At 37.7% G+C, this 206,045-nt stretch overlaps 3 protein-coding genes and 3 pseudogenes across 4 annotated transcripts; 1 reads left to right on the top strand and 5 right to left on the bottom strand.

Annotated features, from left to right (window-relative positions):
- Window positions 1-24,668: 24,668 nt before the first annotated feature.
- Window positions 24,669-60,514, bottom strand: LOC105992917 (multidrug resistance protein 1-like). Its single transcript, XM_013026010.1, has 21 exons — window positions 60,456-60,514; window positions 58,435-58,480; window positions 54,668-54,830; window positions 54,053-54,104; window positions 50,648-50,819; window positions 47,205-47,329; window positions 43,713-43,884; window positions 40,501-40,614; window positions 40,245-40,355; window positions 39,953-40,078; window positions 39,648-39,851; window positions 38,791-38,961; window positions 36,673-36,834; window positions 35,182-35,355; window positions 34,295-34,441; window positions 33,250-33,357; window positions 30,670-30,747; window positions 30,177-30,260; window positions 26,545-26,748; window positions 25,764-25,864; window positions 24,669-24,813 (listed from the first exon to the last, which is right to left on the bottom strand). Exons 1-21 carry the CDS (start codon window positions 60,512-60,514, stop codon window positions 24,669-24,671), a joined length of 2,718 nt encoding a protein of 905 aa, XP_012881464.1.
- A 15,786-nt stretch (window positions 60,515-76,300) lies between these two features.
- LOC105992912 (multidrug resistance protein 1B-like) lies at window positions 76,301-96,604 on the bottom strand. Its single transcript, XM_013026007.1, is given in 7 exon segments — window positions 76,301-76,439; window positions 76,441-76,487; window positions 84,288-84,486; window positions 84,996-85,044; window positions 93,261-93,450; window positions 96,056-96,256; window positions 96,542-96,604. Coding segments are annotated over 7 exon segments (888 nt in total).
- Window positions 83,228-84,139, top strand: LOC105992932 (annotated as a pseudogene). The gene has a single exon (XR_001175425.1). The product of XR_001175425.1 is annotated as a mitochondrial carrier homolog 2 pseudogene (transcript).
- A 221-nt stretch (window positions 96,605-96,825) lies between the features above and the next one.
- Window positions 96,826-107,802, bottom strand: LOC105992911 (annotated as a pseudogene).
- A 24,698-nt stretch (window positions 107,803-132,500) lies between these two features.
- On the bottom strand, window positions 132,501-197,047 carry Abcb1 (ATP-binding cassette, sub-family B (MDR/TAP), member 1). The gene is made up of 28 exons (XM_013026081.1): window positions 196,928-197,047; window positions 196,294-196,358; window positions 192,290-192,332; window positions 186,176-186,332; window positions 178,397-178,454; window positions 175,998-176,189; window positions 175,279-175,450; window positions 169,394-169,518; window positions 165,701-165,872; window positions 161,202-161,315; window positions 160,940-161,050; window positions 160,545-160,670; window positions 160,240-160,443; window positions 159,750-159,920; window positions 156,838-156,999; window positions 155,395-155,574; window positions 154,718-154,864; window positions 152,715-152,822; window positions 152,292-152,369; window positions 148,406-148,489; window positions 145,689-145,892; window positions 144,535-144,635; window positions 142,120-142,260; window positions 139,144-139,300; window positions 138,638-138,835; window positions 136,801-137,007; window positions 133,991-134,137; window positions 132,501-133,343 (listed from the first exon to the last, which is right to left on the bottom strand). Exons 2-28 carry the CDS (start codon window positions 196,350-196,352, stop codon window positions 133,137-133,139), a joined length of 3,825 nt encoding a protein of 1,274 aa, XP_012881535.1. The 5' UTR covers window positions 196,353-196,358; window positions 196,928-197,047; the 3' UTR covers window positions 132,501-133,136.
- Window positions 148,821-149,719, bottom strand: LOC105992898 (annotated as a pseudogene).
- Window positions 197,048-206,045: the final 8,998 nt, after the last annotated feature.

The raw sequence follows: 206,045 nt of genomic DNA, 5'->3' as shown, positions 1-206,045 counted from the left end.
TTTTTTCTTTTTGCTTATGTGGTGCTGAAGAATCGAACCCAGGGCCTCAGGCATGCAAGGCAAGCGCTCTACCACTGAGCCACCTTCCCAGCCCCTCTCTTAGTCATTTCACAAAATACATCTGTGTTCATTTCTAAATTGATATTTTTGGCCAACTCTTTCTTCCTAAATTCCCAACTTTTATGTAAAATTGCATCTTTGACAACCTTATTTGGATGTTTAGTAGGCATTTCAAATAAGCTCAATTTTGCTTTCTGAACTTTTTCCCAAGATCGTTCCTCCAGCTTTACCTAATTTCTCCCCTGTTGGCAGTTCCAGTCTTCCAGTTGCCAACAAAACATCGCAGTCACACTATAATTCTCTTTTTTCCCCCATAACCCATGGTCAGTCTGTCAGGAAATCCTCTTGTCTTTATTCATTTAAAATATATCCAGAATCTGATCACTTCTCTGTATGTCTAGTTCTACAAACATCACCCAAAACACCACATGAATTAGCAGTAGCTTCTCATCTGTCTTTCTACTTCTGTCTTTGCCTCAGTTCTCAAAAAGCAGCTACAGTGGTTCTATTAAATTTGAGTAAGGTCATACAAATCCAATTTACTTAAATCATAGGTGGCAATGCTTTCCCCTTTTCTTGACTTCATTTTCTACTTCTCTCCATGCACAATTCTGCCTCGGCCACACCAGCTGCTTGGAAGTTCCGACAAGAGAAGCCGAGTTCCACTTTAAGGTGTATGTACTAGTTTTTCCCTCTGCCCTAAGTTCTCATCCCCTGCGTATTCACATGGCTAACATTCTCACCTCCTGTAGTTTCTTCTTGGTGGTCACCTTTTTAATGAGACCAGCCCTAACTTCTTTAGAAACAGCATCATACCCCCGGGATTCTCAGTGCTTCCCTGACCCTGTGACTCTTGTATTCTCCATGTCTATGCCAACATGATTACATGTTGGATGACCCCAAGGCCTGCTGTTAATCAGAGCTTTAGTCGAGCCCCTTTGAGCCACAGCTACCTTGGCCTCTGAGATCCTGGCACCAGAAATCTAGGAAATACAAGGACAGGCGTGTGTTTACAGGATACCCTGGAGCTCTCTTCTCAAAGCAAAAAAATTCAAATTAGTTAAAAACTGTACTGCTTTTATCCTGAATTGAATAGGGTCCAGCCAATTCCTGAGAGGCTGTCAAGATTCTTTACTGTGATCTCAGTGCAAAGTACTTGACTTATTTTCTTTCCTTTTTTCTTTTCTTCTTCCTTTTTTTGTGGTCCTGGGGCTTTAAATTTGGGCTAGGGCTGTCCCTGAGCTTTTGTGTTCAAGGTTAGCACCTCTACCACTTGAGCCACAGGTCCAAGGTCATGGTCCCAGGTCAGGGCTCTACTTCCAGCTTTTTTGGGTGATTAACTGGAAGTATGAATCTCATGGACTTCCCTGCCTGGGCTAGCTTCAAACTGCAACTCTTAGATCTCAGCCTCCTGATTACAGGCTCTTGAGCCACTAGTAACCAGCTTGATTTCTTTTTAATGGCACTAATCTCTTTAACAGCCAGGACCTTCCTTATTCATAATTTTAATTCATTCTTTTTCTGGCCAAATTCTGCATTTTCTCAAATTTTGTGTTTTTTTCAGTAGAAATTATACGACAGATTAAATTATTTTGCTTGTTATTATGTTTTAGGGGAGCAGTATATTTATTAGAAATTGACATGAGTGAAAGGGATAGACAGCAGGGTTAGGCATTGAAGAAGTCTAGCTATGATACAAATCTGGCAAAGATTCTCCAACCTGGTAAAGCAGTCTGGAGCAAGGTGTCTGCTTGACTCAGTTCCCAGAGGCAGGCTTCTCCGGTGCATTATTTTTAAATTCAGCCCTACTCAAAGTCTCAGGACACTGACAAAATGTACACAAGTTCTCCACTAGAATATAACAGAAGTTGCCTCTAGTCCAATTGCCAAAACAGTCCTGTTACTACAACCTTTTCACTCATGAGCCTCTACTATAGTATCCTGGTCATCTGAACTCACACCAGAAAACTCTGCTTATATCATTTGAGGGCTTTCCCGTGCCTGCCATCTCCAAGCTCTTCCAAATTCCTCCCATCAATTAGTTAAAAGGCATTCAACTCCCATTGTCACAAACATGACCTTACTTCTCTGGTAGAAATTTTCACTTTAACTTATTTATTATTGTGACAAAATACCTAAGAAAGCAACTTGGAAGGAGGAATTGTTTACTATGGCTCAGAGATTCAGAGATTTCAGTCCATAGATTCAGGGATTTAGTCCATGATCTCATTCTGAGCTCCCAATCCATTTGGCACAAAAAAAAAACAGCTTCCTTGCACTGACTTATTTTATCATCATCATCATCATCATTATTACTATTATTATCATTATTATTATTTGGCAGTACTGAGGATTGAGTTCAGATTTCATGTTTGCTAAGCAAATACTCCATTTGTGCCATGACTCTATCCCTTTTTTGCTTTTAGTTATTTCTTGGATAGGGACCTTGTTTTTGCCTGGCCCTGACCTTGGACCATGATCTGCCTCCCCATGCCTCTCCCTAGCTGGATTACAGGTATAAACTACTACATCCACTTTATTTGGTGAGATGTGAGTCATGCTGCTTTCCAAGGCTGCCTTTGAATCATGGTCTTCTCAATCTCCACATGCTAGTAACTGGGATAGAGACAGGAATGTATAGGAAGTCCTGATCACCTTCACCCCATCCCACCCTACCCCACACATCTATGGAGTTTCTGACATATAGGGAAATGGATGCAAAATTTCTTAAGAAAGAAATTTGGGCATCTTGTCTTCTACTTTCCTTCTCTTAAAAGTTCTGCTGATACAGAGGCTTAAGTTCCAGGCCTGATATTTTCACTTAACTTTTTCACTCTTAGCTAGAACTTGAGCCACATCTCTACCTTTTGCATTTTACGGATTAACTGGAGATAAAAGTCTTTTAGGTTTATCTATGAGATTCTCAGTGATTCTCAGATCTCAGCTTCCTGAGTAGCCAGTACTATGCTTACTCGCTTTTTAGCAAATACTTGTGGAAGAAAAGAAAGATAGTGAAAAACACATGCATAGAACAAAGTTGATTAAACTGTGACGTAAGGACTAGCTCGATGACAAGGGCTCTATGACGTAACAAATGTTGCTTGTCCCCCCCCCTCACCCCCCGCCACACACATACACACACACAGAGGCCCAGTAGACACCAAAACTTTTCAGAAGTTCTGTAATAAAAAAATCATTTAACTTGGCTTCTTGGTGTTTTTTCCCCTTGTCCTCACATACTACAGTATCCACTGCAAACATAATACTCACATTCTTGTTAACTTTTTTCATGTAGTTACTACTAAAGGAAGTAATCCTAAAAGACCTGAGTGGAGAGAAACAACTCCAAAGATGGAGTGGAGAATGAAGGAAGCCTTGAAAGAAGAAAGGTGTGAGCTTAATTTGAATGAAGCAAAAGACAGATAGAGATGGGTGGGATGCAAGAGAGTGTTTGATACATTAGAGGCTGAAAACTAAATATGAGTTTGACTGCACTACTTCCTCAGGCTCCTCTTCCATGGAACCTGCAAATTCAACTTCCTAGTCAACTTCCTATTCTACACAGAAGGGCCAAAGGGACATCCTTCACACACACCTCAAGGTAGAAGAAATTCCAAAAGATACATTGACCAATTCCTGACTAGCTATACCTGTTTTTTTTTGGGGGGGGGAGGGGTCCAGTTGTAGGGCCTGAACTCTGGGCCTGGGCGCTGTCCCTCAACTCACTCTTCAACTCAAGGCTAGCTCTCTACAACTTGAGCCACAGCGCCACTTCTGGCTTTTTTCTTTTTTCTTTTGTGGTACTGAGGAATCGAACCCAGGGCCTCAGGCATGCAAGGTAAGCGCTCTACCACTGAGCCACCTTCCCAGCCCCTGACTAGCTATACCTGTTGATGACGCATGTGATACTTGTAAGACAGGGCACATACTGTGCTGAGGTATGTGTTAAGCCCAGTGTCGACAGGAAGACAATAAGACAGAAAGCCAGCACCAAATATGAAAAAGAGCTGGCTGTAAACAAAGTTTCAAAAGGAGCAAACAATTAAAATACAGAGGGAAAGACAGAGGAGTGTTGAGAGCCCAAGAGAGCTCACTGCAGAGATGTTTCATAGCTAACTTCTGACCTTAGGCTCCATTTGCAATGCTAACATATGACATTTTTGCCTAAGATAACCTTTCTGGTATGAATATAAATCACAAAACCTAAAATGCATGAAAGTTTGTCTATGTATCAGTGAACAATTATTGAACAATAATAGCCCACAATAAAAATGTTTTGATTGAAAAATTGCTTCCAAATTCAAAAAGGAAAAAAAATTCAATGTTTTAAAATCTACACCTAAAATGATGATAATGATGCTGATGAGACATGAGTATAAAAGACATGTCTGAGGAGAGTACCAGTGGGAGAGATGGAAGGAAACGAAAAGATACTACAAGATGGTGAAGAGAATTGAAGTTCATTTTCTATGCCTCTGTCCATATGTGTGTGTATGTGTGTATGGATATATATGTTCATATATATGTATGTATAATGCATTTATGGAAACATCACTGTGAAACCCCCTTTGCTATTAATGTATGCTTAACAATTTAAAAACAAAAATATGCTTTCAGAGTTAAGTACAAGCAAAAGATGAATTTATGATATTAATATTTGTAAAATATTATTATCTTGGCTTTAGTGTAACACTTTTGAACACTATCTCTAGTATTATTATAAAGGAAACCTTTAAAATCTGCCTTTTTGCCTTAACCTAACCACTTCTATTTAGCGTTTCTTCTCTAGGTTTTGTTTCTGCACAAACCCAAGCCCCTGGAGCTGCACAGTTTTAGTCTAACAAGGTTGAATATTGCAGTCATGGGGGTTTTTAAATCAATCAGGTAGTTTCGTCCATAGCTTGGCAGGAACTGGCACTTTCTCAAAACAACATGGAAAAATCCACGGATAAATCCTGCCTGAGTCATCTATTTAAACTAAAAAGACAGAGAGTAATAGGGTCATTGCCCATGCTGATAGAGATGTTTTGCATAAGAGACAGTGGAAAAGGGACAATGAACTCTTTTAAAAATAGAAAAAATTGTCATACTTAAATTCGGAGTAAGGAAGCCTCAGCATTAAACTGATTTACTAATGGAAATAAAATAGGCAGCTGCATGACTTTGATACCTGTATTTACTTTCATTTTTCTATTTCTTAACTTAAAAAAATGATTTTTCTCATTTTAAATTTTCCCTCCTACTCAAATAGAACTGTGTCCCTGGTCAGGACTGGGATATGGTATTTCTCTTGTTAAAACTGGACAGCTACAGAAAAGATCTCTCTTGTAGGTCACATAAGATGTGAGCTCTTTCTTATTGTGGTTTTAATATCTAACCCAGAAGGCACTTAAATAATTGCTAAATGAACAAGCACAAAACTTAATTTTCACACAAGAGAAGCAGTACCTATGAAGAGCACGAAAAATAAAGGCAAGCAGCATTTGTTATCTTGTATGTATTGAACACTTTCCTAACTGCTTTATGGTAATAGTTAGTGTCCAAGTAATTCAGTGAGGTAGATATTGAAATGAACCGCTTATTTGCCATAAAGGGAATAGAGGATTTGGGAAAATAACTAACTTGTCCCAGGAACCATATATGCTAACAAATGGATAGCCCATAGAACTTTATTACTGTACAACCTAGGTGTTTCTCTATACATTAAGCAAGAATCAATGACAGGGAAAACATTTAAATCTAGCTGCCACAGAGAAAGCGAAAATGCTGTTTTCAACTCAAAGGTCACTTTCCTTGTGACAAAAATTGATTCTGTTGAAAGAGCCCAGGTGAAAACATTTCATCATGTAGCTCTGCCTCTTGCACATATCTTTAATCTTTCCTGCTTTTCTCTTTACTATTCTGATTCTCCAAGGACAGAGGACTTTGACCTTAGTGTTTGACGTGCCAAATGGGACATAGGACTTCCTATGTAACTTCCGTTACAGAAAGTGCTCCAAGAAAAAAAAAACAAACTTTTGTTTGATCACTTCTCCCCTACAAATAGCATGATTTTTATTCAACACTTATTTTTACTGAGAACTTTTAATGTGCCAGGTACTGAAAGAGCTGTTGGCACAATTGCACTCAAACAGGGCAGTCTGGAGAGCTGCTTCTTCAGATCAAGAGTTGAGATCAGTAAAAGTCTTTTATAGGCTCAGTGCTAGAAGACTCATGACTATTCTAGTTATCAAAAAGTGTAAAACACTTTTTTAAAAAAATGATCTCCTGTCGTTATATGGACTGAGTTCAGATGAATGGTTCTTGCCTCGGGAGAATAAAGTCAGAGGCCCATAGGTTAAAGCCACCTCAGGGCCTATGTGTGCTGCTTGTGACTGGCATGTGAGCCCGGCCTTGGGCCAAAGCCTAGAGGGATCAAGTCAGGTACCCATGCTACATGACTTGGATTTGTTTCACTAGGAAGGTGGCTGGGTTCCAAAAAAGAAAGAATCAGTACAGCTCAGGATTCATTTTGTTAGGCAGGACTCTCAGAGGAAAGAAGGGTGTTTGCCTACTCCACCAGGGTTTCCTATATCATTCTCTGCCAGGCTCAGACTCCAAGGACATGTCCTTATTTCTGTACTTCAACTGTTCCTTTGAACTGGCTACTTACTCTCCCTGGAACATTCTCCCTCCTTCCCCATTTCTACATCTCCTGCCCTAATTCTTACTCAGTTTTCAGAGTTCAGACATAATTATCAATCAACAGCAACTCTTTAAATGTTTATTATCTGTTCTCTTAGTTCTTTTTCTTAATTTTTAAATTTGAAATAACTATAAGCTCACAAGAAGTTGTAGAAATCTTAGATAGGGTCCTGAGTACCTAATATTCAGCTTATACCAATGATGACATGTAGTTTAAAATCAGGACATTGGTACCATACTACTTATACACTACTCACGTGGTTCTTCAAAACAAAACTATAAAAACTACATATATAATATACACTTACATGTATATATAATTACTATATTATAATCTAATTATTTATAGTGGTAATTTTTTAAAAAAAAACAGACACAATTTTCCCCTTCTGTGTAGTGTGTAAGCCTTGTCAGAGGTTTTATGGTAACGATGAGCTCCTTTCTAATTTGCCAAATTTTTGGGTAGTACACTTTCTAATATATCTCATGTCAACAAATGACTTTTGATTTCATTTTCTTCACATTTTAATTAGCATCAAGTATTTGTATGAGGTTTCATTTTGACATGTCCACATATGCACACAATGTACTTTCAGTAGATTCATCCTTTCCAACATTTTCCCTCGTCCCCTCTTCCCAAAATAATTTTCACCTTTTCTATCTACCCTCTGACCTACCACAAGTACTCATACACAATACAGGATCTGTTTTACCTTTCTATCATTCAATTTTAAGTGCATATTACTTGTTCAAAGGGTTTCATCCTGGTATATCTCACACACACACATACACATACACACAAACACTTGTAACTTTGCTCAGATTGATGCCCTTATTTAGATTTACTTTTCCTATCCTCACTAACTTCTCTAATTCAACAGCTTTCAGTGAATTTTATTTTATGTCTTCCTTCATCTTTGAAGGGATATATATTTCATTATACAATATATTTTGTTATAGTTTACTTTCTAAATTCTCTTTTCATAATTATAGCCATGTGCTCTCTTTCTCATGTGTATGTTTGTGCATAATCTTGTATATGTTTATGACATATGTTTATATTGTAGTCTAGCATCCACATATAAGAGAAATTATGCCACCTTTGTCCTTCTAATATACCTTACTTCATGTAATATGAAGTATTAATTTCCTCATGATTAAAATAATTTCATATGGCTGAATAATACTTCACTGTGTCAACATTCATTTAATTAATCCATTCATCAGTTATAGGACATCTGGGTTATTTCCATAGCTTGCCTATTATTTGAGTAATGCTTCAATAAACTTGGATGTGCAAATGGTTTTAGTATCCTTCAGATATATGCCTAAGAACAATATTGTTGGATCATAAGCTTTGTTTTTAAATTTAAGTAAGTCTATACTTATTTCCATAGTGCTTCTACTAGTTATCACTCCCAACAACAGTGCAAAATGGTTCCCTTATGCTTTCTAAGTATTTCCTAATGATCTTCTGAGTTTTACTGGTGTTGGGCATGATATCCTCATCATCATCTCTAATTTTATTAATTTTAGTTTATTCCTCTCTGCTTTTTGTTTGGTTGGTAAGGGTTTATCAATATTACTTATCTTTCCATAGAACCACCTTTGTGTTCATTGATATTTCATGTATAGTTTTTTTTTAGTTTTTTAGTATCCTAATTGTTTATAATAATAATAATAATTATTATTATTATTATTGTCGGTCATGGGGCTTGAACTCTGGGCCTACGCTCTGTCCCTGAGCTTTTCAGCTCAAGGCTAGTCTCTACTAGTTGAGCCACAGCACCACTTCCAGTTTTCGGAGTGGTTTATTGGAGATAAGAGTCTCATAAACTTTCCTGCCAGGACTGGCTTTGAACTGCGATCCTCAGAGCTCAGCTTTCTGAGTAGCTAGGATTACAGGTATGAGTACCAGTGCCTGCCCATTATTATTTCTTATATCTACCAATTTTTGGTTTGACTGATTCTTATTTATCTAGGAGCTTGAGGTGAATCCTTAGATTATTTATTTGATCTCTTTTTTCTCTTCTGTATGCTCAAAGGTATGTACGGTCAATACTGCCTTTTTGTGTCCTAGAGGTTCTGATAGAATGTGTTTTTATTTTCATCAGTGTTCAGGAACTTTTAAATTTCTCTTTACTTCTTCAGTGACCCACATGTCATTTAAAACTGTGTTGTTCAGTCTCCATACGTTTGAATAGTTTCTATAATATTTTTTTGCTGTTGAGCTCTAGTTTAATTCCAGTATGTCCAGTAATTCCCAGCAGTCTGTTTGGCCTAGAGTATCATTTAATTCTGATATTCCTTTGCGGGTTTTTGGTGGGGGGAAAGTGGTCTAGATGACCTATCATTTGGTGAGAGTTAGGTACTAAAGTGTGCTACTGTCATTATGTTGGGATCTAGCTGTGCTTTGAAGTCCCATAGTGTCTCTTTAATGAACTTATTTGCCACATGTTAGCAATTGTTATTTCCTCTTGATGGTTTATTCTCTTTATGTATATGAAGTAAGTTTCTCTGGAATGATTGTGATTTGAAGTCCACTTGATCAGATAGGAGTATACCTTCTCCTGTTTGTGAAGGGTTAAAGTAATTCCATTCTTGAGGCAGTGACCATTTGTTGCTTGTTTATCTCAGCTACACGTGGTGGTAATCCAAATGCCTGGTTGTGTGCCTTTATAAGCCCTGCAAATCCTTAGCTCGGGACTCTCCTCCTAGGCTCCTCTGTGTCTGAGTGTAGGGTGAGGCCCAAGCTGCAGCCCATCTAAATAAAACCTTAAAACAGCTGTAAAGTCTGACTCTTGGTGGTCTTCTTGGTGGGGGTCCTGAAACCTGGGCACAACAGTTTGCAGGGTCAATTTGCTTGGTAAGAATTTTCAACTCTTATACCCAAAGCCAATGTTTGCTTTTCATCTACTAATTTGGGGTTTGACTCAAATCTCTTCTCATTCAGAGTCTGATGAAGAAAGCCTCTACTCTCCTATTTCACCCTGCCTCGTTCAACAAATGACTTTTTAGATGTTATTTTATTATAAAACCAAACCGACATAGAGGAAGTTACACACTGGCTCACAACATGGTCAAAAGAGCAGACACCTATTGAATCTCTCCTGTGTCAAGGACTTTGCCAAAGACAGGACCGGGGCGATGTACAGACAGCTCCCCACCCCCACAAATGGCTCAGACACTGGCAGCAGGAAAAATTTTGAAGTTGAAATATAAGTAAGCAGAAATGGATTTTTCAAAACAAGAAAAAACCACCCAAAGGTTTCTTATTGAGATTCATGGACGAAGTGGCTACTTTCTGTAGCAGGAAATAGATTGAAGTACCTTTTAGCTTCAATTGAGAGTTTGCTTCCACTGAACCAAAAAAGAACCCTCATTGTTGAGAGATGGGTATTACTGAATAACCTTCGTAGTAGTGTGAGGAAAATCTAGAATCTTGGGCCAGAAGAAGATTAAACTCAACAAATGACACGTTGGAATCATCAGCATGTATTCCTCATCTTGAAGACCACACCTGAAAATGCTTTCAACAATGACACCACATCTAAGCCATCATCTACAACCACTGCTATGGCCACAACCACCTGGCTGTGGGGCGGGGAAGTCCCGAAGGGATGCAGCAGTCCTGGCTGTAATAGAACACTTGGGGTCTCTGACTTTTGTCAGCTTAGCTCCAGCACTGAGTATGTGTAGCAATTTGTTCATTTCCCCTGCTCTCTCTACCTTGCTGCCCTAATTGAGGACCCAAAGAAGTGACTTGTACTCCCTCATTCTTCATGGAGTTCCCAGTATCTACGAATCAGTCTTTCTTCTAGAGCTAAACCAGCTTTCTGGCCTAACACTCAACAGAATCAGCATCGAATGCTTTCTGGGAGTTACTGGAAACAGGGCAATGTAGGGACATTTGACTCCTAGGGCTGAAAATTCAGACAATAACGTCTAAAATGGCTTTCCAGCAATGTATCACGCCTGAGTGCTGGGAAAATGAGACAATATTCTGTGTCAACATGCTGTGAAGTTCAATGACTTTGTCTGATTAGACTGGAACTCTATTCTGTATTGAAACCAGTGTTTTCTGATCCTCTTGATCTTTCTCTCCTTTGCCCCAGTCCCCACCCTCTCACAATGTGTGCTCCTCACACTGATGTAGTCTTTCCCTCCCTTTGTGCTTCTCATATTATCTTATAAGTTGTGTTTGCTACTGAAATACCTGTTCCTACTCACTATCATCCACCTTTTATGGCAGCTGCAAACGCTGTCCTGCTTTTATCCCTTGAGATACTAATGATCATCGCATATCATTAGTCTGTTTTTTTTCTTTTTCTCCCTCCAAATTCATGTTTAGAAGACAAAATTATTTATAATATTCCACTTTGAGGAAAGTGTTTTTATACAGTGTGAACAATTCCAATCATATGACAATTCCCTTTTATTGTGTTTTTTGGCAAATATTTCATCAAATGTTGCCATTTCTAAAATATTTTAGTAAGGCAGATAGTTAAAATAAAAAGGCATAAGTAAAATTTCATATTCTATAGAAAGATGGTCTTTAAATTCCCTCACAAATTGTATTCTACTTTCCACTCTTATGTCCCCTTTGGATGACGATACTTCAATTTCTCTTATTTCAACTTTTTTTGAAGATTCTGAGATTAAAGAAGTGATCTTAAATTGAGGCAGAAAATGCTAAGTGGATTAACTACCAAATCTAGTAAGTGCTTGCTCTTGAACATGGATTAAATGTCATTAACATAAATATTAAAAAATATAATCTTGCATGGTGACAGCTCACTGGTGCTTCACTCCAGCCTGGACACTGACCATGGAAAAATAGATGCCTTTCTTTGCCAGCAGCTGTTGGTGGGTGCCATACTCCTTGACCTTGCCATTCTGGATCACCACAATTAGATCTGCGTTCTGGATGGTGGACAGGCGGTGAGCGATCACAATGCACGTGCGGCCTTCTCTGGCTTTGTCCAGGGCTTCCTGCACAACCTGTTCCATGATCACACAAATTAATTCTCATAAAAGCTCTCTTCTTGAAATCTTCCTCAATAGCAAGCCCCATATATTCGCCCCTCTGTCCTCTTTACCAAGGTGTCAATGAAACTAACAGACTTTAGGTACCAGGTGGCTTGTCTGCCAGAGGAAAGCTCAACCATGGTTTGCCTCACTTCTGAGATGCATTATTAAAGACACAGCAGTGAATACAGTCCATCAGTCCCTTAAAACATCCCACAAGGTGCCTTGTGATGTAAATATGTAATCCAACTCCACAGCTTATTCAGGAAGTCTGGCAAAGCCAAACACAAGCTCTTGAATGTGTGAAACATGTTCCTCTCATCGTCTGTCTTTCAGAAAGCTGAATGCATAACCTTTGCCCAAACACAGGAGTTTGGCCAACGTTGCTCTTAGGCACAGCCAGATTTTGCCCTTGTCTGAAAGTCCCCCTTTCCATATGGTTGCCAAAAGATGCTTCAGTGGAAGTGGGAAATTGTCTCGTGAAGGAAGCTTCTTAGTGTTGCTTAGTTGGTTTGGATCTTACGTGCTCTAACACTAATTTGCCTTGGATCATCTTTGCTCTCCTAAATAAGTGTTTAGCTACCACTGGAAGCTGACAAAGGTCACTGTCAACACTCCTGGCTAAATTTTGCTCTCTACAATGGCAGAGAAAAGCATAAAGTTGAAGTTTTTAAGAACAAGGGATCCAAGTATGAAGGAATATCATTTAAAGCCTTACCTTTTCACTCTCTGTATCTAGAGCTGATGTAGCTTCATCCAAAAGCAAAATATGAGGCTGTCTAACCAGGGCACGAGCAATGGCAATGCGCTGTTTCTGACCACCAGACAGCTGAGCTCCTTTGTCTCCAACTCTGGTGTTGTATTTCTACAAACAGGATTGTGTTTTTATGAGACAAAACTGATAATGAAGTTCGGACATACATTTTTTCTGATGGAAGGTAAGAATGATTAGAAAAATTTGTGTTCAGAAGCTAAACATGGCTTCAAAGAGAACTAAATAAACAACCAGAAAAGGCTCTACATGGTTTGTTTAATCTGTTTTAGTGTAAGTACCTAGAAAGTTTGTGACTAAGGGTATTGTTGGGATACCATTACCATTCAATTTTGCCATCATTTTATTTGGAACAAAGAGGGGTAAAGGAAAGACAATTTGATACAAGATGATTGAAATTAATGGTATTTCTAGCCAGCAGGTGGTGCCCTCTACATAAGGAAAGAAAATTTCTTTTGACCATAGCCTTTTGAGGTCTAACTCTTAATACTTCACTAATTTTCATGAATGTTAAGGAACTCTATTTTCATATCTAACTTTAATAACTAAAGTATCTTTTCAAATTGTTTTGGCTTTAGCATTCTTTCAAAATCTTCTCAATTATTTCCTATGGCAGACAATTGTCACTTTCACTAGTGTGAGTTCAAGGAGGAGAAAGAAAAGGAGGAGAAGGCGAATTAGTGGTGATGGTGGTAGATGTGGCATCATGTGTAACCAGAAAACAGTACTGTCTTATTATTCTCAGGCCCTTCTCTGGCTGAACTGATTTTTCAAATGGAGGGTTGTGATACTTATAATGAAAGTTTGATTGTGAAATTCATGTTCTGTATAGGGTTGCTATTTTTAATCACTTAATATGACCACCCTAATTCTATTATATTCAGAACAAGGCACCCCTTTGCAGATGGTGTGAGAAGAACCTTAGGGAGTTTGGTAGATGCGTTGGCCTTACTCCATCCTGCACTATGGAAGGCAGGTATTGAAGTATGACTCCTGTATTTACTTATAGTACAGGATTACCAATTTTGTGACACAGAAATGATCCCAGAAAATCTGCATTTATAAAAATTACTTTGTGATAGGGATACAGAATTCTCAAGAGTAATGGGGATCAGTGTTTTAAGCATGAAATGTTCACATATCAAGAAAAATCAATTAAACACAGACTGTTAAAGAACAGGAGTGGAGAAAAGCCTCTTCCATATAGTCTGTGCTTAAGAGTATTTTTCTTGAACAAGAGCCTAAATGAGAGGGAAAACTTGGAAAGAGGTAGGCTACCCCATCTTGCCAGACTTCTCCATAAGGTGATTGCCATTCTTGCTAGTTTGAGATAGCAAAGCTATAATAATGATAATGGGAAGAGTAGATTATCTAGGTAGACATGCATTCTTACACAGGACCTACAAGAGCTTTTTAAAACAAGGTGAAAAGTTTCCCTAATGTAATATCCTAAAGTAACTGAGAGAATGTGCACAGGAACTAGGGTAGGTAAGATTTCAACAATGAACCCCACAAATGGAGCTCAAGGCCCATAAAAGGTACAATGACTAGAAATTACACCATGTCATAGTTGTTCCAAAGGCACAGCCGCATTAAGACAGAGCTGGCTTTCTCACATGGCTCCATGTGCCTGGCCAGACCACACTCTCAAATGAGCTTTGAAGTTTGCAAGAGAGCTGAAAAGTGGCAGAAGGAAGAGAACAGAGAAGAGACGTGTGGAAGGAAGGTCATGCCTGCCTCCTTGGCAGGACCAGAATCAGCGGGTGGTCAGGTGAAGGTCTAGAATACCTTTAATTCAGCTTGGTAAAAGAGCCTTCCACATGTTGCACTAATCCCTAGTCCAGAAGTAGTTGGAGCTTAAAAAGCATTCTGACTCTCTTCTCCTGGAAAGTTTACTCTTGAGTAGGTCTGATATTTTCATTGCTTCCATACAAGACTGTCAGATTTTCATGTTACTGTTACCACTGACAATAATGGGGAGTTAGGCTAGATGCTTACTTGAAGGTGGAACAGGTTTTAATTTTTACTGATTTTTAGAAGTCAGCTTGGCTTGGCAAAACAGCTCAGTAGGTAGAATCTTGCTAGATATATGAGGTGCTACAGCCCATCAAATGACAAGCTGGGGCTGCCTACATGCTCCTGGACTCTTAATTTAGACAGACTTACATCAGGCAGCGCGTCAATGAACTGGTGTATGTTGGCCTCCTTGGCTGCCCTCATGATCTCATCCTGGGACACAATCCGGCTGTTGTCTCCATAGGCGATGTTCTCAGCAATGCTGCAGTCAAACAGGATGGGCTCCTGCGACACAATGCCCAGGTGTGCTCGGAGCCACTGCACGTTCAGTTGCTTTATTTCCTTGCCATCCAGAAGCTACAAATAAGATATCAGAGATCAACGTCAAGGACCCGAATAATTTTGAATTAGAAAGTTTAATGTCAAGATGGGTGCCAGTGGCTCATGCTCGTAATTCTACCTATTCAGGAGGCTGAGATCTGAGAATAGGCAGGAAGGTCCATGAGATTCTTACCTCCAATTCACCGCCAGAAACCCAGAAGTGGTGCTGTGGGTCAAACTGATAGGGTGCTAGCTTTGAGTAGCCCAGGGACAGTGCCCAGGCCCTGAATTCAATCCATACAACTGACAACCAAAATAATTAATGTCATTATTTCATACATCAAAACTGCTGTATTACCATGAGATTCAAGAAGTTTGATTTGTTTTACTGTGGATTACCAAGGTTCATCTAACAATGAAACAATTGTACTCCATGATTCCCATATTTTAAGACATGCTTAAGTAGGCAGAATAAGACTCCTCTTCCCCATGAAATTGTGAATTTCTCATGTTATATGTTAAGGAAAGAAGATGGAATTAAGGTTACTAACCAGCTAAGCTTAATATAAGACAATGATCCTGGATTATCTTGGTGAGGCCAGTGCAGTCCTATGAGATTCTAACTGTGGAAGACGGAGGCAGGAGACTGAATATACTGTGCACTATGAGAAGACTTACCTCGCTGGTGCTGGCTTTGAAGACAGAGAAAGGGAAATAGCAGGAGAATGGATTGTCCTTTGGAGTTCTGAGAAGGAACACAGCTCAGTCACCTTGAGTATAGCCTGGATAGACTTCTTTCAGACTTCTAATCTCTAGAACTACAGTAACTTTGTGTTGTTGTCTACATTTATGCTATTCTGTTATAGCAGCCACAGGAAAACTAACGCAATGCCTTATTCTCTTTATCATACTTTACAGAAAATGTGTCATGAATTAACATGGAAATAAAAAAAAACAACCAACTGGGCCCTGGTTACCCATGCCTGTCATCCTAGCTACTAAGGAGCCTGAGATCTAAGGATTGCACTTCAAAGTCAGCCCAGGCAGGAAAGCCTGTGAGACTCCTATCTCCAATAAACTGTCAAAAAAGCCAGCAAAAGCAGAGCTGTGGCTCAAGTAGTGGAGTGCCTTGTGCAGAAGAAGCTTAGGGACAGCACCAGGTCCTGAGTTCAGCCTCAGGACTCAATCTCTCTCTCCTCTCTCTCTCTCTCTCTCTCTCTCTCTCATTAACCATAAACATATCAATTTGTGGTCAAGGGTATGATATGACTTGAGTTTGAGATTCAAATACAGTGGCTATATGGATAACAGTGCTCATGGGAGGGTGACTGCTATACCCTGTAGATGATCTTGGGAAAGAGAATTAATCTCTATGACTTACTTTCCTTGGAAATAACATGAGAATGGCAATTCCTAAACTCACAGAATTGAGGACAAGATGAAATGACAAATTGTCACATGGCACAGGACCAGATACAGCTGAAGTGCCCAAGGGCTGACAACAATTTGTAATCTGTGTGTGTATGTGTGTCTGTGTCTGTGTCTGTGTGATGTGTGTGTGATGTGCTTAGGACTACAGAAGATGGACAGACAAATGTATGAAAGGATATTTGGCATCTTCAATGCTGAGATACAGGATAGGGAAGGAGAGGCTGCCCTTCCTAGTGACAGGCTTTCTAGACCACCCTGCACAGGTTGGGCAGAGAGCTTAAGATAGCCTTGCTGATGAAAAGCCTTACTCTCTGATGCAGGAGAGTCTTTCATTGTTGTTGTTGTTGCTACTGCAGGAGGAGAATCTCCTATCATTTCAGTGAGAGAGGTGATCATGCCTTTGAAGCAAACCCCAGTGACTGGATTCAGCTTCTCTAATAGTGAGGAAAAGCATGTGCTTATTCTTGTCACCTATATTTGACGGGGAGCTCTGGGCTACAGTCAAGTTGATCTTTGATGCAGGAATACTCCTCTCCTGTATGGGAAGCTGGGAGCTTCCGGGATGAATAACCTTGACTTGTACCAAGCCCAGCTTCATGGAAACTACTCAAATGATACTTTCCATGTCTCCATCCATTGGGTGAGGGTGGAAAATAGAAGGTGGATAGAAGCAGCAAGACTGAATAAGGATATGTCAAATGTGGTAGTGCATGTCTGTAATTCCAGCATTTGGAAGGCTCAGAGGATCTCAAGTTTGATGCCAGCCTCAGTTACATAGTAACTCTAAGCCATCCCAGGCTACATAAGGACTTTGTCTCAATAGACCACCACTAACAAAAACCATACAAGGTTCCATGGTAAATCCTCACAAAAACTCACAGGATTTATCTTTGATTTTAAAGCCATGTTAACAGACAAGAAAATGAGCCAAATTAATTCAAAATGCCACAAAGTGATCTAGAGAAGTATAGTTGGTTATAAACATTATAGATTGGACTGGTACACAAATATCTCATAATTGAAAAAAAATATAGCAAACTTTCCTTCTCCATCAATCCATTGTCAAGTACCAGGCATGATTCCATGACTTGGCTATTCTGAATTATTCCACAACAAACATGGACATGCAGACATTTCTATATTTTCCTTTACCTAATTTTAAATTCAAAGTTTTCTTTAGCCAGAATCCATAAAACTTTTATAATCACGATTCCTACAAACTTTGATTCTCTCCTCTTCACAATCCTGAAGCTTTATATTTCAATATCCTCCACAATTTAAACACTCCTTCAAAGTTTTCAAGTCTTTGATTCCCAAAATATGGTTAGTATTAGAATAATAAAGGATATTTGTAGAAATAAAAGACTAACCTTTAGCTCACCTGAATGACCCAAGTGCTGTGTTATTTACTAGCTGTCTAGAACATTCTAATTCATACCAAAGTCCAGGTCAAGATTCAAAGTCTTCTGATCATAGTGAGAATTTCTCCATTTCAAAGTAGCCCTCTGTTTAGATCTTTTCTTCAATTCTTTTGATGTTCAAACCCACTGACTTACTTTTATAATGCATTAGGAACTAATTGGTAGTACTCTACTAATTATTGCAGGCATTTTTGATAAGAAGTCTAATGACTATGTGCCACTTGGCAGGATTTGAAGATGTAGAGCAAATGCATGAATAATTGAAAATATATTGATTTGTGCACCATCAACGTGTTATCTTAAAAAGGTTCCTATCCTATTCAGTCAGCATTCATTTTCATATTCTTTCTATCTGTCTTTCCATATCTCAAGGAGCTAAAAAGCTGAAAACTCTCCCAGAACCTCTTGCTCCTGGAGGCAAGTTATGTTGCAGGAGTAAAATGCATTGTGCCAAATCTGGGAGGCAGATGCCCATTCCTCATTGGCAGCAGTGGTAAGCCTATCTGGGTTATGGAAGATTGGAGTTTTTGTAACAGAGACTCTAGTCTTGTGTCTTTAGGTTTGCAACAACCACGACATGGGCATAATTCCCTTCAGCTTCCAGACCACAGGACCACAACTGCAAGGCTATGATCTTGAAACTTGGGAGTAGTTTCCTTTACTTCCCCTATTCCAGCCCTTCCAAAGAGTAAGTCTCGAATTCTTTTTATTAAATAGTCACCTATTTGAATTATACAGGGAGATTCTTGTTTCCAACACTGCACGTAAATGATACTCTCCACATCTTAAGTTATGCTCTGCTTGTGTTTATGCACTTGGAGTATAGTGAATCCTTCTCCTTTTGTATAGTAATTTTACTGCTTAGCATTGTTGTCAATGCCAACATTTTGTTATTACCAAGCATTTTTTCCACTGTAAAGGGATTGAATGCCTAAAGGATTGTAAGATTCTTAAAGCTTCCATGGGTTTTAATCAGAAAACTCTGAGAACCACTCCTCTTTATAAATTTTCTATTTCATCTAATTTGCCTCTGTGCTCTCCTGGGATCAAATACCTTATCAACCACAGCCACATTTCCTCTTAAAGACACCTCAACTGTTTGTCTTGAGAACTAGCTCTAACAAAGGACATATGTTTTCTCTCACATGTGGAAGTTAGGTCTAGTTTATAAAGAAATAAAAGTCTATATAGGTCCTATGCATATATATGTAAATGTATTAACTGAAGTATGGTATATGCATGGGAGAAATAAAGTGGTGTAACTCCTTTGAACAACGAAGTCATGGTCTAAATAATATGAATGCCAAGAAGTTGGTACTTGAGGTGTTTGTGGAGAAGGTCAAGGGGGATGGGGTAGACTAAGAGAGGAATCTGAAGAGAATGCAATAGTTAATCTTCAGTGTATGTCCTATGAAACTAGGAAAATTGAGGGTGTGGGTAGGGTTGGGGAGAGATGGGGAGAAGAATGAAAGGCTGATTTTGATCAAGATACACTTTTCTCAGAAACTGACACGTTGAACTGAATTTGTACAACTAGTTAAAGATAAATAAAAGATAATTGTTTTAAGCCACTTGTTTCTTCTAATGCATGGTAGTACATACCATATCTCCTCACTTAATACCTTAAGGAGAGACACCATGCCCTGCAACTCTTTATAATACACTGTAAAAAAGTCTGTTCAGGACCTTCATCAGAGTCTGAGAGCAAACATTTTCTCCTCTAATTACTTCCAATGTCAGCAAGGATTTTATTTAGAGGCATGTTCAAACCACAAAACTGAAGCATAAAAACAATTTTCAACAGTGTATATACAAGAAATTATAAATAAAGAGCAAAGCTTGAGTTACTATTAAAATTAAAAAAAACTGTCTTTAAACACAGTGGATTTTTTTGTATGGCTGCGGATGTAACTCAGTGGTAGAGCTCTTGTGCAAGGCTTTGAGTTCATTTCAAACCACTGCAAAAAATAACTGAGTAACAGAAATTAATTGCTGCAAAAAGCTTTGGACAATAGGTTGAAAATGTTCTCCTCCTTTCAGGTATCTGTGCACCTAGGATCCTTATGGAGCTGGAGCTCATCAGTTTGCCAGTGTCCACAGCACTACAGGTGATAGACGTTTTGAATATCAACCCTGAATATAAGCAATAACTAAATGTCTGCACAGTGGAAAGTCCTACTCTAAATTCCACCCCTTCAAACTCTGGCATTTCCTATACCCCTGTAGTCACTTCAACTTACTACTCCCAACTTCTACCTCATGCCCAGTCACTAAGAAGGACTCAAAGCTTTGCTGCATATGTATTCTGGATTTTCCCTCACTTCCTGATTTTAACCTCAGGAAACAAAAAAGGATTCATGTATATTCTTTATAAATCCCTAGTTTTATTATTTTATTTTTGAAAGATGTTTCGATGTCCTTACCACATCAGTGTCTCATCCTCAGACAAAAATGCTCCAAATTCTCTTTTCTGAATATGCTTCCTAGACTCTGTCTCCCCATTCCAGATGTTTGCCTTACTTGTCTCTTTCACCTTTGCCCTTCTTCATGGTTTATACCCACTTGAATCTCCATTTCCCCCTCTACCCTCCACGAACCACACTAAACTGTTTTCTGACATCACAACTTCACAGAGACTACATGTCTCTCAGTCCTCATCTGACACAATCTCCTCAGCATTTGTTCTTACTTTTGTACTTACATTTGTTCTCCATCCTGAAACTCACCCCCTGGTTGGCTTTCCTCTCACTTGTCTCTCCTAGAACCCCCTGTATCTTTCTAGTTGCTTCAGTTTTGGCTGAATCTTCTCAGGCCGCTGAAATCCAACCCCATAGCAATGGAGATGAGTGATGTAAAGTAGTCAAGAGGGGGACAGAGAGGCAGGGTTGAGGCAGGGGTTGGAGAAATCGGCTGCTGCAACTGGCATGGTTTGGACACCAAACCTGGGCTTCCACAACTTTACCTAACAGGGACAGAGCTAAGAGGCTTGATTAGGACAGTGAAGCACATCCAGGCATGTAGATGATAGAAAGGAGCCAAATAAGAAAGCACGTCCCAGGTAATTATTGTGGTCTATATAATTACATTGTTCTCAAAATATGAACCATGTGCTCACTTAAGCCTTTTTTTCTAAAAAACATGGGTACTCAATTTTGTGTATTTTTAAAGCTTTCCAAACTGAGGGAGAGGATGTTGAAAAAGTTTAATAAATCTCACCGTATAATAAAAATAACAATAACAACTTGTACCCAATCAATCTTAGCATTGTATATCATGATAATGTGATTTAACAAAGAGTATGTGGCAAGCCTTTATAGACTATAAGGACAATATAATTTTAGTAATTTATCCATTCAACATATATGTATTCAACTTCAATCTGTATGATGTATCTATAATGTAGCAGCCATAGTAAATTCATTATATGTAATTTTTATTCAAAAAAGAAAGAAAGAAAGAGGGAAAGAGGAAAAAAGAGGGAAAGAAAGCGTGCTCACCACCGTGCCGGCCAATGGGTCATAGAAGCGCTCCAGGAGCTGCACCACCGTGCTCTTCCCACAGCCGCTGCTGCCCACCAGAGCCAACGTCTGGCCCTTCTTCACCTGCAGACTCAGTCCCTGAAGCACTGGGATGTCTGGCCGGGTGGGATAGTTGAACTTCACTTCATTAAAGGTCACGTTTCCTTCCAACACATTCTACATTGAGAAGAGAAACAATGAATCTGATTGCTGCAATGCCAAAAGCACTGAGTAGGGCTAACCCAGTTAATTCTGGGTTTAAGAAAGAGTTGAACTCTATTATACTCTATTATTTCAAACTGTAGGAAATAAATCAGGTAGACAACAGTCTCTGTCTGTCTCTCTTCTTCCCTCTCTCTCTCTACATATATATACATATAGTTGTTATATATATACATATAGTTGTTTTATATATAGATATATATATAGTTGTATGTACATGTACATATATACATTTGTTTTGTTTTTGCCAGTCCTGGGGCTTGAACTCAGGGCCTGGGGCCTGTCCCTAAGACTCTTTGTGCTCAAGGCTAGTGGTCTACCAATTGAGCCACAGCATCACTCCCAGCTTTTTCTGAGTAGTTTATTGGAGATAAGAGTCTCATGGACTTTTCTGCCCCAGCTGGCTTTGAATTATGATCCTCAGATCTCAGCCTCCTGAGTAGCTAGGCTTATAGTTGTGAGCCATTGGTGCCCGGGCCAGTCAATATTTTTATGATATGGATTGTTAACACAAGAACCTACAATGTAAATGTGATAAATCTGCTCTAGAATAGTTACCTAGAAAAGGAAGTCTGATTATATGAATGTGCATATAGAGAAGGCAGTATTCTGATTTCCCTGTAAGTGTGTGAGATAAAGTACTGAATATTAATACATAGCATCAGCATTTATTAAAATAACACTGTGATCTAGATCTTATATTACCATCAGCACATATACATTTTATTAAATTTCATTAAATTTCCTCTTCACAGAGTTAGGAGTAAATAATATTCTCAAAGCATCACACTCACTGGCTTTAGGCCTTTTGTGCTGTAGCTGTCAATCTCAGGGATTTTTTCAATGAGCATGATGACTTGAGATGCTGATACTTGAGCTTTAACATAGTCAGGAGCAAAGGAACTGGCTGGCCCTACTGCCATGGCACCAAAGACAATAGCTGAAAAGACCCTGGGGAATTCAAAAACAAACAAACACAACGTGTCAATATTCTAAGGGCTGCAATGGTACTAAGCTGGTACTTTTGTACTCAGGAAACATTGCCTTAAGTAATTAGAAAGCAGATGAAGTAAAAGACATAGACTTTTGTCTAAAAGTTCATGAGATATGGATTGCAAAGTGGTTCATTATTTTCATATCTCTTGATAGTCTAGTCTTGTTACTATATGAATTTTGTAGCACTTCTGTTGAAGAAGTGGTTTTGTCTTCCTGATCTGTACTGGGCTTGTGACAAAGTTTGTACACTGTGGTGAATGCTATTGTTGATTTCATGCTGATGATACAGATTATCCTCTCTTTCTTTCAAAATAGGTGATGGTTCATGGCAGTTCAGATCCATGCTATACTAACCAGATGGGGAGAACTGACCCATAGATTTGGGGCAAAATGAATATTTATTATTTTGTGCTGCTGAGGTCTATTGGCTGGGTGTTACACAATATTATAGGGAAATTGACAATGAATATACTCTGTGGTGGTAGAATGACATATTCTTAGAAAATCCGTGTGCCATCTATTAATTATGTTGTGTCACCAAATCAGGAAGATCACACACTATATTTCACTATCAAACTGCATGTTTAAGGACTTTGTGGTTTAATTCAGTCCAAGTTCCTCTTCTCTCATTCTATTCATAGCAACAGTTCAGATTCATAGAATCCAGTTTTCATTTGTCATTTTTTAACTTTTCCACTTGTTATATTTCAAGTGATTTTTTGTAAATCAAGGAGTAGATTATTTATCCTGCTCTCTCCCAGAATTTGTAGAAGTCAGCACACAGCTTTACACCTTAACTGTTAGTAGGTGAGCCTTTACAAGGAGCCACTAGGCTCCTTGCTCAGTTAGGCTTCTTCTCAATGTCAAGGCCCTGTGGAGACTTCTGAATTGACTCATCCCTCCTAGCCACAGATTGGGAACAGTCAGGTTAGTGAGTCAGCACCAGGAAAAACAGAAGTTTTGGAAATGAAGTATACAACTTGGGGGAGGGGGAGAGGATCTGGGAAGGGAAAAACAAGAGAAAATGAGGGAGGAGGTGACACTGTTTAAAAAGAAATGTACTCATTACCTGACTTATGTAACTGTAACCACTCTGTTCATCACCTTTACAATAAAATTTAAATATAAAAAGAGAGAAGTTTACTGATTCAACTCAATGTCTCAAGGATGACATACAAAGCCTTGGAGGCCAAAATGCCCTTCTTGGAACCCTAGTGCATTGTTGGTGGGAGTGTAATCTTGTTCAACCACTTTGTAAAGTAGTATGGAGGTTCCTCAAAAAACCACATAGAGCTCCCCTATGACCCAGCAATCCCACTTTTGGGCATTTACCTGAATGATCACAAAGAAGACCATACTAAAGCTACCAACACAACTATGTTTATTGCAGCATTATTTACCATAGCTAAGATATGGAACCAACCCAGATGCCCCTCAGTAGATGAATGGATCAAGAAAATGTGGTATATATACACAATGGAATTCTATGCCTCCATGAGAAAGAATGACATTGCCCCTTTTGTTAGGAAATAGAAAGACTTGGAAAAGATTATATTAAGTGAAGTAAGCCAGGGCCATAGAAACATAGGTCCCAAGTTTTCCCTTAGTTACAATAACTAGTATATGTCTGGGACAAGCAGAAAAGTTCAGATAAGATGATGTTAAGTGAAATGAACCCCAAGATAGGGACACAAGTGTTTTTTTTCCTTTGTTGCTATTGTTTCTAATGTATTTATAAGGTACCATGTGGTTTTTTTTTGTTGCTTTGTATGTCCCTCCCCCATGGTGTAACCCCTGTTTTCACTGTATTTGATGTTGGTATAATTTGTGGAGGGGAAGGGAAAAAACAAATCATTTAAATAGGGATACAGGTTAACTCATTGCAACAATGAGATGTACAAGACACTATGTTGAAAAACGAACTTTACAATTTAGGCCAGGGGTGGGGGGAGTATAGTTGAGGAGGTGGGAGGGAAGGGATGGTAGGGGAAATCAAAAGAGGAGGCAACAATGCTGGATAAGAAATGTACTCATTACCTTGCTCATGTAACTGTAACCCCTCTGTACAGTATTTTCACAATAAAAAAATGCCCTTCTCTCCATCAGCAGGGTTGCTTCATAAACCCTCACCATAGAGATTTCAATCAAGACATGGTGCATGTGAATACCTTCTTTCCTTTGCAAGCATTAACCCAGCACTCACAACAGAACATCTTCAAATTCCATCACTTCACATGCTATCAAGTAGGCGCCAAACCGGAAACAGGCAGCACAGGAGAAGTACATCATTGCCTGGGTGAAGGAGAACGTGATTCCAAAGATGTGTGCTTTCTTCAGAGCATTTCTGAAAAGAAAATGTTTGAAAACTTATTCCACTTGCATAGTCTTCTCCTGTCTACCCTTCTCTTTTTTTCCAGTACTGGGCTTAAATTCAGTGTTTTGTGCTTTTCCTTAGCTTTTTTGCTCAGGATACACTCTACCGCTTGAGCCATACTCTCACTTCTGGCTTTTTGCTGGTTAATTAGAGCTAAGAGTCTCCTGGTCTTTTCTGCCCAGCTGGCTTCAAACTACAATCCTCAGATCTCAGTCTCTTGATTAACTAGCAGGCATGAGACAGCAGAGCTTGGCTCTCATTTCTTAGTTTTTAAAATGTAGTTGGATAGGTTGACAGAGGAGCACAGAAAAACAACCACAAAAATGGTCTTAGTGTCTAAAGGAATAAGTTATATCCTCCTTTTACTTCCAAGTCATGGGAATTTAGGAAACTACCTCATCTTGATGTTTCTCATCTTTAATGTAAGATTGATTACACCTGAATGTACTGGTGTAAAGATAAATTAAGCCTGTGAACTTCGTACAGAGCCTGTTGAAGATTAACAGATCAACATTCCCTCCCTTTTATCCAACTATTAAATATAGACATATGTCCTCTAGCAATTATTACTTACCCAGCACTCACAAGTTCACAGACCATGTGGCTAGCACAGGGCATGGCTCTGACTTTGGGGATTTCAGGGTTCTGTTGGGTCATTATTTATACATTGGAGAAACCACACCAATGATGTGCTATGGGAAGAATAACATGTAACAGGTGCCCCTCAGGCCCTCTCAGGTGCCTGCCTGAGTGTGAATGTCCCATTTATCTCAAGGTTAATTACAACTGCTTCTCAGTTGGATGCTTCCTGGTACTCTCTCTACTGCACTCTACTTTCTAGTCAAAATTATCCCTTTGAAAGCAAATATGGTGGTTGAAACATTTCTCATATTCTTGTCTCACTCTTCAGGGCTTCTTACCTGTATGGTACCTGCAAACTCTGTGCATACATCTGTTCAAACTTATGTTCCTGAGTCAAAGAAACCACAGTTCGGAAGTTTTCTATTGCTTCAGTAGCAATCTGCAATAGACATCCATGACAAAGAGGCCAAAGGGAAAATAGAGACAAAATTAATATGAATTTTATTAAATAGATTAATAAAAATTATGATTACAAGTCATCTATGTACCGTTTAGTATTTATTGGAGCATCTTCTCTATGGAAAAGTGTATTCAGTAAATTATTAGACTGAATTATACATCTGGAAAAGAGATGAACCTTCTTGAAACGAAATCACCAAGGGCACTTTCCTAAAGCCAAATAGTGTTATATACATTTGCAAAATTCCATTGTTAGATTTATCTCTTTTTTTCAGTCACATTTTATAAAATGGGCCTACTTTCTCAATAAAAGATATTGAAACATCCTTGAAAGAAGGAAGGAGACAGCAAGAGACATGATTTGGAGAGAAAATTGATGGTGGGAGAGGAAGAAGGCAGGAGAGCAGCAGAGAGGAAGAGAATACAGTGGGAACGCAATGGCCCACGACCAGAAACGTGTATGGAAACCCATGTCAGTCCTTGGGCCTAAGGATATGTTACTACTTTCATTTTGAATCTGCCAAACAAGCACAGAAAATACTGTCTTGAGGAATGACTATGAAACCATTCTCAGAGCATAACAAATAGCAGGGAATAACAAAAAAAAAAAACTGATAATATCTTTTTTTCATTTAAGTAAGCAATTTTATTTAGACTCACCTTCCCTGAAACTTCCAGTATCTGGTTATCTTTCAGGGCTTGTCCAGACAACATTTTCATCTGAATAACTCCTCCTATTGCCATGATGGGTACAATTGCTAACAGCAAAAGGGATAATTGCCAGCCATAGATTAAGGATATTACAATTCCTGTCCCAAGATTTGCTATATTCTGGGCAAGTAAAGCAAGCCTAGAACCCATTGCCTGGAAAACAAAACAAATTGGAGCCATATTTTTATACTATCTTTAACATTTATGCTTATATTTTTTTCTATTTATAAATGGTATAATCCAGAGTTTTATTTTCCAAAGTAGTTTAGAAAATTTGATTAACTCATCCTTGAAATGTATTCTTAATATTGACAATGTACTGCTATGAAAAACATTTTCTTAATTATTAAATACAAGTGAAACATTACTTGTAAAAAATTTGAGTTTCTAAAATGTAAATTTTGACGATCTGAAAAACTCAAAATAGAAGATTAATAATTCAGAATTCAGTAACATATTCCTCCTCTTCTTCTTTTTGTTGTTGTTGTTTGGTTTGGTTTAGTTTTTGTGCCAGTAATGGGAATTGAATTTAGGACCTCACACTCTCATTTAACTTTTTTGTTTGTTTGTTTGTTAAAGGCTGGTACTCTACCATTGAGCCACACTTCCATTTCCAGCTTTTTGCTACTTAATAGGGGACTAGTCACTGAAATTGTTTGCCTGAGCTGGCTTTGAACTTTGAATCTTCAGATTCTAGCCACTGAAGTAGCGAGAATTATGCAGTGAGCCACCGGCAGCAGGATCTTAATTTTACTTTATTATCTGAAGAATAGTCACTGAAGCAAGGTATACAAATTAACAAAGTGAAGGAGTTTGATAGTTATGTTATAAGGGGAATGTGATGGGAGCCAGGGACTTCTGTTCCCTGAGAAACAGTTTGAAACCTGTTTCCTCTGCCTCAAGACCTTAAGACAGCAAGTGCCATTAGGTTGTAAAGAAGGCATAGTTGGTTCCTGTAGCCTTTGAAGCTAGAACAAAGACCTCAGGTAACTTCATTTGCAAATCATACATCTTCATGTAAATTGGTGCGTTGGCATCATTCTGTAGCTAGTGCTTGCTTGCTGCTTACCTTTACTTTGTGCAAGTGCCTGTATATATAAATGTGCTAAATTAAGGTGTGTGCTGTTTCAGTCTCCAAGACCTTAGAATGCTGACAACTCACCTGGTCCCAGATTTCCCTATTATGTGTGATGGTGTGTCTTTTCCTAAACTTCCTACTGTCTTCCCAGTCTTCCCTTAGAGATCTGGGTGGTTTGTGGCAAGAATGGTATAAATTTCCAATATTAGGTATGTAACTAATTGTAATTTAGCCTGAAATTTGTTTTTAAACATATTCAAATATATCTGGGCCTATATAAAGTCCTTATGATGATTAATTTGACCTATTCCATTTGGAAAATAATTCATGCATTAGGAAGCTACGGAACTTAATTACATTAGGCATATATAAGAATATTCCAAACAATCAGGGACTTTCTAGATTTTCCATTGAAAATAGAATAGAAATATTTTAGCGGTCTCAGAACCACATACCCAGCTGTGTCTTCTCCGTTCTCTTCTGCCCCTTCCTATCATGGTTTGGTTCCCCCCATGCTCATAAAGTGGTATAAGCACCTTCACATCATTACCCATGCGAAATGCTCAGCCTCTTACAAACTTACAACCAAAGGTCATTTGATGATCTGTGTTGCTGACTCCCTAAAACTCTGTCTTGAGAGGCTAAGCATGTGGCTTAGGGGTAGAGTGCTTGCCTAGCATGCATGAAGCCCTGGGTTTGATTTCTCAGTACCACATACACAGAAAACACCAGAAGTGGCGCTGTGGCTCAAGTGGTAGAGTGCTAGCCTTGAACAAAAGAGGCTTCAGGACAGTTCCAAGGCCCTGAGTTCAAGCCCTAGGACTGGCAAAAAACAAACAACAAAAAACCCACTCTGTCTTGATTGCGTCTCTCCCTCCTCAGCTATCCCTCACTGTTCTGTACTGTCTCCGCCTCATAGCATTAACCTCAACATTTGGAACTTGTTCATTGTTGACTACCTCATCCAATCCCATGGCTTTCAAAGCAACTATGGCTATGTGCATAGTTCACATGCTAGAATGCTTGCCAAGCCATCAGGAGGACCTGGGTTAAATCTTCATGTCTACCAAACCCCCAACATGTTACCATTAAACTGAAAATTTTCCAAATGTCTTTTTTTCAGACCAGAACTCTGGTCTACTTCCAGACTGGACTTCTCTAGAAAATACAGGCATACAAAGCTACATGTCTATCAGAATATCTAATGTGGGCTTCATAAACTTACCGAGACCCACATAAAACTCTCAGTTCTCTCCAAGCCTACTTCTCCAATAGGTTTCTAATTTCATGAAAAGTGAATCACAATTTCTCAGTTGTGGAGGTGAAACATTTAAAACCATCCTCCATTTTCTTTCTCTTATCTTCTCTTATCTAATCCAGTCAGCAAATTTACATTTTATTGTTACTTGTGGCATATCAACATTTATCTTTCCTCTGTTGCATTATTGTAATGGACTCTCTCTTCCTTTGTGTGTTTTTCTAGATCCTGTTGACACACCAGCCAAAAAGATCCATTCAACAATTCAGATCATGACAGTCCTACATGAAATCCACAATCATTTTCCACCTAATTAGCAATACAATGCTGACCACAACCCCACCCTCCTTGCTATTTAAGGAATAAATGTTCCAGCTTCAGAGACTTTTCACTTGCTGTTCTTCTAGTCACAGCACTCCTAGACACCTGTGGGGATCATGCCTTTCTTTTTCTTAGGCCTATTGCTTACATTGCCAAACCACTGAGTTCTTCTTGATAACCATGAAGCTCCTTCCCCCATATCCTGCTTCTACTTTTCAAACAGCACAATTTGACAATCTGATATACAAGATAGAGTCTATTAGAGCACAACTTGGGTCCATTCCATGGAGTTCACAATTATTACATTGACAATCTGAAATACAGTGAAGACTCCATTATGGAAAGACCAGTTTTTAGTTGAGGAAGTTCAAAGTTATTTAAGTCTGTGCATATCGTGTTCTTTTATGTTCTACACAACCTTATTTAATCTTGATTTTTTTTTTTTAGTTACTTGCTTCAAGCAAAAAAATATTTTGCAACTTCTATGTGTTTCCACATTTATATTTTAATTCACTTTCTGGAAGCCTAATCTATGAACAGTAAAACTGTCATAGTGATTTTGCCTTCTGGAAAGACTGAAACACAGTCTGATGATCCTGAATGATGTGCTCAATAATGTTTTTTTCTGAATTATTTTTTATGTGCATCATAACAATATTATGAATAACATAGCTATAGAAAGAAAACTTACACATTATTTAAGCCCTACATGGGGTATAATCCCTAAAGAGTTTGTACTTTTCTATCAAACAGGTGATAAAATTAGGAAGTTAGACAGTGCTTTGTGTGTTTTTTATAACAATGACCATCACCATGATGATGATGATAACGACGACTATGATGATGATAATGACAAGTGCAATGAGAAAGTGAGTCTTGCCCTGAGGGAATAAAGACAAACTCTAACAGCAAGGAAGCACTTACCCCTTTCACTTGAGCAGCATCATTGGCAAGTCTGGTAGTCAGTGCTCCAGTGGTGTTTCTGGGGTCATCGAACCAGCTCACATCCTGTGGAACACAAGAGTTTTTATTCTTTCTTTCCCTTCCTTCCTTCCTTCCTTCCTTCCTTCCTTCCTTCCTTCCTTCCTTCCTTCCTTCCTTCCTTCCTTCCTGTCGTGGGGCTTGAACTCTGGACCTGGGTGCTGTCCCTGGGTCCCTTCAGCTCAAGGCTAGTGCTCAACGCTTGAGCCACATCACCACTTCCGGTTTTGAGTGGTTTATTGTAGATAAGAGTCTCAGGGACTTTCCTGCCTGGCTTTGACCTGTGATCTTCAGATCTCATCCTCCTGAGTAGCTAAGATTTCAAGCGTGAGCCACTGGCGCCCTGTCGGTTTTTAAATTGTCTGCTCTAAACTTGTGGAGGAAAGTGACATGCTCAGTTTTGTCACTCTCCGGGCATCTACCTCCACAGCCCTACCTGTCTCAGCATGGATCTGAAAACCATGTACCGCAGCCGCCTGGTGAGGATTTCTCCAGCTTTGCCAAATGTGAAGCCCTACGAGGAGTAAAAACATGCCAACACAAAAGACAAGTCAGAAACATGGACACCTTTTGTACAAAAAGACTGGATTTGAGTTCATTGCTGAGACAAAGTCATGATTTCCGGGGTTGGGTTGCTGCATTTCGGTGAGCATGCGCTATGGCGCAATGTGCAGACTTCACTGGTGATCAGGACAGCAAAGCTTGCCTTTGGACCCGACTCTGCTCCTCCCAGCCACTTGATGGGTTGACCAGGGATTTATTACGAGTGTGTTCCTTTGTCCACCCCTCCCCCCGTCCCAGCCTAACTTCCTTCTTCAGTGAACAAGGTCTGTGTCTACAAGTGAGGACGCTGGTATTGTTCCCAAAGCAGGTAGTACTCAAGACAGGGGTCTACAGTTTGTATACTGAGACTGAGGCTTGAAGTATAATATGAGAGAAGAGGAATTAGTAGTCACCCCAACCATCAATGTTGTAGATGACAAAGGTATCAAAGGTTTGGGATTTAAGAGGAGAACTCCACAATTTTGGAGAAAAAAATGTTGAGGAAGAAGCCTGGCTGCCAGAAAACGGTCTGTACTCAATCCCCTCCCACTCCATGCCTGGGAGGAGGGAAGAGTGACTTTGATGAGATGTAGCCTGAGAGCATGCTGCTATGCTAAACAGAGAAACGGAGGAGGCAGCCATACCTACTTTGTACTCGCAACTAGTGTACTAGGCATTCCTGAGAGAGCGAGGGAAGCAGCACTGCAGAGAGCACGAGTGAGTAAAAGCCAGCTCCTCCAAGTGGTCCCGGCTAAGGGCACCGTGGAACTGAAGGCCAGGTGGTGCCTTGGACCCATCACATCGCTACAAAAAGTGCGTCCCATGGCTTTGCACGCTGTACTGTACTGCTACACCACCTGCGCAGCCGCACAGTGGCCATGCATGAAAGCAGAGGAGAAAGATAATGTCCTGGATTAAATGATGTGTGCCAAAGACTCTTACTGTTTATTATATTCACCTGGAAATGATCACAGAAAGGTTTCTACTGTCGGAACAAATGGAACATGAAGTTTCTTCCTTGCCTCAGGAAAATGACTGCTATTATTTTTCTGAATGCTACCTTACTCTAACACTGTACTTTGTGCACATTAGCTTATTAAATCCTTAAGGCACCATGCTTCAGAAAAAAACAGCGTTAGCGAGGATGACAGGTTGCCAAGGGGCGATTACATAAGGCTGTAGAGCTAGAATCTGAATCTAGGCCTTTTGAGAATTGTAATGAGAATCAGACTGCAGACTCTGAGTTCTTATCCTACTTAGCTCCTTGCTCCATTTGACAGGCATGCCAGGCTTAGCTCTTCCCAACTGTCAATGCTGAAGTGACCAACTCAAGGCTAGCTCCAAATTCCTTACCATCTAACTTCGCACAGAGGAAGCTTTACCTTCTCCAAACTCCTGAGATATTAACAATTGGTGTGACACTTCTGTGTGTAGTTAAATGTCCCATGTATTCTAGCATGGTTCAACTCTTCCATGGAACTTATTTAATAAACAAAAAGGCTCATTTTCTCCTATGCCTCCTACACAGTCTATAAATATATCCTATTTTATATGGGTGAAATAAGAAACCTATTCAGAGTCAGGTAAAAAAAATCATATGTAGCTAATCTCTCTCTCTCTCTCTCTTTCTCTTTGCCTTTCATGGGGCCTGAACTCTGGGCCTGGGCACTGACCCTCAGCTCTTTGGCTCAAGGCTAGTGCTCTACCACTTGAGCCACAGCACCACTTCTGGCTTTTTCTGCTTATGTGGTGCCGAGTAATTGAATCCAGGGCCTCATGCATACAAGGCAAGAACTCTACCACTAAGCCACCTTCCCTGCCCACTAATCTTTTTTTATTGTTATTATAAAGGTGCTGTACAAAGGGGTTACAGTTTTGTAACTGATAATCTCTTGATTCACTGACAAGTAATTCTTTACTACTGCTTTACAAGGGCCTGGGCACTTGTCATATTATCTTAATCATCAAGAGACAACAGTAATCCTACTTAACACATAAAGAAACTGAAGATAAGACAGTTTAAACAACTTATTTTTTCAGTGACACATAATTGAGTGCATGTACAAGTAATAGCAAAACTCAAGTCTAACACCAAACCCACACTGTACTGTCTATCCATTCCAAACATTTATATATATATATATATATATACATATATATGGACAAGTACATATGTATGTATTTAGCACCCGTACTTATAATTGAACTTGGGGCCTAATGCTCGTTCTTAAGTGGATAAAATTATAGACATGAGCCACCAGCACCTGGCTACCATTCCAAACTTTTCTGAATATTTTATCCAAATCGTATATATAAATATATAAGTTGACTGTACAAATATTTCTTACAGATATTTTTTGAATGTTGATATTCTTTCCATCATTTAGCTGAAGCTGAATGAGAAAGTTTTCAAAGGAAAATGACCTGTACATTTATAAATTCCCCCATTAAGGAAATTAAGGAAGATATTTACCTGAAGGAAAAATGTAATAAAAGAAACAATTCCAATGAATAGAAACATTAGTGAATACAGGTTACTATTCTGTCTTTTCCTTTCAGGATCATCATTTGTTGCAAAAACCTGAGAAAATATTTAAAGGGTTGTTAGTTCAATCACTGAGGGAATTGTTCTAGATCTAACTCCATTCCTTTGGTCACAAGTTTTGGGGTTCAATGGAGTTGTAATATACTAGAAAACAGTGTTGGCTGTGGAACATGGATGCCCTTAAAGGTACCTACATTCTTCCTCCTTAGAGACTAAGACAGACCAAGGTGTCTGTCACAAATTGACCCAATTTGTGATCCAAACTGATGCCAACATTTTCCTCTCCTTGATGGGTAACTACATTGTATGGCAGTGCACTGAATTGCTTTGTGGACATTTCAAACTGTCCTGAGGTATATGGAGAGACTCTGGCAAGGAGCTTTTACTGACAGGGAGATGTATTCATTCACGCAGCCTTTCAGAAAGAAAGGAGCTTCTTCAGCCAGCATTCTTTGTTGGGTGGCCAGTTAGAAAGCTGTCTGGGAACCACAGCCATTGAGAGAACACCACTTGTTGGAACTTTTTCAGAGATGGTTATAGGACTAAAGAACATTTTGGATTTAGGAAGAATGAACACAGAGAATATTTACTCCAGAAGGGAAGAAAATATTCCCCACCCCGATCCCCTCCCTCATTACAGAAGAGCTCATTCTTAACTCAGAGAAACAAAGAGGATGCTTAGAACTCAGTGTTGATGGTTATGAAACAGTCTACTGACCAGCTTCATTGACTTTTTCAGGGAACTGAAATCTAAAGACTTAAGAAACCATCAGGGGCCTAGACAGAACCCAGGACAAAGGAATGTTTACAAAACTAATGTTCCTTTCACAAACCAGATTTCTATTCTTACGTTTGTAAGCCTGATGATTTCACATTAAGAGTTTTGTGTTACATATGCATAGGGATGCAAATAGTTATTCATTGTTTAGTCAAGACTCACTGGTAGATACAGAAAATAGGTATAAACTCTTACCGCGATAATCTTTGAAAATATAACTGCAAATGCTGGTTGCATACTTCCATTTATAATGGCACACAATACACCAACTACTAAATAAGGCCATTCAGTTAAATTCAACTTTAGAATCCTCCAAAAGGAAACAGGAGGAACATCTTCATCCTAGAAAACATGGAATATTATTAGCAATTGCAGTTTAAAAAGAATGTGTCATGGATTTTATGCTGTGTGGTTCTTCCATAGGCATTTTTTTTAAGGATTAATATATCCCATCCTTATCCCTCAGCAGTGGATGGCTATTTAGTTACAAAAACAACATTGACAGAGTCTGTTACAGTAACTTTTTATTATTTGACAAATCAGGGATACATTTTTTGTTTGCAATAATGGAATTTGAACTCAGCACTTCCTACTTGCTAGGTAGGCCTTCTAGCACTTGAGCCCTTCTTGCTTTAGTGGTTTTCCAGACTGCATTTCACTTTTTTTCCTTCTATTCAGCTGCCTTCAGACTATGATCCTCCTACCATTAGTCTCTCCAAGAATTACAAGCAGAATCCACTGTGCCCAGCCTCCAATTAAATAATGCTCCTACAAACAGTTACTATTGGCTTGCCATTCAGAAGATGACAAGAACATTTATGAGAAATCTTGAACTTCTAAACAGAATTTTAATTTTATATTTGAAAGCACAGTATAATCTCTGTAAATTAAAATTTTTAATTCTAAAAATTTTAAATTAATTCTTATTCTTAAGTTCTAAACTGTAGAAATATTGACATTTGATTTCCAGAAATAACTGGAAGACTCTAGAAAACAAATTCTTATTCTTATTCCTACCCCAGTCCCAGCCCATACTGCTAGGAGAGACACTGGGACATAAAGCTCTACACCCTCATTCATACCAGGGTGTCTTTCAAACTAAGTTTTCTGTCATGGCCTTGTGGCCCTTGAATACTCCGGCAGGTCGATCTTCTTCGTAGGCTAGATTCTGGATCTTTTGAGGACATTTCCAAGGCATCAGAATCACTTCTGGATTCACAAACATCCTTTTCGAATTCACTTTTATATCCCTCTGTCTAAAAAGAACAAGAAATATGCATAAGCTGATGAGACCTATTTAACCAGTGAAATTTTCTCAATGAACTTCAGAAACTAAAGAAATGGTAATTGGTTTAAAAAATAACAAGACAAGATGAAATTAAACTGCTATTTCTTTATGTGTGCTGTATCAAAAAGGAAAACCAATAAATAAGAATGATTTCCACTGAATATACTGAAATGACAGAATATCCTTTCCAAGTATCTTTATAGTTATCCACTTTCTATTGCTATTGGACTTAATCAAGTTTGTTTTGAATCAAAGCTGGCAACACAAATATGATATATACCAGGGTGAATCACATTTGAAATTCTCTAGAAGGTATATTTGAAACTGTGAAAAGAAATATGGAAATAAATTTTAATCATATATAATGTAATCTAACATATCCAAGTTATTATTGATATGTAATGACATTGTTCTGTCAACATGTGATCAACATGAAAGACTGAGATACTTTGTGCTTCTTTCTACTAAGCTTTCAGGATTTGATGTGCATTTTCTCTTTTTAGACTTCACATGCATGTATATTGTATGTTAGTCATATTGACCTTCTCTACTGCTCTCTTTTTCCCTTTTCACCTTACCCCACTCTTGAACAACAGCTCAAACCCAAATGTTCAGCAGCCCCATGTGACTGCTAGCTGATTTAGGTCAATTTTAAAACTTTTCCTTAATTATCTTTATTTAGGATATTTCTGTTTTTAAGAAAAGAATCTAAAGCCAGGAGCCAGTGGCTCACGCCTGTAATCCTAGCTACTCATGAGGCTGAGATCTGAGAATCGCAGTTCAAAGCCAGCCCGGGCAGGAAAGTCCGTGAGACTCTTTTTTTTTTTAAATAATTTTGTTTTATTTGTGAACATACTGTACAGAGGGGTTGCAATTGCATGGGCAGGATAATGCGTACATTTCTTACCAAGCATTGCATCCTCCTCCTTTGTTTACCCTTCACATCCCTTCCCAGCCTCCCCCCTCCCGTCTGTGAGACTCTTATCCCCAATAATCCACTAGGAAACCAGAAGTGGCGCTGTGGCTCAAGTGGTAGAGCACTTGCTTTGAGCTGAAGAGCGCAGGGACAGCGCCCAAGCCCAGAGTTCAAGCCCCATGGCAGACCAAAAAACAAACGGGGTGAGGGGGAGAGAAAGAATCTAAAATACCAGCCTATTCCTCAGTATCCTAATTACTTTTTCCTACTTTTGAAGATAATCAAACCAAGCAACATTTACCTTTAGCATTAAATATAGCAATATCAGCTTACTGCAAAAAACAATTTTTTTTCAGAATTAAAGTGCACCTGCATCATGACAAGTTTGTGGTAAATGCCTTTCTCTCTCATGAGCTGCTCGTGATTTCCTTTCTCCACAATGACTCCACCATCAAAACCAGCAATGACATCAGCATTACGAACTGTAGACAAGCGATGAGCTATCACAATAGTGGTCCGCCCTTCTCTGGCCTAAAGAGACAGAGATGATTACATTACTCATTTACATCTCAAAACTCACCTACCCAACTAACATTTACTAAACATGGACATTTTGTAGGTTGTACAAACATCAAAGGAATAAGGAGATCGTCTCCAAATGGTAACAGTATAGTCAATTGCTAATGGTTTAAAATGTTTTCACTATAGTAAATTTAAAGACAAATATCACATGTGCATATTTTAAGATTATTTTATACTTCTTGTTTTACTGAATATTTATCCACTTAAACTTGTAGTAATTAGTGTTTAATACAAAACTGAATAATCAAGGCATTGATCATTCAAAACCAACAGGTCAAGGAAGTATATTTATGTATATCAGCTAGCATCAGTCCTAATAATAATAACATCCTCTATCTCACAAATATAAGGCAACAAAGTTTAGATACCAGCATCATATTGCCTTTGATTTAAATCTAGGTTTACCACTATGAACCCCAGATGTTTATCAAAGCTTTAAGACAATTCAGAGGTATAGATACAGGTTGGCCTATAACTGACATCCTATCTGTGTGCGGCTGTTTACTCATGTGTAAAATGGAGACAAGGTGAGTACTGCTAGGGTGGCTCTGTTCTTATGTGGTAAACATAGGAACATAGTACTATACTTGTACACAGAAGTGCTGCTTATGATGTGATACTTGTTCCTACATATAACATATTAAGGAAAAAATACAGATCTATGTAAAAGTTTTCAAATGCCCCATCTTGTTTTTAACTTGACATAGAACAGAAACTTATGCAAAATTTCTTTAGCCTGTATAACTCTCAATGTGAATAATTTCTGTTATTCTGTATTTCTCACCAGTACCAAGCAAGAAAATTTAAAATAAACACACATAAATGTATGTGAGGGTTGGTATGGGGGAAAAAAAGCAAGTGAAAACCCCTGAAGAGGAAAATCATATTTGAGAAAATTTTGGTGGGAGTAATAAGAAAGTGGATTATTTAATAGGCAAATGGTGCCTGTTTCTAACAAAACGGGCCTATGGTCTCAAATTTATATGTTAAATTAAAAAAACTTGAGTAGAACCTTTGAAAGTTGTTTTTATTTATAACTTGATACATAATTCCAATATGTTACAGTAAGAAAATGCAGATGAGCAAAGGATGAGGAAGCAGATGTGGAATTACAGCTGAGAACAATGAAGGGGACCAAAGCAGCTAGAGTTCCATTGGCCTTTATTTTAGTTCTGCTTTCTGTTCCTCACTCAGTGGTTTATGAAGCACATGATACAATATGGACAGGAACATACTGCATTGTCTTAGTAGGCAGGAAAGGGTCAGAACAGATATGATTGGTCTCTGAGACCAACAGCCACAGCTCAACCCAAAGCACCTTTGGTAAGAAGGCTTGTACATTCTGGGCCTTCTCAGAGCTGGTCTGCTGACCATTATATACTGGACTAAGCTTACAGTGTCTGCATAGAGCAGGCTTTCAGTTGCTGCTTCTTGGGTAAGTCTTATGGGTCAGTGCTATTCAAAGTGAAAACTCTGTTTACAGGCTAGGAGTTTGTAGCTAGTTTTCAACATCTCACGTTCTCTGCTCCTCTCTTGGGAGGAACAAGTTTTTTATTTCATTAAATATGATCCTGCAGATGGTATTTTCCTCTTGTTGATAAAAGCTAAAAGCTGTTGAAACTTGGGTAACAAGATTATCCCAATAGCTATGTTTTCAATATCATGACTATGGCTGATTTTCATGTAAGCCATTATTTCTTATTCTTTAAAAGAGTCTTGAAATGGAAATGTATTTATTGCTATTTAGAAAAGATCAGAAAAAATAAACATAGATTGAACGGAACCATCAGGAAGCTATCAGGCATTTCTCTTTTAAGTAAAGAAATTTATTTCCAAGTAAAGAAGAATGAGCAGAGGAAGGCCTCTATTTTTCTTAAACAGTTGGTTTCATCTGGGCTTACAGACCTTATCCAGAGCCACCTGAACCACAGCTTCACTTTCTGTGTCCAAGGCCGATGTGGCCTCGTCCAACAGGAGGATCTTAGGGTTGCGAACCAGGGCACGTGCTATGGCGATTCTCTGCTTCTGTCCACCACTCAGCTGGGCCCCTCTCTCTCCAACCAGGGTGTCAAATTTCTGCAACAGCAAAAGGACAGGAGTACATTGTATTCACAAAATGTTGTGTTGAATTGAAACCCCTTTGCTTTGTACAACTACTTAGGGGTAATAAAACTAAAAGAAATTTTGAAGAAAGAGAAAGAGAAGGCAACAGGGGAATTTTGGCAAAGCAATAAGTTATCTCAGGTCTTTGTAACAAATATATTACTTTAAAATTTTTATCTGTCACAGGGCTTGAACTCAGGGCCTGGGTGCTGTACCTCATCTCTTTTGCATGCTACTACTTTAGGCCACACATCCCTTCTAATTTTTGAGTGGTTAATTAGAGGTTAGAGTCTCACACGAGCCTTCCTAGGCTGGCTTTGAACCAGATCCTCAGATCTCAGCTTCCTGAGTAGTTAGGATTATAGGTGTGAGCTACCAGCACCCAGCTCAGTCTATATTTTAAATTGGAAAGTAATTCCCTAGACCATTTCAGTCCTACCAGCAATACAGTCTAGCAACAACAATCCCAATTTAAAAACAAGTATGTCCACCACTAGATGCTACTGCTAGAGTTTCAGAACCCAAAGACATCTTGACTTCCCCTTTAGGGTGTTTTCCAATGTAGCAGAGTTTCTTAACTGTGATGATTGCAGTAGGCCAGAGCTCTGTTCTGTGCATCTCTGAATGACAAGGACAAAGACAAGGGCAAGCAGACTCACATGGGGCAGTTTCATAATGAAGTCATAGGCATTGGCTTCCTTAACAGCTTTCTCAATCTCATCCATGGTGACATTTTCACGACCATAGCGAATGTTTTCTGCTATTGTGGTGGCAAACAACACGGGTTCCTGACTCACCACACCAATGATTTCCCGCAGATATCTCACGTTTATGGTCCTAATGTCCTGTCCATCAATACTGACCTGGAAGTTTAAAACAAGGGTGATTTTCTTTCATTTCTAGCAGACATTAGCACTGGAGTGAGGTGTGGTGGTCCCTGCTGATGGCTGTGGGTCTAACTCACCACGCCCTCTGTGGGATCATAGAGCCTCTGGATCAGCTGCACTGTCGTGCTCTTCCCACAGCCACTGTTCCCAACCAGGGCCACTGTCTGTCCACTCTGCACCTTCAGGTTGAGTCCCTTCAAGATCTACCAAGTTGAGTGAGAAGTAAGCATTAAGACAACTCCGAGATACAGACACAGAGTGTGAACTAACACCTCCATCATTCAAATACAGTTTTTCCTTTTAAAAATAATCTCTAATGGAAAGTATCAGAAATTCTTCATCAAATAGCTTAATTATTTGTCATGGTACCTTAACTTCCTTTCGAGATGGGTAACTGAAATGAATATTTCTGAATTCCAAATTTCCCTTGATATTGTCTGGTCTGTGTCCACTTGTTGAGAAGCTGTCGATACTTGGCTTCTAAACAGATGAAAAATATTAGAAGATTACTACAGTAACAAGTTTTCAATGATAATTTGTGCAAAACTAGATAAAATGAAAACTAGTTTGGTTCTCAACTGCAATGTCTTTTATGTAGATGGGTAAATGGCTATGTGAGACTTACATTATCAATGATCTTGAAGACTTCATAAGCTGCACCTCTGGCATTTGCAAATGCTTCAATGTTTGGAGTTGCCTGTCCCACAGTAATAGCTCCAAATAGTACAGAAAAGAAGACCTAAAGAAAGAAAACAAAAATCCATTAAATGTCCTCTTGTTTATGATGATTCTTTCCATACTTCCTTGCTTCCAACTTAACCAATTCTATTTTTTAATGGCAAAATAAAGATACGGGATATTAAAAATACTGTAAAGTGGTTGAACAAGTTTACATCCCACCAACACATAGAGCTCCCCTATGACCCAGCAATCCCACTTCTGGGCATTTACCCAGACAATCACAAATAAGACCATACTAATGCTACCAGCACAACTATGTTTATTGCAGCATTATTTACCATAGCTAAGATATGGAACCAACCCAGTTGCCCCTCAGTAGATGAATGGATCAAGAAAATGTGATACACACACACACACACACACACACACACACACACAATGGAATTCTATGCTTCCATCAGCAAGAATGACACTGCCCCACTTGTTAAGAAATGGAAAGACTTGGAAAAATTATATTAAGTGAAGTAAGCCAGATCCAAAGAAACATAGGTCCCATGGTTTTCCTCATTTGCAATAATGAGTTTATGTCTAGGATAATTTTATCAAATGAGCAGAAAAGCTCAAAAGCTATGTGTATATCACCATATAAAATGGTTCTAGTGAAATGAACCCCAAGATATGGACACAAGAGGTCTTTCTTTGTTGTTGTTGCTTTAAATGTAGTATGTGATTTTTTTTTGTTTCCTTTGTATGTTCTTTCCCCATGGTATATCCTCTAGTATCACTGTACTTGATTTTGGCACCCTGCATCTTGTATATACATTTGTCTAGTTTGGAAGGGAAAGGGAAATAACAAGATGCTGAAACAAGGACACAGGATGACCCACTGCAACAACGATACCCACAAGACACTATGTTGTAAATGAACTTTACAACTTCCGTGGGGCAAGGAGTAAGGAGATGGAGGAGGGAAGGGATAGTGAGAGAACAACAAAGGGGGGGGGTAACAATGCTTGACAAGAAATGTACTCATCGCCTCACTCATGTAACTGTAACCCCTCTGCGCAGCATCCTTACAATACAATAAAATTTTAAAAAAGAACTAAAAATATAAAAATACTCTAAAGCCAGACACTGGTGGCTCACATCTGTAACCCTAACTACTTGGCAGGCTGAGATTAGCAGGATTGCAATACAAGGCCAACTCAGGCAGAAAAATTCATGAAATCCTAAACCAGTAACTGGGCATGGTGGTGCATATCACTTATTCTAGCTACATGTATCTCACTGATTCAATAGTCATTATCTCCCTTATAACATGGAGTCTGGCCACACCATTCCTGTCAAGCCTAAGAGGGAGCAAAGGCTTGAAGAGTTTTGGAGAAATATCATAGGTGGAATTTGAATCAAATGGGCATGATGTAAGATCCTGCACTCAGTCTTTCAAATGCCTCCAGATTGTGAAGCAGACTTTGTGCTCAGAAAGCAGTGGACTTAACTGCTAGGGCTAGGGGTGTAACACAATGTAAGAGGAGCTTGCTAATGATATATTAGTCCTTAGGTTCAACTCAGCAGCAGCACAAGTAATATGTAAAATAAAATAATGAAGTAAATAAGTTGCTAATCCAGGTCAACATTAAGCAGTGCACATACCATGAGAAGCTAGGCTCACCCACAGCATCACTATCCTAGAAAGCATTTTTCTGGTAAAAGCTAAATGAACAGCCTCACAAATGTTCGCCATGGCAACAGTTTAAAGAAATCTGAACTAAAACTAATACTGTACTAATGATTGTCATGTAGTTTTCATCTCTTCACATTACAAATCTGAATCCAAGAAAGGAAATTGTTTTAAGAGACTCAAAGAAAAATTACTACGTTACCATTAAAGAATGACTCTTCTATGGGAAAACCAGTCCTTCTATGGGAAAACCAGTCCTTCCAATTTGAAAGGCAGATCACCATCTTGGTAGCAAGAACAGCCAGGCTGGCCAAAGGCCAGGGTCTTCATTACAAACTAATGTAACAATGCGATACTGTCAGAACTGTTAACATTTCCTCCTGGTGAACCTAGCAAGTACTATAACAACTGCTCGCCCAGAAAGATCTTTAACCACTGCTCCTTTCCTGCCTGCTCACCAGTCCTTCCACCACTTGTTGGTGATAGAGTTAAAAAGAAATCAAGAATTGGAGGAGCTTCAGTTGAGCTAATTGTAGGTAACCTCAAAACAAACTCATATAGTTGGCACACTTGACTTATTTGTGATGTTTTGGACCAATGACACTGTCCCAGAAGGGATGCAGACGTTTTTGTTACACTTTCCAGGAACGTTCACATGGCAGTTTCTAGGAAGATACAGAGTGAGCTTAGGTTACAGTTATGTCATTATCTCTAAAAAAAAAAAAAAAGAAGAAGAAGAAGAAGGAACCATCTAGTGGCAAGACTTGTGCACCCATACAATGGTCTACAATGCAAAAGACTTTCAAACTGAATTTTCTTTTAGGATGACTAAAACCAATTTTTTAAAATAAATTTTATGAGGAGGATTGATTGGCTGTCATTCAAAAAATTTCAAAATTGAGTTAAATTGTGTGTTTTGTCATTTGTTGTTGGAAGTGGTAAATTGGAAAATAAAAATGAGGCATTTAGTATCAGGTTTCCTACAAAGACATTATTTCATTAAATAAAAGTTCATGCTAGAGAGATTGTTAGTATTAGTTTTAGGTTACAGGATTATTTTGGCAAGAGAACTGCAAGAAACACTACAAAGTAGCTTATTAGATGTATTGAATTTTCTTCATTTTTTTTCTAGTGCAGCCTGCCTGTCTCTCTCTGTATTGAATATTGAAGTCAGAGTCTCACACTTAATAGCCAAGTACTCTACCTTTTGAATGATTCCCTAGTCCTTTCCATTTACTTAATTTCTTTTGAGATACAGTCTTGGTAAATTTGCCCAGATTGACCTCAGGTTTACAATCTTCCTACCTCTGCCTCCAAAAAAGCTGGAATAATAAGTCTGTGCCACTATAGTTGGCTTTACCCTTCTTTCTTTGTAGTATTCAATATTTATTCAAAATACTTATTCTTTTATTGCCACTCAGTTTCATGTCATTTTAATGATGATTCATTTCTTGCATTATTTACTTACAACTTACAGTGAGCACTTGTCCAATAGAATATTCATTGGAGAGTACCAAAGATGTCCCATACCAGAAAGCCAGAGCATACGATGCATAGATCAGCATGAAAGCAACACCGATGGAAATGTTGGCTGTGATAGCTTTCTTTATCCCCATTCGTTCAGCTTCTTCTAAATTTTTATTGTACCTGAGAGAAAGAACAGAAATTATCTCATATACTCATAATTTAAGGAAATAAGTCAGTGTTGCATGACAAAATGTGCCCAGCCATGATGTGACGTGCATGTACCTCCTCCTTTACTATTTTATTCCTTTTTGTAGAAGAGGAAACCAAGGCTTATGAGGAGTAATTTATTTGTGGGAAGAGTCTCTCAAAGTTTCTTCTTTGCACTTAGATGTACTGAAATGAGTATAGCAATATATAGCAAATTCCATAATACATATTGTCTCAGACAGAAAACAAAATAGAAGCAATGAAAAAAATTGTTTTCCCTTCAAACTATGCATGCTAGCTGGGAATGTTGGTATATACCTATAATCCTGACTACTCAGAGGTAAAGGCAGAAAGATCTCCAGTTTGAGGTCAGCATAAAGTTATTGACACCCAATCTCAATAAACAAAAAAATTGCTGGTTGAGCATTTGCTTACCAAGTATAAAATCCTGAGTTAAATTCCCAATACTACAAAATAATCTGCATATCTATTTCAATAATTAATAGAGATATAATGCTAAAATTACTAAACCCGAAGTAAGTCATTTAAAAAATCTCTGAACTGTAAGGAAATTTGATGTTGATTTGCTTTCTGTCCTGTTGACTTTAGGAACTGTTGACAAGATCAATGGCAAGATTACACATGCCACAGTGAAGCACCTTTTATGTAATTAATATACCCTAAACACAGAGACGACTACGAAAGCATGTTGGGAACTTCGCAAGGTAATATATACCATACCTTTCACATTCAAATGTAAGTGATCATATTGGGATACACATCTATCTTAAATATAAATATATAACATGTATTTGGTGTAAGAAATGTAATACTCCATCATCTTTTTCCCTCTATACATATTCTCTAGTCATCTTCCCAACATACATCTGCCATGGCAGTCTAGCTGGAATAAAGCCTTGGTGACTTAGTAACTGGGGCATCCTGAAGCCTTTTGCAGCACACTTAAAGTTTTGTAACCTGTTAACATCACAGAGATCTTGGAGAAAACCAGTTAATGTATATGATAAAGTAGAAGTGTTTAACACGGACTGAAGTGATGTAACAAAGGTGTCTACAAAATATTCTTCTTAAATATTATGGAAATGTTGGTCAATAATCCAAGTAGCTACTTAGAACAGCAAGGAACATTTTTTGGTTAAGCAAAAAAAGTACTGATAGATAAGTATCTACATGATATACATAAGATTAAATTAAGGAGAACAAAATTTTTATACTTATTGAAGCAAATGTTTTTATAATTTTAATTAAATTTCCCTTTCAAGAGATCCAGCTTTCTTGTGTACCTGCTATTTTGAACAGAGAGTGGAAAATTGGACATGGTTTCCTTCTTTATGTAGAAACAGAGAAAACAAGGACTGGGAAGAAAAAAAACATGCAGGCTAAGGATAATGTCAATTCTATTTTCAAGTTAAATTCCAAGTCTAGTAACTTGTCATCTTTCTCCCGCCTCCACTTGAAATCAGGACTCTATAGTGGCTCTCACCTGGATCACTGCATCAACCATCACAAGGGTCTCCCTGGTCCCATGTCTTGACTTCTCCCCTCAATTCATCAGGCCCTTTATAAAGAATTGATCTTAAAGCATCATATCAATAATCACTTCTCTGTTTAACAGTCTCAGCCCTTGCTCAAACCCTTGGAATAAAATCCTAACTCTTCTCCATGGCCTACAAGTACCTCATACTCTAGTCCTCCCTCAAATGAGTTCTATTCACACAGTATTTTCCAGCATATACAGAAGTCTTTGCCAGCTCAGGACCTTTGGAAGACTGTTCTTCCCACTCATCCCATCCCTTTCCCTACTTTATAATAAGCAGAAGATACGATGGATGACTACTACTTTTCCTCACCCCTCAGTTCTCAGCCTAGGTGAAACTTGCTCAGAGAGAACTTCACTAATTTGTTTCCCTCATGCATATCCGTGCACTCTTAATCTTTAAAAGTTAGAATTTTAGGCACCTAGCCTGTTTCTCTAAATAGTTGCTTCAGTGATTCTCTCAGAGTGTTTCATGTAGTTACTCCTATTGGTGAATTATAGTTGTTTGTACCTTAGAATATAAGCTCTGTGAGGATGTAGGATTTATTTGAAAGGCTGTTTGTTTAAGCAATGCTTTCCATTTTGTTTGTCAGTCAAAAGTGAAAATAGAGCATAGATATTACTTTCCTCTGAACTATGACACTTAGCTATCACAGAGTTCTTTCTGGGGAGAACTCTATCAAGTGAATAAAAGAGTACTCCAAATATATATACACTCTATTGTGAAAAAATATTCTACAGTGTTAATTCATATAAGCACAACACCAGAGAAAACCAGCTTACTTCAACTCTTATAAAACTTTGCAGCTTCCATACACATAGACATTATTCTTACTGAAAAAATTCCCTTTTTTTTTGGTATGGTTTACCACTCTCCCCACCCAAAAAAACCACTGACATTTAGGCTTTTCTTTTTATCTTTCTCTCTACATTCATATTAAAATATTATGTCAGATTACTAAATTTTAAAGAAGTCTGTTGCTGCTAGGGAATCAAAGGATCTGACGAATATTGGAAAATTCAATAAGTCACCATGTTACTAGAAGTTCAATAAAGGCAAGAGTCACAAAAATAATACTAAAAACACACAATAAAACAGACTTTGAAGTTACTCTTGGTTATATTTTTATCTTGCAAATCATGGACTGTATCACAAGCAAGTAAGAGCCTGGACATGAAAGCAAATAAATCACAGAATAAAATTAGTCTCAAACAAAATAATTATTAATCTTAAAGAATCAATATTTAGCTTGATAAGACAAAATCATCAGAGAAAATATGTTGTTAGTAAGTCATCTTTATGCCCATGTATATCTGGAAATTTCTAAAAACCCTTTGAATTAGTAAATATAAACCAAGTACAACCACAACTACAACTTTTTCAGACTATTAATAATTCTGAAGTTTTAGGAAGAAACATATTTACATTGGAAAATGTTCTCTTTTTTTTTTTGTCAATTCTGGGACTTGAACTCAGGACCTGGGCACTGTCCCTGAGCTTCTTTTGCTCAAGGATAGCATTTTACCACTTGAGCCACAATGCCACTTCTGGCTTTTTCTGTTTGTGTGGTACTGAAGAATCGAACACAGGGCTTCATGCCTGCTAGGCAAGCACTCTACCACTAATCCACATTCCCAGCCCAGAAAACATTCTTATAATTAACCCTGTCAACCTGAAGAGCACATGAGATGACCCAGACCTTCACATTTCTAATAATTTTTAAAAGACTCAAACCTTTCAAGTTCTTTGGTTTGTCCTCCAAAAGCAATCACAGTTCTGATGGCTGCTAAGACTTCTTCAGCTACTGCTCCAGCTTTTGCATATGCCAAGAGTTCTTTATCAGTAAATGAAGACAACACCTATTGCAAAATGAAACTTAACATATTTAATTTTTTAAGTTATAAATACACAGATGCAGCTAGTAAATTAATGCATGCGAAGACCAAATGTGTCTTTTCGCTGTCTTTCCTTGTGATGTTCTGTATTTTGGCATGTACCTTCGCATCAGTAAGCCACCTCAAGTTCTTTTTACATAGAGATGTTAGATTAATTGCAAACTTTCCCACAATAACATCATAAAATCACACCCATATATATATATATATATATATATATATATGGAATGTTCAAGAGATGCTAAACTTCAGAATAGAAAATATATGCCACACCACAATTATGAACAAGTACAAAATGCCAAGAGTATGTGAAGGAAACGTGTTGTGTTCCCAGGATAGGTAGTATTAACAATACTCCTGTTCCGAAGTGTTAGGGTGGGAGGAAGAAGAATTCAGGAGATCAAGTGACTTCAAGAAGGATCCCATGCCAGGATAAATACAGCATTTCCTCTGCTGGTGCTACTGGAAGAAACAATATGTTCAGCCACCAGGGAGGTCTTTGTTTCCTGAATGCTCTTTGATCCTTCAGCTTGGTTGTTGAATATTTATTCTGTAGACAGAACATTCTGGTCACTTTATATGCACAAGATCTCATTAATTCTCAATTGCATGGTGAAAATAGTTAATGGAAATACGAACAGATAAGGAATTGGCTAAGTGTTAATATTCAGGATTTGAATTTGAGTCCATATTGTTTCCAAGTGTGAACCAATAATCCTTAAAATTAACCTCTCTGAAACAAGTCATGGACATATGAACTATTATGAAACTAGTGTGGGCAAAGCAATGTGGTTACCACCTGTAGCAAAGTGTCTCACTATCTAATAAGTATTGTACACTGCCAGTTTATAATGAAATCCTACTTAAACAATTATAGTCTTTCACTATGTCATTCACATGTGTCTTGAAACACTTCTCTTAGCAATACGACTTTTCCTTCTTAGTATGAAAAGATCTTAGTTGTTTTGATTTTTAAGCATACATTACTTCCTTTCTTGTGTGAAAATAAAAGAATCAATGAAGATGGATAGATAAATAATGGGAAATGACTATTTATTAATGATGTTCTATAGGCAGACACTGTCCTCTTTGCTTACTAAACAATATCCCACTGATTCTCCAGACCTTCCTGACTTCTTAAAGTCTTCTTCCTAGGGCTGCCCCTCAATTATCTTCTGCTTTTATACACATCACTAGGTCTGAATTACATTGTCAGCTCCATCCCTGAGCAAATGGGTCTGCAGAGTATTGGAAGCTCACAGGATTTGCTTTCCAACTGCTTCTCTGCTCCTATGGAAACCTTGGGATGCCCCAGCTGTCCACACTGGAGTTGGCCAGTAACAGAATCATTACCAGGAAATAATTTAAACATGGGAGTTCAAAGTGCTATTTTATTTTTGTTAATGTTCCAAGGGCCATACTAAATTTAACAATTTGACCTTCCATAGTTCTAAGATGAGGAGACTATGGTAGAATCTGAGTGGCTACTTTTTAAAGAAACTATGTTTGCTTAAAAAAACATCAACAAAACTTCTCAAAGCTTTTTTTTCAGGTGTAAGAAAAATCAACTTGTAATATTACTCTAATATGAAGGAATAGAAAGATGTGGCATTCCCATGATGACGTTTACCCATAATAGCTACTAAAATTATCACTAACCCATCCTCTTTCTACACCTTGTGATTCTCATCAAAGATTAAGTGGTATTAGCTTGAGATGTGGAGCTGTTATTGCTATAAAAGCATCTAATATAGGGACTGATGTATTGTTCAATATATTCAGAAGCATTATTTAGATTTCTGTGGAAACTTTTAATACAGTGTTAGTCAATTTTTCCATTTCTCAACATACGTTTTTGTTATAATTTTATAGGTTTTTATGTTTTATCTTGTAATTTTAGTTAATTGTAGACTCTCCTGTAGTTGTAGAAAATATTACAATAGTGTGACACCCATTGTCTTCCAATTACATCTTCAAGCTAGAGAACATATCACAAGGCAGAATCCAACACTGGTCACACTGGCTATCTCACATGTGCTCATGAATGTGTCCACATGTACTTCTCAGCTCCCTTGTCATCTACAGTGATGTGTGTGAGCACCACCACAGCCGTGAGGGAGAGCAGCGCCATCACAACCAACCCTCTTGCTATCTTGTTCTTTCTTAACCCAGGGCTTGAATTCTGGGCCTGCGGGCTGCACTTAGCTCTTTTGCTCAAGGCTAGCACTCCATCACTTGTATGGTTGGTTGAACCATTCTTCTACTTAAGGAGATCTAGTGTTTTTTTTTCTAAAAGTTTTAAAGCTTTATATTTTATATTTGAATTTGACTCTCATTTTAAGTTATTTTTTATATCAAGTGCTGAATTTTGGTTGTTTCTGTTCTTAATTTTTGGCCCATGTATGTCCAGTTCCTTCAGTACCATTGTTGAAATATCTGGTCTTCCTCTATTGAACTGTTATACATAAATGTATAGGTCTACTTCTGGACTCTGCTTTGGGTGATAATGTTGTGTCAGGTTAAACTTTGGTTGACCTTCTATTACTTAAAACTTTTTCTACATAAATTTCTATGACTTTGCTATATCATACGGAACCCAACAAAAGCTATATACTATGTAAATCTCTCCACCCAATTCTTACATTTAGACTAAATCTTTAATAATGTGAATTACATGCCCACACAGAAAGGAAAATAAGTTTTAAAATATCTGAGAAGGTTGTTTTGAGGAGGGGAGGCCACTTTTACTGTCCTTGATTCATCTCTGGAAAAGAGAATTGGAAAATATGGGTTTACATGTGTCTAGGAGTAGAGAATATTTTCATATTGTTCATATTATGATGGGTTTGAGTATGTATAAACTGGCATTTACATGTATGACAAACTATAAAATCAATTTATGAAGTAAAAATAAAGCTATACCCAAACCTATTAAAACGCAAAAATATTCAATGAATGATGCATGAATTGTTCACTGATCTTGAATCTCTACTTGCTGAGTGAACATGGCATTGCTCACTGCATTGTCTACAAATCTTAAGCATTCACATGTCCTATTTTTATGACAGTTGTATGAGATTTATGAGCTCCTTCCCTCCTCCCCAAATAATCACATAGGCAGGAATCCTGGGTAGTACTAAGACTGGATCAGCTTATCCAGATAATTTTTTAAAGAAGATGTAGAACAAATATCAAATTCAGAGTTTGTGTTACTATGACTAAAAACCTCTCTCATAAGGTCATGGGAAGACTTTGATGTCTAGATTCATTGGCCTTACTTACCTTTGTCCAGATACCGGCCGATAGTCCAAGGACTGGGCTGATGGCCAGAATGACAAGGGTTAGCTTCCAGCCATGTGTAAATCCTACTATAAAACCACTGCAAAAGGTCGTCATTAACTGAAAGAACATTCCAATTTTCTCTCCAATTCCTTCATTAATTTTAGAGACATCACTAAAAAAGATAGAGAATGTTAGAGTCATGTCAAAGTACAAACAGTATTTTTCTCCTGGATCTAGTTTTGCTTTCATTTACTGGGAGCTTGGGTACATTTGTGTGTATCTCAGGTCTATGTGTGTATGTTTATTTTATTTGGCACATTGTCAGTATTTAGTAGGAAATTTTGTCATTAACAACAGGAATCTGCAAACTTAGGGCCCAAGGTCATGGACATGATGTACTCAAGAAACAGTCAAGGTAGACATTTCAGGTTGCTAGGAAATTTCCCCAGAAAGTATCTCATTGTAGCTCTTTCTGCACATTGCTGTACGAGCACTCCTAGTCTTTCTTGCTTCTGTCAAGTGCAACTCCTCATTCAGTGCTAGTCTTACATCTTCTCATCCTCTACAAAAGTATGAGTGTGTGTGGAGGTGGGAGGGGGGTACATGAGACATGGTTGCTGTTCACAAGGAATTGAAACTTGCAATTAATCACTTCTGTATGTAACACTGACATTTCTAAATAGTTCTGATGACATTGATTTCATTTCCTTCAGAATAAGAACCAGATTGAAGTTAAACATTAAACTAGGTACTTACTCTGTGAGCCGGGTGTTAAGCTCTCCCACGTCATGCACATCAAACCAGCCAATCTCTTGTTTCATTATAGCATGAAAAAACTCTTTCCTAATTCTGTTAATTTGTCTTCCAGCTGCCAAACACCAAAATGACACCTGAATGTATGCAGCAACAAGCACGCCAGCACCAATTCCAGTGTAATAATAGGCATACCTAAAAAAGAACACCACACTCATTGTTCCAGTCATAATCAATGTTAATGCCCTCAATAAGATCACCCAGTATTTCTTTTTCAGCCATGTGAGTATTGGGTCATCCTTAGTGTGTGCAAAGGATTGGAACAAATTGATGGTCAACATCAACTATGTCTGCACTGATTTTGAGGAATGGTTAGTGGTAGCTTGTTTCAGCACAATGTTCAGCTGCTGTGTAATCTATAGCAAGCTGCTTAACCTTTGCAGACTTCTAATTGGCAAAATAGATATAAGAACAGTAACTCAATAATGTGAAAGATGTACCTGTAGAAGTGTCTGGCACATAGTAAGTACCCAGAGAATGCCAGCAATTGTGCTAGACCTGCAGAATCCAGAAGGGCATCAGGTGAGATTCACCATTAAGTCCTTATATGCTTTTATTATGTCAGCATTGCCTAGTGAGCTCTATGGGGGGTATTCTCTGCACATTGGACATGGAAGAAGTAATGGGCTTGTCAGAAAGTGGAACCCCAAAATGGTTTTTTGGCCGATCATTAATCTAAGAGAGATGGTGTGTTAAGTGACAGCTGAAAACCAAGCATATCCACTTCTGTGTAAGTGCTGATCATAAGCTGCCCTAAAATGTGCAGTGAATCGCATGGCCTTCCTATTTTAACTCTTTGACAATAAAAATGATAAGCAATCTGAAAACACACTTTGGATATTTTGAAAAAAATAAATGATACTTTAGCTTCACTAAAAATGAATGTTTAAAGACAAATATTTAAACAGACACAGAATATAAATTTCTCTATTTTAAAATCCATTTACATGTTATCTTCTAATTATATTTTAAACATGTAGGACAAATAAAAATGGCTATCTTAGAAGCAGATAATCTCTGATGTTGTCACTCATAATTCAGTGTACATTCCATATGGAATCTTGCTTTAAATATCATTCCTTAAGGGACTGAGAATGTGGCTTAGTGGTAGAGTGCTTGCCTAGCATGCATGAAGCCCTGGGTTCAATTCCAGAGTACCACATAAACAGAAAAAGCTGGAAGTGGCACTGAGGCTCAAGTGGTAGAGCTCTAGCTCTAGCCTTGAGCACAGAGAGGTTCAAGGGCAGTGCGTAGGCCCTGAGTTCAAGCTCCAGGCCCAGCCAAAAAAACAATCTTTCCTTAAGCTAGATCTTATAATTTAACTAATATATAGCTCTAAAATTAATTTTTTTCAGGTCATGGGGGCTGAACTCTGGTTCTGGGCACTATCTCTCAGCTCTTCAGCTCAAGGCTAGCACCCTACCACTTGAGTCACAGTGCCACTTCCGACTTTTTTTCTGCATATGTGGTGCTGAGGAATCAAACCCAAGGCCTCATGCATGCAAGGCAAACTCTCTACCACTGAACCAACTTTCCAGCCCTAAAATTAATTTTTATGCATGTGCTTATGATGTAGCAAGAAGAAGATGAAATAAAATCCCATTAAGAAGCAAAATTTATGCTTTGGAAATCAATACTCTATTTTAATGTGACATTTTTAAACAAGAAAGACACTTGCTTTCAAATTCAAATACAGTAAATTTTCACAGAATGAATTTGGTATTTGAGTGTCACCTTTTAAAATATAATCAAGTATCTCCTCCAAAACAGATTATGTAATTGCCTATAGCATACTGTAGAATTATCATCATCTGATTCACTAACACATAGCTTTGGACATTTGCTATAAGCTATTCTGGGGAGTAACATTAATGATATGTAAATCAAAACAAAAATTCCTGAGGTAGGTTAAGTTCTGAGTGATTATCTTAGTAATGTGATGTCTTATTTCATTGTTTAGAATTAAGTTTTTAAAAATTAATGTTGCCTAATGTTATAATTATGTAACAGGAAGTATCAGGAAGCTAATTACAAAGCAATTGACAGCAATTTGACTAAATTTTTTAAAAAAATAATTGAACTCTCTATTTTCTCTGTATGTATCAGTCACATGTAAGTCTAATTGAGGGTTAATCTTCAGTGCATTTTATGTAACAAATTCTGTAGGTAGGTAGGTAGGTAGATAGATAGATAGATAGATAGTGTGTGTGTGTGTGTGTGTGTGTGTGTGTGTGTGTGTGTGTGTGTGTGTGTGTGTATGCCAATAGTGGCAATTGACCTCCAGGCCTTGACATCGTTCCTGGGTTTTTTTGCTCAAGGCTAGCACTCTACCAATTGGTCCATCTCTGGCTTTTTGTGGTTAATTGGAGATAAGAGTCTGATGGACTTTCCTGCCTTGATTGGCTTCTAACCATGATCCCCAGATCTCAGCCTCCTGATAGCTAATATTACAGACATAAGTCACTTGTACCTGGACAAACATAAAATATACATTGTGTCCTCCTTGAAATCTAATAATGTGTTAAAATATGTCTGTAACTGGATTGATACAGAAAAGGTTTATAAACAACAATAAGAAAAATGTCTCATTACATGGTCATATCTTCCTCCAGTTTGTTGAAGATCTGACTTCTGTTGATTTCACCTAGATCATGACAAAACAAATATATATCAGTTATAGCATTTTTGTTCCCATTAAAAAATATATACTAATTGATCAAATACATTTCAATTAATTAATTATACCAATAGGTCAAATTGACTCAAGTATAATTGTATGTATTATGAAGATCCACCTAAATATTTCCTGCTGTATGCAAACACACATAGCTAAATCCAATGATGCATATTTGCAAGAAGAAATCCATGTTCATGAATACCAATGCTTGAGTATGTACTCCCTCCTTTCCTCATAACTGATTCTAGCTTATTATTCATGATGTTAATTATGTTTCTATCCTTCTTTTGACTCTCTCTGGAACAGTTCTGACCTCAAAGAGTCTTCTCTTTATGTGGACATATCCCTTGTCCATTTCCATTGTCCATTCTAATGTTGGTGACTATTATCTTCTCGGCTTATTATAAACATTAGCTTGAATTCAAATCCTTAAATAAATAGGGTATATTTAATATGGACCAACAAATGTCACTTTAAGGGAATGTTTTTCACAAGCTTCCAAGAAAATCAGTGCCATAAATAATACTTACTATAATTAGTAATGTTTGGTGGTAGACTACTTCCTGCATTTGCAAAGCTATCTGTCATTTCTCCAAACACCAATATCATGAGCGGCATTGCAGCTCCATGGACCACAGCGGCCAAAGTTCCTAGCACCATGTACAGCCTGTCAAACCAATCTGCATAGCGAAACTACCAAAAGAAAGAACAACATAGGCAGGATGAGCAGTTTTGTGGATGGTTTACTCTGTCTTCAAATATTTACATACTCCTGCTGTTAAGCTGTCCTCTACCTTTGCTATGCTACAACTGCTATCTGATTAGAAATGTGTATTTGACCAATTTCTGACCTATTATTCCTAATGGGCTCTGTCTTCTTATGTTAAAGATGATGTAAAACTGAAGTCTTTATTGAAACTACAGAAGAAACATAGTACTTGTGGTTTAGTATCTAAGAATAAAGGTCAGTTTTATCTCACAGAAAAAACATGAATGCCAAAGATCTCTCAGGGCACCACTAAGGGGAACAGTGTGTGTGTGTGTGTGTGTGTGTGTGTGTGTCTGTGTCTGTGTGTGTGTGTGTGTGTGTGTGTATGTGTGTGTGTGTGTGTGTCTGTGTGTGTCTGTGTCTGTGTGTCTGTGTCTATGTCTATGTCTGTGTCTATGTCTGTAGGTCTGTGTACTGATATCTGGATTTGAATTTGTAGTTTGGCTGAGCTTTCTTATTCTGCTATTTGAGACACACCTCCAATCTGGTATTTTGCTGGTTAATTGAAGATAGAATCTCTCAGACTTTTCTGTCCAGGTTGGCTTTGGACCACAGTCTTTCCAGGTCTTAGCTTCCTGGGTAAATAAGCAAGACATGAGCCACTAGTAGAAACATTTTATCATTTAAAAAAGTCTCCTGAGTTAAGGATCTAGTACACAATGGAATTAGCATAAATGAAAAATAATTTTTAACATAATTAGGCTTTAATAATGAGGAGGAGAGAAAAAGAGTGAGATGGATACATATTCTTTAAGGAACAGTTTCCAAAGAGATAGAACATGGCTTTAGAAAATGGCCAGAACAGATACGCACAATTTCTGCATAGAAATCACGGAAAGGAAAGAAAGACTTCTTGAGATACAAAAAGTGAAGGAACATACAGTAAGAACAAGCTCAGGGCTCACCTGAGAGGTAGTTAGTAGTTTCACAATATGACTCAAGTACCTCGTTTAGAAGTGAAAGAAAAGCAAATTAAAAACAAAAAAATAAATACAAAAACAGGACAAAGCCAACTGTGGGAGTTAGTGGTAAACCCTAAAGTAGGTGGTTGTAGGCTTATAGGTAGCTATACGTAGCAGGCTTATAATCAGAGAGAAAAGCTGGTAACAAGTCTTACTTGTAGCAAAGGAATGTACATCAAATAATGATCAAGGCTCAGGCAACACAAAAGACACAGTTTCTGAAAGCAAGATCTTAGAACTTTTGTACATTTCACACATAGACAATCCTATGGTTACCTAATGAGGACCTTACAGAACTACAATTGTATTAAAGGGAAACAAGTACTGAATTAACCAGTAGAAATAAACAACAGAATAGCTATTGGCACTTCATGAAGTGGAAGAAATAGCCAAACTAGCTTTAGGAAATGATTAGTAAACGAGGAGGAGAGTGAGGTCAAGGGAGGGAGCAAACCAAAGACAGAGGAAAGGTGGGCAGCTGCAGTTATATTACTGATGTATATGAAAACATGCAACTAGGTAAACTGAAGGAATGGTGGAGCTGGGAGAGATGGGGTAGAATGATGAAATGGGTGACACTGATCAAGACCCATTGTATGCACCAGCTGACACATTGAACTGAAACCCCTTTGTACAAAATTCAAAAAATAAAAATATATAAAAAAGAAGGGAAAGATTAGGTAGGGTCATGTTATAACTATAGGCAAGAATTTAGCTATTAATCTGAATTTCTTTATATGTAGAAAGGAGAAACATTGTAACAGTTGAAGGGAAGAAGAGAGGTGATGCTACTATAAAGCTGCTATGTCCTCTGAGACCCCTGGGAAAGGCCTCTGCGGTTGGGCCTTGTTTCTCCTGGATATGTCTCCATGTGACTTGTCATGGTGGACTTTGCTTTGAATCCTTTTTCTATAATAAGACTTGGTTTGCAAAGCATCTGTATCATAGGCAATAATGTTTACCCAAAGTACAATGATTGCTAATTGGAAACTTTCCCCAATCTGAGATGTAAGCACAAAGACATGAGTCCTAGTAAGCCATCTTGAAAACCCCTGATATACATGGGTCTTAGTTTTAGCTGGAATATCCTATTCATGGGCGTTTGTAATAACTTTGGCATTTTACTATGAAACTTGGTGATTCTGACCTTGTGTTTATAGATTTTATATACAACCTAGTTCCACAGTTTCTATATGTCAACTATATACTGAAATACCATGGGGAAAAAAGCCATTTAAGTAATATTGAATTTTATCAAGTCTTAGAATATATTCTTTCCACCCTGGCCCTGATGTGCGTCCTGGCAAAGTTTCTTTTGTACGATTGTAATATTAATAGTCTCTATCCTAAAAGGCATGTTAAAGATTAAATAAATATATACATAAGATATTTAAAATAACTCCTGGCATACATTACAAGGTAAATGTGTGATTATTATCAACACCTAATAATATACTAGTTTTTGAGAAATTCTAAAAACAAATTATAAGCACTAAATGCTAATGCTGGAAGTGAAGCATTAGTAGATCATGTGCTTACCATGCATGAGGTGCTCGATTTCCTTAGCGTGAAAATGAAACAAAAGAAACATCTAAACTGTTCAAAAGAGAAATGGTTTGTTCTCATATAAATAAACTGAAATTAAATTTTGAGAATAAATTCCAACTTTTATATAAGATCACCTTTCACACAAGAAAGAATGAAATGAAACACAAATAAAACCTCAATTGTTTACACTGCATGCCATCTTGTGAATGACTGAGAAGGAAATTGTCCAGAGGGAATAGGGAAAGAACAGAAGGAACCATGGAAAGAGGGTAAGAGAGATAAGATGGTGGAAGATGAGCAGAGTTCTCAGTGTAAAACTCATCTGGCTGTTTTCCTATCTATAGCCATTTTAATCTTCAATTTAGTAAGACCCATTTTACATGACAGTTTATAACTGATCCTCTCCATCTAGCGTAGAATGATGGATTGAAGAGTGTGCACTGCTAAGATTTAATTCTTAGTTGATTCTGGAGTCTTTTGAGTTCCTAAATTCATCTAAGTTTGAATTCTGAATAACTACCATACCCATTTAAAAAATCCTTGTTTTATTCCAAATGGGATTAAATTAAAGCTTCAAAACAACCACTATAGTATATGCTAATTCTTAGTAATAAATAATCCATTTTTTAAATAGGTGCTTGGGACTTTGGCCTTAAGCCTACCAGGATTACAGAGTCTAAATTAAGGACAGGGGACAATGTAAAAGTTCTTTCTAGCCAAGTGCTAAACTTAGCACTACAAGAAATGTCTGTGTAGGGAATAGACCACTGACAATATAACTGAGTAGAATAATGAAATCTAGGCAAGGAAGAGTGGCTGTTACGGCTTGATTCACATTGCAAGTTATGATCAGCCTTTTTCTGAAAATAAACTGAATCCAGCCAGTTCATTCTATTGCTGCATTCATTCTATTGCCATATTCTCAGAAGAAAATAATATGCCAGATGAAATATTTCTATTCCAGGGAAAAAGAGGTCAAATTTCTCAGTTTTGTGTTGTGAATGGATTCAAAACTCACCATTGCAAATGTACTGACAGTTGGTTTTCTTTCCTTCTCCTTTTTACTGAAATACATAGCAAAAAAAGTAAACAGAAAATTTTAAATTGCATAAAAATTTAAAATTACCAAATAAATTTATAAAGCTCATATTTAATGATAACTAGGAAAAGAAACATGCATATACTGTTCAAGAAGAAGCAGGTTGGTAGTGTGATATCATTTATAAAGTTTTAATATAATTAAGTTTACATAAGTCTTATAAATAAATATATGTAGCCCTTTATTAATGGGGATTAAGATGTCTTTTAATAATTTTATCATGTACACTGTATAGTTTTTGTTTTTAATGATGACACATACATACAAACATATTTACACACATACAAAACCAGATATAATTTGGGGAGGGGAACAAACAAGTTGTTTAAATAGGGATACAGGTGGACCCATTGCAACAATGAGATGTACAAGATGTTATGTCAAAAAACAAACTTTGGCACTGGGGAAGGGGGGGTTTGGAGGGGGGGTGGAGATGGGAAGGGATGGGAAGGGGAAACAAAGGAGGAGGCAACAATGCTTGATAAGAAATGTACTCATTATCTTGCTCATGTTATTGTAACCCCTCTGTATGGTATTTTCACAATTTAAAAAATCCTGAAATTTGGAAAATACACACTGAAAAAGCATGCTTTGTCCTTGATTTTCATCTTAGTAATTCTAGCAGTCTTCTATCTTTGTACAACAAGATATTATTCTAAAACATTTCCTTTAGTGAAGACACAGCATTGATAATCAGATCCTGGACAAAATAGCCTGAGAAACAAAGTAATTAGATCACACTATGAGCAAATCTAATTCTGACAAAAGGGATGGCTGCTTCTCTAAGTAGACTATTATGGAAATGAATGCAATCTAGAAAAGCTGGATGCAAAAAGAGATGTTCTATAGAACGTTCATAAGCCATTCTTAATCACAAAAAGATCAATCCTTATTTTGAGCTGTGAGTCAAATGAAGCTAACTCAATGACCCTTGTTTGCCACTGTATGCAACTGCCCTCTGGGATGGGGAAACAAACTAACCATAACAAACCAGACTTACTTTTGGTGTGTGTGTGTGTGTGTGTGCGCGCGCACGCACGCGTGTGTGTGTGTGTGTAGGAAGAAAAGACTATTTTCCATTCCTTTGGTACAGATTTTTAAGCTTAAAAAGTAAAAAAATAAAATTAACTTTTGTCTTTCATCTTTACTGAGGCCAGAAGAGGTGAAGAGATGTCCAAAGAAAAACCCAAAGTTAACTTGTATCTGGCTTTTGAGTGACAGCAGAAGGGCACAAATACAAATCTTTCAGGTTTGGTTCTACTCTCTTCTCAATAAAGGCCATTCAATATATTCAAAACCAGGAAGAGAGGAGAGCAATAGCCATAAATGGATTTTAGCTCTGAGCATTTTATCTGGAGCTAGATAGCTCGGGTGGTCCATTGCCTGCAGTAAGCCCAAGGCCCTGAGTTCAAACCCTCGTACTTCCAAATCTACAGTATCTTTACACATTTTTCTCTCCCCCTCTATCTCTTTCTCTGTTTGCATGACCATTTCTTTATATACAGTGTCAGTGCCAGTTAAAACAAAAGGGGAAGATAAAACCAAAATGTAGTTCTGCCCTCCGACCATACATGTTGCAAGCATGCAATGCTTACATCGCTGTTGCTCCGAAGCATGCGCTGGACCTCAGAGTACAGCCCTGACCACAAATGGCTCTGGTGTGTGGATGATCCGACATGGTTTAAAAAGCAGAAGGTAATAAAACAGAAAAGGATGTGCGCCGTGGCCTGCCCAGGGGAGCAGGAAAGTGCAGAAGAGATTCCTCAAGACAGAGGGGGGTGCAGAGCCTGGGCCCGACTCAGCACCGCTCTGGGCGAGAGACTGTTTCCAGGGGCTGGCTTACTTTTCTGAGGATGAAACTAACAACCACCACCCCCTTTTATGTCAGAGCTGGAGCTGGAAAACCTTGCCCAAAGTTCTCATGTGAAACTAGTGCCTACCTCTTTTTGTTGAGCTCTGAGTTCTTCCCTGCTCCATCGTTGTCTTTTGTGGAGTCCATGAGGACCTGAGGAGAAAGCACAAGCCATGAGCGAAATCCCCGGCCCCGCAGGGCAGCAGGCAGCCACAGGGGAGAGATCTCCACGCATCTGCCGCCTGCGCCCAGGGCAGTGAGTGAGTCAGGGCGCTACGTGTCTGCGATGCGCTCTGCCTGGGAGAAGCACAGGCTTCCTTTCCTGGGCGCTGCGCCTTAGGCGCATCTGCTTGGAAGGAGATGGAGATTGGAGGTCAAGTTCAGGACCTCGTCTGCGGCACCGCAGCTCTGCCCTGCTGGGGTTCCCCTCACCGCGGGAAGTTTCCTCCCTCCTGTCTGGGGTCTGGGAGATCCCGGATCCCCTCCATAGGGCAAGCACCGGAAACTATGCGGTGGAGACTGCTCTATGAACAACTGGTGTGACTCCAGGCTCACGCCTAAGGACTGGCCAAAAAGGACCCTTCACATCGCCCCAGGACCCCTGCTCCCATGAGATCCACACCCTGAAAAGTGGGGAGACCGATCTATCTTGGGAACTGCCCCATGCCGGTCCCTGATTTCTCATGCCCTACCTGGGCCTTTCCTTTGGACTGTCCGCCAAGACGAGGTCTTCGGAATTGACTTGGAGTTCACTGGGAAAGACCTGCAGTTAAAAATAGTGGACAGCCTTCTTTGTGATGCAGAACTGGAATGCAGCTAAGTTTCCTGCAGACAGCAGAGTAAAGGAGGAGCCCTCCATCCACCCCCAGGGGAAGTCCAGCCCAGCAGCCCAGCCTGATCCCTTGAGATGCTCCTGGCCTCAGTTGACAGAATTGATGGATAAGTTGCCAAGCAGACTGAATAACCAAAAAGGAGGCCCTGTCTTCTGTCACCCCACTGCAAAAAGCAGATAGAGAAAGGTGTACCATCAGGCAAGGCACATATTCACAGGAGACATGTGTCTCCTGTCCATCAGCCTTCAAATAGTGTCTGTACATATGCACAATTCACTCTGGGTATAGCATAGTTAAAGGTCTCTGGCATCACATCTAATAGAGTTTGTAAAAACAAGCTCACACTTTGGCACTTGTGTCATTAAATTTCCTCTCTACAACACCTCAACAAAGATATTTATTTTCCTGCAAGTCTTTTCAGAATGTTTGACAGTTTCTGAGATGTATGTATTGGTTTATCTTTTTTAACACAATAAATGCAGGGAAATAAAAATGGTCATTTTGACTAGATAAATAGAGATGAGGATTTGAGGTTAAAATTGTTATTTTAACATTCATTTGATCATGCTTTTAGCTGTCAAATCAATGACTGATTTCCCCAGCATATTTGAAACTCTTACATTTCAAATTGGGTTATTAGGCATATTTTAGCATAAATTTTGTTGCAGTTCTTTTCTATATTTACTGCTAACACATAATATCTTCCCTGTTTATTTTTTTTCGGATTGACCATAAGTAAATGCAGTTTTCACAGTGTAGATTCATAGAGCACAATTAACAGAAGAACTCTTTTTTCTTTCCCTTCCTTCCTTCTCTGTTTTTTTGAAAAAGAAGGAAGAAATTTATTAGACTAATATAATTTTTCTCAAAGCTAAAACCCTGCCTCTTTGGTGGTAAATGGAGTAAGAATCTCACAGACATTTTTGCTTAGACTAGTTTTGAACCATGATCTTCAAATCTCAGGCTTCTGAGTAGCTATAGGCTATTTATTGGTGCTTGGGCCAATCCATTGCATGATCATACCATATCCAAGACATAGTATTTGTTTTATACACAGTGGTCTTTTAAACACCACTAACATATGTACGACATTATATTTCTATTATCCATTTATTACTTGGATGCATATAAGGAAATCAGAGGTACGGGATGGCAAAGAAAGGGAAGAATGATGGAAGGGGTGACATTGACCAAGATGCATTGTACTATACCTGTCTGGAATTAAAACCCCTATGTACAACTACTTAATATTTTTAAATGCTACCTTTATTACCTACATACGAGGTTAGACAGTAACATGGGAGAAAATATCAAATCTTCCAAAATATATATGTTGAAATCCTAACTCCAGAAATGATGATTGGAGGTGCTGCCTTTAGATGTTTGGGTCATGAGAATGGGACTCTTTCCTTCAGTGAAGGACACAGATGGAAAATACTATGAAGAGAAAGCAGGTCCTCCCCAGACACTGAATCTCTGTTGATCTTCAGTTTCCCCACTCTACACGTATAAAAGATAAGTTTCTGTTGTTTATCAGCTACTTATTTATGCCATTTTGTTATAATAGCCCAAGTAGAATGAGACAATTAGTAACTTATGTGTTACCTTATAACCTCACATGAGTTTTCAAACTGATGATGGTCTACTCATTGTACCTTGGAACATACTCAAAGTGACGAGGCCTTATTTTGGAAGTAAATCATGCTTTTAAGTAAATGCTGCATGCTTGACATGCCTCCTCAGGGTAGGTGTAGGTGTAGGTGTCCTCAACTTGTGGCCCACAGCCTAATTTAACTCTTTCTTGTATAACCTGTAAGTTAAGAACAGTTTCCAGCATTTTTCATTATTACTTTTATTTAGAAGGGTTGCTCCCCCCCCATTCATGCATTGTCACTGAAAAAATCAATAGAAATACTTTGTGACATATGAAAATACATAAAATTCCCAGTGTCAATAAATCAAGTTTGAAGCGAAAATTTTTCGGTCTCTTTTATGTTTCTGTCATTGCCAAATGAAACCCAGGAAAACACGAGCTAAAACAAATCTTTCCTCATTTAAAGTTATTTTGGAGAAGGTATTTTTTTCACAGATGTAAAGTTGACTGAAATGTGATCTTGAAAGATTTGTAAATCTTCATATAATCCTGTAAATCTTCTCATAATCCTCTTACTTAGGCTAGTCTTGGCTGTAACCTCCTACTAGTGCTTCCTGTGTAACTGGGGATAACAAATGCCTGCCATTGTGTTGTTTCCTTAACTGAGATGATAGGCATATATTACTGTGCCTTTGGTTAAGATCATCTCAACCATCTCAAGGAATCATTCATCTCACTGTGGCAGGCACTTTAGCCCAGATGATATAAAAATGGACAGACATAAAGTTCCACAAGCTGTGCATGCGCACACACAGAGACTTTTTAAATTTTTTATTGTTATTTTAATGGTGATGTTCAGAGGGGTTATAGTTACATAAGTCAGGTAATGAGTACTTATGTTTTTGGACAATGTCACCTCTTCCCTCAGTCTCTCCCACTCTTTTCCTCTGATCCTACTGACAATTTGTTCATTGTCAACACAGTATCCAGTAAGTAGCACTGAACAAAGATACTTTTAAAGGCAAAACTTTATCAAAATAATATTATCTCATAGGTTGTTTTCTTTTTATTTTTTATACACAAAATGGAGCTTACACATTTAAGTGACTACTACTGTTCTTAGAGAAAATATCCAAGGAAGCAATGCACCAATTCTGGTAATGCCCGAAATAACTTGAAATTCTTTTGAATTTGTCTTCAACGTGTACAGAAATATGTCTTCAGTTGAATGTCTGCAACAGTGTCAAATTTTGCCTTTTACTAGTTTTAGAAACAGAGAGAACCCAGCATTGCTGCTGAGACAGAGACCTGAGCATCAAACCAAGGGAGTTCAAGATTTGGTTGTCCTTTTTTTAAAACAAAATTATTATTAAAAATTTTGAGATCAGGTCTTGAACTCCCGGGATCAAGTGATTTCTGGAACTTGCCTGTGTGGCTAACTTCTGGTCATTTAAAATCAGACAACTCATTTCTTCTTCATGAAAATGAAAACTCTTATTTGTAAAATGGCACCCCAAATGGAAAGCAGTTGGCATAGAACCCAAAAGTTTTAATTAGTAATGTTTTCAAGTGTTGTTCTTGAGTGAGTGCTTTACATAAGAGCTTTGATTAAAAATGAAATATAAGCTGGTGGTTATAACACTCAAGAAGCAGGAGGAATGAGAGTTCACGACCAGCCTAGGTCACTGCACACTGGGTATGCATTAAGTACTTAGTTAGAGCTATCTTAGTCCATATCTATTTAATCATTCTCTTCCTTTATAGTCCTTTACCCTCAGACATCAGCACTGTGGAATGCCTGACATAAAAATAGCATTACCTTAGAAGTCTTTTTTGATGTGCCATTTCCTGTTTAATTTTCTAAGTTGTTTCATGATTCAGATTGAACCTTGGTGATCTGAAGTTTACTCTCTTGGGGACAAGGTTAAATCAGTTCAATGAACTGATTTCTCTCTTTCTTTTTTGAGATAAAATATCTATTCAAACACACCTATTGTCAATAAATGGCAAGAAAATAAATATTCAGACATACTGCATAAATACAATGTGGCATTCTAAAATGTTTCCATCTCAAATGTTATATCTATGTGGTAAAGCAGCCACAGTGTGAGAAAAACAGAGTCATCAGCTTCTCAATTATTTTTTTAAAACTCTATCCTTTTGCAAAAGACGTATCTATTTAAAATAAATGTCTTTAAATAGCATTGTTCTAAAAGACCAATGCACAGTTGGTTACATCTCATTTTGCAAGTGTAACTTAAGTTAGGGAATATTTTAATTTCCTTTCAGCAATTCATTCATTGATTCAACAATATTAACTGAGCACCTGCTAAGTGACATGTGCTATTCTAAGTGCAGAGCATATATCTTTGAATGAAGTAAAAACCTTTGCTCAAGTATTTGATGGACAAAACCTAACAACTAAGTGGTATAGTATATTCAAATGTGGAAACTCTAAAAGAAAATAGAACAGGGGAAAGATACTGAGAGTATCAGACCGAGAAAGACAACAATTTAAGAATATAGTCAAAAGGGGCATCATTTAGGAGGGGATATTTGTGCCAAGACATGACTGAGCTGAGGAGAGTTTCACTGTAGGATAATTCTCATGTGAGCTTCTCTCTACATTAATAGCTGCTCAGGCTTGTAAGAGAATACAGAAATTAAGTTCTGTAGCTCCTTTACAACAAACCTCTGAAATGCTGCAGAGCTTGACCAAAGCTGCCCAGTCAGAAAGGCCCAAAGTAACAGCACACGTATCTGACATGGAGCTTGCTGGAGAGGATTCCAATGGTAAGAATTGAGAGTGGTTGACATGGGATATATGTTAAAGGCACAAGGGCAATCCTTGTCTCAATTCACATCAAGTTTCTTTTCTGTGCTTTTACTTTTACCATAGTGAGTCAGACAGCATCAGTCTGATCACCAATCTTCAGAATCTACTAGTAAACACGCTGGAAGCTCCCTTGCTAGTGTCCTTGGACCAAGTATGGAGTGTTCCAAGTCCAAGTTGTTGTGGAAAATTTGAAAACAGATCAGATGTATTATTCACCACAAGTTATGTAATCGTCAAATCTAAAATATGAATGCTTCTTTAAGTAAAATATGTTTTTAAAGTTCTGACTCAAATATGAATGACTAAGGCTCAGGAATACGGACAGAAACAAGGCTGAATGATGTTCCACTGGGAAAGTGGTTACATGGACTTTTATAGTCACTAAATAAAACAAACTCATAAAACATAATTAATTAATTCCAATGTTGGGTGCATCAGGTAGAAAGGCTACAGTAAAGCAAGGAACCTTTTTTTTATTGTGAACATACTGTACAAAGGGTTACAATTACATGGGCAAGATAATGAGTACATTTCTTATCAAGCATTGTAGCCTCCTCCTTTGTTTACCCTTCACATTCCTTCCCAGCCTCCCCCCACAATCCTCCCCCCCCATCAAAGTTGTAAAGTTTGTTTTCGACATGACAACTTGTACTTCTCATTGTTGCAACACGTCCACCTGTATCCTTAAATGACTTGTTTTCCCCCTTCTCCTCCACAAATTATACCGACATCAAATATAGTGAAAGCAGAGGTTATACTGTGGGGGAGGGACATACAAAGCAACAAAGAAATAATCTTATAAATGCATTAGAAACAAATGCATGAAAGAAAAAAAAATTTAAATACATATCTAAGGGTTCATTTCCCTAACATCAACTTATCTGACCTTTTCTGCTTGACTCAGACATATACTAGATATTGCAAATAAGGGAAACCATGGGACCTATGTTTCTTTGGGCTTGGCTTACTTCACTTAATATAATTTTTTCCAAGCCTTTCTATTTCCTAACAAATGGGGCAATGTCATTCTTTCTGATGGAGGCATAGAATTCCATTGTGTATATATAGCACATTTTCTTGATCTATTCATCTACTGAGGGGCATCTGGGTTGGTTCCATATCTTAGCTATAGTAAATAATGCTGCAATAAACCTAGTTGTGATGGTAGCTTTAGTGTGGTCTTGTTTGTAAACATTTGGATAAATGCCCAAAAGTGGGATTGCTGGGTCATAGGGGAGTTCTATGTGGAGTCTTTTGAGGAAACTCCATACTGCTTTCCAAAGTGGTTGAACAAGTTTACACTCCCACCAACAATGCAGGAAGGTTCCCTTCTGTCCACATCCCCTCCAGCATCTGTTGTTATTAGAGTTCTTGATGTTTGTCATTCTAACTGGGGTGAGGTGGTAGCTCAATGTTGTTTTGATTTGCATTTCTTTTATGGCTAGGGAGGTTGAGCATTTCTTCATGTGTCTATTGGCCATCAAACAAGGAAACTTTTTTAAATGCCGACTATTTTTAATAGATTTTAGGTGTCTTTTTATAGTGTTTTGCAGGCAAAAGTGATATATAATTATGTATGTATAAATTAAATATACATATGTAGTGTGTGTGTGTATATATTTTCCAGTAATGGGTCTTGAACTCAGCCCCTGGGCACCATTCCTTAGGTTATTTGCTCAAGAGTCGAGCTCTACCACTTGAACTACAAGAGATAATAACTCTCTCATGGATTTTACTGCCCAGTCTGGCTTTGAATCACAATCCTCAGAACTGAGCCTCCTGAGTAGCTAAGATTACAAATGTGAGCCACCAGCATCCAAAAGCATTGGCTTTTGGTCCTATCATTTAAAAGTGCCTAACTGCATTTATTTCTTCCAGGCTAAACATCCAAACAAGCTCTACTTGCACTTATTGGTTTGTAAAATTTCTAAATTTTACAATTTAGTTTCTAAAATTACCTTCTCCAGAGGGACAAAGGTTGTGGTCCTCCAGACCAAACTGTCAACACTTTTTACTCTTTGCCTATGTCCAACAAAATTAGTCAGCAAGAATGATGGATCCCATACATAACATTTACTATGCTCTATTTTCTGAAGGAGAACTCTTCCTCTCTTCCATATAAGCTTTATATTTGTCAGAGATGCAGACTCGTGGGACCTGCCTGAGGATTTATGTGCCCCGTGAGGTTTATGTGTGCTGGCAAACTAGGAGAAAGCTCCTCTATAGTCCTGGCAATGGTTGGGGCACTCAGTTGCAGCGTCGGAGGAAGGAGAAAACTCCTTCCAAGCATGGGTGACGGTCTGGATGCCCTGGCCACAACCTTTGGGGCAGGTACGTGGGATGAGCTCTTCATGCCGCTCCTAATGCCACCATAAACACATAAACAACCCCTTGACACTTCTCATGTATAAAAACATCAGTCCCTGGTATATCTCTTGCTACCTTTTGGCCCATATATCTCCTGTAAACTTTTGGCCTTGTGAAGCTGCCACATGCTCATTAACTAAGATCTATTTTCTTTGTGTGTTTGCCATATATAAGTAGGTAGTTCTTCTAATAAACTTTGTCTATACAGGCTAAGGTATAGTCCACGCTCTACCAGACACTGTGTTCCCAGGGCTTGCTGTGTGAACAGCAACAAGTGGTGTCCAAACAGGGACCTGGAGGAGTTCTAATAGAAGGGCATGGTGGGAGCTGGGAAGGTGGCACAATGGTAGAGCGTGTGCCTCACATGCATGAGGGCCTGGGTTCGATTCCTCAGCATCACATAAGCAGAAAAAGCTGGAAGTGGTGCTGTGGCTCAACTGAAGAGCTGAGGGACAGTGCCCAGGCCCAGAGTTCAGGCCTAACAACCAAAAAAAATCATAAGCAGAAGGACACGTTGTCCTACAAAAAGAAGTAAGTGGGAAACATTTCATTATGGGACAGTTAGGAAGTTGAACTCAGCCTATTGTTGGTTTAGTAAACCATTTTCTTAAGAAAAGTGGGGTGAACTTGTTCAAGAGACAACTTCTGGAGTATAACCCAGGGCTGCCCCACTAAGGAACTTTACAAGAAAAATATGGCAGAGAGTTAAAAATAATACAAGAAGAGCTCATAGCAAGGAGAACATTTCAGCCCTCAGTTTTGGGTGAGATGGTCTTTCATTCATGCTGTCACAGAACTATTGAAAGATGAAAAAGAGATTGTTGATCAGAAACAAAGTGTAAAAAGATAATTGCATCCTTTTAAAGAGAAAACATAGCTAAAAGGATTTCTGTTCTTGTTTGGCATGCCACACGTCTCTATGTTCATGTCCTGTTTCCTGTCTACTGAAAGGTTTTCTGTTGTTGGCACAGTTTTGTTTTTATAACTGGCCATGTGGTTCAATCATAATTAGGCAAAATATCACTGCTAAAATTAAAAAAATATCTTACATGGCTGATATTAAAATCTAAGATCACTCTATGATTTGTGCACAAACATGTCTGTCTGTCTATATGTAGAAATGTAAAATGGTCATGGTTTTAAGGTTTTTAAGTATTCTGACTGCTAAAAGATCTTTGTCAGTGGAAGCTGTGATTTAATCTGATTTCCCTTGAGTCAGATTGCCTGACTACAAGCCTCAGGCTGCATTTTCTCCCTGTGGAGGTTGATAAGGGGAGGGTGAGCTTGGTTTGCTTGTTTGTCTGGTCTTTACAGCCAACCTGTAAAAGGTTGTAAATCTTGTCTACGATTGGATATAAGACAAGGTCAGGCCAGTTTAGTATCAGATAACCCTCACTCAGCCTTCCTTCAACTGAAGATATTCAAAAGGTCAATTGGTAAGGTGCCTGGCAAAACAAGCAAGCCCTAGAAAAAATTTTGGTCCAGAAAAGGTGCTTTGTTAAAAGGTCTTTTCTTAAATTTTTGTCATCGCAAAGAATGAAAAAAAGGTCTCTTGCCACTGAAAATTTAAGATGTTCATATGACTGATTTTCATTCTTGCGTACTTTAAGATCTGTGTTTGTTTGAATGTGTGGGTGAACATTTTTAAGTTTGAAAACTGTCCCCATGCTGTAAAAGATTTGAGTGAGTCTAAGTTTAAAATTCAAAAGGGTTATGAGGTTTGAATGTTACCAAATGTTTGGAAGAATTATTGCATAGTTTTAAAGAGGAACTTTAAGTAAAAGATTTTTTAAGGACTTTAATTTGAATATTAGAAAATCTGGTGTTTTAAAATGCATAAGGTTGTTTACACTGTAATTATCTGGTTTAGTGAAAAGTCATTGGGGATTTGTTTTTTTTTCATTTTTATTTTTTACTATGAAAATACTGTACAGAGGGGTTACAATTACATGGGCAAGATAATGAGTACATTTCTTATCAAGCATTGTAGCCTCCTCCTTGTTTCCCCTTCCCAACCCGTCCCATCCTCCCCCCCCACCCCCCACCCAACACTTTCCCCCCCCTTTTCCCCCCCCCCCCCCAAGTTTTTAAGTTTCTTTTTCACCTTACGACTTGTACTTCTCATTGTTGCAATGGGTCCACTTGTATCCCTAGTTAAACGATTGTTTTTCCCCTTACCCTCCACAAAATATACCAACATGAAATACAGTGAAAGCAGGTGTTATACTGTGGGGGAGGGACATACAAAGCAACAAAGAGATAATCTTATAAATGCATTAGAAACAAATGCATGAAAGAAAAAAATTTGAATACATACCTTAGGGTTCATTTCCCTAACATCACCTTATCTGACCTTTTCTGCTTGACTCAGACAAATACTAAATAGTGCAAATAAGGGAAACCATGGGACCAGTGTTTCTTTGGGCTTGGCTTACTTCACTTAATATAATTTTTTCCAAGCCTTTCCATTTCCTAACAAATGGGGCAATGTCATTCTTTCTGATGGAGGCATAGAATTCCATTGTGTATATATAGCACATTTTCTTGATCCATTCATCTACTGAGGGGCATCTGGGTTGGTTCCATATCTTAGCTATAGTAAATAATGCTGCACTAAACATAGTCATGCTAGTAGCTTTAGTATAGTCTTGTTTGTAAACATTTGGGTAAATGCCCAAAAGTGGGATTGCTGGGTCATAGGGGAGCTCTGTGTGGAGTCTTTTGAGGAAACTCCATACTGCTTTCCAAAGTGGTTGAACAAGTTTACACTCCCACCAACAATGCAGTAAGGTTCCCTTCTGTCCACATCCCTCCAGCATCTGTTGTTATTAGAGTTCTTGATTTTTGCCATTCTAACTGGGGTGAGGTGGTATCTCAGTGTTGTTTTGATTTGCATTTCTTTTATGGCTAGGGAGGTTGAGCATTTCTTCATGTGTCTATTGGCCATCCTTCTTTCCTCTTCAGAGAAGTTTCTCTTTAAGTCTTTAGCCCACTTATTTATTGGGCAATTGTTTCTTTGAAGATTTGATGTTGGGGGATTTAATTTTTTGAGTTCAAGGTATATTTTAGGTATGAGACCCTTGTCCGTTTTATGGCTAGTGAAGATCTTCTCCCAATCCGTGGGCTTTCTATTGATCTTGCTAGCTATGTCCTTTGCCATACAGAAGCTCTGCAATTTCATGCAACCCCACTGTATTTGATGTTGGTATAATTTGTGGAGGGGAAGGGAAAAAACAAATCTTTTAAATAGAGATACAGGTGGACCCATTACAACAATGATATGTACAAGTCTTTATGTCGAAAAATGAACTTTACAACTTTGGTGGGGGGGAGGGAGGGAGGAGGAATGGGTGAGGGGGAGGAGGGGAGGTGGGTTGGGGGGGCGGGGGAAGGATGGGAAGGGGAAACAAAGGAGGAAGCTACAATGCTTGATAAGAAATGTACTCATTATCTTGCCCATGTAATTGTAACCCCTCTGTACAGTATTTTCACAATAAAAAAATTGTAACCCTGAAAAAAAATTTAAATATACAAAAAAAGAATTGAGTAAAAGTTATAAGTTTAATGACTAGAAGTTGAGCCAATAAAATTTTCCAGAACAATGGGGAAAAAACTACACATTGCCCTCACTTTTTCCTGCTTGAGATACCAGGGCTGGTGGTAGGAGCCTCTAAGGGTGTTATACATTTGGCATGCATAGTGGCAAGAACCATTAGCTACATCTACTCTGCCATTGAACTGCTAGCCATGATAATCACTACCTTGATTTCTTTTACTCCACTACCAAGGGTGCGAGGAAATTAAAAAAACATGGGCTGCTCTGCCCTAATAGCAGCTATGCCATCAAAAAAAACAAGTCAAACATCTCAAAAAACTCAAAAAAAATATCCAGCACAATGAAAGAGGCGGGAACCTATTCAGGCGGCTTACTCCCTGGCACATGCCTAACTTGTGTCCCCTAACTACAACTTTTTGCCTTATTCTAATTGTGCCTTGCCTGCTCAGGTACATGCAGAAGATCCTCATAAAAAAGAAGACATCACCAATCAGTCTGTCAGATACTCAGGCAGGTATCTGGTCTCCCTTGACATTTCACCCCCTTCTCAGCAGGAAGCAGCTCTAGAAAAAAATGACCTTTGCCCATGCTCCCAACACGGTGCCCTCATTTTCAATTATTAAACCGTAGAGTTGGGAATGTTAGCCTAATGAGCTCCCCTCCCATAGCTTAACACGCTCCTTCCCCTCTCTCCAGCTTGGCATGCTCCCTTCCTAGGCAACACTAGGCCCTTCTAGTAAAGGCAGTAAATAATCACCCTCCAGCCCCCCATCTTTGCCTGGGGATGGCACTCCTCTGGGACAGCTACCACCTTATAAGGCAGCAAGAGCTCCTTAGAGTGACCTTCAGGTCTGGGCACTGCAGGGCCCCTTAGTTGCTACTTGGGCAGCAGCCATAAATCCTAGTCCACCATGATGAGGCCCCTGGTCCTCACTTCTACACTCCTAGTCCCTTCTAGCCCCTCTTAACCTCAGTAGGTAATATAGGTCACTTCAGACAATAGCCAGTGCTTCTTCTCACTTCTTGCTTGTGAGAAGGGATCTTGCAGGTCCCTTTCCTGGCAATAAACCTTTGTTCTCTGTACCTGGATGTCTGCATGGTTTTCTGGCAAGAGTCTAATAATCTAACAAGGTTCATTGACTTCTTCTGATTAGACTGAAACTCCATTCTGTATTGAAATCATTGTTTTCTGATCCTCTTGATCTGTCTCTCCTTTGCTAGCGTCCCCATCTTCTTACAATGTGTGCTCTCCAAGCTAATGTACTCCCCACACTGATGATCCCTCTGTAATTCTCATATTCTCTTACAAGGTTCTGTTTGCTACTGAAAGCCTGTTCACATCCACAATCAAGCACCTTTTAGGGCAGCTACGATCTTGCTTTCCTTCTTTATCTGTTGAGGTGCTAATGATCATTGAGTAACATTAGTCTGCCATTTTTTTCTTCTTTTTCTCCAAATTCAATTTTAAAAACCATATTATTTACAATATTCCCATTTTTATATATTGTGGAAAGTTCCAATCATATGACTGTTCAGTTTCTAATTTTCTATTCTCATATTCCCTTTTAATGATGATGCTTTAATTTCTGTTTAACTTTTTTTAAGATTCTAAGTTTGATGGAATTATCTCTGAGTCAGGAAATATTAAGTGGATTAAACATCAAATCCAACAAGTGGTTGCTCTTAAACATTGGTTACATGTCATAATAAACATCAACATTTAAAAAAATATTTAATCTTGCATGGTGACAGTTCTCTAGCTGTTTGCTCCAGCCTGGACACTGACCATGGAAAATAGATGCATTTCTGTGGTGGGTGCCATACTCCTTGACTATCTTTGTCCAGGGCTTCCTGCACAACCTGTTCCATGATCACACAAATTAACTGGAAAAAAAAACTGCTCTTCCTTGAAATCTTCCACAGTAGCAAGCCCCACAGTTTCTTCACTGTCCTCTTTACTATGGTCTCAGTGAAACCTAACAGACTTCAGGAACCAGGTGATCTGTCTGCCAGAGGAAAACTCAACCATGGTTTGCCTCACTTCTGAGATGCATTATTAAAGACACAGAAGTGAATACAGTCCATCAATCCCTTAAAACATCCCACAAAGTTCCTTGTGATGTTAATGTGAGACCCAACTCCACAGGTCATTCAGGAAGTCTGAGCAAAACCAAACCCAGGTGTGAAACATCTTATTATCGTCTGTCTGTCTTTCAGAAAGCTGAATGCATAACCTTTGCCCAAGCACAGGAGCTTGGCCAGCATTGATCTTAGGCACAGCCAGATTTTGCCGTTGTCTGAAAGCCCCCGTTTCCATATGGTTGCCAAAAGATGCTTCAGTGGAAGTGGGAAATTACCTCCTAAAGCCATCTTCTTGTTGATGCTGAGCTGGTTTGGAACTCAGGAGCTCTAACACTGATTTGTCTCAGATCATCTTTGTTCTCCTAAATAAGTGTTTAAATAGCACTGGAAGATGACATAAGCCACCATCAACACCCCTTGCTAAATTTTGGGTTCTGCAACGGCAGAGAAAAGCATAAAGTTTTTAGGAACAACTGGCCCAAATACACCAAAACTCTATTAAAATCTTTACTTTTTCACTCTCTGTATCGAGAACTGATGTAGCTTTATCCAACAGCAAAGTATGAGGCTGTCTAATCAGGGTATGAGCTATAGCGATACACTGTTTCTGACCACCAGACAGCTGAGCTATTTTGTCTCTAACTCTGGTGGTGTATTTCTGTAAACAGGATTGTATTTTCATGAGATAATAATAAATAAAGCCCAGGCATGCAATTTTCTCGTGGAGATTAAGAATGATAGAAAAATTTAGGTTCAGAAGCTAAGAATGTCTTCATAGGGAACTAAACAACCACAAAAGCTCCACATGGTTTGTTTTCATCTGTTTTAGTGTAAATACCTAGAACGTTTGTAAATAAGGATATTGTTGTGATACCATTACCTTCCAGTTTTGCTTTCATTTTATTTGGGACCAAGAGAGGGAAAGGAAAGGAAATTCGATATGAAATAATTGAAGTTAATCTTATTTCTAACCAGCAGGAAGAGCCCACTGCATATTCTTAAGGTGAGGAAAGAAAAATTCTTTGCACATAGCTTTTTGATGGATACCAAGGAATTCTAGTTTCATATCTAACTTTTAACTAATGTATCTTTTCAAAATATTTTGGCTTTAGCATTCTTCCAAAATCTTCTCAATTATTTCCCAGGGCAGACAATTGTCACTTTCAGTGACAGTATGATGATAGGAACAGGAGTTGGAGAGTATACCAAAGAAGACATGGAATATGACATGTGTAACCAGAAAACAGTATTCCTTTAATATTTTGAGACCCTTGTCTAACTGAATTTGATTTCAGTTGCAAAATTCATATTCTGTATAAGGTTGTCATATTTAATCACTCTATCTGTCACCCTAAATCTATGAAGCTCAGAACAAGGCACCCCTTTGTGGATAGAGTGGGAAGAACCTTAGGTAGTTTGGCAGATGCATTGGCCTGGCTCCACCCTGCACAATGGAAGGTAGATATTGAAGTATGGCTCCTGTGCTTACTTATAGTATAGGATTACTAGGCTTTAGTGAAACAGAATGGGTCTTAGAAAATCCACATTTGCAACGAATTTCTTTGTGCCTCACTAAGAATGGGGATCAGTGTTTTGAGCACGTAATGTTCAATATCAAGAAAAATCAGTTATCCACAGACTGTTGAAGAACAGGATTGGGGAAAGGCCTCTTCCCTGCAGCCTGTTCTTAAGAGTACTTTTCTTGAACAGGAGCCTAAATGAGAGGGAAATCTTGGAAAGAGGTAGGCCACCTGATCGTGCCATACTTCTCCATAAGCTGATTGCCATCCTTGCTGGTCTTAGATAGCAAAGCTTTGTTGTACAGGGATGGATAAGCAGTTGATGATGGGAAGTGTAGATTAGCTAGGTAGACATGCATTCTAACACAGGACCTAAGAGAGCTTTCACTAATGTAATTTTCTAGAGTGACTAAGAGAATGCACACAGGAAATATAGATAAGATTTCAACAATCAATGCTACAAATGGAGCTCAAAGTTTACAAAAGGTACAATGATTAGAAATTACACAATATCATAGTTGTTCCAAAGGCACAGCCCCATTAGGACAGAGCTGTCTTTTTGACATGGGTCCGTCTAGCTGCCTAGCCAGTCCATATTCTCGAGTGAGCTTTGAAGTCTGCAAGAGAGCTGAAGAGTGGCAGAAGGAAGAGAACAGAGAAAGAGACATATGGAAGGAAGGTCATGCCTGCCTCCTTGGCAGGACCAGAATCAGCGGGTGGTCAGGTGAAGGTCTAGAATGCTTGTATTTCAGCTTGGTAAAAGGGGCTTCCACGTGTTGCACTAATCCCTAGGCCAGAAGTAGTTGGAGCTGAAAAATTACTCGGATTCTCCTTTCCTGCAAAGTTTACCCTTGAATAGATCTAATATTTTCATTGCTTCCTTACAAGACTATCACATTATCAGGTTACCATAACCACTGACAGTAAATAAGAAGTTAGGTAGATGCTTTCTTGCCGGTAAAATAGATTTTAGTTATTATTTTTCTCTTCACATTTGTGAAAACTAATTTTTAGAAATCATTTGATAGGCTTGGCAAAACAGCTCAGTTGGCAGAGTGCCTGCTAGTATGTATGAGGTACTGTAGTCTATCTAATGATAAGCTGGGACTGCCTACATGCTCTGGACTCTTAATTTCCAGAGACTCTTAATTTCCATCAAGCAGTGAGTCAATGAACTTGGCCTCCTTGGCTGCCCTCATGATCTCGTCCTGGGACATATTCTGGCTGTTGTCTCCATAGGCGATGTTCTCAGCAATGCTGCAGTCAAATAGGACAGGCTCCTGCTCGGAGCCATTGCACATTCAGTTGATTTATTTCCTTGCCATCCAGAAGCTACAAATAAGAATTTGGAGATCAACTTCAGGACCAGAATACTTTTGAATTATAAAAATCAATGTCACAAATTCATACATCAAAACTGCTGAGTTACCATGAGATTCAAAATGTTTTGTTCATTTTACTCTGGATTTCCAAGGTTCATCTAACAATAGAACAATTGTACACCATGTTTCCCAGATATCAATACAGGTTTAAGATCCATGTTCTAGGAGGCAGAATAAATCTTCTCTTCCCTAAAAGTAATCATGACCTAATCTCAGAAAATTGTGAATATTTCATGCTATATGTTAAGGAAAGGAGCAAGTAGAATTAAGGTTACTAAACAGCTAACCTTAAAATAAGAAATTTTCCTAGATTATCTTGCTTAGGGCAGAGCAGTCCTATGAGATTTTAACTGTGGAAGGGGAAGGCAGGAAACAGCGCAATACTGTGCACTATGAGAAGACTTGTCCAGCTGGTGCTGGCTTTGTAGATAGAGGAAAGGAAAAGGCAGGAAAATGGATTATACTTTGGAGTTCTGAGGTAGAACAGTTCAGGCACCTTGATAATAACCTGGAGAGACTTCCTTTGGACTTCTAATCTACATAGCTATAATAAATTTGGGTTGTTGTGTCTAAATGTATGCTACACTGTTATAGCAACCACAGGAAAACTAATGCAATGTCTCATTCTCTTCACCACATTTCACACAAAAAGTGTGCAGGATGGAAGTGGAAGTAAAAAATAACCATGAGCACACTATAGTTTTGAGGTCAAGGTTCTGATCTGACTTGTATTTGAGAATCAGATGTAATAGCTAAGTGGGAAACAGTGCTCATGGGAGGGTGGGTGCTGTATCCCCCTGTAGATAATTTTGGGAAAGAGAATTAATTTCTACAACTTACTTTCCTCGGGCTGAACAAGAGAACAACAATTCCTAAACTCACAGAATTGAGAACAAGATGAGATGACAGAATTGTTTCATGGCCTGTGCCAGATACAGCTGAAGTACACAAGGGCGGACAGCAATTTCTAATGTGTGTGTGTGTGTGTGTGTGTGTGTGTGTGTGTGTGTGTGTGATGTACTTGGGACTACAGAAGATGGAGACAAATGCATGAAAGGATACTTGGGGCTGGGAAGGTGGCTCAGTGGTAGAGCGCTTGCCTTGCATGCATGAGGCCCTGGGTTCGATTCCTTAGCACCACATAAGCAAAAAGAAAAAAGCCGGAAGTGGTGCTGTGGCTCAAGTGGTAGAGCGCTCGCCTTGAGCTGAAGAGCTGAGGGACAGTGCCCAGGCCCAGAGTTCAGGCCCCCACCACCAGACCCAAAAAAAAAAAAAAAGAAAGGATACTTGTCATCTTCAATAGGGAAGGAGAGCCTGCCCTTTTCTAGTAACAGACTTTCTAGATCAGCCTGCAGAAGATAGACAGAAGAGCCTATTATCTCCTTGCTGATGAAAAGCCTTACTCTCTGCAGGAGAGTCTTTGTTCCTGCAGGAGGAGAATCTTCTATCATTTCAGTAAGAGAGGTGATCATGCCTTCTGAAGCAAACCCCAGTGACTGGATTCAGCTTTTCTAATAGTGGGGATAAGGGTGTGCCTATCCACATACACTCTTGTCACCTGTATTTGGCTGGGAGCTCTGGCCACAGTGAGGTTGATGCACAAATACTGCTCTCCTGTGTGTGAAGCGGGCAGGTGCTGGGATGAATAGTCTTGACTTGTATCAAGTCAAGTTTCCATGGAAATTACTCTGAGGATCTATGATCTAAGCTTCCTAACAGTGTTAAATGGGTGAGGGTGGAAAACCGAAGATAGATAGAAGCAGCAAAGCTGTACCAAGGTCATGCCAAAGGTGGCAGTGCAGGCTTATAATTCCAGCATTTGCAAGGCTCAGTCAGCAGATCTGCAGTTTGATGCTTAGCCTCAGCTACATAGTAAGTTCTAAGCCATCCTGGGCTACCTAAATTCCCTGTGTCAATGAACCAGCAATGACAAAACTATTTATGGATAAACAGCAGACCTTGTTAGATGGAGTACTATACTTTAAAATGAAAAAAAGTCAAAGTTAGTAGAGTTAGGTGGTGACACACACATGTGATCCTAGAATTTGGGAGGCTGGCTCATAAGATCAAGGCCAGGCTGGTATTCGTAGTAAGATTCTGTCTCAAAAAAAAAATAAAACAAAAGCAAACAAACAAAAATCCCCAACAGATTTTCTGGACTTATTTTATTTCTAATACAACAATAAGGAGAATTGAAGGATTCTATATGTTTTAATGAATTTCTTCATTGTACTGAATACAATGACACTTTGGAGAGTTTCATCCTTACATACCACAATAGACTGGCAAATTATTTAAATATTTCTCTCTCTCTCTCTCTCTCTCTCTCTCTCTCCCCCTCCCCCCCATCATGGGGCTTGAACTCTGGGCCTAGGTGCTGTCCCTCAGTTCTTCAGCTCAAGGCTAGTCCTCTACCACTTGAGCCACTGCACCACTTCCAGTTTTCTGAGTTGTTTACTGGAGATAAGAGTCTCATGTTCTTTCCTGGGCTGGCTTTGAACAGTGATCCTCAGATCTCAGCCTCCAGAGTAGCTAGGATTACAGGCGTGAGCCACCAGTGCCCAGCTAAATCTCCTTTTTAAGAAACTATGTCCAGAAGCTCCGAATGTAAGAGAGATCACACCATAGCCATGTTGGCTGATGCATAGCATGTGCTGTGAAAACTGCTCAACAGATTCTCGACTAAATAAACTCATAGCTCAGAAGGTGAACTGTGGTAAGGAACAATGTAAAGGTGAAGCAAAGTGAATCGTCTGTCTTGCAGGTTTTAAAGCTTCTGCTTGTTTCTATCAGCAGAAATAACTAATGCTGGGGCCATATTATTCTGTGTATGTATTGTGAAATATAATAAAATAGAAATACCAGACACGAATAATATTGCAGGCTCTGTTATAAGCAAGCATGTCTCACACATTCTCTCAAAAACTCTTAAGAGTTATCTTTGATTTTAAAGCCACAGATAATAAAAGGCCAAACAGTAATCAAGAGAACTATACTTGTGCATATACTGGTATACAAATATTTTGTATTAGAAAAATAGTGTCTGTTCTTTCTTAAATAGAGAATGTCCCCACTTTGGCCAAGCACCTACTGACAAGATTATAACAGGATAGTGACAATAAACTTTCTAACTGTATCTTAAAAGACATGAAGGACTCCAACTATGGCGCATAGCACAGACCAGAGAGAGGAGAAAGGCAAAGTCAGGTGGAAAATCAAGCTAATAAAAGTTAGGCATCAAGGACCTTGAAGTGCATGGAAAATCTGAGACTTGAGCAGTGCTAGAAAATAAAAGGCAGATCAGAATCTTTAAGTTTCTACTTTTTAGAGTTCACTGTGATTTTTTTCTTTTGAGATAAACACTTGTTTTACTTTGCACAGAATACCAGTTGTAACTATTTGATTTTATAACTGTCTATAAGATATTTGGATCATATTCATATCTTTTAAATTTACAGCTAGCCCCACTTTTCCTCCTCGTGGTCTCCTTTCTCTTCTCTGAAATTTCCCCTCTATTTTATTTTTATTTTAAGTTCTGCATTTGAGAGAAAACATATGATACTTTTTTAACATGTCTATATATGTATGCATGTATATATAATGGTAAGTATCATGTGGATATATATTCATAAAGATATAAAGACAAGTATCATATATATAGATATAATGACATCTATCTATCTATCTATCAAATTTTCCTTATCCATCCATTGTTAAGTACCTTGCATGATTCCATGACTTGTCTATTCTAAATGATTCCATAACTACCATGGACATGTAGACATTTCTATCTTTTACCTAATTTTAAATTCTAATTTTTTTTGTTTAAATAGGATCCATAAAACTTTGTAAACCTTCCATGCTTTTGGTCAAATGATGTTCAAACCCACTGACTTACTTTTACAAAGCATTAGGAACCAATTGGTAGTCATCTACTAATTACTGTAGATGTTTTTGCTAAGAAGTCTAATGATCATATACCACTTGGCATGATTAGAAGCTGTAGAGCAAATACATGGAAGTCAAAAATGCATTTTCTTGAATAATTGAGAACATGTTGCTTTTCATGCACCATTCAGTTATTTCTGCCCTATTCAGTCAACATTCGTTTTCATATTCTATCTATCTGTCTTCCCATATGTCAGTGAACTAAAAAGCTGAAAACTCTCCGGGACCCTCTTGATCCTTTAAGTAAGTTGTATTGCATGAGTGAAATGCATCTTGCAAAATATGAGAGGCAGATGCCCATTCCTCTTTGGCGGTGGTGGTAAGCAAAGCTGGATTTTTTGGTAGATTGCAGTGTTTGTAACAGAGACCCTAGTTTTGTTCCAAAGAGTAAGCACTTAATTCTTTTTATTAAATAGTCACCTATTTGAATTATACAGGATGATTCTTGTTTCCAACACTGAATGTAAGTGATATTCTCCACGTCTTGTTCTTCTTTCCTAATAAGCACAAATCCTTCTCCTCTTGTATAGTAATTTTACTATTTAGCATCATTTTCAACACCAACATTTTACTATTACCAGTGTTTTTCCAGGAAAGTGACTGGATGTCTAAGGGTCTGTGAGATTTTTAAACTTTTCATGGGTTATAATCAGAAAGCCTTGAAATTTTCTATTTCACCTAACTTGCCTCTTCGCTCTCCTGGAATCAAATGACTTATCAGCCACAGCCACATTTCCTCTGAAAGACCCTCAACTCTTTGTACATATGCAAACCTTATTTATCTCCTAAGAACTAGCTTTAATGAAGGACACATGTTTTCTGTCACATGTGGAAGTTAAGTCTAGTTTATAAATAAACCTATATATGTAAATCTATACATATGTGCATAAATGTATTAACTGAAGTATAGTATATGCGTGGGAGAAATCAAGTGGTGTAACTCCTTTGAACAATGAACTCATAGTCTAAAAACATTGAATACAGGAAGCTGGTACTTATGGAGGAGATCAAGGGGATTGGAATAGAGAGAGAAGAATGTGAAGAGAATGCAGCCATTAATCTTCAGTGTATGTCTTATGAAACTAGGAAAATTGAGGGTATGGGTAGGGTTGGGGAGAGAAGGGGGGAAGAATGAAAGAGTGGTATTTATTGAGATGCATTGTACTCATAAACTGACATGTTGAATTGAATTTGTACAACGACTTAAAGAAAATAAAAAGATTTTTTTAAAAGAACCAGCTCTACGCTCACTTGCTTACTCTCATGCATGGTTGTACATACCTCATCTCCTCAGTTGATGTCTTGAGAGCAGACACCATGCCCTGCCCCGCCTCTTGTTTAAAGAAGTCTGTTCAGGACCTGCATCAGGGTTTGAGAGTAAACATTTTCTCCTCTAATTGCTTCCAATGTCAGCAAGGACTTTATTTCGAGGCCATGTTCAAACCACAAAATGGAAGCATAAACACAGAGTTTGCAGGCAGTGTAGAAACAAGGAATCATAAATAAGGAACAAAACTTGAGTTACTATAAAAGGCATAAACTGTCTGTAAACACAGTGCATTTTTTCTAAGACTAGAGATGCAGTTCAGTGGGAGAGCTCTTGTGCAAGGCTCTGAGTTCATTCACTGCAAAAAATAACTGAGTAACAGAAATTCATTGCTGCACAAAAGATCTTCGACAGTTGGTTGAAATTTTTCTCATGTCTGGTATCTGTGCACCTAGGGTCCTTATGGAGCTTGTAGGCCTCAGTTTGCCTACAGCACCACAGGTGATAGACATTTTGAATATCAACTCTAAATAAAAGCAACAACTAAATGCCTGCACAATGGAAAGTCCTACTCTAAATCTACTTCTTCCTACTCTGGCTTTTCCTATCCTCCCCTGTAGTCAACTTCAACTTAACTAATCCCAACTTCTATCTCATGTCCAGCCCCTAAGAAGAACTCAAAACTTTGCTGATACGTAATTCTGGATTTTCCCTCATCATGTAACCCCAGGAGACAAAAAGTATTCATTTGTATTCTTTATTGACTTCCTAGTCTACCTTACTATCTTATTTTGAAAAGTGTTTCAATGCCTTTACACCATCAGTGTCTCATCCTCAAACAAAAATGCTCCAAATTCTCTTTTCTAAATATACCTCCTAGATCCTATCTCCCCATGGGAGATGCTGGTCTTGTCTCTTTCACCTTTGACCTTCTTCAAGGTTTATGCCTACTTGAATCTCTATGTCCCCCCCTACCCTCCATGAACCACACTAAAGTGATTTCTGCCACCATCATTCTACAGAGACTAAAAATGTCAGAGATTGTCCATTAACTGCTAGATCCATGTCTCTCAGTCTTCGTTTTATGCAATCAGCATTTGTTCTTGCTAACTCACCTGCTGCTTAGCTTTCTTCTCACTTGTGTCTCCTAGAATCCTCACTGTATCTTTCTAGTTGCTTCAGTTTTGGCTGAATCTTCTCAAGCAGCTGAAATCCAACCCCACAAGGGAGATGAGTGGTGTGAAGTGTAGTTACAGAGGAGGGCAGAGAGGCAGTGTTGAGGCAGAAGTTGGAGAAAGCTGCTGCAACAGGTAAAGCTTGGACACCAAACCTGGGCTTCCACGACTTTACCTAAGAGGAACTAGAGCTAAGAGGCTTGAAAGTTGTGACGTGATAAGGAGACTAAAGCACAGATGATGAAAACCTGAAAGGAACGGAGTAAGAAAGCATGTTCAGGTCTGTCCGCGGGTGCCATGATGGCAGATGTGGCCTGTCTGGAGCTCCTGGGCTCCAGTCTTATCATCCTGTCCCAGCTGTTCATGTAGGTGAAAGTGCTCATCCAGGTGAGAGATGAGCCTCTTCCTCCAACAATAGGATGAAATATTTTGGGGCGGCAAGTATGTCAGCTTCCTGGGCTCTTTTGTTATGCTCAGCACATTGCAAGCATTGATGGGAAGCGTTGCTTGTTCACAGGCTTAACTCCAAGACTGTGTTCAGGAATCCTTGGAACTGTGGTCCATAATCAAGTTTTACAGCGCTATCAAGACCTGGACAAACCTGAGGAGTCAGGAATTGGAAGTTTCCATAGAGAAGGCTCATGTTCTTTTGGCCAAATTATCAAAGAGACAACTCAAGAGATGACCGCTCATTCTACTGCTACCTCATTTACACATCCCTTCCGTGTGATCACTCTGAGATCTATGATACAATTCATTGGCAGAGAATCGAAATATTGTGGACTGTGTGACTCCACGTTAACCATCTATCAGGAAGAGGTCATACTGGGGTTTTTTGCGGGTCTCATTCCTCGCCTTCTAGGTGACGTCATTTCTCTGTGGCTCTGTAACTCCGTGGCCTACCTCATCAACACCTATGCACTGGACAGTGGGGTTTCTACCATGAATGAAATGAAAAGTTATTCCCAAGACGTCTCAGGATTCTTTGCCGGTGTGTTGACCTATCCCTTTGTGCTTGCATCTAATCTTATGACTGTCAACAACCACAGGCTTGCTGGTGGATCCCTTCCTTACTCTCCACTGTATACTTTTTGGGTAGATTGCTGGTACATGCTGCAAAAAGAGGGAAATATGAGCCGAGGAAATACCTTGTTTTTCCAGAAGGTCTCCTGTAGGAAGACTTATTGTTATGACCTGAGAATGTTAATTTGAAGATGTGGGGCAGGGACAGTGATATTTCTATAGTCCCACATGCACAGAATTATGGGAATGTTGACTTCTATAGAGTGTGGCATGGTTTTTAAATAATCATTTAATCTTGGGAAAATGAAAAAAAAAAAGAAGAAGAAAGCTTGTTCACCACTGAGCGAGCCAATGGGTCATAGAAGCGCTCCAGGAGCTGCACCACTGTGCTCTTCCCACAGCCGCTGCTGCCCACCAGAGCCAACGTCTGGCCCTTCTTTACCTGCAGACTCAGTCCCTGAAGCACTGGGATGTCTGGCCAGGTGGGATAGTTGAACTTCACTTCATTAAAGGTCACATTTTCCTTCCAACACCTTCTAAAATGAGAAGAGAAACAGTATCAAACACAAGTTGGATTACTTCAGCACTAGAAGCACAGAGTAGGACTAACCCTACTGTTGAAGAAGTGGATTTGTCTTCCTTATCCAGGCTGGGCTTGTGACACAGTTTGGTCCATAGGATGTGGTGAATGTTACTTTTGATTTCATGCTGATGATACAGATTGTCCTCCCACCCCTCTCTTCCTCTGTCTCTTTCAAAATAGGAAATGGTTCATGACAGCTCAGATGCACGCTATACTAACCAGATGGGGAGAATTGAACCATATATTTGGGGCAAAATAAATGTTTGTTATTCAGTGCTACTGAGGCTTACTGGCTGGGTGTTACACAATATTATGGGGAAATTGACAGTGAATATACTATGTGGTGATGGAATGTCATCATATTCTTAGAAAACCTGTGAGCCACCTACTAATTATGCTGTATGACCAAATCAGGAAGCACATGAGATCATACACACTTTTCACTACCACATGTTTACGTACTTTTGTATATTTAGTTCAGGTTCCTCTTCTCCAACTGAAGAACCATTTTCTATAAGCACAACATTGTAACAGAAAAAAGCACAAATTCACTTTTCCTATCTCATTAAAATTTTTTTATTATTATTATAAACTTGATATACATAGAGGTTCCAGTTACATAAGTCAGATAAAGAAAACATTTCTTTTTTGGCAATGTTAACCCTTTGTCATTTCTTAACTTTTCCACTGTTACTTTGCAAGTACTCTTTTATCAAGGAAGAGATTGTTTATCCAGCCATCTCTCAGGGTTTGTACAAGTGAGCAAATCACTTCTCTACCTTAACTGCTTGTAGGTAAGCCTTTACAAAGACCCACCAGACTTCTTGCTCTGAGTTAGGCTTCTTCCCAGTGTCAAGGCCTTGTGCAGACCTCTGAATTGACTCGTCCCTCCCAGCCACACATAGGAAAAGGTCAGATAGTGAGTCAGCACTGGGAAAAAGAGAAGTTTATTGATGAAAGTCAGTGTCTCAAGGATGACATACAAAACCTTGGAGGCAAAAATGCCAGTTGCTCAATCAGCAGGATCATAACGGGTTCAATTAAGACATAAATCATGTGAATCCCTTCTTTAGTTTTGCTTTGCAAACATTAACCCAGTACTTACAACAGAGCATTTTCACATCCCATCACTTCACATGCCACAAGTAGGTAACAAACTAGAAACATGCAGCATAGGAAAACTGCATAATTACCCGAGTGAAGGAGAACGTGATTTCAATATGTGTGCTTTCTTCAAAGCATTTCTATAAAAAAGACATTTGAAAACTTATTCCACTTTCATAGTCCTCTCCCCCCCATTCCTTCTTTTTTTTTTAACCAATACTGGGGCTTAGACTCAGTGTATTGTGCTTTTATTTGTCTCTTTTTGCTCAAGAATGGTACTCTACCACTTAGCCACACTCTCACTTCCAGCTTTTTGCTGGTGAATTAGAGGTAAGAGTCTCTTGGACTTTTCTGTTCAGCTGGCTTCAAACTGCAATACTCAGATCTTAGCCTTTTGATTTAGCTGGGATTTCAGGTGTGAGACACAGAGTCTAGCTTTCATTTCTTAGTTTTTAAAAGGTAATTGGATAGGTCAGCAGAGGGGAACAGAAGAGCAACCATAAAGGGACATAGCAAAGGCAGTACTCAGAGGAAAATTTATAGCTCTGAATTCCTACATCAACAAATTGAAGAAATCTCAGACCAACAATTTAATGATATACATGAAGCTCCTTGAAAAAGAGCAAAAAGGCAAACCCCAATCCAATAGGCAGAAACAAATAATTAAAATCAAATCATAATTAAACGAATTAAGAGTCCAAAGGACCATAGAAAGAATCAACAAAACCAAGAGTTGATTCTTCAAAAAAAATTAACAAAATTGACAGACCCTTAGCAAGTAGTGGGCAGCAAGTAGTAAGAGAGGTGGGGAAGGGAAGGAGAATAGTAGGAGAAAAACAAAGGAGGGGATAATAATGAACAAGAAATATATTCATTATATTACTCATGTAACTGCAACCTCTTTGTATAGCATCTTAACAATAAAATTAAATTAAAAATAATCAGAGATGAGAATGGAAACATCACCATAGAAACAACCAAGATTTAGAACCTTATAAGGAAATACTTCTCAAACTTTTATTCTAACAAATTTGAGAATCTGGAAGAAATGGAAGAATTTCTGGCAAATATTGAAATGCCAAAACTAAGTCAAGAAGATTTAAACCAACTAAACAGACCCATATCAAGCATTGAAATAGAAACAACAGTAAGAGTCCTCTAAAAAAAGACCAGGACCAGATGGATTTACATCTGAATTCTACAAGGTCTTCAAAGCAGAACTCACACCAATACTCCAAATCTTCAATGAAATTGTAGGTGAATGATCACTACTGAACTCTTTTTATGAAGCCAGCATAACCCTCATTTCAAAACCAGACAGGAACTCATCAAAGGAAAAAAAAAACTACATACCCATTTCTTTGGTGAGCATCAATGCAAACCTTCTCAACAAAATTCTGGCCAATCAACTTCAACAATTCACCAAAAAAATTCTATGATCAAAAAGGATTCATTTCGGGAATGCAAAGCTGGTTCAATATATACAAGTCAATTAATGTAATTCATCACATCAACAAGAGCAAGGAGCTCATGTAACTGTAACCCCTCTGTACAGTATCTTTACAATAAAAAAAAAACAAGAACAAGGTTAAGAACCACATGATCATCTCAATAAATGAGAAAAAGCATTTGACAAGATCCAACACCCCTTTATGATGAAAGCTCTGGAGAAACTAGGAATTCAGGGAACATTCCTCAATATAATAAAGGCTGTGTATGACAAATCTACCACTAGCATTTTCACTTAATGGTGAAAATCTAAAGCCATTTCCTCTAAATTCAGGAACAAGACAAGGATATTCATTCTCTCCACTCCCCTTCAACATAGTATTAGAATGCCTACCTAGAGCAATAAGGCAAGATGCAAAAACATAAAGGTGATATAAATAAGGAAAGATGAAGTAAAACTCTCCCTCTTAGCAGATGACATGATTTTGTATTTAAAGACCACCATGGACTCCACTCCCAAGTTACTCAAGCTAATCCAAAACTTTGGTAAAGTAGCAGGGTATAAAATTAACCCTCAAAAATCAATGGCTTTTGTGTATGCCAATAATAAGAAGAGCACGGCTGAAATCAGGAAATCAACTCCTTTTGTAATAGTCCTCCCCAAATAAAATACCTAGGTATTAACCATAAAAGTGAAGGATTTCTATGATGAAAACCTTAAAAACCTGGAAAAGGAAATTAAAGCAGAACTAAGGAAGTGGAAAGACCTCTCATGCTCCTGGAATGGGAGGATTGACATCGTGTAAATGGCAATACTTCCAAGGGCTATCTACAAATTCAATGCAATACCCATCAATATCCCAACTTCTTTCTTCAATAAAATAGAAGAAGCAATCCAAAAATTCATATGGAGCAATAAAAGACCCAGAATAGCAGAAAGAACAGTGCTTTCTGTAAGGTCCGCTCCTGGATGGCTAGCAGACTCCACCCTCCTCGCAGCAAAGTCTCCACCCAGTACCTGCGTTACCTAGGCAACTGGGACACCTGGAAGAGGTCACATCTGCATCCGCTGAGGTCACATCCGAATTTGATGTGGCCACACCTTTCCCCGCCCATACCCTACATAAGGCCTAGTCCAGGCCCAGACGCTCTCTTGCTCTTGCTCTTCTTTTCTGCTCTCACTCACCCTCTTGCTCTTGCTGCTCTTTTCTTGCTCTCTCTGTTCTTTACTTGCTCTCTTTCCCAGCCACGTGGAGTGCAAACCTTGCCTGGTCCCAGCAGGTCTACCCCTTACCTGAATACCACGTGAGTGCTACTGTTCTTACCCCTCTCTCTGCTCTTTTCTGGCTCTTTTCTCTCTCTTTCCTCTCTTCCCAGCTCTCTCTCATTCCCAGGCCTTTCCCAGCCACGTGGAGTGCCAACCTTGCCTGGTCCCAGCAGGTCTACTGAATAAACCTACCCCTTACCTGAATACCACGTGCGTGCTGGTGCTGTTCTTACTCGGCCACCTCTTTTTAAAAACCTAACACTTTCCTTAGCAGAAAGAACAGTGCTGGAGGAATATCAGTACCAAATGTCAAACTCTACCACAAGGCCATAGTAATCAAAACAGCTTGGTACTGGCACAAGAACAGACCTGAGGACCAATGGAATAGAACTGAAAACCCAGAAATGAACCCGTAGACCTATAGCTATTTAATCTTCAATAAGGGAGCCAAAAAAATGGGATGGAAGAAAGACAGCTCCTTCAGTATATGGTGCTGGCAAAATTGGCTAACCACCTGTAGAAAACTAAAGTTAGATCCTTATATATCACTGAACCAGAATCAAATCCAAATGGATTCAAAGATCTTGAAGTACACCTGAAAACATTACAGCCACAGGCTGAAATTTTCTTAATAACAACCCAGGAACACAACAAATCAAAGGTTAGACAAATGGGATTGCATTAATCTGTAGAGCTTTTGCATGGAAAAGGACATAGCTAGCAAGATCAATAGAAAGCACAGAGATTGGGAGAAGATCTTCACTAGCCATACAACGGACAAGAGCCTCATATCTAAAATATACTTAGTACTCAAAAAATTAAATTCCTCAAAAACAAATCCTCAAAGAAACAATTGTCCCATTAATAAATGGGCTAAAGACTTAAAGAGAGACTCCTTGAAGAGGAAGTAAGAATGGCCAATGGACACATGAATGAAGAAATGCTCAATATCTCTGGCAATAAAAGAAATGCAGATCAAAACAAGATTGAGATTCTACCTTACCCAAGTTAGAATGGCTATAATCAAGAACTTTAATCACAACAGATGCTGGAGGGGATATGGCCAAAACGAATCCCTACTGCATTGTTGGTGAGTGTAAACTTATTCAACCACAAGAGCTCCCCTGGGACCCAGCAATCTCACTTCTGGGCATTTACCTCAATGATCACAAGCAAGGCCATACTAAAGCTACCAGCACAACTTTGTTTATCACAGCATTATTCTCTATAGCTAAGATATGGAACCAAGCCAGATGCCCCTGAATAAATGAATGGATTGAGAAAATTTGGTGTGTGTGTGTGTGTGTGTGTGTGTGTGTATGAATTCTATGGTTCCATCAAAAATGGCACCACCACATTTGTAAAGAAATGGAAAGACTTAGAAAGAAAATCATATTAAGTGAAGCAAGCCAGACCCAAAGAAACATAGGTCCCATGGTTTCCCTTATTTGCAATAATTAGTTACATCTAGGATACTCTTATCAGATGAGCAGAATAGCTCAATAGCTATGTATACATGACCATATAAGATGATGCTAAGCAAAATGAATTCCAAGAACTCAGAACAAGAGGTTTTTTCTTTGCTGCTGTTTTTTTTTTAATGTACCATGTGGTTATTTCTTTTGTTCTTCCCCCTCTGGTATATCCTCTGTTGTTACTGTATTTGATTTTGGTACCCTGGTATTGTATATACATTTATTTGAATTAGGGAAGGGAAACAACAGAATGGTGAGACAAAAGACAAGGAGGAACCAATGCAACAGCAGTATTCATAAGACAATATGTTGGAAACGATCTGTATAACTTGGGGAGGGGGTAAAGGAGACGAATGAGGGAAGGGGTAACAAGTTTGACAAGAAATGTACTTATTACCTTACTTATGTAACTATAACCCCCCCACCCCCGTACATCACCTTGACAATCAAAAACTGTAATTGGATAGATTGGCAGAGGGGCACAGAAGAGCAACTACAAAAATGAACTTAATGTCTAAAGGAATGCATTAGCTCCTCCTTTTACTTCCCAGTCACAGGAATTTAAGAAACTACCTCATCTAGATGTTCCTCATCTTTAATGTAGGATTAATTGCCTCTCAATGTACTGGTATAAAGATAAATTAAGCCTGTGAACTTTGTACAGAGTCTGTTAAAGATTAACAAATGAATGTTCCCTCTCTTCTCCCAACTATTGAATAGAGATGCATGTTCTCTAGCAATCATTCCTCATGTTTGCCCAGCACTCACGAGTACACAGACCATGTGGCTAGCACAGGGCATGGCTCTGACTTCGGGGATCTCAGGGCTCTGTTGGGTCATTATTTATACATTGGAGAAACCACACCAAAGATGTGCTACAAGTTCCCCTCAGAGATGTTCCTGCCTGAGTGTGAGTGTCCCATTTATCTCAAGGTTAATTACAACTGCTTCTCAGTTGGATGCTTCCTGGTACTCTCTCTACTCACTCTACTTCCTAGTCAAAATTATCCCTTTGAAAGCATATATGGTGGTTGAAACATTTCTCATATTCCTGTCTCACTTCTCACAGCTTCTTACCTGTATAGTACCTGCAAACACTGTTCATACATCTTTTCAAACTTTTGCTCCTGAGTCAAAGAAACTACAGTTCACAAGTTATCTTTTTTTTTAAATAAGTTTCTTATTGTAAACATACTGTACAGATGGGTTACAGTTACATGAGCAGGGTAATGAGTACATTTCTTATCAAGCATTGTTGCCTCCTCCTTTGTTTTCCCCCTACCATCCCTTCCCTCCCAGTTTGCAAGTTTTCTATCACTTGCATAGTAATCTGCAATAGACATTATACATGACAAAGATGCCAAAGGGAAAATAGAGACAAAATTAAATATGAATTCTATTAAATAGATTAATAAAACTATGATTACAAGTCACCTATGTGCCATTTAGTATGTATTGTGTGTACCCTCTCCATGGAAAAGTATATTCATTAAATTATCAGACTCAATTTTAGATCTGGAAAAGAAATGAATTAATTCAACCTTCTCTTCTTTAAATGAAATCAAGGCGATCACTTTTCTAAAACCAAATAGCTTTGTATGCATTTGTAAAATTCCATTGGTAGATTTATCTCTTTTTAGACTCTGGGGTTATTTTTAAGAGGTCAGCCAAGTTCAGTTCTGTCCTCCCATTTCTGCAGTCATCTAAAACAGGTGACAATGGAAATACTCTGCCACCAGAAGGCCACTTTGATTTCAGGCAGAACACAACTACCAGAAACACAAATAAGTTTATATGTTGGCTCTAAGAATTAGCTTCTCATCAGCACATTCATTACCTGTGTCTCAGGCTCACCTAAAGGTCTCTATAAGGAACAGAACATTTGCCAAGAAACCTAGTAGATGGCACAGAAGCACTTGTGTGAGAGAATATAGGCAATCTTGTAAAACAAAAACAAAAACAAAACAAAACGAGAATCCAAGGGAGTTTCAGCAGAAAAGGAATAAAAAGATGGTACAATAGAAGGGTAGAATGAATACTGGTGGATTCGTCCTTATCCTCTCCGTCCCATAAAATGGGACCACTTTCTCAATTAAAGGGATTTAAACATCCTTGAAAGACAGAATGAAACAGAAGGAGACATGGTGTAAAGAGAAAAGGAGAAGTTAGAGAGGAAGACGGAAAGAACTGAAAGACAGTAGCCAAGAGGAAGATAAGAGTATATGAAGATGATTAGATCCCAAATTCAAAGGAGACTCCAAGTCACGCAGCTAAAGGAGCGAGGAACTCTTATTTTTATTTATATTTTTTATTTATTGTGAAAATACCGTACAGAGGGTTACATTTTGGCCGGGTGACAGCCGCTTCCCCCTCTAGGGACAGGGGGAAAGGGCCCCAGGTCAGGGTAGGATGGGTTTTTGTAGAGTTAGGTTACACGAACCACCTATGCAAGGCTGGTTTGGCACATTCTCATTGGTTATGGTTATATGACCTTTACATTCATTTGTTCCTTACGGTCACTATCATGCGTAATAATTTGTGGTAGGCTGCCCACCCTGGTGGAACCACTCGGTGGTGGCAGTTTTTAATTGGAGGGTAACGGTGGTGCCGCTTGTGGGCCCAAGGCTTTGTTGTTGAGGTAAGCAAGCAAGGTTACAGAAGCAAAAGATAGCCTTGAGTCACAAGAGCAGAAAAACATGATCTTGACTTGGTCAGCATGACCTATACTGACAATGTTACAGACACTATTGATACTTGATTCCAAAACATACCCTTGGATTACAGAAGTCAAAATACAACCTTAGGTGGAGTAGTCTATTTTACAGAAATGATTTTTTATTATAAGCTCCTGACTAATAGAGCAACTCAGTACAGTTGGTGATAAGCCTCAAGGCTGTCAGTGGCTTCAGCTGCCAGCTTGGTAAACTTGAATGAGGGAGAGATGTTCTTTTGTTTTTTAGCAAGGATGGAAAGGGTCTGTCCAGCATTAGCCTGGAGTTTTCCTTTACCAAGTGGTTTTGCCTTTTTTCAATAATTTAGTTCTGCTTTCTGATTTCAGATTTTTGTTCTCATGGATATCCTTCTTTTCCAAGGAAAAGGGGACTCAGGGAAGAGAGTAAATTTTCAACAGCAGGAGGGACTGAGGCCAGACATTAGGAGGAACTTTCTGCCAGTGAATAGCAACTCAGATATCACAAAGACAATGGCCCAAGTCAGAAAAGTGTATGGAAACCCATCTCCATCTTTGAGCGGAAGGATGTATTACTACTTTCCTTTCATTTCTAATTTGCCAAATAAGCACAGAAAATACTGTCTTGAGGAATGGTTATTAAACCATTCTCAGAGCACAACAAATAGCAAGGAATAACAAAAAATCCTAATGCTGTACTCAGTTTAAACAAGCAATTGTTTTTAGGCTCACCTGCTCCGAACCTTCCAGCATCTGGTTATTTTTCAGAGCTTGTACAGTTAGCATTTTCATCCGAATAATTCCTCCTATTGCCATTATGGGAAAATTGCCAAGGGCAAAAGGGCTAGATGCCAGCCAAGATAAAGGAAATAATAATTCCTGTCCCAAGATTTGCTTATTCTGGGCAAGGAAAGCAAGCTTGGAACCCATTGCCTAGAAAACAAAACAAATTGGAGACATGTATTAATAATATCATTACATTTTATGCTTATATATTCTTAATGATTGACACTGTTCTTTCATGAAATTATTATCTTCATTATTAAATAAGAGTAAAACATTACTTATAAAAAGTTGTAGTTTCCCACAACAAATCAAAGAAAGGTTGGACAAATGGGATTGCATGAAGTTGCAGAGCTTCTGCATGGCAAAGGATATAGCTAGCAAGATCAATAGAAAGCCCACAGATTGGGAGAAGATCTTCACTAGCCATACAACAGGCAAGGATCTCATATCTAAAATATACTTGGAATTCAAAAAAGTAAATCCCTCAACAACAGATCCTCAAAGAAACAATTGCCCAATAAATAAGTGGGCTAAAGACTTAAAGAGAAACTTCTCTGAAGAGGAAAGAAGGATGGCCAATAGACACATGAAGAAATACTCAACCTCCCTAGCCATAAAAGAAATGCAAATCAAAACAACATTGAGCTACCACCTCACCCCAGTTAGAATGGCTAAAATCAAGAACTCTAATAACAACAGATGACAGAGGGGATGTGGACAGAAGGGAACCCTACTGCATTGTTGGTGGGAATGTAAACTTGTTCAACCACTTTGGAAAGCAGTCTGGAGGTTCCTCAAAAGACTCCACATAGAGCTCCCCTATGACCCAGCAATCCCACTTTTGGGCATTTACCCAAATGTTTACAAACAAGACCACACTAAAGCTACTAGCATGACTATGTTTAGTGCAGCATCATTTACCATAGCTAAGATATGGAACCAACCCAGATGCCCCTCAGTAGATGAATGGATCAAGAAAATGTGGTATATACACAATGGAATTCTATGCCTCCTTCAGAAAGAATGACATTGCCCCATTTGTTAGGAAATGGAAAGGCTTGGAAAAAATTATATTAAGTGAAGTAAACCAGGCCCAAAGAAACATAGGTCCCATGGTTTCCCTTATTTGCAATATCTAGTATTTGTCTGAGTCAAGCAGAAAAGGTCAGATAAGGTGATGTTAGGGAAATGAACCCTAAGATATGTATTCAAAATTTTTTTCTTTCATGCTATTGTTTCTAACGCATTTATAAGATTATTTCTTTGTTGCTTTGTATGTCCCTCCCCCACAGTATAACCCCTGCTTTCACTGTATTTGATGTTGGTATAATTTATGGAAGGGAAGGGGAAAAACAAATCGTTTAAATAGAGATACAGGTGGACCCATCACAACAATGAGATGTACAAGTCGTTATGTCGAAAATGAACTTTACAACTTTGGTGGGGGGGGGTGGGAAGACTGGGTGGGGGGACGGGGGGAGGATGGGAAGGGATGGGAAGGGGAAACAAAGGAGGAGGCAACAGTGCTTGATAAGAAATGTACTCATTATCTTGCCCATGTAATTGAAACCCCTCTGAACAGTATTTTCAAATAAAAAAAAGTTGCAGTTTCCAACATGTAAATATCTACAACCTCTAACACACTCAAAGTAAAAGGTTAATAATTGAGAATTCAGTTACATATTCCCTTCATGGAGAGAGGGTTTGGTGTAGTTTGTTGTTTGTGCCGGGACTGGAGATTGAATTTAGGATTATGTGCTCTCACATTTTTTTGAGGCACAGCTGGTGCTCTACCACTTCAGCCACACTTCCAGTTCTTGCTTTTTTGCTAGTTAATTGGGGATAAGAGTCTCTTAGATTTGTCTGCCTGGCTGGCTTTGAACTTTGATCCTAAGAGTCCAGCCTCCTGAGTAGCTAGAACTATGGCTGTAAGTCACCAATACCTGGATATTTTATTTTACTTTATTAACCAAAGAATAGTCACTGAAGCAAGGTATGCAAATTAGCAAAGTAAAAGAGTATATTAATTATATTATAATTGGAATGTGTTCAATGGGAGCCACAGGCTTGATTTCTTTGAGCAACAGTTAGGAATTTTTCTCCTCTGCTGGAAGACCTTAAGAGAGCAACAGTCATGAGGTCATAAGGCATAGTTCCTTCTCTTATCCTAGCCTTTGAAGTTAGAACAAAGACCTCAGATAGCTTTATTTGCAAACCATACACCTTCATGTAAATTGCAGGGCTGGCAACATCCTATAACTAGCTCATGCTCTCTACTTGCCTTCACTTTATGCAAGCGCATACATACATAAATAATCGGAACTAAAGTGTGTGCTGCTTCAATCTCCTAACCTTTGAATGCTGACACCTCACCTGGTCCCAGCTTTCTCTACTATGTGTGATGTGAGTGTGTGTGTGTTTGTCTTTTCCTCAATGCCCTACTGCCTTCCCTCAGAGACAGTTTGATCTGCCTTGTCCACAGCAGGAACGGTGTAAATTGCCAATATTAGGTATGTTACTACTTACAATTCAGCATAAAATTTGTTATTAACCATATTAAATTATATCTGTGCCTATATAAAATTCTTATGATGATTTGATTTGGAAAAAATTGACACATTGGGAAATTATGGAACTTAATTACATTATGAACTTAATTATATTATGAATCTTCAAATTATCAGGTAACTTTCTCAATTCTCAAAATAAGTTAAATAAAAATAAAATAGAAATATTCTAGTTGTCTCAGAACCACATGTCCAGCTGTGTTCTTCTCCTTTCTCTTCAGCCCCTGCTTAGTGACAAGTTTGTGATAAATGCCTTTCTCTCTCATGAGCTGCTCATGATTTCCTTTCTCCACAATGACTCCATCATCAAAGCCAGCAATGACATCAGCACTACTAACTGTAGACAAGCGATGAGCTATCACAATGGTGGTCCGCCCTTCTCTGGCCTAAAGAGGCAAAGATGTGGCTTTTGATCACATTACTCATTACATCTCAAAACTCACCCACCCAACTTATAATTACCAAACACAGATGCTTTGGATATTGTAAAACATCAAAGTAATAAAGATATTCTCTGAATGATAAATAGTCCATTGATAATGATTTCTTGATGTAATAAGTTAAAACACAAATATCACAAGTACATACTGTTAAAATGGTTATTGTAAAGGTACTGTGCAGTGGGGTTGCAGTTGCAGGCAATAAGTATATTTCTTTTTGAACAGTGTCACCTCGTCCCTCGTTTTCTCCGTTTCTCCCTCCTGGCCCATCACTCCCCAGGTTGTATAGTCCATTTCAACATAGTGTCTAGTGAGTACCACTGCTGCATTTGTCAGTCTTTGTCCACCACTTCTGCTCCCTCTCACCCTCACCAAAACAGATAAACTTACAAACAAGACAAAAGATACAGAAATAAACACACAGACAAAAGACAGGAGGGGGGAAAAAAGCAAAACAACAAAAACCTACAAGTACATATTTTAATATTATTTTACACTTCTCTATCCACTTAAACTTAGCAAATGTTTTCAGCCATTGTGTTGGCTAACAACATAGGTTCCTGGCTCACCACACCAGATACCTCACATATATGGTCCTAATGTCCTGTCCATCAATACTGACCTGGAAGTTTAAAACAGGGGTGATTTTCCTTCATTTCTAGCAGACATTCGCACCGGAGTGAGGTGCGGTGGTCCCTGCTGATGGCTGCGGGTCTAACTCACCACGCCCTCTGTGGGATCATAGAGCCTCTGGATCAGCTGCACCGTCCTGCTCTTCCCACAGCCACTGTTCCCAACCAGGGCCACTGTCTGTCCACTCTGCACCTTCAGGTTGAGTCCCTTCAAGATCTACCAAGTTGAGTGAGAAGTAAGATACAGACACAGAGTGTGAACAGATACCTCTTTCCTTTAAAAAAAATCTCGGAGGGAAAGTATCAGAATTCTTCATCAAACAGCTTAATCATTTATCAAATGATTAACTTTGTTTTAAGATGGGTAACTGGAATGAATATTTCTGAATTCCAAATCTCCCTTGATATTATCTTGTTTGTGTCCATTCATCAAAAAGATGTAAATGCTTGCCTTCTGAGGAGAAAAATATTTTAGGAAATTGCTAGCTTACAATAATTTATTTGGAATATGTTATCAAGAGTTAAAGTGATAATGACTGTTATGGGCAAATAGCCATGTGAGGCTTTCATTACCGATGATCTTCAAGACTTCATAAGCTGCTCCTCTGGCATTTGCTAAAGCTTCAATGTATGGGAATTCCTATCCAACGGTAATAGCCCCAAATAATACAGAAAGTGAGACCTGAAGAAAGAGACCAAAACCAAAATAAAATAAACACCTATGTTTGTCTTCACACATGAGTGTGCTCATGTTTACTACAATCTTTCCATACTTGGTTACTTCCAACATAAGCAATTCTATTTTTTAAATGGCAAAAATAAAGGTATAGGGTATTAAAAGCCCTTTCAAGCCATGCACAGGTGGCTTACACTTATAATCCTAACTACTTGGGAGGCTGGGATTAGAAAGATGTGAATTCAAGGCCAGCTCAAGCAAAAAAGTTCATGAGATCCTTAAAAAATAGCTGGGTATGGTGGTATGGTACGCATTTGTCATTCTATCTATGTGTATCAAACTTAGGAAATAATAATTAGCTCCCTTATAATGCGATCAGGGGACACCAAGCCAATTTAGCAGAAGAGGGGGCAAAGGCTTGAAGAGTTTAGAGGATTTGTTCCATATCTTAGAGATGGTAAATATCATAAATGGAATTTGAATCAATAGGCCTGATGTAAAATCCTGCACTCAGTCTTCCAAATGCCTACAGTTTGTGAAACTGACTTTGGGTTCAGAAAGCAATGGATTTAACTGCCAGGGCTAGGGGTGTAGCTCACAGAAAGAGGAGCTTGACAGTGATACATGAGTCCTTAGGCTCAACTCAGCAGCAGCAGCACAATATAGGAAATAAAATAATGAAGTAAAATAAGTTGCTAATCCATGTCAACAGTAAGCCTTGAGAACCTAGGCTCACCCAAAGAAAAATTACTATGTTGTCTTAAAAGAAAAAGTCTTCTATGGGAAAATTATCCTTCCAATTTGAAAGGGGACAGGGCCAGCCATACTGACCTATCAGAAACCCTGGCTGCAGGGTAGGGAAACAAACCAATGTAATAAGGCAATACTGTCAGAACTATTAACTTTCCTCTTGGGAACCAAGCAAGTACTGTAAACAACTGCTCTCCCAGAAAGATCTTTAACCACTGCTCCTTTCCTGCCTGCTCACCAGTCCTTCCACCCCTTGTTGGTGATAGAGTTAAAAAGAAATCAAGAATTGGAGGAGCTTCAGTTAAGCTAGTTGTAGGTAACCTCAAAGCAAACTCATATACTTGGCACACTTGCCTTATTTGTGGGCTAATGACACTGCCCAATAGGGATGCAGATATTTTTGTTATACTTCCCCGGGACAGTCACATAGCAGCTGCTAGGAAGATACATGAGCTTGGTTTACAATTATGTCATTGTCTCTCAAACGAAGTAAGCTAACATCCCATGGCAAGACTGCGTACTCGTACAAAGTTTTACAATGCAGAAGACCTTGAAACTGAATTTTCCTTTAGGATGACTGTTGGCTGTGATGGCTGGCACTCCAGCTGCTCTGGTTCTGCCTGGCTGCCTGAATCTCGGTGGCCCTGACCTGGCTGGCCACCTGGCCTGGTGAGCAAAGACAGCTCCCTTACCATCAATTTCTTGCTCACCCGCGTACCATTAATTTCCCATACGCAATGCAGACTCCCCTTTCCCAACTCCTATAGCTATATTTTTCCTACCTCATTTTACAGGTTCATGGAAGCCTAATAGCAGCCGCCGTGGGATGGAAGTAGCCTGTCAGATTCTCTGACATTAAACCTTTCTTTCCCTGGATATGTGTGGTATGTTTTCTTCAGTCCAGACTTTTAACAATGGCTAAAAGGAATTCTGTTTTATAAACTGTGTGTGGTGGATTGACTGCCATTCAAAAAAACTTCAAAATTGAGTTAAGTTGTGTTTTGTCATTTGTTGTTGAAAGTGGTAAATTGGGAAATAAAAATGAGGCATTTAGTATCAGGTTTCCTCCAAAGACATTTCATAAAACGAAAGTTCATGCTAGAGAGATTGGAAATGGTCATTTTAGCCTACAGGAAAATTTTGGCAAGGGAGCTGCAAAAAAGACTACAAAATTGCTTGTTTGATTCATTTAATTTCCTTCCTACTTTTTTCCTCAATGCTGCTGTCTATCTTTTCATTCTCACTGTCTGTCTCTCTACTGAGGATTAAGCTCAGAGCTTCAAACTTGCTCTACCATTTGGGTTATTTCCTAGTCATCTCAGTTTACTTAAAAAATTTTTTTTGAGATAAAGTCTTGGTAAGTTTTCCCAGGTTGGCCTCAGAATCACAATCTTCCTGCTTCTTCCTCCCATGAAAACTGGAATTACAGGCTTGTGCCATCATACCTGGCTATATCCTTTAGTATCCTTTAATCCTCTGGTATTCAACACTTACTCAAAATACATTCTTTTATTGCTTTTTATTGCTTTTATGCAGTTTCGTTGTCATTTTAATTGGTTCATTTCTTTGATTACTTATTTACAACTTACAGTGAGCACTTGGCCAATAGAATATTCATTGGAAAGGACTGAAGAGGTCCCATACCAGAAAGGAGAGCATATGATGCAGAGATTAACATAAAAGCAGCACCAGTGGAAATATTGGCTGTGATATCTCTCTTTTGCCCAATTCTTTCAGCTTCTTCTAAATTTTTATTGTATCTGGGAAAAAGAACAAATCTCATATACTTGTAACTTATGGAAATAAGTGAGTGTTGCATGATGGTTATTGAGTAGACTGAATGTGTCCAGACATGTGTTTTGCATCTACTTCCTGCTTTGGCTATACATTAACCCTATGTGTTATTACTCTTTTATTCCCTACTGCAGAATAGGAAACCAAGGCTTATGGAAAGTAATTTATTTGTGGAAAGAACTTCTAAAAGTTTCTTCCTTGCACTTAGAAATATCAAAATGAGCGTAGCAATATTTAGCAAATTCCAAAATACGTATTGTCTCAAACAGAAAGCAAAACAGAAGCAATGAGAAGAATTGTTTTCCTTCAAAATATGCATGCTGGCTGGGAATGTTGATGTATAGCTATAATCCTGGCTACTAAGGAGGTAAAGACAGGAAGATCTCAAGTTTGAGGTCAGCAGAAAGTTAGTGACACACTATCCCAAAAAACAAATTAAAAAAAAAATTCATGGTTGAGCATTTGCCTACCAAGTATCAGGTCCTAAGTTTAATTCCCGGCACTACAATAAAAAAGTCTGTATACCTATTTCAATAATTAATATATATATATAATGCTAGAAAGTATTAAACCTAAAGTAAGTCATTAGAAATCTCTGAATCTTAATGAAATTTTGTGATGTCGATTTCCTTTGTCTTGTTTACTTTAGGAACTACTGACAAGATCAATGGCAAGATTACACATGCCACAGTGAAGCTGTGAGACTATTGTAAGAGCATGTTGAGAACTTTGCAAGGTAATATATGCAATAACTTTCACTTTCAAATATCATTGAATATGCTTTGATAGGTATCTCAACTATAAACATATAACATACTTATTTTGCATAAGAGTATATAAGAGTCCATTATTACTAATCAATGTCAACTTCTTTTTTCCTCTGTACGTATTCCCTAGTGGTCTTCCTGCCATATATCTGCCATGGCTTCCTGCTGCTGGGGTAAAGGGTTTGTGCAGCACATCTAAACTTGTGTAACCTGTTCACATCACAAAGATCTTGGAGAATGTCAGAGAAAATTTTAATCCATATTTTTATTGTAAAGATACTGTACAGAGGGGCTACAGTTACATGAGAAGGTGATGAGTCCATTTCCTATGGAGCATTGTTACCTCCTCCTTTGTTTCTCCCCTACCATCCCTTCCCTCCCCACCTATCCAATTCCCCCGCCCACCTCCCCACACCCACCCCAAGTTGTAAAGTTCATTTTCAACATAGTTTCTTGTACATCTCATTGTTGCAATGGATCATCCTGTATCTTTATTTCAGCATTTTGTTATTTCCCTTCCCCTCCTCAAATTAGAAAAATGTATATACAAGCTGCAGGGCACTGGAATCAAACACAATGACAACAGGGGTTATACTATGGGGGAAGAACATACAAAAAAAACAAAATAAAATCACAGAGTACATTATAAGTACATTAAAGACAACAGCAAGAAAGATAAAACCTCTTGTGTCCTTATCTTGGGATTCATTTCATTTAGCACCATCTTATATAGTCATATGTGCATAGCTTTTGACCTTTTCTGCTTGTCTTAGGCATATACTAGTTATTGCAAATAAGGGAAACCATGGGATCCATGTTTCTTTGGGTCTGGCTTACTTCACTTAATACAATTTTTCCAAGTCTTTCAATTTCCTAACAAATGGGGCAATGTCATTCTTTCCGATGGAGGCATAGAATTCCATTGTGTGTGTGTGTGTGTGTGTGTGTGTGTATCACATTTTCTTGATCCATTCATCTACTGAGGGGTATCTGGGTTGGTTCCATATCTTAGCTATAGAGAATAATGCTGCAATAAACATAGTTGTGCTGGTAGCTTTAATATGGGCTTGTTTGTGACTGTTTGGGTAAATGCCCCAAAGTGGGATTGCTGGATCATAGGGGAGCTGTATGTGGAGTCTTTTGATGAACCTCCATTCTGCTTTCCAAAGTGGTTGAACACGTTTACACTCCCACCAACAATGTAGTAGGGCTCCCTTGTGACCATATCCCCTCCATAATGTTGTTATTAGATTTCTTTTCGGATAAAATTTTTTTACAGGACATGGTGGGACATGTTTATAATTCCAATACTAAGAGGCTTAGGCCCAGGAATAGTGAATCTGATGTCAGCTGAGTTGCTGAGTTACATAGAGAGACCCAATCCCCAAAATCAAAAGCAAACTAACAAGCAAGCAAATACATATATACATAAACATACACAAACTTCTTTGACTAAAAATGAGGAATTTCACAAAGTGGGGAAAAACAAGAAAGCAAATAAGAATGACAAAATGATATTAAAATTCACATTTTATTTCAACAGTTCTAATGACTTAAAGCTTATTCCCAAATGATATTTCAAATATATTTAACTCTTCCAAGAGTGGAAAATATCTGATGTTAAACATAGATGAGTCCTCTAAATTTATCTTCCTTTTAAAGAAAGGCAAGATTATTTTGCTCAAAAACAGAGATGTTTAGGTAAGATTTTAGAGCTGAGAATTAGAGTCTTTTGCAAATATAGTAAAATTGTCAGAAAAGGACAGAGTCTTTAACTAAGCCTTAAATCTGTCATTCCATCCTTTATCTCTGCAAAATTCAGACTATTCATTGTTTTGCACAAAGGATCAAATGGATAGATACCATGAAATAAGTTAATTCCATATAAAATTCATGTTTTGTGGTCTTTGGTCCATGAAGTACTTGACTATGAAAATTACATAATGCTATATAAAGTTCACTTGAGGATTCATTTCATTAGCAGATACAGCACCCTAGGTAGGACACATTTTCTTTTTTTTATATTTTATTTTATTTGCAAACATACTGTACAGCGGGGTTACAATTACATGGGCAGGATAAAGGATACATTTTCTATAGACTTCACGACCACTATTCTTATCAACAAAGTTGATATACAGGAAATTTACAAAAGAATTATATCTACTAAAGATTAAATTTAAACAGAAGTTTCTAGTGATAAGATATACAAGGTGAAATTGCTTTTATAACCTGTGGTGAAAGAACAATGTGGTGTGTGTGTGTGTGTGTGTGTGTGTGTGTGTTTGTGTGTGTGTGTCTCACAATTTAGAAGTTAAGTGGAGAGAAATTTAGTGATTTTCTTGGCATACATTTTACATCATTGCAGCAATGAACTTTAATGTTCATGACTCATCTTTGTTTCAGGTCTTGCTTACCAAGACTACTGCTGAAACCATTTCACTGATCCAATGATCTATGCAGGAAGAGGAAACATTCACACAGGAAGAAAACTATTAAGTTACCATAAATATAAATGAAATAAGAGAGTAGAAGAAGGAGAAGTTCTGGAACAATATCCCATCTACAAAGGCTTTTCAATTCATGTTCAATAAAAATGTCCCTCATGTAAAACTAGATTTGAAAACTATCCATTTATTAGAAACTCCAGTATGGAAATGGCAATTAAAGTAGAAGTGCTTAACATGGACTGAAATAACATAAGAAATATTTGTAAATGTTATGGAACTGTCAGTCGTGATCCAAGTAGCTACTTAGAATAGCAAGGAACACTTTTTGGCTAAGCAAATAAAAAATAAATACTAACATTTACAAGACATACAGAAGATTAAAAAATTGGAAATGGTGTACATGTTTAGGCAGAAGCAGAGAGAGCAAGAACTGGGAAAAAACATGGAAGAGATTGCAAAGTCCAAGAATAATATCCATATGACTTCCAAGTTCAATTCTAAGTCTAGTAACTTGTCACCCTTCTCCTGCCTCCACCTGAAATCAGCCTCCAGAGTTGATCCTTACCTGAACCACGGCATCAACCCTCCCTGGTCCCCGTGGTCCCATCTTTTCTGCTCCCCTCCATTCATCAGGTCCTTTATAAAGAATTGATCTTAAATCATCATATCAATAATCAATTCTCTGTTTAATGATCTCAGCCCCTGCTCAGGTCTTTGGAATAGAACCCTAACTCTTCTCCATGGCCTACAAGTCCCCCATATTGTAGTCTCCCCTCAAGTGAGTTCTAGTCACACTTACGGTATTTTCCAGCATGTACAGAAGTCTTTGCCAGCTCAGGACCTTTGAAAGACTGCTTTTCCCACCCATCCCATCCTTTCTCCTACTTCATAATAAGCAGAAACTCAATGGATAACTACTAATGTTTCTCACCCATCAGTTTTGAGTCTAGATGAACCGTGCTCAGAGAGAGCTCTGCTAAATTTGTTTCTCTCATGCATATCCACTAACTTCTAATTTTTAAAATTTACAATTTTAGGCATTAAGCATACCTCTCTAAACAGTTGTTCCATTGATTCTTTCAAAGTATTTTATTTTTCCAAATTATAATTACCCCTACTGAGTAGTTTTTCCAAATTGTAATTACTCTTCCTGGTGTACTATATATTTATTAACATATTAACTATTAATATATTAATAATTGTCCTTCAGAATATAGGCTCTATGAGGAGTTGGGCTTTATTTGAAGGGCTGTTTGTCTACCTGTAATCAAGACTTTCCATTTTGTTAGACAGCCAAAAGTGAAAATAGAGCATAGATATTGCTTTCCTTTGAACTATGATACTTAGCTATCACACATTTCTTTGTGGAGGATGAACTATATCAAGTCAATAAAAGAGTACTCAACCATACACACACACACACACACACACACACACATACACACACACACACACAGACACACACACACACCAGTGTGAAAAATAATTCTATAGTAGTTACTCATGTAAGCACAGCTAAGTTCTAAAAACAGAATACCATCAGCATCAGAGAAAATCAGGCACTTCAACTTGTATAAAACTTTATAGCCTCCTTAGGTGTAGCCATTATGATTGATAAAAATTTCCATGCTTATTTTTGTATGGTTTAATTACACAATGTATTACTGCCTCCACCCAAAGAATCTACTGTCAGTGTTCTCTCTCTCTCTCCCTCCCTCTCTCTCTCCCTCCCTCTCTCTCTCTCTCTCTTTCCTCAACATTATAATATGTCAGATTAGTAAATTTTAAGGAATTCTGTTGTTACTAGGGAATCAAAGAATCTGGTAAATATTGCAAATTTAAATAAATCACTGTGTTTTCAGAAGTTCAATAAAGAGTCACAGGAATAAGAGTCACAAGAATAATACCTAACAATATATGATGAGACAGACTTTGAAGTTACTCTTTTGGTGATTTTTTTTATCTTTTAAATAATGGACTATATGTCAATCAAGTAAAAGCCTGGATATGAAGTGTAATAAGCCACAAAATAAAATACACCTATTGATGTTATGCAAAATAATTGTTCATCTTAGAGAATCAACATTTAGTTTGATAAAATAAAAATCATTAGAAAGACAAAATATGTCATTAATAAACTATCTTTATGCCCATGTACAACTAGAAAGCTCTCAGTACTCTTTGAATTAGTAGATATAAGCAAAGTAAAAACTACAACTGCAGTTTCTTCAGATTGTTAATAATTCTGTAATGTATCAAGTAATTTTTTGTTTTGGGTTTTGGTGGGGTTTTTTTTGGCAGTCCTGGGGCTTGGACTCTGGTTTCCTTTTGCTCAATAAGAGTGCTCTACCACTTGAGCCACAGCACCACTTTCAGCTTTTTCTGAGCAGTTCTTTGGAGATAAGAGTCTCAGAGACTTTCCTACCCTGGCTGGTTTTGAACAGCAGATCTCAGACTCCTGAGTAGCTAGTATTATAGGTGTGAGCCACAGGCTCTGGCTCAAGTAAATTCTTTAAAAAAACATATTTACAATGGAAAACGTTCTTATAATTAACCCTGTCAATCTGAAGAGCACATGAGATGACTCAGACCTTCATATCTCTAATAATTTTTTAAAAGACTCAAACCTTTCAAGTTCTTTGCTTTGTCCACCAAAAGCAATCACAGTTCTGATGGCTGCTAAGACTTCTTCAGCTACTGCTCCAACTTTTGCATATGCCAAGAGTTCTTTATCAGTAAATGAAGACACCTGTTTCAAAATGTCACTTCAGATATTCAGGTTTTTTTTTTAAGTTCTACATACACAGATGCTGCTAGTAAACGAATGCAAATCTTTCAGCTGTCCTTCTTTGTGATGTGATGTTCTGGGTTTTGGCATTTCAGCAGGCCATCTCAAAGTTCTTTTTAGATTGAGATATTTGATTAATTGCAAACTTTCCTACAATAGTATGAATTCTCTTGCAAACACATATATCTGCAATGTTCAGAATAGAAAATAGAAGCCACACCATAGTCATGCACAAACACCCAATACCAGCAACATGTCAAGGAAACGTGTTGTGTTCCCAGGATAGATATGGTTAGCAATATTCCTGTTCCGAAGCATTATGGAAAGAGGAAGAAGAATGCAGAAGACCAAGTGACTTCAAGATCTCAAATGCCAGGTTATATACAGATTTTCCTCTGTTGCTGCTGGGAGAAACAATATGTTCAGCCAGGGAGGTCTTTGCTTCCTGGATGTTCTTTGATCCTTCTGCTTGGTTACTGAATATTTATTCTGTAGACAGAACATTCTGGTCACAAATCTCATTAGTTCTCAATTGCACAGTGAAAATAAGTTTATCCTAGATTACATACAAGTCAATGAAAATATGAGCAGATAGGAATTTGCTAAGTGTCAATTGTCAAGATTCAAATTTGGGTTCATATTGCTTCCAACTGTGAACCAACAATCCTTAAAATGAAGCCCTCTCTGAAACAAGTCATGGTCATATGAGTTATTATGAACCTGGATCAGAGGGCAAAGCAATGTGGTTACCATTTACAGCCAAGTGTCCCATTGTCTAACAAGTATTGTACATAGCCAAGTTTTATTGTTTTGTAGTTTTATTTTCTCCTTTTCTCTCTCTTTCCCATCTCCACACACAAGTTGCACAGTTTACGTTCATCGATGTCCGGCGCAGCCAGTGCTCTCCACTGCTGCACTTTTTCAACCCTTTCCTCAGATTCTGTGCCCTCCTCAACCCAACCACAGACGTGGATGTGACCGCAGCATATAGAAGGTAAAGAATACAGAGTCAACAACAAAAACAAATTAAGAAAAAGTCCTTTGTTTCCATACCTTTGGAGTTGGTTTCAATATGTACATTATTTTATATACATATGAGGAGGCACTTGGGTATTGCATCTTGGTGATTCTCTCCTAAGACTGTCTTCTTTTGGTCCCACTGTATATGTGTATCTAAAATTCTGTGTATTTTGTCAAATCCTAGTACCTTTTGGATCTAATTGCCTCATCTCAGGGAGAACATGCACCATTTGTCTCTCTGATCTTAGCTTACCTCACGTAACAAGATTTGTTCTAGTTTCATCAATTTCCCTGCACATGACATCATTTTATTCTTTCTAATGGTTGTGTAAAATTCCATTGTATATAGATATCACATTTTTTGGATCCACTCATTTATTGTGGGGTATCTGGGTTTTTTCCATATCTAGGCTGTGGTGAATAGTGCAGCAATGAACATGGATGCACAGGTGTCCTTACCATGTCCAGGTTTGTGATGCTCAGGGTACATGCTAAGGAGTAATATGGCTGGGTCATAGGGAAAGTCTTGTTTAGGTTTTTGAGGCACCTCCAGACTGCTTGCCAGAGTGGGTATATATTTCCATCAGCAGTGAAGTATGGTTCCTTTTTGCCCATATCTCTATCAGCATTTGTTGTTAGAATTCAAAATGTTGGCCAATCTTACTGGGGTGAGATGGAATCTCAGGATTGTTTTGATTTGCATTTCCTTTATGGCTAGGGCTAATGAACATTTCCTCATGTGTTTCTTTACCATTCTTATCTCTTCTTCTGAGAAGTCTCTCCTTAGCTCCCTTGTCCATTTAGTAATTGGTGTATTAAGGTTGGGAAGGGTTAGTTTCTTGACCTCCTTGTATATATTGGATGTTAGGCCTTTGTCTAATGTATTGATGGTACAAATCTTTTCCCCATTGGTAGGCTATCTTTCTAGTTTAGTAACTATGTCCATAGCTGTGTGGAAACTTAATTTTAATGTAGTCTCACTTGTCCAGTCTCTCTCCTGTCTGCTGTGCCCCCTGGGACTCTATTCAGGAAGTTCCTGCCTGTACCTAGAAGTTGTAATGTCTCTCCTAGTGTCTTGCAGTAGTTTCAGAGTTTTGGGCCTGATGTTGAGATCTTTGATCCACTTTGAATTGATGTTGGTGCATGGTGACAAGCAGGGATCCACTCAGTTTTCTACATATGGCTGCTCAGTTTTCCCATCAGCAATTGTTGAAAAGGCTATGTTTTTTTTCCCCACTATATGTCTTGGACTCCTTTGTCAAATATCAGATGACTGTAAGTATGCGGTCTTATTTCTGGGTCTTCTAATCTGTTCTATTGGTTTGGGGTCTAATTGTGCCAATACCAAGCTGTTTTTCTTATTATGGCTCTGTAGTGGAGTCTGATATCTGGTATTGTGATACCGCCTGCCATCTTCTTATCTAATTCCTCCTATTGGGCTCAGCCTTCTTATGTGAAAGCTGATGAAAAGTTGAAACCTTTATTGTGACTGCAGGAGAAGCATAGTATTTGTGGTTTCGTTTCTTAAAATAGAGGTCAGTTTTATCTTAAAGATAAATGCTTTCATCTTACAGATGAATGCTTATTCATGCCAAAGATCTCTGAGGATACTACTCTACTAAGGGAACATTTTGTGTGTGTGTGTGTGTGTGTGTGTGTGTGTGTGTGTGTGTGTGTGTGTATTTTTTGGTATCAGGATTTGAACTCAGGACCTTGTAGTCTAGCTGGGCTTTCTTACTCTACCACTAAAGACACACCTCCAATCTGATATTTTCCTGGATAATTGAAGATGGAATCTCTCAGCCTTTTGTGCCCAGGTTGGCTTGGAACCACAATCTTTGCAGATATTCATCTCCTGAGTAAAGAAGCTGGCAGATAGGAGCCCCCTGTAGAAATATTTTGCCACATGAAAGAGTTTCAGGTTAAGAATCTTGTGAATAAAGGAATTAACATAAATATAAACTGATTTTAATGTATGTAGGCTTTAATAATGAGGAGAAGGAAAAGAATGAGTTGAGTGAATGTTCCTCAAGGAACAGTTTTCCTAAGAGATAGAACATGGCATTAGTATTTTGAACAGAACAGTTTCTTCACTAGAAGAAATGACATGAAAGAAAGACTACTTACGAGTATGGAGATTCCTCAAAAGCCTCCACATAGAGCTCCCCTATGACCCAGCAATCCCACTTTTGGGCATTTACCCAAATGTTTACAAACAAGACCACACTAAAGCTACTAGCAGGACTATGTTTATTGCAGCATTATTTCCCAGATGCCCCTCAGTAGATGAATGGATCAAGAAAATGTGGTATATATACACAATGGAATTCTATGCCTCCATCAGAAAGAATGACATTGCCCCATTTGTTAGGAAATGGAAAGGCTTGGAAAAAATTATATTAAGTGAAGTAAGCCAGGTCCAAAGAAACATAGGTCCCATGGTTTCCCTTATTTGCAATAACTAGTATATGTCTGAGTCAAGCAGAAAAGGTCAGATAAGTTGATGTTAGGGAAATGAACCCTAAGATATGTATTCAAATGTTTTTTTTTCTTTCATGTGATTGTTTCTAACACATTTATAAGATTATTTCTTTGTTGCTTTGTATGTCCCTTCCCCACAGTATAACCCCTGCTTTCACTGTATTTGATGTTGTTATAATTTGTGGAGGGGAAGGGCAAAAACAAATCATTTAACTAGGGATACAGGTGGACCCATTGCAACAATGAGATGTACAAGTCATTATGTCGAAAATGAACTTTACAACTTCAGTAGGGAGGGGGGAAGGAGGGTTGGGGAGGGACGGGAAGGGGGGGAGGATGGGATGGGAAGGGGAAACAAAGGAGGAGGCTACAATGTTTGATAAGAAATGTACTCATGATCTTACCCATGTAACTGTAACCCCTCTGTACAGTATTTTCACAATAAAAAAAAGTCTAGAAAAAAAAAAAAGAAAGACTACTTATGATCCAAAAAGGGAAGAAATGCACAGTAAGAACAACAAGCTCAGGGCTCACCTGAGAGGCAGTTAGTAGTTCTACAACATGACTCTCACGTAACTGGTTTATAATTGAGAGAAAAGTAAATTAGAAACAAGCAAACAAACAAACCCAAAACAGGACAAAGCCAGCTGTGGGAGTTGGTGGCAAACCCTAAGGTAAGTGGTTGTAGGGTTGTAGGTGCACAGGTAGCTATAGGTAGCAGGCTTGTAACCAGAGAGGAAAGCTGGTAACAAGTTTTACCTGTAGCAAAGGAAGGTAAACCAAATAAATATCAGGGATTAGACAACACAAAAGACACAACTGCTGAAAGCAAAATCTTAGAACTTCCATACATTTAACACCTAGACAATCTTATAGTTACTTAATGAAGGCCATATACTATTACAGTTGTATTCAGGGGAAATAAGTTCTGAATTAACTAGTAGAAATAAACAACAGAATAGCTATTGGCAAAAGTGAGTGTCACCCCATAAAGTAGGATAAACATCCAAGCCAGCTTTATGAACTGATTTTCAAAAAAGGAGGGGAGTGAGGTGAAGGGGTCACATAAAAGGCAGAGGAAACAATGCCATTGTATTAGTCAATGTATAGGTATGAAAATGAAGCAAGGGAACTTCAGGGAATGAGAACGCCTAGGGGAGGACACAGCTGGAAATTATAACCTACAAACAGAAAATAGTTCCTCCCCAGATACTGAATCTCTGCTCATATTGAGCTTCTCCACTCCTACGAGTAAAAAAGATAAGTTTCTGTTTTTTATCAGCTACTTATTTGTGATATATTGTTAGAGTAGTCCCAGTAGAATAAGATGAATAGTAACTTACATTGTTACCTAATAACCTCACATGAGTTTCCAAACAAATGATGGTCTACGCAGTTCTCATTATGGAGAGGAATCATACCTTTAAGTAAAATGCTCCATTCCAGCCATGCCAGTCAGGGATATGAGTGTCTTCAGTGTGTGGTTCACTGCCTGATTTGTTTCTTCTCTCTTTCTTGAATAGCCTGTAAAGTAAGAACGGTTTCCATAGTTTTGTCATTACTGCTTTTATTTAGAAGGGTTACCCTCTTATTTATGCACTAAGTCTTTGAAAAAAAATCAATAGAATTTTCTTTTGTTGGTTGTGGGGCTTGAACTCTGGGCCTAGGCACTGTCCCTGAGCTCTTCAGCTCAAGGTGCACATTCTACCACTTGAGTCAGAGCACACATTTCCAGTTTTCTGGTTGTTTATTGTAGATAAGAGTCTCATGGGGGGCTGGGAAGGGGGCTCAGTAGTAGAGTGCTTGTCTTGCATGCATGAGGCCCTGGGTTCTATTCCTTAACACCGCATAAGTAGAAAAAGCCAGAAGTGGTGCTGTGGCTCAAGTGGTAGAGCACTAGCCTTGAACTGAAGAGCTGAGCAACAGCACCCAAGCTCAGAGTTCAGGCCCCATGACCAACCAAAAAAAATAAAGAAAAGAAAAACAAAAGTCTCATGGACTTTCCTGCCAGGGCTGGCTTTGAACCACAATCCTCAGATATCAGCTTCCTGAGTAGCTAGGATTACAGGTGTGAGCCATCGGCACCTGGCTAGAAATATTTTATGATGTGTGAAAATTACATAAAATTCCCAGTATTAAGAAATCAAACTTTAAGGAAAAACATTATGCAGTCTCTTTTCTATTTCTGTCCTTGCTAAGTTACTGAAACCTATGGAATCATAAGCTAAAACAAACCTTTCCTCCTTTGAAGTTGTTTTGCTAAGGTATTTTGTCAGAGATGTAAAGTTGACTCACATGTCATGCTCTTGAAAGATTTGTAAATCTTCAGTAGGTTCTTCTTCTCATAACCCTTTTGTAATAATCTTATGTCTCCTTCCATAATCTCTGTAATGATTTATTTTGTTACTCCTAGATCATCTTTATCTACGCATTCACTTTTGGAGGAAAATAAATATATTCTGAAAGAAGAAATGAAAATTTACCTGGATAAAATGTATTATCCTGAGCCAAAAAAAAAAGAATATAACATGAGCCCAGTGTAAAGATCAAAGCAAATGATTCACCTGTGGTAATAATATATGACCACAACAATAATTTCCCCATTTATAAGTAACTGGTTTTCATGCATGAAGGGCATGACTGTCTTAATGATACAAACATTGTATGGCTGCATCAAAACTTACTTGGTTACATTTCATTGCTGTTTAAAAATCTGGATTAAAGCAATCCAAATTCTTAGACTTGATTGTTTCTAAAGAGTTATTTATTCATTTGTGACTTATCTACTACTGGTCAATCTCAACAACCACAACCTAGGTGAACTCCATAATGAAATAATAACTTCATGGAGAATTAAGTGACTTACTGATCTACCATAGACATATGCGATTTTTACTCCTCTTCATTGGTACTCCTCATGAACTGTACCTCTAACGATAATTATTACTATCTTATATGGTGATGACTATATTTGTATATTACTTGGGACCTATGCAAATAAAACTCAATCAGTGTTCCTCAAATATTAAGTGCTAAAGGTCTAACATCAGTGACAACTTGTAGACTTAAAGTAGTAGGCTAACTGCCTAGATTATCTTTTGGGTGCTTTGAAGTGATTTCTACCAAACATCTCCTTTGAGATCTTCTACTGCAATCTTTCAAACTCCATAGAGTTACTCACTCTCCTTTGTTAATATAAATGTACCATTTTAAAGAGCACATGCAGAATTTTTAGGTAGATGACAGAACTAAGCAGGAGAGAAGACAAGGGAAAAGATAAGAATGAATCTCACTTTTTTTGTTGTTGTTGTTGGTCATGGGGCTTGAACTCTGGGCCTGGGCACTGTCCCTCAGCTCTTCATCTCAAGGTGAGTGCTCCAGCACTTGAGCCACAGTGCCACTTCCAGTTTCCTGGTGGATTATTGGAGATAAAGTCTCATGGACTTTCCTGCCTCAGCCGGCTGTCAACTGCTATTCTCAGGTCTTAGCCTCCTGAGTAGCTGTGATTGCAGGCATAAGCCACCAGTGCCGGGCCAACCAAATCTCACCTTTTATTACAGTTTACAAAGCCAAGCACAGATAGTTGGTTCTTCAACAGACAAAAACCTGTTGACATAACTTCCATAAACAATACTATTTGATTTTGTTGGGGGTGGGGAGAGGAGGGGGAAGGTGGCAGTACAGAGATTGAACACAGGGCTTTGTGCTTGCTAAGCAGATATTTTACTGCTTGAACCATGCTTCAAGTCCCCCTTTGCACTGGTTATTTTCAGGATAGGGTTTCTATTTATGCTTAGGCTAGCCTGGGCTGCAGCTCTTACTTGTGTATCCTGTGTCACTGGGAATAACAAATGCCTGCCATTGTGTTTCCTCCTTAGCTGAGATGATAGGCATATATTGCTGTGCCTTCCGTTATGACCATCTCAACCATCTCAATGAATCATTCATTCTACTATGGCATGGACTTTAACACTGATGACAATAAGACATACAAGACACTATGTTAAAAATGAACTTTAAAACTTCAGGGGGAAGTGGCCAGTTAGCTCAGTTGGTTAGAGCATGGTGCTAAAACTTCAGGGGGGAGGAGGGAGGAGTTGGGGAAGAGATAGTAGGGGAAAAACAAAGGATAGGGTAACAATGCTCAATAGGAAATATACTCATTACTTTACTCATGTAACTATAATCCCTCTGTACAGTATCTTTACAATAAAAAAATTAAAAAATGGATAGGTATAAAGTTCCATAAGCATACATGCACACACACAGACATTTATAAAGGCAAAAATTATTACAATAATAGTAATAGTACATAGGTTGTTTTCTGCTTTTTTTTTACATACAAAACTGAACTTACACATTTAAATGACTACTATTATTTTCAGAGTAAATATCCAAGGAAGTTGTGTGCCAATTTTGGTGGTGCCTGAAATAGCCTGAAATTCTTCTATATTTGTCTTCAGAGTATACAGAATTCAGTTGAAAGTCTACACTAGTAGCAAATATTGCCATTTACTGAAGTTTTAGAAATCAGAGATAAGCCAGCATGGCTATTGAAAACAGTGACTTGAATATCAAATCAACTGAGTTCAAGTTCTGGTTGGTCTTTTCCTTGTAATTTATTATTTAAATTTTTGGAATCAAATGATCCTCCTTTCTCATTCTCATCAAGTCTCTAGCACTTTTCTGCCTGGCTAAATACTGGTCAGTTAATATCAAACAACTAATTTCTTCTATATGAAACTGAAAATTCTCATTTGTAAAATGACACTCTGAATGGGAAACAATCAGCTTTGTACCCAGAAGTCGTATCAGCAGTGTTTTGAGTAAGTGCTTTATTTAAGAGCTTTGATTAAAGATGAAATAAAAGCTGGGCATTTGGGTATACCCTTTCATTCCTAACACTCAAGAAGCAGAAAGATTGAGAGTTCAAGGCCAGCCTGGCCTACATAGTGAAACCATTTTTCAAATTAAATTACAAGGGAGGGCCTACAAAGAATGAGAACTATTTTCCTGCAAACAATCAATTTATTCTGAAGACTAAGCTGAATGGGTATGCAGTAACTATTTAGTTGGAATTATTTTACTCTTTATCTGTTTAATCATTCCCCTACTTTATAGCCAGGCTCTTTACCCTCAAACATCAGCACTGTGGAATGCCCAATATAAAAACAGCATTATCTTAGAAGGTTTTTTGATGCAACATTTCCTGTTTAACTTTCTATCTAAGTTGTATGAGTCAGAGTTTAAACTTTTGTCATCTAAGGTGCACTATCTTGGGGATAAGGTCAAATCAGTTGAATGAGCTAATTTCACTGTTTTTTTTTGTTGTTGTTTTTTTATTGTGAAAATACTGTACAGAGGAGTTACAATTAAATGGGCAAGATAATGAGTACATTTCTTTTTTTAAAATTTAATTTAATTTTATTTGTGAACATACTGTACAGAGGGGTTACAATTTAATTTCACTGTTTTTAAGGATACATCTATTCAAGTACATCTGTTGTCAATAAGTCACAAAAAGTAAATGTTCATATTGCATAAATAAAATAAATTGCTTAAATACAATAATGACATTCTTAAATGTTTCCCATTTCAAATGTTACATGTATGGGGCAAAGCAGCCAGTGTGAGAGGCAGAATCATTTGATTCTTACCATCAGCTCCTCAATTATACTAAAAAGGTTCTGTACGTTTGCAAAAGACATATCTATTTAAAATATACATCTGTAGGGAACATTGTTCTAAAGCTCGATGCAGAGCTGGTTACATTTCATTTTGCAAATGAAACTTAAGTTAGAGAATATTTTAATTTTCCTTTTAGGAATTCATTCATTGATTCAACAACATTAACTGATCACATACAGAATGGCATCTGTTATTTTAAGTGCAGGGCATATCTCTTTGAACAAAGTAAACACCTTCACTCTAGTATATTTGATGGAGGTAAAAATAAAATACCTAGGAATTAACTTAACCAAAGAAGTGAAGGACCTCTATGATGAAAACTTTAAAAACTTGAAAAAAGAAATCAAAACAGAACTCAGAAAGTGGCAAAAACTCCCATGCTCCTGGATTGGAAACATTAACATTGTCAAAATGACAATACTTCCCAAGGCTATCTACAAATTCAACGCAATACCTATCAAAATTCCAACCTCATTCTTCAAGGAAATAGAAGAGGCAATCCAAAAATTCATAAGGAACAATAAAAGACCCCGAATAGCAAAAACGATCCTCCACAGAAAGAACACTGCTGGAGGAATATCAATACCAAATTTCAAACACTACTATAAAGCCATAGTAATCAAAACAACTTGGTACTGGCACAAGAACAGACCTCAGGACCAATGAAATAGAATTGAAAACCCAGAAATGAACCTATACACCTATAGCCATCTAATCTTCGATAAGGGAGCTAAAAAAATAGAATGGAAGAAAGACAGCCTCTTCAGTAAATGGTGCTGGCAAAATTGGTTAACTACTTGTAGAAAACTAAAGCTAAATCCTTATATATCACCCTGCACCAAAATCAACTCCAAATGGATCAAAGATCTCGAAGTCAAAGCAGACACTCTGAAAACATTACAGGATGGAATAGGAGAAAACCTAGGTCTTATTGGCACAAGCCGAAATTTTCTTAATAGAGACCCAGAAACACAAGAAATCAAAGAAAGGTTGGACAAATGGGATTGCATGAAGTTGCAGAGCTTCTGCATGGCAAAGGACATAGCTAGCAAGATCAATAGAAAGCCCACGGATTGGGAGAAGATCTTCACTAGCCATAAAACGGACAAGGGTCTCATATCTAAAATATACTTGGAACTCAAAAATTAAATTCCCCAACAACAAATCCTCAAAGAAATAACTGCCCAATAAATAAGTGGGCTAAAGACTTAAAGAGAAACTTCTCTGAAGAGGAAAGAAGGATGGCCAATAGACACATGAAGAAATGCTCAACCTCTCTAGCCATAAAAGAAATGCAAATCAAAACAACATTGAGATAGTATCTCACTCCAATTAGAATGGCTATAATCAAGAACTCTAATATCAACAGATGCTGGAGGGGATGTGGACAGAAGGGAACCTTACTGCATTGTTGATGGGAGTGTAAACTTGTTCAACCACTTTGGAAAGCAGTCTGGAGGTTCCTCAAAAGACTCCACATAGAGTTCCCCTATGACCCAGCAATCCCACTTTTGGGCATTTACCCAAATGTTTACAAACAAGACCACACTAAAGCTACTAGCATGACTATGTTTATTGCAGCATTATTTACTATAGCTAAGATATGGAACCAACCCAGATGCCCCTCAGTAGATGAATGGATCAAGAAAATGTGGTATATATACACAATGGAATTCTATGCCTCCATCAGAAAGAATGACATTGCCCCATTTGTTAGGAAATGGAAAGGCTTGGAAAAAATTATATTAAGTGAAGTAAGCCAGGCCCAAAGAAACATAGGTCCCATGGTTTCCCTTATTTGCAATAACTAGTATATGTCTGAGTCAAGCAGAAAAGGTCAGATAAGTTGATGTTAGGGAAATGAACCCTAAGATATATATTCAAATGTTTTCCTTCTTTCATGCAATTGTTTCTAACACATTTATAAGATTATTTCTTTGTTGCTTTGTATGTCCCTCCCCCACAGTATAACCCCCGTTTTCACTGTATTTGATGTTGGTATAATTTGTGGAGGGGAAGGGAAAAACAAGTCGTTTAAATAGGGATACAGGTGGACCCATCACAACAATGAGATGTACAAGTCGTTATGTCGAAAAGGAACTGTACAACTTTGGTGGCCGGGGGGGATGGATTCGGTGGGTGAGGCCGGAGGGAGGATGGGAAGGGATGGGAAGGGGAAACAAAGGAGGAGGCTACAATGCTTGATAAGAAATGTACTCATTATCTTGCCCATGTAATTGTAACTCCTCTGTACAGTATTTTCACAATAAAATTTTTTTAAAAAGTATATTTGATGGAGGTGATAGGCAGATGGACAAAACCAATAAATCAGGAGTATAGTATATTCAAAGGTGGAAAGTCTAAAAGAAAATGGAACATGGGAAGGATACCAAGAGTATCAGAAAGAAGAAGACTGCAATTTAAGTAGTATGCTCAAGAGGGACATCATTTAGGATGGGACATAAAGTTAAAATGTTGGAAATCCTTGAATATTACTACTCATAATGTTTCTTCTTAGCCGTGGTTTTCACTGTCGGATATTTCTCATGCTCAGTTTCTCTTTACATTAATAGATGCTTGGTTGTAAGACAATGAAGATATCATATTCTGTAATTTTTTCATACAATGAGCCTCTGAAATGCCGCAGAACTTGACCAAATCTGGCCAGTCGGAAAGGCCCAAAGTAACAGCACACGTATCTGACACACAGCTTGCTGTCCTTTCTATGGAGAAGAAGAGTCCAATGATAAGAATTTCAGAATGGGGGGCTGGAAAGGTGGCTCAGTGGCAGAGGGCTTGCTTTGCATGCCTGAGGCCCTGGGTTCGATTCCTCAGCACCACCTAAGCAAAAAGAAAAAAAGCCAGAAGTGGTGCTGTGGCTCAAGTGGTAGAGCACTAGCCTTGAGCTGAGGAGCTGAGGGACAGCACCCAGGCCCAGAGTTCAGGCCTCACGACTGGACCCCCCAAAAAAATAATACTTTTTAAAAATTCTGACAAGTATGAATGAGTATAGCTCAGGAACACACACACTCTCTCTCTCTCTTTCTCTCTCTCTCCAGATAGATAGATAGATAGATAGATAGTGTGTGTGTGTGTGTGTGTGTGTGTGTGTGTGTACCTGGGCATTGTTCTTCAGTTTTTTCTCAAGGCTTGAGATCTACCACTTGAACTAGAGGAAATAAGGGTCTCATGGACCTTACTGCTCAGGATGGCTTTGAAACGTAATCCTCAGAACTCAGCTTCCTGAGTAGCTAAGAGTAGCCACCAGCACCCAGCCCATCATTGGCTATTGGCCCTATCATTTAAAAGTGCCTAACTGCTCTTATTTCTTCCAGACTAAACAAGCTCTATTTGCAGTTATTGGTCTAACCATTTCCTCCAGAGGAACAGAAGTTGTGGTCTCAGACCAAACTGTCAAACACTTTTTACTCTGCCTGCCTATGTTCAACCGAATTAGTCAGCAAGAATGATGGATCCCATAGATTGCATTTATGATGCCCTATTTTCTGAAGAACTCTTCCCCTTCCAAATAAGCTTAATCATATGGATCTTTAGAGAGTCTGTATTCTTTGAGAACAGAATGAGACAGGAGTAAGTAATCAAAAAGGGAACAATATATCAAAGGGAACCAGAGAACAGGTCCGACATCCATCTGGGTACATTTTGTCAAATATATCTTACTCCAGCATTACCCTGGGATTACTGTTGGCCATGACTGAGGCTACTTCTTGGTGGAAAAACCAACAGTCCTCCAGCAGGGACTTTCCCACCCCTAACAAATAGCCAGGGGCCTTGTGTACCTCCCATTATAGCTGCAATTGCATGCATATATACCGATTCGAATTGTTATCTTGCCTGTGAGGACACCTTATTAAATAAAGTACTTCCTATCCCCTGGAATTTCCCACCCTTTTCTTAGAGGTCTCCACAATTCCAGACATAATCCTCAGCATAGTCACTAAACTCTATTCATAAAAGTGTTGAAGACTGTGGCTGGGAAGGTGGCTCAGTGGTAGAGTTCTTGCCTGGCATGCATGAGGCCCTGGTTCAATTCCTTAGCACCACATAAACAGAAAAAGCGGAAAGTGGTGCTGTGGCTCAAGTGGTAGAGCTTAGCTTTGAACTGGGACAGCGCCCAGGCCCAGAGTTCAGATGCCACGACTGACCCAAAAAAAGTGTTGACAACCCAAGAACTTGATGCATTTGACTTCTTGGTCAAGCCAATCAGACCTCAGTCCCCTGAGATCATACATCTCATCCCATTAGCATTCCTCACTATGTCCACCTTGAATTTTCTCCAGTGAGACCAAGAACCTGCTATTCACTCATGTCTTCGCACAAAACCACAACTATAATGAGATTGAGACCTCCAATTGAACTTTTGACCCTGGGAAGTGTGGTGTAGTCAGTTCCTGCACTAGACAGGATGTGGGCTAAGTGCAGCACCCTAATGTGTGAGAAACAGGAAGGTGCTACAATAAACAACTCATCTCACTCCTGTTCCTGGTTTGTCTCTGCTGCGTGGTTCCCTTTCTTCCTGCCAATCTCATCTCGCTCAGAAGAACCTTGACATCTGAAGAAAGTACATCGAGAAAAAGAGTTTTAAAGCTCTGAGGACTTTAGTTAATGTTTATCCCATTTATATTTCTCTCTTCTTCATAATTGCCTAAGTTAGCCGGGTGTCGTTGGCTCATATCTGTAATCCTAGCTACTCACGATCTGAGCATCGCAGGTCAAAGCCAGCAGGGGCAGGAAGATTTGTGAGACTTTTATCTCTGATAAACCACCAGAAAACCGGAAGTGGTGTGGCTCAAGTGGTAGAGCAATAGCCTTGAAGTTGAGGGACAGTGCCCAGGCCCAGAGTTCAAGCCCCATGACCACCACCAACAACAACAAAGTAATAATAATAATAATAATTGCCTAAGTTGTTTACAAAAAAAACGAAGCACTGACTAAAACTAGGTAGCTAGCTACCATCTGGTTTGTTTTGTTTGTTTTTTTTTAACACTAGGTAGATGTTTTTCGTTAAGCAACAACTCTATAAAGTTGATACATAGGAATTTTCTTTATCTTTTATCTTTAACTTTTTTTTAAAAAAAGTTAACTAAACAATACTAGGCAAATATTATTTTAGATTTTTCTCTAGTGGCATAAACGGTGAAAATCATTCAGGTTTGTAGTTTAAAATTTACAAAAGCTTATGTAGTGTGGCGCCTGGAGAGAGGCAGCAGGGCGGGCGTGACTGGGCATGGTGGGGCTGACTGGCCCTGAGGAGGCCCATGGAGAAGCAGCTTCTGCAGGCAATCGCTCTGATAAAGGCAGTCCGAGGCTTCTTGCCCAGTGTGGGGCTGTGGACTTTGTACTGGGAGCAGCAGCCTGATGGCACCCCAGGGTTCAGGAGAGAAAATAGTCCCCACCTCCGGACAGGATACCTAAAGAAGCCACTTGAAGACTACGTGGTCCTTTTCTCCAGTGTGCAGATTCTCCAAACTAAGAAATGTGAAGGCCTCATAAGGACCCGGATGCTGGGGCTGCGGCAGCAGCTGGGCATGTCGTCTCATGTTTGGATTCTCACTGCGAGGTAGTCAACTGGCTACCTGACTGCCCTTGCTGGAGATTTAGAGTCTTAGCATGCACTTCAACTCAAAACAACAACAAGAAGGAAAATAGAAACAGAGGTAAGAATGGAGAACTTATTCCTAACACACACAATGATGCAAAACTGCGAAGTGCTTTCCCTCCACCCCCATGCCAACCTGCAGCATGGCTAAGCCATGAGACTGGCTCCCCTGGGTCCACAGGGTGACCCTGACCAGTACAGACAGCCACGCACCTGAAGATTCCGAGTTCAGATCAGGAACTCGAGACCGCCACAACTAGATGCAGAAAACATTCCCAATGCTGCCAGCCAGCTCAAAACCAATGCCAGGAATTGCGACTAGCCCTCCCATGGGTAATTGGCACTGGTGGTGACCCCGAGTGCTTGGCCCAGACCCTCTCCCTGCCACCCAAAAAAGGACACAGTAATTGAAGAGGGCAAAGACACCATAGTGCTTTTTACCACCCTTCCACTGAGACACAACCCTGACTCCAAGCTAGAAAACTGCATCTACCAGCAGCCACTGCAACCAATATTGTTGGACTCTGGGACCCTGCATTCCCCACTGCCTCAGCCATGGAGAAACCTGACCTGCTTAAAGTCAGTGGGGACAATTTCCTCACACTGCCCTTTGGGAACCAGTCCCTTCCGAGTCTACTGCCTGGCTCAGAGGCTTGAATGCAGCCAACCATTTCAAGGGAAGTAGATACCAGTCCAGGACTTGAGTGGGGATGATTTCCTTGCCACACACTGTGGGAAACCTCCCACCACACAGTCTTACACCTGGCCTAGGGGCTCCAATGCAGCTCCCCACACTGTGGGAAGCAGATACCAGTTCAGGACGGGGGTGAGGAGAACCTCCTCTTAACACATGATGGGATTTTGAATCTGTCAGCCTAAAGAGGACCAAAGAGGACAGATACATACAGTAGAGTGCCTGCCTACAGAGCATCATTAACATTCATTTTCCCACTATCTACTTACTTCTTTTATTTTCACACAGAAAAGGAAGACATGCACCATTAAAAGTCAAAACAACTATGATCTTGTCATGTTGAGAATAAATAGTTGTATTACTGAGGAAAATGAGTTTCAAGATACCTGTGGATGACATATTGAAAGACTGTGATGTTGTTTAAATAGCATTTCATTATAATTTGGTTGTGCCAAAGCAATAAGACAAGAAAAGGACATTAAAGGGATTCATGAATGGAAAGAAGAAATTAAACTATTTCTATTTGCAGATGACATGATCTTATACCTAAAGGACCCAAAAACTTCCACCTCCAAACTCCTAGAGCTAATCAACCACTTCAGCAAAGTAGCAAGATACAAAATTAACCCACAAAAATCAGTTGCCCTTCTGTATGCCAACAATGCACAAGCAGAAAGGGAAATCAGTGAAAACAACCCAGTTTGCAAGAGCCTCAAAAAAAAAAAAGACCTAGGAATCAATCTAACCAAAGTTGTAAAAGATCTTTCCAGTGAAACTATAAAAATCTAAAGAAAGAATTCAAAGAGGACACCAGGATATGGATAGGTAGAATCAATATTGTGAAAATAGCCATACTGCCAAAAATGATATACAAATCCAATGTAATCCCCATCAAAATCCCAATGATGTTCTTTACTGAGATAAAGAAAACAGTCCAAAATTTTATATGAACAACAAAAGACCTAGAACAGCCAAAGCAATTCTAGGCCAAAAAAATATAGATGGTATCAAAGTACCAATTTTCAAACTCTATTACAGAGCCATAATAAGAAAAACAGCTTTGTATTGGCACAAAAATAGATCCAAAGACTAGTAGAACAGATAAGAAGATCCATACTTACAGTCCATATAAGACCACATACTTAAAGTCATCTGATATTTGACAAAGGAGCCCAAGACATATACTGGACAAAACATAGCCTCTTCAACAATTGCTGATGGGAAAACTGAGCAGCCATTTGCAGAAAACTAAAAGTGGATCCCTGCTTGTCACCATGCACCAACATCAATTCAAAGTGGATCAAAGATCTCAACATCAGGCCCCAAACTCTGAAACTACTGCAAGACACTAGGAGAGACATTACAACTTCTAGGTACAGGCAGGAACTTCCTGAATAGAGTCCCAGGGGGCACAGCAGACAGGAGAGAGACTGGACAAGTGAGACTACATTAAAATTAAGTTTCCGCACAGCTATGGACATAGTTACTAATCTAGAATGATAGCCTACCAATTGGGAGAAGATTTGTACCATCAATACATTAGACAAAGGCCTAACATCCAATATATACAAGGAGGTCAAGAAACTAACCCTTCCCAACCTTAATACACCAATTACTAAATGGGCAAGGAAGCTAAGGAGAGACTTTTCAGAAGAAGAGGTAAGAATGGTAAAGAAACACATGAGGAATGTTCATTATCCTAGCCATAAAGGAAATGCAAATCAAAACAACTCTGAGATTCCATCTCACCCCAGTTAGATTGGCCACCATTGTGAATTGGAACAACAAATGTTGGCAGCAATGTGGGGAAAAAGGAGCCCTATTGCACTGCTGGTAAGAATGTAAACTAGTACAACCATCCTGGAAAGTAGGTTGGAAGTTCCTCATGAAACTAAACACATGGCTGGGAGTGTGGCTTAGTGGTGGAAGCCCTGGGTTCAATTCCTCCATACCACATAATAAATAAATAAATAAAATTAATTTTTTAAAAAAGAAAACTCAGGTTGAAAAAAAAACTAAACTTAGATCTTCCCTATGACCTGGTCATACAACTACTGGGCATGTACCCAGAATATACAAGCTAGGATACCATAAAGACACCTGCACACTCATATTCGTTGTTGCGCTATTCACAAGAGCCAAGATATGGAAACAGCTCAGATGTTCAATAGATGAGAGGATCCAAAAAAAATGTGGTAACTATACCCAATGGAATTTTACACAGCTATTGAAAAGAATAAAATTATGCCATTTGCAGGGAAATGGATGGAATTAGAACAAATCATGTTAAGTCAGGCAAGCCAAGCGCAGAGAGACAAACAGCACATGTTCTCTCTGATATGAGGAAATCAAATCTAGAGTACACTGGGACATGATAAATATGCACAACTTTAGAGACTCACATACAGTGAGATCAAAAGGGAATACTCCTAGGAGAGAAACACAAAGGTGCAATGCCCATGTGTCTCTTTTTATTATATAAAATAATATATATCTTGAAATGAACTCCAAGATATGGAAACAAGAAATCTCTTTTTTATTAATTTAAATTTTTTGATGACTCTCTTGTTTTCTCTATGTATGGTGTATTCATATGTATATTTTTGGAGGGTGGAGGGGAGGTACAGAATGTGAAAGAAAAAGCATGAAAAAGTGCAGCAGTGGAGTTCACTGGACACTGATAAAAGTGAACTATACAACTAATGGATGGAGATGGGAGGGAGGGACTGGGAGAGAATGAGGAAAAGTGGGAGAAAAATTAGGGAGGGGGTAACAAGTTTGACAAGAAATGTACTTATTACCTTACTTATATAACTGTTAACCTCTCTGTGCATCACCTCGACAATAAAAAATACACACACACACACACACACACACACACACACGCACTCATTTGAATCTTAGTTTGAGGAGGGTAGTACTTGAGGGGATGAATGGCAGATGAATGGAAAGACTAACGGTGAGTGAGCACCATCATGACGCCCAAAGTACTTACGTGAAAATAGACAAAGTAATTGAGATGGGTGGGGTTCGGCTAGATGAGTGGGATGACAATCGTGGAAGGTTGTGACACTGATCAGGATGCATTGTGCTCATAAGCCCACATACTGAAACCCACATACTGAAACCCCTTTGTAAAACTACTTAAAGAAAAAAATAGCTAAAAAAGACAACTAAACAAGGATCTCAATTTTACAGTTAAACTTTGTGAAAACTTTCCTAATCTGTTCCAGTGACATGGTCTAAATTAGAATCTGAATTTAGATAGTAAAAAAGAAAAGTAATCCTTCTAAATCAATCTTCAATTAGAGGATTATGGACATATGTGATTTCCTATAAAACAACAGGAAGTAACTAGAAAACGTAAGCTTTTAGTTATTGATTTTTATAAAGTTTTAATCTAAATAGAATTGCCATTTGAAGTGAAAAATGGGAAAACAACACTAAAACATTTTTTAGCACATATAAACAAGTATTTGATCATACGTAGTTCAACACCATGGGCTCTTTAGCACCAGTTTTGACAAGGAGTAAAACTTCATTCTTGCTTTAAAAAACTGACAAAAAAATGAATATCTTAACAGTGCATTAATATATAGATTGTGGTCTGTGTGTGTGTGTGTGTGTGTGTGTGTGTGTGTGTGTGTGTGTGTGTGTGTGTATGCCAGTACCAGGGTTTGAACTCAGGGCCTTGCTCTCTTGCTTAGACTTTTTGTTCAAACTTGGTGCTCTACCACTGGCATTGTACTGGTTAACTGGAGATAAGTATCACAGATTTTCTGGTGAGGCTGACTTCAAACCATGACCCTGAAATCCTGAGTGGCTAGAATTATAGGTGTAATCTACGAGCACTCGGTGATACTTCATTTTTATGGTTAAATTTACATAAATTGTGGGAAATGTAACCAAGAAATATTTTTGAGGGGGAAAAATCTATTCAATTTTTCTGAATCTCAAATTGAACTTTGCAGCAGAGTATGGGTAAATTTTCTTGGCTCCTGAAGAATTTGCTGCAATCTTATAGAAGCAGTAAGTGGAGATATTTGGAAATCACTAGATTCTTGTGAGGGAAATGCATCTATTTCACATCTAGATGCATAGGTACAAATCACCTAGCATTAAGGGCAGAAAGGCACCTGGGACCAGGCTATGCTTCACACAAATGTCTCCATTGGGTACTACCATTATTTAAGCCTACATGGCTAGATCATATGGATCGTCAGCCCAGATTTTTTCCCTTAAAATTTAGTATTACTTTAACATGTATTCAGTCAGGATCTTGCTATTTTTTTCTTTTTTTTAATTAATAAGTTTTTTATTGTGAAAATACCATATTGAGGGGTTACAATTACATGAGCAAGGTAATGAGTACATTTCTTATCAAGCATTGTTACCTCCTCTTTTGGTTCCTCTTACCATCCCTGCCCTCCCACCAGTATCCCTATTTAAACAATTTGTTTTTCCCTTCCCCTCCCCAAATTACACCAATATCAAATAGAGTGAAAACAGGGGTTATATCATGGGGGAGGGATATACAAAACAACAAATAAATCATCTTATAAATATGTTGGAAACACAGCCTCTTCAGGAAATGGTGCTGGAAAAATTGGTTAATCACTTGTAGAAAACTAAAGCTAGATCCTTATATATCACCCTGTACCAGAATTAACTCCAAATGGATCAAAGACCTCGGAGTCAAAGCAAACACCCTGAAAACATTACAGGACAGAATACGAGAAACCATAGGGCTCCTTGGCACAGGCTGAAATTTTTGTAAAAGAGACCCAGAAACACAACAAATCAAAAAAAGGTTGGACAAATGGAATTACATGAAACTGCAGAGCTTCTGCTTGGCAAAGGACATAGCTAGCAAGATCAATAGAAAGCCCGCAGATTGGGAGAAGATCTTTACCAGCCATACAACAGACAAGGGTCTCATATCTAAAATATACCTGGAATTCAAAAAATTAAATCCCCCAACAACAAATCTTCAAAGAAACAACTGCCCAATAAATAAGTGGGCTAAAGACTTAAAGAGAAACTTCTCTGAAGAGGAAAGAAGGATGGCCAATAGACACATGAAGAAATGCCAAAAAAGAATTGCAAATCAAAACAACATTGAGATACCACCTCACTCCAGTTAGAATGGCTAAAATCAAGAACTCTAACAACAACAGATGCTGGAAGGGATGTGGACAGAAGGGAACCTTACTGCATTGTTGGTGGGAATGTAAACTTGTTCAACCACTTTGGAAAGCAGTCTGGAGGTTCCTCAAAAGACTCCACACAGAGCTCCCCTATGACCCAGCAATCCCACTTTTGGGCATTTACCCAAATGTTTACAAACAAGACCACACTAAAGCTACCAGCATGACTATGTTTATTGCAGCATTATTTACCATAGCTAAGATATGGAACCAACCCAGATGCCCCTCAGTAGATGAATGGATCAAGAAAATGTGGTATATATACACAATGGAATTCTATGCCTCCATCAGAAAGAATGACATTGCCCCATTTGTTAGGAAATGGAAAGACTTGGAAAAAATTATATTAAGTGAAGTAAGCCAGGCCCAAAGAAACATAGGTCTCATGGTTTCCCTTCTTTGCAATAACTAGTATATGTCTGAGTCAAGCAGAAAAGGTCAGATAAGTTGATGTTACGCGAAATGAACCCCAAAGTAAGGACTCCAATGGTTTTTCTTTCTTGGTATTGTTTCTAACATATTTAAAGGATCTTGCTTTCTTGACAGTCATATTCTCTAATATATTTGGAGGTATTTTGATTATTACTTGTTATTACATGTAGATTCTGAAATTTATTTTCTTCGCGATAGTTGGATTTTGTTATGCTAACTGTTCAAAAATTTTTCCCTTAGTTATAAATCCTGAGTTTTCTTGATCATAAAATAATCAGAATTGACATAAACACTTGGCTTTTTGTTAAATTGTACTTGAGGTTCTTGATAAGAATGACTACATACTCTTTGTTTAGCCCTCATTTTCATCAAACACATTTAAATAAACTTTTCCCTTGATGAATATAGATTTCTATTCTCAAAACGCAAAATAAATAAAAGGTAAACTGTGGAACCATGCAAAAAAAAAACATTGTAACTAGTATTTAAGGACTATAGGTATACAGTTTACAATGTGTCCCAGTTTATGGCATTTCAAAGTTCATGAATGACCTTTTATTATAATAAATCAAGTCAAAAAAAACTGGGCAAGGCTATTTGTTGAGTAAAAAGAGTGTTGCAATCTAAAATAAAACACATAGAAGTATAAAAGTCAGACAGTTGGTACATAGATAAGGAGACCATGGTTCAAGGCTAGCCTAGGTCCTCTAACCCTCCCAAATAAGTTCAAGAGACTTATCAATCTTTGGTTGGATGCAGTGGAATGCATCAGCAGCACTAAGAAGTACAAAGAGTAGGATCACAGTTTACACTGGTCAATACATAGGGACCCCATCTTGAAAATAATCAACAAAATAAAAATGGGCTGATGGATAGGCTCACAAAGTAGCTTTTCTGTCTGGCAAGCACAATGCCCAAGGGCAACAAAAACAAAAACAAAACCCAAATCAACAGAACGTGTCAGCCAGTCAGTTTAGGTGTTTATAGTTACTATTGCTTTTTTTTTTTTTTTAGTTTTTACTTTGTCTCATATCTTTTCTGCTACACTACTTTTGGTTATTGAGGAAAAATCACTGATGATTTCCTGCACTTCTATATTCCCTCAATGCCTGTGTATAGAGGAAAAACTGCATTGGTTCCAAGGTTTGGCTGTGTGTATAGCCACTAACAATTAACAAGAGGCCTGAGAATTAAGAAGACAAAACCATTGCTTCTGATCTCAAATCTCCTCTGATATAACTTCCATATTGCCAGCCAAGTTCCCTTTCTAACTGCTAGAAAGGCAATTCTGAGCATGAAATCTGTTAGTGACACCCAACTGCCTAACTGGTACAGTTTAATTCCTTTTCATGTTACACCACAATGGCTTCTGTTACCTGTTTCATTCTTCTCTCATGCTATCCACACTTCCATTATTATCTATCCAAATGTAGCCCCAAAGTGTTCCATGTTTCATGACTGAAACATTGCTCATGCTGTACTCCGTGCTTAGGACAGAGCTCTTCCCAAAGTCAGTATTTATTTGGGATGTCCTTCTTCCCCCTCTATTGTGCCCAAGGAAGCTCCCTTTGGCATTTAAATGTCACATTTATGTGGCTACATGACGAGAGTACTTAAGGTGTTATAAATTATTGGTGTCCTGGTTTGTGTTTATTTTTGAGCATCTCAAGGTATGATGCAGTTTTGTTCATTCTTTTGTAATCAGACTATAATACCAAGAATATGTGTTTAACAAAAAAACAAGTGACTAAAGGAAAAGAAAAAGAAAAAAGAAAAAACTGAGGCTGGAGACAGGAATGATGGTGCATACCTATAATCTCAACCAGCATTTCCTTGGGAGATGATGTAGAAGAAACACAAGTTTGAGCCCAGCAAGGGCTACATAGAGGTACATGATATGCATCTTTCTGTGTCTGCTTCCTTTTGCTTAGCAAAGTACAATTTTTCTACAGATTACAGAATTTCATTATCCTTTGCAGATGAAAATACTTCATATTGTGTGTATCTATAAATTAATTTATCCATTCATTTGTTGATGGGCAGTTAATCTAATTCCATATCTTAGCCATTGTGATTAGTGTTTTTGATAAGTATGGGTATGCAGGTATCCTTTTGTTTGGTGACTTTTATTTCCTTTGGATATAGAACCTGAAGTCATACAGCTGGGTCATATGGTAACCCTACATGCTGTTCTCCATAGTGGTTGTAGTAGCTGTCTTTTTGTCCTGTCATCTTATTAACTTCTTCTGCATAATCCCTTATTTTCTTTTGTGCTTTTTTGTTGTACATCTTTGTTTCATTTTGGTGTCTTAATGTACTAATAAAGTGTGTTACCTATTTTTCTCTTGTGTATCTGCTCCTTTTGTCTTCCTCTTACATTGTTCCAGTTTGTTTGTTGGTTTTTTTTGTCTTTTTGGTTTTTTTGTTTTTGTTTTTTCGATTTTAAGAGTATCCCTCCATAGATGGCTCTTTATGTATTTTCATGTTAGAAGTTTCTTTCTTTTGATTCAGGACAGAACTTTCATTTTTTTGTGAAGTTTCAACTCCCTCAGCTTTGGCTTTTCTTGGAAGGACTTTAGCTCTTATGAGGATAGATGTGGGTATATTGGTCTTCATTGGTAGTTATTTTCTTTTAGATCTTAGAATATAACCTCACTCCCTCCTGGATTATATAGTAGTTACTCTTGCTGTTAGGCTAATGGGAATATCCTTAAGTTTGACTTTATGCTGTTCTCTTGCAGATTAATTAGAGCTCTCTATTTGTCTTGGCAAATTTTTGGCAGTTTAACTTTGCTTTGGTGAACATCTTTTATGGTTATGTCTACATGGGCTCTTATGGGCAGCCAAGACATAAATGTCCATATGTTTGCTAAACCCAGATACATCACGTATCATTTTATTGAAGAAAGTTACTATACTTTTTGCCTTATCCATCACCTTCAGGTACTTCAAAAGTAAATTTATTCATTTAGTGGTGTGTCATTGTTTTCCTCTTTTTTAAATGTCTGACTGTGATATGTCAAAGGACCTATTTAGATATTCTAGCATTTACTTTGGTCAGTGGCTTACGTTCTCAGGTATATTTTTAATTTTACTTAATGAGTACTTCATAGCTAAGCTTTTGTTGTTATTTTTCAGAGTATTATTTCTAAATTTTTCATTTGTATTATAAATTGCTTTCCTAATTTCTTGGCAGTGTCTGTGTTACTTTGAATCTGTTCCTATGTAATCATTCTCTTGAGGTTTGTGTGTGTGTGTGTGTGTGTCGGTCATGGGGCCTGAACTCTGGGCCTGGGCACTGTCCCTCAGCTCTTCAGCTCAAGGCTAGCGCTCTACCACTTGAGCCACAGAACCACTTCTGGATTTTTCTGTTTATGTGGTGCTGAGGAAAGGATCCCAAGGCCTCATGCATGCAAGGCAAACACTCTACCACTGAGCCACCTTTCCAGCCCTTGAGTTGTTTTTTTTTTAATCATGCTTTTCAACCACACTCTATTTACTAGAGCTACTGGGTTATTCTGGAGGGATCATAATTTCTTGTTTCATCAGTTTTCTGGCAACTCTATGTTCAGATTTATGCATCTTTCAGATCAGTTAACTCTACCACTTTTATAATCTGACTTTTGTGGTAATTGACTTTCTTCAGAAGATGTATCTGGGGTATCACTTCTGTAAGCTATGTCCATGTTGGTTCTAGTTGAACACCCCAGTTTAGTGTCCTATAACTAATTTGTCTGTCAATACAGACTTGTGTTCAATGCATAGTAGCAAGATGAGAGCACATGTCTGTGGCCCAGAGCTTGTAATTTTCAAACTTTTTTACACTGCTTTGGGACTAAGTTTTAAACGTTCATAGTCAGAGTTCAGTTTTGTGACATTTTGATTTCATAAGGCTTGCATCGTGATTTATTTAAATTCATGAGGCATTTTAATAGATCAGGAAGATCAACTTTGAGAAAGACTGATTTCTGGAAACAGTGAATCATTGTCAATAAAGAGAATTTATGTTTTTAAGTATAAAATATTAACATCTATCACAATGACTTTGTAAAAATAAATACAAAACATGAGAGGTACATTTGAATAATGTGTACTAAATAATAACAGGGCTGGAAAGGTGGCTCAGTGGTAGAGTGCTTGCCTCGCATGCATGAGGCCCTGGGTTCTATTCCTCAGTACCACATAAGCAGAAAAAAACTGGAAGTGGTGCTGTGGCTCAAGTGGTAGGGCACTAGCCTTGAGCTGAAGAGCTGAGAGACAGTGCCCAGGCCCAGAGTTCAGCCCCCATGACTGACAAGAAATAAAAAATTAAATAAAAAATGGTACATCACTTCAGATGCCCAAATCCCCTATTATCTATGTGGTAGATTTGGAGGCTAGGGTAATACAGAAGTTTAAAAATCAGCAGGATGAAGACAAAGAGACAAAAAGTCTGTAAGAGTCAACATGAAAAGATGAAAGCCTGAATGTTTCTGTTTGGCTGGGTGTCGAGCCTCGTGCTTCTAATTGCAGCTACTTATGAGGACCAGGGGCAGAAGAGTGATAGGCAGTCTTAAAATAATCAGTGGAAAGCCAGGCACCAGTAGCTTACATCTATAATTCTAGCTACTCAGGAAGCTGATATCTGAAGATTGTAGCTCAGAGCCAGCTGGAGCAGGAAAGTCTGTGGGACTCATCTCCAATAAACTACACAAGAAAATCAGAAATTGAGCTGTGGCTCAAGTGGTAGGACACTAACCTTCAGCAAAAAGCAGCTCAGGGAAAACACTCAGGCCTTGAGTTCAAGTCCCAGGACTGCTGCAAGTGCAAGTGTGCGCACGTGCATGATCCCCCCCAAACTAGTTCAAAAACGGGCTGGAAGCACAGCTTAATCGGAAGCACAGCTTAACAGTACAGTACTGCTTAACCAGCATAAGACCTTGTGCTTAGATGAGATTGGGCATGTTCAGGGTGGTATGGCCATAGACAAGCTCTTGTGTTCAAACCACAATATTAAAGTAGATAAACAAACAAAATATAAGTGTGTAGCTATTGCCTCAAAAATGAATGGGTTTCTAAGAAATATATACTTAAATAACATATATATTCATATTTCAGCAGTACTAAGGTTTAAATTAAGGGTCTTTTACCTGCACGGCAAATACTCCTTGAATCAGACCTCAGCCCTTTTACTTTAGCTATTTGTTTCAGATACGGCAGTATTTTTTTTGTCTGAGGCCAGTCTTAGACCTTGATTCTTCCTACCTAACAAGGGAGGGATTACAGAAGTACACCACCATGCCCAAATTGTTTACTAGATGGCATAACTCGGAACTGTGAGCCTCAATAAACTCTCCTTCAGAAAAAAATTTTAAGCCTAAATTATTTACCATATTCTAATTAGAAGGATATATACATTCATACACATAACTCTAATCTTAGGAAAGTACAATTTTATTTTTTGTAGTTTAACAAACATTTCAATATTTTTGCCATATCTATATTTTTATTTTACATCTACACTTTCACCTTACCAAGACAGTTATAGTACAAATGAGACAGTATAAACAAAATCATACACTTTATCAAAAACTCTATTGTGAATTAATTTGTGAATTTGGATAATGCGATTTAAACCATTATTCACCCAATTTAATGATGTCTATATTTATTTTCCTGAAATTATAGAGTCTCTGAAGATTCTAAACTTGATGAAATCCTCAATTTGGCAGGAAATGCTAAATGGATTAACTACCTAATCCAATAAGTGCTTGTTTTTTAACCTTTGATTAAATGTCATAATAAACATCAATATTAAAAAAAATATTTAATCTTGCATGGTGACAGCTCACTGGCGCTTCACTCCAGCCTGGACACTGACCATGGAAAAATAGATGCCTTTCTGTGCCAGCAGCTGTTGGTGGGTGCCATACTCCTTGACTTTGCCATTCTGGATCACCACAATTAGGTCTGCGTTCTGGATGGTGGACAGGCGGTGAGCGATCACAATGCACGTGCGGCCTTCTCTGGCTTTGTCCAGGGCTTCCTGCACAACCTGTCCCATGATCACACAAATTAATTCTCATAAAAGTGCTCTTCCTTGACATCTTCCACAGTAGCAAGTTTCCTCACTGTCCTCTTTACTATGGTCTCAGTGAAACCTAACAGACTTCAGGAACCAGGTGATCTGTCTGCCAGAGAAAAGCTCAACCGTGATTTGCCTCACTTCTGAGATGCATTATTAAAGACACAGTAGTGTCATTCCCTTAAAAACATCCCACAAAGTGCCTTGTGATGTAACTGAGTAACCCAACTCCTCAGCTCATTCAGGAAATCTGAGCAAAGGTGTGAAACATCTCACTATCATCGTCTGTCTTTCAGACAGCTGAATGAATAACATTTGCTTAAACACAAGAGCATGGTCAACATTGCTCTTATGTACAGACTTTGCCCTTGTCTGAACATCCCCCTTTCCACATGGTTTCTTTGAAAATCAGGTACTCTACCACCAATTTGCCTTGTATCATCTTTGCTTTCCTAAATAAAAGCTACAGAATGTGCATATATATCACTGAATGCTGACATAAGCCAGTGTCAACTCCCCTAACTAAATTTTGTCTCTCCAGTGACAGAGGAAAGCATAATGTTACAGCTTTTAAGAACAATGGATCCAAGTATTAAGAACACCATTTAAAGCCTTACCTTTTCACTTTCTGTATCTAGAGCTGATGTAGCTTCATCCAAAAGCAAAATATGAGGCTGTCTAACCAGGGCACGAGCTATGGCAATGCGCTGTTTCTGACCACCAGACAGCTGAGTTCCTTTATCTCCAACTCTGGTGTTGTATTTCTACAAACAGGATTGTGTTTTTATGAGACAAAACATAATAAAGTTCAGACATACAATTTGCTCAAGGAAAATAAGAATGATTAGAAAATTTTAGGTTCAGAAGCTAATAGTGGATTCAAGGAGAATTAAAGAAAAATGTGAAAATGCTTCATTTAATCTTTCTTTTGGCAAAGTGACACCAGAACTTTAAAATAATTTTATGTAAGGGATGGTAGAGGGAAAACAAAGGAGGAGGTAACAATGCTCAATAGGAAATGTACTCATTACCTTGCTCATGTAACTGTAACCCCTCTGTACAGCATTTTTACAATAAAAAACCATTAAAAATAAAATAAAATAATTTTATGTCTTACTATAAATAGCCCAAATGTTTATCAGTAAGAATATTGTTGCAATGCTAGTATCTTCTATCCCATGGTGGCATTATCCATTTAAAACAAGGACTGATCAGGAAAAGGTATTGGATCTGAATAGCTATCCATGATAACTGAAACTTGTTTTATTATAACTAGGAGTAAGCACCCTCTGCATTTTTAAAGCGAGGATGAAAGGAAACTCTTTGGATGTTAGCTTTTGCTGTCTTTGTTTTATGAAACTCTTTCTAACACATATCTAATTTAAATGGATGCTAACAAATTCCAGATCTGTAAGTGACTGAAAACTGAAGTTCCTTATAAATGTTTGCTTTGTTTCATTTTTAAGCTTCTTTTTATATTCTCCCACATAGGTTCCTACTATAAACCATAGTCTCTACTCAAGAAGAATACAGATAAGAGTTTGAGGGTGGGACCAGACAGTGGGAATAGGAGGGAGCAGCCTGTATAATTAGAAAACTCTTTTTAGGCCTTTGCCAAGTTGAAATGACAAACTTAGGCTCTGATCCTTCTATTTATGTTTGACTGTTAATTCCTGTTTGACATAGGACCTGCCTATATTCTTTTACTTTTCTTTTTTTTGCTATATCTGGCAACTGCTCAGAATAAATTCTCCCCTTTATAGATGGCATGAGGGGACCCCTGGTGAGGATTGGCAGATACGCAGATACGTGAGCCTGGCTCCCCCTGCACTGTGGCTGCCTCAAATGGCAGATGAGTATGTGGTTCTGGTAGGTGCAAAGTCTCCAGGTTGACGTGAAAACAGCACTGGGTGCTGCAGTAGGTGAGGGCAATATCTTGGAGCAAGAGGGACAGGAATCCAGCCTCTGCACAGTAAGTCCATCTTGGCATTGTGTACTCAGGTAAAAAACAATTCTTAGCCAGACAATACAACTTACAGTGTCATCTAGCCCATTAAGAGGGAAAAGAAACTAAATGAATGCAGAAGAAATGTGAGTGACAGAGGTTAATCACAAATCCAGAAAGACAGGCTCCTTGCCCTAGACAGATTTATTTTACCTTAAAGAGCTAGATAATAGTTGATTTCTCTGTTTCTGCTGTGCAGCCTACATTGGTATAACCGGGACTTTTAAGCTTCAGACATCTTGATTTGAACATCCAAGTTTCTTATGTAACGGGACTAGTGGGACATTTCTAACAAGCTTCCAGGTTATCCAAGTTTGAGAATCACTGACCTCTCAAAGCCATAGGGGAAAGAATTTTCTACTTTCAATGTTCAAAGCAGAGTTATTTATGTCAGGTTGAACTAGATTGTTGGAGAAGGGAAGGTGGGGCATAGGCTCCTCCCTGGGCCTGTTTTGGGGATAACTGTTATCTGCAGAAGAGACTTAGGAAAAGAAAAACTTTGGAAAGAGTCACCATGAGGCAACTTGCTTCCGTGTTAGTTTTAGGCTACTGAGCTTCAGTCTTAAAACCTTTCTTAAGAGAGACTGACAGGTTCAAGAGTAATTTATATTTTTAGAGAAACTGAGAGGAGATGCAAACAAACAGCCCAGATAAGATTTTGACAACCCTTCAGAATAGGGTTTGAGATTCACAAAGGTTACAATGATTAAAAATTATGCAATACCATAATTGTCTCAATGGCACAGTCCCATTAAAATAGAGATGGCTTTCTGGCCTGGTCCAGCTGTCTGACCTTGCTGTATTCCACAGAGAGGCTTGAAGTTTGGAGAAGAGCTGTAAAGTAGCAGAAGGAAGAGAAGAGAGGACAGCAATAGGGAGGAAAGTCATGCAAGCCTCACTGGCAGGACTGAAAGCATCAGGCCTACAGGTGGAGACTTAAATGCTACCTGCAGGGCCTCCCTCCCTCACACTTATAATTGCTAGTGCCCAACTTCTTAACTCAAACCTCCAATGTTTATGACTTTAGTTGTTTTTTCTGAGTAGGAACTCACACTTTTGGTTATGGGGAAAGCCAATGACTATAGTTATGTACCACAATAAGATTCTGTTTGCTGAGACAAAAGCCTCAGTAATATTATTTTCCCTAACTGGCCTCAACCCATGATCTTCCTAATCTCTTCTTCCTGAGTGGCTGAGATTACAGGTGTATGAAGGTATCCCAAATGCTTGCTGACTTGGGAGGGGGTGTTCAGTATGCTAATTTCTTTTACCATTGGCAAATTAGCCTTTTATGGTAGCTTTATTATACTGTGCTTATATGGTGCTTATCTATTCTGTTTGAAGCCCAGAATATAAAAAAAAATATCAAAGGATAGATTGATAAGGTTGCTAAAGAGGATATTCAAGGCCAGAATGACATACATCAGGCAGCGAGTCAATGAACTGGTGTATGTTGGCCTCCTTGGCCGCCCTTATGATCTCATCCTGGGACACAATCCGGCTGTTGTCTCCATAGGCGATGTTCTCAGCAATGCTGCAGTCAAACAGGATGGGCTCCTGCGACACAATGCCCAGGTGTGCTCGGAGCCACTGCACGTTCAGTTGCTTTATTTCCTTGCCATCCAGAAGCTACAAATAAGATATCAGAGATCAACTTTAGGGCTAGCACACTTTTGACTTAGTAAAATTAATATCATAATTTAATACTGCAAAATTGTCAAGTTATTGTGAGATTGAGGACATTTCATTTGTTTTACCTTAGATTGTCAAAGTTAGTCCAATAATGCCGTAAGTATACAATCAAGAAAAGGTCCCAACACATTTCTTACATTTTAAACTCTGCTTTATATAGCTGCAACTTTTGTTTTGTTTTGTTTTGTTGGTGCTCCTGGGACTTGAAATCAAGGTTACATGCTTGCTAGGAAAACGCTCTATCATTTGAGCTATAAATATACATTGCATCATCACCCAGGTTTCTGATACATGCACTAGTAGGAATAATAGGCCTCTTTTTCCTGAAGATATTCAAGTACTAATCCCTAGATGCTGTAAATACTTCATGTTATATACCATGGATGTGCCTAGGACTACAGAAGATGGACAGACAAGTGTACGAAAGGATACTTGGCACCTTACTACTTAGGCATAGGAATAGAGGAGGATAGGCTGCCCTCCCCCCACTGCCAGGCTTTCTAGATCACCCTAGAAGATGGGAGGTGGCTTATTATAGTGTTGCTGAGGAAAAGTCATAAATGATTCAACACTGCCAGTGTAATCATCTGCTTTCATTCTAGAGAGAGGTGTTCATGATCTTTGAAGGACATAGCATGTGCTGAATCCCATGTCACATGTACTGTATATATCCCATCCCTAGCTTAGGCTTAGGAAAGACTGCTGACCAGGGGCAGGTAGATCTTTGCTGTAGGAACATCACTTCTACATGTCAAGTTGTACAGGGATGGAAAAAAGAGTCATGACCTCTTGTACCAAGCCAGTTCTCATGGAAACTATTCTGAACATCTTTGGCTTTCTAATTTTTAGTAAGTGAAGGCAGAAAATAGAATGTGGAAAGAAGCAGCATAAGAGCAATATAAAGATGTAGCTAGGCAGTAGACCTTTTTAAAATAAATAATTTAAGAGGGAGTTTTAAATAGATCATTATTCCAGGCTTAAACCTCTGGCAGTACAGTAAATATCTAATAAAATCACAGGACATCAGAATAATGCTAGTAAGCTTTACTGAATTTCTTCTTTACATGAAAGAGGAAAACATTATTGGATCTCCTCACCCATGCACAAACAGACCAGCAGTATACCCTACATTCAGTACTTCACCAGCATTGCTTATGGTTGCCCTCACTCCGGGCAACTACTAGGTTCAGCGATGTCAGTAAGAGCCGACTAAACGTTCCATGTGCTAGGAGTTGCTGTGGACTTAAAACAAAGTTTCAGAATCTAGATTCTATCAGACTGGTTTTAATTCAGGAACCCACTGAAATCTAACCACAACAAGGGAGATGAGTGGTGTAAAGTGTAGTTACAGAGGAGGGCAGAGAGGCAGTGTTGAGGAGGTGGCTGGAGAAATTGGCTGCTGCAGCTGGTCCAGCCTGAACACCAAACCTGAGCTTCCATGAGTTTACCTAACAGGGACGAGAGCTAAGAGTCTTGGAAGTTATGGTTTGGATAAGGAGACTGAAGCACATCCAGGCTCGTAGATGATGAAAACCCTGAAAGGAACTGAATAAGAAAGCGTGCTCACCACTGTGCCGGCCAATGGGTCATAGAAGCGCTCCAGGAGCTGCACCACCGTGCTCTTCCCACAGCCGCTGCTGCCCACCAGAGCCAACGTCTGGCCCTTCTTTACCTGCAGACTCAGTCCCTGAAGCACTGGGATGTCTGGCCGGGTGGGATAGTTGAACATCACTTCATTAAAGGTCACATTTCCTTCCAACACCTTCTAAAACGAGAAAAGAGACTCAATTCGCTGCAGTGCTGAAAATGCAAATTAGGATGGACAACTTTTATTGTGAGGCATTTAGGTAAGAGCTTGATTAATAAGATTTCTACGTGGGCAGTATTTTTTATCTGTGTTATGTCAGAGTACTGGATATTAATAATATTGTCAACATTTAGTAAAATAACAATGTGATCTAGATCCTATATAATTGTTAGCATATATAAAATGGAACTTTTATTAAATTTCCTATTCAAATGCTATTATTCAGGAGTTAGGAATAGATCATATTCTCAAAGCACCACACTCACCGGCTTTAGTCCATCTGTGCTGTAGCTGTCAATCTCAGGGACTTTTTCAATGAGCATGATGACATGAGATGCTGACACTTTGGCTTTGGCATAGTCAGGAGCAAGTGAACTGACCTGTCCAACTGCCATGGCGCCAAAGACAATAGCTGAAAAGACCCTGGAAAATTAAAAAAAAACAACAACTCTATTTCATTTTCTCACACCCTAAAGACAGCAATGGTAGCAAGCTGGTATTGTTTACAGCCAAACAGCATTGCCTTAAGTAATTAGAAAAGTTACACAAAACACATTTTCAAGGATATTTTTTATTTTCTTTATGTAGTTGTACAAAGGGGTTAGTATTCAATAAATCAGTTTATAAGTTTAATGCATCTTGGTCAATACTACCTCTTTCACTGGAAATTAGCACTTTGCTTGTAAATTTCCATTTCAGTTTGAAACTGTGATTGCAAAGTGTTGATTTTTTTTCCACCTCTGTTAATACCCTTACCTTCTTACATGACCTTTTAGCACTTCTGTTCAAGAAGGGCATTCTGATATCCTGCCTGTTGCATCTTTGTTGGGCTGTGTCTTGGTATGTCCTACAGGATGTGGTGGACATTACTGTTGACAGTTGCATGTCTATGAGTCAGAGTAGGCTTTGTGTTTTCCCCCCACTCTCTTTTATTAGCTAGTTGTGGCTCACTGTAGACATACAGTGATCCTAGCTCTTATCCACTAGGTCCTTCCCAAATCAGGAGAGTGGAGCCTAGGTATTCGTGTATGGTACTGAACTTTAGTAACTGTTTGGTTGTTACACAGCATTACTGTGGAATTGTCATCAAATATAGTCGGTGCTGGTAGAATGCTATCAGATTCTTAGAAAACCTAAGGAGACAAGCCTAGCATGAGGGTACACACCTATAATCTCAGCATTTGGGAGGATGAAGCAGTAAGAGTATCAGTTCTGAGTCTGTCTGGGCTAAACAGTGAAGTCCTGACTTAAAAAAATATATTTTTTAGATGAAGAAAGGAAGGGAGGAGGGAAGACGAAAAAGAGGAAAGGAGAGAAAAAGTGAAGAAAGTGAAAAAAGGAAAATGTATGAACCATGCAACAAGGTGTTCCTCATGGACCTATTTATGATGCAGCTCCCACAGTAGACCTGCATTCTTGATCTATAGCATGAGAATCATGGCAACAGAGCTTTGAGAGGTCTTAAAACTTTCAGTGTTTTTGCCTGGACACTTTCCCAAAATTGATTTCTGTGTTCAGCAGTAGGGAGCAGCATATTTGATTATCAATTGTTAAAATTTTGTTTAAACTATATTTTTCTTTTCTGGTATTGGGTATCAAACCCAGGATATTGCACTTGCTAGGCAAGCACTTTGCTACTGAGATATATCCCAACCCTAAAACTTTTCTTTTTCTTTCTTTTTGTCAGTCATGGGGCTTCAACACAGGGCCTGGGCTCTATCCTTGAACTTCATGTGTTCAAGGGTAGGACTCTATCACTTTGAACCACAGAATCACTTGTGGCTTTCAGATGGTTAACTGGAGATAAGAGCCTCACAGACTTTTCTGCCCAGGTTGGCTTTAAACAGCGATCCTCAGATTTCAGCCTGATGAGTAGATGGGATTACAGTATGAGCCATTGGTGCCCAGTCTTAAAAAGTTTTTTTCCACTGAAAAAAAAAACCTGTTGTTTTTTTTAAATATATAACAGCCCGTAGAATATTAGAACATTATAAAAAAACAACTTATGTTTCTCTGAATGCATGCTTTATTACACTCCAGGGCACAGTTACCAAAGCATCTTTTTAAGCAGTGAGCCTGGAACATCATATTTGAGAATCTTTCCAGAATATTCAGAATTTGCCACTTCTTTTTCTCCCAGTTCTGTACAACATAACAATTGTTTTCATTTTACAAAATAGCTCTAAGTAAGTCATACCCATTTAAAACGAAGGATCCTTTTCAAAAGAACTGCTTTTCAGACAGCCCACTCCACTTGTTTTTACTCACTTTGAAAATTGTTTTGCAAATTTAAGGCACAAGTGTAAGCAAATTTCATAGACTGAAAGGTTTGCAATAAAGGAATATATCAAATAATTATCCAAGCAAGTCCCAAATCAATGGTACATGACTTTATTCTTTGAATCATCTTTGCAAATAGCACCGTATAACATTTGTCAGACAGTTATAGAAATAGACACTAAATTGTCTGCACAGATACCCTCAACTGAAATATAAAGAAGTCTGTGCATAGGTAAGATAGAAATATTACAATTTAGCATGCACTATAGCATATAGTATGGTATGTATTGAACATATTATCTTGTCAGATTTATGATTCTAATTTGACTGTAAAATTGCATTACCACTTTTAGCTTCTGACATGAAAGGGCAGAATTTCACCTGTCATCAAAAGAGAAACTGCAAAAATTTGCATACACTTTTTACTACCAAACTATAGATTTGGTTACTTTTATAGAATAATTTATTTCAGGTTTGTCTTTCCCAACTGAGGTACCATTTTCTATATTCATAGTAAGATTTCATATTCATAGAATCTGGTTTTCATTTGTCATTTTTTAACTTTTCCACCTGTTATCTTGCAAGTGATTTTCTTTTTTTAATCAAGAAATACATTATCCTGGCATCTCCCAGAAGTAGTAGAAGTTAGCACACCACCTCTATACCTTTACTGCCTATGGGAAAGCCTTTACATGAGGTCATCAGACCACTTGCTCAGAGTTATGCAGACCTCTGGATTAATGCATCCCTCCCAGCCACACATTGGGAGAGGTCAGATAGTGAGTCAGCACTGGGAAAAAGAGAGTTTACTAATGAAACTCAGGGTCTCAAGGATGACATACAAAGCCTTGGAGGCAAAATGTCGGTCTCTCATTCACCAGGATCATAGGAATTTCAATCAAGACACAAAGCATGTGGATTCCTTCTTTACTTTTACTTGTAAGCATTAACCCAGTACTTACAATAGAACATCTTCAAATACCATCAGCTCACGGGCCACCAAGTAGGCGCCAAACCGGAAACAGGCAGCATAGGAAAAGTACATCATTGCCTGAGTGAAGGAGAACGTGATTCCAAAGATGTGTGCTTTCTTCAAAGCATTTCTGGAAAAAGGACATTTGAAAACTTACTCCCTTTTCATTTATTCCTTAAAATATAGTTCAATAGGTTAGTAAAGGGGAACAGAAAGTAACTGACAAAAATAGACTTAGGGTGGAAAGAAATAAGTTAGATCTCCTTTTATTTCCCAGTAGTGTAAATTTAGGGAGCTCCCTAATCTTTGAACCTTGATGTCTTCATTCTTTAACACAGGATTAACTATACTTTAACAAGCTCGTTTAAAGATAATCTAAGCCTGTGAAACTTGTAAAGAGTAGTTTAGGGGTTAAATGACTTCCCTTCCTTTTATCCAACTATTGAATACAGACATGTGTCCTCTATAAATAAACATTCATTCCACACACATTCACCCAACAGTCATAGCATAAGATACCCTGTGGGTGGCACAGGGCCACAATGTCCCTGGCCTTGGGGATCTCAGAGTTCTGCTGCATCATTATTTACACAGCAGATGTACTCTTTGAATAATAAGTTGTGGAAAAAGAAGTAGTACTTAAATATCTTGAGGAGTTAAGAAGTATGAATACAGGTTCATAGCCCTAGGCATTATGAAATGGAACTCAGATATATTGAGTTGTGAGAGGGCAGACTGGGGAGCCAGAAGATCTCTGGGCTTCCTATTCCTGCTTTAATGTATAAGTTTGTCTATTATTTTTCCTATATATTGGTATTTTTAAATTTATTTCTATTTTTACTGTTATTGTAGAGTTGAAATACAGAAGGGTTGGACTCACATTTATCAGGCAATGCGTACAATTCTTTTTGAAACATGTCTGGCCTTCCCTTGCTCTCTTCCAGTTTTTCCCTCCCATCCCCACTGGCAAGATGTGCAATTCATTTTCCACATAGCATCTAGTGAGTACCATTATTGTATTTGCTCACCCTTTGTTCCGCCTTTTCTGTGACCCCACCTCTTACCCTTTCAAATAAACAAATAAGACAAAAGGAAAAGAAAACAAAAACAGCAATAACAGCAACTAAAAAATGTTTCTTGTTTCTTTTTCTTGGAGTTCATTTCATAAAATATTTTATATGACTATATGCACATAGTGAGCCTTTGTCAATCACTCCTATGCATATCCTCCTTTAGCCTCAGTGCAACCACTATGGAAAACAGTATGGAGGCTCCTTAAAAGCATAAACATAAAAGAAAAAGAGCCAGGCACCGGTGGCTCATGCCTATCATCCTAGCTTCTCAGGAGGCTGAGATCTGAGCATTGCAGTTCAAAGTCAGCCCAGGCAGGAAAGTCTGTGAGACTCTCATTTCCAATAAACCACTCAGAAAATCAGAAGTAGTGGCACTATAGCTCAAGTGATAGAGCTCTAGCTTTGAGCTGAAGAGCTAATGGACAGCACCCAGGCCCAGAGTTCAAGCCCCATGATCGACAAAAAATAAGTAAATAAAAGAATAAAAAAAACAAAAATCCCTGGGCATTTATCTAATAGAACACAAACAATACCACACTAAAGCTACTAGCACAACTATGTCTATTGCAGCACTGTTTACCATAGCCAAGATAAGGAATCAACTCAGATATCCCTCATTGGATGAATCGATCCAGAAAACGTTCTATATATATATACAGTGTAATTCTATTCATCAGAAAGAACAATATTATACCACTTGTAAGGAAATGGAAAGACTTGGGAAAAATTATATTAAGCAAAGTTGGGGAGAGACAAAAAAACATAGGTTGTGTGGTTTCCCTCATCTGTGGCAACTAGAATGTGCCTATAAGTCTACAAAAGCATGATCAAATGATTTCAAATATTTCAAAGAATACTATTGTCCCCCAAATGGCTCTAAGGTCAATACAAAAAGCATCTAAAAGCCTATTGATAAGGTCCATGTTTCTTATTAGATAAGAAACGGAATCAGAAAGGTTGGGCTTGCTCATGTCCCCATCATTGTTTCCAGCCTTTGCTACATGTGTTATCCCAGGGACAACACAGGTTTAGGCAGCGTTACTCTTCAGTGTGCCACAATACTCATACTTTCATGTTCCACAGACAGTTCTCAGCCACAATTAGAGTTCTCACCCACAGTTATCCAAACAACATTAGATCTATTATAGAGAGATTTGTGTCAGATCTGGTATCTGAGATTCTACCTCTGAGATGCTCCTGCCTTTGTTTCAGGTTCCTCATTTCTCTGCAGGGTAATTACAATGGTTCTCATTGCAAATTATCCTTCTGAACACAAAGATGGCAACTGAAGCATTTCTCATACTCATCAGTCACTCTTCAGGAGTTCTTACCTGTATGGTACCTGCAAACCCTGGGAATACATCTGTTCAAACTTCTGCTCCCGAGTCAAAGAAACCACAGTTCGGAAGTTTTCTATTGCTTCAGTGGCAATCTGCAACAGACATTATGCATTATGAAGAGGCCAAAGTGCAAACAGAGGCAACTGATGTAAAGTCTATTAGTCTATTAAACAGATTGATAAAATTAAGTTATGATTATATGTCATTGATTAACCATTAACTATTTACTGTGAGCATCTTCTCTGTAAAAAAGTGTATTAAGTAAATTATCAAAATAAATTTTTAAATCTGGAAGAAAGATAAACTAATTTAACCATCCTTTCTTTCAATGAAGTCAGGGAAGGCACGTTCCTAAAGTCACATAGCTATACAAATTCTCAAAATTAAGCTGGAAACTCAGTATTTTTATATCTTATGCAGTGCTCTTTCTACTATGCTGGTCATATTTTGTTTATTGTCATTTTACATATTTTTGAAAATGTGATATTTACATTTGATCTTTATAATTGCCAATAATCATTGGAAAGGTTGAAAAGGTAGATAATCAAGTTACATACCGATTTACATAAATACATATATGCATACATACATACATACTGGACTGTGTAATTTTTCCCCTAAGCACACATCTTTAACAATATAAGGGTCCAATTTTATATGTATTTGCCTTAATATATATTAATAGTATTTTATAAAGTTGTTGAATATACATTTACATTGGGAATCAATGAGTAATTAACATCCTAGCCAGTTAAGCATTCCTAACAATGTTTCTTTCTCTTTCTTTCTCTCTTTCTTTTTTTTCTTTTTTCTTTATTTTTCCCTCAACCTGGGGCTTGACCTCAGAACAATGTTTCTGCGCCTCTTCGTGCTCAAGGCTAATGCTCTACCACTTGAGCCACAGCGACACTTCCAGCTTTTTTTGAGTAGCTTACTGGAGATAAGAGTTTCACAAATTTTTCTGCCCAGGTTGGCTTTTGACCATAATCCTCAGGTTTCAGCCTCCTGAGTAGCTAGGATTACAGGTATAAGCCACCAGTGCCTGGCTTTTATTTTTTATTTTTGCAGTGTATTTTGTAACAAAACACAATAGTAAAAAATATTTTTCTCAGCTTATATAAGCAGTTATATTTAGTTTCATTCACCTTCCCAGAGCCTTCTAGCTCTTTCTTATCTTTTAGTGCATGTCCAGACAACATTTTCATTTCAACAACTCCTGCGATCGCAATGATGGGCACAATTGCCAGGAGCAAAAGTGTCAATTGCCAGCCATAGATTAAGGATATAATGATTCCTGTTCCAAGATTTGCGATATTCTGAGTAATTACAGCAAGTCTGGAACCTGTAGCCTGAAAAACAAAACAAATTAATTATATTTTTATATTATCTTTAAAAAACATGCCCATGAATTCTTAAGGATTATGAAAATTAAATAACATGAAAAAAATCATTTCAGATATGAGATAAAAGTAAAATTTTACTTAAAATTTTATTATAAAGGTGATGTACAGAGAGGTTACAGTTACATTAATTGGGTATTGAGCACATTTCTTTTTGCAGTGTCACCTCCTCCCTTATTTTCTCTGTTTTTTTTCCTTCCAACTCCGTCACCCTCAAGTTGTATCATTCATTTCCAACAGTTTCTAGACTGAGTATCACTGCTGAATTAGTTCACCTCTTGTCCCACTATTTCTGCACTTACGCTTAAAATTTTACTTTTAAGATGTTTTTTTGGTTGTTAAAATGCAAATATTTATGCCTTCTGAATACTGCAAGAAGATCAATACAGAATTCAGTTTCTCTGTGTTCTGCTATTCTAACACCAAGAAAATGTTTATTCACTAAAGGTAAGCACAAAACATGCTAAGCCAATTAGTAAAGTAAAAGAATAATTATTTCATTAAACCTGGACTGATAGAAATTATTAACATTATGTATGTCTCTACTTAAAACTTAAAGCTGAATTTTGCTATTAAAATATTCCAATATATCCAGGATTATTTGAAATTTTTATGGTGTTTCATTAAACTTGAGTTGATTTTGAAACAAATCCATAGATTTGAAAGCCCACCATGTAAGCTGCAAGTATATCAAGTGGTAGGGTCCTTTCTTAACAAGCGTGAAGCTTCTGTTTTGATCCTTAATATATATATTCCCCCCTCACAAATGAAAAAAAATTCCAAGCATCAATCTCATCCTAAGCTCTGGGCATGAAACCACCCAACTTTGTACACATCTCCCCAGGGCATCTAATGTGGGCATTACAAACATTCATTCGCACATAAAACTCTCAGTTCTCCCAAGCCTACTTCTCCAGTGGGTTTCTAATTTCATTAAAAGTGAATCATAGTTTCTCAGTTGTGCTAGTGAAGCATTCAAAATCATCCTTAAATTCTATTTCCCTTCCATTACTCAATTATTTAATCCAATGAGCAAAATCTGTAGGTTTACATTTCATCACCACCTGTAGCATAGCCACACTATCATTCCTCTGTTGGGTTATTGTAATAGACTCTCTCTTCCTGTTCTTGTATCCTTCACCTTGCCTACACAATAGCTATACTGATCTATTAAATGATTCAGATCCTACATTGAATTCCACAATGGTTTCTCATCTTATTCCACGTACAATGCTGACCACACCATTATGGCACTTCTTCCTCTGGCCCTCATCCAATTGTCCTACCCTCCCTGTTATTTGAGCAATGAATGTTTCAGCCTCAGAGACTTTGCACTTGCTACTTTTCTGGTCACAACACTCCTTCTAGACCCCATTGGGATGACACCTTTCCTACCTTAAGCCCCATTTCTTATATCACCATGTCACTGGGTTCATTCTCTTTGACCATTACAACGCTTCTAGGTCCATATCTGAGTTCCATTGTTCAAACAGCACAGTTTGAAATCTGATCTACAAGATAGACTCCATCAAGACAAGACCCGTGTCTTATCTATAGAGTTTACAGTTACCTCACGCAACAGACATTGTGCTTTACAAATGGATGGAAATCTTGGGTTTGGTTAACTTGTTAGTGCAAAGAGATTTGTAATTCTTAAGAGACAGTAATTCTTAAAAATCTATATTAAAATTTAGCAACTCTCTCTACTTCTGTATTCATCATCTAATTTATCCTCCTAAAAGCTTCATCTATTACACAGAGAAATCATCAGTATAATACTGCCTAAAAGGAAGGTTGAAAGGTAAATACTGTTAAGATGCAAGATGAAGGACACAGTAGAGAGTGATTTTTTGTTTTGTTCAAATACCACATCGTATTATAAATCACCATTAAGTTGTGGTAGTAAAAGAAAGTCACTTCAGCCAAGAATCAAAGCCAGATGTTTTGAATCCAAAGTTATTCCTGCTACATACACTTTAATTTTTAATATGCTTTCCTAATTCTTTCAGCCTGTTCTTTAAAAATATCTTCTGATTGTTCCTCCTAAACTATAATGCCCCTAAACATTCTGGTAGAAATAACATATTTAATTTTATTATCAGCAATTGCAATTTCCTACTGACATTTATCACTATAATAGACTGGTCCTGAGAATATACTGAGAACACTTTTCCAAGTAACAATTCTTTTGCATGTACCTTATAGTATGAATAATATAACAATAACAGAAAAATGTTGTACATTATCTTAACACTATATGGCATACAATGCATAAGTAGTTAACGGTTGATATAAACTTTATAAGGTATATGATATATCTAGTGGTTGGATATGTATTTACATTTTCAAAAAGATGAGGATGGGGATGATGAAAACTAACACCTGTGATGAGAAAGTGAGTCTCACCATATTAAGGTTTTTAATAGAATGAAGACAAACCCCAACAGCAAGGAGGTACCTACCCCTTTTACTTGTGCAGCATCATTGGCAAGCCTGGTGGTCAAAGCTCCAGTGGTATTTTTTGGGTTATCAAACCAGCTTACATCCTGTGGAACAGAAGGGATTTTTTTCTCTTAAAAGATCTAATTACTAGATTCTTACTTGTGGAGGAAAGTGACAGGGTCAGTTTTGTTACTTGTATCCTGTGCATGTAGCACTCAGGATATAGCAATCAAAAATAAGAAAGAGATTTAACAATGACATAAAAAAGAAATTTCACTTGTCAATTTTTTTTTGAGAATACAAGAGTCAACAGAAGCAAGCTTTCTTAAATCATAAAGTCTGGGTGCTAGCAAGACCACAAGTAAACAAAAATACACTATTATCCCCAGTGGTAATAAACACAAAGAATAGAGCAGGGTCAGAATGACCAATATTTTAATGTCTACCTGAAAGCAGTTCTATGCTATTAAGAACTTGGTCCTTAAGAACTGTGATACAATTGTTCATATGAATTTTGCAAGTTTTGGCAAATGCTCCCCACTAAATATACAGGGTCTCAGAGTATCATGACACCCACTATTGCCTTCAAGAAGAATGACATCATCCCTTCATTTGTACATTTGTTTTTGTATTCTAGATTTCCAGCATGACTCTGCATACACTAGCCATAGGTCTTAACCAATTTGGTATTATCCATTTTCATATTTTTATTCCCTGATAAACATACTTTTGTAGCACCACTTAAAGTTTTCTGCATTGGAGCTGTTTCAGCATAAAACATTTGATTACTCAGTCTATTATTTATTTATTTTCTCCTTCTGTGTGAATGTTTTTAATCTGCATATGGTTCATTGTTCTACAGAAGCTGAAATGATTCTGTATGTCAGGATTTGTCATCTTGAGTTCATCAAACTGGAGTGTGAAATGAAACATGTTGGCAAACTGTTTAGCAGAAAGCTGCACTGGCTCTAGATGCTGGGTTGGAGAATACGGTTACTTGTCAAGTCTTCCAGAAGACCTCATAAAGCAACTTCTAACTTCTGGAAAATGACATAACATTCCTTAAACTTGCTACTAGGGGATTGTCCACACCTCATGCCTTCTCCTGAAATTTCTAGCCTCCTTGATTCTGGATTCCTCTTGTATTCCATAGCCGGCTCCTCTGTATGATTCTAAGTCTTCCAATTGCTTTTGCAACTTTTAATACTACATTCACCTGATTATAAACTTCCTTCTCAGAATCTGTGGGCTACATATCTTCAGCCAGTGCTGGTAATTCTATCCTTGTTTTCCCATCCTCCCTGTGCTCTCAAGCAAGCCCCTCTGACCTCCATGATGGGCCACAGTGGCTCTTCGGTGGCTGGAAAGGGAGCCCAGCTTTGAAGCCTTAAGCATCTGCGACAGTGGTAAAACTGTGCCTGAGGCCTTTATTTAAAACTTGCTTTTTAATGGAGTTGTCCTCATGTGGTACCCCTTGTCCTTTCTTCCCACACCATACACAGAGATTCACTGGGTGGAGAGGAGAGTAGGTATAGGGCAAATGTAACATTCCAGGAGTTGATATCTGATGGTGTCTGAGGTACTTTATATATGACCTTTATATATTTAAAAAGATTCTAGAATTTACCATCAGACATGTGGCTAGTGTAATGCATTTTATCTCAGCAGGTTTTTAGTTAGAGTGATGTTCATGTTGGAAGAAGCATTCTGGCTATTGAGAAGGAAAACACACGGATGAGGATAAAGATGGAGGAAATGTGAATAGCATGGAGGCTCTTACAGTCTTAAACACAGAGAGAAGCCTTCAAGGATTTTAGCCTGAAGGATTCGTTGATGCTGTCTGTCACCTACTGATATGGGCAAAGAGTTCCTGGAAAGAAAAGAAGAGTAGAAAGCTGAAATGTAGGAAATACTAAAGTATAAAACATTTATTAGATATCCAAATAGAAATTTGAACAATAACTGTAGTCATTTAACTATAGTTAAATAACTGTAGTTCAGAGCAGAAAGTAGAATTAGATTAAAAAGAAATCATCTGAAGCACGAATATTGAATTTTTTTAATATCTGGGTACTGGTGGCTTAAGACTTGTGATCCTAGCTACTCAGCAGGCCAAAACCTGGAAGATTGAGGTTCACAGCAAACAATGCAGGAAAGTTAGCAAGACTGTACCTTCAATTAACTACCAAAAAGCTAAACTGGGAGCATGGTTCAAGTGGTAGGGTTCCAACCATGAACAAGTAAGTGAGTGAGTTCAAGGCCTCTGAGCTGAAATCCTGATGCCAAGAAAAGAGATATCTATTGTAAAATCATGTATTTTTTAAATAAAGAAATATGTATGGTGAATTTTAATTGTGAATTGATGTCTGTCACAAGTAACTATAGCCCTGAAAAAAGATACTTGGAATGTCCATTTACATTAAAGTAACAGTAAATAATTTTTTCAAAAACATTTAAGAAAAATGGTATAATTTGCTTTGTATTATTCATAGGTACGTAGGCGTGTTTTTCCTTGCTGGAGTATAACTTCTTTGAAGGCTGGAACCAATCAGATTTGAAATATTTGCAATATTTGGCATTATATCTTGTAAACAGAAGGCTTATTATATGCTGCCTCATAGAATAATTTATGATGAGGATATTATACTTTCTACTCAGCTGTGAGAGTATAATGGACTGGGAATTAGCCAAGAGGCTGGTAGAATGAAGGCACATTTGGCCCAGGACTCAAGGATCACTCATAAGTGAAATATCAGTTTGACTTGAGAGTACAAGGACAAATAATCCCATTTAAAAAAAAACAAACAAACTGGGGGCTGGGAAGGAGGCTCAGTGGTAGAGCACTTGCCTTGCATGCATGAGGCTCTGGGTTCGATTCCTCAGCACCACATAAGCAAAAAAGAAAAAAAGCCGGAAGTGGAGCTGTGGCTCAAGTGGTAGAGCGCTAGCCTTAAGCTGAAGAGCTGAGGGACAGCACCCAGGCCCAGAGTTGAGTCCCCACGACCGGACCCAAAAAAAAAACAAAAACAAAAAACTGCTCTGTCACTCATCAGATTCAGCCCTGTCTCTACCCATCATTATCTGGTAATCCCAAAATAGGTCTTTTTTTTTCACATGGAGATGGGGATAGTGGAAAAAGATTGTGGGACCATAGACAACTTGAAGAGGTGAATGCCCAGTTGAAATCCCAGGACATTAGATTCTTTCAAGTTAAGGGTTCAAGTTTCTCTGGCATGTCTACAGCAGCTGGTAGCAGTATTTTATTCAAATGAATACTGACTTAAAAATGAATCTTTGTAGGTTCACATGGAACAATTTCATGTTTGTTAAAAGTTCCACACTTTAAATTGGCCTGCATTGGGTTACATTTTACATGTCCCTTTTGATGTCATTGTCTTGAACATGCTCAAAGTGAGAATTACTATTTTAAGTCATCATGAACAATTAACATTGCAGAATAAATTAGCATATCAGTAAAGCCCAGGAAAGAAATGGGTAATGAGGAATGGGCCATGGGAATGAATATAGCTTAGTGGGATGAATACAGAGGACAGACAGAATATCCTGGGTATGAAGGGAAAAGAAAAAGAAAGAGAAGAGAAACATGACAGATACTGAAGATTACTTCCACATGCACTGTCTAAGATATCTAAAACAAAAGATTAGAGGATAATCAGCTCCATTTGTTTCAAAGCATTCCAGTTCTTTGTGTCCAATGGAGTCAACAAACCACAAAGCTTCATCATGATGAGGGGCAGGTTCAGCCGCATCTCTGAGATAGACTGAGGGATCACCAACAATGTGTGAGTTGAGTATGAGAAACAAGGCCAAGCTCCTATTGCTTGAGTTCACAAGGCCCACATGTGGAGTGCTACACACCCCAGGGATCCACCGCCACAGCCCTACCTGTCTCAGCATGGATCTGAAAACCATGTACCGTAGCCGTCTGGTGAGGATTTCTCCAGCTTTACCAAATGTGTAGCCCTGTAAGGAACAAGAACATGCCACACCAGAGTTGAGTGAGAAAGACACCAATTATACAAAATGACTGGGTTTAATGTCATTACTAAGACAAAGTCACAAAGCTTGATTGCTGGGGTTGGGTTGGCTGCATTTCTGTGAGCATGTGCTCACAGAAGGTGCAGGACTACAATGGTGATCAGGACAGCACAACATGCTTTTAGACCTGATAAGGAAAGAAGTCAGATAACTTAGAAAAATGTAACTGTTAACAGTCACGTGATACGAGCAATTCTACTAAAAGGAAGATTATAGAAATGTTTGTAAATCCCACTCCCACTAAAACAAAGGAATAATGTAGTTATTTACCTGAAGGAAAAATGTAATAAATGATATAATTCCAAGGATGAGAAATAAAAGTGAAAACAGGTTACTATTGTTCCGTTTTGTTTCAGGATCATCATCTCTTGCGAAAACCTTTGAGAAAATATTTAAAGGGTTGTTAATTCAGTCACTGAAGAAATTTCCCTGGTCTGAGCTAGTTCCTATCTAGCCTAATTCTGGGATTGACAGAGCTGCGCTCCACTGGAAAACAGGGTTGGCTTTGGGAATACTGGTGACCTCAAAGGTACCTGCATTCTGCTTCCTGGGAGACCAAGAGATGTGTCATTTCCAAATTGATCCAAAGACATTTTTTTTGTTGGTCATGGGGCTTGAAACCTTTGAGCTCTTCAGCTCAAAGTAAGTGTTCTACCACTTTTGAACCACAGTGCCACTCCTGGTTTTCTGTTGGTTGGTTGAAGATAAGAGTCTCATGGACTTTCCTTCACAGGCTGGTTTTGAACCATGAACCTCAGATCTCAGCTTCCTGAGTAGCTAGGATTACAGGCATGACCCATCAGTGCCTAGCTTGATCCAAAGACTTTTATACTTAGGTTCCTTCGTGGAATAAAGAGCACTATCCTTGTGTCTGGATAAAAAATGCAAACAAACATTGTCCTCTTCCCTTGTTCAGAAACTACATTGCAAGACAGCACATTGTATTACTATGTGGACATTTCAAACTGTCCTGAAATATCTGGCAAGGCACTCTTACTGACCAGGGAGATGTATTCATTCACTCTGCCTTTCAGAAAGAAAAGAGCTTCTCTAGTTAGCATTCATTGTTTGGTGGCCAGTTACAGAGCCAGCTGGGAACCACAGCCCACTATGACAACATCACATATGGAAACTTTTCCAGAGATGGCTAGAAGGACTATAGAATATTGTCCTTCTGTGTTCTCAAAGAGTGTAGAGAACATTTACTCCAGAAGGAAAGACAACACAATTCTCTCTCTATAGACAAAAATCAATCTTGTAATACACAACTATTCTTAACCCAGAAAAGTTTGTTTCTGTTTAAGGGGAGAAACATTCGAAGTTATCAAAACAGTTTTTACTAGCTATTTCAACAAAAACAGGATTACAGAACTCTTACTCTGTGTTAAGAATTACACTAAGCAAATTCATATGCACTATTCATTTGATGCTCACAACAAAGTTAGCATCTTCTCCAAAAATTTGCCTTATTATCATCATCACCATTTTACACAGAGAAATTAAAGCATGAAGAGATCAATTAGCCTGTCCAAGGGAACTTAGGTAGCAAAGGATGACCCAAGGAGATAAACCTAAGCCATTTGACCAGAGCCCATTATGAACAATGAGGCAAAATGAGAAGTTCATCATGATGACTGAGGTGTCTTGGAACAGTGTGCATGGAACCTGGCCCTTTCCTGTCCCTCCTCTGTTTCCTATTATGAGTGGAGCAGGCTTCCACATGTGGCTCCATTACATGCTCCCATAGCCAAAAAAAGTTCCCCGCCTCTAAATAGTGTCACTCAGGTATTTGTCACAGAGACAAAACACTCACCATCACATAACTGTTAATCTGTATTTCAGTCTTAGGAAGTAAGACAAAACTTACATCTCATATAGCTAATAAACTAGGCTTGGTTACATCCTGGCAGGCATTTGTCCAGAACAGCTTATTCTCAGTTCAGAGAATAAGAAAGCCAGCTTGCATTCTGGTGAGATGATGGATCATGAGTTTGGCTTAGAGCTCGATTTTGATAGGTATGGAAAAGTTATATTACCAATTTCATTGGCTATTTCAGGGAATTAAAATCTAAGGACATAGAAATTATCAGAGCCCTGGATAGAAACCAGGAGCAAGGAATGTTTACAAAATGAACTTTCCTATCACAAACCAGGCTTGAACTCTTAGATCATTAAGACAGCTGCTTTCACATAAAATGACATATTTTCTGTGGCTTGTGTTTAATTGATCCTTTAGTCAATAAGTAAAAATAAAAAAGGACATCAATACTTACCCCTACAATCTTTGAAAATATTATTGAAAATGCTGGTTGTAGGCCCCCATTTATAACAGCACAAAAAATACCAACCACAAAATATGGCCACTCAGTTAAATTCAGTTTTAGAATCCTCCAGAAAGAAACTGGAGGTACATTTTCATCCTAGAAAACATAAAATATTACTAGAAGCTAGTTGAAGAATAATTTTTCATTGATTTTATGATATACCATTTTTCTACAAGTTACAACTTTTGAAAATGAATATATCCCATCATTTATCCCCATTATTTTTTAATGGTTATTTAGCTTCAAAAAAGGATTGAAAGATTCTGTTATGGTACAGACCTCTTTACATTTTACGAGATTCATGATGTTTCTATAAACATTCAACTCTTGATCTGACATGTAGAAGATGATAAGACTCTTTACAAATACTGATATACAGAATAGAAATTTTAATATGATAACCCACTACTATATATTATAAATTCTAATCTTACAAATATATTCACTAATCCTTATTTTTAAATTCTAAACTGATGATAAAATATTGGCCTTTTGCTTCTAGAACACTATAGAGAATAGTTCAGGAGGATTTTAGAAAATATTTTTTGCTCCTACTCTTACCACAACTCCAGCCCACACAACTAGGAGAAACACTGGGACATAAAGTTGTATACTATCATGCATACCACGGCCTCCTCTTCTGTACTAGACTTTCTTTCTTCGTCTTGTGGACCGTGGATACTTCTGCGACTTGATTTTCTTCTTAATAGACTGGATCGTGAGTCTTTTGAGGACATATCAAAGTTATGAGTTTCATCATTAGGTCCATAAAGGTCATTTTCTAATTCAACTTCATTTCCTCCTGTCTAACATAAACAAGAAATATGGAAAGGCTAGTTAGGATCACTTAACCTATGAAAACTTAATCACTAGACATCAATATTAAGAAGAAAAATCATACCTCAATTGAAATAATGGTAAGAGGAGATTCAGTTAAACTGCTGTTTCTTTGTGTGTGTAGTGTATGCAAGTGCTTGGTGTAAACTCTATGCCTCATACTCTCTACTCTTGCCTAGAACTCTACCCTTGAACCATACGTCTACTTCTAAGATTTTAGTAATTAATTGGAAATAAATTGTAAATAAAACTTGTTTATCTGGACTGGCTATGAATCAACCTTCAGATTTCAGTCTCCTGAGTAGCTAGGATTTTAGGTGTGAGACAAAACACCTGGATGCCTGGATGTATTTAAAAATGAAAACCCCGAGGGCTGGGAAGGTGGCTCAGTGGTAGAGCACTTGCTTTGCATGCATGAGGCCCTGGGTTCGATTCCTCTGCACCACATAAGCAAAAAGAAAAAAGCCAGAAGTGGTGCTGTGGCTCAAGTGGTAGAGCGCTAGCCTTGAGCTGAGGAGCTGAGGGACAGCACCCAGGCCCAGAGTTCAGGCCCCACGACTGGACAAAAAAAATTAATAATAATAAATCAAAATTTAAAAAAATGAAAACCCTGAAATAATTAGCATTCCTGCTAGATATGATGATTCACATGGCATTCTTTCTGTGAATATAATATAGTTATTGTTTCTGAGGTATTAGATCAGCTCTATCAACAGAAATTCAATATAAACCTGATTATAAACCAAAACTCAAAATTTTATAATGATTACATTGAAAAAATGTGAAAACAGCCCAAATCAATTTTATTTCTTTAAATTTTTTTTCCAGATATACCCAAGATATCCAGTGATAATATATTTTCAATATAAAATCAATATAAAAATACTGAAAGGTGTTACTTTTAGTAGTAGTAGTAATAATTTATAGTTCATTTTCCTCTTACCATATTCAACATTCCAAATTAACTACCATACAGTAGCTATATGGGGATAGCTAACTTGTAAACTAGATAACTTAGCTTGAACTCTAACTTAGAACTTTTCCTTAAATATCCTTTTTTAGTTCCTTTCTCTCTTTGCAATAAAATAAAATAATGCTGACTGCCTTATATCCCCAAAGTGTTTCCCCCTACTTTTCAAAATAAGTCAAGTAACTTTACTTTCAGGATTATAAAGAGCCATACTAGCTTTCAGTAAAGTATACCTTAGGACAATTGTAGAGTTAAGCCATACCTGCATCGTGACAAGTTTGTAGTAAACTCCTTTCTCTTTCATGAGTTCATCATGATTTCCTTTCTCCACAATGACTCCATCATCAAAACCAGCAATGACATCAGCATTACGAACTGTAGACAAGCGATGAGCTATCACAATGGTGGTCCGCCCTTCTCTGGCCTAAAGAGACAGAGATGTAGCTTTTGATGACATTAATCATTACATCTCAAAACTCACCCATATAATTTACATTTGCAAACTGAGCAAAGTCATAGAAGACAGTCTTTAAATAATTTTAAAATACTGTTTGATCATAGTAAATGTAAACACAAATATCACATAGTATTATTTTATGCCTGTAAACATGTTAATATCTATCAGCTTAAATTTACAGTAATAAATAGAACTTTTTTCCCCTGAGGTGGTGAAACTAGAGGGGATTATATTTAGGACATCAGGCATGCTCAGCTAACTAGTGCTTTTATCATGGACTATGGCCTCATACTCATATGACCATGGACTATGACCTTCTACAAAACACTACAGTGTAAGGACTAGCCAATCAAAATGAACATGACTCCAGAGAGCTCCTAAAGTATATTTCATCTAGTAATCATAGGAACCACAGGTCCTGTGCCTTACAGTAATAAAGACATAGGAATATGAGTTAATAAAGTTTAGGCTTCTGCATTATATTATCCTGAATTAAAATCTTCCTCCAGCCAGGTGTTGGTGGCTCATGTCTATAATCCTAGCTAATCAGGAATCTGAGATCTGAGAATTGCTGTTCAAAGCCAACCCATACAGGAGATTCTTATCTCCAATAAAGTACTCAGAAAAAGGTGGAAATGGCTCATTGTGGCTTAAGTGGTAGAATGCTAGCTTTGGGCAAAAGGAGCTCAGAGACAGGACCCAGGCCCTGAGTTCAAGCCTCAGAAGTGGCAAAAAGAAAAGAAAATCTTCCTCTACGGTGTTTAGGATTTTATCAATATATTTTAAATGATGTGTAGGCTCAGTTTATTCATATGCAAAATAAAATAATAGTACTAATATCTTAGGGCAGTTGTGATAATAAAGTAACACACATAAAGAACTTAGCATTGTGATAGCTACAAAAAGTGCTTGATTAATGTTTTTGTTCCAAAGTTCAAGCATTATGGGGAAAATGAAAAGCTCTGTGATGCTTTCAATGCCTCATATTATTTTTAAATTATATTCTAATTATCTTTTTTTTCGGGGGGGTCCGGTCATGGGGCCTGACGCTCTGGGCCTGGACGCTGTCCCTCAGCTCTTCAGCTCAAGGCAAGTGCTTTACCACTTGAGCCACAGTGCCACTTCTGGCTTTTTTTTCCTGCTTATGTGGTGCTGAGGAATCGAACCCAGGGCCTCATGCATGCAAGGCAAGCTCTCTACCACTGAGCCACCTTCCCAGCCCTATTTTAATTATCTTTAAGTAGTTGTACATAGGAATTACCATTCAACAAACCAGTTTGTAAATGCAATGTATCATAATCCATGTCACCCCGTTCATCAGTCTTACTACTAATTTAACATGGGAGAGAAATTTATTCCTTTCCTCCCTCCCTCTGTTCCATTTCCCCTGACTCTCCCTCCATGTTTCTTTTATTTTTTCCTTTCTTCTCTTTTTTTCCTCTCTCTCTTTAATTTAGATTGTTTTTGAAAAGTAGATGAGAAAAACATGGTAGGAATAATTATTAAGTATAGAAAAAGACGAACCAATTCTTTGGATATTTTGGAAATAAACGAAACCTGTGAAATATCCTCCCAAAGTTTATACTTTAAAGAAAATGTTTCTAAGGAGAACTTTAAAAAGTTGTTTTTATTTCTAATTTGATATGCTGTTCTATTATGTAATTAGGAAATACAGATAAACAAATACAAAAACATAACCAAAATGAAGTTTAAAAAAGCAGCCACAATTCTATCTATTCTGATTTTAGTTCATAAAATGTTCAATAAGCTTCTTTTCTAACGTTCAGATCTATTAAACGCAATGACAATATTTACAGGAACATACAATGTTTTATTAGGCAGAAGATAGTCTAAGCATGTAAGGTTCATAGATCAATCTAAAATACCTTTGATTCTCACACAGGTCACCCAGTGATCACCACACATGGAAGACTAATCATGCAGCATTCACACACAGGAAGCTCTTAGGTACTATTTGATAAGTTTTATAGATTCAAAAATTGAAAGAGATTCATGACTCAAGTAGGTTTTCAGTATCATAGGCTTTCTGTCCCTGTTCTGAGGACAAGAAACTATTTCTAAGATGCCTTAAGAGTCATTTAGCATCTTGGAAAATAAAGCAAATGCTTCAATAGCCGTTTGGAGTTGCCTGTCCAACACTAAGTGCCCAATTAATACAGAAAAAGAGACCAGATTATATTTTCTGTTCATAATATAAAATTTTAAAAACCTAACCAACAAGGTTAACCCTTTAGGTACATTTACAAGATCAAAATGATCATTCAGTTTCATTTGAGTCTATATTTCTCATTGTTTAACTGAAAAGATTTACAGACTTTACATGAAAATATACCTCTGCTTCTTGAAAAAAATCAGAGAATAAAGTTGAACAAACTAAGAATTATGAGAAGAAGAAGAAAAAAGACAACTTCAGAGACCTGAAGCATTTTAAGGCTTCAAAGTTCATTCATTCAAAGTACACAATTTCACAACCATCTTCTAAAATAAAAATGACATTAAATAAATTTCCTTGTGCATAAATAATTTGTATATTCTCTCTAAAGTAAATGTTCAAAGGTGCTAGAATAGATCATCTGATTCTATAATGTTAAGAATACCTAAAAGCTATCAAAATTTTCTTTTCTAATGTAAAGAAGAATGAGCAGTGGAAGGCCTCTATTGTTCTTAAAGAGTTGGTTTGACCTCGGTTTACAGACCTTATCCAGAGCCACCTGAACCACAGCTTCACTTTCTGTGTCCAAGGCCGATGTGGCCTCGTCCAGCAGGAGGATCTTAGGGTTGCGAACCAGGGCACGTGCTATGGCGATTCTCTGCTTCTGTCCACCACTCAGCTGGGCCCCTCTCTCTCCAACCAGGGTGTCAAATTTCTGCAACAGAAAAATCACAGGAGGATTTGGTAAAACAATAAGCTATATTAGTTCATATTTTAAATTGAAAAGTAATTCCTCAAACTATTCAAGTCCTACCGGTCATACAGTCTACTTCTTTACAACAACAAATCCCAGTTTTAAAAATGTGTCCACCACTAGATGCTACTGCTAGAGCTTAAGAAACCCAAAAACATCTTGACTTCCCGTCTAGGGTGTCCTCCAATGTTGCAGGGTTTCTTAATTGTGAGGACTACATTAGGCTAGAGCTCTGTTCTGTGAGTCTCTGAATGACAAGGACAAGGGCAAGCAGACTCACATGGGGCAGTTTCATGATGAAGTCATAGGCATTGGCTTCCTTAACAGCTTTCTCAATCTCATCCATGGTGACATTTTCACGACCATAGCGAATGTTTTCTGCTATTGTGGTGGCAAACAACACGGGTTCCTGACTCACCACACCAATGATTTCCCGCAGATATCTCACGTTTATGGTCCTAATGTCCTGTCCATCAATACTGACCTGGAAGTTTAAAACAAGGGTGATTTTCTTTCATTTCTAGCAGACATTAGCACTGGAGTGAGGTGCGGTGGTCCCTGCTGATGGCTGCGGGTCTAACTCACCACGCCCTCTGTGGGATCATAGAGCCTCTGGATCAGCTGCACTGTCGTGCTCTTCCCACAGCCACTGTTCCCAACCAGGGCCACTGTCTGTCCACTCTGCACCTTCAGGTTGAGTCCCTTCAAGATCTACCAAGTTGAGTGAGAAGTAAGCATTAAGACAACTCCGAGATACAGACACATGAGACCCTGGGGTCGATTCCTCATTACCACATAAGCAGAAAAACCTGGAAGTGGCACTGTGGCTCAAGTGGTAGAATGCTAGCCTTGAGCTGAAGAGCTCAGGGACAGCACCTAGGCCCAGAGTTTAAGCCTTATGACTGGCAAAAAAAATATATATCTCTAAAGGAAAATATCAGAAATTCTTTATCAAATAGCTTAATCATTTATCATGGTACCTTAACTTCCTTTCGAGATGGGTAACTGAAATGAATATTTCTGAATTCCAAATTTCCCTTGATAGTATCTGGTTTGTGTCCACTTGTTGAGAAGCTGTCGATGCTTGGCTTCTAAACCAATGAAAAAATATTAGGCGATTACTACATTACAATAACAAGTTTTCAATGATATTATGTGCAGAACTGGATAAAATGAAAACCAAGTTTGTTCTCAACTGGAAAGTCTTTTGTGTAGATGGACAAATAGCCATGTGAGACTTACATTATCAATGATCTTGAAGACTTCATAAGCTGCACCTCTGGCATTTGCAAATGCTTCAATGTTCGGAGTTGCCTGTCCAATACTAAATGCTCCAATTAATACAGAAAAGAAGACCTGAGAATGGGAAAACACAAATTTACTTACTTTTGTTTACCATAACCCTCTTATTCTTTTCCAACATTATTAATTGCATTTTAAATTAGAAAGGAAACATAAGAATACTGGGTGTTTCATTGTAACTATAAGATGTACAAGACACTATGTTGAAAATGAGCTTTACAACTTGTGGGGGGAGGAGCTGGGGAGAGGGGAATGGAAGGGATAGTAGGGGAAAAACAAAGGAGGAGGCAACAATGCTTAATAGGAAATGTACTCATTACCTTACTCATGTAACTGTAACCTCTCTGTACAGTATTTTTACAATAATAATATATACAAAAAAGAATACTGGGTATTTAAATGTTTTCAATGTTTGTAATTAAGAGGAGAATACATCCAGATATATTACAACAAATTATGTCAGTTATGAGGTTTTCAGGTTACATCATGTTTAGGCTAAGTCACCCCTGCCCACCTCCCAGAATATGTTCTATCTGAAGTGCTGAAAACAGTAATGCAATATGACTGGTCAATTAAGAGTATACAAATTAAGACTTAAGTACTATTTTATTTGGCAATAAGAGAATTTGAAGACCAGGCCTTCCGATTTCCAAATCTACCTTGTCAGCCACACCGTCAGCTTTTTCTGCATTCATTGTTTTAACCGAGCTTTGCATTTATGGCTAGGCTGGTCTACAATCTTAGTTTATGTTCTACAATTAAAGCCTACATTTCTATTAATGCTAGCCTCATAGCTGGAATGATATATGTGTACCACCACACCCAGATTTTTGTTGGTTGAAATAAGGTCTGAGAATTTTTCCCCCTAGACTGGCTTTCAACCACCATCTAATCAGTCTCTACCTCCTGAGTAGTACTGTTTAGGGTGTGAACCATTAAGCTTGGCTAAGTTTAAGTACTTTTAGTTATTGTGTTTAGAATGAAGAATTATTCTTCCTTGCTCAGTGAAATGATTATGTAAGTTCTGGTATAATCATATTACAACACATCTTTTTGTGATTACTTTCAATATAGGATCCTATCATTTAGGCTGGTTTTGAATTCCACACATAGTTCAGACTATCACAAAATCCTTCTACCTCAGTGTCCTAAGTGTTGGGATTATACACATGTGCCACCACATCCAGCTCTAGTATGGTTTTATATATCTTTTAAAATTAGTATCTTTAAGTAGTTGGACAAATGAGTTTCAATTCTACATATTTTTATATTATCTTCAAGTACTAAGAATTTTTATTTAGATTACCAAGAGGTAAATGGAAACAAGCAGGACAAGGTAAATCAGAAGATTAACATCCAAATTCTAGATGAATATTTACTGGATTGTTCAAAATGTATGGTCTTGAATGTTGGGTGCTAAAATAGGTAGAGACTATTCATTCTATGTATAGTATCAGAGGAAAATATATATAAAATATTTTTACAGCCAGGCGCTGATGGCTCACACCTGTAATCCTAGATACTCAGGAGGCTGAGATCTGAGGATCCCCATTCAAAGCCAGCCCAGGCAGGAAAGTCTGTGAGACTCTTATCTCCAATAAACCACCAGAAAACCAGAAGTGGCACTGTAGTTCAAGTTGTAGAGTAAAAGCCCTAAGCTGAAGAGCTGAAGGACAGCACCCAAGCCCAGAGTTCAAGCCCCACAGCTGACTCTGTGTGTGTGTGTGTGTGTGTGTGTGTGTGTGTGTGTGTGTGTTACATTATAAAGCACATACTAAGTCATGGCTCTTTTTCAAGCTAAGCCTCCCCACTGCCACGCATTTCCCCATATATCGTCTATTTAAGGGTCTGAAAGACAAATTCTTGGAGGTTTTGCTTCACTCAGGTATATTTTCTTATTAAGTATTCATTTTTTCCTAGTAAATAAAATAAAATCTTTATCTACATCAGTATTGACCATGTACATATCGTTAAAAGTTGAGCTCACCCACTACATCACTATTCTAAAAAGAACTCTTTAGTAAAAGAGATTGTAAAGTAAACAGCCTCAAATGTTGGATGAGGTAATAGCTTATAAAAACCAGAGGTAATTATTATAATCTTATTACAAATCTAAATCCTGAGGAAAGGAGCTGTTGTGCTAGGCAAAATGGCAGTATGTCTTGCATCTTAGCCCTAGAGAAGATAAGGCAGGAAGATGGTGAGTTTGATGCCAACCCTGGCTACGTAACATGTTCTAGACTTGTCTGTGCTACATAATCTGATCCTATATCAACCAAAAAGGAGCTTATTAAGAGACTCAAGGAAATATGATCAGTCATTAGCACAATATACTTTTCTTGGCATAAGAAAAAGAAATATAGCAAATTCTCTAATAAGGTACATATTAAGTTGGTTGTGAATTATTTCACTGAAAGATGATAACATAAAATTGCAAGTGGGCACCAGCACAATCATGTTTATTGCAGCACTACTCATCAGGGCCAAGGTAGCCTAGATGCTCTTCAATGGATAAATAGTACACATACACATTGGAATTTTACTCATCTATTAGAAAGAATGCTATTGCATATTTGCAAAGAAAGTAAGTCAGAGCCAGAGAGACAAAGGTTGTATGTTTTCTCTCATATGTGGAAGCTAGATTAGTTTATAAATAAGAAAGTAAATACTTCAGACAGGAGGCAATGTACACCAATGTATAAACTGAAATATGGTAGATTCTGAGGAGAACTCAAACTGTGTGACTCCTTAGAAAGAATAAATCAAAGAAAACAAGCACCAGGAAATGGGTACTTGAAAAGGGTGTGTATATATGTACAATGGAATTCTATGCCTCCATCAGAAAGAATGACATTGCCCCATTTGTTAGGAAATGGAAAAACTTGGGAAAAAATCATATTAAGTGAAGTAAGCCAGGCCCAAAGAAACATAGGTCCTGTGGTTTCCCTTATTTGCAATAACTAGTATATGTCTGAGACAAACAGAAATGGTTAGATAAGTTGATGTTAGGCAAAATAAGAACTCAAATGGTTTTTCTTTCTTGCTATCGTTTCTAACATATTTATAAGGTATTTCTTTGTTGCTTTGTATGTTCCTCCCCTATGGTATAACCTCTGTTTTCACTGTATTTGATGTTGGTATAATTTGTGGAGGGGAAGGGAAAACCCAAATTGTTTAAATAGGGATACAGGTGGAGCCATTGGAACAATGAGATGTACAAAATGTTATGTCAAAAAACAAACTTTACAACTTTGGAAGGGGGAGATGGGAAGGGATGGGAAGGGCAACAAAGGAGGAGGCAACAATGCTTTATAAGAAATGTACTCATTATCTTGCTCATGTAATTGTAACCCCTCTGAATGGTATTTTCACAATAAAAAAAAAAGAAAAGGGTGTGGTGGGGTCTGAGGATAGAACAGTTGAAGAGATAAAGTAGTGGGGAAAGAATGCAGTAAAAAATTCAACGTATAAGCCAGGCGCCCGAGGCTCCCACCTGTAATCCTAGCTCCTCAGGAGGCTGAGATCTGAGGATCTCGGTTCAAAGCCAGCCCGGGCACCAAAGTCTGTGAGACTCTTATCTCCAATAAACCACTAGAAAATCAGATGTGGCGCTATAGCTCAAGCAGTAGAGCGCTGGCCTCAAGCTGAGGAGTGCAAGGACAGTGAGCAAGCCCAGTGTTCAAGCCCCATGACCCCCCCAAAAAAAAAATTCAATGTATATCCTACAAAAGTAAAGAAAGTGAGGGAAGGGGTTGATTGGGTAGAATGGGTAAGAATGTTGAAAGGTGGGAACAGAATTTTCTTTTTGTATAACTAAAGTGTATACTTTCATGAATTTATGAGAATCATTCAAAAAATTGAAAGTAGGTTGAAATATACATTTTGCCACTTTGGGGAATCAGAAAATGAAAGTGGAACAATTAGTATCATGATTGGTACAAGAAAATCATCTCACCAAATGAAAATTCATGTTTGTGAGATTAGTAATGTTAGTTTTATTTGAGCTACAAAAGAGATTGTAGAGGCTGGGAAGGTGGCTCAGTGGTAAAGCAATTGCCTTGCATGCATGAGGCCCTGGGTTCGATTCCTCAGCACCACATAAGCAAAAAGAAAAAAGCCGGAAGTGGCTCTGTGGCTCAAGTGGTAGAGTGCTAGCCTTGAGCTGAAGAGCTGAGGGACAGTGCCCAGGCCCAGAGTTCAGGCCCCACGACCTGACCCCCCCAAAAAAGAGAGAGAGAGAGAGAGATTGTAGAAGAGCTACAAAAGGAAGACAACAAAACTTGCTGGAGGCTTCTATTCTTTAACTTATGAAGCCATGATTCTTGTAGAATTCTATACATACTCAAAATATATTCTTTTTAAGTCAAACCAACATTGCTCAGTTTCATTGGCGTCTTTAATGCTGATTAACTCCTTTTTATAACCCACATATAACTTACAGTGAGCACTTGTCCAATAGAATATTCATTGGAGAGGACCAAGGAGGTCCCATACCAGAAAGCCAGAGCATACGATGCGTAGATCAGTAGAAAAGCAGCACCGATGGAAATGTTGGCTGTGATAGCTTTCCTTATCCCAATTCTCTTTGCGTCTTCTAGATTCTTATTGTACCTGGGAGAAAGAAAAGAAATTATCTCATATGCTTGTAAGGTATGGAAATATGTTGCATGATGGTTATTGAGTAGTTAAAATTTGCTTAACCCTGATGTGTGAGTGTATTTTCTCCTTCTTTCTGACATTGTTATTATTATTTCATTTACTTCTTGCAGAAGAGAAAACTGAGTCTTAGACTTATAGAGGTATTTATGAGGGAAACTTCTAAAGTTCTTTCTTCTAGCAATAATGAAATAAGTGAAGTAATATTCAACAAGCATAAAATATGTCTTATTATTTGTGCATCAGACAAAGTAGGAGCCATGGGAAAAATGTCTTATTTTCAAAATCAGCATTCATCTTTGATTAATTAACTAGCGATATAATGCTAGAAAGTACTAAACAAGAAAGTTATTTAAATCTCTGTATCTTTAGGAAGTGGTAGAGTTTTACTCCTATTCTGTCTTCTTCAAGGACTGTTGGAAGGACCACCAGGCATTAAAGATAACATCAGAGTAAGACTTGATTGCTTATGTGGAAAAAGAGGGAAGAACTGAGAAGCAAAAAGAAAAACTGAAGATGATAATACTAAAAAAAAATCTTATCATTTCTACCTCTCAATAAACTTGTAATTCTTCTCCCACCCTGCTCTGAAATCAGACCTCCATAATCCTTCTCCCCTGGACCACGGCATCAATCCTCCTTTTGGTCCTAGATTCCACCCCTTTGACTGCTTTCACTCACCCATTCATCAAGCCCTTTAAGAAGATACGATCTTAGGAAGTTAAATGTACTGTCATTCCTTTAACACCTTCATTCCTTTCCTGTGTTCTTTGGATAAATTCCTTACTTTTCTCTTTGGTACACAAGTCCCTTGCATTCTAGTCCTTGGCCACCTGAATCTCCTCTCTTTCAAGTGAGTTCTAGTCACATCAGCTTTGTGGATCTCCTGGACACAGAGAAGTACTTAGAATAAGTACTCAGGAAATCTGGAAGATTCTTCTTCCCAGCCATCCAATCTTAGTTCTCAGCCTATATGAAATCTCAAAGATGTATATACTAATCCACTATATTTAATTTCTCCTCATGTTCATCAGCACACTCACTGATTTTATTTCAAAGTACTTTTTAAAAGTATATAATTTCATGCCTTTCTAAATAATTCCAGCTATGACTAAAGTACTTTAGTGTCCCAAGTAATGCTCTAAGTGGTATATTAGATATTTGCTAATTTACAATTTACTTCTTCCGTTCTGCTTGAATTTAAGCTTCATAAGAGTATGGGGTTTACTTGAAGAGGATAAAGAAAGTAGTTTAGGGGGAAGGTATAGTGGTAGAAAAATGAAGGAGTGGGTAACAATGTTCAACAACAAATGTACTCATTACCTTACTCATGTAACTGTAACCCCTCTGTACAACACTTTTATTTTATTATTATTTTGGGGGAGGATTCGGTTGTGGAGCCTGAACTCTGGGCCTGGGCGCTGTCTCTCAGCTCTTCAGCTCAAGGCTAGCACTCTACCACTTGAGCCACAGCACCACTTCCAGTTTCTTTTTCTTTTTGCTTATGTGGTGCTGAGGAATCAAACCCAGGGCCTCATGCATGCAAGGCAAGCGCTCTACCACTGAGCCACCTTCCCAGCCCCTGTACAACACTTTTACAATAAAATTAAAAAATTAAAAACACATATTAAAATGTCCCCATTGATCTTATGCAAAATATTCATTCATTATTAGATAACAATTGGCTTGCTAGGAAAAATTAGATATATGTAATGTACTATATAAGCAAGGTTATTACTTCTATCTTTTTTCCTATCCTTGAACTCACAGATATAAGGTCTAGAATTGCAATTTTCCAGAATACTAGTAATGTAATAAAACATCCATTAAGTTAGTTACATTTTTTTTGCCAGTCCTGAGGCTTGAACTTAGGGCCTGGGCACTGTCCTTCAGCCTCTCTGTGCTCAAGGAAAGGACTCTACCACTTGAGCCATAGCATCATTTCTGGCTTTTTCTATTTATGGGTACTGAGGAATTGAACCCAGGGCTTCATGCCTGCTAGGCAAGCACTCTACCTCTATGCCACATTCCCAGACCCTATTCAGACTATATTTTATTTAGCTTTCCTTTATGCTGGTTTTATTTTTTGTATATTTATTTTTTACTGAAAAGATACTGTACAAGGGGTTACAGTTACATGAGCTAGGGTAATGAGTATATTTCTATCCAGCATTGTTACCTCCTCCTTTGTTTTTTCCCTACCATCCCTTCCCTCCCCACCTCCCCGACTCTTTCCTCCCCACCTGCTTCACCCCTAGATGTTGTAAAGTTTGTTTTCAACATAGTGTCTTGTACATCTCATTGTTACAATTGGTCAACCTGTATTCTTTGTTATTTCCCTTCCCCTCCCCAAATTAGAAAAATGTATATACAAGATGCAGGGTACTGGAATCAAATACAGTGAAAACAGGTGTTATACCATGAGGGAAGAACATACAAAAGAAACAAAAAAAATCACATAGTACATTAAATAAATACATTAAAAATATATGGTCAAATTACATAACTTTTGACCATTTTTGCTTATTCTAGACATATAATAGTTTTGCAAATAAGGGAAACCATGGGACCTATGTTTTTTTGAGCCTGGCTTACTTCACTTAATATAATTTTTCCAAGTGTTTCCATTTCCTAACCAATGGAGTTGTCATTCTTTCTGACAGAGGCATAGAATTCCATTGTATATGCATATATCCATCCATCCATCTATCTATCTATCTATCTATCTATCTATCTATCTATCTATATATATATATATACACAAAATCACATTTTCTTGATCCATTTATCTACTGAGGGGCATCTGGGTTGGTTCCATGGCAAAGGACATAGCTAGCAAGATCAATAGAAAGCCCATGGATTAGGAGAAGATCTTCACATACAACGGACAAGAGTCTCATATCTAAAATATACTTAGAACTCAAAAAGTTAAATCCCCCAACAACAAATCCTCAAAGAAACAACTGCCCGATTAATAAGTTAGCTGAAGACTTAAAGAGAAACTTCTCTGAAGAAGAAATAAGAATGACCAATAGATGCATGAAGAAATGCTCCACCTCTCTAGCCATAAAGGAAATGCAAATCAAGACAACATTGAGATTCCACCTCACCCCAGTTAGAATGGCTATAATGAAGAAATCTAATAACAACAGATGCTGGAGGGGATGTGGCCAAAAGGGAACCCTACTGCATTGTTGGTGGGAGTGTAAACTTATTCAACAACTTCGGAAAGCAGTATGGAATTTCCTCAAAAGACTCCACATAGAGATCCCCTATGACCCAGCAATCCCACTTTTGGCATTTACCCAAACGATCACAAACAAGGCCATACTAAAGCTATCAGCACAACTATGTTTATCACAGCATTATTTACCATAGCTACTGAGAACATTTTAAAAATTAATTCTGCCATCCAGATGGGCACATAAGATGACCCACACTTAACATTTCTACTCTCTAAAGAGAGAGGCTCAAACCTTTCAAGTTCTTTGCTTTGTCCACCAAAGGCAATCACAGTTCTGATGGCTGCTAAGACTTCTTCAGCTACTGCCCCAGCTTTTGCATATGCCAAGAGCTCTTTGTCAGTAAATGAAGATAATATCTGTTTAAAATACAAATTGGTTTCATTAAAAAATTTAAGTTATAGCAAAACAGATGCTGTTAATATGTTAAAGCATAAAGAATCAAATTCTTCCTTGGGCTGTCTTTTGTTATGATATTCTGTATTTTGGTATAACTCTTAATTCTGTAAACTACCTAAAATTCTTTTTTGTACTGAGATACTACAAAATGATTTAGATTGATTTCAGACTTTTCCACCTAATATATTTCATGGATTCTTATCTAAATAAATATACTTGAGGTAGGAGGGTGGGGGGAAGATGGGAAGGGATGGGAAGGGTAAACAAAAGAGGAGGCTACAATGCTTGATAAGAAATGTACTCATTATCTTGCCCATGTAATTGTAACCCCTCTGTACAGTATGTTCACAATAAAAAATTTTTAAAAAATATACTTGAAACTTTTGGGAAATATTAAATTTTAGAAAACAGAATATATACTACTGCATAATCATAAATATAGAAATACATACATAATATATATAATATATAGAATATTTAATTATATGTGTTTGTGTATATGTATACATGTGTGTATATAACATATGTATATTCATAATACATAATTATATATATTATGTAAAGGAAATGTATCGTGTTCTCAATATTCTGGTTCCATTAACCAGTATTAATTGAGAAGAGCTAGAAGCATTATGCTCAGAGTGTAGAAGAATGTAGGAGACCAAGTGACTTCAAGATGTGACTTTTCACATGCCAGTATAAGCACAACATATTCAGCCACCAGAGAAGTCTTTCTCTCCTAGAAGCTCTTTGAGACTTCTGCTTGGTTCCTGAACACTCACTCGGCTATCTTATGTGCACGAGACCTTATATTTTCTTCTCATTTACATAGTAAAATAGTTATTTATACTGTAGTATATATAGGTACATGGAAAAGCAGTTAAGGAATTTGCTAAGTTTCAATCAGTTTCAGGAGTATATATTGCTACAAATCAACAATTTCTGGAAATAATCTCTCTTGGAAACAAGGTATGGACAGATAAACTATTTGTAAAGCTGTTGTGTGGGCAAAATTGGAATGGGCAAAGCAAACTTATTACTTGTACCAAGAATGCCAAGGTATTCCACCAACTATTAAGAATTACACGTAACTAGTTTATAATACAATTCTGCTTAAACAGTATCACAGTTTTTCAATAGGTAATTTACAGGTATGAGGAGACTCCTCAGTTATATGACTATTCCTGCTTGGCATGAAAATAAGTCAAAGTTATATTGATTTTTAAGAGTACATTTCTTTCTTTCTTCTGTGAAAGCAAAAGAAATCATACAAAGGATACAGGTTGACCCACTGTAACAATGAGATTTACAAAACACTATGTTGAAAACGAACTTTACAACCTCGGCATGGGGGGTGAGTGTAGTTGTGGAGGTGGGAGGGAAGGATGGTAGGGGAAAAACCAAGGAGGCAGCAACAATGCTCATTAGGAAATGTACTCATTACCTTGCTCATGTAACAGTAACCCCTCTGTACAACATTTTTACAATAAAAAAGTACAAAAAATAAAAAATGGGTGGATAATGGAATATGAATCTTCATTAATGATGGTCTATAGATATATATCTGTACTCTTTGGTAACTACATGATATACCACTGATTCACTAGACCTTCTGGACTTCTGAAAGTCTTTTTCCTAGGGCTGCCCCTCCATTATTTTCTGTTTCACACACAGCACTGGGTCTGAATTAGGATGTCAGTTTCATCCTTGAACAAACATGTCTGCAGAGCACTGTCAGGTCACGGTAATTGCTTTAGCAATGCTTTTCTGCTCCTCTGGAGCTGAGATGCCCCAGCTGTCCACACTAGAGCTGGCCAGGAACAGGAGATGGCCAAGAAATACTTTAAATTTAAGATTTCAAAGTGCTATGTTAATGCACTGTTAATATATCATGTGATATACTGAATTCAACAAATCTGACTTTTTTCCTTTCATGACATTCTAGAATCCTAAGCAGAAGAGTATGCTGCATACTCTTCACTGTCTTTCTTTTTCCAAGCAATCCTGTCTGTTAAAATAAGGAACTCTCCAATCTTTCCTTAGGTACAAAAAAACTCCTTATATTATTCTTCCAATATAAAAGAATAGGAGGTAACACTTCAATTATCACATTTACCTCTAGTACCCGTAAAAATGATCACTGACCCAGTCTTTTCTAGAGCCTATAATTCTTATTAATGATTATATGGGCTTGATACACATGGAATCATTATTTCTTAAGTTAAAAGCTTCTAGTATAGGTACTTTTGTATTGCCCTAATTAATATATTGTGAAGCAATATTTTGGAATACTACTGGAATTTTCACCACAACTTTAAGCCATTTTTCATTTTCAACATGTTTTTTGTTATTATTTAATAATTTTTTATTATTCATTTGTTGTTTAGGTATTATTGCAGACTTATGTATAGTTGTAGCAAGTAATACAATTGCATGGTATTTGCTCCTCATCCAGTGTCCTCCAATAATAAACATCTTGAAAATTACAAAGTAAATACTAATCACAAATTTAACATTGATTGGTATTCATATTCATATATACAAATGTATGTAAAAATAATGAACATTCAGTGTGCATCTTTTGGGATAAGCTTTTTAAAATATATAACACAATGTAGAAATCTATTCAGATTATTGCATGTATCTAGTTTCCATTTCTATCATTGCGTAGTATTCCATAATATGAATATACGAGTTTGTTTAATCATGTCCCTAAATGGTATCAGAAAAATATCCCATATCAAGCAATTAGGATTTAAAGTTGCTATCAAGTATATAAAGTATATAAAGTTGCTATCAAGGATTTAAAGTTGCTATCAAGTATTTGTCATATGTGTGTGTATGTGTTTGTGTGTGTGTGGCGGGGGTTAGCCACTGTCTCTGAGCTTTTGTTAAAGGCCAGTACACTTCCACTTGAGCCACAATTCCACTTCTTGATTTTTGGGGGTAATTAGAGATAAGAGTCTAGCAAGCTTTCCATTCCTGGTCTGGTTTCAAGCTGCAATCCTCAAATCTCAGCCTCCTCAGTAGCTAGGATTATAGGCGTGAGCCACCAGAACATGGTCAGTGCATAGGTTTTTATATCAACGTAATTGTCTTTTCTGGCAGGTAAATTCTGAGAAAGTGTGGTTGCTGGGTCATATGATAACTACATGTTTAGTTTTATAAGAAACTATCCCACTAGCTATCTATGAGTGATCTAGTTTCTCCATACTTCCTCCTGCATTTGGCAAAACTGTATGTTTTCTTTGGCTATTCTGATGAATGTATGACATCTTACTGTGGTTTAGTTTGCAATGTTGCTGGTGGCAAATGATGCTGAAAAACTTTCCATGGACCTCTCTATCTGTATATCCTCTTCCTAGAAATGTCTGTAAAAATCTGTTGCCCTTTTTCTAATTCGACTGCTTGGTTTTCGTTTTGATTCTTGATTATTGACTTTTAGCATGCTATATTTATTTCAAATAGTAATTCTTTGTTATATATTATTTTGTTTTTCATTCTATTTACACTGACTTTTATAAAATGAAAGATTAATTTTAATGAAGTCTAAAATTTTTCTTATTAAAGATCATGCTTTTAAGGTCACATTTAAGATCTTTTCCAAGATATATGTTTAAAATATATATATATATATATATATAAACAGTTTTATTTCTTCAACTTCATATACCTTTATTCTTATTTCATCTATTGTATGATTTACAAGTATCAATGCTTTGGTGAAAACAAATAGTGACAACAAATTCTATTTATCTTATTTTAAATCTTAATGGAAAGGCAATGTTTGGCCTGGATATTTTTTTTTCCATTTCCGGTAAAGAATTAATAAAGCACTTTAATAATAGCTGTTTTAAATCATCATCAAGTAAGTCCAGTATCTGATGTATATCAATGTTTGGGTCAGTTAAATGATTGTGTTTTTCCATTCACACTGTGATTTTCTTGGCTGTTTATATGACTTTCTATTATATCCTACACATTTTATCTATTATGTTGATAAACTATGTTGCTTCATTTTATTAAATGATGAACCTCTTAAGGTTTAACAAGGTATTCAGGTGAGCTATGGCTCCAGTGTTCATTTATTACTCAGAGCCTTGTGTTTTCTGTTTGGTTAGCTTGGTTTCTCTGGATTTGTCAAAGTTCCCACTGCCTCTGAGTTCAGCTTCCTGAGGAATATGGTTTCTGAAGGTTAGACTGTCAGGTATCTATTGGTAGGAGAAAAGCAGAGTAATGGTTCCTTCTACTAGCCCTTTTCATTATACAAGTAACAACAACCTATGTTCCTAGACAAAAGAAAGTCTTAGTCACATGGTTTAAAGGAACATCCCAGAGCACACTGCTGGCTATGAATGGGTCTCTTCCTGTTTTTCCTACTTGTCTTGGTGTTCCTGAGTTGGGCAGGACATCTTGAGCTCAAGGGATAAACAGTCTGTCTATATTATGCTACATAGTTTCTCATTATAATTGGCAATAAGAGAATTTAATAAATGTATTTAAAACAGAATTAGAATTAGTATCAACTCATTTTATGCAGTTTTTCAAAAAATGAAGAGCTTGTACCTAACTTGATTAATGTTCTTGCAAAGAGAAAAATCAATTGAAAACAAGAATTAAAGAACTAGAACACTAGCCTTGAGCAAAAGGGCCCAGGGACAGCACCGAAACCCTGAGATCAAGCCCTACACTAACCAAAAATATAAGAATTTTCCCCCAAATATTTCAGCTAACAAGTAACCACGAGGTACATACTCATACTAGTGTTACTCTGAGTACTATCTTAACAATACCTTAACAAAATCCTCAGGTACACATTTTATTTTTTTGTAAAATGAGACAATACCTATATCTTAGACTCAAATGTATTTGCTGGCCATAGCAGTTGCTTCATAAAGGAAAACTTTGATTTGAAATAAGGAATTGGCATTCACCTTTTAGGGGACAATTTCAAAAACTTCTTAAAACTTATGGATTGACTTATGTCTTATTAAGATAGACTTTGAATAGGTTTCCCTTACTTACATTATCTTGCTACATGCATAAATTTCTGATTCCACTAAGTTATGTAGAACTCAAACAATATAAATAAATAACATCCCTATCAAATACCCATACATAAATTATTTTTTAAATGAATTACATGCCTAGGTAGAAAGGGAAATAAGTTTTACAAAATCAGGAGCAGCTGTGTAGAGAGGAAGGACGACTATTTCTCCTGCTCCCATTTTATGATTGGGAGCAAGAACTGGAAGGTAGGAATTTACATGTGTCCAAGAATAGAGTAATTTATTTTCATAAATTACTTGGATACTGATGTGTCTAAATATGTACAACAGAGACATTTACAACTATGATAAACTGTAAAATCAATTTACAAAGTGAACAAGATATATAACCCCCAAAATAAAAAAATGTTGATTGAATAGTATATGAATTGTTCACTGAATTTGAATCTCTTCTTGATAAATGACTATGGTATTGTCTACCACAGTACACAGATCTTCAGAGTTCACATATCATTTTTTAATGTAAGTTGTTAAGAACTCCTTTCTTCTTTCTCATCCCATCCCTAAATAATCAAATGGCAAGGACAACATAAAGTCCTGATTTTTAAAGAAAATTTAAGGCAAGTATTGAATACATAATTAAATTTTTTATAGTTAAATCACATTTTCATGGGGTAATGGTTTAAATCTGAATTCACAAGCTCAACCTACCTTTGCCCATATAGCAGCTGACAGCCCAAGAACAGGACTGATGGCCAAAATCACAAGGGTTAGCTTCCAGCCACGTGTAAATCCTACTATAAAACCAGTGAAAAATGTTGCCATTGCTTGAAAGAACAATCCAATCTTGTCACCAATTCCTTCATTAATTTTGGAGACATCACTACAAAAGATAGTGTTAAGAGATCATGTTAGAAATACAAATGCATAATTTTCCAGTTTTAGTTTCATTTGCTTAAGGTTGGATACATCAGTTTATAGCTAGGACCTATGTGTTGCTTGTTTTAACTGGCAGAGTATCAGTTTCTAGTGAGAAGTTGTGTCATTAATAACAGGATCTACAATAAGCCTCTAAAACTGGGCGTGATGCACTGATGTATAAACAGGTAAGGCAGGCATTTTGAGTCATTGGGAAAATTTTCCCAATATATTGTATTGTTTTCTATTGCACATTGCCATACTAACACTTTCAGAGTCTTTCTTGATTTTAACAAATGCAATGCTTGCCAGTCATACACCATCTACTCCCATACCCTGAAAGAGTACAAAGGGAAAGAAGGAAGATGAGACATGGTTGCAGCTCATATAAATTTATTTTTGCGATTACTTCTGTGTGAAACACTGGCATTGCTAACAAATCTGATGATACCTATTTCATTTCATGCGGAATAAGAACCAGATTGAAGCTAAACGTTAAACTAGGTACTTACTCTGTGAGCCGGGTGTTAAGCTCTCCCACGTCATGAACATCAAACCAGCCAATCTCTTGTTTCATTATAGCATGAAAAAACTCTTTCCTAATTTTATTAATTTGTCTTCCAGCTGCCAAACACCAAAATGACACCTGAATGTACGCAGCAACAAGCACGCCAGCACCAATTCCAGTGTAATAATAGGCATACCTAAAAAAGAACACCACACACATTGTTCCAGTCATAATCAATGTTAATGCCCTCAATAAGATCACCCAGTATTTCTTTTTCAGTTATCTGGATATCTATTCATCTTTAACATATAAAAAGGGGTTGTCAAAAGTTGCTGGTCAGCATTCCACTATGTTTGCATCAGTCTTGGAGGAATGATGAGCAGTGAATTTTGCTTGGCTCAATTCTCAGCTATTGTGTAATATTAGGACAGCTGCCTTTCCTTCCTTCCTGCCTTCCTACCTTCCTGCCTTCTTTCTTGCCTGCCTGCCTACCTACCTGCCTGCCTGCCTGCTTTCCTACCTTCCTTCCTTTCTGCTTCTTTTGCTTAAGGTGAGCACTCTAGCCCTTGAGCCACAGTGCTGCTTCTATCTTTTTTTTTTTTTTTGCTTTTTTTGGTAATTTATTGGAGATAAGAGTTTCATGGTCTTTCCTGCACGGGTTGCTTTGATTGGCGATCCTCAAACCTCAGCCTCCTGAGTAGCTAGGATTACAGTATATCACAGGAGCTATAATTAGAAAATTGAAATAACTAATATATATTTATATATTAAAATAATAAAAATATATAATAAATAACCATAAAATAAAATATATATTATATAAAATATATTTAATAATATAAAATATTGTATAATACAAAGCATGTTATCAGATATAAAATAACAAACATATGTTTACTATTATATGTTATATAATATATTCTTATATTACATATAATTATAATATATAATATTATTATATAATATGCAATATGTCATATTATAATGTTATGTTTTATACTTTATTATATATAATAAATATATTTATAATAAATATATTTATATTTAATATAATTATCTATCGCTAATTATTATCTGAGCATATCATAATATACTATAATATGATATAGTAAGAGAGAATAAAAAGGAATCCTGTTTAAGAAAAAAATATGCTTTGAGAAGCAGCACTTTATTTTAACATAATAGTTTTTGAACAACTAAGATACTCTAATTTTCCCAATATAAGAAACAATACCTTTTTACAAGAATAATTGGGGTATTTTATCCTTATCTTTCGCCACTTTTTTCAAAACTATTTGATCATCTATTGGATAACGTAGGATCATTCTCATCTGAATCACTAATACCTACCTTTGAACATCTGTTATAAACTATTTTTAGGAGTAAACTTCATGATGTGTAAATCATTCATGAAAGTTTCTTGAGTTGAGTTTAGACTATCTTTCTTCTGGGATGTTTTACCTCACTATGCAGTAGTAGATACTGAGATAAGCAAAGTCATCTTGGCTGATCTTATCATATCATGAGTAAAAGTAAACACGACATAAACTAATATTGCAGAACAACTGAAAATGATATTCATAATTCAACTATATTTTCAAAGACAGAAGTTCTAGAATTTCTTTGTATATTTTATTTCTATATTTGTGAATGCACACATTATCCTAATTTAAGCTAAACTTTAACATTAGTACATTTTTTGCAGCAAACATTTTCCTTTAAAAACATTCTACATTTGTATCCCCCTTGAAAACAAAGAATAGTATTATTTTCCTCAAAATTTCAGGCAATGCTATCAGTAGATGAATGCAGAAAAGTTTAATGAAACAACAGTAAGAAAAATGTTTAATTACTTGGTCATGTCTTGTTCCAATTTTTCCAGGATATCAGTTTTGTTGAAATAGAGATTACCTAAAATATGACAAAACAAACATATACCATTATGTCTCCTTTGTCTCCAGTCAATTTCAGCATATACAAATGAATCAAACACATTTTCATTAATATTTTGGATTAAAAATAGGTCAAATTGTTTTGCTTTTAAGCATTATGGCATCCATTTAAATACTCCCCAACTGCCTGTGTGCAACTATGGACAGATTAAATGGAATTATGTTCATCTACAAAAAGAAAATTTTATTAATAAATGAATATTGAAGTACACATGAGTCAGGACCTCATGTTCTTGCTAAGCATTTTTAATAACATTTTTATTGTCAAGGTGATGTACAGAGGGGTTTCAGTTACATATGTAATGAGTACATTTCTTGTCAAACATTCTACATTTGTATCCCCCTTGAAAACAAAGAATAGTATTGTTTTCCTCAAAATTTCAGGCAATGCTATCAGTAGATGAATGCAGAAAAGTTTAATGAAACAACAGTAAGAAAAATGTTTAATTACTTGGTCATGTCTTGTTCCAGTTTTTCCAGGATATCAGTTTTGTTGAGATAGACATTACCTAAAATATGACAAAACTGCAATCCACCGATCTGGGACTCATGAGTAGCTATGATTATAGGCAAAAACCACCAGCACCTGGCTATATCTCTACATTTTTTAATTTTAAAATTATCATATACAAAGAATAGTATGATAAAAACAATTGAATGTCATCCAAAATTAACAAATACTAACATTTATGAATTAAGTATGTTAAAAATTCCTTCTAGTAAAAGGTGCCACTGGATCATGCCTGTCATCATTGCTATTTAGGAGGAGGAGAATGCAAGAATGGTTCTTTGAGATGAGCTCATGCAAAAGGTTCTAAAGACCCTATCCCAGCTGACAGCTAGATGTGATGCTGTTCTACCATCTCTTCCTTGACAAGGACTATAAATAGAAGGACTGTGGTCCAGACCACTCCTTGAAAACAAACAAAAAACTCAAAAAAAAGTCACAAAAAAACACAGCATATTTGAAAAATAATCAGAGCAAAAGGGATCTATTGGTAGACCACCTAACAAAATCAAAGCTGGAAGTGCAAAATCTAATTATATACACACTCAAATTTCTCATAATCTCATGCCCCCCCACAAATATGTACAACTAGTGTTCTAACATTTTTGTAGATTTTTCTTTTATGTATATAGGTATATGCCACTACAAATACGATACAAATTTAGGTTCGTTTCAGGTTTTGCTTTGCTATTTTTGCAGAGCTAAGGACCAAACTCAAGGCCTTGCACTTGCCAGACAAGTCCTCTTCCACTGAGCTACATCACTAACCCCTTAATTTTGGTGTGTGTGGTGTGTGTGTGTGTGTGTGTGTGTGTGTGTGTGTGTGTGTGTGTGCTTTTTTGCTGTTTGTGTCCATGTATGTATGTGCAGGCACTGGGGCTTAAACTCAGGACCTGAGAGCTATTCCTTAGCTTTTTCAGCTGAAGGCTAGCACCCTACCACTTGAGCCACATCTCTACTTCTGGCTTTTTGCTGATAAATTGAGTATCACACAATTTTTCTTCCTAGGCTGGTTTTGGACCAACAGCCTTAGAGCTCAGCCTTCTCAGTGGCTTGAATCATGGGCATGAGCAACCAGAAACTGTTTCCATTTAGTTTTTGTTGTTGTTGTTGTTGTTGTTTGGGTCCGGTCATGGGGCCTGAACTCTGGGCCTGGGCGCTGTCCCTCAGCTCTTCAGCTCAAGGCTAACGCTCTACCACTTGAGCCACAGTGCCACTTCCAGCTTTTTTTTTGCTTATATGGTGCTAAGGAATAAAACCCAGGGCCTTATGCATGCAAGGCAAGCGCTCTACCACTGAGCCACCTTCCCAGCCCCTACATTTAGTTTTTAAAACATGTAATGTCATTTTACTTCCAATGGCCAATTTCCCATGTCAATATCTGAATATACCAATTTTTTCATTTCATTTTTGTTTCCAACATTTTACTGTTAGAAACAATGCTGCAATAATACACTTGTGAAGATAGAGATACATGTGGCGCATATTTTACAGGCTAGATTATTATAGTCAACAGTGCTGGACCAATGGGGAGGCACATTTTAAATCTTGCAGCCCAGTGTAAAAACCTAGAGTATAGTACTTGAAGGCCTTGTTCAGAGAAGTCTACTTGTCTATCCTATCAGGAAGTCTGATAAGGAAAAAAAAGAAAAATATTTTTGGAAGAGTAAGAAATGCTATCAGAAAAGGTTTATAGCGTATTTGGAAAATGAAGAAGCCCATTCGGATGTGATATAGGGTGTATTGTATGGATATAGTGAAGTGGACACGTGGGTAGATATGGTAAATGCATATAGATTAGCAGATATTCAGTGGTTTGTTTTGAGTTAAAGTGGATATAATTACAAGGGTGGTTAAGGATAATTTAGCTTTCAACCATATATAAGATTATTAGGAATGGGAACTAAGGAAATTTTCCTATTTTAATTATACAGGGACAGAAAGTCTGTATGAGAAAAGAAAAGAAGGGAAATATAAGATTAAAAGAGGAAGAAGCAAAAGTCGGGCGCCGGTGGCTCACGCCTGTAATCCTAGCTACTCAGGAGGCTGAGATCTGAGGATCACGGTTCAAAGCCAGCCCCGGCAGGAAAGTCCGTGAGACTCTTATCTCCAATAAATGACTAGAAAACTGGAAGTGGCGCTGTGGCTCAAACGGTAGAGTGCTCACCTTGAGCTGAAGAGCACAGGGACAGCTCCCAAGCCCAGAGTTCAAGCCCCACAACTGACAAAAAAAAAAAAAAAAAAGAGGAAGAAGCTACAAGACTTAGCCACTGATAGAATAAAGTAGAAAGTAAAAGTGATCAAGACCTCAAGCCTAAGCACTTGAAAAATGAAGATGTCTTGGTCAAAAATATGTCCACCTAAGGAGAGGTGGAAAGACAAGAGAAGATACTAATTAGTTCAGTCTTCAACATTTTATATCATAGTGCCTAAGACTTTAACCGTAAATCTCCAGTAAGTACTCAGAGTGTGGCCCTCCAGTTCTAGAGAAAGTTTACATGTAAAGACTTAGAAGTCATGGGCTAGAGGCTGGAGCTAAATTCAGGATTGAAAAATTCCACCTTCCCTTATACCTGTGTGAGTACAGGGTGACAGATACAGGGAGAAGAGCAACCTCAGCCAGAACCCACAGGGAAAGGCTATTAAAGGAGAAGGCAGAATGTAAGAAAGCAATGAAAGAAATGCAGAGGCCTAGCAACATATGGAGGAGAGATTATTAATTGCTTCACCTTATGACAGTACAATCAAAAAAGTTTACGAGCTTAAATTTTTATTTAAACGAATTCAGACCTCAATTGAAACATATTTTCAAAAATAAAACAAAATATATAATTACCAGTTAAGGATATTTCTCTTAATAAATTTTGTAAAATCCATTGTGTATTTTTTATCTTCTCTATCTACTCAGGAAACATAAATAGCAATAGTTGTCATAAGTATGGTTTACTACCAATCAAGATCCATTTTCAAGTCTAACAGAATACATGTTTTTTCCCCTTTGCTATGCTAGGTTGAATATCACTTAAATTTCTTATGACTAGATACTTCAAATTTTGGATTTTTCAGAATTTGGAATATTCACATAGATTTTTACCACCTGAGCATCTCTAATCCAAGTCCAAAATCCCAAATGAGGTTTGATGTTCGAAGTTTTAGATCAAAGTTTTAGGTTTTCAGATTGTCAATGCTTAACCTATACTAATTTTCTCAGTTCTATACATAATGGATCTAGAAGATTGACACAAATGTTCTTTAGCAATGGGAGCCTCGAAGTAGACTTATTTTCATGGGGTTCAAAAAGTAAATCTCTATATATTTCAGGGCAAAATCTGATCCTCTGTGTTTGTATATACAACTATGCCACCTCTGATACCAAGTTCCTTTGCTTCAGCAGGGTCAAAGTACAGTAGTCAGAATAAAACCTGGACATAATCTACTAACAAAAGAAAGAATGAAAATATACTATTCTTCAGGCTTTCTTTAATCATCACTTCTTTTCAATCAACCTCTATTAATTGGTAGTTCACAGGCATAAAGTTTTTCCCTCCGCTATGTAGCCTTCACAAAATCTTTATGTGGAAGGCTGGGAAGGTGGCTCAGTGGTAGAGCGCTTGCCTTGCATGCATGAGGCCCTGGGTTCGATCCCTCAGCACCACATAAGTAAAAAAAAAAGCCGGAAGTGGTGCTGTGGCACAAGTGGTAGAGCACTAGCCTTGAGCTGAAGAGCTGAGGGACAGTGCACAGGCCCAGAGTTCAGGCCCCATGAACAGACCCCCCCAAACAAATGTTTATGTGGAAACAGGCTTCACAAATTCAAACTTCCCAAGCTAAAATAACCTTAGAGAACATACATTTCAGTAACTTATAAAAAGTTAGTTATAAAAGTAATTCATGCCAGGTGCTAATGTCTCATGCCTGTAATCCAAGCTACTCAGAAGGCTGAAAAATGAAGATTGTGCTTCAAAGCCAGCCCACACAGGAAAGTCTATGAGACTCAGAAGTGAAGCAGTAGATCATAGGGATACTTCCCAAACCAGATCAATACTAATCTAAAATAAATCTTTATTTTAATGGAAAAAGCCAGAAACTCTTTGGATAATATAGTAGAAGTAGCCAAAGTAGGAAAGCTAACTGTAACTTAGCTTAATTTAAAAACATATGCAGACTATTAGCTAGTTTCTTTCTTTTAGATGGAGATAAAGCATAATATAGCCAGGTACCAGTGGCTTGCACCTGTAATCCTAGCTGCTCAGGACTCTAAGATCTGAAGATCACAGTTCAAAGCCAGTTTGGGCAGGAACATCCATGAGATTCTTATCTCCAATTAACCATCAGAAAACTGGAAATGGAGCTGTGGCTCAAGTGGTAGAGTGCTTGCCTTGAGCTGAAGAGCTGAAGAACAGTGCCCAGGCCAAGAGTTCAAGCCCACAACCGACATAATATAAATGTTAATGGTGATCAAAGAAAACACCAAGTGTTATAAACATAAGTGTTACAGGTTCGGTATGACATGTCTCTCCCCAAAGTCTCAAGTATGTAAGTGTAGGTTTCCATCTCACAGATGTAAAAGTCGAGTATTGGATTATAATGGCTCTGACCCAATCAGCAAATTAATCACAGCTGTATTCACAATTTAATGGTACTATTGGAAACTGATGGAAATTTTCTGAAGTATAACCTAATTGGAGGAAATAGGTCAATAGGGGCACACATTTAATGGCATTTTGTCCCTGGCCTATTCCAATCTATTTCCTGGCTACCGTAATATGAGCAACCTCTATAAAACATGTTCCTGTTATAATATTCAGCCTTGTCTGCAGCCCAAAGCAATGGTTCCATATGATCTTAGATTGATACACCTGAAGCTGTGGGACAAATAAATCATAATTTTGTTGTTAGTATTATTGTTATTGTTCTGCTCAGCCATTTGGGCTTTATCTCCAACTTGGTCTCCAACTTTGCCTTCAGAAATCATGACCCTCCTATCTAATCCTTCAACATAGCTAGGATTATAGTAGTAAAAAACAATGGTTGGACCTTTGTTAATATAGGGTCTTTCTAACATTTTGCTCATGCTGGCCTCTAACTATGACCCTCCTGACTGCTGTCTCCTGAGTAGCTAGGATCTGAGGCATGAGCAGGTGAACCTTGCCCTTTTCCTTCTTTCAAATTCTTTCACCCAAGTATTTATCACAGTGACAAAAAAAATATGACAAATACACAAAGTTAGTTTATTTTGAACCACTAGAGATCAGCAACGTTTACTTCAGAAGGTCTGCTTTTCCAAGGCTAGGCCAAGCTTCAGTAGTTGATTAATAACCTACAATTTCCTTCATTTGTGTAACTGAAAAGGTGATGAGTGTGGGGGGGGTACATTTACACAAGTAACAAAATGAGTTTTTAAACACTGTTACCCCATTACTCATTTTCTTCAGCTTACTCCTCCCCATTCCCCTTCCCCGCAAGGTGTAAGGTTCATATCCTGCTGTTTCTGATTCCCTTTCCCTTCCACAGGTCGAATAAACTTATATACAAGACACAAGGTACAGAGAAAGACACGAGGTACAGAAAACTAAGAGAAATGAGAAAAAAAACAAAAAAACTATATATGTCTATGGCATTTTTTAACAGGAGATCTCAATAACCCAATTGCTTTGTGCATAAGACCATATACAATGAAGCATATTAACATAAACTCCAAGATATGGGATCAAGAGGTTTTTATTACAATTTCTTCTTGATAGATGAGTTCAGCAGCTACCCTAAATGTACTGTGCAAAAAAAGCACAGCATAATGAGTGAACACCACTCATGCTGTTAGAACAGTGCTTGTGTTTAGAATTCATTAAAAAATAGTAGGTTTGGAATAGGCCAAAAGACACAGATTAGATCTACTCAGCTACTGGACAGTATTGAAATATCTGATTATTCTGAAGTAAACCAGTAAGAGAGCTAACAGAACAGAAAGTTACAACATTTAGGTGTAGAAGAACCAGTGAATTCAAGGAACATGCTTTTGATGAACTATATAATAGAAAGGTACAAGGTAAAAGTGATATAGCAGCCAGTTTCTATTGGCTCATGGCTAAATTCCTAGCTACCGAAGGGGCTAAGATATAGAGCATCAGGTCCCAAAGCCCTCCAGACCCCCCCGCTCCAAACCCTTCAGTATTCTATCTCCAAAATAACCTGCAAACTTATGTTATGGCTCAATCTGTAGAGGTCCAGCCCAACAAGCAACTGCAAGGCCTTGAGTTTAATCCTTGGTACTAGCACCAAAATAAATCAGGGTAGAGAAACCATTTGTAGTTTAGTGGAAAGCTTTGGAAGAAGGTAACAAATGCATAAGACTTTTACATAGCTCAAGCCTACTATATATTTTGGGGCCCAATTTACTACTTGCTTTCATGAAACTGAAGTCATACTCCTTCAATGTGAACAACAGATTCTCAGCATCACAAAATATTGGTTTCCAGAATCTGTGAACAAGTGTCAAAGTTCTAGGTGGAACCCAAATTGCATGAGCATTGATATGCACTTCGTTGGGGAGATATTCGTAGCATCAAGACTTCAAGTTTCAGCTATTGATATCGATGGCCCTGGGATGGATCAGCAGCACCAATTACTTAGAAGTCCAAATAGTGAGGGGTCATTATAAGCTAAGTGGCAACTCTATATTTTCAAGAGCTTTCCAAAACAGACATTTGAAACATTTTCACTCTCAAGTGCAAGGAGAGTTGTAAGGCACTGAGTAGTTTGATTGAATCTATACTTAAGCAGAGCTGACTTGAAGACTGACAGTGAGATATATGGACCTACATCCCACACAATTACTCTGTGTGTGTGTGTTATGAATTATTTCTGATTTATTCATTCTCCCACTGTCTTAGGGAGTTGTTCACATCTCCTTTATTAGCAGCCAAAAATATTATATTTTTACTTAGGAAGGGCCTTACAAATGTTATTGTTATAATATTTTTTATGTATTGGGTTTTTTTTTAACTTAGAGCATAGAAGTATAATACTGAAACCATATACCTAGCTCTATTTTTATTCTTTGACTTTTCAGCTAAGGTCTTGCTTTTCCTCAGAATGTGATCATCCTACCTCCATAAACTGGTTTTTTTTTATTGTGAAAATACTGTACAGAGGGGTTACAATTACATGAGTACATTTCTTTTTTTTTTTTTTTTGGATCCGGTCGTGGGGGCTGAACTCTGGGCCTGGGCACTGTCCCTCAGCTCTTCAGCTCAAGGCTAGCGCTTTACCACTTGAGCCACAGCGCCACTTCCGGTTTTTTCTGCTTATGTGGTGCTGAGGAATCGAACCCAGGGCCTCATGCATGCAAGGCAAGCACTCTCCCACTGAGCCAACTTCCCAGCCCCAACATGAGTACATTTTTTATCAAGCATTGTACCCTCCTTCTTTGTTTCCCCTTCCCATCCCTTCCCATCCTCCCCCACCAAAGTTGTAAAGTTCATTTTCAACATAACAACTTGTATATCTCATTGTTGCAATGGGTCCACCTGTATTCCTAGTTGGGGTTTCTGACATGACAATCAGCTTTATAATTCAGTGTGATTGCATGGCTGACCTGAATCATTCATCTCCCAATCTCTACCACCTATGTAGCTGGGATTAGTGGCATGAGGACTACACCAGCATTTAAAATGAGTGGTTTCTACAAGTTTCTAGGACATTTGTATCACAAACCGTACTTACTTTGAGTAGCATTTGGCAAACTACTTCCTGCATTTGCAAAGCTATCTGTCATGTCTCCAAATATCAGCATCATGATCGGGAGTGCAGCTCCATGGACAACAGCAGCCAAAGTTCCCAGGATCATATACAGCTTGTCTAGCCAACCTGCATAGCGAAACTAGGATAGAAAAAAAGGAACATCAGAGGCCATTTGTGTGTGTGTGTGTGTGTGTGTGTGTGTGTGAATGATTTGATCTCCCTTTAAAATCATTGGTAAATCCTAACATTTTCACAACACTACTATTACTATTCTAGATTAAGTACCCCTCTATCTTTGTTAATCGTTAACTATGTAATCAGATTGAGTTCTGACCTAACTCTTCCAATTGGGCTCTATTTGTCCATTATGTGAGATCTGATGAGAATTATAGGTCTTTTCTGAAACTCCAGGAAACACATTGTATTTTTGTTCTGGTTTCTAAGAATAGAGGTTAGTTTTCATCTCACAGGAAAACATGAAATGCCAAAGGTTCTTCTGAGGAAACCACTGTGGAAACATTCTTAAAACAAAATCACTTAGGTTAAATGCACAAGGCAATTAGCATAAATGTAAAATCACTTCTAACATAATTAAGCTTTAGTAATGGAAGAGGCAGAGAACAAGAATGAATCCCATTTCAAGGAATATTTTTTCTGAGAAGTAAAACATGATCTTAATGAATGACCAGCACAGATCTGCAAATTTCCTCTTATTATAGACAACTCATAAGAAAAAAAGGCTTATCTAGACTAGAAAAATGAAAGGAGGAAGACACGGTAAGAAAAATGGACTCATAAGTGGAAAAACCTCCCATGCCCCTGGATTGGGAGAATCAACACCGTGAAAATGGCAATACTGCCAAAGGCTATCTACAAATTCAATGCAATACCCATCAATATCCAAACATCATTCTTTAATGAAATAGGAGAAGCAATCCAAAAATTCATATGGAACAATAAAAGAAAGCAAATAGCAAAAAGAATCCTTAGCACTAACAACAGTGCTGGAGGAATATCAGTACCAAACTTCAAACTCTATTACAAAGCCATAGTAACTAAAACAGCTTGGTACTAGCAGAAGAACATGCATTCCTGAGGACCAATGGAATAGAACTGAAGACCCAGAAACAAACCTGCAGACCTACAGCCACCTAATCTTCAATAAGGGAGCCAAAATAATAGGATGGAAGAAAGACAAATGCTTGAGTAAGTGGTACTGGAAAAATTGGTCAAACACCTGTAGAAAACTAAAGTTAGATCCTTGTATATCACCCTGCACCAGAATCAACTCCAAATGGATCAAATACCTCAAAGTAAAAGCAGACACCCTGAAAAAATTACAGGAAGGAATAGAAAACTCTAGGGCTCCATGGCACAAGCCAAATTTTTCTTTAACAAGACCTAGAAGCACAACAAATCAAAGAAAGGTTGGATAAATGGGATTGCATGAAACTGCAGAGCTTCCGCAAGGCAAAGGACATAGCTAGCAAGATCAATAGAAAGCCCATGGATTGGAAGAAGACCTTCACTAGCTATACAACAGACAAGGGCCTCATATCTAAAATATACCTAGAACTCAAAAAATTAAATCCCCCCAAAACAAATCCTCAAAGATACAACTGTCCCATAAATAAGTCAGCTAAAGACTTAAAGAGAGATTTCTCTGATGAGGAAATAAGAATGGCCAATAGACAGATGAAGAAATGCTCAACTCCTCTGGTCATAAAAGAAATACAGAACAACATTGAGATTCCATTGAACCCCAGTTAGAATGGCTATAATCAAAAAAATCTGGAGGGGATGTGGCCAAAAGGGAACCCTACTGCACTGTTGCTGGGAGTGTAAACTTGTTCAACCACTCTGGAAAGCAGTATGGAGGTTCCTCCACACAGAGATCCCCAATGATCCAGCAATCCCATTTCTGGGCATTTACCCAAAAGATCACAAACAAGGTCATACTAAAGCTACCAGCACAACGATGTTTATCACAGCATTATTCACCATAGGTAAGATATGGAACCAACCCAGATGCCCCTCAGTAGAATTCTATGTTTCCATCAGAAAGAATGACACTGTCCCATTTGTAAGGGAAAAGCCATATTAAATGAAGTAAGCCAGACCCAAAGCAACAGGTCTAATGGTTTCCCTTATTTGCAATAATTAGTATACGTCTAGGATCTTAACAGATGAGCAGAATAGTTCAATAGCTACGTACATATGATGATATAAGATGATGCTAAGTGAATGAACTCCAAGACATGGACACAAGAGGTTTTTCTTTGTTTGTGTTGTTTTTAATTTACTATGTGATTTTTTATTTCTTTTGTATGTTCTTCCCCCTATAGTATATCCCCTATTGTCACTGTATTTGATTTTGGTACCCTGGTATTGTATATACGTTTATCTGAATTCGGGAAGGGAAGGGGAACAACAAAATGTCGAGACAAAGGACAAGGGGGAAACCAATGCAACAGCGATATTCACAAGACAATATGTTGGAAATGATCTTTACAGCTTGGGGAGGGGGCGATTGGAGAAGGAGGAAAAGTAGGAGAAAAATGAGGGAAGAGGTAACAAGTTTGACAAGAAATGTACTTATTACTTTACTTATGTAACCCCTCTGTACATCACCTTGATAATAAAAAAAAACTATTAAAAATGGACTCACAACACACCTGGGAAACAATTACCATTTCTCCTGTATAAATCAAGGGACTTGAAAGGGATTGAAAGAAAAATCAAGTCGAAAAATGAACTTTACAACTTTGTGGCGGGAGGGGATAGGGAAGGGAGGGGGAGAGATGGAAAGGGATGGGAAGGGGAAACAAAGGAGGAGGCAACAATACTTGATAAGAAATGTACTCATTACCTTGCTCATGTAATTGTAACCCCTCTGTACGTTATTTTCACAATTAAAAAAAAGAATAAGAAAAATCAAAGATTACTCAAGTGGACCCAATATAATCACATGGGTTAGAGTGTATCCAAGAGGGAAACAGGGGGCTCAGAATAAGCAATAGAAGTGTGCAGTGATGCAAGGAGTGGGTGATGGCCTAGAAATGCAAGCTCCCATCTGAAAGGTTAAAAAGGAAGGAAACACATTCTCCCTCAGAACTTCCAGAAAGAATACAATACTGCTGGCATGATGATTTTAGCTCAGTAAGACCTCTCACTCACTCCATAACTGTAGGGTAATAAATTTATCTTGTTTAAACAATTAAGTTAGTATTTTTCTGGGTAATAAATATATCTTGCTCAAGCAATTAAGTTAGTATTTTTCTGAATCATTGATAGGAAATGAACACACAATGGCCAAAGGAAGGCCAAAGCTATGAAGAATCAGAAAGCTGAAAACTAATATGTATGAGCCTATGGTCATTCATACATAGAATTTGTTCGGACAACTTATAGTGGGAAGCAGGTACTGATATAGGTGGGAAAGTCTTCAAAGATCAGATGGCCAGAAGATAACAACCTAAAGACTTTAACAATACTAGACTGGTAACAGTTTAACTAATTATAAACTAGCAAACAATCACATGTTTTAAAAACAATTAGGCATATCTAGACAAAATCTAGGCCTTCCTCCATAATAGTGATGTGTCTCTGTGTCTTGAATATGTTCCTTAACTTCTTTGAATCTGTTTCTCCCTGTGGGATATAATGGACATGACATAAGAAAAAGCCATTTGAGTACTAGCCCACTCTATCAAAACTCCAATAATACAGTCCCACTATCGTAGTCCTGCTATGTATCCTGAGCCAGTTAATTTCTGGCCTCTATATAACAGCAGGCTTTACCTAAAAGAAATGTTTAAAGATGAAATATAAGTATTTACAACTATGCCTGGCATACAGTACTATGTGTTTATGTGTGTGTTTGTATATATGTGTATGTCCATTCTAAGTCCAGACATTTATTCCTTGACCACAATACTAATCGTAATGTTACATGTCCTAACATATAAGAATTTTGCATTCTAAGTTGAGCACTATGGTTCAAGTAAATGACTATTTTTAAAAACTGGAGCTTCTCATATCTAAAATCATAGTACTAAAGAGGCTGAGACAGGGTCAGAAGTTATAAAATCACAGTGACTGAGGATACAGGGAATAGGAAGATTATGGTTCAACACCAGCCCAAGCAAAATGTAAGACCCCCCCCATCTCTACTAATAAAGTTGTGTATGGTTGCTCATACCTATCATACCAGCTATGCAAGAGGCTTATATAGGAAGACTACAGTTGGGCCAGGGGAAAAAAATCCTGACACCTAATAAAAAAAAAATAACTGAAGAGAAAAGGGCTGAGAATATGGTTCAAATAGTACAGTGCCTGCCAAGGTCTTGAATTCAAGTAGTAGTACAGCCCTTGCCCCCCCCCACCAAATAATGTAAAGTGAAATTAGTCAGGCACAAAGAAACAAAGAATACATGCTTTTTCTCATATGTGTAAGCCCAAACTACTTTATTAGTATACAAAAGTAAACAAAACAGGGTTATATGCAGTATACATAAAATATGGTATTTTCAGGGAAGAATTCAAACATGTAATTCCATAGAAAAACCAGCACACAGTCTAACAAAATGAATTCCAAGAAAGTGGGGGGAGATAAAAGGGAGGAGGGCAGAAGAATGAAAAAAGGAAGCTAGAGAGAATGAAGTCATAATATTTGGATATCCTCCAAATTAAGAAAATTGAAAGGGGGGAGTTGGGTTGAGAGGTATCCGGGAGGCTGATGAACAAGGTGACATCCATCAAGATATATTATACTCATAAACTGATTTGTTGAGGGGTAACGCCTTTGTACAACTACATAACAATAATAATAATATAAAATATAAAAATATAATTCTAAAAGTAAAATGCAAAATAACTGTGTAGTCTTAAGTGTTAACATGTTTCAACTACCTTCTATTTAGTAAAATAGTATTCTCTTATAGCTGATAGAACAAACAAATAAATATATCTTGCATCTATGATAACTGCATATTGATTTTAACACACAAACTTCATGAATGCATGTGATCCAAAATACATTTATCATTCTACTCTAAAACCAAAAATGAAGAAAAAAAACCCTTAAAGTTATCTAAAAAAATTAACCTACAAATATAGGGCTGGAAGGGAAGCTAAATGGTAGAGCATGTGCTCAGAATCCTCGATCGCACAAAAAGTCATCCTCTGAATGATTACTATGATTTTTCTCCAATAATTACAAAAAGATCGTAGAGATGGAATAAAAGGAAAGCTGTAGCACAAAGAGATAAAGATGGCACAAGATATGCAGAGTTCTCAGTATAAAACTCCCATTGCAGTCTTCCTACCTATAACCATTTTCACATTCAATTTAGAAAAATAAAACTATTTTAAATGGCCATCTACACATTTCTCCCTGCTTTAAAAACATCTATCGTACAATGAGGAATTCTAAAATGTGTGCCTCAAGTTTTTATTGATTCAGTGGTCTCCTGAGTTCCAGTCACTAGAACAGTGTACCTAAATTTATCTAAGTTCACACTCTTAGTCAATACCATGCACCCATAAAATTCCTGTCTTATTTCAGATAGGATTAAAGAAGATATTCAAAACAATCACCATGGTAGAAGAAACTGAAATAAAGAGTTAAGGTATTCAATTTTTTTTTATTTTTCAGCCCTTCACCAAGAGGAATAATGGCATATGCCAATTCACAGTAATAAATAATCCATTGTTGCCTTTTATTTTTATGGGTGCTTGGGACTTCGACCTCAGGCCAACCAGGATTGCAGAGCCATTAAGGACAGTACACAATGAGGAAGGTTCTTTCTAGCCAGATGGCTAAGTGCATCACGAGGAGAAATGTCTGTGTAGGGAACAGACCACTGGCAATATAATTGACTAGGAGAATAATGAAAACCAGGTAAGGAAGGGTGGTTGTTATGGTTTAATTCACATTTCAGGTTATGATCAGCCTTCCTCTGAAAATAAGCTGAATTCTCCTTCTCTGTTACCATATTTTTAGTGAAAATAATACACTGTATGAAATCTTTCTTTTCTAGGAAGAAAAGGTCAGCTTTTCTAAATATTTTGAATACCAAGTGAATTCAAACTCACCATTGCAAATGTACTGACAGTTGGTTTTTTTTCCTTCTTCTTACTAAAAAACACAGTAACAAAAACCAAATTGATTATAGAGCTTATATTTAATGACAACTAGAACAAAGAAACATATATATATGTATATATATATATATATACTATTCAGGACAAAGAAAGCTAATATTATTATATGATTTATGAAAGTTAAATATGATTTTTCACCTATCTTACAAATTTATGTATTTACCAGAGTTAGGATTTTTTGTATTAATATTTTCATCCTTGTCACTTGGGTATTTCCTAATGTTCCAAGATGAAATCTCTCTCTTTCTCTCTCTACCATATACACACAGACACACATATATCTCTTGAAATGAGAAAAACAGAAACTAATAAAGATTGCTTTTCACATTTATCTTTCAGAAAATCATTCATACTTTCCAGAATTAAGATCATTGGATATTCTTTGTACTGCTAGATATTATTCTAAAACATTTCCTTTAGTAATTAGGTAGCAGTGACAACCAGGTCTTCCTCATTAGTAGCTTAAGAAACAAAGTAATTAAATCACCCTATGAGCAAATCTAATTCTGAAAGGATAGAAGTCTGCTGTGCTAGGTGATCTTTGTGGAAATAAATGCAATCTAGAAAAGCTACGTACAAAAAGAAATGTCCTTTAAATTGCCTATAAGCTATCTTGATTCATAAAAGGTCAATCCTTATTTTGACTTTAACTTAGTATCCTGTGTTTTCCATGTGTAAGTGCCACCTACAAAGGGAAAGCAAACTAACAATAACAAACCAGCCTTATTTTTTGAAGGAATGAATGAAAAGCTTTAGAAAAATACCATTACTTTGGAATAAGAATATATTTTAATTTAAAAAGCAAATTTAATATTTGTTTTTTTAACTTTAATGAGTCAAAAGAGGTAAGGAGATGTTTCAAGAAAATAAAACAGAGTTAACTAGTATTTGGCTTTGGAGTGATGTTAAAGAGGCACAACTAAAAATCCTCAGGTTTGGTTCTACCCTCTTCTTAGTAAAGGCTCATTCAATATCCTTGAAATCAGGAAGAGAGGAGAGCAATAGCCATAAATAGTTGGTTTTAGCTCTGAGCTTTTTATGTTCTAGTACTCTGCAATGACACTATTTTGGAGAAGTTGTGATATTCTTGGCACTAAGTAGGTCTTCTTACAAATAATTTGTAAAAAGCTCAAAAGAAGGCACATTTTTTTGTCCTTTTAGAGAAAATAATAGAAGAACAAGAGAAATTGAGGAACATCTTAGGTTCTACCGCTGGAATAAAGCCACAGTTTCAACGACAATGTTTTTCCCCTAACCTCCAATCTGTAATATAGTACCTCAGATTTCTAGATTAATTAATTCTAAGGAGCTGGGAATATTACTTAGTGATAGGACACCTGCTTAGTATTCTTGAGATTCTGGGTCCAATCCCAAGCACAATAAAGATAAAAAATTATATCCATGAATCTTTGAAAAAATAATTTTATTTTAGAATGCAAATATAGATAGTCCAGGTAGTATTATTATCCCATTATCATTGAGCTAAACCAAATAAGCCTCCTTCTGATTTATTGTTAAGTTTTAAGATGAGCACACTTTAATAAACTACATAAATAAAATAAATAATCTGTAGTTTGAAGAAAAATTTGTAGGATATTATAAAATCAATTTTTAAAAATGAAGGTATCTTTAGGATCAAAATTTTCTTTATCATTTCTCTCTACAAAGCCTCAACACAAATATAATAATAATTTCAAGATAGTAATTTCAGAAATTACGTTAAAATTTTAAAACTAAAAATAGTGTCTTCCATTTTGTGGTCTTTTTGTTTATATGAAAACTTACTATTTGAGAATTTTCCAATACTCAGAAACTGAAACAATAATATAATTATCATGTAATTTACCTTTACTCATCATTGTGTGATGTTCATTGTGTGATTGTTCATTGTGTGCTCAATATTTAAGTTGTAAATATAAAAATCATGTATCACATCATTACTTCCTAGCTATTTAACATTTTTATTATCCAAACTATGTATGCCATGGAAGACCTTATATAGTTGCTGGTTTTTTTTTTTAACTCTGATGTAGTCAAAATTCACACATTACATTTAGTGATTCTATCTCTCAGAAAGTCTCCTCTTTCTCTGACATTGACATTTTTGATGGGACAAAACCAATTGTCTGATTAGAATGTACAGTAAATATAAAATACTCATCAGAATGGAGTATTAGTGTGAAGATGGGAATGCAGACTCCATTATTAATAATTTTGACTACATGTAGAAATTAGTATATTGGGATATACTATTCGATTTATTTTTCTAGATATTTTTATAAACTTTTTATGAATGTTGTATATTCAAGTTCCCTCACAGGCTGAGTAACATAAAATCTATGAAATACTAAGCCAGACCACTTGGTTAGGATGCCAACTGCAAAATCTCTCACTAAGAACTCTGAAGATAATTATTAAATACAATTTTTCTCTGAATATTTTAAGGTCCATTGACAATCCATATTTATTTTCTCTAACTTTTATATCCTCTTTGACTTTCTTTTCTTAATGGATATCAGTAAGGATTCATCAACTGCATTGTATTGAGTATCTCAAAATTAATTACAAGTGTTTTCTCTGACATTCAAATTGTCCCTGAGTGGGCCAGCAGAAGTCCCCTCAAGCCTGTTTATATGTCTTTTGATGATTCAATTTAACTCCACTTCCTTACTTATACTCCTATGCTGGCTTTTATTTCCCCTGATCCAGACCTGTTTGATATTAACCATTTTTCTATGGGGTGCTTATTCCTTTCCCTGAGAAAAGGTCTTTGGAAACCAAGATCAACAACTAAGAATACTTATATCTACTCCTCCATTTAGTGGACTGAAAATAAAGTATTAAAACAAAACAAAAATCCAGAGCTGGACACAGGTAACTCACACTTGTAACCCTAGCTTACTCAGAGAGCTGAGTTCTGAAGATCCAGGTTCTAAGCCAGTCCTGGCAGACAAATCCAAGTTAATCTCCAGTTAACCACTAAAAACCTGTAAGTGTGAGTTTGGTTCCAGCTGTAGAACACCAGCCTTGAGTGAAAAAAAAAAAGACAAAAGGTTGAGGACCGCAGTTGACGTTCCCCTACCAGCATAGTAGATATTGAAGTTTCCAATCCAAATTTAACAGGATTTATGAGCAATTATTTGATTTCTACATTGGTTTCTTTTTCTCACACACACCGAAGAACTTAGTTACTAACAATAATTATGAATCTGTTCATTTATATTGTTTCACAATTATGCTTATATTAAAATTTTGAACCAGCGAAGTTTAAATTTTCCTGTAAAGGACAGGCATTATGCTCAACATGAACAAAATAGTTTCTTTTTCTCTCTGTGGTTACACTACCAATTTTTTTTAATTGTGAAAATACTGTACAGAGGGTAACATTACATGGGCAAGATAATGAGTACATGTCTTATCAAGCATTGTAGCCTCCTCCTTTGTTTCCCCTTCCCATCCACACTACCAATTTTTATACGACGTCATTGTCACATCGTATAAAAGGGGAAAGACTACCAAAATGTATTCTTAGCCTCTGATTCATCCATTTCACAAGAGTACAATGTTTATGTCGCTGTTTCTCAGGAGTATGTACTGGAACACAGAGTGGAACTCTAGCAACAAATAGCTGTGGTGTGTGGACAATCAGATATTGTTGGTAATACACAAGATAATAAAACAGCAAAGGATGTGCGCAATGGCCTGAGGGGGGGCCAGAAAGTCTGGATCCAGAAGAGCCTCATCAAGACAGAGGAGGGTGCAGAGCCTGTGCCCAACGCAGCCAATGAAACTGTTCTGGGCAGGGGACTGTTTCAGTGGCTGGCTTACTTTTCTGAGGATGAAAATAACAACCACCACTCCACTTTTATGTCAGAGCTGGAGCCAGAAAACCGTGTCCAAGCCAGGTAGACTGTGAAAGTGAAACAAGTGTCTACCTCTTTTTGTTGAGCTCTGAGTTCTTCCCTGCTCCATCGCCGTCTTTTGTGGAGTCCATAAGGACCTGAGGAGAAAGCACAAGCCATGAGCGAAATCCCCGGCCCCGCAGGGCAGCAGGCAGCCACAGGGGAGAGATCTCCACGCATCTGCCGCCTGCGCCCAGGGCAGTGAGTGAGTCAGGGCGCTACGTGTCTGCGATGCGCTCTGCCTGGGAGAAGCACAGGCTTCCTTTCCTGGGCGCTGCGCCTTAGGCGCATCTGCTTGGAAGGAGATGGAGATTGGAGGTCAAGTTCAGGACCTCGTCTGCGGCACCGCAGCTCTGCCCTGCTGGGGTTCCCCTCACCGCGGGAAGTTTCCTCCCTCCTGTCTGGGGTCTGACTTCCCGGCAGGCCGTGGATGCGCTCGGAGCACTGAGTCCGAGCGCTTGGAGAGCGCGGAACACGGAGGCTGGAGGCCGTTCCCGGCGCAAGGGGCGTGACGCCTCGCGCCCCTTGGTCCCCAAGGCTTGGCCAAAAGGGATCCTTCCCTCCCCCAGGACCCCTCCTCCCACGGGCATCACACCCCAGACCCTGCAGAGCTTCACCCTTCTTCGGAACTGCACGGTCCCGAACCCTGGTTTTTGTTGGCTCGTACCTCCAGGGTTTCTTTGGAATGGCCGCCGGGACGAGGATTTGGGGGAGAGGCTCGGAGTTCAGTGGGAAAGACCCGCGGGCACAAGCGGTGGATGCACTTCTGTGAGCTGGGAAAGCAGCTGCTGAAATGCGCCTCAGCTTCCTGTACCGGGAGGGGTAAAAGAAACTCATTCAACCCCGGTCAGGGGAAGTCTTGTCCAGCCAATCAGCCTGATGATTCGGGATTGCCCTGGTTGAACTGAATGCTGATTGCTGGAGAAGTTGCGAAATAGGTTGGATATAAGAGGAATGTCCTTTTTTCCGTTGTCCCTCTGCAAAGGGCAAATAGAAGAAGGCAATCTTGCCTGAGTCATCAGGGACCGGTTTACTCGTAGAGATGGGGCTCTCCAGGTCTATTTCTTTGTTGTTTTGTATGTCCCTCCCCCACAGTATAACCCCTGCTTTCACTGTATTTGATGTCGGTATAATCTGTGGAGGGGAAGGGGAAAACAAGTCGTTTAAATAGGGTTACAGGTGGACCCATTGCAACAATGAGATGTACAAGTCGCTATGTTGAAAACGAACTTTACAACTTTGGTGCAGGGGGCTGGGGATGGGGAGGATTGGGTTGGGAGGTAGGGGAAGATGGGAAGGGATGGGAAGGGGAACCCAAGGAGGAGGCTACAATGCTTGGTAAGAAATGTACTCATTATCTTGCCCATGTAATTGTAACCCCTCTGTACAGTATTTTCACAATAAAAAATAAAAATAAAATAAATAAATCCACAAATAGTGCATAGGTAGATACACAATTGACTCCCTAAGTATAGCAGTTAACTGAAACTTTCACTGGCTTCACATCTTAGTTTAAAAACGTATTTCCACTTGTATTATCTGTAAAAAGGCTGTGAGAAATGTTTCTGCAACAGTCTTTCTTGGGTATGTTTATCAGTTTCTGGAGATTATCTATGTTCATCTTCTCAAAATGATAAATTCATGGAAATAGAAAGGACCGTTGTTAATGTGTTAATAGATGGGCTTTTCAGGGTAGATGTGGTTTTCTTTATTATAAAATTTTTATTTAATTGCTTGTTGTTGTTGTTTTTATTTTGAGGCAGGTCTCATATTGTAGCTGAAGCTCCCCAGGTTGGCTTCAAATTCATTATCATGACTTAGTCTCCATAGTGCTGGGATTACAGGTATATATTATCCACTTGGCTCAAAAATACCATTTCAAACCTTAACAGTACTTTAAACTTTTAGTTGTCAAATTAATACCCATGATTTTCTCAGGGCATCTGAAATTCTTACATGTCAATATGGATTATTAAACATGTTTAGCATAATATATTAATTACACTTTTTTGTATGTTTACTGCTAACAATATTTTTTTCATCCTGTGTCTCAAATGACTAAAAGTAAATGAAATCTTCACCATTCAGATTCAAAATTAATTTGTGTAACTCAACATCAGAGCTTTTCACATTTCTTAAGAACACAGCCTTCTCAGTTACATACACTCTCACCTTACCTAAACATTTAAAACACCTTATGTTTTATATTGTTGCATACTGCAAAGACATTTCTTTATTCTTTAAAGAATAACACACTTCAAAACTATAATTTTTTTCTTCATTTCTTTACATTGGTGCTTTTTTTCTTGGCAATATGATTAGGGAGTCATTGATGGCTACTAATTGTTCATTAGTCTTTCTAATGAGATATTAAATTTTCTCTGTTCTAACTCATGCATGTATATAACACTGATTCACTGGTTTAACACCAACTATATGGTCTACCTGGGACAAATAGAAGCTCTCACTAATATCACATGCATTTTTACTCTTTTCTTCCTACTTTTATTCTGTTTCTACTTTTATATTATGTATACATGTTATATATTCTGTACATAATATATGTTCATATATAATATATGTTAATATATATGTATATTCACATATTGTGTATATATATATAAATGTATATATTTATATAAATGTGTATATATAAATGTACATATTTACATATTTTTGTAAATATATATAAATGTATATCATTTACATATTTATATGCATATACATATATACATATATTATGTATGTAATTGTATAATATGTAAGTATATACATATATAATACATATATACATATGTATACATTAGCATGTTGTGTACATAATATACATTATATGTGCATATGTATCATGTATATAACATACATAATATATGAATATATATGTATGCACTCTTGTTAGGCCTTTATATCTTTGTAAGTGATCTCAACTCCTCCTTAAAATTGTACAAGACATAAAAAGTACAATGATTATTTTTTTTCTATTACCTTAAGTTTCAAGTGAAAAGCATCCCTGAGGAATGTGAGGTTAAGAACCAGCTAAGGCATTTTTTAATGATACTATGAGAGTTTCATTTTATTGAAAATGTAGATATAACACTTGATGATTGAAAGCAATAGATCATCTCTTGTACTTGACATATTTACAGACGCCAGTCTTTACTAGTGCTTTCTATCCCCACTAAACTGGACTTGTTTTTTACTTGAACTTAGTTTACAATGGAATTCAGTCATCCATTTTCCAAATTATCATGTACATCTTCATTTAAACATCTATTTCTATTTCCCTTTCACTCTTAGAAGTAATTTAACCAATTTTGTAAACTCTTCCCACATAAAAGACTATGTTCTTGCTACATTCTGTCTTGAACATGTATGTAATGATGATAGTGTCTTTTATTAAATGACAGAGAAACTGCCCCAATCATTAAAAGGGATCAACTTATGCAATCCTCATAAGAACTCTATGAGATGTGTTTACTGCTATTGTTATTCCAATTTACAATGGAATAAACTGAAGTTTTACACCATTGGAATTAAGTCACAAGGTCAGTAAGCATTTCACTCAGACTTGAAAGTAGAACACCAATCATAACTATATTCTTCACCACTACACTACACTATGCTACACAACTGTAGTGCACTACCATACTGCCTCTTTGAGCTCCATGAGAGGTTGTCTTACGATTCTACCCTTAGAAAAGCTCATATGGCTTCCTGCCACTTAATATATCATCTTTGAAAGTTTACACTTAGCTTTTAAGAACTCTAGCAGGTTACTTCTCTCTAACCACTTAACTTCTTTATAACATCTCTCCAATACATACATGTTCATTCATTTTAGCCAAACTCTTTGTACATCTCAGATGACTGAGTTTCTCCCCACTCTTTTCCCCCCACACCTCCCATGTACATCTTTAAATAATTTCGAGCCTCCATTACACAGTGTGAGCTCCAGACAACTATTTCTGCTCTCTTTGAGTGCTCTGGGTGAGGTTAAACACTTACTTTTTTGTCCCTCAGTTATCTCTTTAGTAAATAATAGATAATAATAGTTCCTTATATAGATACTGCAAAACACAAGTGAAATGTGTATCTAAAAGTCTTATTCAGTACCCCAAACACACTGAACAGGAGACAATGGCTCTTTGAAAGGAATAAAACTTCCTTTTAGATCTATTTATGTTTTTACTTGGCATTCTTTAGCACTCTTTCGCATAGCTACATTTATTGATCCCTAAATGTTTGACCCATTATTCTGATTACTACTACAGAACTCAGAAAGACTGACCTACTTTCAACATCATAGAAGTATATAAAGTCCATAACTACACAAGAAAACGGCAACTCATAGAACCACTTCACATTTGTACAGCCACTTCTCTGACCATTGGTCACCATGAGTATTACAATACTTTTTCTCTGATTCTAGCTTTACTCTTTCTAGTAGCTTTCCTGGTTCTTCTGTCAGGATCTTCTCCAGTGTAAATGAACTCATGTCACTCTCTGTCCCATGGTTTCCTTCCTAACTCAGTGCAAAATCCAAAGTCCTCTTCATAGTGTGTAATCCCTGAGTGATCCAGTGTCTCTGACCTCTCACCTCACTTGTGGTTACTGTTTCCTTTATTAATATGTTCCAGTCACACCAGTCTCTTTTTTTTGTATCCTAGTCCTTTATGCTTCCAGTGTACTCCCATCTCAAGCCATTGGCTCTTATTCTGACTTGGATTAAAACTTCTCCCCCTTAAGTGAACTGTATATTGTGAGTCATTTCTTCATTATTCAAATGTCCTGCTCTCTTATTCATTGCATTTAGAAACAGTGTCCTATACATAGATTGTGCTCAATGAATGTTACATGAAACAATGGGAAAAATGAAGAAACAGGCTAACTCAGTAAAATGTGAGCTAAGTGTAAAATTATGAAGAGGCACCTAAGTTTTAAGAGAACCTGTTTCTTATTTTTACGCTGTGGAATTTTCTAATTTAAGTGAAGTTATGCTTATCAGTATGTCTCTCCAAACATCTGGGTTTAAGGTTAAGTCAACATCCCAACATTTGCTAGGAGCCTGCCTTATGCTGTACACTACACCAAATTATAGTGATATGTAATTCAGATGTTATATTCTGCCCATAGGGGAGTTCTAGATTACTTGTAATAATTCTGCTGTACCAACAGTCATGGTGGCTAGGATTGTGTTTTGTTTTTCTTTTGTATAATAATTTTTTTTTTTTGGTCAGTCGTGGGGCTTGAACTCTGGGCCTGGGCGCTGTCCCTAAGCTCTTCAGCTCAAGGCGAGCGCTCTACCACTTGAGCTACAGTGCCACTTCCAGTTTTCTGGTGGTTTATTGGATATAGGAGTCTCACGGTCTCTCCTGACCAGGCTGGCTTTGAACCGCGATCCTCAGATCTCAGCCTCCTGAGTAACTAGGATTACAGGCATGAGCCACCAGTGCCCAACATTGCATAATAATTTTTTACAGTGCTTTCCATTAGTAGAGATTCCATAAATATTGTCAGACCAGTTGTCTTATTTTCTTTGAAAGTATTTGACTTCCAAAATAATATTAACCTCTACTGAAACACTTCCTATTCTACCCTGAGTAAAACTATATGCAAAGATCTACCAAATAACTTGATCCAAAATGTAAAGAGGTTTTTTTTTCCCATGTAAGTCAACAAACAGTGAAGTTCTCCCAGTTCTGTTATTGAGATATTCTGTTATTGAGTTATCAGAGTCAGAAGACACATAGTGTTTTTGTTGTACTCATTATTCCTCTTTATCTTATAGCCTCTCAAACAATACACATAATGCATCTGTTATTTTTGCTATCTTGTCCATGCTGGCTTTGAACTCATAATCTCACTGCTTTGACCTCTTTATATATCTATCACTGGTGTAAAAATTCCAAATGTTTGATTTTTAATTTATACAACTTTCAAAAAATTTTTCCTTAATGTAAAAATTTCACCATTGTAAACATTTCAGAACTTTTAAATTCTGTCATTAATAAAAGTTTATTACATTGGTTGCTATCCATTAAAGTTTGACTAATAATATTCTGTAAAGAACATACAAGCTTTGGTTGCATGTTGAGATAAATACTTCCTCAACCTTTTATTATAAATATTAAGAAGATATTTATAGAAAAATAACTTTTTGTGTATCTTAGTTTTGATCATTGTTTAGATTTGCAATGTCCCCCGGAAACTCTTGTATTGAAGGCTTAGTCCTCAATATAACATGGTTTTAGGAAAGTTACTGGATCTAATCTAATGAACCAATTAACCCTTTGAAGGAGTCATACTGGATGGGCTTTTGAAAGGTAGATTAAACACAGCAGGTAGGACTTAGTTGAAGAGAATAGGTCCTTGGGGACATGCCCTTTGGGAGTATGTTTTGTTCTGGTCCTTTCCTATCCACCGCTCTCTCCTTGTATTTAGTTCCTGGCCACCAGGAGGTGAACAGCTTTTCTCTACACACTCCAAGCAATAATATTCTGCTTCACCATGGCCTAAAAACAATGAAGTCAGGCCTGGGAAGGTAGCTCAGTGGTAGAGCGCTTGCCTTGCCCCTGGGTTCGATTCCTCAGCACCATATGAGCAAAAAAAGCTGGAAGTGGCGCTGTGGCTCAAGTGGTAGAGTGCTAGCCTTGAGCTGAAGAGCTGAGGGACAGCACCCAAGCCCAGAGTTCAGGCCCCACAACTGGACCCAAAATAAAACAAAAACAAAAACAAAAACAAAAACAAAAAACAAAGAAAACAATGAAGTCAAATGAGCATGGACTGAAGCCACTGAAAATATGGGTCAAACTAAATCTCTCCTCCTTTAAATTGTTTCTCTTGGGTAATTTTGTCACAGAGATATAAAACCAAGCCAATTGACTTACTTGCTTTTCCTAAGAGTTTAAATTCTTCAGATGGCTCTTCTTCTTATGACCATATTGATATATATCTTATGTTTCTTTTCCTGATCGTGATAATATTTTATTTCCTGTATTTTTCCTGACATATTCATTTAACTATTTTGAGTCCAATTAGGATATATTCTGAAAAAACATAATTTGAGAGTAATGAAATTCACCTTGGTGAACTTCACTGACACAAGTCAGAGAAAGAATCATAGTGCAAAGAGCAAGACAAGCCACTTGTGCTGACAATAATAAAAGATGCTCAATAATAAAATCTCCACCCATTTATGTGTAACTTATTTTTATGTATAAAGGACATATCACTGTCTGGTTGACTGGGACTTTGAGTAAGTGTATCCATTACATTACATCACATTACATTGCCTATAAAATTCCCTTGTTGAAAAAATCCAAATTCCTCAAGTGATTTTTTTTAATTTTAAAAGAAGTTGTTTATCTGTTACCATTTAGTCAATACTACAGCAATCACTCCTTCGGTAAAGTGATGGTCAGATAACAATAACAATTGAAAATGAAGTGACTTATTGATCTATTCTAGGCAGATGTAATGTCTACCATTATTGATCTACTCTAGCCAGATGTAATGTCAACCATTTAAATCCTATTCCTCATTATCTGTACCCCTTAGAATTTCTTTTATGTTATTTGCATTATACTAATAAAGATTCAGTAAATATTGTTAACAGGTTATAGAATTTGGTCTAAGTGGCTATTGCTTGAGTTATTTTCTGTTAGTACTAACCATCTCTGTTAAGATCTTCTAGTTCCACTTTTCAGATTCCTTTTTTAGAGAATCATCACTCTGAGTAAGACACTGTCATTTATTTAAATAAGTCCTCCATTTTTAAGAGCACAAGAAAGGTTTTTAGATGAATAACAAAACTATGATGAGAGAAAACAAGGGAAAGTATTGTGTCTGTAGTGATTAACTCTAGGTTTATCACTCACCATTTTGAACAAGTTACTCAGTTTCCCAAAAGCCTTGAGATCTGCACTATTAAAATTAAATACTAGCAGTATCCACTTAGGATGTTTCTAAGATGTAACTAATGTAATACTTGGAGAGTATTCTGTAAGAAAAAAGTATTATATTTCTCAAATGTCCTAATAAAGTTGGGCAGTGGAATATCAAGACATGAACAAAAAATAAATACCTGAGAGGAAGGCTAGAATATAGCTCAATGGCCAAGTGCTTGCCTAGAAAGTACAACATCCTGGATATGATCCCCAGTTATAAAAAAGAAAAGGGACAAAACAAAAAACAAAAAAAAAACACACAAACTAATTCCTCCTCTGAAAAAAAAAACTTGAGAGGAACAATATAATGATTGGAAAGGGCTATTGGGGGACATTCAGAAAATAATTACAAGTAATTGTTTTTAATAAGGCTATAAAAATGAGAATAAAATTACCCTAAATAAGCTAAAATTTAAAGACAAAAGGAACTCAGATATTCAGTGAAAATATTGAGATGTGTTTACATTTTTAACATACAAAGGGATTGTGTAAAAAGAATAAGTAAAAAGTTACAAGCCCAAATAGCACAGGATAAAAAAGGAAAATAGGCAATTTACGCTGTTGTATAAATTGAAGAAATAGTACATTGATAAACAAAAAGAAATGTACTGAGATTTTAGGATAACTACAAAAAATAGAAAGTAAAGTAGCAAAGATGCTTTGAAATTCAGAATATCAACTGCTCCCAAGAGTAAAGGAAAATAATTTGAACTTGAATTTAAAACAAATCAACCATGTAGCCACATATAACTTAAATAGTTTTCACCCATCAAATCAATTTTAGGATATCTATCTTAAAGAAATAATTAAAAGTAAATATTTAAAATTTCAGATGCAAATTCGTCCACTAAAGTTTTATTTTATAACAGTAAAAAATGAATAATGAATTTCAAGTTAATTGCTGTAACACTAGAAACACATCAAAATTTTATACAGTTGTCATCTTTTCATGATGGGAATTAGACAAGTTTTCTTATGTCAAATGTCTCTATTTTGCAAGTTCCTTATGTTAAAAGTGTGTTTTTTGCCAAGTGCCAATGGATCACATCTATAATCTAGGTTACTCAGGAGGCTGAGACCTAGGATTGTAGGTTGAAGACAGCCCAGGCAGAAAAGTCCATGAACCCTTATCTCAGTTAACTATCAAAAAACTGGAAGTAGAGTTGTGGCTCAAGTGGTAGACTACTAGAGCAAAACTGTTCAGGGACAGTGCCCAGGCCCTAAGTTCAAGTTCCAGGACCAGCACACACAGCAGAAAGTACTTTTATACTGGAAAAAATGAAAATAATTGTTAATTATGGGGATAGAGAGAAGGTCTTGGACCATGGTTATTGTTATGTCTCTTGAAATTTGCTAATGTGAAGGAGCAAATTAGTCACATTTAGTGATAAAACAAATGACAATTGAGAATTCTCAGTATTCTGTATTTCTTCAAAAATTTCTGAGTTCTGAAAATTTCTGCATGATATTTCTAAGAGTGAGCAGCAAGAAGAGGAAAAGCAAAGATAGAAGTAGAGATGACTTTTAAATATTAGGAAAATGCATGGTAGACTGATAGCTGGATTTTTGTTTTTATTTTGTTTTTATTGCCTATGTGACATGGATATATTTTTTCTAATAGCAACTTTCATATAAACTTCAAAGTTACTGAGAATATCAAAGGACCTGGAGGTGCTTTTCCTGACTAATCACCACTGACTTCTACTTGAGGAAGATTAAAAAAGATCAACTAGGGCTGGGAAGGTGGCTCAATGGTAGAGCACTTGCCTTGCATGCCTGAGGCCCTGGGTTCGATTCCTCTGCACCACATAAGCAAAAAAGAAAAAAGCCGGAAGTGGC

Source organism: Dipodomys ordii, unplaced genomic scaffold, assembly GCF_000151885.1.
Source record: "Dipodomys ordii isolate 6190 unplaced genomic scaffold, Dord_2.0 Scaffold90, whole genome shotgun sequence".
Taxonomy (NCBI): domain Eukaryota; kingdom Metazoa; phylum Chordata; class Mammalia; order Rodentia; family Heteromyidae; genus Dipodomys; species Dipodomys ordii.
The sequence above is the reverse complement of the archived record's forward strand: the minus strand, read 5'-3'. Positions and strand labels throughout refer to the sequence as shown.

Excerpts from the sequence above, each read along its gene's own strand:
- Abcb1 (XM_013026081.1), bottom strand. The coding sequence starts at position 196,352 with ATGGACTCCACAAAAGACGGCGATGGAGCAGGGAAGAACTCAGAGCTC. Across the intron at positions 165,873-169,393 it reads CAAAGCAAAGAACTTGAAAG|GTACAATAAGAATCTAGAAG; the intron begins GTTTGAGCCTCT and ends TCTTTCTCCCAG. Across the intron at positions 157,000-159,749 it reads TTCAGGTGGCTCTGGATAAG|GCCAGAGAAGGGCGGACCAC; the intron begins GTCTGTAAACCG and ends CTGTCTCTTTAG.
- LOC105992917 (XM_013026010.1), bottom strand. The coding sequence starts at position 60,514 with ATGGACTCCACAAAAGACAACGATGGAGCAGGGAAGAACTCAGAGCTC. Across the intron at positions 54,831-58,434 it reads CTGTCAGTACATTTGCAATG|TTTCGCTATGCAGATTGGTT; the intron begins GTGAGTTTTGAA and ends TTCTTTTGGTAG. Across the intron at positions 30,261-30,669 it reads TCAGATCCATGCTGAGACAG|GATGTGAGCTGGTTCGATGA; the intron begins GTAGGGCTGTGG and ends TGTGTTCCACAG.